This window comes from Heloderma suspectum, chromosome 1 (assembly GCF_057233095.1).
Source record: "Heloderma suspectum isolate Gila_16-S chromosome 1, 16-S_ref, whole genome shotgun sequence".
NCBI classification, from domain to species: Eukaryota; Metazoa; Chordata; class Lepidosauria; order Squamata; family Helodermatidae; genus Heloderma; species Heloderma suspectum.
Window position 1 is genome coordinate 23,568,640 of NC_139458.1, and position 288,358 is coordinate 23,856,997.

At 43.1% G+C, this 288,358-nt stretch overlaps 7 protein-coding genes and 1 non-coding gene across 27 annotated transcripts in view; 4 read left to right on the top strand and 4 right to left on the bottom strand.

The window, feature by feature from the left end:
- ANKRD9 (ankyrin repeat domain 9) overlaps positions 1–5,977 on the top strand; it is a 7,011-nt gene extending 1,034 nt beyond the window's left edge. For both annotated transcript variants that reach the window (XM_084838364.1, XM_084838355.1), the window contains exon 2: positions 3,428–5,977. In XM_084838364.1, coding sequence (XP_084694490.1) covers positions 3,513–4,400 — 888 coding nt within the window. In that variant the 5' untranslated portion in view covers positions 3,428–3,512 and the 3' untranslated portion in view covers positions 4,401–5,977. The remainder of the gene's footprint in view (positions 1–3,427) is intronic.
- A 25,480-nt stretch (positions 5,978–31,457) lies between these two features.
- TECPR2 (tectonin beta-propeller repeat containing 2) lies at positions 31,458–96,535 on the bottom strand. 4 transcript variants are annotated; one of them, XR_014788328.1, is made up of 21 exons: positions 96,225–96,535; positions 91,089–91,336; positions 90,385–90,513; positions 89,904–90,035; positions 86,895–87,052; positions 85,618–85,930; positions 82,932–83,064; positions 80,026–80,502; positions 77,600–78,597; positions 76,382–76,565; positions 74,847–75,020; positions 71,920–72,100; positions 70,831–70,972; positions 68,694–68,934; positions 63,086–63,175; positions 62,554–62,615; positions 60,050–60,283; positions 51,939–52,087; positions 37,228–37,369; positions 35,561–35,710; positions 31,728–33,860 (listed from the first exon to the last, which is right to left on the bottom strand). XR_014788328.1 is itself a non-coding variant. In XM_084838387.1 (20 exons), the coding sequence occupies exons 2-20, from the start codon at positions 91,314–91,316 to the stop codon at positions 33,703–33,705; spliced, it is 4,032 nt and encodes a 1,343-aa protein (XP_084694513.1). In that variant the 5' UTR covers positions 91,317–91,336; positions 96,225–96,535; the 3' UTR covers positions 31,458–33,702. The 4 variants fall into 4 exon arrangements, 3 of the variants coding, with proteins under 3 accessions (XP_084694513.1, XP_084694503.1, XP_084694522.1); XM_084838387.1 differs by lacking the exon at positions 62,554–62,615 and having other exon boundaries at positions 31,458–33,860; positions 77,600–78,216; XM_084838377.1 differs by lacking the exon at positions 62,554–62,615 and having other exon boundaries at positions 31,458–33,860.
- Positions 96,390–105,497, top strand: CINP (cyclin dependent kinase 2 interacting protein). Of its 2 annotated transcripts, none has more exons than XM_084838561.1 (5): positions 96,390–96,454; positions 99,759–99,980; positions 100,639–100,765; positions 101,743–101,866; positions 102,281–105,497. In XM_084838561.1, the coding sequence occupies exons 2-5, from the start codon at positions 99,904–99,906 to the stop codon at positions 102,481–102,483; spliced, it is 531 nt and encodes a 176-aa protein (XP_084694687.1). In that variant the 5' UTR covers positions 96,390–96,454; positions 99,759–99,903; the 3' UTR covers positions 102,484–105,497. The 2 variants fall into 2 exon arrangements, with proteins under 2 accessions (XP_084694687.1, XP_084694678.1); XM_084838552.1 differs by having other exon boundaries at positions 99,821–99,980.
- ZNF839 (zinc finger protein 839) lies at positions 103,913–119,684 on the bottom strand. Its single transcript, XM_084838415.1, has 8 exons — positions 119,107–119,684; positions 115,522–116,319; positions 113,583–113,813; positions 112,688–112,780; positions 111,502–111,645; positions 109,993–110,124; positions 109,135–109,252; positions 103,913–106,607 (listed from the first exon to the last, which is right to left on the bottom strand). Exons 1-8 carry the CDS (start codon positions 119,602–119,604, stop codon positions 106,321–106,323), a joined length of 2,301 nt encoding a protein of 766 aa, XP_084694541.1. The 5' UTR covers positions 119,605–119,684; the 3' UTR covers positions 103,913–106,320.
- A 727-nt stretch (positions 119,685–120,411) lies between these two features.
- Positions 120,412–120,485, bottom strand: TRNAI-AAU (transfer RNA isoleucine (anticodon AAU)). The gene has a single exon. It is a non-coding gene; the product is annotated as a tRNA-Ile (tRNA).
- A 6,584-nt stretch (positions 120,486–127,069) lies between these two features.
- Positions 127,070–154,719, top strand: MOK (MOK protein kinase). 13 transcript variants are annotated; one of them, XR_014788339.1, is made up of 14 exons: positions 127,070–127,208; positions 132,028–132,142; positions 132,629–132,718; positions 134,154–134,224; positions 137,409–137,487; positions 137,812–137,860; positions 138,476–138,654; positions 139,956–140,057; positions 141,646–141,819; positions 142,151–142,262; positions 143,646–143,849; positions 143,935–144,055; positions 147,118–147,166; positions 153,985–154,719. XR_014788339.1 is itself a non-coding variant. In XM_084838481.1 (12 exons), exons 1-12 carry the CDS (start codon positions 127,202–127,204, stop codon positions 144,013–144,015), a joined length of 1,263 nt encoding a protein of 420 aa, XP_084694607.1. In that variant the 5' UTR covers positions 127,070–127,201; the 3' UTR covers positions 144,016–144,827. The 13 variants fall into 13 exon arrangements, 7 of the variants coding, with proteins under 7 accessions (XP_084694607.1, XP_084694647.1, XP_084694636.1 ...); XR_014788338.1 differs by lacking the exon at positions 153,985–154,719 and adding an exon at positions 149,216–152,529; XR_014788344.1 differs by lacking the exon at positions 153,985–154,719 and adding an exon at positions 149,216–152,281 and having other exon boundaries at positions 142,151–142,258.
- On the bottom strand, positions 147,997–225,913 carry WDR20 (WD repeat domain 20). 3 transcript variants are annotated; one of them, XM_084838429.1, is made up of 4 exons: positions 225,638–225,913; positions 174,749–174,931; positions 162,337–163,617; positions 147,997–149,410 (listed from the first exon to the last, which is right to left on the bottom strand). In XM_084838429.1, exons 1-4 carry the CDS (start codon positions 225,899–225,901, stop codon positions 149,357–149,359), a joined length of 1,782 nt encoding a protein of 593 aa, XP_084694555.1. In that variant the 5' UTR covers positions 225,902–225,913; the 3' UTR covers positions 147,997–149,356. The 3 variants fall into 3 exon arrangements, with proteins under 3 accessions (XP_084694555.1, XP_084694570.1, XP_084694561.1); XM_084838444.1 differs by lacking the exon at positions 147,997–149,410 and adding an exon at positions 157,950–160,002; XM_084838435.1 differs by lacking the exon at positions 147,997–149,410 and having other exon boundaries at positions 161,580–163,617.
- A 23,555-nt stretch (positions 225,914–249,468) lies between these two features.
- On the top strand, positions 249,469–257,876 carry HSP90AA1 (heat shock protein 90 alpha family class A member 1). Its single transcript, XM_084838574.1, has 11 exons — positions 249,469–249,554; positions 251,964–252,122; positions 252,214–252,580; positions 253,022–253,155; positions 253,643–253,951; positions 254,324–254,489; positions 254,782–254,972; positions 255,064–255,211; positions 255,735–256,003; positions 256,558–256,891; positions 257,148–257,876. The coding sequence occupies exons 2-11, from the start codon at positions 251,964–251,966 to the stop codon at positions 257,255–257,257; spliced, it is 2,187 nt and encodes a 728-aa protein (XP_084694700.1). The 5' UTR covers positions 249,469–249,554; the 3' UTR covers positions 257,258–257,876.
- The last annotated feature ends 30,482 nt before the right edge of the window (positions 257,877–288,358 follow it).

The window sequence follows — 288,358 nt, forward strand, 5'->3', positions numbered from 1 at the left end:
AAAGGGACCGGGGGTCTGGAAAGGGTTTGTGGGGTCATGCACTGGCCTGAAATATTGCAAAGTACTGAAAACGCTTTGGGGCACAAACTGGCATATGGGGAGTAGAGACTGAATGAATCCCTGCAGAGGTCAGTTATGGTGAATCAGGCCATGTTGCAATTACCATCAGGGATCTAGCTCACAATTCGGAACACCTCTACCATAACACCAGAACGCAACCAAATGGGGGTTGACCTGTGGTGGCTGAGAAAACATAGTTTACAGTGTGAGCCAGATGCATAAGAAGGGTCAGCCCCACAGCCTCGCTGCATGCTGCGTTTTTGCATGGATCCGCTCAACTGGTGTTCCCCATAGGCCAACTTGATCACGTGAGCTCACACCCTGTTCACAGACAGATCTGTCCACTGATTCACTGTGACGGCTCTTTACAGCCCTTGGCCTAGCTTGGAGGAAACAAAGCGAGTTTGTTCCAACTGAGGTGAGGAGTTCTCTCATGTTTCATAATGAGCCTCCCTGAGCCAAGACATTAGCATCTTGTAACTCTTCTGCTTGTGTAAATAAGACAAAACAAAGATGAGTTGCTTAGCAGATTCCAGAAGGTAGCTAGCTGTGTTACGTCTGCTGTACCAGAAACAACTAAGAGTCTTGTTAGCACTTACCTCAGAGATATCAGTTGGAAAGAGAAGGGGCAAAGATAAAACACGTGCTCTAATATTCTCCTGAGATGAGCTCAATGGATATGGGAATGGGAACACCATTCCAAAGCTATGGCATCACTCAAGTAGTTGCCTGGTAAATCCATCAACCCAAAAGGCTGTAGAGGGGGCTCAGTGAGGAAGTCACACTGCTGCATGTGGCTGGGGAGAAGACAGATTTATACTTTGCTGAATTTAAAACCAACCCAAAATCCAGGGCACGTAATCATTCTGTTAAAATAGCCCTAATTACAGTTAATTAAAAAAAAAAAAAAACAAAGTTAGTCATGCTGGTCCACGAGGAAAAAATCCAAAATCCACAGTTGGACAATACTATTACTAGGACCACCCAAGAACTCTTCATCAGGTTAGCTGGTACACAAAGCAGGGCCCGGGGGAGAAGTGGAGAAGTCCAAATAATTGGTCTTTAAACATTTGGCATTAAACGAGAACTCATTATAGTTCTTGTTTAGTGTTTGATCTGTTGCTTGTGCCTCAAAGTGTGACTTTCCTAACCTGCCTTTGCCTTGGTTAGGCCAAAGCAGAGGAGTGTAATAAGCTGCCTCTTTTGTATAGAGTTCAGTGCCATCTAAGGTGTGCGTCCTTCATTCCAACCCCCAGCAATCTTTAGTCAAGAAGACACAGGCAGCCTTGTTAATAAAATTCCCCCAAAATGTCATGTGGCATAAAAAATGTATTGGGCATATCCCTTCTCATACCCAAGGAGACGCCAAGGTCAGTTAGTGGCCTTGAAGAGACCACCACAGAGAGGTCATCAGACCCCAGGTGTCTGGTAAACAGCTGGCTCCGCAGTTCTCAGTTTCACCTGCCTTGGGAGGAAGATGGTTTCTGCCTGGACCAGATTTAAGTTGCTTGGTTTGTTCAACCAACTCTTGCCTCCCTGACTTTTTTTTAAAGGGACAGACCCCCAAAAGTTAATTGCTAACCGTTGTGCTGCAATTCAGGACTGGAGATAAAAAGGGTGAAAGGATCAGGGAGAAATGTCGGTACTTCATACAGACTTCATTGGAGGCATAGACAATTATTATCTAGCTGAGCTGTGCTAGGCTTTGCTGCTGAAGGAGAATAGTACTGACACTGGTTAAGCTGAGCAAAGGGATGGTGGGGCGAGTCCATTTTTTTGCTATGGGCGGTGGGAGATGGGGCAGCAGAAGACATTTTTGGGAGGGGAAGGGAGCTGACTGACTAATCCCCACTGAGCTGTAAAATGTTCTGCAGAAAACTGAGGGATTAGTGGAAGGGAAGGGACAGCTGATTGGACTACCACTCATATTTTTTGCTGAAAAGAGGAAAACAACTGGCTGCGATGAGATAGGAATATAGGAACACAGCAAGCTGTCACATACCAAATAAGGTTAGTTGTCCATCCAACCTAACCTTCTCAAATCTGGCACCTTCCAGATATTCTGGACTACAACTACCATTGTCCCTGACCACTGGCCATGCTGGCTAGGGATGGTGGGAGTTGTAATCTAATACATGTGACTGACAGGGTTTTTTCCCATTACATGCTACTTGAGACCCAAGAAGCCAGGGATGGAACCTGGGAGGATAACTAACCTTCTGAAGATAGCCAGCCCTTGTCAAAGGACACACAGGTACTCTTGGCAGGGGGAACCCCTTTCCTCTCCCCAAATCTTCCTACACTGGGTGAAAATACTGCTGATGAAGTCAGTGGTGAGGCAGATTTTGTTCTCACAAAGACCTCTTCTGAAGCCGACACGTCCTTTGGCATTGCCAAGCTGTATGAACGCTATACAGTTATTTTGAGAATGCTTCTTTCTGAACTACACAGAGAGCTGCTTGGTGAAAGGATAGACTCGGGGCACAGTCCAGCAAACACATGACCAAGTCCCATTGAACTCAGTGGGGAGAGTTAGGTTAGTCATGACTTAGGGACAAACTGTATATGATATGGGGGTTCTGTGATTAGATCTCCTGATATTTCTGCGTTGGCTGTAATACAGACCTAGGAGGGCTCTGACTGGAGCAATCACACCAGTGGATGGGTACCTGTAATCCTTTCTCACCATGTTGTTTTCCTGATCTAAATTCCTCCAATCCCAAAGATGCTGTTAGCTCTGCAAGGGGGGAAAATACCAATTAAACGCTCACATTCTGTTGCTTTCAGTGCAACTGGCTGCAACTAACTCTCTTGGGTTGTGTGTCTGGCATTCTGTATGTGTTTGTACTGACTTATGACAGCCTGTTATTTAAGGTACAATGATGTCCACCAACTTGGATGGATTTAAAAGGTGATTAGACACATTCATGGAGGACACAGCTATCAATGACTACTAGTCACGATGGCTATACATTGCCTCCAGTATTGCAGGCAGTATGCCTATGTACATAAGTTGTTGGGGAACATTATTATCCCCCATTTTGCAGATGGGGCAACTGAGGGCCAAGAGGAAGAATGGTTTGCCCAAAGCTACCTAGTGAGTTCATGACAGAGGCAAGATTAAAACTGGGGACTTGCTTCGTAGCTGTAATCACTTAGCCACTAGGCTTCACCAGCTCTATGGAACTTCAGTGGGGAGTAGGAAGGTGAATGCTAGCAAAGTGATGTATTTGTACAAGACTTTGATGAGAATTGACTGATGGACAGAGCCACACAAGGTTTTGCTGAGGAGGAATGTCTGAGCGTGCGACCCATTAATTTGCTTTTGGGGCTCTTGTTGTTTACAGCAGTTGTTTTCCTTTTAAAGCTTTCCCATCACTCTTGGGCCTTCATGAGGAAGCAGTTCGGTGGCCAAGAGGGAAGAAGTCCTCCTTGAAACCCCAGGTCCAGCGATGCCCTGGAACGTCAAATGGCTGAGCAGCTACAGCAGCCACAGCTCCCAGTCCCAGAAGCAATGCAAGAAATCCTCCTTTGCCTTTTATCAAGCCGTGCGGGACCAGCTGCCCGTATGGCTCTTGGAGGACATGAGGCGCATGGAGGCCTTCCACTGGCAGGAAGGGGGCAAAGTCAGCACCTACTCCCCTTCCGAGGCCCTGCTCTACGCCCTGGTGCACAATCACCAGCCTTACACCCGTTACCTCCTGAGCAAATTCCCGCAGAGCGCCCTGGCAATACCCAGCCTGCACTTCAGCTGCTGCCATTCGTCAGCACCTCACTTGGCCATGGCCGTGCGGTACAACCGCATCCACATCCTTTTAGAGATCCTGAAGGCCATCCGAGACTTCCCGGTAAGTGATCGAGCCGCCTATTTGGACCGCAGAGGGTGCAGCCGGGTGGAAGGTGGCAAGACTGCTCTCCATGTGGCCTGTGAACTGGCAAGGCCCGAGTGCTTGCTTTTGTTGCTGGGCCACGGAGCTTCGCCTTGCCTTAGTGACTGTGCCGGAAACACCCCTTTGGACCTCCTGCTGCAGCAGATCTGGGAGAGCCCGGCATCAAATCTATGCACCAGGCTCCTCCTCCTGGACTCCCTCTTCCTCTTTATGCCTCCGGGCTTCCATTTCTCCTTGAAACAGCAGCTGCTGGATGACCGGCAGCAGTGGCAGGACCTTTTGGGTAAGAACAGGTTCCAGTGGCTGGCTGGCTTAGCCCCTTCCTCCCTCTTTGTCCAATCCACGCAAGTCTTAATTGGGACCATTGCACCAGATCAGTTCCCAGAGGCCCTGGATGATCTGCCATTGCCACACTTTCTGAAGCCTTTGGACCTGAAACTGAAGAGTTAAAAGAACGTACAGCACTAGAGACCTCTTACCCTCTCCCCACTCTGTGGTACCTGCTTGTGTGATGAAAACAGGTTTTGGCTGTTGTGCGGAGAACCCATGTGTTTAATACATAAAATCTGCGTGGGAGAGGAAAAGTGTTTGTTTTAATTAGAACCTGTTTACCAGAAGACCAACTGTGGCATTGTCTTTTATTTAAAAGTTGTTGGGCTAGGGTGGAATGCCTATAGTGCGTTTGGAAGAAAATGGTTTGTTTTATGGTAGGATGCATATCTTAAAGCTTAACTTGGGGGTGCAGAATTGTTATGCACAGATCCAGCTACACATGTATGCAGCTGCCAGGGCTGTCCATATGTAGTCTTGATTAGATCATCAACAATAGCAATAAATAGATGTCCAAATGGGTACTAAATATAGTGCCTTGCAGTCCTTCCCGAATGGCAGATTGCTGCTATCAGTGTTTTTCTGACCAAGGCTATGTGCGTTGTATCCAGTGTTAGTCTTAAGTCCCATTCATTTCAATGGATCTACTCTAAGTAGGATTGACGTTGGAAACAATCCTATATCTAGAACTCCAGCAATTGGATCAAGCCAGGAACTACATGTACAGTACCCATTTGTATGTGCGGCTCCTCATTTAGCGAGGGATAGGCACATTGAAAGCCACCAAAGAGGCTCACCAGTGGACGTTCGTGGGTGTCCATAATGCTCAAAGAGTGGCAAAATGGCTAATCTAACCAAGCTGGAATCTCTGTCACAAGACAGGCTGGAGGAAGAGTATCTCAGCGGTGTAATGTAACATGGCTTCCCACTCCTATGAAAGTCCAAGAGAGGCACCGAGGCAATCAAGGTGTGAAGATATGAGGCTTAAGGCTGCTTTCGGACAGAGGCCTCCTAGCATTACCAATCAGAAGGCAATGTGCATTAATTCCCTCTCTTTTTCCTTAACAAATTTTCTAAGTTTTTTTTTAAAGAAGGATGAAGCAGTGGGAAAATATGATGGCTATGAGTGGAAGACATCATTGTCCAGACCCTGCATAAAATTCTATGAATGAAGTGGGGTGCTGGTGTGACAAAAGCCTCATCTGGAAGCCTCCTAAAAGAGCCATGAACTCAAACGGCCTTGCCCTTTTTAAAAGCAAGATAAAAAGAGGAGGGGAGGCACGTATGTTGGCCAATATAAAAGAACTACAATAAACCTTTTTCTGTAGGCACCTGGGATTTCTCTATTTTCTTTTCCCCATTGTTTTTTCCTTTTTAAAAGCAGACTTTTCTAATTTGTTCCCTTTGACATTCAGTAGGAAAGAATATAGGAGCATAATATTAACCCTTTCAACACTGGCTATGTGCCATAGAAATGCTGATGAATTTTGTTGCTGTAAACAACAAGATTCCATACGAACACCTGGTTTTAGTTTAGAATAAGATGTGAGGGTAGAAGTACACTAATTATGGCCCATTGAGCCAAATGCACCCACCAGCTATATGGCAGCCCACTAAGACCTTCATAAATTTTCTGTTTTTTTCTTCCTGTCTATGCTGAAGGGCTATAAAACCCTTGGCAGGCTACAATAAATGCATGGTGGATTTGCAGTGTTTGACTTGGTGAGTCACAGGTTGAGTCAGCTTACTATAGGGAATGCCATTTTTCTAACATACAGAACCCACTAAACAGCCCTTGGGTGTTTGTGTCCCAGACTGTTAAAGGGAGGGGATGAACTGTCACAGAAGGAAGGAGATGAAGCTAGAACATGGCTGCTCTCATCCATCAGGCTCATAGAGTTTTCCTTTTCACAGTTGCCTGAGTCCTTACAGCAGGGTGGGAAACGTATTCCAGCAACATCTAGAGGGCTACAACATCAGAAAAGGGTAATGGGGCTGACAGCTCATCAGACAGTGATAATCAGAGTCCCAAGACATGGTCTGAAGGCACATGAGATAGTCACCTTGCTGCTAGGCAGGTCTGAGTGTGGTCAGTGCTTGGAGGGGAGACCACCCTGGGGTCCACTTGTAGCCACCTTGAGTTCCACAATGGAAGAAAGGTGGGATATAAATGTAATAAATAAATAATACATTTTTAAAAAATACTGCAGATATCCTGAAAGGGAAGGCACAGGAAGGGATCATGTGTGTGTAGTTTGTACTTTATAGGTCTCCCCTGCCAAGGCAGATCTTGAGACATTCAAGGTGAATGCTTTCCTAGCACCTAGGAATGTTTGAGTTTCATCTCTAAAATGAAGGACTTGCTCTTCAAAGTGAATTAAAATTGATCCCAGAGAACAATTTCTTGTAACCACTTCTGGAAAAAAACCTACTAGTTTGACCCGCACGTCATTTTCTTTTTAATTATCACCACAGTCCTGTGCATGTCTCCTCAGAAATAAGTCCCACTGAGTTCAGTGGTGCTTACTCCCAGGTAAGTAGGTATAGGATTGTAACATGTCAACTTCTTACCCTGCTCTTCAGCCATCACATTCTGAGACTGGCTTGTATCAGATAAAATCAGCAATAATAAAACAGGAGAGTAGATCTTTAAAAATTCCAGCATTAAAATTCAAAAATAGTAGATCTAGAAATCTTGGGTATTTTACAGAAGAGCCTGGCTGGGTCAGTCTGACAATCTGTTAAATTCAGCCTTCTTCCAGCTGGGGCCCTCCAGATGTGTTGGATTTCAACTCCCACAATCCCCAGAGCTGGTTGAGGGATTATGGGAGTTGTAGTCCCAACACATCTGGAGGGCATCAGGTCGGGGAAGCATGCATTAAAATCAGCATCCCGCTTCCAACTGTGGCCAGGAATCCATAAGCTGAAGGGCCTGATGGCAATACCGCCCCCCCCTTGCCCCCAGCAACTGGTATTCCGGAGATATACTGTCCCTGAACGAGGAGGTTCCATTTAGCTATCATGGTTTATGGCAGATGACTGACCAGTCACTCTAGAAGTTTGTCTAACCTCTCTTTAAAAAACATTAAGGACCTGGTCTACACATGCTGTAGAATGGACTGTACCACTTCAAGCTGCAGGTGGGGAATACAATGCCTACAGAATTTTTAAAAATTAAATTCTGCAAGTAAAAATCTTGCACACCAAGGAGAAATGCTCTAGCTAATTTTCGACTTGCAGGGTGGTTGTTGTTGTTATTTAAACAGGGACATTCACAAATTGTACCCCTACCTGCTGGCAGAATATTAGAGTCCATTCTGCTACTTCACAATGTTACCACTTCATTTCTGATGCATTTATAGATCAGCCCTAAGCTATCACCCCTCGCCAATTGTGGCAAGTCCATACATGAATTCTGTGTTATGCAGAGAAGCACTTTGTTTTGTCTTTCCTGAGCAAACAACTACTAGCCATCTCAAACGATCTGGATACAGCTGAAAACATTCACAGCCTTGGTTTATCTTGGGGTTATTATTTCTGCTAGTTCCCCCTGAAGCCAAAATTGTTGTTCTTGATCCCATGATATCTTTGGAACCTTCCTGGCTTTCAGACTACAAGATAGTTCTCCTAGGTTTGTCAACTGACTTTTAAAAATACCCTGGCCTGCTCCTGTGCCTTTCAGAGCATCTTGAGTTCGATAAGCAGCCCCACCTGCTTTTATCAGCCATCAAGCTGCTAGGAACATAAGAAGCTGCCTTGTAACAGTATACTGGTTTATCTAGTTCAATATTGTCTTTATGGACTGGCAGTGCCTCTCCAGGGTTTCTGGCATGGGCTTTTCCCAGCCCTGCCTGAAGATGTCAGGGACTGAACCTAGGACCTTCTATTATTTATTTTGTAGATTCATATCCCACTTTTTGACTGGAGGCTGCAAAGTGGCTTACAGTATTTATAAAATGTAACAGATAGCAGAGCTGCATGCTCAGAAAACAAAACTGAACATCGCAACCAGCTCCACTTCAATAGCAGCCAGCATCTGATGTTGCTTCTCACTGGGCAGTTGATGTCAGTGAGCCCTGGGAAGCAGGCAGTCCAACTGGAGCAGGCCCAGATGTTCCCTTTGCCTGCTCCTGTCTCCCTTGTGCCTTTGCACAGGGGAGCTGATGTCTGCATGCAGAGCAATGTGCTCTGCTACTGAACTGTCGCCCTTCACTAACATTCATGGCTGGCTGCAGAACGCTGGGAGCTGTAGGACTTTTTTTCTGTCTAAACATGCATAGGAGTGTGCCCTAAGCAATCCTAGTCTCTCCTGTGGTTCAGATTTGGGCAGCAGGCCATTGTTTCTGGCAGGAGACTATGAAGTTGGTCTGGTCTGGTCTTCCAATTTGCAGTTCCTTTTGGTCAGACACATGCCAGCCTCCAAAAAGAACACATTGCAGCTAAGCTAAGGGAAAGTGGATGGTAATGTTATTTGGATTTATTCTGGAAAGAGTTCCTGTCACATGTGGAATCCTTTCTTTTAAAGCCAGAGCAATCTGTTAGTTTCATCATGAAAAAAAAAAAAACTACAAGAGTGTGAATGTTTCCAAAAAACAGATGTAAGAGAGAATATAGCTATTCCAGACTAAGGTCACTGAAAACGCAGCTGTATAGCAAGAGTAATCCTTCCCACTCAGGTCTCTATTTGAACAATTCTCTCCCCCATCTAGGTGGGGGAGAGAATTGTTCAAATACAGACCTGAGTGGGAAGGATTACTCTTGCTAAACAGCTGCTTTCTGCTAAATCTGGTGCCCTCCAGATGAGTAGTACTATAACTTCCATCATCCCCAGCCAGCTGCAACTCCCATCATCCCCCAGCCTACACAATAGTTGCGCAGAACTGGGAGTTTCACCAGCATAACAAGCTACACCTGCTGAAATTCCCTCTTCTATGTACACAACTATTAAAAGCACAGAAGCCCTGTCCTCTTTTGCATCTGGCCACCGTGTCCTCATACCTGGCACTAGCAATTTGTAAAAGAGAAGGCTGGACCACAAGAGAGAACTCATGAGTGATCCGTGCGGGTTGATTGGGGACTTCTGATGGGTCACAGTCACATTGAAAAGTCCAGTAGGCCTCCACTAACAGAACTGCTTGTTCTCTTGCACCACTCTGACTTTGTGCAGCAGGTTGCAAAGAGAGGGTAGAGCTCCTATACTTTTAATAGCTTTCTAGAGATGACAATTTCACCAGGTGCAGCTTTCTTTTTTTTACCCCTGCATGACAACCTGAACCTGCTGAATTTCTCTTTTCTACACAGTTGTGAAAGATACCAGAGCCTGATTTCGCTTCAGAACTCATATCTGGCCCTACAGACTGATTAATGCAGCCTTCCACAACCTCATGTCCTCCAGTTGTGTTCTACTACAACTCCCATCATCCCAGACTATGTTGGCTGATGTGATGGGAGTTATAGGCAAACACATCTGGACGGCACCAGGTTGAGGAAGGCTAATCTCATGGTTTCTCTGTGTTATTTAATTGAATGCATGCTTCAAAAAATGATAGACCCTTTAACTTGCTCCACCCATTAAAGCCAAATCAGCATAGCCATCGGCCTTTTCCTACATGAAATACAAAGAAGGAAAAAGAAAGTAACTGGCAAATGAGAGTTAGCAGAAAGAGCTGCAAACAGGGGAAAAGTCTGGGCTCCACTGACCCCTGCTGATAGCTCCCGCTTGTGTGGGGGTGGCGCCGTTTTGGCAACACAAACGTCGACACACACGCCTGAACATTAGAAACAGAGGGGATCATGATGATGTAAAGCCAGTGTTCTACAGCAGGTTTGAATATTTTTGTCTGGTTCTGATTTTTTTTTTAACATAACTTGGTTCGGAGTGTCCTGAATTGCAGAGGAATCAGAAAGAAAACTGAACCAACAAGGTTGCTTTGTTTCGATTCCTTGTGAATAACCTAGATTCGTCACTGCTTTATAGGAAGTGCTGGACTGCCCAATGAACAAGAGCCTACTGTTCAGTCACTTGGTGCTACCTCACAAGCAACCATTTTGTTTCCTAACACTTGACAGTAGGCCCATGATGGGCCTTCAGTAGTGGTCAGTGTTTTCATGGCACTTCAGTCATCCTCACCCTGATGGCTTGTGCTGGACGGACTGGCTGACCAAAATAAATAAATAAATCCCAATTAGTGTCCATTATGAAGATGCTGTCATGCTTAATAAAACACTGTGGGATTAGCATGCCAACCAAACCAACAGGCGGCAAGGCTGGATTCCAAAAAAGAAAGAAAAGCAGTAGCAGGGATAAAGAAAACGGAAAAATCAGTAGGAGGAATAAAGAAAAAGATCCAGTTGAGGTTTTCACCTGCAAAACATAAAAATAAAAAAGCAAACATGGAATTTCATTTTAGTCAGAACTCATCAAGAGTAAGTTTAGATCCTATTTTCAGTTAATGTAGCCTGGAATATATGAAGAAGAGAGTGACTATGATCATGTGCAGAGTGTCTTTCTTTCATCACTGAGTAATCACAGCCAAACTCCTGAGAGGTAGAATTAGTATAGACATCTCTGCACCTGGTGCAGACTTAATAATATGTGACTCTTTCCCACCCCACTCCACCCTGTTCAATTTTTGAGCAAAAAGGACGATGACAATTCTAAAAAGCTACACTTTGATTCTGACCCTCATATGAAAGTTGAAGACATTTTGAAAACCTGGTTCCAAACAGTGCAGTTGGAGACTGGAAGGCAGTAAATGGGTTATGGCCAATATGCCTTACATTATATCCACAAGAATGTAAGAAACCCCTCCTAGAACAGACTGAAGGTCCATCAAGTCTAGCCCCAGGACTGGGGCAGACCAGCGGTGTAGTGGAACCAGGCCTCACAGGGTGCAGCGCTGACACTTTTTTTCATTAGCAGGGAGATGCTGACATCATCTGCTTCCGCCCCCCACCCCCACATTCCCTGTTCCCCTCTGAGCTTAGCGGCAATCCTCACAGCAGCTGGGAGGAACTGAATTTCCCAGCAACACTATATTAATCCCTGTTTAATGCAAAGTATTTTGGGGTGGCTTGGTCTGGAACGGGCAATTAAGACCCTGTTGCTTTATGAAAGAGCTGCTTTGGGTGGAGATGAAAATGGCTAGAACTGGTTTGTTGACATGGATCAACACAGCTGCCTGAATCTTTGGATTCTCCTTGGAGGCGTGGCTATGGGGATTGTCATGTCGAGCGCCCGCACATCAACACTACACCAGACAAGCAGGTTTAACCACATGGGCCTACCAACATCACATCTAGTTTGGCCCACACAATACACTGCATACACTCAAAAATGTATCAGTGGCTTGGATCCTGGGGTGGCCATATGTCCTCTTTTACACAGGACAGTCCTCCATTCTAAGGGCTGCCAGAAGACTGCCCTGTATTCTGAAGGCATCCTCTATTTGAATGTCAGTCCACTCCATGTCCAGTTTGAATATAAACAGTGCTGGCCTAAGACATGTTGCTGCCTCAGGCAAAGGACAAGATGGTGCCCCCTCCCATTCCATGTATCAAAGCTGATTGGACTGGCAGTTGAATCTTTCTTTGACACTGGCCATGAGGCAGCATAATCCACCACAGATGAAGGCAGCGGCCTAGCTTAGGTGTGCAGGGCAGGTCACGTGGCCCACAGCTCTCTCTCTTCCAGCACCTTGCCTCATGAGGCGATTGCCTCGTTCTGCCTAATGGTAGGGCCAACCCTGAATATAAAGAACCATCAGAAGGAAAAGCTGGGCCTTGAAGTTGCCCATCAACAGCACCTGGACAGCACACTGAGCAAGGGACACAGGTCACCTGGTCGCAGCTTTTCACAGTATGGCAAGATGTATTGTATTTCTATTTAAATTATAATAATAATCTAAATGTGTATCTATATATCCAAACTTTATCCGCACTGGCATCCATTTTTGTCCTCTTTTTTGGTGATGCATTTCCTCTTTTGGGGGGATTCATAAATGGCTACCCTGTGGAACCAGCAAAAGCCTCCCACTGATGAAAAAGTCCTCCTTCTGTCAGTGGGAAGCTTTTGCTTCAGTGGAGCTTCTCACTACCTGAACAGGGGAAGAGGCAATCTTTGCCAGTTGCCCCTTCTTCCCGCAGTCCTTTATGGCCCTCCCAAAATCTCCTCTGGAGGGTTGGGGGACTCTCTGGAATAGTGTGTGGGGGGAAGTAGCGCTGAGGGCTGCAGAGGGAAGGGGAATTGGCATAAATCCACCCACCCTGCTTTCCACCAGTGGGAGCTCTCTGAGCAGAATTCTGCTCAGAAATTCTCCCACTGGTGGAATCAAAAGTCAGGATCCCACCCATTCTGGGCTGGTTCCCAGAAGTTCTGAACGGTTTGCCTCAAGCCACTTGCTCCCATGACATTTTGTAATCATTTCTATACAGTCTGGGTGGGCCATTTGACTTGGATCTGACCTTGCCTGGCTGAGAAGTATTCAGGACTGCTGACTTCAGAAAGCAGTTATCTTTCTAGGCCACAAGGTCTTCCATCATTCTTCCCCTACGATCACATTCTGAGCAAAAAAACAAACAAACCAGAAACAGCAAAGCTTTGAGATCAACAGGCAGGCACTGAGGAAAGCGGGTATGACCCACAGCCCAGCATGGAGTTTAGACGTGCTTAGCCCCTTTGAAGCCACCAGGATTAAACACATCTGACTCTGCTGCATTGTTATCAATGCCAGGTCGAGGTTCTGAAGGGCCCTTGGGCAAGACACCCTCAATGGGCCCCATCCCTCAGGGAGTCTGCATTCTCACCACCATTGTCACCAGCTGCTAGGCCTCCACATCCACTTTCTCATCATTGCTTCCACTTGCTTCCTTGCCAGGCAGAGAGCCAAGGAGGAAACAGGCAATGGCATCTACCGCTCCTCCTTCTCACCACAACCACTGTTGTCTAGGCTGGAGCAACAGGCAGGTGAACAAGCAGGTTGCAATGGTGAAGAGGAGCAACTCCAGGAGGCTGTTATCAGTGGGCCTCTGCTAAGGTTTGGGCCATTGACAGGTGGCCAACCATGCCTCCCTTGACACCAGCCCTGCTTCCACCCAACACAACGGAGGATAATTTATCAAAGCTGACAGTAGCGAAAGAGACTTGGAGCTGTGGTCACCAAGTGGAAAAGAAGATGCCCCCACCCCCCAATAGTTGGTGTAGAAGAGGGAAGTTCAGGAGGCGTAGCGGGTGTGACAAGCTGCACCTGCTGAAATTCCGTCTTCTACACAACTACTAAAGGCAGTGAGCAAGGAGGCAGTGGCACTGTCTGGATCAGAGTGAGAGGCAGGTGAACAAAACTGCAGGGATGAAGAGGAGGAGCAACTCGAGGGGACTCTTGTCAGTGGGAGCCTGCTGGGTATGGCCCTTGGCAGGTGCCCAGCCAGGCCTACCCTGGATGCTGTCCCTGATTGTCACTGGTGTTCATAATGCTTGAGCAATGGTTTATCATTTTTCAAAGGAGCTTTTTTTCAGCGTACTCTTCAGAATATTGTTTTCCTTCCAGTTTTATACACTAGGTGGGACAGGATAGAGACGTAAGAGGAACCATTTTTGGTGTGGGAAGACAAGCACAGCTATCACAATAATTGCGATGCCCAATGCACCATCCATAGGGCAAAAAAGCTTTTAAAATGTGATCATTTCAGACTATCGGGATTATTTAAAAAGAAAGGAAAAAAGCATGTTTGAGAATGGACTCTTAAGCCAGCCGTTCTTTCCATGTATTCACACCCATGTTTGTAATTTAAAAAAAAAAAATCATTCTGAAAACGATTCTTAGCCACTCTACCATCTTGCTCTCCCTCCTCCCATATCTCATATGGCTGTCAGTTTTTTAAAGGTATAATAGAACCCCCCACCCCCCACGCCCAGTGCTTGAGGTTTAAAAATTAGGACACTTAAATGTTTTTCCAGTAAGCCAGTCTGAACCTGCATTACTGTGCCATCTTGTCCTCCTTTCCATTCTAGGGTGGCCATTTTCATATCACCCAAAAAGAGGACAAAAAATGGGTGCATTTGCATAAAAATGTGTATGTGTTCATTTATATAGACAGATGCAAATATAGAAACAATTACTATAATTCAAATAGAAATTCAATACATCTCTCCATAGTGGACGAGAGTGTGACCAAATGACCTGTGTGCCTCTCAGTCTGCGGTTCTAACTGAAGATGGGCGATTTCAACCCCACACCACTTTGACTGCCAGATCTCTCTTCTGATTGGTCTTTATCTTTAATCCAGACTTGAACTGGTCAAACAGAGGATGCCTTCAAATAGAGAATTGTCCTCTATCAAGCAGGAAACGTGGGGGCTGTACATATGACACAACAGCCCACTGTGAGTTGTTTAACCATGGTGAGGCTGCAGGCATGCAGGGCTTGTATAGCCGCTATTTTGAATATGCAACCCCCGCTCAGGGGTTGTCATGTCATATGACTCTGGTGAGCATGGGTTATAGGAGGATTAAACAACCCTCACATAACCCATGGTCTGTTTTAGGGTTATGTGAGGGTTGTTTAACCCTCTCATAACCCACGCTCACTGGGTTTGCATGACACAACAACCCAGGTGTAGGAATTGGATATGCAACTTGGTGCCCATGGGCACCATGGCTCATCATGAGTTAAGTAACCCACAGCAAGCCGCGGCATGTTGTCCAAAACCGGTCATGGAGTTGTATTTGATGATGTCCTTCTGCCAGTGAAATGGACACTGTTGGTGGATTGAATTCCCCCTCTGTCCTGCAGCTCCCCCCACCCCGATCTGCTCTGGAGGGTTAGACAAAAGCAATACTCCTCATGCATTCCATATTCACTAGGCCATAATGCCTAGACGTTCTTATAGCTTTCTGCAAAGGCTCAGTTTGTTATACAACCAGTATGTCTTCTTAATCAGTCACGATCCATGCAGCTGAAGATGCAAAGCCAGCAACTGTGCAAGAAATGAAACAGTTTGCATCATGTCTTGTGCAAGCAATAGTCCGGCCAGTTCTGTATCAAGCAACTCGATTCTGCAGTGGCTGAGGCTACATTGTAGCTACATAGTTTGCTTGCGTATACTGAAGGTCTGGAAGGCCAGTTTTGTTCTGTTCCCCTTTTGCACAGAGAAACCTATCTTGTACTGTACAAGGACAATTTGTGCAGTCGTAACCACATATTGTCTGGTTAGCCACACTGGTTTAATAGCCACAGGAGAATATATTTTCCCCTCCCCCCATGCTTCAAGCAGTTTGTTTGAGTTTGTACGTTTTTTAAAAAAAACCTTTCAGGTAACCAGCATGTTTTGGGTTAAATGTTTATTTGCTGCCATTAATAAAAAGCCCTTTTTTCCATTTAAAAAACTTTAAATGCTATTTTGGGGGGTGGGTGTCATTGTGATTGCTACAAGGGCCCGCCAATCAGCACTCTGTAGGTTGATTCTGCCGGAAGCAGGAAAAATGGGTTGCTGTAGGGCTCAGTCCAGTTTGGAAGCATTGCTGAACATCCTCTCTGGACACATGTACGAGCATACACAGAGATGCACCTGTCCCAGGGACCTTTGAACTTGGTTGTAGCACATCTCGGCAGAGGTGACCCAATGAGGCACACACAGCTACAGAGCATGCAGGGTGCACCACCAAAGTCTCTGCTGGGAAGGATTACGAATTTGCAGAGGGGGTCTCATCTTTGCCCATTGCAGCACAGCCTTATTCTGAATGCTGCATGTGAGCTTGTGCTGGGTAGCAGGAAGCAGAGCAACAGCTGTGAGAAATCTTGAGTCAATTTAATCTGCGGCTTTTTGTTCTGGAGTCAAAAGACTCCTTCCTTGCCTCCCACTTTGGCACTGATGTGTTAGAAACAGTTGCCCAGATACTAACAAAACCTTGTAGTGTTTCCATGTGCGTAGGGGACAGGGGGAGAGAAAGGCTGCATTCAGCTGTAGACCTCCTTGGAGAGTAATCTCCCTTAGCCTCAAATCAGTGCCACTGGCATGGCCTAAATTGGTGCTCAGATGAAAGACTGCCAGGGAGCAATCAAAGCTTCAGGGTGATGATGCAGAGGCTTTGCTTTCTTCTGCTATCGAAGAGGACTCCCTTTTAATGGGAGGAAGGCTCACAGCTACCACACAGGACAGGTCTCATGCGGAACATTGATTTTACCAGTAACTAGTAGAGTTGCAAGATCTAAATATGGGAAACTGAAGGCACTGCATAGCAATGCCGTCTGGCATCAGCAACATGCATTTGTCCGTGTTCTTTCCACATTCTTCTTTAATCAAAGAAAATGCAAGTGTCTTAAGAATTAGGGCTGTTGCCTGATTAAAGACATCGTTTAGAACAATCCTGTGCATGTTTACTTGTGTTCAATGAGACGTACTACTAAGTCAGTCTGCACAGGGTTGCAGATTTACATGGATTAATTGTATGAACTTAAATCAGTTAAATCTGCACATATTTTTCTTATGTACCAAACATCAATCATTCTATAGAAAAACATTTTGTTTTTAGAAAAAGCATGCATAATATTTTCACACAGGAGAAGGTGCCTCTTCTAAAGATGGCAATTGCCCTCTGCAATTTTTAAGCGTTTGTATTAATAATACGTATATTTAAGTGGCCGACTGATTAAATGGGGATCACCATTTAAGTTGATGAAAATGCTTTTAATTAATTCATTTAATGATCAATTGACTAAACATTGCAGCCCTACTAAGAATCGATGTTAATTGCTCTTAACATAGGTCAGAACAGAAGGGACTGAACTTCTGAGCTAGATGATAATTTTCTACAACATTTATTGAGCATTTATTGCTTTGTACTGTGAAGAAACACTGCATTTTCATCTGTTTGTTTATGTTTTGTAATGTTTAGATTATTTGAGTAACCCTGGAGGGATGTTATAATATAACTGAGCAGGCCAGAAGACTTGGCTTTGTTACTTTGTATTTGGCCTAAGGCTTTCTTCACACGGAACTTTTATCCTGCAATTGAGATTGCTCCTTCACGGAAGTTTGCAGGCTCTTTAGATGACGCGGTGAACTTCCAAGGCATCTCCTACACAAAATGCCCTTCGTTCCGTTTTTAAATAGATCGCAGATAATGAGCTATCGAATTACCCCACTGTGTTCCTCTTGAGTTCCCTCCGTGAAAAGAGGAAAAGCGGCAAGAAGAGGAGCAAGATCAATGGAAGATAACAGAAGACTCAGATACGGGGAGAAGGAGGGGGAAAGGGGAGGGGAAAAGGAAGCAGGTGAAAAAGGGAGTCATTGTGATTCTGCATTTAAAAGGGAAGCAGAAAGCCCTGTTTTAAATGCAGGATTTTAGGTTGGTGCAGAGATGCCCTAAGTCAGTTGTCACTGCCTTGGTTACTGTTGCTATGTAGGGAAGCTTCAAGCTGAGTTTGAAAGTGTCTAGGGGGAGAAATGAGATGCGTTTGACTTGGTCAGGTGTGTCAACACAAGTGATTAGCAGAAGTCCCATAAGGAATATGATTGGACAGGAAATTTGAAAAAGATCAGTTAGAAGACTGTTAGAGTCACATGAAGAGTGAGAGGTTGTTGGCTGACGGGAGAGTGCTCCAAGTTGGGAAATGAGAAAGCCCGGTCTGATGGAACCCAACTGGAAGGGCTGGATACCAGAACTGGTGGCTGAGGGAGCAGGAAGATGTGCTGTGAGGTTGTGATGGAACCTCAAGCAGACAGCAGAGCTCAGCAACAGAAAGTTTCAAGCAGAGGCAATGGGAAGAGCTGGAGGCAGAGAACGACTGCTGTACAGCATCTGTTCCTAGTTGTAAGGGATAGGCTGGCATGAAGTTTAGGGAAATCTGGTCTGAGGGAAAAGGTATTGACAGCCTATGAGCTGCAGAAGACTCTTACTTAGTAGGAATGGTAACCTAAATGTATTTAAGTACATTTAGGGCGCAATCCTATTGGGATAGGTGGCCACCTCCGAACTCAGAGGCAACCGGCTATCCAATGCAGGGCAGGAGAAGTGCAGAGGGGATCGGGCCTCCGCACTTCAGCCGCCCTGCATTTGAGGCTAGACAGCTGATTTTGGCTGCCTAGCTGCAGGAAGTCGGAGCGGGTGGGGGGTGGATGCCGGATGACACATAGGAAGTGTCAGAATGGCACTTCCATCCTCCCCACCCTGGCACGCCCACAGGAATGCCCTGTTTTTGCTGCTCCGTGCTCCTCTTCCGAGCACAGAGCACGGGGCCATTCCATGCTGCCTATGAGGCAGCATGAGAGGGGCCAGAGATCAGTTCTCAGGGAACCGACCTATCTTATGGCCATCTAGCCACTGACTAGCAGCCATAGGATTGCACCCTTAAGTAATCCCACCCTATTATTTGAAAAAATAACACCATTTCCTTGTGTATATAATTATCTTCATAAATAAATTAATTTTATTCATCCTGTCTCCTGTGGTGATGTCAATCCCATGCCTACGACATAGGAACCAGGCTACTGGGTTTCTACAAATTACAGAGGCTTGATCTTTGGTGGTAGCAGTTAAAGGTGTTTACATTTGAGATGGCGTTGTGGCAGGGAGTTCCACAAAAAAAGGCCACAGGTGCAATAAAAACGAAACAACAAAGTGCCTTGTTGCAAACTTACAGATTAATACAATTGTTATGGCATAAGCTTTTGTGGACTGGAATCTACTTCATTAGACAAAAGCTTAGGCCATAATATATGAGTTCGCCTTTAAGGTATCACAAGATTCTTTGTTTTTGCTGCAAAATACTAAGGGCAGAAGCCAATGTTGCATGAATAGATGTCCACTCACGCCATGGGACTTTCTCCCTCTCTTCTCCCCCTGCAGCCTCCTGAAAATCTGCCCTGGAGAGTTCCCCCGCTCCTCTGACCCTCTGAAGCAGATCTGCAGAGGGGAGAAGGAATTACCTCCTCCTGTTTCTGGCAACAGAAGTTATTCCATCTGTGGAAAAACTTCATTGGATTTCACCCTAACACAGCTCCCTCTCTGGAAAGAAAAAAAGAAAGATTCAAAAGTGAACACACAGAGAGGGATGCTATTTGGTCCCTTCTCTGAAATTAATTTTTTTCTCTGGGTAGTATTTCTGAAACCTCTTGTAGGGAGCCCTGTTTGGACTTGAAAAATGGTTTTGAGCATTCTGCAAACACCACACTCTTAAGGTTGAATCATCCTATGCTGTCCTTTTAAAGTGAAAATTGAGCTTCTCTTGCTCAATGCAGGAATCCGAGAGCTTACTTGGCAAGGAATATGACACTCTTGTATAAACAAACACACACACACACACACACACATGCACAGCATTGGTGTTTAAAGGCAATACTCTAATTTAAAAGTCGGTTGAGTCTCTCACAAGCAGCAACATACTACTGGGAAACAACAGCAGTCATTCATGCGAATGGTCACAATTCAAGGCCCAATGAAAACTATCCCCACCCTGGTTTTGCCTCTCTACCCAGAGGGTGTAAAATGGCTTCAGAGATTTTAGGCTATAGGGCTGATATTTTGGGGCAACATCTATTATTTATTTATTATTACATTTATATTCTTCCTTTTTTTTCCACCAAGGAAGCAACGTGTGACTAGTGTAGACCTAAGCAATTTCTAAGTACAAAAGCAAGTCTTTATACAGAGGACAAGATTATCCTCCTGGAATGCCTGTTGGAAAAGGTATGTTTCCAGTAAGCACTGAAAACCCAGAAGGGTTAGCGCTTGCCTAATTTGTAGTGGTAGGGAGTTCCAGAGAACTCTTATGCAAGTTTTTGCTTCCTGAGTGAACCTTTCAGGGGGGAGGTGTGGTTTGTTATCTGAGTGATTTCTATCTCACCTTTCAATCCCAAAATTGTCCTGCAGGCATCTTACATTATATATCTATATCCGTATCTATATCCGTATCTATATCCGTATCTATATCTATATCTATATCTATATCTGCTTCGTTGACTACGCTAAAGCCTGTGATTGTGTGGATCACAACAAACTGTGGCAAATTCTTAAAGAGATGGGAGTACCAGACCACCTTACCTGTCTCCTGAGAAACCTGTACGAGGGTCAAGAAGCAACAGTAAGAACCGGACATGGAACTACCAATTGGTTCAAAATTGGGAAAGGAGTACGACAAGGCTGTATATTGTCGCCCTGCTTATTTAACTTATATGCAGAGTACATCATGAGAAACACCGGTTTGGATGAATCACAGGTCGGAATTAAGAGTGCCGGGAGAATTATCAACAACCTCAGATGCGCAGACGATACCACCCTAATGGCAGAAAGCGAAGAGGATCTAAAGAGCGTCTTGTTGAGGGTGAAAGTGGAGAGTGCAAAAGCTGGTTTGAAACTCAACATTAAAAAAACTAAGATCATGGCATCTGGCCCCATCACTTCCTGGCATATGGAAGGGGAAGAAATGGAAGCAGTGACAGATTTTATTTTCTTGGGCTCCAAGATCACCGCAGACGGTGACTGTAGCCATGAAATTAAAAGACGCTTGCTCCTTGGGAGGAAAGCTATGGCAAACCTAGACAGCATAGTCAGAAGCAGAGACATCACCTTGCCGACAAAGGTCCATCTAATCAAAGCTATGGTTTTCCCAGTAGTAACGTATGGCTGTGAGAGCTGTAGTGCTATAAGGAAGGTTGAACACCGAAGAATTGATGCTTTTGAACTGTGGTGCTGGAGAAGACTCTTACGAGTCCCCTGGACTGCAAGGAGGTCAGATCAGTCCATCCTAAAGGAAATCAACCCTGAGTGCTCATTGGAAGGACACATACTGAAGCTGAAGCTCAAATATTTTGGCCACCTAATGCGAAGAGAAAACTCTCTGGAAAAGACCCTGATGCTGGGAAGGATTGTAGGCAAAAGGAGAAGGAGACGGCAGAGGATGAGATGGCTATATAGCATCACTGATGCAATGAATATGAACTTGAGCACACTCTGGGAGAGAGCGGAGGACAGGAAGGCCTGGCGTTCTATGGTCCATGGGGTCATGAAGAGTCGGACACGACTTAATGACTGAACAACGACAATTTACGTTGGGGTTGCTTCTACACCTTTTGATATCTGGTATAGCTTCGGGGTTCTCTTAGGCATATCTGAGAAATCCACAATGGAATCAAATGAGTTGGGCTTTCTATAAATCTGACCCGCAGATTCCACATCAGATTGCTTTCCCCAAGTCACACGGATTCTGCAGACTTGCAGTTGTTTTTTTACTTTCCAGAATTGTATGTAAATTTAGTCATAGAAAAATATGTAAAAAAACAGTGGCCAAAAATGCACATTTGAAGCGTGAAGATTTGCGCATTTAGGTGGATTTGTGCATTTTCGCAAGTGTGGATTTGCACAAATGGGGATTTGTGAAAATTCAGGAAATTGGAAAAAATCCAATTTGGTCAATGAGCGGACGACAGAATGAAAAGCACCTGACAATCCGCAAAACCCAGACAGAATGTATTTTACACAATTCGTACATCCCTGTTTTCTCTCACCTCTGCCCAAACCCAGTCCTCCTTAGGTCACTGTGGCTTCTTCCAAGTGCTTGCCTAGCTGTGCGCTCTTTATTCACTTTCCCAGGACTGTAGCTCTTTTCACTATCCAAGGGCGGAAAGGGAGGAGTCAAAAGAAGAATAAACACTGACAACTGCATTGTCCAGTTTGTTATTTATTATGTTTTATATTCTGCCTTTCCTCCAAGGAGCCCAAGGCAGCGTACATGAGCCGCCTCCTTCTCTCCATTTCATCTTCACAGCAACCCTGTAAGGTGGAGAATCAGCCAGTCAGCTTCATGGCAGAGTGGGGCCTAGAAACTGGGACTCCCCAATCCTAGTCCAACAGTCTAACCACTACACCACACTGGCTCTTTGGTTTGTATCTTTAGTGTTTAGGGAAGCTCAATTGGGTTTTTTTTAGGGAGGTTTGCTGTGAAGTACATTGTACAGCTGAGTTGTACCCTATACGGTCCAGCTGGATCTGCAGTGAAGATGCAGTGTTTCACTTTTGGCTGCAGACGATTGCACTGGAAATGTCAATCTGCAATTTCATCCATCAGTCAGGGCTAAGCCATTTCCCCAAAGCCTTGAATAGTTGATATAAAACAGCAGGTATTATGTCTTCTGACATTAATATAATGAGACAGGATCCTTTCTTGGGCAGAACTATACCAGTACATCGTATATAGCCAAAGCAACCTCAGTAATTTCTGAGATAAAGAATTCGCTTTGAGCTCCACCTAAATGAACAGTCAGTCTTGGTAGCATGTGGCACTATAATTCAATTGGCACAAGAAATGATGAAGGGCCAAATTGCATGTGGAGTCATTGTTCTACAAATTAACATAGGAAGAACCCTACAGAACATGAATTTAAGAGGTAGGTGAGGTAATCTATTATTACCTCTGCACAAGTCTGCTCCTGTTGTGCTGTTCTCTCAACTTTCAGCTGCAATTCGATATTTCAAGCGCTGTTCTGCAAATTATGTAGAATTAGACAGCTGAATTCTGGATTGTACACTTTAGAATGCAGTTGGGAAGTCATAACTTTGAGGGAGCATCCATATAAAAAGCATGTTTTACAACATCTGTGGCTACTTAGCATAAAAAGCGAGTAAGGGGAGACATGTAAGAGGTGTACAAAATTATATGGAGAAAATGGATAGGGAAACATGATTCTTCCTCTCCCGTTATGCTAGAACCTCCCATGAAGCTGATTGGTGGGAGATTCAGGACAGATGAAAGGAAGGACTTCTTCACACAACACATAGTTAAACTATGGAATTCGCTACCACAAGGCGTAGTGATGGCCACCAATTTAGATGGCTTTAAAAGGGGATTAGGAACTTTTGTGGAGGATAAGGCTATCAATAGCTACTAGTCATGATGGCTGTATGCTTCCAGATTCAGGAGTAGTACCAGTTGCTGGAGAACATGAGTGGGAGGGTGATATTGCACTCATGTCCTACTTGTGGGCTTCCCACAGGCATCTGGTTGGCCACTATGTGAACAGAATGCTGGACTAGATAGGCCTTTGATCTGATCCAGCATGGCTCTCAAGTTCTTATCTTGGATGTAATAAAACCCAAGGGCTACAACAAATCCTTTTTTCTGATGTACTAGTTTCTACATGCAGGGCGATGGGAGTGGTTAAACGTGATAGAACATTCAAAAATATAACCTAACCCTGCAGTCTGAAGTGGTAGAGTTTAGAATTATGCTACAGTTTACCACATTCTGTGTCCTATATAAAATAGATCTCAGTGAAATCTTTTAAATCTGCTTTGAACTTCTTTATGAAAATGCTGTGCTTACTTGCGTGTGCGTGTGTGTGTGTGTGTGTGTGTGTGTGTGTTACACAGCTGACCTACCCTGTGCTCTGCTGATCTAAGCTTTTAGTGCTGCATTTGAAACCTACCTTGGTCAGCAGTGGTTTCTGACACACCGGTTGAAAACCAATGATCTGAGCCAGAGGTATGCAACCCTTTTGGACCGTGGGTACATTGGCAATTTGAGAAACTCTCCTGGGTACCATGACAAAATGGCTGCCATGGGAGGCATCGCAAAGGACAAGCGACCTGCCCAAAAGACTGAGCACAAGGCAGAGGTGGGGTCACAGTAAACAACTCCTTTGAACCCACAGTTTTCAGCACCAGCAGAAATCTATTTCACAGCAATCCCAAATGCTAGTAAGAAAATGTGCTATTTTTAATTTTAATATGGGAGAAGTAGGGCATCTTGGTGGATGCCAGGAAAGGTGTCCAGAGACACACTGGTGCCCACGCCACAGGTAGCATGTTAACTATCCCTGATCTAAGCGGTACCCAGGAGAAATACAGGAGTGATGCAGACTAAACACCTTGAGAATGACCTTAAAACTGACTTGAAATTAGATTATAAAGCTAAATAATGGTTGTGGTTCCCCCTTCATTAGAGTGGATCAGATTTAACAAATCCTACACTTATTTCCTCTATTTCAGGGGAAGGCAACCTGGTGCCCTCAGATGTTTTGGATCACAACACCCATGAATCCCAGCCAGCATGACCAAAGGTCAGAAATTCTGGGAGTTGTAGTCTAAGAGCTTTTCTACATGAGGCATTTATTGTGCTCTTCCTTAGTCATGGATGCTCATGGGTTCTTTGGACAACGTCGTGACTATCCAGTTTTGCTTCTGTTTTTCCAGAGCACTTTCCCAGTTTATTTTAGAATGGGGAAAATGGGGTGTTATTTCTGAAAGTGCTGTTTCTACTGGTGTATTTGTGCTATTCTGCAATAGCGCAGCTCCTCCTAGAGGTTAAATAGCAGAAAAGCAGGAAAGACAAAGCTTTTTGTGTAGCGCTCTCAGGAAAGAAAAAGCTTTTTGCGTAGAGCTCTCAGTTCTGCAACGAAAGCAAAAGTAGATACAGTGATTAACAGCCGTGTAGAAAAGCTCTAAAACATCTGAAAGGCACCCAGTTGCCTTAACTGCCCCTTCCCCGTTTTTTTGACAATGAACTGTGCTCAAAACATTCCCTTGCTCTGACACAGGAAGGGAACCATTGGCTCCAACCCAATATTCTCATACCACTTTCCAGCTTGACATCCTAAGGCAGTCTGTTTCAAAAGTGGACAACAGAAAAACTGATGGCACAAACAAAAAAGCAAATGGATTTTTGAACAGTTGGTGTCTAAAATGAAAATTCTACAGACCTTATGAAACCCCTTTCATAATACAGTGCCAAGACAATAGACAGACAATAATTTCATATGCTGCATTTGCATAACCAGAGGTCAGAATGCTCTGCCATAAAAAATATATCTATCTACTCAACTGAGAATTGCCCCAGGGAAGGAGAGAAACTATCTGCCAGGCTGACCTTTCTTCACTTCCAGAGCTGCCAGCAAGGACCCATCATCCATATTGTATTTAAAGACCTGATCTTAGCCCGTGACAAAAAGCCTGTTTTCCACAAATTTATCTGGAGTGTGATATGCAGTTGGGAGATGTTTTAAGTCATAATTAATTCACTTTATAGTTACAGTAACAACAGCATTGGCCTCATTAGATATTAATGTGGCTGCCATTATTAAGCCCCCTTCATGGATCACTGCCTTGTTGTGGCGAAGGGGCTTGCGTAACTCAGTGAAGCCATAAGCTATGCTGTGCAGGGCCACCCAAGACGGACAGGTCATGGCAGAGAGTTCTGACAAAATGTGGCCCACTGGAGAAGGAAATGGCAACCCACTCCAGTATTCTTGCCAAGAAAACCCCATGGAACGTATGGTCCATGGGGTCACGAAGAGTTGGACATGACTTAACGACTGAACAACAACATTATTAAGCAGTGCTTGTGTAAGATCAATTGTACTTCAAGCACTACGTTGCCATTTCTCCTATTCGACCTATATTACAGTTTATACAGATGCATTAAAAGGGAGGTATACAAGGGTCCCATACAAGGAACAACTGGGCCCTGGTAGTGCAGGTCTGACAGAATCTTTGGAGCATGCTTAGGTTGAAGTGGTTAGATGGTCTTATTTCGAGTCTGAAATTTTGGCCTTTGCAAAAGAAAATTGGAATTTAAAATTAGCAGAAGTTATTATTTTACCCCCCTTCATGGATCACTGCCTTGTTGTGGCGAAGGGGCTTGCGTAACTCAGTGAAGCCATAAGCTATGCCGTGCAGGGCCACCCAAGACGGACAGGTCATGGCAGAGAGTTCTGACAAAATGTGGTCCACTGGAGAAGGAAATGGCAACCCACTCCAGTATTCTTGCCAAGAAAACCCCATGGAACGTATCACAAGGCTAAAAGATATGACGCCGGAAGATGAGCCCCTCAGGTCGGAAGGTGTCCAATATGCTACTGGGGAAGAGCAGAGGGTATTTCCAAGTAGCGCCAGAAAGAGTGAAGCGGCTGGGCCAAAGCCGAAAGGACACTCAGCTGTGGATGTGTCTGGCGGTGAAAAGAAAATCCGATGCTGTAAAGAACAATATTGTTTAGGAACCTGGAATGTCAGATCAATGAATCAAGGTAAGCTGGAGGTGGTCAAACATGAGATGGCAAGATTGAACATCGACATCTTGGGAATCAGCGAACTAAAATGGACAGGCATGGGCGAATTTAATTCAGGTGACCATCATATCTACTATTGTGGGCAAGAATCCCTTAGAAGAAATGGAGTAGCACTCATAGTCAACAAAAGGGTGGGAAAAGCAGTACTGGGGTACAATCTTAAAAATGATAGAATGATCTCAGTACGAATCCAAGGCAAACCATTCAACATCACAGTAATTCAAGTCTATGCCCCAACCACTGAGGCCGAAGAAGCTGAGGTTGATCGGTTCTATGAAGACCTACAACACCTTCTAGAACTAACACCAAAAAAAGATGTCCTCTTCATCATAGGGGATTGGAATGCTAAAGTAGGAAGTCAAGAAATCACCGGGATAACAGGCAGGCATGGCCTTGGTGTACAAAATGAAGCAGGACAAAAGCTAATAGAGTTTTGCCAAGAGAACATGCTGATCATAGCAAACACTCTTTTCCAACAACACAAGAGGCGACTCTACACATGGACGTCACCAGATGGTCAATATCGAAATCAGATTGATTATGTCCTTTGCAGCCAAAGATGGAGAAGCTCCATACAGTCAGTAAAAACAAGACCTGGAGCTGACTGTGGCTCAGATCATGAGCTGCTTCTTGCAAAATTTCGGCTTAAATTGAAGAACGTCGGGAAAACCACTAAACCGTTCAGGTATGACCTAAATCATATCCCTGATGAATATACAGTGGAGGTGAGGAATAGATTTCAGGGATTAGACCTGATAGACAGAGTGCCTGAGGAACTATGGACGGAGGTCCGTAACATTGTTCAGGAGGCAGCAACGAAATCCGTCCCAAAGAAAAAGAAATGCAAGAAAGCCAAGTGGCTGTCTGATGAGGCTTTACAAGTAGCTGAGGAAAGAAGGGAAGTGAAAAGCAAGGGAGAAAGGGGAAGATATACCCAGCTGAATGCAGAGTTCCAGAGAATAGCAAGGAGAGACAAGAAGGCCTTCTTCAATGAACAATGCAAAGAAATCGAGGAAAACAACAGAATGGGAAAGACTAGAGATCTCTTCAAGAAAATTGGAGATCTCAAGTGAACGTTTTGTGCAAAGACGGGCATGATAAAGGACAAAGAAGGCAGGGACCTAACAGAAGCAGATGAGATTAAGAAGAGGTGGAAAGAATACACAGAAGAACTATACAGGAAAGATCTGAATGTCCCTGATAGCCATGATAGTGCGGTCACTGAACTTGAGCCAGACATCCTCGAGAGTGAAGTCAAGTGGGCCTTAGGAAGCATTAGTAACAACAAAGCTAGCGGAGATGACAGTATTCCAGCCGAGCTATTTAAAATCCTAAAAGATGATGCTGTTAAAGTGCTGCATTCAATATGCCAACAAATCTGGAACACTCAACAGTGGCCACAAGACTGGAAAAGGTCAGTTTACATTCCAATTCCAAAGAAGGGCAACGCCAAAGAGTGTTCAAACTACCGCACAATTGCGCTCATTTCACATGCCAGCAAGGTGATGCTCAAAATCCTACAAGCTAGGCTTCAGCAGTATGCGAACCGAGAACTACTGGAAGTACAAGCTGGGTTTCGAAGAGGCAGAGGAACTAGAGATCAAATCGCCAACATTTGCTGCATCATGGAGAAAGCAAGAGAATTCCAGAAAAACGTCTATTTCTGCTTAATTGACTACGCTAAAGCCTTTGATTGTGTGGATCACAACAAACTGTGGCAAATTCTTAAAGTGATGGGAGTACCAGACCACCTTACCTGTCTCCTGAGAAACCTGTACGAGGGTCAAGAAGCAACAGTAAGAACCAGACATGGAACAACCGATTGGTTCAAAATTGGGAAAGGAGTACGACAAGGCTGCATATTGTCACCCTGCTTATTTAACTTATATGCAGAGTACATCATGAGAAATGCCAGGTTGGATGAATCAGAGGTCGGAATTAAGATTGCTGGGAGAATTATCAACAACCTCCGATATGCAGACGATACCACCCTAATGGCAGAAAGCGAAGAGGATCTAAAGAGCCTCTTGTTGAGGGTGAAAGAGGAGAGTGCAAAAGCTGGTTTGAAACTCAACATTAAAAAAACTAAGATCATGGCATCTGGCCCCATCACTTCCTGGCATATAGAAGGGGAAGAAATGGCAGCAGTGACAGATTTTACTTTCTTGGGCTCCAAGATCACCGCAGACGGTGACTGTAGCCATGAAATTAAAAGACGCTTGCTCCTTGGGAGGAAAGCTATGGCAAACCTAGACAGCATAGTCAGAAGCAGAGACATCACCTTGCCGACAAAGGTCCGTCTAATCAAAGCTATGGTTTTCCCAGTAGTAATGTATGGCTGTGAGAGCTGGACTATAAGGAAGGCTGAGCGCCGAAGAATTGATGCTTTCGAACTGTGGTGCTGGAGAAGACTCTTACGAGTGCCCTGGACTGCAAAGAGGTCAAATCAGTCCATCCTAAAGGAAATCAACCCGGACTGCTCATTGGAAGGACAGATAATGAAGCTGAAGCTCCAATATTTTGGCCACCTAATGCAAAGAGAAAACTCCCTGGAAAAGACCCTGATGCTGGGAAAGACTGAAGGCAAAAGGAGAAGGGGACGGCAGAGGATGAGATGGCTAGATAGCATCACGGATGCAATGAATATGAACTTGAGCACGCTCCGGGAGAGAGCGCAGGACAGGAAGGCCTGGCGTGCTATGGTCCATGGGGTCACGAAGAGTCGGACACGACTGAACGACTGAACAACAAATTATTTTACCACATTTCATGCAACAGTGTCTGTGTATTTGACTAGTAATGTAAATGCCAGTGTTAATATCTATCTATCCTGGGTTGCTGTTGTTTTTTTGGTGAGCATGACCTTTGAAGGTATCTTAAGGTGTGTGTAAAATGTAACCGTTTTATGCTGCTTCTTTTCATATTTATTATGTTGTGTAAAGTGCACATTGCTAAATCCACAGTGAACTGAATCTGTACAGGTACAAAGATAGCTGACGTAAGTAGCGATTGTGGAAGAACTGCTTGCCTTATTACACCCCAAACTTCCAGCTGTGTTTCCCCAATACTAGAACTCCAACAACTTCCTTTCAAGTTTCCTTCTCTCAAAGAACCCTTTCCACATTGAGATGGCTGTCGCAGAACCTTTATACACGTGCTATGGATTCTAGAGCACATTCCCAGGTTGCAGTATTTGCACTGGGTGCCTGGCGGGCAAGGTATACCTTTGAACAGGGGTAGGCACCAGTGTGCCCCTAGACACCTTACTTGGTGTTTGCCAAGGTGCCCTACCCTTCCCACTTTTATACATTTTCTTACCAGCTGCTGGGATAGATGTGAAATACGTTTCTCTTGGTGCTGAAAACTGTGGGTTTAAAGGAGTTTAGTGTGTTGGGGCTCAGACTCCTCTTCTGCCTCGTGCTCAGTCTTTTGGGTAGGTTACTTGTTCTTTGCCAAGCCTCCCACGTCAAACATTTTGTGGTGGTGCCCAGCACTGTTTCGCAAATTGCCAAATGGGCCCATGGCCCAAAGAGGTTGCCTATCCCTGCCCTAGAACATACCCAACACTCTTCTGTGGCTGCACCTTCCAAGAGATTGGCAGGCCTTTACAAGTTGTAATTTGGAAAGCTTGCCCTCCATGACTTATCTTTTAAACCAGGGCTGTGGAACCTTTTTAAATTAGAGGGCTACATTCCCTCGGGGGAAGTGGCTGGGGGCTGCATACCCAAGGTGGGTGGGAATGAAACTAAAGTAGGCATAGCCAAAGCCGAAAGTGAGGAAAGAGTCCCACATTTAAACTCATCCATCTGTAGTTTTAAATTGTGTAATGACTACTTTTTCGTTGTAACTGTATAATGGCAATTTGCTAAGATACAATAAGCTCTCTTGGTTGGCATCCATCCATCCACTCCCCTCCTCCAAAAACACATATTCATATACCCCCCCATTCATATTCACTGCTGCTCAGAGCAATCTCTTCATCCCTCTGCCTTCTCTGTTGGGTGCTGTGAAAGAGGCTTCCCTCTCTTCAGCATCCAGCATGGAAACGCAGAGGGCTGGCAGGGGAGGAACAGTGCTCTGTTTTTCCACCAGCAGCATGATTGAGGAGATGAGGCTGCAGGCTGGATGGGAACCCGGTGCGAATAACGTACAGCACATGGGCCAGAGGTTCCCCAGGGCTTACTTGCAACAGCTTCAGAAGATATCTAGAATGTCAAAGCTAGATCCATAATGGGGGTGTATTTTATGTGCCTTTGCAAGTACAACATACACTCCTGATTAAGTGTGAAGAGTTTGCATGTGTAGAATTAGGTACCTGTCTCAAGACACTTGAAAATGACAGCCATCACTTCAGAGTGTTGTGTATTTTTTTAAAAAGGGAAATACTCACCCGATTCTACAATGACATGTGTGCATTTTACACTTGGGTATGCACAGTGAAGTACGTAAAGAAATTTTGAAGGGACATGGAACTGTCTGATCGCTTTCCAAAGAAAGCAACTGATACAGCAAATCATTCGGCTTTACTTATACTAAGAATTGTCTCCTATGGTCGTGATTGTGGATTTCCCCCACAGCAATAGCATTTTCAGATTCACGTTTTATCTGTGCTTGGGCACAGACTATTTAACTTGCTTTCTGAGCTAGGCAGAGTAAACCATTTCATGATTAGACATGCATTAATGCTTAACTATATGTGTCCTGTACCCAGCTTTTATAACACGAAAAGACAGCACCGCATTTTAGGATTTACAGTTGTAGATACCCACTTTCATGTTATTTTCTCTGCCCCCATCCAAATAATCATTTTCTTTTGTACAACAATACCACAAATCTAGCTCTGGTCTGGTCTATTCAAGAAGCTCTGGCTTTTAAGTCCACATCATTCCCCTAGTGCTTAGTTTTAAGCTCTTTGTTTTGGCAGTTCAGCACCTTATCCATCTGGATCTAAATATATGTCAAACTATGAAAGCTAATCCAGAATAAAGTGCCAGCATGAAACTTGAAGTATTCTGGTACTTGCACATTGGAAATCATGGTCAATAACAGAATGCAAATGTTTCCCAAATCATGAGAGATGGTCCAACCATTAATGTGATCTTTTTGCTTATTTCTTTTATTCAAATGTTTAGTACTTTTTTCATTGTAGTCTCTGTAGTAATGCTACAACATGCTCAATTAAAACAAAAAGCTGGAATTCTTCAGATTCTAGTAAAATGCTCTTGGATAGCAATGAAGCGCAGTACGTTGTCAATCTCTGTTTGAGCACTTGCTTTAATTGAACTCCCAAGTACTCTCTGTAGCTTCAGTGCAAGTTGTCATGACACTAGTATCCTTATATTAAAATAAAATATACAAACATAAGCTTTTATTTGTTTGTTTTGTTTTCTTAGAAAAGGCTAGTTTATTGCACAACAGAAACACAAAAGTACAGAAATGAAACTAAGGATGGTAAACTTCGCAGATTGTTAGATGAGTCAATACCCCCCCAAATCTCATTGGTTTGGAAGGGTTGTCAATACCAGATAATATTCATGAACAAAGCAAGCCTACACCATTATGCGGAATACAAGCAGCTAGCAAGCTAAGCCATTACCAAGAGGGCTTTAAAAAAAGTAGTATCTGTACAAAAATGTATTTTATTTTTTCAGTGTTGTATTGTAATGTGAACATTTGGCCATGAGGAGTGTAAAACAGTGCTGTCGCTGTCCCTCAGAGGTTTTCAGCTTCAAAGGGGATTTTTTGTGAGGTTTGTTTGTTTGTACAACTCTGGAGTTCCACTCACTGAGAACCTCCTCAAAACAGCCTGCTAAGTGAACTAGGTAACCTTCAGTAGCTAAGTTGGTCACAATCCAGTGGTGGACTAAAAAAGGAAACTCTGAGGTCGGCTCCATATATAGATGAGGAAGAGATCAAGAAAAACAGATCAGCTCTCAGAGGGAAATAACTATGACCTTCTAGTCTTCCTAAACTGAAACAGTAGACTGACAACTGAGCACTAATTATGCAAGTGCTGTTGCAAAACAGGTATGTATTGTGACCAACATTGTTTCTCAATATGCAGAGGATCCATCTTCCTGGTTTGCATGAATTCTCCCCAGAAATCTAGCATAGGGCAGCGCAAGAAAAACAAACCCCATGTCCCTCTACTTTCACCTCAGATTCACAAGCTCTCTACTCTCCATGGAAGTTGGCTCATTTGCAGATTCATTAGCAGCTGTTTAAAACATTTCATGGATGCCTTAAAGAAATATATATTTAAAAAATACTATAAGCCTAAGCTGCTGGAAGTTACATTTTCTCATATAGTTGTTCTTAAGAAAATTAGTCTTCCTGAAATATAAGCTACAGTGATTAGTAGACTATAAAGTACCTGTGCTGTAAACATCCCAAATATAAGATATTGCAAGATTTAGCTAATGTAGCTAAAAATTGACCATTGCAAAGACAAATCCTGACGAATACCACAGACTCTTTTATATGATATACTTCTTTATTAGCACTTTTTCTGTTTTCACTCTAAATTATGTTACAAAAAGGAAGTTCAAAGTCTTCTCTGGTTACAGGCACAGTTCAGTCAGGCTTAGTGTGGTGTTAAATGCCACCCACACAGCCACTGTCATTTTACAAGCCTGACTTGCAATGTTCTTTCTAACTGTCTCCTAGGTATCTCCGGAACAAAAGCCATTAATGTCCTGGTGTACGTATAAGGAGAACTAATGTTTAGACAAGAATGGGATGAACCCAAACTCCACAGCAATGCGTGAAATTAGTTTTTTTTTTAACCCAGCTCACCACAGGGCAAAGGTTTAGCGGAGTCAGGGAAATTACACTTAAAATTATCCCAAAAGGTTTTCAACTCAACACCAAACTGCACATCGATTTGATTTTCTACTGAGAAATATCATATACTGTTCCTTTCTCTGAAGGGCAAACTGAAATGTGATCTCCATCCACATTGTACCCATTTTCTCCTACTCAAAGTTTGAAGTATAGGAAGAAACTTTAAAAATATTTCTGCTTGTGAGAAATAGCTAAAGTAACAGAGGTCCTTTTCAAAGTAGCACAGATATTTGTTTGCATGCTAGAGCAAAATAGTTTTGCTGCTAATGAGGTTAAATTGATATGTTATATTTCAAAATAGAACCACTACAATAATGACAAGCTCACAATTTCTTTAAGCCACATTGCCTGTCTCACCTGAGAGATACTGAAACAAGACACACTACAGAATTTGGGGTTTTTTTATATACCAAAGTGCTAACGTTGTCAAATGTCTATGGCTTTAAAAGCCTGGCATTTGGCATGTAACAGGATTCCCAAGCATGTTTTCTTGCTATTTTACTGTTCTACATCCTTGAGGACTTCATATTACTTCCCACTCATCTTCAAAATCATCAGAATGGAATGACATAGATGCATCGCTTTGTTTCTGTAAAGTGTGAGAATGGTGGAAGGTCTTTGTGAGACGCTGAAGGAGATATCCGGAAGGACCAACTCCCCACAATTCATCTAGAGGAGTAACTAGGGGAAGAAAAGGTTACCGGATTCAATTGGAATGCTAGCAGGCAAACTCTTAACCAAGAAGTCCATCCCATCCCATCCCCAGCAATATTGGGGTGGATCCAGGTTTAGTCACACAGCACACCTACTGAAATCTAGGGCACTTACTTAAGCCCCATTGAATTCAATGGGTCTACTCCAAGTATGACAAAGTCTGGATCCAACCCATTGCCTATTTCCCTTTACAACAGCCTTCCCCAACCTGCATCCCTGTAGATGTTGTGGACATCAACTCCCATTAGCCCCAGTCAGCATGACCAATGGCCAGAAATGCTGGAGGTTGTAGACAAAAACATCTGGAGGGTACCGGGTTGTGGAAGGCTGCTTTACAACATCACCTAAATTAAAGAAATTGAAAAAAAAAAGTTTGAAACAGCAATGGTTCATTGTTCATGTTGAAGTCAGGATGGAATGGGATTCGGTTGGTATCGCTTTGCATATGTGCTGGTATTTGTCTCCCTCATCTGCGTGTGTTTTTAATAGGTATGGTGGAGAATTCCGCCACAGATTTCAGTGAGGCCGAATGCACTGGCATTCAGCCCCCCGAAACCCGTGGCAGAACGGCCAACCACCCTCCACCCCCCGCGGAATCCCCCCCCGGGACGAAGCTTACCTGGGGTGGATGTTCTGGTGCCGGTGGCTCCAGCGGCGGCAGCTGGTCTCTCGGCCAGCTGCTGCGGACTCAAATGGCGGCCGCCGTAGTGGCCGCCATTTGCATCTGGCCAGGCTGTCGTGATAGGCTACGTAAGTATTTACGTAGCCTATCACAGCAAAGGCAGCCACGCAAATGGCGCAAGTAAGTAAATACGTAGCCTATCACAGCAAACTAAAAAAAACCAAACAGCGTACGCAAATGGCGGCGGCTATGGCGGCCACCATTCGCGTTCCCTTTTTTTCGCCGTTTTAGCCTACGTAAATATTTATGTAAACTATTACGTCGAAAAAAAGGGGAACGCAAATAGCGTAGTGGGCACTATTTGCGTTCCCCTTTTTTTCGACGTAATAGCTTACGTAAATATTTACGTAGGCTAAAACGGCGAAAAAAAGGGAACGCAAATGGCGGCTGCCGTAGCCGCCGCCATTTGCGTACGCTGCTTTTTTCCCCCCGGAAGGCTGCCCAGTGGCCAGATGTCCGGCTGTGGGTGGCCCTGGCTGGCGGCTCTGCGGAATCTCCGCAGAGCCGGCCAGATTAGGGTTTCGGGGGGAAGTGCGGAGCACCTCCCCCCCCACTGGGAATCACCTCGTCAAAAAGGTAAGTGACTTTCGTACATCCCTAGTTTTTAAGCAGTGAGTGAATGGCACCTGATCTAGGCTCAGTTTACCAATCACTCAGAACAGAGGTGTGTCAGCCTCTGTGCAGAAAGAGATGGCAGATTTATGCAGGAATGGTTTGGACTTTTGTCCGCTCTTCCTCCTACTCTTTAGTAAGCACACTGCAAGGCTGCCTGTGGAAACCCTGCACTCATCCAGTGTCACCTTTAAAAATCTCTCAAAGAGAAGATCGCAGAGTTATGCTCTTGTTTAGACTTGGGGTTTTGTGAAGATAAGGAGCTAAACTGATTTTTAAAAGCCAGCACTGCTTCACCTTTCAAATACTGACTTAACAGAATTCCCACTGCAGCCCTCATAAAACCACCAAGCACGTCAAAGAACCCGCTTACCTGTCAAACTAGCAACATTCCCTGGAATCTTTTTCCAATAGTCTCCCGCAGGGTTTTTATCAGTGATGCCGTACCGCCGTGCAATATCCCCATTTGGACAGCGTGCCCAAACAGTCCTCGTACTTATCGCCAGTTCACATGCCTGAAGCCCTAACCCCAAAGACATGTGAAGGACATGATTGCTCAAAGTATTCTGAAAAACATACATGCACTTTTTCCTCTACCTTTAATTTCACACAGAAGAAGAAATATTAAATATTGACAGGAGAATGAAAATGAGAGAGAAAAACGTAAGGATAACATATGCATTAGTGGTTATATTTATCATATTTGTAACTTTATCCTATAGGGCTTATGTAAAGATTATTAAGATGTGTGTGAAACATGGCCAATGGCCATGCTGGCTGTGGATGACAGGAGTTGTAGTCCAACACCTCTGGAGGGACACCAGCTGGGGAGGGCTGGTTACTATACAGTGGGAGTGCAGAACCTCAGGACCAGGGTCAAATCCTGCCCTCTGGGATTCCCCACAAGGCCATGCCTCTTTCACCCAAAGACTGAACGCCAGGTGATTTCCTAGAGTCTGTGCAGTTTCCCCCCATTCTCAAGGACTGAAAAGCCTCTCCAAAGGCTTAGTTATTGACAGTAAGAGTTTTAAGTTAAAATTTGCAGTATTTCTGGCTTCATCCCTTTGCCTTTGCCCCCGTCCACCACTGGAATGCAGCCCCCCAAAGGTTTTCTGAAATGGAAATTGGCCCTTAGGGTGAAAGTGGATCTGCACCCCTCCTATACAACATGCTAAGTATTATGACTGGCTGGGGCACCTCTTTGTAGGGAAGCATCACTTTTGCTGCTTTGGTGAATGGAGCCTTGTATTACAGGTTCCGAAAAGCAATGAGTCAGGTTATAGGCAAAGACTCCTTGAGGCTGTGGATAGGAAGAGTCTCAGAGAGGAGTGGGCATGCCTGGGATCGTCGATGGGGTTGGTTGAGGAGACTGCCTGGCCTAGGAACTCCAAAATGCAGTTCGAGGAAGGGCAGATTTTTCTCCTAAAATTTTTCAGAGTATCGAGCCCTGCTGGATCAGAACAAAGGTCTCTCTAATCTAGCTTCCTGTTCTCCTCACTGACCATCTAGGTGCCTCCTGGAAGCCCACAAACATAGTGTGAAGGCAACAAGCCTCTCCTGCTGTTGCTGGAATTGAGGAGCATATTGCCTCTGAACCTGAAAGTTCTCTATAGCCATGGACAGACCAGACCAGGGTTGAAGAACACGTGGATTTTCAGATGTTGTTGGGCTGCAATTCCCACCATTCCCTCCCCATAGCTATGCCTGCTAGGGCTCATGAGAGTTGCAGTCCAACAACATCTGGAGGGTCACGTGTTTCCCATCCCTGGACTAGACCTATCCTCTATGAATGTGTCTAATCACCTTTTAAAGTCATCTAATCTAATGGCCATCACCACAATCTTGTGGCAGCGAGTTCCATAATTTAATTATGGACTGTGCGAAGCCCATCCCTGCATGAGTGGGGGAAGAGATTTACAAAGCTGTGCATTCAAACGGTAACAGAAGATGAGCTAATTACTAAATCAGCTGACATCAGAGAGGGACCAAGCACTGCTGGCATTTCAATAGCCACTGAATCTGCACATCGAGTATCCTCACCTGGAACCTGTTCCCAGTCTGTGCCTACAGGCATCTCCTCAGTAATCCCGGTGCGGACATGAATGTTCCATTTGCTGTCAATCGCCCATAGGCTCTGATCATTAGGACTTGAGTACACACTGATCAGGTTGACTCCAACTGGCTAGAAAAAGTTGAAACACAGCATTCCAGGTTATCAAATGCCACTTGACCATCCCTGACTGAAAGGGGGCAAAAAGTTAAACTATTGGAGAAATGAAGCGAAAGCTCTGTATACACAGAGGGCTTCAAAAATAATTTGGTCAGCTCTAGAAAGGCAAAGAAGCACTCCTGATCTGTAGGCTAAATGGCACTTTCTCTGAAACTAAATAAGTAGCGATATTTACGCAGATACCATTTTTTTAAAATTTGAGATCAGAATTCAGTGTGTCAGCCTTCCATTGAGCACAGGCAAATCTGTCACACAAATCGAAAGATGGTAAAAGTAAAACATTTGGAAATTTCAATGGATGCAAATTGTGGCTGCCCAGATGTTGGTGGGAGTGAGGAGGTGGGAACGTGTGACACTGATCTTGTACGAGTCGCACTGGTTACTAGTGCATCTCCAAGCCTAAGTCAAAACAGTCATGTTGGCAGGCAGAAGACAGAGGGCCATTTTGGTGCTCGCCCCACAGTTTGGAAGTTCCAACCAAATGAGTTATGAATGGGCCCTATAATATAGGACTTCAAACGGGTCTTGGAAACTCACTTGTTTCGGACTGCCTTTTCTTAGGACTTTAAGGGCTGTGAAGACCTACTTAATGTGGTTTAGACAAATTTTTATGGAATGTCTTTGGCCTATGTGTTTTAAGCTACTCTTTTATATCTTTTTTTTAAAAAACTGTTTGATACTTTTAAAATGTACTTTATATATCCAGTTGTGTAAGCTACCTTGTGAGGTTCAGACCCTAAAAGATGGCCTAAAATATTTTAAATAAATAACAGGTCTTCCAGACACAGATATTCTCCTCCTTCCAACCCACGTCATACATATACATGGGGAAAATTAATTTTTCATGATTGTATCCTTTCAAAGTTCCCCAGCATGTTTCAGTTGAAATATCCAACAATGTACAATACATCTGAATATCTCTCTTACACACACACACACGCACACACGTGAACACACACGCGTGCAAACATACCTATTTGCAGGTATTTTTCTTTTTTGATCTCCGTTGTTTCTGAAATACTGCTATTTTGCAACAATAGACATTATGCCTGGAGTACAAACACTCCATCTCTGAATATTCCCTTATTAGGAAACCCCATCTGCATTCTATACTTAGCCTTTAGAGTAACATCAGGCCATTGATTGAGCTGGGCAGGCCAATTTTGCTCCCGTTCTTTACTTCTGGAATGCTGTAAGATGGTGCATTTATCTACGTATAGGAGGTTTAACAAATGAAGAATTTCTTTTAAAATATATTTAACTGTTGCTGGTTTTATTTCTAATGATATCTTTAATGCTGCATTTTAAAATTAACGTTCCCCATATTTTAGCTGCTTGGATATTTGCAACTTCTTTAAAAATATTTTAAATTATTGTTGCTGCTTTTAAAACTTTTTAAAAAATTAATTTTATGTGTTCATCATTGGTTTTGTTGTATTTGTTCTTATTGTGTACGTCACCCTGAGAATTTCAGCTATATGGTGATTCATACACTGAAATAACAACAACAGCAGCAGCAACAATGATCAGTTGTTTAATTTTTAGATGACCATGCCCTAGGGTCATGGGTGGTTGGGAGAGGGTGAAACAGGTATCAGGCCCCTTCTGGCCCCATGTGTGATGATGGTTGGGTCCTGAACCAGGACTCCTGCTGTGCTTGCACACTACAATCTAGATCCTGGGTGCTAACGTAATAGGGAAGAAGTTCCCTGTTTGCTAAAACACCTCCTACACACACACTTTTATAAATGAAGCTCCTGTTAAATCATGGGAAAGCTCACTTGGTGTGACAATAACAGCCACGGCAAATGTCACTAAGTGCCGTTCACTGGAAAGATCACTTGAGCGTTAGCAAGAGAAATACCAGCCCTCCCTGCTGCAGCTCTTTAAGAACAGATAGCTTTATTCTATTCACCACCATCTTATGTGGAAATACACAATGTCTTATCATTCAGGTTTAGTAAGCCAGACTGATAGAGAACAAGCATCTTTCTGCACGTAGCTAGCTCAACAGGATAAATTCACATATGGACTTCCAGTATATCATATGCACAGACCCTCTGTTATGAGTCACTGTGCGCTTGCTCTAAATTCTGAAACCCCCTAAACCCCCCTATCACAAAGGGACTACCTTAAAAACAACAACCAGAAATGAAAACACGTGCCAAAGTTAAGAGCTATTGGCTATTCCAGGCACTCTTTTCATGCCAGGGTCAGATTAACTATACTTTACCAGCCAAGTTATGTCTCTAAGGGTGCAACCATATGCCTGTTCAGACAGAAGAAGTCCTATAACTCCTAGCATTACCCAGCCAACATGGCTGGTTGAGGAATGCTGGGAGTTGTAGAACCTTTTTCTTTCAAAACTTGCATGGGATTGTGCCCTAATATAGCCAGCCGCCCATTGCAAAATGGCATCAGGAGGTGAAGACTAGTAGGCAGGGTGCTTACGCCTTCCCATGATCACCACTTCCCCCCTGCAACCCCTCTCAATGTTTCCCCTCCCCGCTAGGGCTCCAGAGCCATGTTTCCATCACAAATCCCGCTCCCACTGTTTCTCCCCTGCAAATCACCTCCTTCCACCACCACTTGTGGCCAGTAACATGTACAGCCAACCACACTCTTCTAACAAACGCAAGGCTGAACTTACAAGCCTGAGGGATAAAGTGATTGCCTGTCGAGATGTGAAGGCCCAGAAAAAACCAGCAAAAATTCAGGGGGATTTCTTTCCCCTTCAAGGGCCATTTTTCCCTCTGAAGAACTGAACAGCTTTGGATTATGAAATATTTTCTTCTGGAATTATAAATAAATATTTAATACAAGGTATTTATATATTGCTATTCCGCCTTCTAAAAAGCATGTAATAAAATTTTATAGAAACCTAGAAATGTAAAATTTCTGGAAATAATGAAGCCATGAGGGAAAATGCTTTTTAAATTCTTTCTGTAAATTTCCAAAAATAGTTATTTCTTCCATTCCTTATTAAAATTATTTATCGAATGTGTATTTTACTGATAAGACATTTAGGGATGCTTCAAGCCATGCTCAGTTTCCCAACATGTGAGTGGTCATCATATCATAATATGGAAGAAAACATACATTCTTGACAGCTTGTGTTTTGTTCTACAGAGTCCTGTGTTTCTAGGCTTGTTCTGGTTAGATGCCCTAACAGTCAGTTAATGAAGTTCTAATCTGAAACCCACATGGGAAAGAAACACTGTAAGTTATCCCACCGCTGATACCAGATGTAGCAGAATAGCATGTGGTTATATCACAAATGTTTGTTTTTTCAAATTAACTTTGAGGCTTGGGTCACTCCCACAGTTTTTAATAAAGTTCCCAATTAGACATCACCGCTAGGAAATGCTGCCTCAGCTATAAAACCTTTAACTTCTACCTCTAGAATAAACCCTCTCTGTCTAAAAGAAACTCAGTAGCCTGGTTCCTATGACATAGGTATAGGACTGACACCACTTCTAGAGACAACCTCTCAAAATGAACCAAAAAAAGAGATATTTATTAACAGAAATTATTTACAAATGAGAATCAAATGTCATTCTTCAGATAATAGGTTGAGATTGCTTAAGGGTTCTTAAATTAAATATTGTTGCTTACCATTCTTAATATCTGAGAGAGTCTTTCCCAGCTAAATAAAATCTCAATAGCTTTCCTTTTAGACAAGATTTCCCTAAATCCACCCCACAAACAGGAACAGGTTTAGGAATTTCCCTAAACTTCCTTACAATCAGGAACAGATGCTGTACACCAGTCTTCCTCTGCCTCCTTCCTGCTTCTTCTGTCTTCCTTTTTTGTTTGTTTATTCACTCAGTCGTTTCTGGCTCTTCGTGATTTCATGGACCAGCCCACGCCAGGGCTTCCTGTCGGCCGTCGCCACCCCCAGCTCCCCCAAGGTCGAGTCCGTCACCTCCAGAATATCATCCATCCATCTTGCCCTTGGTCGGCCCCTCTTCCTTTGGCCTTCCACTTTCCCTAGCATCAGCATCTTCTCCAGGGTATCCTGTGTTCTCATTATGTGGCCAAAGTACTTCAGTTTCTTCTCATTATGTGGCCAGAGTACTTCTTCTAGGATACTTCAAATGTTCCAGGGACTACTTGCTGAAGTTCCCTCTGGTCAGACATTAAACAGGAACCTAAATATATGTGTAACTTGCTTTGCTCATAAAATTATTATATTTGGTATAATAAATTTAAAAGTATAGTTTATTCAGACAATAATTAGAAATTTACTGAGTTTTCTTTTTTAAGTTCTTAATTTTAATGATAATTTTATGAACAAACCAAGTCATATATATTTTATATTCATAAAGCCCAGCATTCCTGATCATTGGTCATACTGCCTGGGGCTGATGGGAGCTGAAGTCCAAAACATTTGGAGGGCACCAGGTTACTTTAGATCTATAAAGAGCACTAAAAAAAGAGTACTGCGTATTTTTCAAATTTTCCCCAAATTTCAGGTTTCTTTCTGAAACCTTTCCCAACAGCCTCAAAATTTCCAGAAATTTTACATCTCTAGTTGTGAGAACAACTCCTCCTGGATTGTTTGGTTTGTTTGTTTATTTATATTCTGCCTTTCCTTCAGGTAGCCCAAGGTAACATACATGATCCTCTTCTTCTCCATTTTAGCCTCTAACCCAACCACTCTGTTTCACAGGATCACTGGTTCCTTGCAAAGCCATTACAAGAAACCAAACACTTTATTGCTTCTTTCTGCTCCATGGCTAACTCCTTTACTCCTCTCTCTCAGCATTCAAATTGTAAATAAGCCTCATCCCCATCTTTTCCTCATCTATTCCTACCTCTCTCAAGCTCTGCTTGACTCCCAGTTCTGCTTCATCATGCTTCGTCTGAGCTACCCACTCCCCACTATCTCCCCTCAGCCTAAGAATAAAAAAGCCCTGTAGATCTGGCCAAGAGTCCATCTAGTCCAATATCCGATTCCAACAGTGGCCAGAAAGTTCACAAGCAGGGCATGGAGGAAAAAGCTCCTGTTGTTGCCCTTCCCACTTGAGTATCGACTATTCAGAAGTTCTACTTAAGTATTGTGCTTTTGATAGATCTATCCTCCATGAATTTGTCTAATTGTGTCTTTTTGTTAAGGAAAAACAAAACACAATCCAAGGATCTGCTCTTTTTCCCACAGTCAAGGACAGGGGTATTAAATCACTTCCAGCCTGAGGGCCATGTTCCATTCCGGAGAAGCTTTCAAGGTCCCACATTCCAGTGTTTCCAGTGTTGGGCAGGACCGAAGGCAAAAGGGGTGGGGCCAACGTATCAGAATATTGTAGTTTAAAGCTCTTACTGCTCATAACTAAGCATTCCAAACTTTCAGAATGGAAAAAAAACCTGCTCAAAAGTTGGGACCAGCAAATGATCAGTGGTTGGGGGAAAGAGGTCAAAATCTGAAAGCTCCTTAAAAGGATAATTGTTTTCAGGAGAGAAAAATTTGGGTATACCAGGACAAGTATTGAACATTTATTGAACAGGATGGCCTTAAAAAGAAAGCCCAGAAATAGTGGCAAGATCTAATATTATGATGACAGTAATCCAGGGACAATTTCATTTGTTGCAGGGGCCACTCACTCCTAGCAGTCATATTAGAAAAACAGGTCTAAAAGATGAACTGAGTGTGAAAAAAGCAGTCAAAAATGGATGGTACAAGCAAGATGTCTTACAAATAGTGTTTGATGACAGGGTAACTCCATCAAAACGGCAAGATGAGGCAGCCAAATAAAGACTATATTGGAAATTACATGAGAAAAGAGGTGCAAGCATGATCCACCACTGAAATTTATCCTGCAATCTCATTTTACAAGAGGCGCCCTGAAGAAAATTTAGTGGGAGATGTTCAAACACGTGCTTAGGTAGATACATGTGAGTCCTTGTAAAACTTTTAATTGGATCCACACTCTATTCTGTTGCAAGGCAGTTCTCTCTTATACCCACTCTGCCATATTAAAAACACCACCACCACCACCAACATAGCTAATACATTCCTTGACCAAAAGGCAATTTTGGAATAACACAACTTGGTTCGTGCTTTGATTGTGGTATTTGCATATTTAAACCTAAGGAGACTCAAAAGTGCTAGATTCTAAGCAAAGTTAACTTCAGGAAATTCACAGAATGAAATATTTTCCATCTCCTCCTCCCTTTTCGCCGTATCCCACATTGCTGGGGAAGGGGGGTTTCCACAGGTAGCTGCAGGGCAGGGGGGGCAAGGGAAGGAATGAGAACCTTTCTTAGGTTAACTTATTTTAGGAATGAAGCTCATATATTTAGGATATAAGAAGAAACTTCTTGAGAAAGTTGAAGTGTCTATATTATGGAAGTTCATTAGTGGCAAGATGAGGGGATCATCAATAATGATTAGACAGCTCATTAAAACAAACTGGGAGCTAAGCACAGTTGTAGAGTAAACACTTAACAAGATAAATCTCTTCCCTGCTATTACAGTCACATATTACTTCTATTTCTAAAAGAAGAAAGAATTAAAGAAACTTAATTCTACCCAATACAGTATTAAAAGTTACTTATTGTACTTTGAAGTGCACAGTTTAATATCCGGTTAGAAATGTTCATAAAACCTGGGGAAAATTTCTATAAAGTTGCAAAAATCCAATTTACATGGTAAAGTACAGAAATGTTATTGTACCGAATAAAAGGGGGGTGGGGAGATAGACAGATAGATTGTGTGCGTGTGTGTGCGCGCGCGCGAGAGAGAGAAATTACTTTTGAGATTCTCAAATGACAGAACAGAAAACAGACTTTTTAAAATCACTGGCAGGTTTGATCAAGAGCAGCTCCCAAAAAATAGAAGGGCATTTTGACAGCTTGTTTGTAACTTTTAGAAGGGCAGAACAGGGTACATTCCCATAAACAACTATTTAATATTTTAATAGCTCTCCTGTATCTCATTTTGCTGACTGCTGTTCTACTTTCAGCAGTCTGAGTGGTAAACAAGTGATCTGCTTTCACATGAGAAAAAGCAAGAGCCATCCCAAAAACTGCAGGGAAAACATGATGAAAGGAACTTGGACACATTTATCAGTAATTATCCAGCACTTAATGACCCAGGCTCAAATTCACTAGAGGAGGTAGGTTTAGTTACTCTAAAAACCTGGTGAAAATCCAAGGTAAGTGACTTGGTAATTTTACATTGCAGATTTATGATCCTTATCAATACTGACAGAAGCTGTGCACCCTCTGAATTCTGGAGTGTTATACAAGCAGCGTCACTGAAGAAGGAAATGCAGTAGCTCACAGGCAAATTTTTACGACTCATGGGTTCTGAGATAGGGCAAATTATTCAATCTGACTGGAGGGTCAGCCTGTTCAACCTCATTAATGGCAGAGACTATACTTTAAGAGCAGCTCTGTACATAAGCAACTGAAGCTCAGCTTTACCTCTCCACACCATGCTATCTCCTATTTTGTCTACTGCTGTCAGTATGATGCAACATAACCTCCTAGGTCAAATTAACAAGAAACAGTCAGGAAGTTGCTAATCAGAACTTCACAATGCTCACGAAATGGCTTGTTGGTAAGGCTGTTGTTGTTGTTCAGTCGTGTCCGACTCTTCGTGACCCCATGGACCATAGCACGCCAGGCCTTCCTGTCCTGCGCTCTCTCCCGGAGTGTGCTCAAGTCCATATTGATTGCATCAGTGATGCTATCAAGCCATCTCACCCTCTGCCGTCCCCTTCTCCTTTTGCCTTCAATCTTTCCCAGCATCAGGGTCTTTTCCAGGGAGTTTTCTCTTCACATTAGGTGGCCAAAATATTTGAGCTTCAGCTTCAATATGTGTCCTTCCAATGAGCACTCAGGGTTGATTTCCTTTAGGATTGACTGATTTGACCTCCTTGTAGTCCAGGGGACTCGTAAGAGTCTTCTCCAGCACCACAGTTCGAAAGCATCGATTCTTCGGCGCTCAGCCTTCCGTATAGTCCAGCTCTCACAACCGTATGTTGCTACTGGGAAAACCATAGCTTTGATTATACGAACCTTTGTCAGCAAGGTGATGTCTCTGCTTCTTACTATGCTGTCTAGGTTTGCCATAGCTTTCCTCCCAAGGAGCAAGCGTCTTTTAATTTCATGGCTACAGTCACCGTCTGCAGTGATCTTGGAGCCCAAGAAAATAAAATGTGTCACTGCTTCCATTTCTTCCCCTTCCATATGCCAGGAAGTGATGGGGCCAGATGCCATGATCTTAGTTTTTTTAATGTTGAGTTTCAAACCAGCTTTGCACTCTCCACTTTCACCCTCAACAAGACGCTCTTTAGATCCTCTTCGCTTTCTGCCATTAGGGTGGTATCGTCTGCGCATCTGAGGTTGTTGATAATTCTCCCGGCACTCTTAATTCCGACCTGTGATTCATCCAAACCGGCGTTTCTCATGATGTACTCTGCATACAAATTAAATAAGCAGGGTGACAATACACAGCCTTGTCGTACTCCTTTCCCAATTTTGAACCCATCGGTTGTTCCATGTCCAGTTCTTACTGTTGCTTCTTGACCCTCGTACAGGTTTCTCAGGAGACAGGTAAGGTGGTCTGGTACTCCCATCTCTTTAAGGATTTGCCACAGTTTGTTGTGATCCACACAATCAAAGGCATAGTCAATGAAGCAGAAATAGATGTTTTTCTGAAATTCTCTTGCTTTCTCCATGATCCAGCGAGTGTTGGTGATTTGATCTCTAGTTCCTCTGCCTCTTTGAAACCCAGCTTGTACTTCCGATAGTTCTCAGTTCACATGCTGCTGAAGCCTAGCTTGTAGGATTTTGAGCATCACCTTGCTGGCATGTGAAATGAGTGCAATTGTACGGTAGTTTGAACACTCTTTGGCGTTGCCCTTCTTTGGAATTGGAATGTAAACTGACCTTTTCCAGTCTTGTGGCCACTGTTGAGTGTTCCAAATTTGTTGGCATATTGAGTGCAGCACTTTAACAGCATCATCTTTTAGGATTTTAAATAGCTCAGCTGGAATACTGTCATCTCCCCTAGCTTTGTTGTTACTAATGCTTCCTAAGGCCCACTTGATTTCACTCTCTAGGATGTCCGGCTCAAGTTCAGTGAGCGCACTATCATGGCTATCAGGGACATTCAGACCTTTCCTGTATAGTTCTTCTGTGTATTCTTGCCACCTCTTCTTAATCTCATCTTCTTCTGTTAGGTCCCTGCCTTCTTTGTCCTTTATCATGCCTATCTTTGCACAAAACATTCCCTTGATAGCTCTGATTTTCTTGAAGAGATCTCTAGTCTTTCCCATTCTGTTGTTTTCCTTGATTTCTTTGCATTGTTCATTTAAGAAGGCCTTCTTGTCTCTCCTTGCTATTCTCTGGAACTCTGCATTCAGTTCGATATATCTTCCCCTTTCTCCCTTGCTTTTTGCTTCCCTTCTTTCCTCAGCTACTTGTAAAGTTTTCCTCAGCCTCATAAGACAGCCACTTTGCTTTCTTGCATTTCTTTTTCTTTGGGATGGATTTCGTTGCTGCCTCCTGAACAATGTTACGGACCTCTGTCCATAGTTCCTCAGGCATTCTGTCTATCAGGTCTAATCCCTTAAATCTATTCCTCACCTCCACGGTATATTCATAAGGGATATGATTTAGGTCATACCTGAACGGTTTAGTGGTTTTCCCTACGTCCTTCAATTTAAGCCGAAATTTTGCAATAAGAAGCTCATGATCTGAGCCACAGTCAGCTTGAGGTCTCGTTTTTACTGACTGTATAGAGCTTCTCCATCTTTGGCTGCAAAGGACATAATCAATCTGATTTCGATATTGACCATCTGGTGATGTCCATGTGTAGAGTCGCCTCTTGTGCTGTTGGAAAAGAGTCTTTGCCATGATCAGCGTGTTCTCTTGGCAAAACTCTATTAGCCTTTGTCCTGCTTCATTTTGTACACCAAGGCCATGCTTGCCTGATATCCCGGTGATTTCTTGACTTCCTGCTTTAGCATTCCAATCCGCTATGATGAAAAGGCCATCTTTTTTTGGTGTTAGTTCTAGAAGGTGTTATAGGTCTTCACAGAACCGATCAACTGCTGCATCTTCAGCCTCAGTGGTTGGGGCATAGACTTGAATTACTGTGATGTTGAATGGTTTGCCTTGGAGTCGTAGTGAGATCATTCTATCGTTTTTGAGATTGTACCCCAGTACTGCTTTTCCCACCCTTTTGTTGACTATGAGTGCTACTCCATTTCTTCTAAGGGATTCTTGCCCACAGTAGTAGATATAATGGTCACCTGAATTAAATTCGCCCATGCTTGTCCATTTTAGTTCGCTGATTCCCAAGATGTCAATGTTCAATCTTGTCATCTCATGTTTGACCACCTGCAGCTTACCTTGATTCATTGATCTGACATTCCAGGTTCCTAAACAATATTGTTCCTTACAGCATCAGATTTTCTTTTCACCACCAGACACATCCACAGCTGAGTGTCCTTTCAGCTTTGGCCCAGCCGCTTCACTCTTTCTGGCGCTACTTGGAAATTCCCTCTGCTCTTCCCCAGTAGTATACTGGACACCTTCCGACCTGAGGGGCTCATCTTCCGGCGTCATATCTTTTAGCCTTGTGATACGTTCCATGGGGTTTTCTTGGCAGGAATACTGGAGTGGGTTGCCATTCCCTTCTCCAGTGGACCACATTTTGTCAGAACTCTCCACCATGACCTGTCCATCTTGGGTGGCCCTGCACGGCATAGCTTATGGCTTCACTGAGTTACGCAAGCCCCTTCGCCACAACAAGGCAGTGATCCATGAAGGGTGTTAGGTTCTGTTAATCAAAAGCTGGCTTTTAGGAGGCATTTAAGGATTTATTTTACAGGGGCAAGACAAACTTGCAATTTCAAATTTTCTTGTAACAACCTGGCCTGATGTACTGGAATTCTCCCAGATGTTCTTTTAGTCTGAATCTTTTGTTCTTTGAGATCTGCTGTATTAGGTTTGTATTGCTGAAGTTGCACAAGCAAGCAAGCAAGCATTTCCAGCAGAGAAGGGACAACCAAGGAGTCGCTTTGGAAAAGATTATTAATGTCCTTTCCCGCCCTTAGCTATAAGCTCTAAACAAATCTCTCCCCTTCTAGGCTGTGCTGCATTCCTGAGTTTCATTTTCTCTCTGTTTCCAGGGATCTCAAAGTATGAAGAGAGACTTCCTGAATGTGTGTTTGCTGTGGGAGGCATAACTTCCTTTGTTCCCTGTCCAAAGAAACTTCCTAGTATTTATTGCTCCAGGAAGTGTAATGTTCATGCCATCTCCTCTTTCGAAGTACAACACTAGCAAGTTGTGAAAATGAGGTATGCCATCACAGCTCCATCATGTTGGGGGGACGACGATAACACAACATCCCTTGTTGTTCATAGAGTAGGGCTCCCCCCACTGAAAACAACATACACCACTAGACTCCCTCTGCTGTCTTTTGAACTTTTTTACACCACACAGCAGAGGATGATTCTCATCAACAGAGCCCTTTTCTGGCCTGAGTCATATTTAGAGAGGTTTGACTGGAAAGCCAGTGCCTCGGATAAAGCCCTTTACGCAAGTTATTTGGTTCTGGATTTGGGAACACTCCAAACCCCCAAAACGAGATCCTTGCCCTACCTGTGAAGGCTGGGAAAGGCAGAAAGTCAATTTACATGGGGCAAAGGTTTGGAAATCTTGTTTAAGCTTTATCTGGTATTATTGTTTGGAAAATGCCATCTTTGGCTTTATTTCCACTCCTTTTCCTCACTGGCCAAAGAAAAACAACACTTCTACCACTACTAATGAAGCATAGGCCCCTTCTGATAGTCATAGGACAGCAATGCTGCCTCACTGACACTTCTATTCTTTCCCTGAGGTGGAAAAAGCATGTACAGTGGTGTGTGACTGGCGTGCTCAGCTCCTTTTTCACTTGACTCACATGTGCTGGGAAGTTACTCTGCCTTTGCTTCCGGATTTATGACCCTGAAATAAGAGAGACCCTCTTTATCCTTCACATGCTTTTTCTGATGCAGACTGATCTTTGCATTTGGGGGCAGGGGGAGGGATAGCCTTTGGAGAAAGGATCCTATGAAATGTTATAGTTTTGGTTGCTGCCTGCCAGAATGTCTTCTTCTCAGTGAATAACCTCTCAAAGCCTAGGCCCACATCTATTATACAGCACAGTTTCAGGCCGCTAAGGAGACTGCACTTTGCCGAGTCAGATCGAAAGCTCAATTGGCCCTTTCTCCTTTCCCTTCTGTTCTCTCTCTGCTCACCTCTGCAACTAGCAGCAGTTGTCTGTCATGAGATAAACAGAGCTTAGCTAATGATGATGTAAGAGAACAAGTTGTCGCAATTGTGTTCAGAGGGTAACCTAATATTTTGTTATGGCAAAGCTGCAAAGTGGGTGAGGGAAGGAAGGAGAGAATCAGTACCGTTTTTTGTGAGGGTGACCTGCAAGGAAACAACTCAACTGGAATTTAGTTAGCAAATGAAAACTCAGGCTTTGGGGTACTGTGGATTGTTTTGCTATTATTTTAATGTTCCTTTAACAATTGCATTTATATCAAGTTGGCTTATGTATCGTTAAGGTTTTATTTCATGGATTCTACATTGTCTTGAGTAATTATTTTTTTTAATAGAAAGGAGGCTTAGAAATTTTATAAAGGAAATGAACTAGTAAAGTCCAGGTTTCAAGAGATTTCACTTCAGATGTTGCATTCTCACCCCAAGCCTGGTTCGAAAACATGCGCAGGGTTTGATCTAGGGTTGTATTTATTTTTATTTATTTGTTATATTTATATCCCACCTTTCCTCCAAGGTGCCTAGGGTGGCATACATGAGCCTCCTCATCTCCATTTTATCCCCACAACAACCCTGTGTGGTAGATTAAGCTGAGAGTCAGTGACTGACTCCAAGTCACCCAGTGAACTTCATGGCCAAGCGGGGACTAGAAGCTGGATCTCCCCAGTCCTAGTCTAATTCACAAGCGGTGAGGCCCGCTCACACAGTGACTCATTTAACAGTGTGTGTGTGTGTGTGTGTGTGTGTGATCCTGGCTGTGACTTCATCCACTTTTTTTACTTGAAACATAGCATGTTGTGGTGACCACAGACACACAACCTTCATTCTGATATCTCAAGCCTCAAAGACAGAAATCTCATGGTGTTGTCTTTTATATCTTTCCTGACCTACTTTGAAAGTGAGTGCAGAGGTCAAGCAGAATAGTGCCCTGTGTATAACAAATTTCATTTAGATAGCACAATGTTCAATGGAGTTATCAGGTCAAACATCAACAGAAACGCCACAATTGCAAACAGAATGCTGACTGGATGAGTTAAATTGCAAGCCTCACTTTGCTTGGCCAGTAAATACACAGAAAAGAGAAAACGTTTCAGACATATTAGGGCAAATGAAACTCTGATCTTCAAGAAATCTTGATAACTTTAGAGACTCTACTAAAGAAAAAAAGGGGGGAGAGAGAAGCTGTGTTGACCATACGCAAAATTCCAGATCCATATTAGTGTAATACCAAAGAGATCAAAGATCAAACCAAAAGATGGTCAAAAAATGTGAAAGCTTTTGAGATCTCCAGGTCTCTTCATCTAACAAGATGTTACAAAAAGCAGGTTGGGGGACTACTCTAACTTGATGGTGAAGTCATCGGCCTGGTTCACACGATACACCGGGCTCACCGTGGGTTGTTTAACCCACGGTGAGCATGGCACGTTGTGTGAACTGGGTCACAGTGTCAGCATGTTCAGAGTCCCAGGATGAAGTGGGGGAGGAGGGGTTTGCAGACATTTAAATCAGGTTCTGCATATCAGAGAGAAGCTGATTTTCCCCTTATTAAGAACTCTCCTGGGATGACCTTCTGAAGAGCTGGTGTTTGAAGGATGATTCACTCTATGTCACTGGGAAGGTTTCTAGGCTCTTTCTTATTTCAGTGCAAACAAGGGAAAAAATTATGTTGGCCTGATTTTGAAATGTATTCATTTTATTTTATTCTTAATTAGCTGTATCTTTCTTTTATACAAAAAATGTGTATTGGCCTGTGACCGTAATAAACCATTCATTCGTTACGGTTCTGTATGTCGTGTGATGGTTACAGATTGGACCTGCAGGGTTACTAGGAACCAAAAAGGGGTAAATGCTGGAAATATAAAATCCTGCTATTTCTCAGATGTGTTTCCATGCTGGGAGAAACACACTGGCCCTTTTTACCAGTGTGTAGATACTACTAAAGAGATATATTATGATTTGTTATGGAGGAAGTGGGAGGGATAAAAAAAAAAAAGAACAGAAATGGGACTACAGCTAGAAGTATATGCTTTGTGGTGGCGGATTTTTTTCCTAGCACAATTTTTACTCATTTGCCCCTTCCCTCTCCATCTAACTTGTCAGGGTTGTACAAAGTTTGTTAAACATTTCCTAGTCCATAGCTTTGAATCCTCACCTGCCATCACTGAACAAAAAGCACTGGGATCCTTTCATGTCAAAGGCATGCAAATAAATGACTGAATTAAAGGATTACTGTTTTACCTGGATGGGAGGCTCAATCATTATCCATGCAGGCAGCATCAAACTTGGGTTCAGAGGCTGAGTTCCTACCCGGAAGTAGATACCGCCACAACTGTCACAGGCCCAGATGTGCTGATTTCCACACGCTAAACTTCTAAGTTTCACAGCACCTAATGAGAGAGAGAGAGAGAGAGAGAGAGAGAGAGAGGAGGAAAAAGAGTTTCAGTTTCAGTTCAACAATCTTCAGCTCTGGTTTATGGCACTAACTAGGCTCAAACAACACAGCTACTATATTTTCCTTGTACTGTGCTAACAGCAGTTTCAGGGGGAGGGGGGATTTTGCCGGGGGGCGGTGGGTTAAAACACAACTCCCACCACAAAGTAAAATAATGGAGACGCCAGTCACAGATTTCCTCTAATCACACGTACTTTGTGCCTCAGAATCAACGATTGAAAGGGAAGATCCAATTATTGCATTTACCTACCACTCTAGGTTTAAAAAGCAAAGCTGCATGGGAGAAGAACAGAGAAATGAGGGGAGAGGACCAAAAAGAGAGGGAAGATAACAGCTGGAATTTCTCCAGGAGATGGGACTTGGAGGCCAAGCTCTGCTCCATGGAGGAGCCCACGGAGGCTCTGCAGGCTGAATGTGGAACCTCCGTAGGCTGGATTAGGCCTGTGGGCTGGAGGTTTCACATTCCTGCAATATAACAGGGTTTAGCATTGCGTCCTAACGTAGCTTGTGTCTGGAATGTGCCCTGCTGCCTCTATCCAGAAGTTCTCTGAGGGTACACTGGAGAGCTCCTTGCCCTTTGCTTCAATGGAGATGTCTCTACGCCTGCACAGGAATTCACACATGTCCTCCTCCTCTCCACTGAAGCACATAAAAAAGTTCATTGTGTGCTGGTTCAGGTTACCTCCTCAATAAGAAGCAGCTATGTGTGGTCAGGGAGTGAGATTGTGCCTTTCAAGTCTGCTGACCAAGGGTTTACACATGGTTGTAGAATTTGTACAGAGTGTTTGCACATAAAATCCAACACACACACACACACACACACACCTGAACTGCATGATCAACGTCTTGCATACAAAGAAGGCACCATTAGCTCCGCATCCCATGTGTAGCCACCACCTGGGGAAAAGATCACCTGAACTGAGGGGACCATATAAGCCACAGAGAATGCATGGAACACATTGGATCTTGGGCTATGTCTACAATGCAAAACTAACATTAAAGCCAAAACAAAGAAAGGAAAATATAAAATGATGGCTTCCTTCATTTAGCAAGTCCTCTTTATTGAAGCATCTATGGAAAACAGGGTGCAATTCTCCAATTGTTGCTATTAAAATAATTTTCAAAGAGGAATGGAGGGGCATGCGATGTCACTGGACAGCAATTCTGTGTAGAATTAGAGAGGCAAGTTTTCACATGACCTCAAGTGAACTGTCGCCGGGAGCTGGTCATGGTTACAGACCAGGGTCTATAAATACATTTTAATGCTTAACATTCCAAATGTTACTAGCAAATAGTGGGTGCTGGATGGATCTCTAGGATAAATATTTCAAGGTTAGCCAAGTTCTTGCTTCTAGTACACAATGCAAGTAAGAAGTTCTTTTCTAAAAAGGTTGTACCATCAACAAAGTATCTTTTATTTTTAGTCAAACAGCATCAAAACCTTTTCTGCTTTCCTTAGGACTGAAATAGAAAATGTAAAGCTGTGAAATAACTCTCTCAAGTCATTAGTCAATCATACACCAACAGAGTACTTATTCCTAGAAACATCAACCATGTTATTTACGTTTAGGATGGTGCGAAAAAAGTCTAGAGGTTATTGACTCGGATGCAACATTATCGGGTCTAGAGTTACCATACTGTGTATTAGAAATAGTTGGGAGGAAAAACAACATTATACACAGACACAACAACCAACACAAAATCATGCAGCACATTGTAGTATTCTGGCAAGATGTCGAACTTAAAAAATAAACAAATACCCACATGCCAAAGTGAATCTCACTGATTAACAGAATGTTCTGAGTGGTGATTGGGATATCCCATTATGAAATATAGTGTTCTCATTAAGAAAGGAAAGCCTAAAAGCCAACTTTTATTAGAGATAGTAAACTATGCATTTGCTTTGGGTAGACGAAATGATGATGCTCCACAATTTGTAGGCAAAATACCCTACAATCCATCATTCTTATAATAGTTCATTGTTTAGGAAATTTAACAGCGAATGAAGAATGCAATTTTAGTGGAATGTTTTCAGATGTTACAAAATGGGAAGTGGCATCCTACATTAGGTAAGAGTGGCAAAAGTTCCATGTTTCTCCTCACTGAGGTGCCTTTTGTTGCAGGATATCTTGGACAGGATCGAAAGTACACTAGGACAGCCAACAATAGCCTTGTCTCCCTACCTCCCATGCAGGGAACATATGACATTGCCTTATATTGAGTGAGACCATTGGTCCATCTAATCCAGTATTGTCGACACTGACAGGCAGTAGAGCTCCAGGGTTTCAGGCAGAATTCTTTCTTAGCCCTATCTGGATATACCGGGATTGAATCTGGGACCATCTGCGTACAAACATCTGCTCTGCCATTGACCTACAGCCCCTCACTTCAACTCAAAAGACCCTTGAGCACCGCAGTTTAGTTGTACAGCTGCTTAGGGACAAGCTTGTACAGTTGGAGAAGTGCTGCAGATGGAGTATGGCCATGGCTCTGGAACAAGATACTTTCTTATCAAAGGTCTTATGTTGACACCTTTACATTGTAGCCTATGCAGAAGAGAATAGAGTCAGGATGAAAATGAGAATGAGCTACCTGCCTAGGACATTTCTTCATATATAGAAGCTGCTGTAACCTGTCCAAGAACAGTTTAGGCCTGGATAATGGCTTTGGTACCTTGTGCCAAGGCTGGAGCGGAGGCTTGGTACAATCTTGATTGTACATGATTAAGCAAGAATTGTTCATGGTGTTGACACCAAATATGTTGTGAAAACTGGCATAGCTGGAGTGAATCAGTTGCGAGGACTGTTTTAGAGCAAATGGGCAGAGATATTAGACTGCATACATGATGGCTTTTCTTAGTCTCTGGTTTCTACCACATTCATAGCAGTTTTTAAATGAAAACCACTGTGTCGTATGTGTGCAGGAGAAAATAAAGAAACCAAGGAAAATATAAATGGAAGGAAATAATAAATCTGAAGGAAAAGAAAGTACACCTTAGTTGAAAGAAAGAAAGAAAGAAAGAAAGAAAGAAAGAAAGAAAACCAGAACAGACTCATCAAGGAGAAAAGTCACAGAGAAAATTCTCTGTAATATTTCTCTTGTGGTGGCTGAAATAATGTAACAGGGGGGCACTGGCCCCTGGGACGAAGGCAAAAACCTTCCCAACTTGAGCGACGGGACATATGAAGTTCTAGAAACTTCTGGAAGTGTGTCCATGCAGAAACCTGCATGTGTGTTGACACAGAGACTGAAAAGAAGAAATTGGGGGAAATATCACAAGTGCTTTGCTGAATTCCTTACAGGAAGCGTGGGATACAAACACACTAAATGAATGGATAGGATAATGTTTGAAAGTGACCTTATCAAAACCAGATTAAACAAAGAGGACGTTAAAGTATTGGAATGTTCCTGGCTTATTCCCTTATAATTTCTTGAATTCTGTCTTTATTTTAGCACCGTTACATAAGAACTGCCTGACTGAAAATAGCCGCACGGACAAAACAACATCCATCAGCATAATTCAACTGCTCCTCTGGATTTGACATTGAGAGGTGCTATTTAAAATAAAATATTATTACTCCTGATGGCAGAAAGTGTGTTGGATCACAGTGGCTTGAGTTTTTGATGGCTCAGCTGTTGGTTTTGATCTAAATAAATATCAGGGGCCTATGAACAAGGAATCACATATCACCTGCTCTGCATTGCTGGGCACTTATTTACATGTCCAGCACAATTTGATATCCAAAGACAGACTCCTTATGCAACATTTTGAGGTCCTTTTCTCACTCCATTTTGGATTTCCCCTTTATCAAAGCTAATAATAATTGTTCATTCAGAGAAACAGAGCTTTATGCTTGCTAGCATAAAGCAACATCCATTAGACTTTGTTTGAGAAACTTTGGAATATAACAATGCAACCCTAATCAAGTCAAATGTTATACATTTGGACGCAGTGTAAGTACACAAAGAACTGACTGCACAGAGTTGAAATTTCAAAACATATTGCTGCAATATGTGAATGCTCTATTTGTTAATGTGATTTCATCACCTTTGAATTTGTTTTCCTGAGGGCAATTTAGATTTTAAGGTAAAAGCCTTTTTTTTGGAAAAAAGAGGATAACCTTATTCAATATTCATTTTGATATACTGTGATTCAGGGGTGCTGAACTTTGTTTAGTCAGACTGAGACCAAATTCAATTTTGAAAAAACTCTCAGATGCCACAAGAGGGTGGAGCTGACAGCAAAAGGGGCAGGGGCAAAAATACCAGTATATTTAGTTTAAAGCTTTTACTGCCAGTAACTAAGCTGTAGGAGAGGGACTGCAACCTTTTAGAAGGGGTGGGGGGAGGTGCGAAAGTGGAAAACAGCCGACGGGGGAAAGAGGGTGTGACCATTTGGGAAACCCTGGAGGGCCTGACTGGGACTTGGATTTGGCCTACAGGTTCAACATCCCTGCTGTAACTGATAAACACCCACAGCCAATGGTGGACAGTGCATAGCGGGATGGAAAGTAACCAAGGTTCTGACCCCTCCCACTTGATCCCCCATTTAATCATTGCTAGAGTGGTGTGGGATGGTGTCACAGGAAAGTGACAGACAACCTGCTCTTGTATTGGTCTTGATAGCATTATTTCCTGCATTGCCTACCATGACCCTGTTGGGCATCCATACAAGTATTATCTCAGAGAGTATTTCACACTTTGTTGTGTTGGCACCATTATCCCTCAATCTTGATCACTGTCTTCCGTTAACAAAAATCTAAAAAGTAAAATTGATCATTCTGTTCTTTTCTGGGACCCTTTCTCTGAGACCAGCATGGCAAGAATTCTTTAGTAAGTTAGTAAGTACCAAGCCAGATCAATGAATCAAGTCAGATCAATGAATCAAGGTAAGCTGGAGGTGGTCAAACATGAGATGGCAAGATTGAACATCGACATCTTGGGAATCAGCGAACTCAAATGGACAGGCATGGGCGAATTTAATTCAGGTGACCATCATATCTACTATTGTGGGCAAGAATCCCTTAGAAGAAATGGAGTAGCACTCATAGTCAACAAAAGGGTGGGAAAAGCAGTACTGGGGTACCATCTTAAAAATGATAGAATGATCTCAGTACGAATCCAAGGCAAACCATTCAACATCACAGTAATTCAAGTCTATGCCCCAACCACTGAGGCTGAAGAAGCTGAGGTTGATCGGTTCTATGAAGACCTACAACACCTTCTAGAACTAACACCAAAAAAAGATGTCCTCTTCATCATAGGGGATTGGAATGCTAAAGTAGGAAGTCAAGAAATCACTGGGATAACAGGCAAGCATGGCCTTGGTGTACAAAATGAAGCAGGACAAAAGCTAATAGAGTTTTGCCAAGAGAACATGCTGATCATAGCAAACACTCTTTTCAAACAGCACAAGAGGCGACTCTACACATGGACGTCACCAGATGGTCAATATCGAAATCAGATTGATTATGTCCTTTGCAGCCAAAGATGGAGAAGCTCCATACAGTCAGTAAAAACAAGACCTGGAGCTGACTGTGGCTCAGATCATGAGCTGCTTCTTGCAAAATTTCGGCTTAAATTGAAGAACGTCGGGAAAACCACTAAACCGTTCAGGTATGACCTAAATCATATCCCTGATGAATATACAGTGGAGGTGAGGAATAGATTTCAGGGATTAGACCTGATAGACAGAGTGCCTGAGGAACTATGGACGGAGGTCCGTAACATTGTTCAGGAGGCAGCAACGAAATCCGTCCCAAAGAAAAAGAAATGCAAGAAAGCCAAGTGGCTGTCTGATGAGGCTTTACAAGTAGCTCACGAAAGAAGGGAAGCGAAAAGCAAGGGAGAAAGGGGACGATATACCCAACTGAATGCAGAGTTCCAGAGAATAGCAAGGAGAGACAAGAAGGCCTTCTTCAATGAACAATGCAAAGAAATCGAGGAAAACAACAGAATGGGAAAGACTAGAGATCTCTTCAAGAAAATTGGAGATCTCAAGGGAACGTTTTGTGCAAAGACGGGCATGATCAAGGACAAAGAAGGCAGGGACCTAACAGAAGCAGATGAGATTAAGAAGAGGTGGCAAGAATACACAGAAGAACTATACAGGAAAGATCTGAATGTCCCTGATAGCCATGATAGTGCGGTCACTGAACTTGAGCCGGACATCCTAGAGAGTGAGGTCAAGTGGGCCTTAGGAAGCATTAGTAACAACAAAGCTAGCGGAGATGACAGTATTCCAGCCGAGCTATTTAAAATCCTAAAAGATGATGCTGTTAAAGTGCTGCATTCAATATGCCACCAAATCTGGAACACTCAACAGTGGCCACAAGACTGGAAAAGGTCAGTTTACATTCCAATTCCAAAGAAGGGCAACGCCAAAGAGTGTTCAAACTACCGCACAATTGCGCTCATTTCACATGCCAGCAAGGTGATGCTCAAAATCCTACAAGCTAGGCTTCAGCAGTATGCGATCCGAGAACTACCAGAAGTACAAGCTGGGTTTCGAAGAGGCAGAGGAACTAGAGATCAAATCGCCAACATTCGCTGCATCATGGAGAAAGCAAGAGAATTCCAGAAAAACGTCTATTTCTGCTTCATTGACTACGCTAAAGCCTTTGATTGTGTGGATCACAACAAACTGTGGCAAATTCTTAAAGTGATGGGAGTACCAGACCACCTTACCTGTCTCCTGAGAAACCTGTACGAGGGTCAAGAAGCAACAGTAAGAACCAGACATGGAACAACCGAGTGGTTCAAAATTGGGAAAGGAGTACGACAAGGCTGCATATTGTCACCCTGCTTATTTAACTTATATGCAGAGTACATCATGAGAAATGCCGGGTTGGATGAATCAGAGGTCGGAATTAAGATTGCCGGGAGAATTATCAACAACCTCCGATATGCAGACGATACCACCCTAATGGCAGAAAGCGAAGAGGATCTAAAGAGCCTCTTGTTGAGGGTGAAAGAGGAGAGTGCAAAAGCTGGTTTGAAACTCAACATTAAAAAAACTAAGATCATGTCATCTGGCCCCATCACTTCCTGGCATATAGAAGGGGAAGAAATGGAAGCAGTGACAGATTTTACTTTCTTGGGCTCCAAGATCACCGCAGACGGTGACTGTAGCCATGAAATTAAAAGACGCTTGCTCCTTGGGAGGAAAGCTATGGCCAACCTAGACAGCATAGTAAGAAGCAGAGACATCACCTTGCCGACAAAGGTCCGTCTAATCAAAGCTATGGTTTTCCCAGTAGTAATGTATGGCTGTGAGAGCTGGACTATAAGGAAGGCTGAGCGCCGAAGAATCGATGCTTTCGAACTGTGGTGCTGGAGAAGACTCTTACGAGTGCCCTGGACTGCAAGGAGGTCAAATCAGTCCATCCTAAAGGAAATCAACCCTGAGTGCTCATTGGAAGGACAGATAATGAAGCTGAAGCTCCAATATTTTGGCCACCTAATGCGAAGAGAAAACTCCCTGGAAAAGACCCTGATGCTGGGAAAGACGGAAGGCAAAAGGAGAAGGGGACGGCAGAGGATGAGATGGCTAGATAGCATCACGGATGCAATGAATATGAACTTGAGCACGCTCCGGGAGAGAGCGCAGGACAGGAAGGCCTGGCGTGCTATGGTCCATGGGGTCACGAAGAGTCGGACACGACTGAACGACTGAACAACAACAACAAAGTACCAAGCAACAAAACGTAATGCTTTATCGGTAGGTTGCAGGTGTCAGAAAAATTCTGTATTTAGATATTTATTTATTACATTTCTGTACAGCCCAACAGCTGACGCTCTCTGGGTGGTCATATCCATCAATTATGCAGAGGAAATGCATCCTGCTTGTCTGCTTTTAAGTTGACAGTTTTACAAGACAGTACACAAGAAGCCATACCTAACTGAGCAAGGTCCAGTCTGGTCCAGTGCATCCCGGTTGGGCAATTTGGTGAAAGGGTCCTTATGAAGACCCGGCCTAGACTATCCAGGCTCCATATGGCATCCTGGCAGGCCGAATAGTATACCATTTCGCCATCAGGAGGTAGCTGAACAGTTGAAGGATGGAACTGAGGATTTTGATCACTGACACAAAAGAGGTCCTTGCTACTTTGGCACAGCCACAGAAAGCTTCCTGTGGGAAGGACAAAGGTTTCATTGTAAAATCTGATTTTCCAGAAGGCTTCAGCATTACAAAATCATTCCGTGTCTAGACATGATTGAAAAATAAAAATAAAGTGAAATATGTATTCCAAGATAAAGAAACCTGGTCAAATGTAAGTTTTAAAGCCTAGCTTTAACACGGCTAGTAAGTACTAGTATTATTAGTATTTCTAGAGTGCATTTAAATCACTTCACATACATTATCTTGGGAAATCTTAAAACAGCCCTGTAAGGTAGTCCCCATATTCCAGATGGAAGACTGAGGCTAAAATAGAATTGCTTGAGTAGAAAAGCCCAGCTGGATCAGATCAAAAACCCATCTAATCCAGCATCCTGTTTCCCATGATAGCCAATCAGATGGCTCTGGGATGCCCACAAGCTGGGCATGAAGGAAACAGCCCTCACCTGCTGTTGTGCTCCAGCAACTGGTATTCAGACATACACTGGAGGCATTCTGGAGGTAGCATATAGCTGTCATAACTAGGTAGTCTAATGGAGGATAAAACTATCAATGGCTACTAGTCCTCGTGGCTATATGCTACCTCCAGTATAGAAGTATGCCTATGTACACCAGTTGCTGGGGAACATGGGCGGGAGGGTGCTGCCGCACTTATGTCCTGCTTGTGGGTTTCCTGTGTGCAGCTGGTTGGCCACTGTGTGAACAGAATGCTGAATGAGATGGACCCTTGGTCTGATCCAGCATGGCTCTTATGTTCTTATAGCCTTGAATGCCATTTTTTGGCAGAAAGGCAGGGTACAAATCAAATAAATAAATGATAAATTAATAAATAAATAGCCTTATCCTCCATAAATCAGACTAATCTCCTTTTAAAGCTAAGTTGGGGGCCTTCATTACACCTTGTGGTAAGGAATTCCCCAGTTTAACTATGTGCTGTGGGAAGAAGCACTTCCTTTTCACTGCATGACCCCAGGTTCTAGTACTATGAGGGGGTAACCACTTTCTCCATACCAAGCATACATCTATACAATTCTATCATGTCCCCCCAACTCTCCTTTTTTTCTAAATTAAAAATCCCCCAATCATTCCTCTTAGGGGATCGCCCCAGCCTCCTACTTGCCTAAGAAATGTAGTGATTTTATTTCCAAGGCGAGATTGAACTGGGGACTTCCTGGCTCACAGCCCATCCCCTTAGCTAATATGCTACACTAGCGCTGACTTGTAGGACTTGGTTTATTTTTATGCCTAAGTATAGCATCAAGTTGCTATTTCTAGCATCAGTCTGCTGCAGCACAAAATAATATCGAACAGCCATTTATTAAAAACAACAACAAAAACAAGGTCTATGGGAAAACAAAAACATTCTTTGAGCATTTTCTGAAGTCAGAATTCCTTGACATTACAAATAAAAAGATCAAGGGCAGTATCCAAAACTGCTGCTGTGTTCCTGCTCATTCTGTTGCACCAGCAGGATACTAATGCAATGGGTTGGTGTGCGGAAACAAGTGGAAATGCTTGTCTCTGGACTGGGACAGGTCAGCGGAGTTCCCTTCTGTGAGTTCCACTGACTTGCCCTGTTCTGGACACGAGTGTTTCTATTTGTTTCTGGTTATCTGAAGAAGCACTAATTCTTCATTGCACTAGTGCTTGATTCCGCTGATGCATGGGCACAATAAGATACTGCCCTTAGGGTTTAACTCAGGGGCAGGCAACCTTCATTGGCTTGCAAGTGCATCTGCCATTTTTCCCCTCAGAGTCTCTCTTTTCTGCCCATTCCCCCCAACCCTCATGGATTCCCCTGCCCCCTGTCCATTCTGTCTTCTCTGCTCCACCCCCATGGATTTTATCTTTTCTGCTCTGACTAGACATGATGGTGGAAGATCAGCGTTGTAGAACACTGAGTGCTGCCAAACAGACATGAAGTGAAAAAGAGTGATTTCATGTGTAGGGCCAAGGAAGCAGTACTGAACCCTAGTCCTGCCCACACATTTCCTTCCAAAACTTTCTCCTCCTGGCTGCTTTTCTTTTAGTATGGCTTACTTCTGGTATTGGTACCCAGGCAGGAGAAAAAAAAAAAACAGCTGTAGGGAGGCAGTTGTGGATGGAAAAGCACAGGTGAGGGAAGAGCTCAGCGCCGTCAGCACAGATTTCCATTTCTGTGCTTTAAAATTCTGTCTCCCCCCCCCCCGCCCCCCAACACACACACACACACACCACCTTTCACTTGTTCAGCACAACCTCCATCTAACACGCCACATCTAGTTAGATTAGCCTATTCCAACCTGGTGACCTCCAGTTGTGTTGGACTGCATCTCCCATCTCAGCCAGTAACTTGCCAAAGAACCTAAGTACAAAGCAGAGGTGTGTGTGGTGTGTGTGTGTGTGTGTGTGTGTGTCTGAGTTCTAACACACAAAAACTACTCTTTTGAACCCAAATAAAGATGGTGCTGGAGGTCAGCCCTTCCCTTTGTGGCAAAAAAATCATATGCATTAAAATAAAAATCAGGCGGGCAGTTAGCCTGGCAGGTACCAACAGAGGCGTCCGTGGACACACTGGCACCAACGAGCGCCATGTTGGAGACTCCCGTGCTACAGCACTAAGGGGGCGCTAGCCTAACTACCATAGAAACATGGAAACGTGGTTTTTTGGCTAAAGTTCATGCAATTAATATTATTTCAGGGGGGAGAGAAAGACTGAAAATAAACTGCAAACTTTAAACCAGCTTTGAATGGGTTAGACCAAGACTTGTCTCTTTCTCCAGCCTAGCTGAAATGCACCATTAACTTATAAGGCAGCCCCAAGCCAAGTTTTACCTTCTTTTGTTGGAGCCGCAGAAGCCAACACAAAAGCCCATTTTGTGCCTGAAGCTGTGCCACGAGGCACAACATGATTCCAATATGTACCTGAAGAAGGCAACAGAACGAGTGTTAGCACAAAGGCACATCCATCCAATGCTGTCAACTCTGTCCCAAACTCCTTTAGTGCTCTTGAGATTTCTGTTTTAAGTTACGTAATTTAGTCTGGATTTCAACTTGTATTTTGAGAAGAATATGAAAATTGCTATGGATCTGGAGGGAGGCTTCCATTCACAGTGATTTTTTCCCAAAAAGATACTACTCAGAATCCCGTTTGAACAGCTATTTTTTCCCTGTAAAAGGATTCATACAACCTAGACCTTTGTGGCATGTTTATTTATACTTTTGCCCACTCTATTCAAAGGGCTCGGGACAGGTTACAACCCATCCTCATTTAGCTCTATCCCAGGTAGTAAGAGACTGACTCACCCAAAGTCTGGATTAAACTTCATGACCCAGTGGGTCTTGAACCTGGACATCCAAGCCCAACACACAAATGACAGCTCTGAAATGCATTTGAGTCTTAGAGCATTTCACTCTTATGTCACTGTCATTTGTCAGGCCAATATAGAATACTGAAATCTTAGTGTACAGAACTTCTGATTTTTGTTCAATATGCAAACTGTTTCACAGTTCAGCTTCAAGATATCTCAAGCAAGACAAATTCTTAATCCCATTTTTATAGTCACAGAACTTCTCAACACTGCTGACTGGACTCCACAGTGGTTCATGAATGAAATAAAGTATACATCTCACAACAGAAATGAAAAAGCAGAATAAGCCCTAGGCGACTTGGAAATGTTCTAGGTAGGATCACTCTCCCAAGCATCAATATATTTGATTATATATACACTAAAATAAACTTATTCTTTTTTCAGACCCACTTAATTCTAAATTTACTTTGTAGCACCAAGCCAATGAAGCAGTCAACAGACTATCTTTGTGCATACTGTTCTCACAGGATATCCTGTAAAAGGATGTATACAACCTAGACCTTTGTGGAGTGTTTTCTTAGACTTTCTCCCACTCTATTCAAAGGACTCAGGTCAGGTTACAACCTATCGCAATTTAGCTCTGTCATAGGTAGAGACTGACTCACCTAAGTCCCCGTTAAACTTCATGACCCAGTCGGTCTACTCCCCTGGCATTGGACAGCATATTTAACAGGTCCTGGGATTTCTTGTTGTTGTTTGTTAAATATTTTTTATATTTTTTGTATATAAACGGTTTTTATATTATTACTATATTGTATTTTTAAGGTTTTAATCTCAGTAAACTACCTAGAGAGATTTGGCTGTTGGGTGGTGTAGAAGCATAATGAATGAATGAACTGAGATCAGAGCAAAAGAGTTTTTGTTAAAGGCAGCCCTGTCAGTATCTCCCTCCCACTCTCCCTCCCTCAGTTCCTTCAAGTGAAGTCACCATGCAAGCGTTTCCTCTTCAGTAAATTGGAGCTACACACATTCCTGACCTTAGAAGTCAAAGAAAACATCTGCACAACCTTGGGGAGTTGCTAAGTCTATCATCTTGAAGCTATCCAGCAGCAACAGAGAAATGGTTCTTGCCTGCAAGTTCTTTGCTTCTGCTGGTTTCAGTCTCTCCTGTCTACAGTATATAAGCAAACACAAAGGGCAGATTATTCTGGACAGATTCCAATACAGACTACACAAAGTTCCACACAATCTGCCATGCTGACAAATGTGTGTGAAACTAGGACTGAATTGCCTTACTGGCTCTCTTGGCTGCTAGAAGGAAGTCTTAGAATCATAGAATAGTAGGGTTGGAAGGCGCCTATAAGACCATCAAGTCCAATCCCCTGCTCAATGCAGGAATCCAAGTCAAAGCATCCTTGACAAGGGGCTGTCTAGCCTTATCTTGAATGCCTCCAGTGTGGGAAAGCCCACCACCTCCCTAGGCAATTGGTTCCCTTGTCGTATTGCTCTAACCATCAGGAAGTTTTTCCTGATGTTCAGCCGGAACCTGGCTTCCTGTAACTTGAGCCCATTATTCCGTGTCCTGCATTCTGGGATGATGGAGAAGAGATCCTGGCCTTTCTCTCTGTGACAGCCTTTCAAGTACTTGAAGAGCGCTCTTATATCTCCCCTCAGTCTTATTCTTCCTTTATTTATGTATTAATGTAATTGATTGCTATGCTCTTGAGAAGGCTAGAGACCACACTTGCTGAGAGATCACAGAAATGTCTTCCACTCCCCAGGAGAATTACCCAACGTCCTTTTAATTTTCAAATTTCATTATACTGTTTTATATATAGTTATAACCTAGCATAAAATGGTGGCAAATTAATCTAGAATGGGTTTGGCTGGGGCTCACGGCTCCCTGATTTAAGGAAAGAAAGCATTTCTTACAGCTGTCAGAGGAGTTGCTCAGTTCCCTGGAACCTGTCCCACACAAGCCCTGTTGAAACAATAGGCTGTTGAGCAAGTACTAATGAAACTCCACTGGGAGCTTTATTCAATCCTGCTCAAGCGGCCCCTGAAATAAACTGCTGTTACTTGAGAGTTTCACTGTACAACCACCATTCAGTGCAGCCCATGCAGGAGAAGCTCATGGTAGACTGCACCTCAGATAAGAAATCTTCTCTGGTTGTAGCTCTGGCATGAAAGGCAGGACAGTAGAAACCAAGAACACAGAAGCTTAGAGGCAGCAAATGCAATCCAGATAGAGGGTGCAGCCAATAATTTCAGTTATTGGCTATGGAATGATTTGTCTGGTTACAATGTAGGAACATAAGAAGAGCCGTGCTGGATCAGACCAAGGGTCCATCTAGTCCAGCATTCTGTTCACACGGTGGCCAACCAGCTGTTGACGGGGAACCCACAAGCAGGACCCACCCGCCTGTGCTTCTCAGCAACTGGTGCACATAGGCTTACTGCCTCTGATACTGGAGGTAGCATAGAGCCATCAGGACCAGCAGCCATTGTTAGCCTTCTCCTCTAGGAATTTGTCTATTCAATTTAAGTTAAGAAACGAAAGCTAGTGTTAATGCCTGTCTCTAAGGGCCTTGGAATGTGGGCCTTTCAAAGCCATCCAAATTGGCGGCCATCACTAAGTCTTGTGGTAGCGAATTCCATAGTTTAACTATGTGCTGTGTGAAGAACATCCTTTTATCTGTCCTGAATCTCCCACCAATGAGCTTCGTGGGATGGCCCCAGGTTCTTGGATTATGAGAGGGAGAAAAATGCCTCCCTAGTCACATTCTCCACACTAGGCATAATTTTGTACACCTCTGTCATATCTCCCCTTACCCCCCTTTCCTCCAAGCTAAACAGTCCTAGACGTTGTAACCTTCCCTCATAGGGGAGTTGCTCCAGATCCTTGATCATTTTAGTTGCCCTCCTCTGCACTTCTTCCATCTCTACAATGTCTTTTTTTAGGTGCAATGACCAGAACTGTACACACTACAAGTGTGGTCGCACCATAGATTTGTATAAAGGCAATATGATATTGGCAGTTTTATTCTCAATTATCTTCCTAATTATGCCTAACATGGAGTTTGCCTTTTTTACAGCAGCCACACACTGGGCTGACATTTTCATCAAGCTGTCTTTGATAGGTGGCAAACAGAATTCAGATATATATGAAATCCACCTGAACACAATGCCGGTGGGCAGGGGTGGGGCAGGGTGAAGAATCACAAATACTGAGAACTGAAACCCCAAATTCTGCAACCAGAACACATTATGGAAAATTAGTCCATTTTCCCTCCAAGATTTAATTTTGAGATATTAAGGCAGAAAAGCAGCATACTGGTCAGAACACGGGCATTGCGACAGGTGGAAAGACAGTGTATAAATCCCAAAAATAATTAAGTAGGAAAAAACTCCATGTGGTCCCTGGAGAAGGAGCAGAAAGTTAGCAGCATCCTCGCTGGTCACTAGAAGGCAGATCCAGATATTCAGATAATCCATTGAGGATACAAATTCAATTTAAGTTAAGAAACAACAGCTAGTGTAATGCCTGTCTCTAAGGGCCTTGGAATGTGGGTTGAGTAAAGTGAGAGGAGCATGGAATGGGAGGAGGACAGAGTGGAGGTCGGTTTGAAAAAAGCGAAGTTGTTGGTGGCTGGGAGGAAGAGGAGGCAGAAAGAGAGTGGAGGAGAAAAAGAGAAGGAAGGATGGAGGAACCAGCACCGTGGTGGTGAAGGAGACAGTCTGCAGCTCAACGAAGAGTGCACCTTCACACAGGGACAGGCAACCAAGGATAAGAGAACTGGGATAAGAACTGTTGCTGGTTCAGCAACAATCACACCACTCTTCACAGCGAACTGCAGCTTCACAGAATAGTTGGGTTGGAAGGGACCTATAAGACCATCAAGTAAAGGTGAAGTTGAACATACTTGGTTCATAGCTCTGTTAATTGTTTGTTAATGTTGTTATTCACCAAACATTCTTAAGTAAATATTGTTAAATATTGATTTGTTTGCCTCTGTAGCAATTGTAACCTGACCCTCTTCATCCTTGTTCTACCCCCGCCCACCCCCCCGAAACATTAAAAGAAATGTCACAAAGCCTCCAGTCCTGAAAAATGAAACTGAGAACAGCAAGATGGCGACCACGTGGTTTTCCGGACACTGACTGCTGGACTTAAGTGGCATTCAGATCAATCCATTTCAACTGTAGAGTTTAGCCCTCCAGTTTGAAGCATTTTGAGTTATGCTTCAGTATACAAAATGCTATGTCTATGAAATGGTAAAAGAACAGTCTTTGTTATCATAGGGATTTCCTTAGATGGGCACACAACTCAGTGGAGTTAAGGGCAAACCACCAACTAGGAGAAGTACAAAACTCCTGACTATGGTATCTTTTTCATAATGTTCTTACTAAAAGGCTGGTGATTTAGACCAAATACGCAGATGTCTCTCCAGAAAAGGATAAGACAGAGATATCAAGACAGATTTAAAGTGGTACTCTGGATTTATTCTTCAGCATAGTAGGAAGGCACACAATGCAGCAACTTTGCTGAACTTAAGCAAGTCTGGGTCTGGTCAGTGCCCAGAGGGGAGACTGCCTGGGAACAGCTCTGTATACCACCTTGAACTCCCTGGAGGAATGGTGGGATATAAATGCAATTAATGATAAATTCTAAAACACTGGTGGCAAATCTGTAACCTGGACAGCAGGGATTTATGACAGGCCAGGAAAGGAGCAGCAGGGTCGGCACCCCTGGTTATGATATAGAGAAAGCATGGGGAACGTGTGGCCCTCCAGATGCTGTTGGACTGCAACATCTTGAGGGCCACAACATTTCCCATCCCTGATATAGAGTCAATTCCTGTACTCCTGCCCAAATCTCCCATACCATCTGCCACTTCTTCCTCAGACCAGAGGGGAAAAACACTAAAATACAGGATGATGTAAGGTTTGTATATGCACAGCAGTGTAGCCTGCAACTGCACAAATGCGCAAGACTTTGACCACTGTTATACCATTACAATGCAAGTGCGGCTTACCATGTATGCTTTGGGAAATGTTCTACAGCAAACTGGAATGAACAGAGATACATCTGCAGCTGGCTTTGCCATTACAAGCAACAAAAACGAACCTACCTACAAGGCTTCCCTTTGCTACGTGGAACTCGTTCTTCCCAGAGGAGATCCAGACGCCACTGCTGCTGACTGCAAGTAGGCTTGGCTGACACTGAAGCTGCTGTGTGCAGAAGGCTGTGCGGAGTTTGTCTGCTACCTTCTCAACAGGGGCCTGGGCTACCGTAGCTACTGTCTGGGTTGCCTGGATTATGGTCTGGAAAAGGCTGCTCTGGTCAAACACTACATAATCGGTAATGCTTACCTAGGGGGAAAAATATACAAAAGGACCAGAGAATGTGAAGACCTCCCTTACTAGATCAGACCAAGGGTCCATCCAGCACAGCAGTCAGAACTCCACCCTCCACAGTCTTTGAAACACAAAAGGAAGAAAACACCATAGCCATGATGCTAACCAATGTCAAGCCCTTTCATAAGTTTCATTGATTTCAATATGAGAGATTTTTGCATGAGAATTAACTCTCCAATTGAGAGCAATGGGACTTAAATATTCCCTTTTTGGCTGGATCATGTCCCATATTTGCAGTTCATTCTGGCTATTGGCAAAAAAGAGGGGGAGAGGTGGCACTGTAAGAAGCTTGTGCAATAATGCGTTTTGCGTGCTTTGCATGATGCTTTTTTTCCTGATGCTTCGGAAACAGGGACATGAGAAAGAAACAACAGTGAGCAATCTGGTATGCTGACAATAAAATTCAGCGTCTCCGAAATATCCTAGGAAAGGAAGTGTAGATTAATGGTCCTTTGAGAAAAGCAAAGAGGCACCGCAATTCCCTGGATGGGATTGGATGCTGCATCACAGGCAAGCCGGCCAAGCTGCATTTCTTGAAAAAGGGTATGCAAAACAGGTGAGGGGGGCAGAAAATCATACACTTGACAAGAAAACCCAGATAACAGGACTGACTTGTCTCAGTCCGCAGAAGTCACCAGAAAAAAAAGAACAGGAACTAAGCTTACAGGTAACCCAATTTATAGGTTGGATCCAATGCTGGCCAGCTGCTAGCAGAACAGAAACTGCTGCTGGAACAGATTTCCCTTCAAACCTGTGTGCCGCACAAACCTGCCTGGGAGGGGAGCTGAAGTGGGGAGGAAAGCAAGGGGAAGTCCTGTTGGATGTGCAGACATCCGCTGGCATGACATTGGATTTAACTCTATCTGGTGAAATGAAATATTTGAGCACCCTCCTTTTCCTAGTTTCAGCATGCTCACAAGCCTCCAGAGTCCTCCGCTTATCCATATCTCCAGTTGAGGATGAATGTTTCCCTTGGTAGAATATCAGACTCCCTCTCTCATTTGGGAATTAACTTATCAAACAGCCTTCCCCAAAGTGGTGTCCTCCAGATGTTTTGAATGTCAACTCCCATCAGCCCCAGCCAACATACCTGATGGCAGAGGTGCTGAACCTCTTTCAGCCCGAGGATGAAATTAAATGTAAAAGAAGCTCTTGGGGGCCACATTCCAGTGGTGGGTGGGACCGAAGGCAAAAGCGGTGGGGGCCAAAGATAAAGGGGGGGGGAAATATTGTAGCTTAAAGCTCTCACTGCCAGGAACTGAGCCTCAGGGGAGGCATTACAGCCTTTTAGAATGGGGAAAATTGCACCAAAGCCAGGAAACCACCAAATGATTGGTGGATGGGGGAAAGGGGCATGGCCATATGGAGAACCCTGGAGGGCCAGATTTGGTCCTTGGGCCTGAGGTTCTCCACCCCTGGCTTATGGTCAGAATTGCTGGGAGTTGTGGTCCAAAACATCTGGAAGGCACCAGGTTCAGGAAGGCTATTATAAGGGCTGCAGCCCTAGGTCCAGAAACTAATTGTTAAAATAGTATAGATTTAAGAATTAGTCACATTTAAAGCCTTGTTTGTGACAGTTTCCTTCTAGGATCCATACCAAATTCTCCCACCAGTGGTAAGGATTAATGAACAAATGAAGCTGCCTGATACTGTGTCAAAGTGTACCTTCATCTAGGCAGAATTTGATGGACAGTGGCCCTCCAAGAATTCATGCAGAGGTCTTCCCCAGACCTGCTTCCTTAGATCCTTTAGCTGGGATTGAAACTGGGTCTTTATGCATGCAAAACATGTGCTTTACCCACAGGCTAAAGTCCCTCTGCACTTACTGAAAACAGAATAAAGAATGCCTACTTGCCACCAGTGGTTATCGTCTCCTTGCGGTTTCTTTGAAACAATGCCTGCTCTGAACCATAGGTTCCCATGGATGTCTAAAACCCAAATGGTCTGTTGGTCTCCAAGAGTAACACACACTGGCTCTAGAGCCTGCATTTCACTGCAAAAACAAACAAAATCCGTAACACATTTACAAACAAGTATCCCCTGCTCCCCTCAAAGATACAGCCTTTACTATGTCCAGCTAACTTTCCCAATCTACTTATTTACAGCTCAATAACTTGAAAGTATTGTTTTAGCCACTGGATGCGATAAAGCATTTGCAACTACATCCCACTGAACAAAACTGAATGGAACTTAGTCACAACAAATGGAAGTCCCATTGATTTCAATGGGATATAGCTGTAACTAGCTATTGCTTCATCATGCATACCACTGGATGCCTCAAAGTTTTGCGAGCAGATGTTACTTAGTACAAACCAGATACAAAGAACTGCTTAAGTTAAAATTTTAAATAAGCTAAAATAAACAAATGTTACTTATTACATAAATATTCAACCGAAAAGCTACCGTACAATCAGCTGTACAAATCTTTAATAGCTCTCTTGATGAAGAGGATGCATGCAAATTTGGCTCAATTTGGTAATTTATACAGGCATCAGAATTTAGCTTTTCTTGGGGTCAAATTTGTATTTGATTGGCCACAAGACTTTAATCTATTTATTTATTTTAGCATAGAGTGCACACACAACCCTGATTATTATGGTGTAAATTAAAGCAGTATTTAGTAACTATCCACTATAATGTGGCCACACAAGCTTATCCCAAGTCTGTGAAATATTAAATGGCAATTGGCGTAACTTCCTCTGTTATTCTATTAACACATGGATACTTTTTCCTCTTCTGCACAGTTTCAAAATAGAGTACCTTTTTCTGCCATCTCACAGGTCAATGAAACCTACTAACCTGATTAGGGAAACAGCCACCTCACGTGATGAAATATGCTCTCTAAACATGTGCAAGTCTAAACTAAGATGATGAAAAATCCAGTCGTTGCAAAATCAAGAACTATTACAGAACATACTGACTTGACTAAACATTGCTTACCTGATGATGTCGCATTTCCACTGCTCCCCTTCAGAGCAGAAGCTGCTCACACCCTCACGGAAGAGAAGCGCCCGCTGCTCAGTCAGTGCCCAGACAACATTATTCCTGGCTGTAACCTGTGATAGCGGATAGGGACACTCCACCTTTACTGCTCTGGCACAGGGACGATCCACGCTCAGGCCTTCAAGTAAAATACAGAGCAGCAATTCATTGCATTGTCTCCATTTTTGCTCATATGGTGCATTCTTTTGGGGTTCATTTTTATCTGCCTTCTAGAGTCTGGGACTTAATTTGGGGAAGGGTGTTTCTTGTTACATTTAAATGTTACATTTATACTCTGGCCATGCTTTTAGCTCACAGTATGCTCCTTAACACATTTCACTGTGTCCTACGATAACACTGGGTTCAACAGAAGCCAGTTTTTATTTAAACTGCTTGTTTTTCCATTTGTGCTCCTACATTCACAAGACTCTTTGAAGACTAATCCAATAACAAAGAGCCACCAGATAAAAAAGATGCCTCTGTATTTGCCATTAATAAGTAAAGTGTTATGGTGGGATCTATTACTGCTTTGCTCAGAGTTTAAAATGTGGTGCCTGAAAGGAGTACATTATTCTTATCACCCTAACCTTAGATGAAGAGTCCTAGAGTTGCCTCTTGAGATTTCTTCTTCTGGGCAGGGATATACCAGGACTTTATGAGCTCACTGAATGTAAATGAATTTGGACATGTATAGGCATTTTAAAGAGGTAGGCATTCTTCTGATTAAACAGAAATTAGGCAGCTGTTGCTCACATTAGCAGGATCATGGGTTTCTCTCCATAGCAGGGATGGACAGTTTCTGTATTTTTGATGTCCACTCTATTCTTTAGGCCAGCCTTCCCCAACCCGGTCCCCTCCAAATGTATTGGACTACAGCTCCCAGCATTCCTCAGCCAGCATGGCCAATAGTCAGGGCTGCTGGGAGTTGTAGACCAACGATTCTGGAAGGCACCAGGTTGGGGCAAGGCTGCTTTAGGCTGTGGCCTTGGATAGCTCCTTTAGAGTTCTGACTGGTTCTGAGTGAAACCCGGAGCGGATTCACAGCCCCACTGACATTGGAGCTACCAGCCTCCACTGGTCTGTCGGCTGGAAGTGTGTTTTGCCACACAGACTCATGATGGCAACAAGTAGAAAGCCCTATATAATTAACAGAGCACATGTGCACAGAGCACACCAGGGGCATGATATTAAAGCACGGACTAAAAAAGAAACTGTGGGCAACTGTTTCTCCAGAGCCTCCAGGGGCCAGATAAAAATTTCTCAAGAGGCCTGCTGCCGGCCTGAGCTTTGGGGATTCCTGCATGACAGACACCTGTTAAAGCCCAAGATACTTGTCCCCCGAGACAAGCTTTATGCTCTCATGAACCAAAAGTACGAGAGACCATTGAGAAAAGATTAGCTGTCCAATCATGAAAAATATTTCTTCATTGTAATAAAGCGTATGAGAGGGGAGCAGTAAAGGCAGAGCAGTAATGAAATCCCACGTTTTGCAAATAAATCAAGGCACTTCTTTTGTAAGATTTCCATACTAAGACCTTCCAGAGCAGTGTGGGAGGCATCAGGATCTGCTCGATCTGACAAGCTCTGCAGCTCCACCTGGTGATGGGACCTGATGGTTTGCTGTGGCCAATCTATGCCCCGACCAGGGATCGGAATGGATGTGGAATTAGAGGACCTGCAAGCACCTACAGGCCCAGTTCTTAATCCTGCAAATACTGCAGTGTGAACCTGGCTGCCTTCTATATCTGGCCACCAGGTGGCGCTGCAGAGCTTGTCAGGTGGAGCAGATCCTGACAGGAGGTGTAGATGGGGGTTGCAGGGGAAAGGGGGGAATTGGTGAACATTGTCTCTCCCTCTCCTCCAGTGGGAGCCTCTCCACATGACAGTCCTTTTGTGAGTGGACGGGGTTCTTCCTTTGTGAAAGGGCAAGTTTGGCTCCAAGCCAATAATCCCAGAAAAGTACTTAAACCGAGGCTGTCCAAACGCGATTTAAGGCAAATAATGTCCAGAGATTGTTATAAGAAATGAGGATGTGCCCATCTCTAGAAAGGTATCCCCCCCCCACCGCAAGCTTTCGACTATCCTGAGGGAACACTTTTGGTATTAATAGGTCTGTTGAAGAACCTCTGGCAGGTCTGTAAGGACCCTCTGAATGTTGTAGAGAAGTCAGTTTATTTATTTATTGCATTTATACCCCGCCTTTTTTCCTCTTGCAAGGAACCCAAGGCAGCTTACATTGTCCTCCTCCTCTCCATTTTATCCTCACAACAACAACCCTGTGAGGTGGGTTGGGCTGAGAGTGTGTGACTGGCCCAAAATCACCCAGTGAGCTTCCATGGCCAAGTGGGGACTAGAACCCGGATCTCCCAGCTCCTAGTCCAGCACTCTTGCCACTACACCACACTGGCTCTTAGTGAGCATTCTAGATTGCACAGTCTGTGTGTGTGCATCTCACTCACACATGCTCTGCCCAGGACTGTTCAGCCTTGCCATCACTCCACATGAGCTGCAACCACACTCTAAAATGTACTCAACACATTGTAGGAGAAGACTGGGGTGGTGGCAAGATTTCTTTCAGGGCAACATGTCCGCCTTACATTGGCTTTCTCACTGAGAAACCCGATAAACTTCCAAGGAACCACAGAATTTCCACTGTAACATGGGAAAAAAACCCCACCACTCTAAAAGAAGAATAGCTGGTAGAGTACATGCTTTGCATGCAGACCCCAGATTTAATCCCCGGCATCTCCTCTAGGGCTCGGAAAGAAAGAATCCTGCCTAAAACCCCGGAGAGCCATTGCCAGTCAGTGTAGACAATACTGGGCTAGATGTACCAATGGTCTGACTCGGTATAAGGCAGGTTCCTATGTTCCTAACTTAGGTACCTGTTTGCAGATACAGATCTCCATTCGTTCGAATAATCCAGGCAGTGTCATCACTCAAAGATACAAATGCTGACTGGGGTAAAGCTTCGTACCAGTGACGTTTCCCTTTTATAGTCACTTTTCCACAGGCAAAGGCTTTATTGGTTTTTTGTTCAACCTTCCAGAGAAGAGTCCCTGCAGAAGGAGCCTCACATTAATAAAAAGAGTAACATGTAGCACACGATAACACCTCTCTGCCTTTTTACACAATCCAATTTTGTTCGTTAGCTACAGTTATTGTAGAGTTTGGAAGGCCTCTTAGGAGACATATTTTTATGGAGGAAGGACTGTATAGAAGGGGACAATGTTCAAAAGAAGAGTCACAAGCCAGATGGAGGACCCAATGGATCCAACTCAAAAAAGAGAAAAAGTGACCTAGAGTTAACTGCTCCTCCCAAGTATCACACCTGTGAATAGAATCTCTGGTATTATACAAGGTGCTGCTACAATTCCAAGAAATGAAAACACATGCAGGCTTGTAAAACTGAATTTTCAGAGAAATTAGACACAGGTTGAGTGGCAGATACGAAAGCCACTTTTATACAACCAGCAGAACTGAGTGAGAAGTCACAGTATACATCTGGCTGCAGGTGTGTGTTTGTGTGTCTGGATGCTTGTCTATCTGAACGTTCTCTCCATTCCCCCAAACCTTCCTCCAAGTAGAACACTAGAATGTCAGAGGAAGGCTATCTTTCCTCCAGTGTGCTTCTTTTCTATGTGCAGGAAAGGGGAGAGGGAATTCCTCCTGGAGGAGCATTCAATATGTAACCTAAGCACCCATCGGCAGCTTAAGATGGTACAGTCCAGGAAAGCTTTTCGACAAAAGGCAGCCTGAACAATTCCATCATGGCTACAGAACCTCAGGCTTGCCTGGGGCCAAATCCGGCCATCCAGGGTCCTGCAGATGGCCCCATCCCCTTCCCCTGGCCCCACTCCCTTTCCCTTAACCATTTGATGGTTTCTCAGCTTTTGTGCAGTTTCCCCCCATTCTAAAAAGCTTAGTTACTGGCAGTAACAACTTTATGCTAAAATATGCTGCTATTTTTTGTACTTCCCCCCTGCCGTTTTGCCTTTCACCCACCACTAGAATGCGGCTCCCGAGAGCTTATCCAAAATGGAATTCAGCTCTCAGGAAGAAAGTGGTTCAACACCCCTGCTCTCCATCTTCAGCCCATTGTAATTTTTATTTTGGGGCACTAATGCAATAGACTATGCCCGGAACAAGAAAGATGCTGGGCTCCAGAGGTCTGTACCAAGCCCCCAGGTTTATTGGGAAGCACATCTGTTCTGCTTTCAAGTTTTGTAAACTGCTCATAATCACATCAAGGGACAGACACTGACCTTATCTGCTATAAGAATTACCTCTGTATGAAAGAGGAATAAATACATGATTTAATCAAATAAAGAACGGCACCAAGGCTTTTAGGGACTCACACAAACCTGCTTATTTTTTCCTAACCAAGTATAGAAGGCAAAAAAATTGCAAGCCTAACCACCTGAAGGAGAGGCTGCCACCTGCTGGACGTTATCTTCAAACCTCTGCCAGCGCAGACCAGCGCTCAGTAAAGCAGTACAGTACAGGCCGCCTTTGTAATCCAGACACCAAATGTATTTATCGGAGACAACCAGGCTCAGTATTCCATAGCCGGGACCTGCATAGCCCATCCAGCTCTCTGCAAACTAAAGACTGGAGAGTTAGAATAGGGTGTGGTATCTTTATTGGTATAAGAAAGCTGCCAAATTTTGTAGTCACAGAAGGAAAGCGCATTTTTACTTCATTTCTCTAAAAGCATCTTTCGTTGGTTGGTTGAACAAAAGGTGCCTGCTTGATTAAGGACAACTTTAACCAAGTCTTACTAGTCTCTAGCAAAGGGTTTCCCACATTTATACCCCATGTGAATTTCCCCAGTTTTATCACCAATCCTGATAACTGTTTCAGTAGTCCTGCATTCTGAAGGATTTCTGAAGAACACCATGGCCAGGGAAATGCCATAAATTCTAGTATACAGTTTGATGGTTCCATCAGAATTCTGAAGATCCCAATTTAAGAGCAAGATTTCTATGCTGATGAAAGCCAGATAAAGTCATAGATTTTTTCTGGTAAAGGTTGAATCACAGAAATGGATTGGTGTAATAAATTTAACTAGCCAAGAAAAGGGGGAAATGTCTCTTCATGACACTGTATCCAAACAGTCACCCTCTCCTTCCTGTCTTTGCCTTCCAATGACTCAGGGCGCTCTTCCCAATTCACTACCCTACTTGTTGACATATAACAAAAATAAAACATATTACAGTTGCTGAATGTGGGCTGTTCGCAGAGTTTTGTTTCGTTTTTAAATGCAGCTTTTGGTGATCCAACGCTCAGCTGAGATGCAAGTGAACCACTTAGCAGCTCACAGGAGACTAGCTCCAACATCCTAAACAATGTGCTTCATCTAAATGTTCTAATAAAACGTGATGGACTTGGAGAAGCAGAACTCTGTTCGTGCAACAGGGCTTTCCTCCCTCTCTTCTCCTTCTGCAGCCCTTACACCGTCCTCCAGAAGGCACTCCTGGGGGTTGCAGAGGAACCTTGGGAACAGTGTGGATGTGGTGCCGGGTGTGTGCACAGCAGTGGGAGAACTGGTGGAAAAGAACAGGGCTAATATGAGTGCAAGACCCTCCCATTCACGCTAGGGACCCTCTGATACACAACTGTGTATTCAAGAACATACCTGATCGGACTTTAAAAGCACTCCCTCCTCTATGTTTGTTCTGACTTTATCCTGGGGAGGAAGGCAGACTCCCATTTCTGCCACACTAGTCTCTGAAGAAGAGTATGGCAAGCCATGCCCATAGATATCCTCTTCATCACTTGATGCAGATCTCTCAGCTCTAGTGTCATGGGTGTTGCTTATCCATTCACTGGCAGTGTTAGTGCTGGTTTCAGCTTTGCATGTCTCCCAGAAGTCCTGCCCAGGTAATGCGCTCTCTTGAGGACATGCCTCTTTTCCAGTAAGGCCAGGAGGAGGAGCAGTGAGATTTGGAGGGATTGGGTCCTTTAGGGGTTCCTGTGGCTTCTGCTCTGTCTGGGTCTCAACAGCTGCATCCTGACCAAATGATTCCTCAGCACTAGAAGCTGTTCTCACATTTACAGACATCCCTTTCTCAGGGCTTGTCTCTTCCAGAGAATCGGAAGTACCTGGTAGATCTAAGTTATCTAAAATGTCCTCTGTTTTAGAAGGGAGAGGAAACTGCTCTTCGTCTTGGAACGGCCGTGTTGAGCTGGCTTCAGTTCGTTCAGACAGAAGGCTCCAGTTCCGCTCAGTGTCAGCACTCCCCACTTTGTCTTCTGCAAGAAGCAAGGGGGAATTGGACGTTAAGGAGTCCATGGCAGGTGATGCACCCCCTTCGCTCTCCCCGTTAGAAAATTTCAGCAGCTCAGGCACACTGTCATTGTCCTCTAGCGTTAGAGCAGCTATCGACTCTGGAGACTGAAGTACACTGAATGTTTCAGAGTCATTTTCTTCCCACAACACATGTTGGGATTCTGCACTGAATACGCTTTCCTGGTCTGCAGAACTCATGCTTAAGCGGTCCACAATGCTGCCCACTGGGCCAGAATTAACAGAGAGCAAATCTGTATTTATGGACTGAGGGCTCTCAGCAAAGCTTTGTTGTTCACAACATGGTGAGCTTTCCAGAGAGCTGGGATTTCTCCTGGTCCCATTTTCTAGGTTCACACATCGTTGGGAAAAATGGTGGTGGTGGGGAGAGGTTGGGGGAAGAAAGAGAGAAGTTTATTAACTGAGAGAATACCATTTTGAAAACAAGGAATAATTCTATTTTTGAAGCTGCAGTTAATCCTGACTTCACCTGTGTGTGTGTGTGTGTGTGTGTGTGTGTGTTTGCAGACTGAACTACCTGCATGAATGCTAGCAGTGATATAAAGCAGCCTTCCCCTCTCCAGATGTTTTGGACCTCAACTCCCATCAACCCCAGCCAGCATGACCAATGGTCAGGAATGCTGGAAGCTGTAGTTTAAAACAACTGGAAGGCACCAGGTTGGGGAAGGCGGATATAAAGTAACCCGTTGCTGTCTTCTTTAATTGGAGATGTTCTCCAGGATCTGAGGCAGAGGTCTTCCCCAGCCCTGCTACTTGGATGTCTTTTTAACTGGAGATGCCAGGCATCGAACCTGACACCTTTGACATGGAGAGCACATGCTCTACCACTGAGCAATGACACTCCCGACCATAGAAGTGCCAGCTTAACTGGTGTACTGTAGTAGCTAAGACAGTGCATTGTAGTGGCTCAGAGACTGAGCTATGAACCAGGAAACCCCTGGATTGAACCGCACCTCTGCCATGGCCTCACCAGGTGGCCTTGGGAAAGACATACTCTCTCGGTTCCAGTCCACCTCCCCCATCTGCAATATGGAGACATCACCTACCTACCTTATGGGGTTGTTGTATGAATTACAGGATAATGTATGTGAAGTACCCTGAATGCTCTAAAGTGCTATATAAATGTTGTTGTTATCGTTGTTGTTGTTGTTGTTATTATTATTATGTTCATTTATTTATTTACTTTGAGCAGCAAAACATGATATCCACCTACTCAGGGTACTGAATTCCACGTTTTCATGACTGCAGGTTTGAATCTTATACCTTTTTGGTCTGGAAACAGCTGTCTAGTGTAAACAGGAACCAAACTCTCTGAATAAGCCACAGGCATCAGGCAGGGCCCAGGCATCAAGAGGCACAGAACACTGGCTAAATATGGCAAGCAAAAGAGCCAATCTGCTGAAGCTAACCAATTAAGCTAGATTTTGGAGATTAAAAAAAGGCAATCCAGTTTTACTGGTGTAAGAAAAGCTAACACAGCTGGAATCAAAATTGTCTTACCAACATAACCAAGATCCAAAGAATGGCTGCATTATGTAACATACCCATGCAAGAAAACAAAACAAAAATCTCCCCCATTCTTTTTTCATTGTAAAGGTATACACGGATCCATTTTGACAAGGAGAAATTAACTAGAGACAGAACTTGCTTTTGTTCAGTATTCTATTCTATTGGACCGGAGTTCATTTTTATAGACTACATCCCAAAAAGATGACATCAGAACAAAGAGTGTTAGAACAGGCTTTCCTATTTACCCGGTCTTTTCTTTTTCTTCTTTTTCACTTTGATCGGTTTGACAATGAATTCCTGATTGAAGTCTTCAGAGCTAATCAGACTGAACCGCCGTGAAGAAAGCTGACTTTCTCTCTGAACTGATGAGGTTTGATCTCCGCTGGTCAAGAAACTGGAGCCACTGTCCACAGAATTCATAGAGCTGCTCCTACTTCTCGGTTCACTAGGTACTGAGTAGCCTCTTCCTCTTGGGTCAGTGCTCAGGTCCCCTAGTCCATCAAAGCTCTGCGAGCGAATTTTCTCCGTTCGTAGTGCTACATCCAAGTCAGGGCTATCTATGGAGCCATTTTTGTCACCAGGAGTTTGGGCTGAAGAGAAGCTACTTAATTTTCGGCTTACTTCTGGAGAAGGATTAGATGGCACAGATGCAACTACTGAGTGTGGGCTCTGTAATTTCGGGCTCAAATCCGATAATGGGCTCATCAATTCTGAATTCTTATCTGAAATTGAACACATGAAATGGCAAACATTAAATAGCAATTAACTGCTCTTAATGTAGAAAAAAATGACTAAGGGGGAACATGATAGTGGTCTATAAAATTATGAATGCAATGGAACAAATGGATAATTTTTCGCCCTGTCTCATAAGAATGTGGGATAACTCCACAACAGGCAGCTGATTCAGGAAAGACAAAAGAAAGTTCTTCCTCACCTAACAGATAATTAATTCATGGAATTTGCTGCTGCAAGATGCAGTGATGACTGCTAGCACAAATTTTTACAAAACACACAACTTCATGAGAGACTAGTCTATCAGTAGCTATTAGCCATAATAGCCATTGGAGGCAGCATTATTCTGCATATCAGATGCTGGGGAACACACAACTGAGGAAGGCGTTACTTGTAGGTTTCTCAGAAGCATCCAATGAGCCACTGCTGGCTACAGGATGCTGAACCTTTGGTACAATCCAGTGGGGCTCTTAGCATTCACATGACATTCAAAGAACAAGGTATGTTCAAACACATGTTTTCCTGGGATCAGTACAGCAGTAACAAGAAACAAACTGGGTAAAAGGGTAACACTGAAAGACCAATCTCTTGTTAAAGAAAGCACACTCCCTCAAATGCCACACTATCTGGCAAAAAGGTCAGGTTAGTTTGAACCATGTTGCACTACTTAATATTTCTTTTAAAAGGCTGTGCTTTATTATTTCCTAAAAACTGCTCTGGCCTAAGTCAGGATTAATTCATAGTGGCGACACTTGGGTGAGATCTTGCATGACTGCCAAGCAATGAACAAAGCCACTTTGACACTAGCGTAAGACTGGCTCTGCTACTTTGCCTCAATGGGAGCTGTGTCCATTTGTCAAGAAACATCTGGCTGTAGAGAGGAACACATAAACAGCTGAGAGCTGCCTTTGTTCTTATCTCCCAAACTTATCCTGACATGCTGTATGATTATTAGGATTAGCAACCTGTTTGACAGCGACAAGATGGTCCCAAGGTTTGTTTCTATGGGAAGGTAATGGCCTTCTAGTACAGAGTCTGCTACTACAGACTCCCGAAATACAATCAATAGACCTATTCTCCAAGAATTTATCTAGCCCAACCTACCCTAACCTGGTGTGCTCCAGATGTGTTGGACTGCAACTTCCACCACTCCCAGCCAGCATGGCCATGGGAGCTGAAGTCCAACGCAGTTGAAGGGCGTCAGCTTGGGGTAGGCTGGGCTAGTCCATGCTATCAACATTCACAAGAAGCAGTGGATCCTATAGGCCAGGGGTGGGGAGCGCATGGCCCTCCAGATGTTGTTGGACTGCAACTCCCATCATCCCTTACCACTGGCTCTGCTGCTTAGGGCTGATGAGAGTTGCAGTCAACAACATCTGGAGGGCCACACATTCCCCACCTCTGCTACAGGCTGAGTTACATAAAGAAGTGACTTGATAACAGTCTTAAATCTGTTCCCTATTTGCTTCATTGCTCAGCCCAGGAGAGCTCCATTGCCAAAATTCATTCCCACTCACGCAAGAGGTCTCACACTTGCGGCAGTCCCCATCCTCAGTTGTAGTTTCCCCCACCACATGCCATTCCAGAGAGTCTTGGCGATCCTCAGGAGTGAATTTTTGGGAGATGCAAGGGGCTGCAGCAGAGTGAGATGGTGCAAAAGTACACCCAGCCCTACCCACAGTTCTTTGGAACCAAGCCACCACCCCACATCCTTACAATTCACTGAGAATTAGGACTTACATGCAGAAAACTGAAGTAATGCAAACATCCTATAGGGGTCCCCAACTCTGGGCAGTTGGTGGGCACATTTGGAATTTTGAGAGTATCATGAGCGCTCTCACAAAATGGGTGCCATGGGGTGGGCTTGTCCATTCATAAAATGGCTGCCAGGGTGGGCATGGCCAGTCACAATTTCCCAGAAGGCAAATTGGTGAGACTAAAAGAAAAATAACCTGCCCAAGAACCTACTTAGAAAGGCAGAGGTAAGATCTGAGCTCCAGAACACAAAACCACTCTTTTTAACCCCAATAATGACGGCACTGGAGGTAAGGGCAGCACTTGGCTTTGCAGCAGACCAGCGTTCCAGTTAACAAAATAAATCAAAAAATCTTAAGAAGTAAAATAAAAATCAGGACGAGGCAAAAAGCCTGGCAGACACGAAGAGAAGTGTCTGCAGGCACACTGGTGCTCATGGGAGCTATGTTGGAGACCTATTTTCCCATGCCAATCTGATCCAATTCAGCACAAGCAGAAGGCAGCAGTAATACTGAACTGTTTGCTAATGGTGAACTTTTCACTTTACATGGGTGAGGGAGTCAACAGGTCAACTGCATCCACTCAAAAGAATACAAGAACACTCACCGCACACATCAATCACTTTACATATGCTATAAAACTTAGTATGCTAATGTATGCAAACCTATTGACCCCAATCCTTCAGGTCTGCTCGAGATTCTAATGATATCCCTATCTCCCTTTAAGAGGAATATCTCATTTTCGGTACAGGACACAGACACAATATCGCCAGATCCTTCCAAGCTGCCAATCATAGTCTGTGAAAACAAGGAAAAGTTAAAGATAAGATACGAATGTGCCAAGAAGCTCTTTAGGATGCAAATAACACTTCAGAGCTCTTTTTGTATTTTTGGCAAGCAATGTTATACAATCAAAACAAGGAGTCAACTGACGCTACTGAAAGAAGGAAAGAACTAATGCAGGCACGATTCATGTAAAACTTGGGACAGAAATGAGTTATAAAATGTTTTATAATTTAGTTCTGTTGTGATAATAATTCAACTCTTGTTGGCATGAGAAATGTAAATTCAGACTATGTTCAAGACACTTTCAAGTCCCAAAGGATGCAGGAGCCTTTAAGAAGTCTGCTAAGATGAAGAAGGGAAGGAATAGAGCTGTATGTTAGCAACTGAGACATGCAAGTAATACCCAGCAGTCTGAGGACTGTAAACTTTTTATTGATTTATAAATTGTGCAATTATTCATTAATGCCAATAAGTAAAACTGCATGGAGCAAAAGTGGTGGCCCTATTAATTTCCTTTTCACAGGTACACAGGGCAACTTGTAGTTTTCTCCCCCCGCCCCCCGAAAGCACAATAATTAATGTTAAGCTTTTAGAGAGCCCTAGAAGAGACATCTTGGTACATTCTTCATAGCCCACTGCAGTCTCAGAGGCTGTGAACTTCATTTCAAGATCAAATCACCCAGTAAGCAAGTCATAGCAGAACTTGTCAGAAGAAGCTATTAAACACATGCCTGGTACTTTGGTGAGGAATCAAAGTAAAGCACACACACTTTCATGTATCCAGAACTGTATTCACAGTCTCACTGTGGCTGAAATTTTGAACTACAGTGATTATTTACCATACTATCACATATTTTAAATTTAAGACAAGCATTAATATAACCAGAAGAATGAATCAAGTCCTAATTCTAGCTCAATTAATGACATAGCAATGAGCAAACTCTCTCTCTCTGTGCTTTAGTTTCCTACATGTAGGATCAGGAATAATAAACTACTTCATACGATCATTGTGAGGAGTAAGGATTGCAATGCCCTCTGCACACCAACATCATGCTTCTCCTAAGCATCTAAGGGCCAAATAGAGCATTGCAATGTAGCGTGTATATGCAAAAGATGCAGATATATTGATTTGTATGACCTACTTGGAATTCACTGTAATGGTCTTTATATCCAAGCACAATATCATTCCTTCTAATAGCAAACTAAATTGGACACCCAAAAATAAGCTACTGGTTTCCATATACTTGGGGGACCTCTCTAGATACATGTAAGTATGTTTGTAAATTAAAAGGTAATTTTAAAGATGTCAGAATGGCCTGAGAAGGACCCTTCCAGGACATACAGAATGTTGAAGTATTAATTGAAGGAGAGAGAGAAAAAAAATGGAAACTGGGCAGAAGGGCATGGGAAGGAGAGAACGGACTTGCTCAAGCCTCTTACTGTAAGGTATCCTGGGAGCAGAGGGGAGGAATGCCTGCTGTGAAGTTAAAAAATTCCCCTTCCTGAATTATACAGGGATGTTTCAGGAGAGAGGAAATGGTAAAGGATGCCTTTTCTCTTTCCCATCCTCCTGCATCCCCCACCCTACTCACTATACAGTTATAAAATGCTCAGGTTCAGGGTTGATAAGCAGCTCCGTATCTGAGCCCTCGAGTGCTATATAGAACAGGAGGGGGCAGGCAAAAAAGGAGTCCCTTTTCCCCCTTCCCCCTCCTGAAACGGCCCTTTTCCCCAAGAGGCATTACAAACTTCCTGTTCCAGGCTGGCTGGAGCCTTAAACAGGAACACTTACGGGGTGACCCTGCAACACTGGGTTGCAGATCCCACTTGTTTTTCTTTAATAGCCAGTCCCCCATCTTTACATATTCTCTTTCATTTAACTACTACTATATATTGTTCAAAATGTATTTTGCTGGAAAAATACAGTATACATTTTGCAACTTGTAGTTATTGTTTTGGCTCAGAAATTTGGATATTTGAGACAGAATCCGGAATCCCTCCCCGAATATAGAGATATGAGGGTCTGCAAACGATCCAGAAAAAGATGGAGGCATTTTCAGGTACTATCTCAGGCAAAGAGGCCAGCCCTGTTTGAGTTAAGAGTGTATCTCAGAACATGCCCCAGAACCCCTCTGCAACATGCAGGAGTTTCCACAAGTCAATGTAGAAAGTGTTTCATTGCTTTATAAAGTATATCTTAAAATCAAGCCATTAAAAAGTGGGTTGGATCCGGGATCTGCCTTCTGTGAGAGAATCCACTCATGGAAGGTCCCGCCGCTTGATTCCCCCCCTTCCCCTCCACCTCCACAGCTCACCCCATTCAGCAGGGTCTCCTGACTATCTTTGTAAGATTTTCAGAGGGCTGGAGAGGCTGCTATGGGAAGGAGGGGGTGGGGACACCCACTTCCATCAGTGCAGGTGATCCAGAGTAAATCTGGATCCAACCCAGTAAGTCACAAAGGCAAAACCTTTGCAAAGAACAGGTGAAATATAACAGTATTCTTTGCATCACTAAGCACGTGACCATTCCAAAAAAACAGCCCATTTACCTGGACTTTCCCTTACCTGGTTTACTGTGTCTAATAAATAAATGCTGTATTCATTCCAGCTCAGCACCCAACCTTCCTGGAAAAAGCAGGAAATGAATCCGAGTTGCCTCTCCGGGAAATTAAAGCTGCTCTTGTTTAAGTGTTCCACTCGGGGATATAATTCAAAAGGCTTCATTCCAGCAGCAAATACATCTTTCAAAATAAATGTGGCCTGAACAATTCCATGGACATCCGATTTCCAAAGACGGATCCCAGGCCTTGCAGCAAACAGTGTTAGATCACTTTGCTTACACAACCCAGGGATAAAACATGCTCCAAGTTTACCGGTACTGAAATTGAAAAGCAAAAGAATTCTCAAACCACATAAATTATATTTAGGAGAGAAAAGACAACCAATCCTAAAACTATTTATTATCCAAGTGCAAATGGATAAAGCTTTACAAACAACATCCAAGAAAAGAGACTGTTGTTGTGCTACAAATAAAATAATTGTAGAGTATTTGTAATATATGATATGCAATACATGAGAATGAAGAACATGGGCTGGAATCCAAAGGGTTGTGCATAGCCATCCAAGCACGAACCACAGACTTTCCAGCCCCCTGCCCCATGTTCCTGCTGCAGCCCCTCATGCCCAAGGGTCAGGAGATTCTCTGGAGCAGAGTGTGACGCATCAAGGTAGAAAACTGGCTACTGCATCATGTGCATATGGAAGCACTTCTGCTTGTAGTGAGTTTAGAACCTGGCCAAATGTTTCAAAAAATAAGAAAAATAAAATGAAGCACAAACACTTTCAATCCTGAAGACATAAAAATATGAAGAGGGATTTGCAAATTTGGCATGCTGTTGCATATGTTGCAGAATTTATTCTGCTTATAAAAATTTGGGTTTGCTAACTATTTTGGGGGTTTGGGGGCAAAAAATATATAGAGGGAGATATATGAACACAGAAATTTGAGTTAACCCATAAGCTCAGAAAGCACAGGATAATAACCAAAGGACAGGATAGGGTGCAACTAACATCCTATCTCTTGACAGCTGGACATTACTTACATTTTTAGTTAAGTACATTTAACATTTTACTTCTTATTAAAGGAATAAAAATACAAGCAATATTTTAAATAAATAGTATTTTAAATTATCCATTTTGAATAATTTATTAGCAGTTTCAGAGAAGGAGTTATCTATAAGATATTTTAAGAGAATTACATTGAGTTACATTAGTTGTCCAAACCCCATCACGAAGAGTTTGAAACTAAGATATTTGCTTGGATCAAAATTTAATGGAGTTACTTTTTTCTGGGTTGGGTTCCAACTTGCTTGACAGATTTTTGTTCAGTATAAAAAAGGAGACTTCGCTGTGAAGTGGAGACCAGCAACACTTTCTGGCTATAATCTAGCTGCACAACTGAAGATGGCTCTTCCAATACCAAACTTGAGTGGCAAAGACCCTGAAAAAGACATAACATGGATTTTGAACACTATCATTTTTTAAGTTAATAACTTGTCTACACTTAAATTTACTAAGGGATGTGTACTGGCTGGGGTTAAAGTTGATCGGATAGGCACCCACTAAAATTCACTTCACACAGTACACATCACTGTGTACTGTGATCACAATTACAATTCACAAGTACAATTCACTTGGCTATTTTGAAGAAAGCCAAGTGTTCCATCTGACTCAGGAGATTTCCTTGAGTAAAAGCCTCAAGCGCTGAAAGACTGGCAATATCCAAGGGCACATATTGACCCCACGGCTGAACAGAGATATGAACCCAGGTCTCACAGATCCACTACCACCACTCACAGGGTCTTGAGTAAATACACACTTTGGAGAAAATGTAACAGTTTCAAATCATAGGGTGAGGGAGAAAAAACAACACCTCAATAAATGCCATATCACTGGAGTAAGCTATTAGCAGGCCCAAATTTTATATGACTGTTCCCTTAAATATGAGCTTTGTGGAAAGCTGGCTCAGTCATCTCTATTATCTCAGGCACTTGCCTCCAATATTTACTTACTTACTACATTTATATCCCACCTTTCTTCCATCATGAAACTCAAGGTGGCTACATGTGGTTCCGTGGTAGTCTCCCCTCCAAGCACTGACCAGACCCAAACCTGCTTAGCTTCAGCAAGGTGGCTGCCTCATGTGCCTTCAGACTATGCCCTGGGACCAACAGACTGAAGGTTTCCTCCCACTCTTGCAGTACTAGAACCCAGGGTCATCCAATGAAACTGAACGATGGAAAATTCAGGACAGACAAAAGGAAGTGTTTTTTCACACAGCACATGAACTGTGGAATTCAGTTCCTCAAGATGTGGTGATGGCCAGCAACTAGGATGGTCTTTCAAAGGAATTAAATCAATTCCTGGAGGAAAACACAATCAATGGCTACAAGTCATGATGGCTATATACTACATACAGTCAGGGCCAGAAATATTGGAACAAGGATAACTGTTTTGGCAGTTGGCCTCTGTACACCACCACATTGAAGTTGAAAGGAAACACACCCAGATGGGAGCGAAGTCAGGACTTTCAGCTGTAATTCAAGGGGTTTGACAAAAGTGGGGCACTACCCATTCAGGAAGGACAGCCAGTGGCGTACACACACACCCATCGTTGGTGGCTCATAAGTAATGGAACAAACCAACATCATTTCAAACTTAAGGGTCGCCTTTAATACCTGGATGAAAATCCTTTGCAGTCAATGACTGCCTGAAGTGTGGAAGCCATGGACATGACCAAATGCTGAGTTCCTCCCTCGAGATGCTTTGCCAGGCCTTTACTGCAGCTGCCTTTGGCTGCTTCTTGTTTGTGGGTCTTTCTGCCTTCAGTCTTGTCTTCAGTAAGTGAAAAGCATGCTCTATTGGGTTGAGATCAGGTGACTGACTTGGCCATTGAAGAACATCCCACTTTATGCCTTCAGAAACTCTTGGGTAGCTTTTGCTGTATGTTTGGGGTCATTATCCATCTGCAATATGAAGCGGTGTCCTATCAGTTTGGCAGCATTTGGCTGAATCTGAGCAGAAAGTATAGCCCTATACACTTCAGAATTCATCCTGCTGCTTTTATCAGCAGTCAGGTCATCAATAAACACCAGTGACCCAGTTCCATTGGCAGCCATACATGACCATGGCGTAACACTGCCTCCACCATGTTTGACAGATGATGTGGTATGCTTTGGATCATGAGTTGTTCCTTTCCTTCTCCATACTTTTCTCTTCCCATCATTCTGGTACAAGTTAATCTTGGTTTCATCAGTCCAAAGAATCTTATTCCAGAACCGGGCAGGCTTTTTAAGGTGTTTGCTGGCAAAGACTAATCTGGCCTTTCGGTTCTTGAGCGTTACCAGTGGTTTGCACCTTGTTGTGAAGCCTCTGTATTTACATTCATAAAGCCGTCTCTTGACTGTAGTTGTTGACAATGACATGCCCACCTCCTCAAGAGTGTTCTTGACCTGGCTAGATGTTGTGAAAGGGTTCCTCTTCACCATGAGCAGTATTCTGCGGTCATCCACTTTAGTTGTCTTCCAGGCCTTTTGCTGTTGCTGAGCTTGCCAGTTAATTCCTTCTTTTTCAGGATGTTCCAAACTGTTGTGTTGGCCACTCCCACTGTTTTTGCGATCTCTCTGATGGATTTATTTTGTTTCCTCAGCCTAATGATGGCCTCCTTCACTCGCATGGACACCTCTTTGGGCCTCATGTTGGGAGTTCCAGTGAACAGCTACCAAATGCAAATGTAACACTCAGAACCACCTCCAGGCCTTTTATCTGCTTGATTGGTCATGGGGTACCCAGGAAACAGGCCACACCTGGCCATGCAGCTGCTTGTCAGCCATTCGTTCCATTACTTAAGAGCCACCAACGATGGTTGTGTGTGTATGCCACTGGCTGTCCTTCCTGAATGGGTAGTGCCCCACTTTTGTCAAACCCCTTGAATTACAGCTGAAAGTCCTGACTTCGCTCCCATCTGGGTGTGTTTCCTTTCAACTTCAATGTGGTGGTGTACAGAGGCCAACTGCCAAAACAGTTATCCTTGTTCCAATATTTCTGGCCCTGACTGTATACTATACTATGCCAGTTGCTGGGGGACATGAGCGGATGAGTGCTATTGTGTTCATGTCCTGCTTGTGGACTTCCCATAGGCATTGTGTTGGCTACACTGTGGGAAACGGGATGCTGGACAGGCTTTTGTTCTGATCCAGCACGACTGTTATGTTCTTTTTTAATCCAGGAAGAAAAGAAATCTGTATCCCTAGTATGAAAAGTTTGGGAGGCAGTGTTCTACACAAGCTTACCTGATCTAGATCCAAAGCAGAATAGACTATTTTCCCTTTGTCATCGCCAGAGAATAATTTCATTCCATTGGGACTCCATGCCAAGGCTGTGATGCTACTTTTGTGGAAACCAGACACATTAAACCTACGAAGCTGCAAAGACAGACATCATTTGAACATACAACTGGGGGGAAAGGAGAAGATCCATAGCGGGCTGATTCACAGATCCAGCTTATGTCTCAGTCTTAGTCAAGTGATTTCATTTTAGCACACATTACAAATTTCACAGAAGCACGCTTCCAGACAATTATATCCTGTGGAATTAGGGCTTTCAAGGAAAAGCAAAAGAAAACCCCTAATGTGATGCTATAACATATTTGCAAGGTGGTTATTAAGTACAGGTTTTCTTGGCTGTCACAGCTAAGGAGTTACACAATTAACTGGAACGGAACTATGTGCTTCGGGAAGATCATCACAGGTTTTAATCAAGTTTGTCTCTTACTTGTTTGTTTCTCCCAGGCAATGAAGAGACAAGCTGAAAAATAGCTATCTTGCCTGAAGCTGTTCCAACAGCAACAAGATCATCAAAGCAGCTTAGGAGTTTCACAACAGTAATAGTCTCATTTTTGCCCTGATAAAATAAGAGCAGAAAGATAATAGTAAAATTAAGAAGTCAAGTGTATTTCTTCCATCTACAACAAAGATGGGATACCTGAAAAAGAGCTTCACACCACATGTGCCCTCTCCCCAATCCCCCGACATTGAGATTCTCAGAGAAGGATCTGCTCCACATTACCCTACTGCTTAAAATTCAAATACGCAGGCACTTGGAGCAGAGCTCTCTACATGGTGGTTCCCTCACTGTGAATCTTGCTGCCTAAGAAGGCTCAGCTGGCTAGCTCCTTGGGGGCTTTCCAAAAGCCAGTGAAGACCTTCTTACCCTAGGAGGGCCCTTGGACTAGGAAGTGGTCCTCTCCCTACTGACCACCAGCCTCTCTTTGCTTTGCAGGGATGCACTGGAGCAGGATCTCTAAAGAGGAACTTAAGGTTTGGGTAGGTATATATGGGAAAAGGAGATCTTTCAGGGACTCTGGTCCCAAGCCATTAAGGTCTTTAAAACCAGCACTTTAAGTTAGGCCCAGAAGCCCCTGAAACATTCTGGAAAAAAAAAAAGCCATGCTGTTATTAGGAGGTGTTTGTCCATACCTCAAAATTGTATTTTTTCATCTGGTTTAAGTGCCTGCAGTATAAATACAGCATTCCAATATTGCTGCCAACAGCAATGTAGTCCCCATTGGTGTCGAGCGCGGTGAGGTATACCACAATGGAACGAAATCCCTTTTGGATCTTTGTAGGAATGGCATTGAGAAGGTAGTACAAGGGGCAGAACTCCTTGAAGGTAAGCGATGGAATCACCGATGCCATGGTAAACATCTATATATGCTACCTATGGGCTGGAAAAGATACACTTCATAAACTCCTGCAGTCCATGAAAAAACAAGGACAATTTTTGTTAAGGGCTATGCTTGGCATCCATACAACTGGAATTCAATGCAAGTGAAAAAAAAAAAAAAGGATAACGTTCATTAAATGTAAATGTTTTTTACTTACCATATCACAGATTTGGAACTAGTTAGCCAACCATAATGTTTATACAACATTTTGCTTCCCAGAGCTTAACAAAGAAAAATACTGTGCAATTTTTTTTTAATGTAGGGCAACTTATGATGGACAAGATGCAAAGCAAATTTTTCATCTGGCTCCACAGTTTTGTCTCAACTCCGAATCCAGACAACTGTGGTTAGTCTTAACTATGGTTTAATGAAACAAGCCAACTTCAGACTGTGGTTTATAAAGTTGACTTGTTTCGATAAAACATAATTAAGATTAGCCAGTTCAGGTTTCGGATGTAATGCTAAACGGCAGTTAACTGAAAAAAGAAGAGAACGCTTTTGATCTTCTCCTCATGGCCGCAACAGCGAAGGGGGGAGTGCATCTGCCTGACCCTCGTGTACATAACATGAAACCATAGTTTAGCATTATGTCTGAACCAGGCTACTGAACTGTGGAAAGCAGCATGAAATAATGTGCACAATTCTAGTCTTTCCAACTGAAGATTGCCATAACTGTGGACTGTTAGCAGAATTTAGGACCCCACATCCTGAAACCACAGATTCTGTTTGTAATTCAAATAATCTTGCCCAAGACAAAGAGGCTGGTCAAAAGCCATAGATGCGAATCTTGATGTTGTCAGTGTCAATTTCAAGAGAAATTTTGCACATCATGGTTGCCTACATGGATATCCAGGGCTCCACAAATCCCCTCACCACTTTGCCAATGGTGAGCACTCCTCCCCCATACACTTTGTGAATCTCAGCAGCTGCAGGAGCAGGCTGTCTCCCTTTAGGCTGGCTTTGCAGAAGAAGCGCATGAGATCTCTGCCTATTCTGCTTTCTGCAAAGGCCACACAGGGGATGAAACAAGTCCCAGCCCCTACCCTCAGTCCTCCAGCACACAGGAGAAGCAGGTCTTCCTTAATCTCCAGTAAGGTTTCATGAGTCCCTCTTGCCTCTTCCCCTCAATGCCTATGGAGGTGAAGCTAATGCAGAGGCTAAGAGTATGAGCTGGGAAGTCACTGGTTCGAATTTTGACTCAGGCTCAAGTTCACTAGGTGTCCTGAGGCAGGGGTGGGTAGAAAGTAGGTCTCCAGCTGTTTTGGACTTTAACTCCAGCATTCCTGACCATGCTGGCAGGGGCTTCTGGGAGCTGAAGTACAAAGCATCTGGAGATTTACCTTCTGCCATAAGGCAAGTCACTATTCTTTTTGCCTCAGCTCCTCGTATAGCAAAATGGGGTTAATCAGACTGGCTTACCTCCCAGGGTTGTTTCAAGGATTACTTAGCTAATATTCATGAAGTGCCTTAAAACTTGTGATGTCCTATATAAATGCTAAGCACTGTTATAACAGCGAACACACATATTTGGATTCGTGATGCCACCATCAGCCCTGTCAACCCACAAAATAGCTTTGGTCCAGTTGCAGACCGAGCCTCGTGTGGTGCAGAGTGGTAGGCAGCAGTATTGCAACTGAAACTCTCCGCATGACCTGAGTTCGATCCCAGCAGAAGCTGGGTCCCAGGTAGCTGGCTCAGGTCGACTCAGCCTTCCATCCTTCCGAGGTCGGTAAAATGAGTACCCAGCTTGCTGGTGGAAAGGTAGTCACGACTGGGGAAGGCAATGGCAAACCACCCCACTATAGCCTGCCATGAAAACGCTAGCATAAGCGGCGTCCCTCTAGGGGTCAGTAATGACCTGGTGCTTGCACAGGAGGAACCTTTCCTTTCCAGTTGCAGACCAGAGGGTTACCTTCTTATTACATAAGTTGAGGATCTAACAAACTTATGTCCCGAATAAGCAATCCTGTTTATTCAAAACATCAAGTGGCATCTTGGCAACTGGCATCAAGTGGATGCCAACGCTTGCACAAAGATGCTCTGCCTGCACAGAAAATTATGCAGAATTAACTTCTATGCAAAAGCCAGAGGCAAGTAAGAGCCACACCTAGGATTAAAAGTAGTGGAGCCAGCTAGGAGACATTCAAAACACATTGCTGAGTTATAATGAAAGTGGAAGGTGAACTCCAAATAAACATTATTCCTTGCTGAAAGGAGGACCTAGTAAATTCTGGCATCCCTCTTGTGATTTACTCCATCTACTAACATATTTCAGTGATGTAGCCATGAAGTCTGACATGTATATATACCTGAGGGCCTCCTCATGCATTATGAAGTTGCCTCGGAAACAATGGACAACCTGTGTGCAGTTTACGATGGGTAATAATGGTACACGAGGTGGGATGTCATTTACCTTCCACATGCAAACACAGGAAAATATGGAAGATTCGGCACCAGAGTTAGGCCAGCATTAAAAGCCACAATGAATGTCCTGCCAATCAGTTTCAACACCCTGTACGCATAGGACAGCCAACTTCTACAACCAGGATTGCAAGCACTCAAGTTCTTTATTATAAAACTTTAAAAGAGTTATTTGACACTACCTGTCATAAACAAACAAACCAGACCAACTTGTAGAGAATCTATAATGAATTAAGCTACCTTACAGGGTTGTTCTAAGGATTACAAGATAACATAGGTGAAATGCTTTGACATTCTAAATGTTATAATGGGATCATTGTAAAAACAAACAAACCCAACTACAGCTCTGAAGTATCATTATTAACATGTTGGGAAGCACATACACACCTTTTCTTTCAAACATGCTTTTTTCTAATATAAGTATTAATCCATTTCAGAACAAAAGACAAGGGTATGTGTGCGCTCACACTGCTAGTTGTCTTCTATCAAAGAATCCTATGGCTTTAAGGGACCAGAAGTTCATCACATCCAATACATCCCTCTAGCAGACAAACATATTAAGAAATTATGGATGTTATCCTTCTGTAGAAGCGGCAGTAGCGAAAGGAAAGACTTATATGAAGCTACGAGGAGCACTCTTTGCAGGACAGCATTAACTGTGACTGTGTTGAATCTTCGCATAGTTTCTTACAAACAGAAAAGCAGGTCCCAAAATTTACCTTTTCCAAAAGCATGGCTCAGACAATAGAAACACACGAAGAATTTCTCCAAAGAAGAATTCAGTAAGCACCAAGTGGAGGAGCTAAACAGCTACAGTACACAGGGCTGCGAGGCATTTGAAGTCTGGAGCCGAAAGCAGCCTCCACCCAACTTCCTGCCCTTATTAAAGGCAACCATTTCCAAGGGATCTAATATACGTAGCTTTGTGTTGCCACTTTCCTATATACAAACATTCTGGAGGGAGAAGGCCTGAGTCTATTTTTGCCTCAGGACTCCATTAGCTGATAATCATGCATACTGCAATTCAGCAAGGTGTGTGGGTGGGAGTGTATTTTTCCACTTTAATGCTTGACGAAGGAAGTTCCAGCATTTGTGCTTTGGTTTTTGTAATTAACGGTGCAATCCTATATATGCCTACTCAGAAATAAGTGCCAGTTTTCAATGGAGCTTACCCTCAGGTAAATGTGCATAGGACTGCAGACCAAGGGTGCGATCCTATGCATGTTTAGACAAAAAAGGCCCACAACTCCCAGCATGCTGGAATGCTGGGAGTTGTAGGGCTTTTTCTATCTAAACATGCACGGGACTGCACCTTTAATTTCTTTTTATTTTCAGGTAAACAAAAATACCACAGGTACACCAAGAACACAGTGCCAATAGGGTCAGTGACTGCATAATAAACTTTTATTAAATATTTTACATCTACAAAAGTATGGAGTTTTCACATGATCTATTGTGTATGACCTCAGGAATGTCAAAAGGCTTCATCCAGAACTTAAGCTGAGTGAATAGCGGGGCATAAGGCACGTATTGGCAAATACATAAACATGGATAACCTTTGTCCTTTGTTAAATTTACAAAGAGAAGAAAGCCAGAGGCTAAAAGTATGGGAGAAAAGATTAAGAAGAGAGAGAAACTCCTGGATGGATGTTTGTCCATCCTTTTTTTTTGATACAGTGACAGTTCTCTGACCCATGAGCAATGAAGAGAACAGATTAAGAGAGCTGGTAAAACCTCCTCCTACCACACTCTTTTAGTCAAGATCAGATTAATCCAGAGTAACTATCCCATATTCTCAACCATTAACACTCTTGGGAAACCCTAGCCCACTTTAAGCAAAAATATTCAGTCTTTTAACTTCTCTGAGAGGAAAATACAAACAGATGACTGAAATGTATCAAGGGGGGGTGAAGTAAAGTACTCTGCATTAAGTGGTTCCAAATCAGTACATCTATGAGTCTGAATGCGCACACCCATTTTATGAACCCTGAATTTTCAAAGAACTATTATTTTCTGTGCCCGCCATCTGATGGGCATTTCCAAGAAAGGATAGGGGTAGATATGGTTAACAAACAATATACAGCGTGGCTTTACCAAGGCTCGCTGGAATTCAGCCTCGACACGTTGTTTCCAATGCCAGGGCTCTGAAAACAGGTGATATACAAGAGTTCTCCAGAGTATGGGCAGAGTGTTTATCACATCCTGCAGCAAGCCCAGACGCCCTGAGGTGGGCACGGCTACCAGACAGTCGTGGACATCCCCTCCCCACAGTCTCCTAACCCTCTCTTTTTTGGAAGTTAACTACCGGGAGGGGGAGTCCCTCTCCCCAGCTGAAGGCGGACAGCCGAGTGGAGGCTGCGGGGCGGGATTCCTCCAGAGGCACAAACCCAGCATCCCCAGCAACGCGCTCCGGTGGCGGCGCGGAGGCTCCCCTGCCACACGGCTAGGCCGCGAGCGCGCAACTCACCTCAGCAGGGCCCAGGGGGGCCCCTCATGGTGTGCTGGGCTGGCCGCTCGTCCCCAGGCCCGGCGGCGCTGGGAAGGGAAGCCCCGCGCTCCGCGGCCTCCAGGCGGCGGCGGCGGCGGCGGCGGCGGCGGGGCGGCTGAGCTGGGCGGGGCCGGACGTGAGCGCACTTCCGAGGGGAGCGGCCTAGCCTGAGGCCCCCCTTTGCCGCGGAGAGCCGGCAAGGATGGCCGGTAAGTGCTTCCAGGGGCTGCGGCGGGAGGAGACAGGGCCCGCGGCCCCCTCCCTGGGCTTAGGCGGAGCCCCGCTGGTCTGAGAGGCGAGGCGAGGCGAGGCGAGGGTTGTACCAGTGGAGGCTGGTGGCTCCGATTTCGGTGGGGCCGCGAATGCATTCTGGGTTTCAGCCAGAACCAGCCAGAACTCGAAAGGAGCTGTCCAAGGTGCTGAACCATACTGGGAACCCGTTAGAGTTCTGGCTGGTTCTGACTGAAACCCAGAATGCATGCACGGCCCCACCGAAATCGGAGCCACCAGCCTCCACTGGTTTCTAGCACAGGGGTTGTGGCGGGTTTATTATTATTATTTTATTAAATAGGCGGGACGGGCAAGGAAAGGAGACGAGTGCCAGCCGCCGTGCTTACGCGCGGTCCACTTGATGCGAATCCGTTTCTCCATATAACCGCCACATACTTGTACTCCTCTCCAAGGCAAAGGTGGACCTTCCTTACCGCTTTCGGTACATCTTTGTGGCGAGATGGTGGCGATTTACTCCGTGACTGTGAAAGGAGCAGGAGATGGCCATTCAACCATATGTGGCGCTTAGGGCACAGTCTTATGCATGCTTAGGCAGAAGAAAAGCCCTACAACATGGTAGGACTTTTTTCTGTCTAAACATACATAGGATTGCACCCTTGTAGGGTTTTTTTTGGGGGGGGGAGATGAGGGAGCAGGGGGAGACACATAGAACTTCATAAAATCATGCTTGATGTGGAGAAAATGAATACAAAGGGCTTCTTTCCCCCTGTCCCTGATTCCACTCTCACGTATTTGTTTTGTTTAGGACACAGTTTTATGTGTGTTTAAACAGAAAAAAATCCTACAACTCCCATCATTCCCCAGCCAGCATAGGATGCCCCCTTTAGATAATTTGTAATCTATTTTTCATCCAGGAATGTCATAATACGAGAACAGGGCTGGGGTTCACCCAATGAAACAGATTATTTGGCAGGTTACATCAGACAGGAGAAAGGGGTTCTTCACATGTCAAATTAACGATAGAATCCACTGCTATAAGCTGTGGTGGTGATGGCAGATGGCTTTAAAAGGGGATTAGACTGAACTCATGGAGGATGAGTCTCCTGAGAGATTCTTGTTGTGGTGGCTAAATGGAGCCTGTGTTCGATGGCAGCATATGGCACTACATAGCAGTTGTAAGGGGCTACTGTCTTTATGCCCCCTGCTTGGCCACTGTGGGAGGCAGGATGCTGAACTAGATGTACCTTGACCCCAATCAGGGTTTTTCTGTTCTAGAATAATTCACATAAAGGAAAAGGATATAACTTTAGATTCACAGTGCAATCCTATACATTTTTGCTTGGAAGTAAGTTCCATTAATTTCAAGGGGGCTTCCTCTGGCTTCATGCTTATTGTGAAGATTCTAATCCAGGGGTCTCCAACCTTTTTGGACCCATGGGCACATTTGGGAATTTGAGAAACTGCTGCGGGCACCACCACAAAATTCCTAATCAGTGGATCACGTTTTGGCATCTACCTGTTGCACCTATGCATGTATGCATATTTTAAAAAACAGGATTTATTTTTTTTAAAGGTTTCCTGGGTGCCATGTTGGGGACCCCCTCACGGTGCCATTGGAAGTGCCTGCACCACCACGTTGGGCACCCCTGTTCTAATCCATATGAGCAATTACTGATTTAGGGAGTGACCCAAGGTAGTTATTCTGGATTAACCTAGGGTACTTCCAGACTAGGCTTTTATGACATCATTGCCCTCACTCATTTACTGAAGTTTACCGGGGGTGTCCAGACATAGTCTTCTACTCATTACCCTCCTCTTTTTTTCCACCACTTTTAAAGCCTTTTTCCTTAACACAGAAAATCTGTTAAGGAAGACATAATAGCTGCATAATGCCTTCTGGTTGGTAGAGCTAGGAGCCCTCTGGAAGCATCCATAGACTAGAATGCGTATGTGAGACATATGTTTGAACTTGCATATCCCTGTGAAAATGATGGGAGAGAGGAATATCACTAGATAGGCCCGCAGTGGCCCTAAAAGCATTAGCTTGCCTAAATTTAGAGTAAAGGTAGGGACTGTGTTGGCTTAGTGGTTAAGACGCTGAACTGCAGACTGGAAGGTCAGCAGTTCGAGACCCGAGTGCTGCGTGACGGAGTGAGCTCCCGTCTTCAGTCTCAGCTCCTGCCAACCTAGCAGTTCGAAAGCAAGAAATTGCAAGTAGATAAATAGGCACCGCTTTGGCGGGAAAGGTAACAGCGTTCTGTGCACCTCGGTGTTCAGTCATGCCGGCCACATGACCACGGAAGCGTCTTTGGACAGCGCTGGCTCTTCAGCTTAGAAACGGGGATGAGCACCGCACCCTAGAGCCAGACACGACTGGTTGGGGATACCTTTACCTTAAGATCAAACCTTCCAGAATAAGGGACACTTCAGCACTGTGGTATATAGAATAAGGAACATGTGTGATCAACTGCAAATGAGTGCTACATAAAGGATATCATTACATTTTTGCCTCAGTTGGTTTTCTAGTGTTCTATGAAACTATCTTATTCTTGCTGTCATATTCTGTACGTAATAGATAAATAAGATCCAGAAATATTACAAATGATGACTCTACAATTTGAGAGAATCTATACCAAACATATATAATACTGGAAGGACACAGCACAGTAGTTCCAGTTATCTGTAAGGGGAAGTTTGCACTAACCGCATGTAAACTTGTATTTTAAAAAACAAGAGTTTGCTGTTATTTTGTACTTTACCTTTTTGCCTCCTAGCTAAAAATAAAATGTACATCAAATGGTAGTAGCAAGGTTACTTAACAGTCACTACATCAAGAGATAGTGGAATTTGTCCTGCATACTTGCTGCTGTACCACTGACTGCATGTGTGGAGATAACTGTAGCCAGGTGTGTAAAATATACTAGCATTCTTTTTTCATCAAAATGCCACAGTAGGTTCAGGAAATGAAGGATGGTTTCTTCGCTGTCCTTCCTTTCACTAAGGAGCAGTGATAGCATTTGCAAGTGAGGTACAAGACTGGAGTATGCTATTAATAAGGAACAAGTTTTCTGTATGTGAGGGTCTGTGAAATGTCATATTCATGGTTGCCAACTTCTTGAGCTGGATTGTTTCAACCTTGTGTATGTATGGGCAAGCTCTAAAATTACACAAATCACAGTGTTTCAGGTTTTGACTGCAGCTTTTAATCCTCAGTTGTGTAAGAAGTTTGGGGAAGTATGACCAACATGTGAGATAAAAACCTAAAGTGTTTCTTTTTAATAGGACTCTGGCCTTAACTTTAACTGCTGAGATGAAGAGGGTTTTAATTTTGTGTGTTTGACTAGCCAAAGGTTTGACACCAAGGACACCTGTATTATCAGTCAGCGCAAGAAAAATTAAAGATAATGCAGCAGACTGGCATAATTTAATGATGAAGTGGGAGACCCTGAATGATAACGGATTTACCACTGCTACCAAAATTGTGAACCTCAAAATTGCCAAAGAGTAAGTATGTTGAAAGCTTTTCTGTGGTCCCTGAGCAAAGTTCATCTTTGTCATCACAGTTTTTTAAAAATGCAGATGATGCAAAAATGCACATGATGCAAATTTAACAGATTTAGGGTGCAATCCCATGTGGATACCCGGCAGCCTCTGAACTCGGAGGCTGCCAAGTATCCAATGCAGGATCTTCACCCTGCGCTCCAGCCGCCCTGTATTTCTGCTAGATGGCCAAATTTGCCCATCTAGCAGCGGTGCATCAGAGGGGAGGGGAGGAGGCTGGGGTGGCCATAAGAAGCAGCATACCACAGCCGCCCTGCTCTCCTCCCTTCCATGCCCCCAAGAACGCCCCCTTTTCCCTGTCCTCCATTTTCTGAATGCAGTTCTCTCTGCCAGCTACAAGGGAGAGGGGGCAGGGAGTGCAGTTGCCTGACTCCGGAGTCGGAGCCCTGACTCCAACCTCGGAGCCTGGAAACCGAACTATCCTATGCACCCGCAGATGTTTTTGTGGGGAGGGGCATAGGATTGCTCTCTCCAAAACCTACCTTCCATTACACACTAAACAAAGATGACCCTATATATTATAGGTAACAAGATATCCACAGCTGTAAGAGGAGTGGCGTGGATCTATTATTCATATATACTGAAGGATATTTTTCTTTAGGTTTAAAGACAGCAAGTTGGAAATAGAATATGATAATAGTGCCTCTGAGACTGGAAGACTGCCACCTGACTACAGTGTGGAATTGGAAGTGTGCTGTACTGAACTACTTGGGACCTTCAGAAATATGGTACTCTTCCTTTTATAAACATCCACATTGAAAAAACATTTCCTGTTTCCACTCATCTTCTAGATCAGGAGTGCAGAACCTCTTTCGAGTTCAAGGGCTGCATTCCATTTTAGAAAAGCTTCTGGGGGACCACATTCCACTGATAAGTAGGGCCAACAGCAAAAGGTGTGTGTGGAGGGAGAGGGATACCAGCACATTTTAGCTTCAAGCTCTTACTGCCAGTAACTATGCCTTAGGAAAGGCATTTCAAACTTTTAGAATGGTGGAAAACTGCACAAAAACGGTAAAACCACCAAATGATCAGTTGTTGGGTGAGTGGAGATGGGGCTATCTGGGGAATCCTGTAAGGCTGGATTTGGCCCAGGAGGGTGGGATTTGGCCCCTGGGCCTGAGGTTCTTCACCCCTGTTCTAGATCAAGGGAGACCACACTTGGGTAGGAAATCCAGATGTCTTTTCAGTAACTGTTTTTACACATCTATTCAAGACAACATCCATCCACAGGAGAGCAAGAAGGCATCAAGAATATCCACCAGATTTAAAATTAATTTCTACCATGCAAGTCATTCTACCATGCAAGTGCCAGGAGGGAGAATTAAAGCCATTCTTATGGCACAATCCTATGCATGTTTAGAGAGAAACGTCCAACAACTCCTAGCATTTCCCAGCCTGCCATACTGGCTGGGGAATGCTGGGAGTAGTAGGATTTTTTTTGTCTACACATGCATAGGATTGTGCCCTTAATGTCTGCTGTAAAAAATGTCCTTTGGGAACCACTGAATTCAGTTTAGTACTAAAAGTTCATCCTGACTAGAGGTTTGCCTGTTAATTCCAGAGTCTTTGAAACGTTTTCCCTAGCACTGAAGTTTGAGCTTCTGAAAGTGGTGATTAAACAGCCCATACAGATGCAACATACATTTAAGTTAGAGTACTAGCTTCTAAAATAAAAAAAAACTAAATGTACCTTAAACTTTGTTAGGCAAAAATACATCAGAAAATGGAAAAACTGTATTCAACAACTAAAGGGATCTGTGACTTAGAAACATACCATCATGGAGATCATAAGACACTGTTCTTCCACACATGGCCCACTCCCTATTTCTGTAAGTGATTCTTCCTTTTTGAAATGATGTTTATTTCTATCCACTGAGGACAGTTTATTTGAAAATGATAGTCAGAATACATTCTGTCAATGAAATGTAGCTTATATTGGTTGAATATGGCTTTCTAAAGGAGAATGCTTTATGTTATCACACAACAACAATTCCCAGGATTCTCTACAAAGAAACCAGAGTAGATGTGTCTTAATATTTGTACCTGGGTTTCAGTTGTCCCATGGGACATGCATAGAACTTGGGCATTGATGAATGGAAGACTGTCTTTAATTATCTAGAAAGCAGTGGTTTGAAAGGTATAGGCAAACCATCTGGGTAATGTAATATGTTCAGAAATACATTCCAAATATGGAATGTAAAAGGAAGAGTTGCAGAGCTAATTCTTTTTTCCCCCCATTTCAGGTGAAGTTTCTGTCAAGCTCTTAGACATGTACTCAAAGGAACTAAAACTTAAGCAAACTATTGTGCAAGAGATTGCTCATACTGCTGACCAAGATCTGCTGATGGTCTACTTATCATCATGGTTATATCAGCCCTACATTGAGGACACTAGCAAAGTACTGCTAGAAAGTATGTTGTTGGAAACAGGGCACAGATTGATCTAGCCTTTCTCATTACTTGAAAATCACCTTAATGAACCCAAAAGCTGCCATTAAAAACACTTGGATGGAACTAAAGTGGCAGAAACTAGAGTGTTAATACATACTTAGTGTTTATGCATTTTTTTCTTATGAGGTATTTGACGGCTTTAAAAAACTCTGGTTTATGTTTTTTTAAGTGTATATGCTATCCCTTTTGGTCCAATAAGCCTACTAGGGGTTTTAAAATAAAATAGAATGAATGCAATTCTAAAACAGAACTTAACTTCACTATCTTTAAACATCTGTTCTTATTTCAGTATTTAGTGTCTGATCAAACTCTCCCCCTTTTCTTTCCACTCTGAAGTTTCACATCATGAGAAACGTATCTAAATCTAAAGATTTTTGTTTGGGAAGTAAATGTTTATTCATACGTATTCCGGGTATGTAAGGTGGGAATGGGTGAATCTGTCAACTTTGGTTTTGCTCAGTTTCATTTATCCAACCATGAGCTCATTTTGATCTGTTTCTGCATCACTTTGAATTCAGTAAAAACAAAACAAAAAAGCACAAACTCATAAATATTTTGGTGTGTTTCTTCTTCTATTTGCATTTTTGTACGTGCCTTTCCCTGTATGCATATTTTGGAACTGATTTTTACCCTAACATAATGCATTCTGTGCATTCTATCCCCAAATATATGCATTTGTCCACACGTTTCTTTAATATATGTATTTTATGCATATTTTTTACATGTGAATTGCATTGTAAAATTCTGAAAATGCAGATTTTGGTGTGCAAGCACATTTAGGTTCCGCATTCCATGTCTAGATTCAGGAGGTGCAAATTGGGTAAGTGTGTATACAAATGTAGATGACCAAATCTCTCATTCATCCCTAACGTAAGTAACTGTGGCGATGTTGGGTATATGCAAGTCTTTTAGACAGCTGTATCTGGCTATTCTAGCAATGTTAAAGGGAAGATTAAGATATGAATATGGGTGACGAGGACCCCACCCCCACACATTGGGCAAAGGTCGGAAAGGGGTGCTAGCTCTACCCGTATTCATGTAGGCTTCTCCATTCAATTTCAGCAGGCTCCTGGTTGTGTGGAGTCTATGCAAGTGGAGCTAGACAGGTGTGCCATGGTGGGGCAGGGCCACAAGGCATGGTCCTGTTCTCATGCTGAGGGTCTAATGCCTGAAGGGAGCTTCAGTTCCAGCTGATTCAGGTATCATGGCATGCTTGCAGGCGCTACTGTCTTCCATGCTACTGCCACGTGGCAAGTACTCAGACCCAAATGATAGTACAGACCTTACCAGTGGCATGTGACTGCCTACCAATAAGTGGCTCCTACAATGTAAACATAAGAGCACAAGAAATAGGGTAAAAAGAGGCGGTTATTCTCAAGTGCAGAATGAGAAGCCCAGCAAGTGCCCCAGAATGGAAGAGAACAATCAGAATTTCTCATTTTAATAGGCTACACATTTAACACATTCCATGTTTTCAAGGCACGTTCAACAGGCATAGATGTGCAGTGATAAAAGCAGACTATACTCAGAAATGCCCTAAGGAAGATACCAAAGTCCTTCAGAAACGAAGACAAGAAAACTAAGCAGCTCCTGCTGAAATCCAGCTGGAGCAGAAGGTGGACATGTAAGACCGCTGCCTTGCTGCTAACCCACCTCTTCTAGATGGCAGCACAGAAAGTATTGCACATTTCAGGAAACTGAGCTGCACAAGACAAAGAGAAAAGAGCAGCCAGATTCTACAAATAGCCCTCAGGGGAGGAAAAATCTGCTTCCTGCCCTTTTCAGTGACACAGCTGCCAGGCCTATTTTCTTTTTAAGGCACAAGTGGCTACTGGATACTTGCACATTTGCACCCCAGGAAGGGTATGCTACAATCCTGCTCAGGCTCTGCCCACAGCCATATGCTTTTCTAGTACTGCTGCTACTGTTCTTTAACCGCGTAATCCTATACATGTATACTCAGAAGTCAATCCAACTGAATTCAATAGTATTACTCCTAGGTAAACATAGATAGTACTGCAGCCTACATCTGCTGAACAGCCACACTGAAATTGGTGACTGTGTGCTGTGGGGTCGGTATTGGATTCATCTTTTGGGATATTTTTAGGCCACACATTCCTGGTAGATGGTGTCTCCACTTCCAAGCACTCCAGAATCCAGCTACCAAGGGCTGAAAAAGTTGCTAGAACAACAAGGGGGATGTTAACACCATAATTTACATCTACAAGTAACAATAGGGCACATCCATCCCCTGAAATGGGATACTAGATTAATTTGAAGCTAGCTTCGAACAAGCCATTTGCTAATGCCTTACACATTAAACCATGTTTAAATAAGCCACTCATAACTGGCTCCAATACAGCTCCATCTGTATTCCATGTTTACCAGCTTTGAACAGCTGCTGTATTCAAAGCATTAAAATGACCAAGGGAGACCTAACCTACCTCATAGCAGCCATGTAGACCAAGGACTACATGATGTGGTTCACACATGGCAGCAAATCATGGGTTAATTAACTTAACAGGTGCTGGGTTGCATGCCGCTTCCGCTTTGCATATGCAACCTCCAATTGTCCAGATTGTAGGATGTTGCATGCCTTGAACCTGGACACTTTGGGCTGTTAGTGAGTTAGTCAACCCACAGTTAACCTATAATTAGTTAGGTTAACTTTGGGTTGTTTAATCCACGAACAAACCAAAGTGGCTGGGTTGACATGTCATGCAACAACCTACAATCTGGCTGATTATGCAAAGCAGAAGCAGCTTGCATGTGGCACACAACCTGGAATTTTTAACTAACCCACAATTTGCTGTCGTTATGTGGAAACAGGCCCCATGCGTAGCACCTTAAAGCCAAACAGAAATACTTGCCTATCCTCCAGTTTCAGAAGATAGACCAAATATTCTTTATTCTTTCCAGAAGTGAATTTTTCAAATTGAAGGCCATTACTTCTGATCAGTGGAAACATTGCTACCTATAGCGCACCCAGTTCTTTAAACTTAACTAGGATTGTACAGATGAAAAATTAACATAAAAAATATTCACTAGTAATTCAGGTAGCTCTCCATCTAATAGTTTACTTAATCAAAAAGCAGTGCAACATATTTGGCTAATAAATTAATCCTTTGGGACTATTTGGTAAATAGTGCATGTTACTAGGAATTAATTCCTATTTCCATAGTTACTCTTCAAAATTGTTAGCTGTGATGCTAGTTTCAGCCAAGGTAATGGAAGTAGTAATAAATTAACACCAAGAAAAATATACATTTCAAGAAGTCTTTTAAAGAATGCCTCTATACATGTTCTTATAAATGGCTCAATTTCACTCTTGAGCATATTATCTTTACTTTCATTATGAGCTTGCAGTACTGCTAAGAGGTACAGTTTCCAAAGAACTTCTATGGATCTGTCAAATAGTACCATCAGTTTCTGTTACAATTCAATTTGAGGGAAGACAGGATAGCAACACCAGGATGAGACAAAGCCTGAATGATTTTGCATCCCTACATTACAGTTCCTGACTCTCATCCATAATCTCAAACATTACCACTTCCCCTCTTAACCACATTCATGAGTTTTCTTTCTCCAGTATACTATTCTATCCCACAAATTTTGGGATAGACAAATTTTATAGGAAAAGCTCTCAGCTTGAGACCCAAATGGATGAGTTACTCCCATGGCGTTAGAGAAGATTTTGTGTAATTCAAGATCTCTTAGGAAGTTCAGAATTTTTGTCAAGTCGTTATTTTCTTCCTCCTGATGTTCTTGACATTTCTCATGATCATTTTCTTCACGCACTGACCAGGCAGGATTCTGACTAGATTTTTCAGATGCTAGGGAGTTATAGAACTCAGACTCGCTTTGTTTGCTGTGTTCCAACTTGAGTTTGCTTGTATGAGCTCTTCTTGTAAACTTCCTATATCAACAGTTGACAGTGTTTCACCCTGTGAGGTTAGGTAGTCTGATGTACTTGAAGGTTGCAAGCTCTCAAGCCTCACTTGTGTGCAATTGTGTAAATCCAGATCTAGTGTATCATTTGCCACTTCTATTTCGAGTGATTCATGCTGCTCCTTTTCCCATATTATATTTCCAGTGCAAGTATTTGCTGCACAGCTGTATTCTAGAATAAAACATTAATTAGTAAACACAAAAACCCTAATGTACATGTGTCTTCGTTAATAGCAGGCAAACTGGAAAGTGTTTTGGTTACAGAACATTGCTAAATGACATAGGCATCATTACCACATACAATTTGTTTTAAAGCTGTTTAACTCTGAAACTACCCATTAAATAATGTAGGACTGATTTATGTCTACCAAAGCATCTAATCTGGTAACACATGAAAAAAATGCTGGCCAACACTGCTGTATTTTATACTTAAAAGTACCCTTGTCGTGGAACACAACACTTACCAATGGTAAATACTACGTTTAAAAAAAGTAAATGTCAGCACTTGCATTGGACCAGACTTGGGTTTCAATTTCATCACAAGATGCCCTCACTGAGTAGCTTGCAGTACATCTCCATCTTAGTTTCCAGTCTATGAAGTGGACGTTATTATCTATGTCACACTGCAGAAAAAGAACGCTTCTGTGCATGTAAGAGGCAAGGGCGGTGGTCAAGTCAGTGTCAAACTGAATCCTCTGGAGGGTCCCTCAATCTCCAGGAATGGCTTTTTAGACAGCATAATGCGCTGTAGATAAGGAACTATAATGTGTGCTCAACCTTTGGAACCTGGACAGGCAAGATTAACCATCACTAATTTTCTACTCTCCATTTTAGAACTAGCATAAAAACAGATATACGAGTTACCCATCTACTTATTCCCTTCCCAGACCACCACACAAATGGAGACTGCATTATATCCCATTCCACTGCCACGCTGGAGATCTAAAGAATGGTGCAACCAGGCTTGCATGTTTCTCAAACAGGCCTCCCCAATACCATACTGCAAACCGCTTTTGGAACTGAAGCGACTTTCAAAAGCAATTTGCTCAGGCTGACACAAAGGCCAGTGTTAGGTACCTCATGAGGCCAGGGCAGCTTACCACTGGCACCTAACCTACCTCATAGCAGTCATCTGCCTGCCTCTCTCTGGGCCCCTCTCCTTCCCTCCCTCCCTCATCTGCACTGTGATGTGGTGGCAGCTCCTCCCCTTCCTCCTTGTCAAAAGGAAGGTGGCCATGAGGGTAGAGGAGGAAGCCAATGTTAGCTCCTAACCACCATTGTGGCACGCTTCTGCAAGCCAGCAACTAGAAATAACTAGAAGTAACGAAGGACAGTGAGCAGCTAGGAGCAGCAACCACCTATCCTTTTCCCTCAGCAGCTACCCCTCCTAGCAGCCATTACTATCTAGCCAGCAGCAATGACAAGCAACAGCTGCCACATCTTGCTCACCAGCTGGCCAAGGAAGAGGAGCCACCACCAGTGACAGCTGCACAGATGAAGTGACATGGGGAAGTGGCATGCCTAATAAGGGGGCCTTAACAAATGGCATCATGCCAAGTCCCAACCTGAAGCTGGCCCTGTTTGTCAGCGCTGATGTGGTCTCCATGTTTAAGGCCCAAGACAACTGCCTCCCCCCATCCACTCCCCGCAGCCTGGAAAAGAGACGTGCTTTAAAAAGGCATATGCAACAATATAGCAGTGAACGTTAACAGTGTTGGAGAAGAAATACCATTTTCAAATGGTAGATGTAATTACAGCTTTGGCTGCTTTTATACAAAGACTTCCCTGGTTGAAGGAAATGACTTCATACGTGACTTTGTTAAGCTTGTTATACTTCTGTGGCCAGTGTTCCAAATTCAAAGACTAGCCATGAGGCAAAAAGCAGCTGACACTGTCACAGGGTAACTTGTCCAATTATGAACACTATGGAGGAAGGTTTCATGCATATTTTTGTGAACCGCTCAGAGAGCTTCGGCTTTTGGGCGATATAGAAATGAAATAAATAAATAAATAAATATTTTTATTCCTCTCATCCTGCATCTTACATCCAGGTCAAATTCTATTGTCTTTTTTTGGTGTTTTCTCCATTTGGACAATTCATGAAAATGTAAAAGCAACCTTGTTGATATATGCTCAGGCCAGCTGAAGACATTGCTACTCCAGGAGTAATATGTTCAAACTGGAGGAAGAAAGACTGACTATCTAGTGAATATATTTAAAGATCACATCAGTAGGACAGGAACTATGACTACATCAGCAAACCCAGAAGTATTAAAGCAGCTTACAGAATTAGAAGATCACAAAGTCATAGATCACTGCTGTGCTCTCCAAGTATGAGACATAAAGCTTGCTGGGTGACCTACAGCCAGTCATGCACTCATAGCCTAGCCTACCTTACAGAGTTGTGAAGATAACATGGGGAAAACCCATGCATTGAGGTCCTTGGAGGAAGGGCATGATGCAAGTGTTACCAGTGTAGCATAAACAGTAACAAAGATGTGTGAAATTCTTACATGATCTGATTCCCACCTAAACAAGCTTCTTTCTCCCCACACCCCACCCTGCCCACCAACTTCCACAATAGTAATAGACCTATACTGCTACAGTTTTAAGATCTATAGTACCCTTCCAGCTTTATGACTATTTGCATGTCATTTTATCTTCAAGATAGAATGGAGATGTTAAAATTCAAATACCACCTTCATATGTAGGACTTCTTTCCTTTATTCCACTGTCATCTGAATAATCAATATTCACATTCTTCAAGATACTTTCCACTCTAGTCTTTTTTGCAAGTGGCAACATTTCATCTGAACTCTGTTGATAGAGAATGGGAAGAAAATAAACTCATCTATCCTACATATTGTAGATAATATAACAAATTAATAAAATGAATATTTCTCCAATATCATATTATTTATTATTGACATTTATATACTGCCTTATCTACTAAAAAGCCACCAAGGCAGTGTACAACAATTTAGAACAATAAAACTCTGCAACAATAAAACGAGAACATTAAAAACTGTAAAAACATTAAAACATAAAAATCATAGGAAATGCAAAAAATGAGCATACAAAAAATGCTCCCTATGAACTTTGGAATAATAATAAAAACTAAAAAGTTGCAACATTTCAGAAAACCTTCTCCTGCATAGTCTCATTTGGTAGCATTTTGTCACATAAGAATCCAAAATGAATCATCCAAGTTAATGTCATTTTACTAATTTGCTTTACTCCAGTTGTAATAAATGTGGCAAAGTAAAGAGTACCCGAATGGGTTAGTCACAGGGGATATGGTAATAAGGTAGTTGCCAGTTTTAAACAGAGGCAGTGTTAGGAAGCAGCACTATGCAACAAAAAGTTAATGATTCTTTTGAAGTAGACACCACAAAGTTCAAATTTTGGGGCAAAAAATGCAAGTAATTTTCAGCCCAGCTAAGGCACAGGTGATGGTACTTACTGAAGACAAGAGATGTCTATGCAAAATAAAGAGCACCACAAAGTTTGGTATGCTGCAAGGATTTGTTTGTTAATATGGCAAAATTCACACATACCTCAGCTGCTCGTTTCTGTCCTGAAATCTCTGTAAATACATGGTCACCAGTTTTTATACACTCAGGAGAACAGTCTGCTTGAGTGCTTTGTACTATAAGAGAACTGTCTATAATTCCTAGTGATTCAGCAACCTATAAAAAAGAAGACAGAAGAATTGAATTCAGAGGGAAGTCTCACTGGAAATGAAAAGGGGAAATACCCAGAAAAAAGCAAAGTATTACAGTAATTATTAAAATATTAGGATCAACATAATCTTGGGAGGGGGGCATTTGGAATGTGGTGTGGGCACTCTTGCAAAATGGCTGCAAAGCTGGCCATGACCAGTCACAAAACACTGCACCCCCCAAAACAAGGCAAAACACACATATCAGGAAAAACACACCACCACCACCACCACAAAGCAGGCAAAACATACCACACACATACAAACCCCTAGGAAAAACACACAACCCGTGCCAAAACAAATTAGCTCCCACACCACATTAAAAAATATAGGCAACCCGCTGACTCCAGCAGAGGCAAAACATCCCCCTTGGTCCCCACCTCTAACTGCTAGGACGCCCCCTACCACCACACTAGCTCATATTTTTCTTTTTTCTAGGTGGCTGGGCATGCTTCAAAACAAAGCACTGGGCTGCAGCCACCGGCCATTTTTATTTTCTAAGAATCCCTCGGACATTATGTGGGGACCAGAGACATTCCTAAAAATAAAGATGGCTCTGGTGGCTGGTGTTTTGCAGCATTCCAGCTTCCCAGTTTAAAAAAAACCTGTAAAGAATGTAAAAAAGCCTTTAAAGATCAAGAGGGGCAGGGAGCCTAGCAGGTTCCAAGGAAGGTGTCCATAGACACACTGATGCCCATGGGCACCACACTGGGGACCCCAGACCTATATTGTGCGATGTAGGTACATCAGTAGTACTTGCTTGCCTCATTCCAAGGATGGTCCTCCAAAATGCTCTGCATGCAGCAGGTAAGACGTTGAAGGTTTTTTTAAAGAGTAGATCAGTTTTGTGGAGAAATATATACCAAAAATCATCATCAAAAATCACAGCAAGGCAGGGCTGGGGAATATGTGGCCCTCCAGATGTTGTTGGATTCCAATTCTCATCAGCCCTAGCCAGCCATGCCAATTGTGAGGGATGATGGGAGTTGTAGTTCAAGAACATCTGGAGGGCCACACATTCCTCCACACCTGCAGTTACATGTAATACACTAGACAGAAGAGCAAATATAAAGTAATAGGTATTTAATCAGAGATCTCTGCTTATCAGATCTCCAACATTTTCAATGAAACTTCCCTTTCCCTCTTTTATTTATATGTTGAATTAATTAATTAATTAATATCTTGCCTTTCCACCAAAAATCATGCTTAAGTCAGCTAACAATAACAAAATAGAGATTAAAAACAAATTTCTTTTTCAGGACAGTGTGTTCTCTGATATCAAAGTTATACAATTTGGTGACTGATTTTGGCTAACAAGAAAAAAATGCAATTCCTTGCATATTGCCTTGGGGTCTTTTATTTCCACAGGTTCCTTCAATTCAGAACTGCTGAAATAATCTTGGCACATTTTCTTTACTACAGCATGTAGCTCTTCAAATTCCTGGTATATCTCCGGAAAAAGCACTTTTGCTGGATATTTTTTTTCTACCTGTTCAAAAACAAAAGCTACATAAATAGAAGCCTGTTCACAAATCACAAGCTATAAGCTTCATTCAAGCCCATGATCATGGAAACAGAGCAGGTGATCATACTCATTGTACGTTACCAAGATTAACAGCAGAAAGCACCTTTTAAAACTCATCCTGCAAGTCCCACACTCTCCTTCCCTCCACAAACCTTTTACATCTTTTGTATCTTGACAACATTGATTAATCTGCACTTATAGGACAATGGTTTGGAGCAGAGGTGTCAGTCCCTTGAGCTACCACTGGCTTAAGTTGCTCTTATGTTTCTCAGGGACTGCGTAGGTAGGCACCTGAATTTTTAGACGCAAGACGAGAGGTTGAATGCTACAGTCCACAAACGTATGTTAGTTTAAAAAGCATAAATCCTGCCATGCTGTGGTTTTGTGTATGACACCTTATGAGCTCAGAATGAAAGCTTTAGAACCTTTTGACTGGTCACAGACAGATGGCAATTGTTTCTATAGTAAGAAAAATATTTTACTGGGGTAACTAGAGTGAAATAAGAAATTATGCTTTCCCCTTAAACTATTATTTACAGCAGGGTGGGGAAAGTGATGTGCATCACTTTCAGTTCCTTCTTGTCCCTGTGGTCCTGGTTGATCTGGCACCGCCCACTTTTTGTTCATCAAAACATGGGAGAATCTGCATAAAAACATAAGAAGAGCTATGCTGGATCAGACCAAAGGTCCATCTAGCCCAACATTCTGTTCACACAGTAGCCAACCAGCTGTCAATAGGAGATCCACAAGCAGGACATGAGTGCAATAGCACCCTTCCACCCATGTTCCCCAGCAACTGGTGTACCTAGGCATACTGCCTCTGATTACTGGAGGTACATATAGCCATCAAGATTAGTAGCTATTGACAGCCTTCTCCTCCAGGAATTTGTCTAACCCCCTTTTAAAGCCATCCAAATTGGTGGCCATCACTACTTAAAGGAGATTGTCTACAGGTGATGAAATGCACATAAATCTTCTTGAGAATTCAAGGTCTAATTAAACTTACCTTCATCAATAGGAATTCAAATACAGTAACAAGTGTTGTAAAGCGTGGAACAGCCAGCTCCATGAAATCTTCATTGGCACATTGCTGAATCAGCTATTAAAGACCACAATAATTTCTTTAGAGAAGCCATAAAGTCACATTGCTAAAACGCCAACTCTAAATACACGAAGATTAGGAGAGAAAGAAGAATGCATGAAACCTCTGCAATTTGTTGTAGGGCAGATAAATAAGACCCTGAGAAATGCCAACGTTAGGAAATAGTTTCCATCTTCATTGCCAGGGTGACAGCAGTAAAAAAAATCCCAAAAAGATATATCGAACAGCCACCTCACACAACATTATCCCTACTCCAAGATGGCTGAAAGCAATGTACAACACATGCACACCATCATATAAGAGGCACACACAAGTGGGCCATTTTGCCACGGCCAGACACGTTAAGAACCCACTCTGCAAGTTTTCAAAAGGCCCCACTCCCTCTACCATGTCAAAGGCTAGTTACTAAGTAGAACCTTGGCTGGCATGTTCTCAAAGGTAAAATAATACAGCTATCACCTCATCAAAAAAGTCAATTAATTGTATGAGTTTTCAATTAAATTTACATAAGAACCACCAATAGTTTTGCTGAAAAAAACACACTCGGGGTTTTTTTTGGATGATACATGCCAGATGTTGCAGCAGGCACTCTTAGAAGCACTCCCTTCTGTACATGGCAGGGGAATGCCTCTAAAATGGGGCTTTAATACTTACATTAAAAAGAATTTTAAGGAACCACGGTGCCAAACTGTGGGGACCTTTTCAGACTACCAGAAGGTTTGAGCTGATTAACTGACTGATCAACTAAGGTTGCATTACTAGACAAATAAACACAAACAATTGTGAAAAGGAACCATACCTCTTTTAGCCTAGCTTTCCTTCTAAACACATTACGGTGCTCTGCTGACATATTATTAAGAGACTTGGAAGGGAAATGACCAGGTCTGCTAAATCTTCCAGAATACCTTGATCTTCCAGACATCTTTGATTGGCCACTCCTTCTTGGTTGCCTGGGTCTTCCATGACCAGAGTACAGTAAATGAGTATTGTGTTGTTCTGCAGACTTTCTATCTTCTGCAGATATATCAGACTAAAAGAAAAGTTCGTATTAGTCCTTTAAAATTGTTGCCTTTAGGTATTCATTTTTCAACTTGTAATACCAGTAACCCATGAGGGGTGGGTTAGGGTATTTAAAAAAAAAAAATTATGGTAGAATTTTATTGTTTTAAATTGTTTTATGGTGTGTTGTACATCGCCCAGGGTGGGTGGGTGACCAGCCAGATGGGCGATTAATAAATTAAATAAATAAATAAATAAATGAGCCTGGAAAACTATCAGAGTAAGAGGCACATAAACTTCCCACAACGAACCTCCAGACAAGCAAGATGGCAAGTTCCTTTTCTGAAAGCACACTGCGTTATGCCATAGCTATACTTCACCATCATATCACTGCATCATGGGTAGTTTTCTACTTAACTAAGTGGTGCTGTTTTAAGAGATTTTGATATAGCCCTGCCCACTTCCAGAAAAAAAGTACCACCCACACTTTATTTATTTATTTAAAATATTGAGTGCTTCAGGTAATGTAGAACAACAATAAAACTGTGGTATGGCAAAGAGCGTGGATAGGGCAACAATGAGGCCAACTGATGAGGCCTCAGATATGGAATTCCCTAGCTTTCTCTTCCCTTACAACTGGCAAGCAGCAATTTTCATCTGCTACTTCCAAATGAATTTGAAGATGGTTCTTGTAGATGAATAGGAAAAAGCAAGGACAACTAGCAAAATGTTTGCACCCTACCAAAGATAACCAGCAATCATGACCAATAATTAAAAATATATTAAAAAGCCTTTTAAGACATTCTACATGTAACTAAAAAGGTATTACTTTCATGTGATTAATGCCTTTTAACATCATGTACAATTAAGACTGCACATAGTATAGTTAATTAAAATTTATATATATGATGGTTTTAGGTTTCCCATTACACAGATTAGAAATTGCCTTTATACCAGATTAGTCATTAAATACTTATGGTGGAATCCAATTAAGCATTTCAGTGGAACTGCCTCCATCAACAGAACTGAGAGGGACGATTCCCCCTTTCTCTTGCAGCCCCCCTCCCTGCCCACCCCCACCCCTCAAACATTTCTCCAAAGGGTTGAGACCCTCCAGAGCAAGTCCTGTTGTGTGAGCAGACTTCCACTCATGTGACATTGGATTCCACCCATATATGTCATATGGCCTCTAGCCAAAGCAAGTCTCCCCACAACCTTTCACAATGCAGGGACAGAACCACACATGGTTCCCATTCTCCTTTCTAGCCTTAAAGAGCTAATGGGTTTTTAGGATTAGAAGAGAAATCAAGAGACCACCATGCAGCTTCAATGGCCCAGCTCTTTAAATACATGCCTCTGTCACAGAGCTCTCTCTCTCTTCCAAGCATGCTCTGAGATTATGATGGGAGATGCTGCTTGCACTGGAAACAATGAGAGGGGAGATGAGCAGAACAGGGGTTTTTATTTATCTATTTTATTGCTGTGAGCCACCTTGGGAGGGCTTCTCCCTTGAAATGCAGCCAATAAATTCTTTAAATAAATAAATAACCACTCCCTCAAAAATTTGTAAAGCTAGAGTCCACTTAAATCCCCGAAGGTTCATTGCATAGAAAATATATATTACCTGCTGCACACTGTCTGTAGGTAGATTTTTTCTAATTCTATTGTTAATCCATTTTTATTAAAGTGACAGTAATTGGTGGCAGTGAAAAAGTCTAATGGATACTTTCACCACTTACCTTTTCCATATACTCCAGCAATGTCATCCCATTTATAGGAGAAGATTGTGAAGGTTCTTGCTGCCCATGGTCTGGATTAAGTTTATAGTGCCGTGCTAATCCTCCTTTTCCTATGTAGGATTTTTCACAACGTTGACATTTAAACAATTTTGGCCTCAGCTCATAGTTCAAGGGATCAAATAATGAACACACTTCCTTCTCCTTGCCAACTTCATCATCTTCTAAACTGAGCTCAGAATAGTCATCAGAATCAGACTGGTGGCAGTCAGCCAGGTCTTCAGTTTTAATGAATTTGTAATCCTTAGCTTTATATTTGGGAGGGCGTGAAATCCGTCCAGAACGGGTTTTCACCTTGAGGGATTTTTTAACCTTTTGCTCTTTTTGCTTTTTCTCTTGGTTTATTAATGAGTTTGCTGAACAAGCAGAAAATAGAGTAACATGTGGAGAATCTGCTGCAGCTACAGTAACAGATTTGTTTTTCTGTCCATGTAGTAGTCCATCTGTTGTCAGCTTACCTACAGATACTGGTCCAAGGGGATGTAAAGGGCTGTGCAGAAGTAGCTGAACTGTAGATTCCGAAGAATTACATAAGAAAAACTGCTGCGACCCAGTTCCTGCAACAGGCTGTATCCGAATAATCTGAGGATTGACAACACTGAGTCCTAAAATCCTGGAATTCTTCTCAACTGGCTGAGCCACAGTTACATTTTTGGACTGAACAGTTGTAGGAGATAGTGCTGACCTTTCTTTCCCTTTTGTCTGTTCAGGCTGCACTTGCACACAGATTGTTTCCAATTGCTTTAAGAAAAAAAGCAAGACTGTTTAAGCACAAAGTTTCCACATACATTTTTTATATCATAGTTCATTTTATGTACCACATGTTATGTATCACAGTTTATATATCCACTGTATGCATTGCATTTTAGGTGAATGGGTTCCAGTGGTGTCTTGGTGGGCTCCAGCAAGGCTGTGAGCTATAGGGTATTAGGGGTCTCAGAAATCATGACATTAGCACTTCTGGAGACTGGGTGAAGAGGCCCTTACAGACCAGAGACAGTAACTGCAGTGTCAGCAGTTACAACATCCTGGGGAACAACAACTCAAAATAGCAAGCTTATAGTTAGCCTACCCAGGGGCATTGCACCATCAGGAACAAGACAGTTTACTGACTTGTGGGTCAACGTCTAAAGGGCCAGACAATAACAAGAAGCATCTGTGGGGTGATTCAGTGACTGGAAACAAATGGATATAATGAAGTGCCCTGAAAACAGAAGCATGCATTTCATTTAACTAAATTATCACCTTTTTGGTAAGCAATAACTTTATATAGCACCAAAGTGCATGATACTTTATGAAGTTTCATAAGCCAAAAAGACAACCCTCCTCCCCAAGAGTTTACAATCTATAAAATTAACTGCCTAGGGTTATGTAGTCAAACACATCTGGAGGGCACACTAGGTTTTGGATGGCTGTATTAATGGATTTAGCCAAGGACCTTATGAAAAAGATGAGTTTCCAACAGGGATCAGAAGGAGATGAAGGGTGAGAAGTCATATAGCATTAACTGCTAGCTGATGTTTGCCCCTGAGAAGCACTTTGCTGGCTAATAGTTTGCAATCCTCAGTGGAGATAACAGACAACGTATTCTGGATAGTTAGGAATCCATTGCCTGTTAGTGGTGGGTGTGTTATTCATTTTCAAATGACACACCCACCACTTTGGAGAAGATGGTACCCCTCAGTTTAGCAGAGGGAACAGAACAGTGTGTAGTCAGGATGAGAAGAGAAAGCGAGTACACACACTTGAGTTTCTGCTGAAGTTAGAAAAAACTGGGGGTTCAGTCTTGGCGTGGCACTGCCCAACTGTGGTGTGGTGGTAAGAGTGTTGGACTGGGAGTTGTGAGATCCGGGTTCTAGTTCCCACTCCACCATGAAGCTCACTGGGTGACTTTGGGCCGGTCACTGACTCTCAGCCTAACCTATCTCATAGGGTTGTTGTGAGGATAAAATGTGCACTCAAAATCAGGCCCTACTTACTTCAATGAGGCTTACTCCTAGGTAAGTGGTTGTACGATTGTAGCCTTAGGGTGCAATCCTATACAAGGCTACATAAGTAAGCTCCAGAGTCAATGGGACTTACCTCTCAAGTGTGTACAGGATTGCAGCCTTAAGAGCACAATCTTAAGGGATTGCTGCTCAATTGGGCTCTGAGATCAGAGTGGTCTGTCTATTCCATGCCCTGCCAGCAGGAACGAGGCAGAGTGGAAGGAGGGCACCTCCTATTCCTCCTTTTCAGCTAGACAAGCCTCTCAACCTACCTTATTGCTGGCACAATAGGTGATGGAGAGGCTTTAATATTCTGCAGTTCTTGGCCTCTCCTCCTCCTACCATCAGGCCCATTTTTCCCCTCCTCAAGTTCTTCCAGCATCACTGTTGCAACCTCAGAAGAGCAGTGTTCCATGGCAGCTATGAGGGGAAGAAACAATCCTATCTCAAATTCTCCCTCACAAGGTTGTAGCAGGGGGGATCCACCACATCCTGGGATGCTCTTCCAGGGATGATTACTCTGTTAGTGTTGCATCTCTTTTTCATTATGTATGCAACATCTACGTAACATGTGCATGCACATAATACTGTGCTGCAGGACATTTACCCTTATTTATTACATTTATATTCCACTTCTCCTCCCCGGTACTTAAGGCCACATATACGGGGTATTCAAACAGTCTCCCACCCAATGACTTAATGTGCTTAGCTTTTGTAAGGTGGCGGCATCATATGCCTTCAGACCATCCACTGGAGGCCCAGAAATGCTGTGAAGTCCTTACTGACCGTCAATGCCAACCTTATTATGGGTCGCAAGCACTCATGAAAAGCAAAGGTTTATGTGGACGAGCCAGTGTGGTGTAGTGGTTAGAGTGCTGGATTAGGGCTGGGGAGACCTGGGTTCTAGCCCCCACTTGGCTATAAAGCTCACTGGGTGACTCTCACTGACTCTCAGCCTAACCTACCTCACAGGATTCTTATGGGAATAAAATGGAGAGGAGGAGGATCATGCACGCCACCTTGGGCTCCTTGGAGGAAAGGCGGAATATAAATGTAACAGATAATAAATAAACAAACTTGCTGTTTAGGAAGACTGCTGCATCGCAGGAATGCCTGCTTGATTCTACTTTAGCGCTGCTTGTGGGTTGCATCCAGTGTTAGTTTTACTTAGAATAGACCCACTGAAATGGTACTTAAGTTAGTCACGAATAACTTAAGTCTCATTGATTTTAATGGGTCTGTTATAACTCTGGACACAACCTTGTGTATTTGTAGATACAACAAATATTACCAACAACAAATATTACCAACACATCATCATAAGTCTCCAGGGCTCTCTCTCATTTGAAGGAAACTAAGGCTAGTAGAGCTGTCCCTAAAACTATTTACTCTCCGCCGGGGGAAGGGGGGAATCATATAATGCTATTACTGAATAAGAATAATCCTGCGGTGACCTTATCTTCTTAGGGATTAACCACCTTTCCCAGCCCGCCCCTGTCCCATTTTAGGGAAATCCCCAAGCTGCCCCGTAGGCTTATACCTTGGGCGGAAGGAGCCTGGTGAGGGCAACAGGCGCCGCCGCAGATTTGCCCTGCTGGAGGGCGACCCGCTGGGCCACGCTCTGCAGCTGCTGTGCCGCGTTGTGCAGGATACCCGAAGGCAAGGCGGAAGTCGCCGAGCCGAAGCCTTGAGCCAGGAAGGGGCGCGGAGGCGGCGGCGCAAAGTTGCCGTTGTCCTGGGCTGGCGACGAAAACGCCCCACTCTCTTGAGATGCGACGGCAGCCTCGGCGACCCAGTGGCCCCCGGACATCTCGGCGTCGCCCCTCCCCGCCTCCTCAAGAGGTGAAGGAGACGCCCCATCCAGCAGCTTTCTCGGGCCTTTTCCGGCCACAGCTCCCGTCGGCTGGTCCGGCTTCCCGCAGCCGACCTCAGCCACCAGCGTGGGCAGACTCTCCTCAGGCTGCGGGTACAAAAGTGCCCCAGAGGAAGCTGCCGCCTGGACCCGAGCAACAGCGCCCATCCCCTCAGGAGCCGCCATCTTGGTAACCGTGTGAGGGGGGATGACTGGGAAACACACCGTGCAAGCACGTCCTTGCTGCGCGCACGCGCGAACGGCTCAGACGCCAGCCACGCCGGGACCAAGAGAAACGCGTCACCACCACCCCGCCTCTTCCTGCGCGTCACTAGAGGGGGTGGAAGAGGTGAATCGTTACTGCGGAAGCCGACAAGGGACAAATCAGTTCAAAGAGCGCCCCGTCAGTCCGTGGAATCCCGCTCCCCCCTCGAATTCTCACGTCGCGGCACGTGCGGCGCTGCAAGTACGTTTCGCAGCAGCGCTCAGAGACGAACCCGGCGCGGTCCAGATTTCGAGCAAATGCGAATAAAAGGAGCGGATTACAGAGACGGCGCTTTTTGTTTGCATTATCAAGAGGCATTATTTTTTAAAAAACAAGATCTTTTAATTGAAGGCGTTGCTAAAGGCAAGATAAAAAAAAACAAAACACCACTCGGTCGCAACGGGATGAAATGGGGTGAAAAACCTTGAGTATTCCAACTTGATTAGCTTCCATTTCCATAGCTGGCTGTTAGAATGTCTGTAGCGAAATAAAGCCCAGACGCGTTTTGCTTAACCCGTGGAGCTAAGATTTCATGTTTGTTTTGTTATTGTAAGGGTAATTTTTACACCCAGCATATTTCGCTAGGATCTTCTTACATGCCGTTATTCTTTTTTCTAAAATTAACAAGTTACCCTTTCATGTGTAAACGTAGTTTAGAAGCGTTTTGTGGGTTATTTGTTTCACGATAGTTTAACAAGTATTCTCTTGAGAAGCAAAACGCTACTTCGTGGCCCGTACGGGGATCGAACCCGCGACCTTGGCGTTATTAGCACCACGCTCTAACCAACTGAGCTAACCGGCCGTTCGGGAAAGCTCTTCGCTGCACAATTGTTTCTGCCAATGACGGAGGGTAAATTGTCAAGATTTTAGTACATGGAAAATAGTAATTATATTTGTTACACGTTTCACTTCTTTAAATCACAGATTTATTTTTCACTGTAAAACTAAGCAGCTCTGATCTACATGTTCAATATGATCTCTCTGACAGAGTGTGAAACAGGTTTTTTTTAACAGCAATTACCAAAAAGGGCAAAAGGAAAAGAAATCAGGTATAATTTAGTAATCAGTACCTCAATTAATGCATGTCTATCAAATCACCACATTTATATAGCATCGTCCATAGACATGCCACCATATTGTTGTTTTTTATAGCTGGAGAACAATGATGAACTGTGCACAGTTGAATTGATATTCACAGCTGGAGACAGCTCCGAAAATTGGATTTTTAAAAATCCCCATTAGACCCCATTAAACAGAGTCTGCATTGTCTCAATATGTGAAGCAGTTGCAGAGATCTAGCAAATTGGAACATAATGCTGGGGACACAATTCACAACAAACTGAAGATGAAATTTTTATGGTCCTAGTTTTGCAAATGGGACAACTTCTGCAGGAGTGATTCAACATTAGCATGTTAATTTTTTCAAAGGTCACTGTAGCGCCCATTTCAAGATAATTTGTAATCCTGACACTTTTATTTATACAGATTTTTTTAAGAGTAACTTGGTTTTTCTCCATCTGGAAAATATGGTAGCCCCCTCTCCCAAGATCTGCTACTAAACCAAACTTGGATTTAAACTAAGATACAACAACAACAACAACAGTGTGCTCGCTCCTACACATATTCCAAGTACAATGGGAATGAATGTTCCCTCAGTCTGTCGTGTAGCATGTCAGTTCTAGTGACCCCATTTGCTTTGAATTATGTCCCATGAACTTCAACAGAATTTATTTCCAAATGTGTGCTTTAGATAACAGCTTGGATGTGAACATGGAAAAGGGGTTAGCTGAATCGTGGACTACACTTCTGTTTCAGTGACAGTGAGGCTTTGTTAGCTGTCTGTCCGTAGGGCTGCAATCCTATATGCATTTTTCTGGGAGTAAGTGTCATAAAACACAATGGGGCTTACATCTAAGTAAGTATGCACAGGATTACAACCGTAGGTCACAGTGGTGTAGTGGAGCCAGGGCTCACAAGGTCAAATTTAATTAACTAGTTTTAAGCCACCCAAAACCAAAGTCTTCTGGGTGGTGTACAATACATTTAAAACATACAGAACAAATATTAAAACACACAAGAATAAAGCCAAGATAAAACCAGCAGCAAACAAGAAAACCATTACAGTATCATAAAAACAATTAAATCCAGCAGCAGAATAAAGTACTAAAAGCAGTTCTTAAAATGCCTGGGAGAATAAAAAGGTCACCTGACACTGAAAAGACCATAAGGTAGGCACCAGGTGAGCCTCTCTGGAGAGAGCATTCCATAATGGGGTGCCACCACTGAAAAGGCACTTTCTCGGGTATCCGTCTGCCTTGAAGCACCAGGACTTTTTAATTAGCAGGGTCATCTGCCAGCCCTCTATTCCCTATGAACTTTGCTGCAATCCTCACAGTAACTGGTGGGAAAATCGATTTTCCCAGCAACAATACAGTGTTTTAAGCTATTGTAATGGAAAGTATTTTGGGAAGTTGTTGTTTATTCGTTCAGTCTCTTCCAACTCTTCGTGACTTCATGGACCAGCCCACGCCAGAGCTTCCTGTCGGCTGTCGCTACCCCCAGCTCCCCCAAGGTCAAGTCCGTCACCTCCAGAATATCATCTATCTAGCCCTAGGTCGGCCCCTCTTCCTTTTGCCTTCCACTTCCCTAGCATCAGCATCTTCTCCAGGGTATCCTGTCTTCACATTATGTGGCCAAAGTACTTCAGTTTTGCCTTTCATATCATTCCCTCAAGTGAGCAGTCTGGCTTTATTTCCTGGAGGATGGACTGGTTTGATCTTCTTGCAGTCCAAGGCACTCTCAGAATTTTCCTCCAACACCACAGTTCAAACGCATCTATCTTCCTTTGCTCAGCCTTCCTTATGGTCCAGCTCTCACAGCCATAGGTTACTACACGGAATACCATTGTTTTAACTATGCGGACCTTTGTTGTCAGTGTGATGTCTCTGCTCTTAGCTATTTTATCAATATTTGTCATTGCTCGCCTCCCAAGAAGTAAACGTTTTCTGATTTCCTGGCTGCAGTCAGCGTCTGCAGTAATCTTTCAGCCTAGAAAGACAAAGTCGGTCACTGCCTCCACGTTTTCTCCCTCTATTTGCCAGTTATCAATCAAGCTGGTTGCCATAATTTTGGTTTTTTTGAGGTTTAACTGCAACCCAGCTTTTGCACTTTCTTCTTTCACCTTCGTCATGAGGTTCCTCAGCTCGTCCTTGCTTTCAGCCATCAAAGTGGTATCATCTGCATATCTGAGATTGTTAATGTTTCTTCCAGCGATTTTAACTCCAGCCTTGGATTCATCAAGCCCAGCATGTCGCATGATGTGTTCTGCGTACAGGTTGAATAGGTAGGGTGAGAGTATACAACCCTGCCGTACTCCTTTTCCAATCTTAAACCAGTCCGTTGTTCAGTGGTCTGTTCCTACCGTTGCTGCTTGTTCGTTATACAGATTCCTCAGGAGGCAGACCAGATGACTTGGTATCCCCATACCACCAAGAACTTGCCACAATTTGTTATGATCCACACAGTTAAAGGCTTTAGAATAGTCAATAAAACAGAAATAGATGCTTTTCTGAAACTCCCTGGCTTTCTCCATTATCCAGCGGATATTGGCAATTTGGTCTCTAGTTCCTCTGCCTTTTCTAAACCCAGCTTGTACATCTGGCAATTCTCGTTCCATGAATTGCTGGAGTCTACCTTGCAAGATCTTGAGCGTTACCTTACTGGCATGTGAAATAAGTGCCACTGTTCGATAGTTTGAACATTCTTTAGTGTTTCCCTTTTTTGGTATGCGGATATAAGTTGATTTTTTCCAATCTGGTAGCCATTCATGTGTTTTCTAAATTTGCTGGCATATGGCATGCATCACCTTGACAGCATCATCTTGCAATATTTTAAACAGTTCAGCTGGGATACCATCATCACCTGCTGCCTTGTTATTAGCAACGCTTCTCAAGGCCCATTCAACCTCACTCTTCAGGATGTCTGGCTCTAACTCACTGACCACACCATCAAATCTATCCCCGATATAATTATCCTTCCTATACAGATCTTCTGTATATTCTTGCTACCTTTTCTTGCTCTCTTCTGCTTCTGTTAGGTCCTTGCCATCTTTGTTTTTGATTGTACCCGTTTTTGCCTGGAATTTACCTCCGATGTTTCTAATTTTCTGGAAGAGGTCTCTTGTCCCTCCTATTCTATTATCTTCTTCCACTTCCGCGCATTGCATGTTTAAAAATAATTCCTTATCTCTTCTGGCTAACCTCTGGAATTTTGCATTTAATTGGGCATATCTCCCCCTTTCATGGTTGCCTTTTGCTTTCCTTCTTTCTTGGGCTACTTCCAGTGTCTCAGCAGACAGCCATCTTGCCTTCTTGGTTTTCTTTTTTTGGGGACGTTTTTTGTTGACGCCTCCTGAACAGTGTTGCGAACTTCTGTCTGTAGTTCTTCCGGGACCCTATCTGCTAAATCTAGTCCCTTAAATCTATTCTTCACCTCCACTGCCTATTCATGAGGAATATTAGTGAGCTCATATTCTAACTGCTCTGTGGGTCTTCCCTATTCTCTTTAGTCTGATTCTAAATTGTGCAATAAGAAGTTCGTGATCTGAACTACAGTCAGCTCCAGGTCTTGTTTTTACCGACTGTATAGATGTCCGCCACCTTTGGCTACAAAGGATGTAGTCAATCTGATCTCAGTGTCGACCATCTGGTGAAGTCCATGTGTAAAGTCGTCTCTTAGGTTGTTGGAAGAGAGTGTTTGTTATGCACAGTGAGTTGTCTTGGCAAAATTCTATCAGCCTATGTCCCGCATCATTTTGTTCTCCCAGATCATGCTTGCCTGTAATTCCAGGTGTCATTTGACTACCCACCTTAGTATTTCAGTCTCCTGTAATGAAAATAACATCTTTGTTTGGCGTATTATCCAGTAGGTGCTGCAGATCCTCACAGAACTGATCTACTTCTGCTTCTTCAGCATCTGTGGTTGGGGCGTATATTTGGATCACTGTGATGTTAAATGGCTTACCTTGAATTCGAATTGTGATCATTCTGTTGTTTTTTGGATTGTATCCAAGCACTGCTTTAGCCACTTTATTATTTATGAAAGCTACTCCATTTCTTCTGTGGTCCTCTTGTCCACAGTAGTAGATCTGGTGGTCATCTGATGTGAAGTGGCCCATTCCAGTCCATTTCAGTTCACCAACACCCAAAATGTTTATATTTAATCTTGACATCTCCCCAGTAACCACATCCAATTTGCCCTGGCTCATAGATCGTACATTCCAGGTTCCTATGGTGTGTTGGTCTTTAGAACATTGGATTCGCCGTTCACCACCAGTATCGTCGGCCGCTAGCCATCCTTTCGGCTTTGAGCTGGCTGCGTCATCACATCTGGGGCTAGTTGAACTTATCCTCTGTTCCTCCCTGGTAGCATTTTGACCATCTTCCGACCTGGGAGTCCCATCTTCCAATGGTATACCGACATATCTCTGGTTGTACTGATCCATTAAGTTTTCACGGCAAGTATACTGGAGTGGGTTGGCATTACCTTCCCCAGGGATCATATTTAGTCTTACTTCTCTGCCATGACCTTCCCATCTTGGGTGTCCCTTCACGGTTTAGCTCATGACATCATTGAGGTACTCCAGCACCACATCCTTTGCTGGGAAGACTTTTGGGAAGACAGTCTTAAATGGGTAATTAAGACCCATTAGCTTTACAAAAGACTAATAGAAGTCTGGATTTTTGGAGTCTCCTAAATACTATGGAGGGGCCGCGGTGGCTTAGTGGTTAAGATGCTGAAATGCAGACTGGAAGGTCGGCAGTTCAAGAGCAGAGTGCCGCATGACGGAGTGAGCTCCCATCTTCAGTCCCAGCTTCTGCCAACCTAGCAGTTCGAAAGCAAGAAATTGCAAGTAGATAAACAGGTACTGCCTTGGCGGGAAAGGTAACAGCGTTCCGTGCGCCTCGGTGTTCAGTCATGCCGGCCACATGACCACGGAAGCATCTTCGGACAGCGCTGGCTCTTCGGCTTAGAAACGGGGATGAGCACCGCACCCTAGAGTCGGACAAGACTGGATGGGGACACCTTTACCTTTAAAAAAAAAAAATACTATGGAACTCTCATGATGAGCCCCTGCAGATCAAAAGTTACCACTACACCACTGATTGTAATCCTATACGTTTTTATGTATTTTATTGCTATGCGCCCTGAAAGGCAGCCAAGAAAATTTTAAAATAAATATAATTTACCTTGGAGTAAGCCCCACTAAACACAGTTCCAAGTAAACAGGCACATGATTGCAGTTAGGCTACAATCTTATTCACAGTTACATGGAAGTAAGTTCCACTGAACACAATGGGGTTTACATCTGAGTAAACACGCATAGGATTGCACTGCCAGCTTCTTGACCCAAAAGTCACTGTTTCAAGGATGGACTTTAGTTCTTAAAAGTTCAGATACTACGTGCGTTAACATTGCAGAATATCTTTCCCCATTTTGTTGTTTTTACAGCGCAATCCTATGCATGGGAAGCTGCCTTATACTGAGCCAGATCCTTGGTCCCATCTAGCCCAATGTCGTCGACAGGCTCTCCAGAGTAGGTGTTTTTCGAGGCCTACCTGGAGATACTGGGAACTGAACCTGGGACCTTCCGCCTGCAAACCAGCTGAGCGGGGGCCCTTCCCACAAGCTTCGTCAAAATTAATTCTCGCTGTTTTCAACGGGGCTTACTTCCAGGTAAGTACAGTATTGCAGCCTTGGTGTATTTTACCTGATACATGCACAGCCCAGGCCTACGCAGAAGCAAGCCAGAGCGCTTCGGGCATAGAAACGTAAGAAATAAAACATAAACTAAACTACGCTTCACTGAGTTCAGTGGGGTCTCACGACCAGGTTAAGGGTGCGCAGGGCTGCACCTTACAGCGTAATCCTGAACGTTTTTACCCAGAGGGTTGTACCCAGCGTTAGTCCTACTTAGAGCAGACCCATTGAAATGAATGGGGCTGCAGACTAACATTGGACGCAACCCATTGGAGACAACGCAGGCCCCACCGCGCTCCAGCAGGCTGACTAACGCGCACAGCCCGGGGCAGCAGAGCCGGCGCCCCGCGGCCTCGCGCGAACGAAAGGGCCGGGGAAGCGGCGGCTTCCGAGGGAGGCCGCGGCGACTACGCCTGCGCACGGAGGAAAACGGGGCTGGGGAGGAGGGCGAGGAGCGGGCCGACGGCACGCATGCGCGGCTGGCGAGCCCGCAAGCATGAAGACCGCCCTGCGCTTGCCGCAGTCAATAGGAGAGGGCGGAGGTGAGCCACTGCGCTTGCGCCGCTCGTTCGCGGCGGGGGCGGGGCTGACACGGTCGTGCTCCCGGGGTGAGGAGCCTGACGCTCTGGGGTTGCCAGGGTGACGGGGATACAACATGGCGCGCTGACGAGCTCCGCGGTGGGGCGGGGGGCCGGCGCTTCCTCGGCCCCCGCCCCGCCGCTCGGCCCCGGAGGGAACCGCGGGGGAAGCGAGCGGAGGATGAACAGTAAGGGAGGGGTGTCGAGGGGCAGCCCTTGGCCTCAGCCTCAGCCTGAATGTGGATCGAGGGGAGGGGAGGGGAGGGGAGGGGAGGGGAGGGGAGGGGAGGGTTTGTTTTTTTTTTAATGGAATTTATTCCGCGGGTGGGGTGGGAGACAGCATCCCGCGTTTAGTTCATTGCGCTGAGTGGAGAGTGAGCGTGTCGCAGGAGAAGAGGAGGGGCGGTGTGGGACGTAAAGCGTCGGCTCTAGCCATTTTCTATTTCCGTGCAAAAAAAAAAAGGGTTTTTGACAAGGCCATCTTTTGGAGATTTAGGGCCAGGATCCGCAGTTCAGCAATGGGAATTAGGAGACAAGTGATAAAATCCAACATAAGGCCTACTTAGAGTAGACTCACTGAAGTGAATGGGATTTACGTTAGTCCTGACTAACTGAAGTCCCGTTTATTTCAGTGGGTCTACTCTTAAGTTGGACTTGTGTTGGGTTTTACCCAAAGGGGAGAGGGGTTAAAAATTTGCCCTGTTCCAGCCTCCCCCCACCAGATGCGTTGGACTGCAGCTCCTATAGCTGCCAGCCTGCTGGCTGGGAATTTTGGGAGTTGCAGTAAGAGGCATCTCCAGGGCACACAGCAACCCTACAATAAATTTGTGATTCCAGCAAGAAAGAGTGAAATTTAGAGATCACAGAACTTGGATCCTAGCTTTGGTGGGGAAAGGCTGCCTCCTCCTTCTCCAGAAAGAAAGTGGATGATTGTGGGTTTGAGCGGGAACCCAGGATACTGTGTTAAAACATCCAAAGGGCAGCTGAAGAAAGAGTCGATGTTTTAATTGATTTCATATAGCTGGCTGGATTTCTCTGCCTTTGGTTCTCGCCCTGCAAAAAGTAATTTCTTTCCATTTCGTTATATCTATCCTAGGTTGCTTCCAAAGGAGGCTTTAGTTGCGCAATCACCCTGCCTTGTTCAGGGAATTTTACTTGTGCTCCATGGCTGCTTTCGGATGGAGGGGTCCTGATGTTAACAATCCGAAGGCATTGTGCAGCTGTTCTTTTTTCTTTAACAGATTTTCCATGGTTGGAAAAAATAGGAGGACTACAAGTGGGAGATGCCACCGTCTGGACACCTTCCCTGCCCATCCATAATGTTTGGTGAATGAGTCAGGGTGATGGCTCATTAAAAGCCTTGTCTGGAAGCACCTCAGACATTGTCAGATACTTCTGGACCAGGGGGTTGAACCTCTTTCAGCCTGAGGGCTGAATTTCATTTCAGAGAAGCGGGGGGAGGGCATATTCCAGTATTAGGTGGGGCCAAAACACCAGAATATTTTTGCTTAACGCTCTTACTGCCAGTAACTAAGGTCTAGGACAGGCATTTCAACCTTTTTAGAATGGGGGAAAACTGTACCAAACAGTATGAAAGCTGGGAAACCAGCTAATGATCAGTTGTCCAGGGGAAGGGTATGGGACCAGGTGAAGGAGCATAGCTGTCTGGAGAACCCTGGGCTGGATTGGGGGCCTGGGCCTGGGGTTATGCACCCACGTTCTACTTGGAGGGTTCCTAGTGGTACCGATCAAAAGGCGTTATGCAGCTATTCTGTCTTTTCTTCATTCATCGCCTTTTCTGTTAAGAAGCAGTGGGAAAACACAGGAGGGCTACAACTTTAAGATGTCATCTGGACCTCCTATAAAATTCTGTAAATGAGGCAGTGCAATTGCACAATAAAAGCCGTGTCTGGAAGCACCCATCATCTTTCATGTATCACTCTCCTGTGTTTTCCCACTGCTTCTTCTGACTTTTTTCTTAACAGGAAAAATACATTAAGGAGGGAAAGATGGAATAGTTGGATAGTGTCTTTTGATTGGTAGTGTTAGGAGCCTCCTATCTGGAAACATCCTTATTTAGGCTTAGTGGTCCTACAGTCAGGGTGTGTGTACATGTGTTTTGCATTTTATCTTCAGTTCTCATTTGTTGATTTGGTTTACCTATCAGTCTGAAAGCTTATGCCATGATAAATATTCAGATTACAGTCCATTTTAAACACACTTCCAAAAGCCTGATCCTTTGCAAGTTTATGCAGAAACACCATTTGATGGGTCTTATTCCCACAGGTGTATAGATGTGCAAGCCTACTGGGAAGTAGCTCCCATTGAAATAAGTGGAATTGTAAAAGAGACATCTCCATTGTTACGGTGCCATTTGCTAACTTCTTATTGGACAACAGCTTTCCCCATGGCTGTATTCATGCTGTAGCTGTAAAGTAAAAGTAAGGATAGAGGATGGTAATTTTGAAGGAGCCTAGGTTGGTGAGAGCACATGCTGTCCCAGGTACAGTCTCCAGCATCTCCACTTATTAAATCTTGGGTAGCAAGGCTGGGAAAGAGCTCTGCTTAAGATCTTGCCAGGCAGATTGGATAACAGCAGGCTAGATAGAGAAGTGGTCTTAGTCATTACCTTGTCCACCTCATTCTTACTAGTCTGTTCTATTGTGTGAACTAGCAAGGATCAGCATGGGCACTGGCTCAGTGCTTTGCACCTATTAGGCCTGCAGCTGTGGCACACCTGACACTCACATTTTGTTTAGAAGCACCTTTAGATACTAGAGCACATTTTGTCTTTTGCATGTTCAGATTCCATAATCTCCAATGGATCTAAACATTTTAGAGGTGCAAGTATTTGTTTTAAGCAGTAATTCTAACTGGAGGTCTTTAAATGGCATGCAGTTATGGGCCAATGCACTCCATGAGTTGCAGAAACCTTCAGATGCCTTTCTAAGTTTCCTGCTCAGGGCAATCTATGCTTCCCTCATCCCTCCCCAGTGGGACTGGGGGAAAAATGGCAGTAGTATAGGAACATAAGTGTGCCTTTGGTCATAATGGAGGGGTGGGGAGAGGATGAGAGATGTATTAGCTTCCCTAATACAGTGGAAGTCAGGGCACCTGACATCATGTGGGAGAGCTGAAGAGCTATATGAAAGGTGTTAGAGGTATTGTGTTGGAGCTGTGCAGCAGTTGCAAGGTAAAGTGCACATGAGAAGACAGGAGATGGAATGGGCACAATGTCTGGAATGCTAAGAGTATGTATGCATCATGCTGAATGGGAAAGTATGATGCTGATCAAGCATCCATAGTGTAAGGAGGATATTTGCAACTGTAGCCTACATCACATTGGTTTATAGATGGGAGTTCAAAAATGCACCAAAAAGAGCCTTGGTCTAATGTTTTATGACAAGTCTTGTTACACATGGCCAATCTCAAGTGACTAAAAAAAATCAGCCACACTTCTTGTTGTACATAACTGAGCTGGTCTGCCTTTATGTTCTCCCTGACCTTTTCTGCCCATTCTGACTGGCCTAAAAGATGACTGAGTGCTAGGCCATAGAATAATCTGAGAGCACACAGTGCTCTTACATTTCTGAAAAACGAAGCAGTTCTTGAATGGGAGATTGCCTGAAGCCCATAAAAGCCACTCCCAAGTCAGTATAACACATATACTTATGTGCGCCTAGTGCCCACTTGGTGGAGGGAAGGTTTGTGCCTTATGCTGCATATTTGTGCAACTGCACAAGTTCATGAAGTTGCTTTCTTACCGTATGATGTGAATATACAGGTGTGGATTTCTTGCCCTTTCATTTTTTTTTAATCCAAGTGCAAGAGAAACATGACATCAACAAATTGTAAGCCTCTCTTCGCATAGGATACCTTACTGCTTTGTAAACAGACGTTTGCTGTTTGGATAGAAATACAGAATTCAGAGCCCTAAACCTTGCGTGTTTGTGCTACAGTAAGCGGCACTATAAAAAAGCCCACAAATGGAAGTTTCCTCTGATGTAAAAGAAAATGTAGAAAGAGATCTGCTTCGTTTTATGAAATTATGAAGCAGTATAACTGTGTACAAAGAGTCTTACTGAAACACTGTATGGATTAATAGTACAATAACATCAGAAAGAACTTTTTTCCTTTACAACTAGCGGTCTGAAGAAGTTAATTGTCACAAGAAGTTAGCCAGTGGAGGATTCTAGAACCAGTTGCTGTAGAGGTTATATGTATAGGGGAAGATTAAGCCAAATTAGAGAGCACAGAGATATCTACAGGAGACAATTAGAAAGGTAGCATTGACTCAGTCTGCAGAGACTTAACTCCAAAAAAGGGGTGAATAATTGTGTAACGTCACATTTGAATCAAACTCTCCAAATTAGATATCAGAGCATTAGATTACAGATGTTGCTATAGCTGTAGCTGGCCAGCTCTTGCACTACATTTTATGGGAGGGTTCCTGCGAGTGTAAAAACAGTCCAATTCAGCTACTGAACAGGCTTTAATTTAAGCATGATAGCAATTATATTTTTAACGTCTGTTACCTTTTTTTCTGGTGCTATTACACAACAAACTCAAGATTTCTGAAAACTAAACTGACACATGATTAACATTTTCATCCCGTAAACTACCATAGAGGGAAAATGACTATTATACACTTTGTTGATGAGAATCAGAGATGCAGCTAATCAAGGAAAACCCTCCAGGAGTTATTGTAGCAGACCTAAATCTCAAGCAAGATTGAATTTCTCACATAACTCAATAATAAGAGCTATACTTTCATAATCTTTATGCATCGTAGAGGGATGTAACCTTAGTGTCTCGGAGATACAGTGATAATGAGATATGGTTGGAAGCGTTCGATTTACCATAATGTTGGGTAGGGAACAATGGTGCTATTTGAATAAATAAGTCATAATTACAAATGCATCTGATGAAGCAAAACTTATCCTAAAGACATTAAGCTTGCCTTCTATACTAAAACCTAGTTTTCTTTTAAAATTTTGACCTTTTTAGAATACAAAACAATTGGTAAAATTGGCGAGGGAACATTTTCTGACGTTCTGAAGGTTCAAAGTCTAAAAGATGGACAATATTATGCATGTAAACAAATGAAACAGCATTTTGAAAGGTAGGTCTACCTGGCTGTTGAATTTACAGAATTTTGTTTTTACTTAACCTCAATGTCTAAATGTTTTGTTTTATATTAATTATCACAATTAGATTTAAAAATAGATTACGAATATTTACAAATGCAGTGTTAAAAATATATGGATGCCTTGGGAGAGGAAGCGTAACCTTACAATCACTGCATTTCTTGATAATAGATTTGACTAACATGAGCATTGAAAGCTTGTTCTCTCTTCATCCTGATGAACAATAAACATAATACATCAGAGAGCACCATCTCCTGCACATATCTATGTGTACAAACCTGTGCAAGTGCCTTAAAAAGCTTTTTGGATTATAGCTTGTCTGCATGACTCAGTCCACTGAATGTCCACAACAACATAAAAATGGAAGTCACGTTTACTCTTTCGGGACAGGGGTGATTTATGCAAAATTACAATCTACATATTGTAGCCTAATCTGTTTCCGTTTTTAAACTGTATTTTAGTATTGACCATGTGAACAATCTGAGAGAAATACAAGCATTAAGGCGACTGAATCCACACCCAAATATCCTTACACTGCATGAAGTGATTTTGTAAGTGCTGCATGATTTCTTTCACCCTCCCTTTCTGTATCATGAGTATTCTTTGTGTGGAGGTGCTCAACCAATATTTAATTTGCCAGGCAAGTCTTAATTTGAATAAAATTGTTTTGAGGCAAGAGCCTTTCTATTTTTCTGTGGCATTATGAGATTCAGCCTTTTCTTGCACCTCAACTCCCAGGGGGTAGCAAGTACGCTTGTGCTGGGAAGTGGGGATGCCTAGGCTACTGTTCTCTTCAGCCTGTAAGGACTGAGTGATATACCTCACTGTCTCCATTTATGAATCCATGTATTCCGCTGACGTTTTGCTATTCTAGGAATCTGTGTATACAAAAGAACAAATTGGTTTAATTCCATTTTCATCAGTGGTCTGATATATATGATGCCAAAATGGCAATACCAACAATATGGGATTCAAGAACTGAAGCCCTTGGGGAGCATTATATTTACTATATGGAAGATGATCTTATGCCACTTACCCAAAGGAGGCCTACAGCTGGTCAGGATTAAAAAAACAACAGCATTCTGACTAGATTACTGTATTCTCTGTGATGAAGTAACCTTTGATTCTCATAAGTTTAGATTTTTTTAATGTCATAGACTTCAGTTCCATATATAAATTTGCAGGACTTCACCTCCTGTGCCATTTATAATTTCCATGATTAGCTGCTCCTGAAATGAAAACTTTGTACTGCAGTTGTAAAAGTTTTTATACTTAAAAAAAGGAACATTTGAGCAAACACTGTAAAATCACTGGTTCTTCCTAGCCCTAAACAGGAATCTCTAATGTACAGGGTCTAAGTCTTCTGTAGTCCAAGCCAAATTGGCTTCCCTGTGGAGAAGAACTATAGCTCAATGGTAGAGCATGCAGAAAGCCCCAGGTTCAATCCCTGACATCTCCAGTTAAAGGTTTTTGAGTAAGGAAAGACCTCTACCTGAGGCCATGGAGAGCTGTTACGGTATAAGGCCGCTTCATATGTTCAAATTGTAAATGGTAATTTGAGAATCATTTCTGCTTATGACACTACAAAGTGTCACATACTGTTGTCAGTAAACTAAGTTTGATAGCAGAGGTCATAGCACTCATGTTGTTGCTCTAGAAAAAGGACTGGTTTTAACTAAACTATTGTATCTTCAGATGGAGCATGGGTTTGATTTTGCATTTTTGTTGTATATGGAGATCCACAAATGGGACTTGCCTCCTGCATGACTGCTTCACTTTACTGCATTTTCAGTTTCTTTTCACACTAACTGAAATGCTTCGAAAGCTAATTAAAAAAAACCTTAACTGAAAAATGATCATGTAAACTAATACCATAATAAATCCAGCCTTTTTGTGTAGGAGAATGTCTCTGGTCCCCAAATAATTACACATGTTACTTCTCTGCTTCTTCCATGTAGTTAAATTAAAACAAACTGTTTTCTTTAGTGACAAGAAAGCTGGTGCTGTTGCATTAATATGTGAACTTATGGACATGAACATTTATGAACTGATCAAAGGTATGTAGATTATACCAACACAGGAAAAATACTTTCATATCCCATTTATTAACTTATGCAAAAATCCATATGTATGTTTAGTCTGACCAAAAAGCAAAGTACTGCTGTTTGGGGGTGGAGATTAAAAGAGCACATCCACAGATAAGGCAAAACTACTCACTGGATTTTAGACCCTAAAAAAGATCTTCCCCAGCGTGCACACCCCTCCCCCCCCAATATACCAGCCTTCCCCAAGCTGGTGCCCTCCAGATGTTTTGAGCATCAACTCCTCTCAGCCCCAGCCAGCATGCCCAATTGTCAGGAATCCTGGAAATTGTAGGCCAAAACATCTGGAGGGCACTGGCTTGGGAAGGCTGCCATATAGCCTTCTACTGATGTTCAGTCAGCAGGAGCCTCCGCACATGCCTGTCCTGTTATCCTCCAATAGTGAAAGTTGTCTTTAGAGGAGCAGATCCATGTGCCACATCATGAGAGACAGGTCATGTAAAGAGGCTTCTCGTCAGCTGCCTCTTGTAATAGGGCATTTCTGCCTCCCCCCCTTTTTTTACCAACACACAAATCTGATGGGCACATCCCTCATGGCATGTTTTCAATGCCCCACCTGTATCATATATGGAGAGGGGCTGTCCTGTAATGGATTTTCCTGCTTGATGTTATTGTAGATTACTGTAAGATTTGAAACTGATACAGCTACAAAATCTCTCTTGGCTGGCATCATGGGAACACAGAAACCAAAAAAAAAGTTGTAGATTTAAAATCTGAGTTTTTTAAAGCTGTATGAGACAAATTTTCACTGGATATTTGATAACACTCCCTTTGAAAGATCAGGTTCATAGGCTGGGGGTACTCCTAGATCCATCACTGTTGCTGGAGGTCCAAGTGGCCATGGTGGCTTGGAGTGCCATTTATCAGCTTCAGGTGGTTTGCTAGCTATGGCCTCTCTTGGACAGGGATAGCTTGGCCACAGTGGTACGGGCGTGAGTAACCTCAAGACTGGATTACTGCAGTGCAGTCTGTGCGGGGCTGCCCTTAAAGCTGGAGCTAGTGCAGAATGTAGTAGCTCAGCTGTTGTATGCTGAAAAGGGGCAGCTCCTAACAACGCCTTTGCTGAGGGAACTGCACTGGCTGCCTATTCACTACCAGGCCAGGTTTAAGGTTTTTGTACTAGTGTATAAAGCCCTAAACAACTTGGGACCAGGATACCTGAGAGCGCACCTTCTCCCTTATCAACCTGCCTGGTCATCAGAAAGCATGCTCCTGGTGGTTCCACATGGACCTATCCTGATTAGAGTCCACCCAGAGAAGAGCCTTCAGTGTGGTGGCCCCCTTTCTGTGGAACTCCCTGCCACTGGAGGTCAGGCAGGTGCCAACACTGTATTGTTCCTGGTGCCTCCTGAAAACATCTTTATTTCAGGAAGCCTTCCTTGACTGACCAGCCACAGTTTTTATCAGTAGTTTTAGAAAATAATATGGAGTTTTAGTCTATCTTTTTATCTTTTATTGTTCACTGCTCTGAAATCTATCTAGATGTGGAGCGGTATATAATGTTATAAATATAAAGGTAGTGCTCACTTCCCTAGACCTAAAGCCAACCCAAACAGTTGGCTAGGGTAAGCTATCCATGAAAGCCATTTAAGGGTTCAAAACCTAATTGAACAGCAAATACAAAAGGCTCTGGTATGCATGACATGTCTCTGCTATGACTATTCAGAATGGGCAAATGCAGTCCTAACAGTGGCTCTCTTTTAACCAAGGTTAAGAGATTGGAAACCAGCATTAGGGATCCATGCTTCCCCTTTCCCCACCTTTCTACAGGCAAGCTTCCACCCTACCACTGCTAGAGAATTGTCAGCACTGACCTTACCTGAAGTTAACCTGAACTCTAGATAGTCTTAACTGTGGATAAGGGGTGCTTCTAGATACAAGGCCCTTATCATTAACAATGAAAAGGTGCTGTGCAGCTATTCTGTCTTTTCTTCCTTAATGGATTTTTTTAGGTAAGAAAAAAGATGAAAGAAACAGTGGGAAAATACGGGAGGGCCACAATTGAAGACTGGGTCATCTGGACCCCTGTAAAATGCCATGAATGAGGCAGTGTGATTGCACAATAAGAGCCTCCCCTGGAAGCACCCAAGGTTAATGCCAATGTTTCTCTTAACTGCAGTTAAGAACAGGAGAACTTGCTCTAGGGAGGAAATATAGGTTCTTGAGGCTGACCCTGGATCTCTACACTGTGGTTAAGACAGAGCCCGTGTTACATTTGAACCATCCTAGTGTGAAGCAGTTCCTTCCCACCACTGTGGAAAATGTTTCTCAACCATCTTTCAGCCTTAACAAGGGCCCCCATTATGGTTTATAGCATGATCAAAGCCAATGAAAGTACTAAAACAATATTAAACAAAATCAAATACAGATTAAGAAGCCAGAAAAGATGGGGTGTCAACATTTCAGTATCATAATTAAGCACCATTGGAGGTTAGATGGAATAGATGTTTATTGCTTGCCTAAAAGCCATCAGGGATGGAGCTAGACTAATTTGTTTTCGGAAGGAATTCCAGAATCGGGGTGCTGCCACAGAAAAGGTCCTGTTGCATGTTCCCATCCACTGAACCTCTTTAGGTGGTGCGATATAAAGCAAGGCATCTGAAGAGGATCATAACATATGGACAGGATCATATGGGAAGCAGTGGTCTTCCAGATATCCTGGCCCCAAGCAGTTTAGGGTTCTGTAGGTATTCAACACCTTGACCTGGACCTGGAAATTAATCGGAAGCCAGTGAAATTGATAAGATTGTTGTAAAATGATCTGAAGTGCACTGTATGTTTTTGTTGAGCATATCAGAAAACATCCTGGCTGCTGTATTTTGCACCTGAGCACTCTTCAGGGGTAGCCCCATGTACAGCATGTTGCAGTAATCTATCTGGAAGTGTCCAAGGTGTGTATTACTGTGGCTTGATCTGTCTTCTCCAGGAAGGGGTGCAGCTGGCAGTAAAGGCACTCCTGACCACAGCAGACACCTGGAAATCTAGGCAAACACAGATGCTACCACAGTTCATAGTCAAAACATTTTGTAGCTGTATTTAAACATTAGTTAACTGGCAAAAGTGACTGCAAGCTCTTCATCTTAAAGTGATCATTGTATAAAACTGTACCACACTTTCATTTCACTATTCCAAATTCTAGGGAGGAAAAAACCATTGCCTGAAAAGAGAATAATGAGTTATATGTACCAGTTATGCAAGTCTCTTGATCACATGCACAGGTAGGACAGATTCTTTTTGCAAATATAGTTTGTTTATTTAATTGGGCTGAGATCTGGAGAGGCCCACAGTCATGCCTAAGGTGCTGCTATGCGCAGATACTAGGGGTAATTACTTTTCCCTTCCAGGTACGGTTTTCTCCCACCACATCAAATGCTTTGCTGGAGTACATCCTAGCCTTCAGGGATGGCTTTTCAGAAGGAGTGCAAGGAGTTGTGTTGGAAATGGGGGAGGGGACTGAAAACCCCTAATGCAGATAGGGCTTTCTGCATCCCAGCCTTAGTGTATAAATACTTACCTTCCCCTGAATTCTTCTCTTGATGCAGGAATGGAATATTTCACAGAGATGTGAAACCAGAAAACATATTAATAAAGGTAAGAAGTCTCATTGTAGCATGAAAACATGAGGCTTCATTCCCAAACTCTTATGAATAGTTGTATTGAATTGATTCAAAATCCTTGGGACTATTCCTTGTTCTAGCACTGGAGTTTAGAAGTACATTTTGCGCCTAAAGGAAAAAGTGCACTGTTTACATTTCCGATGAGTAAATGTTAGATGTTTGATTTAGATAAGTTGTATTATCCCTATTCTTTCTGACCAGTTGATGAGCAACTATTTTCTGCCACCATTGACAAAATGTGGCAAGCCTTCCCTTATAACCACGTCAGTCTCTTTGAACTTTGTTTTGAGTACTCTCTGCTAGTTGCCCTCTGAAGTGTTAGTGCTCAAGGCTATACATTTTCCCACCTCTTCCAAAGGCTACAGGCACTATGCACACAATGGCCATGAACCATTGAAGAGACTTATGACCAGTCCCAAGTATTTTTTTAAAATGGGTCAGATTGCTCTCTGCTCTCAAATTAAACACCTGAAATGGATGCTAAAGATCGCTTAATTTAGGCTTGAAGTGGCTAGTTTATAGTTCTTAGAAGTTTTAGATTTTATCTGAATGACTTTTAATTTGAGATATACAATTTATGTTATTGCAGCAGGATCTTCTGAAACTAGGGGATTTTGGATCCTGTAGGAGTATACATTCCAAACAGCCATATACAGAATACATATCCACACGGTGGTACAGGGCACCTGAATGTCTTCTCACAGATGGTTACTACAGTTACAAAATGGACATGTGGAGTGCTGGCTGCGTCTTTTATGAAATTGCAAGGTACATTATCTGAAAGTGCACTGTTTACATTTAAACAAGTCTGACTTGTTTAAAAACACAGAGAAACTCACATTTAGGGTAGGCTTGTGCAGATGGGATGGTCACGGAAACAATCCAGAGCAAAAAACTGGGGACAGGCTGAAGTTTGATGGTAGAGCACATGCTTTGCATTGAGACAGGTGCAGATTCAATCTCTGGCATCGCTAGTCAACACAATCTTGAGTAATTGCACTAGGGAAGACCTCAAATACCTTGGAGAGCTGTTACCAGCTCAGTAAACACTACTGAGCTAGATGGACCTATGGCCTGACTCCATAAGGCAGCTCTGTAATCTCTTTGACACTTTTGTTGCTGTTAAACAGCATGCTCTTACCTGGCATGGGAATCCAGTCCTGTAACGGAGGAGTCTGTGATGCAGTATAGGGTGGCTTCAGACCAGGGTATGGTCTAAAGGCAATCTTGCTGAAGCTAAGCCTATCTGGGTCTAGTCAGGGCCTGGATAGGATACTACTGAGGAACCTTAGGTATATTATGTTTACTTCTATGGAAGACAGGAGGGATTCAAATTAATATAACAGCCAAGAGTTCTAGCATGCATGCTTAATTGCACTCTCTAGATCGGGGGTGGGCAGCCTTAAGGCTTGCAGGATCTACTTATTTTTACTAGAACCCTGAGATCCACCAACTGGAGCCAGGTGAAAAACTGGCTCAAGAGGGTGAACATACACCAATAATTAAGGTGTCTGAGCACATGGTTAGGACAAGACAAAAATCCTCTCCTGGTTCTCTCCCCCCTCCTCCCCGAGGGGGAGTGAAAAAGCCTTGCCGATGTACTGCAAATTACTCAGAGATCTTGCAGTAGATCCAGATTTAGCTTCTGCCCATCTCTGCTCTAGATTGTGGTACTTCGCACCAAAGGTCCATCACTGGCTGATAAAGCTTTTGTGTACTTAAGGAGGTATGGTCTGAATTGTTATCATCCACATTCACTTACACTTTCCCATACTGTAGTACTCTCCTTTGGTGCTTTTTCATTTTAGAAAATGCTGAGCAAAACACATGGGGGTAGGGAGACTAACCATAGCATCGTTCTCTTCTTGTTCATGCTTCTTTCTTTTTATCCCCTCAATATTTGGTGTATAAAAGAAAAAGATGAGTACCAGCACTAGTGCTGTTAAACCATGGTAGGTAGACAATTCTGTTTAAGATTGAGGATGGACAGGGGTTTTTCCCTCACAGTAAGAAAACAAGCTCATCCTAATTTTCAGCACTACCAATTCCATTTCTCATTTTGTTTCCAGTTTCCACCCACTCTTTCCTGGATCTAATGAACTGGACCAAATATCGAAAATTCATGATATTGTAGGTACACCCCCTAAGAAGATTCTTAATAAGTTCAAGCAGTAAGTACATTTTACATTTTGAGATTAGTAGTGCATTCCATCTGTGATTTAAGTTTGAATAAATCGTCTTCTTTAAAAGCAGAATGCTAATGGTTTATATCAAGAAACCTCAGTTCACTAGTTCACACCTAAAATAGAGTATAGACTAACAAATTTAGTTGAGCCTGAGCCTTAAATGTCTGCTTAAGGTTCTGAGACAAGGATGGGTCTGGAAGCAGCTTCCATTTGCCCAGCGGTGGGACATGCGTTAGGTTGTATCCAATTAACTTCTCTTGCTAATGGAATGGCTTCCATCAGTGGAACAAGAAGAGTTGACTCCCTCTCCCCCTGCATCCCCTGAAAATCTGTTCTGAAAGATTGTGAGACTCTCTTAAGAAATTTGGGGGGGCATAGGGGCTGCAGTGGGGAGGAGAGGTGGGAAAAGTCTTGTGTGAACAGATGACACTGGATATAGCCGATTGTTTTTATATCCCTTTCCTTCCCCATAGATCCCCACCCATATACCATATGTCACACATCCTTCCCTATCATTGCGTATTTTTTAAAAGTAATCAGGGAATACCTCTTCAAACATGGAAGTTCCTGAGAACATGTGTTTTGTTAGTGGCTAAGATACTGAGCCAGGAAGTCATCTCTGCCATAAACTCATCAGCAGCCTTGGTGGCAAACTACTATCTTGCAAACTCATTCCTCCATCTACAATATGGAGGATACTGACCCACCATACAGGACTGGTATACATTTTACTAAAGTAACGCATGAGAAGTCCTTTGAACACTCAACAGTGCTGTAGAAATATTAAGTATGGCAAGGTTTCTACTGCCCTCCACCTGCATGAACTGCAATAGACGTCTGAAGATGGAAGGCACCGGGCTAGAATTTTCTGTAGGTAGAATGGTGGGTATGTGTACTGATTCCAAGATAAGACAATAACCTAGATAGTTTCCCTTACCACTGCTGGATTGGTTACACTGGCTAGGGTAATGGTGCTACGGTCCAACAACATCTGGAGGGCCACAAATTGCCCATACCTGCCCAAGAATCTGCAATGTTTAAGATACTCCTCCTACAAAGTCCTTTAGGCCCTGCTGCTTTGGAGCTGGTTAGCCGATTGAGACTGTATAGCCTATGGATCTTACATCTCAATTCTGAGATAATTTTGATCATGATTTGCATAGCTGGGTTCTTTTAATTTCTACTAAGCCCACAGCACCTTTACTCTGCTTGACAATAGCTGATGGAAAGTAAATCAGCACACTGGTTCCTCACTCTTCCATGCACATTTAGCCTCACTCTGAATACATTTTGAAGGGAATATAGCTTGCCCTTTCTAATTAAAAAAAAAAAACACCATTTAGCAGTTTCTCACCTTGATGAGCTCAGATGGAAAAGGTTTAAACTTACTTTGAGTTTCCACTATTCAAGGGGTGAGGTTTAGGGACTCTCAGATGAAGAGCAAGAACTGCCTTCAACTTTGAAGGTTCTCTGTATTAGCTTTATCTCTTCAGAAATCCCCCACCTCCCCCGGTAAGGCTGATGTTCAGAGTCATTTGACAGGAATGCATTTTCTCTCATTGGATTAATGCAGGTCAAGAGTGATGAGCTTTGATTTTCCCATCAGAAAAGGGAAAGGAATCTCTCCATTTATGCCTAGTTTGTCCAATAAGAGCCTAACACTTATGTATGCAATGATACAATATGATCCTGATGAGAGAATCTGTGCCCACGAAGCACTACAGCACCCTTACTTCAGAGAGTTGAGGTAAGGAAGCACTCAGGTATAGCCTGACTCTTGACTGTGGGCTGAATAAATGAGGAGCTGGAAGTCTTGGACTTAAAATCAGTGGTCTGGGGATGATAGGAGTTCTAGCCCATCACAACTGGAGGGCACAAGTTGGGGAAGGCTGGTCTATAGTATCAAGCTAAAACCTAGATGTCCCTCACAGGCCCTGGGCAATTAGCAGCTGCATTTTAACCCACTGTTTAGTATAACTGAGAAACTGACGTTCCTTTGGTGATTTGATGTTCTCCAGTTCACACAACTGAATTTCAAATTTCACATGTGGGATTTTGTCTGGCTTTACACTGAACAGGTTGGCAGAGAAACAAGCTTTGACCATACGCAGAAAAATGAGATTAGTAGAAAACCCATTAGAAAGGGAGTCTCTCAGCTTGCGGCGTATTTCAAAGGAGGATCAAAGGCAGGTAATCTTTAAATCAAAGATGAAGTAATAGACCTATTTAAGTAGTGCCATTTTGACTTTAACAGAACAGCCCTGTGTCAAACTTCATAATTTGCTTAATAGTCCCTGACAGGTGAAACATACTTTAGGATTCTGCATCAAAAGGTTCTAGGGGTTGTATGGATTTTTTCTGTATCCATACATTGTCCAGCTAAGTAAGAAATGCAGTTTCAGGAAGGCTTTGTATATATCCTGTATGCCATGATTACAGATTGGAGTACCACACAGTATAATGGGATAGCCCAGCTTTAGATACAGTATTTTAGGACTCGGGATGCTTTCTAGTGGTCCTATGAGGCCACACGATGAATCTCTACCGGAAGGAGTTATTCACACATCTTTTCTGGATGATCCTATGAGCACAATCCAATTTGCATCCAGGCTCATGTAATCAATGTACATTGGTCATAAAACTATGAAGGATCTAACACTGCCACACCCGCAGGGCCGAGCCTAATTTCAAAAGCAACCCAAGCAGCCTTGAGCAATATTTTTAGGGGCACCACACAGGCATCTATTCATTAGGTCCCAAACAGAATTCTGTGCAATTCAGGCCCAAAAATGAGTCACAAGCAGGGAACAGAAAACCACTAATATCAATACAACTTTTCCAGGATCACTTGAGCAGATAGGAAAATCAGATGAACCACCAAAGTTACGCTGAAATCAGTGCTAAACTGATACCCCCACCCCGGTATTCTCAAGGCACCAGATTTAAGCTACCAGTACAAAACCGCTTGACTTCATCCAATTATGTCTAAAAAAAAATCTAACTGGTGATCTTGGTCTGGCTTACAGAAGGGTATTGCAATTATTGCTCTGAGAAGTTTTGGAAATTAGTTCCTTTTTAATCTTATACCACCAACAGAGCAAGTTAAGAAAGTTATATTGTGCCAGTCTAAGGCTTAGTTGAAATGCTTGCTTCTCTCTTAAAAGTAAAGCAACAAAGAATACAAACCTATATCTACCTTCAACATGTGTGTGCTTTTCTTCAGTGCATAGGTAAGAATTAACAAAGAATGTTATATTTGGACACCCTTTACAAATGCCCATATTGACATAGTTGCCACCATCTGTGTTTTTCTTCCCATATTGATCTAAGTAAACGTAAAGACTTCCACCCATGTGTTTCTTCCTAGTTACATGTTCATATAATATGCAAGTACCACCCCTCAGGAAGAATCATTTGCATGGAAGTGTTTGCACATACTTGGGCCAGTGTGGGAGGAACAGCAGACATAACAACCAAAGCAACACAAATACATGTAACGGGGATCAGTGAAGTTTGACCTACAGAACAGACATTTTTTTAAAGAAAATTGAACTTGTATTTTTATTTTAAAAGAACTTTCTTAGGCGAGCCCAGGAGAATCCACTGGGACATCATGGACTTCCCTATGCAGTAGAGTTGCCAAAACTGACAGTTCCTGCAGTAACCAACTTGACTTCTTACCCTAATCCTACATTTCAGTCAGTTTTTACCCTCCCAGCAACCAACGGAAAAGTCCAGGTGTTGCAGCCTATAACATATTTTGGGACACATTGCAAGGTAATTCTGCCTTGCTTATCAGATTACATACAAGTTTATACATCTAGATTACAGCCCATATTAACTTGTGTTGTCTCATCAACAGTCTGAAAAACAGAAGGAATTTAAGTCTCCTATGAAACAGTACTACTTGCCTGCTCTGGAAAGAAGAGGTGGAGGATATTGATGGACAAAGACTTCCCTGTGATCTTCTTAGTCTTAAAAAGGTACACTAATGGCAATAGTGCCTTATCTCCTCAAATGCTGCAGCAAGATGCTACAATAATCTGTTTCTTTTGGACATTTTTTAAAGGAGCCAACTATGTAAGCACCATTTTCGTAACTCAGAATGCACTTTGATTTTTTTTAAAGTTCCTAATATACAAAAAATTGTTTTCTTTTAAGTGGATCATATATTTTTTGTGTTGTGCTGGCAGGAATGGAACTGTTACAATTTTTTATATTAAATGCTATATTGTGTTTATTTATGACATGTAAAACTGAATTTGTGTATTTCTTTGTATATGTGAATGTAAAGATATAATCGGTCAACCTTCTTTGATAGTCATTGTTAAGTTTCAGAACGTGTCTGGTTAGTATCTTCGGGAGAATACCTGATTTGAATGTAATTTAGGTTAAAGATTTGTTTTATGAAATTACTTATGTAAATGGACGGATTATTTCTGCATGGATTAGTCATGACAAGATGAAGTCAGTCTTGCTGTTGCTCTCAAACGTTTTCCTATAGTATGGAAGTTTGAACCGTGTAAACATGTTTCAGCTGAAGTACAATTTGACACAATCATTTCACATTGTGCATTTGTGCTAGAAGAACCAATAATATTTGAAAGTATCTTGGGGTGGAGGGAGTTGTCTCCTCCAAGGATGTGATTTTTTAAATTAGTCTTTCACAGTTACTAGTAAAGATAAAATGGAATTTTAGGATCATTTTATTACAAGACTGAGTTTGAAAAGGTATTATCAAGGTTAACTACACTCTCCTCTTACAAAAAGGAAATCCACTTCCATAACACAATCTCTGTAACAAGGAAAAATAGTTTGTGCATTTCTTAATTTTTATGGTATAACTTTAACCCTTCAGAGCAATGAAACGCTAATGGATCTTGCTTGATCACCAATGCTATACCAACTGCATAGATGTCTATATCCATCAGTGAAAGCATTAGAAGTGAAAATCTGTCATACAGTGAGACTCACAGATACAAGGAATACATCTTTTCTTATAAATCAGTAATGCTGCAGGAGACAGTGAGACGGTACACGAATAGTCAAGACCTTACCTTCTTCAAGCCTGGAGACTGCAGAGGTGTTTTTTTTTAGAAAAGCTGCAGATGCATTCAAAGGGAGCATGAACTACAAGATATCCATATAAACTTTATATTACATAAGTGCTGTATTTCTTCTGTGCATGGGAGCAACAACTCTCTTAGGAATTTGGGAGAAGTTGCAAAATGCAATGGATTGGACCCAGACTTGCTTTTCCATGAACAGCATGGTTTCTTTTGTGTTCAGGTGGGACTAAATTCTAGTGGAAGATTCTGCTGGTGGAAGGGGGAAGATTTTCACTGATTCTCCCTTCTGCCTGTGTTACCTCCTACACTGTTCTGGGGGGTCTTCCACCCTCCAGAGCAGGTTTTGGGAGGATCGCAGCGACTACAGGTGTAAGGAGGAATTGGTAGAAATAATCTGTCCTGCACACTCCCTTCAGTAGGAATGTCCTGTGAGCGGAGTTCTGCTCATCTGTAGTCTAGATCTCAGTCTATAAAATGCCACAGGCTTTCCATTCCAAGAGTGAAATATATCTTTAGCCGCTTCAAGCTAATCAGGCAGAAGCATTAACATTTCAGAAGTGTATTGGCTTTATTCAACACCAGAACGTTGGGCGCAAGATCCTGGGATGAGTTCCTGTTAAAAGATAGACAGCAATTGGAGAAAGTCCAATATGTTTTGAACAGCAAAGGATTCTAAATATTTTAAGTAGTCTCAACCTGATTTTCATTTCAAATTTATAAAAGGGTATTAACCATTTAAAATTGAAATATTTAGCTTGGCTACATGTTATATTCATCCTGTGAAAAGCAGCCAGGCTCTGGCTTTCCAAGATTCTGAAGGCTCCTTCCAGTCAAAATTTGGAAGGGCTTAATATTGACAACACTTCAGGAGAACTCTGTGGTAAAGCTTCACATGTATGTACCAAATTCAATCCCTGGCATTTCCCGTTTGGAGGGTTTCTGGTAGCAGGTAAGGGAAATACTTTTTTCTGCCTGCAAGCCTGGAGAGGCACTGCTACCCAGAGTAGAAAATACTGGGCTGGATGTATAAGTAGTCTGACTTGCTATAAGGCAGTTTGATCACCCATGAAGAAATGATTGCACTAAGACCATGCGATCACATGTCATTATTTCCTTACCCAAAAGAATGCATAAGCAATTGGGATTAATAATGCCACACACACAGAGCCCCTACCCATGTCACATTTCTAGCATGGCTCTTTCCTCCTTGTACAATAACAAGGAGCCTTGGATCACAAGTTATCAGCTAAAAGGCACAAAAGGTAGCTCAGGGCGGGATTGTGCATGCATTCAGCATTTGCATGCATGTGCAGAAGAATGTTGGCCAATTTCAGCTTCTGAATGTTTTCCTTTAAAGTTTCTAGTCCTTCTAGCTGGAAAATTAGGTCTAGTTTTAAAAGGCAGAGGGGTGGTTGTATTTGATTTCCTATAGCTGAGGTGGGACTCCACACATTTACTTGAATCTGGTATTTTCCAGGTGATTTGGACTTCAACACCCAGCAGCCCCAGCCAGGATGACCAGTGGTCAGGAATGGTGGGAGTTGTAGTCCAGAACATTGGTAGGCATCAAGTTGGGGAAGGCTGCCCTAACTCCTGCCCCGAAGCCAAAATGATCAAATATGGATTCCCATGCATTCGTTCCCAACATCTGCATTTCATCTCCTAAGAACTTGAATCCCATCACAGGGATTTTTATTCTGTTCTTATTAAATATGTTTACAGCCTGTTCTTTAGTCTATTAGCTCTATACTATTTCACTACAGAATTCTGCCTCTAAATCTTTTCGACTTGAGGGAACAGTTCACAAAGCCTCTCCTGAACTATTTCTTGCTCGTACAATTGAAATGTATATGTACACAAAGAAATTGTATCAGAAGTAACTACTTATGCAACTTCTCCTGCTATCCGGACTGTTTTGCAAAAAAACTCTTATATCTGAGTTACATGTAAGTTTATTCTTATGTTTTTTTAAACAGGGATGTTAGTACTTGACTCGGGCAAATAAGAATCTGCTCAAGCTATCGGGTAAGGAAGCTTCTATAAGTTTAAGAGTTTGCTTTCTTCCTCTTCTTACTCTACCCTTTCAGGGTTGTCAACTTGCCACAAATGACCGATAAAGTTAAATATGAGCAGGTAGGCCTGTGAACACAAATGTTTGTGTTCTCACCAGTGGAAATAGAGTGGGGGAAAGATAGACTTACCCAAACAAGTTTTTGGAGGGCACAAGCAGCTGCAAGGGAATGGGGGAAACAGCGGAAGTTGTCTTCTCGTCTTCCATCAACTGAATCCCTCCACAGAAAAGCCTCCAGTGGAGAAAAGCAACCATTCTGTTCTCATAATGCAAAGTCTAGATCCAATCTAATGTGTGGCAGCTGAAGTAGTCTTTTTTTGCTTTTCTTTGAAAACTAGTAATTTGGATTATGCAAAGCATCTCAATGCTGTTTCCCTATTTAAAACTCAGATTAAAAAACTGGCCTTGATTACAATCTGAATCCAGCAAGCATGATGACTCGCTGCAGTACTGTCAAGACTTTAAAAACCACACAGCACACATGTGCATATGTGATAAGCTACTTTTGAAGTGGCCCAAAGCCTTGGAACAGAGTTATACATATCTAAACATGCTCCCTGAATTGTAGCGTTTGTGGGCCAGCATTTTTTCAGGGGGCAGGGGGAGGAGAATGATGCAACCACAGGTATCCAGGTCAACCAATTTCTTTCCTAGTTATGCCTCAGAACTTGCCACCATGTTACTTACACAAAGGACTGGGATGGGAGAGAAGAAGTGAAAGGTTTTTGTCCTACCCTGCCCCATAGTTCCTGTTATCAAGCAGACATAATTTTCTTCAATGAAAAACTGGAGGGGATTCTACAATTTTTAGTATGTTCAAAACAGTTTAATAGGAACTAATCAAGCAGCAGTTAGATTATGTAGATTCTCAAATCTATCCTCCAGCACAAGGCATCATTTTTTCTTCGAAACAGGAAAACTGCATACTTTGGCGCATTATTCTATAGTATCAGCCTATTGCGTTGTGTTACAATAATTTTAAACCAACATTTAAGTGTATCTGCTAGCATTAACATATGCTAAACTATACATTCCTAGTGTATGAAAATGGCTAGTACCACTGTTGAATGACTAATGTATACAAAAAACCCCTAGGCTTATTTTAAGAATTGGTGTAGTGTTCTAAAGAGTGTAGTCCGAGGAAAAAACTGTTTAGAATAAAGTGCAGGAGAATCACATTTCCTAATAAAAGATAAACCCAGTTAAATAACTAGTGAATCTGACCTGAGTGTTTTTCAAAAGGAATATCTTCTACAAGGATTAAACCATGTCCGTACCAAAAATATTACATTCAAGAAATTACATCAAAGTTGATTTAATTTAAACAGAACGTAAACAAAACTGCATATTCAAGATAGTTTAATATGTATTTTCTGGATTAGAAATATCACTTTCTTAAATGATGAAAATTACTAGTGTAATGACCGATTTCTCCCCAATCACTGAATTACATTATTTATACATATAATACAGATTGATTGTAGTTGAAAACATTATTAAAATAAAATGTTTTAATAGATACAAAGGATCTCTTTTCTCCATAACACAGCTTTAGAGGATGTCCAAACACCCATTTAAAAGTAATTCTCTACTAGTATTAAGCTTAAGTGCAAACAATCTTTTTAGAAAAAAACCTTTGATTGCAGCATCCATCTTCCTGAATTACATTTGTAAAGCCATAAAGTAATGACTTTCATTTCCCATGAGAGCATTCCAGGCTAACCATCTCTGGCTTAAAAAAATCAGTGCAAAAAACCCAACAGTGAAATTCTAATTTATAACACCATTAAACTTACTTGGATTTAAGAAACATTTTATTTTACATGTGTATGTGTTTGTATGGATATAATTAAATTACACTGAGAATTATAAAGAAACCGGAAATGGTTTCACTATTTTTAATTGCAACACCAAAAGAAGCATTTTTAAGCAAAATTCTTTGGGTGAGCAGCCTAAAAATATCAACTGTAAAAAGAACTCATTACGTTATTATTATTTTGTAGAACACTATGTGATTCACATAACTTCAGGTTTACATTCTGCCTTCAAGAACCGTGGTGCTCCCTGGCTGAACAGCAGCTCCTGGTTCCGTTGCCATTACTTCTTGTTCTGTGTTCAAAGATTTGCTAGCAGGAGCGTGATGGCTATACTACAGTTCCACTTGGAGAATTGGCCTGGTTTTGGGATGGCAATAAACCCTGCGAACAAAGCAATTTACATTAATCCAGCAAGAGAACCCAACATTTACTTTTCTAAACAATTATGTTTGCAGACTTAGTGCACAGTGTATTGGCATACCCTGCGTATGACTGGTAGATCACACTGTTCGAAAGTCTTACATCACTGGTTTTACTCTTCATCTGGTAGCTTAGTACAAAGCAACTTCCAAGTTTTCGCACATGATTATAATTCCAATGAACCCTTACTGTGGCTTAAGCTTTCATGGACTAAAGCTCACATCGGATGCATGAATATCCTTATGCATCTGACAAAATGGACTCTAGTCCACAGAAGAGTATGCTACATTAAGTGGTCATTTTTAAGGTGCCACAGGACTCTTGGTTGTTTTCACACTATTAGAGAATGTGACAGGAATACACTATACGGATTATATTTTAGCTTGTATCATACAAAACTTCTGAAATTGTTCTAAAGCGATTCTATTACAACACTAGTAAAAGGTAAGTGAGCTACAGGGCATGTTTGCATCAGGAGGCCTTTACTGGGAGAAGGTAGTTACCCATCAGTGTCACTCTTCCTTCCAGATTACTGGTGCTTTTTGTGGCATGTAGTTTGTACCCATAAAACAGAATTACTCATGAGTAATCATCCCAGACAGAGATTCTTGTTCATGAGTGGGTCTCCAGCCTGATGCCTCAAACAGCAAGCTCTCAATTATATATTCCAGTAACAGGCAGAGATGCTGCAGTCTGTTGAACATTCTTGGAAGCAGAACTGCAGGCTGTGAAATACTCCACACTACTTTTTCTAATGACAAAGTGAAGCCTTCCCAACTTGAGGATCTACTCAGCCAGCACATCCAGTGCTTCTATATCATTTATTTCAGACACTGCATAGAAAATCCCAGGGAATGAGTCTCTCTTTAATGAGGAATTCACTTTCCTTCTACCATATCCCCCTGAGTAGAGTCCTAACATGCAACTCCACCAAGATTTGATGCAAACTGCACTAGCAGCTCACCATTTCCAATTAGTATTTTAAAATGGTTTTAGTAAACACAGATACTTCACATGTTCCTTTGTCAATGCAACTTGTCTTCAGTGTATAGCCTAAATGAGCAAGTTTCTAAAATCAGAAACTAGGTGATTAACAAGGCTGGCAAAGTAAGCTTTAGAAGTACTGAAGAGAAGTTTGATTTCACTATTGCATACACACCTCCACCTTTGCATAGATCTGCTAATAGCTATACCTAACATGTATACCTAACCTAACTTTTTTTTTACCACACTAAAAATACAGCTTCTTTCTATTTTAAGTATCTATAGGGGGAAATCTCTCATTCTCCAATATTTTGATTTGCAGACCATTTTCTTACCTTAGTATGCAAATCAGGTTAGTCAAACTCAAGATCCAAGTCCAGTCGTAATGTAGAATTAATTGTATCTTCAGAGTCTACAGGAGCTCATTCTGGCTCTGACCCAAATATTGAGAAAGTGCTAATGAAAGTCACTTCCTGCTCTTGAAACCAGGAATCTGTACAAGGAGCCCCTGTATTGGAGAAGACAAGCCACCAGAACCTGCTCTGACATTTTCATCTTTGAAAACCTCTAAATCAATTAATAACTAAGCAGGTATTTCTAGTAGAGGCACAGAAAAGATAGCTGCTCCAAGTGCTCTAGAATTTGTTCCATTCCATCCTCATTTTACATCCAGTAGTTGAGAACTGTTTTATTAGGCATTCACATGCCATAATATGCAATTATGCACTACACTGGGTAGTGTGCCTTGTAGGGCCACCACAGAACTTTAGTCTCAGAGACTAATGTGAAAACTGCTGAACTCAAGTGGCAAAAGGAGTCATTAAGAAAACACCCACTCTGAATAAAAGGTATAGCTTAGCAAGAATCAGAGAAATGAAAAAGGGGCAAACAAATGTGAAGTCAGATCCAAGCCATATGTAAAGCTGATATACATCATGATAGCAGCTTACAGGAACAACCTCCCCAAAGTCAGATCTCATAGGCAAAATAGATAATGGACAACCCAAATATAGTGAAAAATGGAGGTTGTCCTCAGTGATGGGGGTTTTCCTGAAAATTTTGAATTGGTATATTTTTCACCGCAAATTGGGGTCATTCGCATATGGAAAAATTCAATTTGCATCAGAAAATGTTCTGATGCCCTAGAGCAGGAGTGAGCAACTTTTGGCTTTCCAGAACTTTTGGCCTTACAACCATCATCCCTCATCATTGGCTAAGCTGGCTAGAGCGGATGGAAGATGTAGGCCAAAACATCCGGAGGGCCACAAGTTGCCCACCCCTGCCCTAGAGAGATCTAATTATACTTGTACTTTAAACAAAGCTTTAAAAAAGTACCCCGTGTTAATGTTTTGTCCTAATATACCGCAAGTAATAGACTTGAAATATTTTTTTGGGGGGGATTAAAGCACACAATGTAATTTAAATGTTATATTATGAAAAAAATGTATTGGAATATTTAAGACAATAGCATGTATTTCCCTTACCATGTTTATATTTAAGAAAAAACTCATGAAAGTACTTAAAACTGTTAAAACACTAATTCTAGCAACCCAACAAAATGCGCATATGCTGACAACCACTCATCTCTTTCAACAGAGTTCAGTTGTCTTCCACTAAGGTTTTTGGGGCACCTTCAGTTTCGCTGTCACTATTTGTTCCATTTCATTCTAAGACATATATGTATTTCAATGACTAATATGTATTCTTTCACATAGTAGTTATGGATAATCACCTGAAAAACATTGATTGCAACTTTGAAACTGCCAAGCTTGTCTACTATTGTACTTGCAATTGGCATTCATTTTTATTGAATTTTGTTTATTGAAAACAGAACATTTTCCGCCCCACACCACTGGTTGTCCTGTAGTCAAGTTATTTATATGGTCTCCTTACTCTCACTCTCAAATATGACAACTCCTGCCTAGAGCAGCAAGTCATAAAAACAAAATGCTTTGCTTGGTTAAGGCACACATCCAGATGATCACTGTCTTTTGATATCAGTTAATCGGATGCTCATAAAGCAGGGTTTGATATTTGTCCCCAAGACCTACTAGATAAGAGGCATGGTAGTGCTCCATTGAGTTTGGGAAGTTCAATTTTCACTATAAAAATGTCCATGGGTGTGTATGAAAATTGTTCAGTCCCCCACTTTCCACTCTTCTAAACGTGTTCACACGTGTTCTTTGGAGGGTGGGAAGGGAAGTGGACATGACCCCATTACCAAGGCAGCTGAGCCTATGTGTTCTTTAGGGTGGGATGTGTATTGCATGTGCATCCCACTGAAAAGTAATGCAGCAGTACAGAAATCAATATTTGAGTGTGTATTCAAATATGCATCCCCAATGCAAGTGTGTTGGGAGGATACATTCTTTCCCCCTCCCTAACGAACAGCCCTGAAATATTGCTTAAGGGAAGACTCATTTCACAAGAAGGCAAGAACTGTGTAACCCCTCTTCCATTTGGTTTCAGAACTAGCCTTTGAATAAGGAAGTTTCAATTTTAGGTCTTACTGGCCAGGCTGTAACTACCTTGGTGGTTTCGTTTTGTTTTTAAGTCAAAGTTCTGCACCAAGAAAAACTGAATTCCATGACCTCGATAATTACGTAAATTTACATATATTTGCTAGATTTGTGTATGTTCTGCTTTTGCCAGGAGTAAGAGCAAAGAGCTTGAGGACCCTGAGCCCCTTACTCATCAAATGCATATTTATCCATCACTCTAACTTCTTAGATCTTCTAGGCTGTTCACCCATTCAAAACTATCTTTGAAACTATACATGCTAGAAGTTTAAAATAAAGCAGTGGAAATGAAAATCAGTGTATTGAAGGCTTTGCTATGTACCAAATTCCATAATTTCGTCATACTTGTGTGAACATACATACCTGCCTTACACAGAGCCAGAATATTGTCAATCTGCCTTAGTATTCTATTTGGCAGCAGCTCCCCAAGGCCTTTCCCATCTCTGCTGCCCGAGTTCCCTTAACCAGATATGCTTGCCAGGGATTACACTTAGTAAGTTCTACCTTTACATAAAGTGAGAAAGCCACCTCAGGCAGCTGATTTTGGACATCATGAAAGGGCAAGCAAATTGTTATTTAATGTTTTATTATTGTATTTTTAATGCCAGGGAGGAGAGATGCTGGTGGGATTTTCTGCCACAAGTGCCAAAATAAGTTGGCTGGCCTTGAGTACTATGCACTTTGACATGGTGCCATTTGCTCTCTGCCTTTGGCAGCAACATGTCCTACAACCATGTGACTAGTTCAGTGCTCAGAGGACTTGCATTATTCAGACATCTGCACTACCAGCACACAACTTGCTACTTAAGGGGAGGGGTGGCCAAAAGAAGTGTGGAATAGGGCATGGGTGGGGTTTCCCAATGAAAGCAAAGAAATAAGATTCCACTAGTTACTCTCAAATGCCTGGGTGCATCGAGCTCTTTGGGTCTCAGCTCTTCAGTTGAAACCAAGTCCACTCGATTCCGATAAGTCTTACTTCCAGGTGCACATGATTAGGATCAAACTGAAGCCCGATTGACTCATTTTTTACAGGCATGTTGGATGAGCATTTGCATACTGAGAATTCCTGATACTCAAAACTTCTTTTCGACTCATTCAGCCAAGTAGTTCAAAAACTGTGAGCAGCCTCCCCTTACTTTTCCATATGGGTATTATTAAGTTTTATCAAACCTAAGCAATTTATTTATGCAGTGGAGTACATAAACAATAGATGAGTAACTGTTGTGTAGTGTAAAACTATTCAAGATAGCCATCAACTTTATGAAATAATTGTGTTAAATACAGAAATGTGAAGGCCTAGAGAAAAGATTTGTAACGATTTCCCCTGAAGCACTCCCCGCCCCCCCACCCCACTTTTTCTGTGCAAAAAATTGGACCGGGGAGGGTGTGGGGGAAAATTGAAAAAAACTTACGAACTATTTTCTCTTTTAGAATACTGAGTAAAATGCTTTTAAGGGCAGCGTTTTAAAATATTATTTTAGTGGCACTTTACTTCCTCAAAACAGTTTCTAAAAACTGAATGATCTAAGAATCTACAGTATTGGGTATTAGATAATTACCTAATTCTTTTAAACTAGAGACAAACTTGACTTTTTAGGAGAGCTGGAAAGAGTTTAAGATTGTTTATGGTCAGTTGTACAGTCATCCCACTGTTCATTATGTTCCAATTTTTGTTTGTAATGTTTCATCTTTTTCTGTATAATGCCAGACTGCGGAGAGCGGACTGTTTCTAAGATCAAAGAATAAAAACATCATTGTGTGTATTACATGTTGATGGCTTCTTTTTAAAGTTGTATTTTCCCCCTATTTTCCCAACTGGCATGTTTGATGCCTTAGGATGCAGCAGTTTCAAACACTGAATGTATACATAATTGTTTGATTAAACTAAGGCATTTATACTTTTACATTGAAGAAATGCAGAAAACAGTATTTTAAGTTATACATAATGCATTTTATGTTCATATAGTAGTAAACTGTTTAGAACTGATAGGAAAATAAGGATGGTATCCAACATTTGCTGCTGCACCTCCGCTCACTCCGTGCCACCCACAAAACCAACCACTAGCACTTCCTAAAGCAATCCTAGAAATGGGGAGAAACACTCATTTCTGGAATAGAACAGGTTGGCGGAACTCCCTTCTGAGAGCTCCACTGACCTACCTTGTTCCAGATGTGAGAATTTCTGCTCATTTACAATGGCTTCAGGAAATGCTAGCTTCCTGTTGTAATAACGGTGGGTAGTGAGGAGGCAGCATTGGATACTGCCCATTATTTCCAACAGCAACCTTGAGGAACCTGGTGGGATACAAATTAGAGTTGTGAAATCAGGCTATGGAGGAAAAATCTCCCAGTATGTGGTATTTACTCTAAACTCCCGGCTCATAGATGCAATCTGCATTAAAAAAAATTGTGAATCGCCCAGAGAGCTTCGGCTATTGGGCGGTATATAAATAAAATAAAATAGAGTTCCATCCAGGAACTACTGGTCAGTCCTCAAACCTGTACATACAACCTTAAAAGCACATGCACAGGCCAGCTGGAAGGTTGAAAATAAAAATACAGCAGTCAACCATTCACAGCAATTTAAGCTGAAGCCACTTTCATGCTTCATTTTTACTGGATTCTTCCCCCTGCTTCTGCTAAAATGTCAACAGTGGAATACTTAGATCTCAACTACATTAGGCTCTACAAGTCCTTACTTCTCAAATTTACAGAAAGGGAGGGCAGCGACAACAGAAAAGTCTCCGAGTTGTATATCACATACTTATTCCTAGCCCCGTACCAGCTAGCGTTAGCCTTTTGTGCTGTGTTTTCCCCCTCATCAGTTGAATACTCCCTGATGGCAAATGTATCAGTAGCAATTATTGAGCCATACTGTTGGACTGGCATTCTTAAAATAAAGAACAGGGCTACAGTTAGTATTCACTGAGCGCATACCCAAGACAGTTCAAAAAGCAGATGAGTTCTCTCTCTCTCTCTCTCTCTCTCACACACACACACACACACACAGACCAACCATACCTTTCACTGGTACAACTTCCTTTGTTTAACACGCAGGCAGCCTTTCAAATTTTTACTCGGTAGACTAAAAAGGTAGCTATTTCTGTCAAAGGACATAATACAATTTGAATCTCTTCATGTAACTTAAATCTAGGGGAACAATCCAGTTGCCCTCCAGATCCATTCCTTTGCACATGCACAGAACTGCTGTGCCTGAGGGGATGCTTTTACTCAGAGATGGGAATAGATCATTCCCTAGTTTGTTTGTACAATGAAACAATATCAAAATGTTTTAGGCTTTCAAAATCAGTGTGAACTATTTCTTTCCAAATGCTTGGCAAATAGGGACATGGAAGCAATATTCAGAATAACTCAAGTATTTTTTTCTTGGGCAACGCAAACTAATACTTAAGGGATGAAAAAGCAGCAAGATTCAGGCAAATGACTATGCAAATTACTGTTTCCCCTGCCCTAATGCACAGCAACAAACCTGGAGACAGCTAGAGCTAGTTCAGCTATCTGAAGAGGTAGGGGGTTACCTGCTATAAAGAGAAAGTATTCTGTAAAAGATTTGCTGATACCTTTACAAAAATTAGGAATCCAAAATCCCATGCATTTCAACATAATTTCTTCTTCCAGAATTCTGAAAGAAGAGTGTCCTATCCCATCCCCCCCGCCCCCCAGAATCCACTCACTTTCTCAGTTGCAATAGACACTCCTATCAATGAGAAACCTAAAAAGCAATCAGCAGTAATTGGGACACTGTTCTAGCTATGTTCAGTGGATAAGCCATGTGTTCGTGTCACTTCAACAAAAAGGTCTAATCCCTCAGGATATATGAAAATATTCTACTTCAACCAGCAATGCCATTCACATATTCAAAGTGAATGCGTGTGCGTGTGTATTTTTTACATGTAGGATATCCCTACGGTACGGTTAAGTTTGCTAATTTAGCAGAAACTTGTGCACTCAGAAACACCATCCCAATATTTATAGAGATTAATTTTTTCCTCTTGTTTGTCAACTTTGAAAGCTCTCTGGCTTGCCCATTTCAAAACTAGGGATGATCCATTTAAGATCTAAACTGAAGCCAGAACAGAGAATATTTATATGCCCTTCCTGAGCAATACCATACAATGGAAGTTAAATTAAAACCAGACTGGAAACAAAAATTATCTGGCTGTGACACAGGCTAAAGACAACAAGGTTCCATCTAAAGTCAGCAGTCATATATATATGTAAGGTCTTCAGGAGGAGGAACTTCATTTTGCCCCTTCACTTTGTACATTTTGATAGCGCCTCCTTAAAACACACAGCTAGCATTTAACACCGCTATGGCACACACAGACAAGTATTAGAAAAACGAAGCAACCGGGTAATTAGAAAACTGAATAGTAGGTGGGAAGTACAGCTTTGGAAACAAAATTAGGAGATCAATTTTAAAATTCATCTTGAAAGTACCAATCTGGGAAAAGACACCTTCTAGCCACTACCCTGCACGTTTCAGATGTAAGATATGAATTCTTGGTTTGGAGAGAACACCCAACCAATTGGTCCAACCCAACTGGAATTAAAATGTAGCAGCAACATTTTTCACTACTGGCAGCCTACCTGACCAAATGGGTGTAACTGGTCTTGGATTGTCTATTTAGGCACCTGATTAATTCTGATAAGCAACTCTAAAGCACTTAAACATTAATGCAAGGTGTTGGCAAATGAAAGAGCTCCTGTAGAATCCAAAAGGCATCAATTCTCCATTCCAACTGCTCTTTAATGGATTTACATAACCATCTTAACCCCATTGTTCTCTGTTATTTTATCCCCAAATACCAATTTAACCAAATCCACGGCATATTCTTTCAGCTAAGTATAGTTAACAATCCAGCACGGTATTTATGACAGTTCAAATCAACATGAGTTATGACAGATCAGTAGTAGAAATAAAAACTCTAACGCAATATTTGAGATAGGTATTAAATACCCAAGCGTTATCTACATTTTACTGTTCAGTCACACTTTTTATTTAATGTCAGTATACAGAGGACAACCCCAGTAAATTATTCTGTAATGTCAAGTATTTAGTAGGGTTCTTCAGCTGAAACAGTGACATAAAACACTAAAAAATAAGCAGTATGAAACAAACATGATTTTTTAAAATTATAAATATACCAACAATACTTATTAAAGCTTCATTATTATTGCAACAGTCAATTTAGTTTAACAATTTGTCGTGTTAGAAAGGCTCTTATGAAATTTATTCAAGTTGTCAAGAAATTAGATGGATGTTTATAAAGAAAATACATATGAATTTCTGTTGATTTTTCACTATATCATTACAATTTTGTACAGTATCACCTAATGTGTCAATTTTAACAAATTCATGTATACAGATTCATAAATGCAGGAAAAAAACTTGCTTTTAAACTTTACACAAGTTATGGGACAGTAAATCAGCTGGTTTTCTTTCTTTTAGCACAAGCAGGCCAGGAGTTACTGTAAATGCAAATTTAGTAGCTTGAATGTGATAGAAGGGAGACAAATATGGTCGTTTCAAGTACATAACTGAGTTCCAAAGCATCAAGAATTTCTGAAAACTCTTTAGTAAGAATCTTCCCCTCTTAATTTGGACACCCACATAGTAAGGCAATCACTCGCTCCTGGCTTCACAGAAGTAACTGGCCCATTCGTGACAGAGCGCCTCCTTAAACTGGTGTAATTAAGCTATATCCATTTTTCAAGGAATTACAGAACTCCTATTTGCAGTGTGTTTCTATTTCAAGATGTTTCATTTTACACCAGACTCAAGACTGATTTAGCTCTTCCCAAACCATCCCTGAATTCAAAATTATGTCAAATGATATAGGATAGTAGTCTTCAACACTTTATGCTTCAATTGCATCCAATAAAATGCCCTTTGCCAACAAGAATAGTAAGTGTAACCTCCTCCCATTTACAAATATAGTAGCACAAGGTGTCTGTTAAATACTTTAGCAAAGACAGAACTCATTTAAACATGATGCTGTACTGCAGTTGCTATTTATTAGAAAACTGGAGGATGATCTATAATTGAGTTCTAGATTTTTCTTGTACAACATAGTTCAAATAAATTTTCTGAACTTCATGTGCATTTTGTTGTACAAATTGGTAATACATTATTCTGGCAAGGGTATATGCTGACATTTCACTCAACTATTCCTTTCTAGTTGGTCCACTCTTACCATGAGTTTTCTGGATAAGTAGTGGCAATTCTCCCTGAAGTTACAAGTGGTTGTAGAATGTATATGATTTGAGTAGGTCTGTCACTGAAGGCAACACCCTTTTGCCAAGGAGGATTTAGCTGTAAGTGCAACCTCTGCCCATTTTCTGACAGAAATCTAGGTATGACTAGCATTATAAAAGAAATGCAAGATACTTCCTGCTGTTTCTACCAGACTAGCAATGTAAGTGGGGAGGAAATGGACAAGAGATTTATATGCAGTTTAACTTTTCCCAGTAGTACAACATATATTTTTACAAAGTCATTTGAGAAGTTCTGATGCCTGCAAAGTAGGCTGTTTCCCCACAAATTAGTGCAGTTCTAAATTTTTTTTGCTGTAATACATAACATGGGCTTCTCCCACATTATCTACTGAACACAGTACTTTACATTTGAAAGGACACGAGGAAGCTCAAGACATGGTATGAATATTAAGGAGGAAGTCCTAAGGCTTGTAGTGTGAGTCTTCTTACTCCAATTTGGCAGTGTATCCTTCTGCCCTATGGGTTCCTGATACTGAAACAATGTTTAGATATTCCATCCAAAGCAAATAGCAGCCAGACAAAAACCACTTATTCTAAGAGTTGAGTGTCCATTCTAACCCTGTTCTTCTGTAGAAACATACCATTTGCTATCCTGACTGCAACAGTCTGGGCCAAAGACAGATTGGGAAAGCAATAAGGTAGGGCTGGCTCAGTAGCAGTGAGGTTTCAGACTGCACAACTGGTTGTGTCTTCTGGCCCATTCATTCCTCAAGCTGGAAGTTTGTGACCCTTCTATCCAATTGAGATCTTCTGGCAAAGGTGGAAAACCATTTTTAGTAGAGGACAATGGCAACTGAAGCTGTTTTGGAGGAGTGTCAGGGACAAAATGGCAACACAGAAAGGTAGCAGCTTTAAACTCTTTAAAACTTAGCTATAGGATCAAACCTCAGGTAAGATAAAATATGCAGTGTATAACCCCGGGGGAAGAAATATGTTACCATGCGTGTTTCTGGAGACTCATTAAATAGGTACAGAGTTTAGTTAAATGCTCTCCTATAAAACAAAAAGGATGCTTATTAACACCTTTCCAGCACAAAGACCTCCCCAGCTAGAGCCCTGTAAACATAACTTGCTAGTTTAGGCCAGCTGAGTGAGCTCACCAACTGCAAAAATAATGAATAATAATAACAACAACAACAACAACAATAATAATAATAATAATAATAATCCCATTCTAAGTAAATACATCCTAAACAATATGGCATTTACATCAGTGTGCGATATTAATTTTCAAAGACCTAGTGAATAGCATCAGCATGAAACTTACCTTTAATTAAAGATTTCCGCATTGGCCAAATATAGAAATCCTAGCTTTTGGTACTGCATACTCTATCTCTGAAATATTTGAAATGTGTTCCAAATCAAACTGTCACTGCATGCAAGTTGTGTTTTACTGGCACAGTCCACAACTCCTTTATAGACCTTTAACTTAATAAAAATGGAAATAGCCCAAAGGCTAGTCTTAAGTTACTTTAGGATGCCTTACTGATTAAGCAGAGGGGCAATATTTTTGCTCCACGTATAGCCTACTTCATCTATGCACATGTTTAAAGTTAGCGCCAAAACTGTCCGGCCCCCACACAGACTAATAAATATACAAACATTTCCATGATTCTAGCAAACAGGAACAAATAACAGTTTTGTCATTTATCCTTATAATTTGCTTCCTTCTCCCCATGAAAAGCAATGCCATATGTTTCCAGATTGTCTACCCACGACAAGGCATACAGGAGAAACCACATATCAGAACAACTTACGAAATGTCACTGAAATGTTGAATTCTTATTACACATTTTAGAGAAGTTATGAAACTTTACAGTCATACTGGGCTTTGATTTCTATTTGAAGATCACTTCTTGCATTAATTTTCTAAAATCTGTGCAGTCCAGGAACTCTCAGTGACACCTTTCAAGTACTTTAGGGCTGTCCTTCAGGAAGTGCCCAATACTACACCTCCAAAAAGACAACCACCAGCCATTTAGGATACCATTACTGGTTTATCTATCATTTCCCATGTGCCTGCCTAAAGCATTCCCATGAATATATCAGACTTTTCTAGTCTTTGTTTCTAGCTCCAGCCCCACTGTGTTGGATTCTGCACCAAAGGATCTCCCAAAGCCTTATGGGTGGCTATCCTCTGGGAAGGGCAAGCCGAAGACGACAAAATGCATGAGCAGAAGCCACCTCAAGGTTCTTTTGATCTTGGTTATAGACTGCAAATTGCCAATGAGTACTGAAGGAAAACCAAATATTGACAGCATAAAGTGCTAAAAATTAGATTGCTAATGTCAGTTTTGTTCGACAGGAAAGAAAACGTTACTAGCGCCACATTTAAGCCTGTGGATTTAATGGAAAATGCATGAGTTAAAAATACTTTAACATTAAAGTACTTTAAAGTGACAGGGAAAAAATTAGGAACGGATACATTATTCCACTAGGGGACTTTAAAAATGACCTTACACACAGAAATGGTTGAAGTAGATTGATATTAAAAGTCAGAATATTACAATGCATATTTAATACCAGTTTATTCAAATTTTAAATGGAGACACTACAAATTGTCTTGATGATCACTGAAGGAGAATTAAAAGTTCTCAGTACTATGACTAGCTTTTGAAAAAAGTGAGAATACATCCTGCTTTATGGATTCCTTCCAGGTAAGCATTCCAAATCAATTGCCCAAATGCATGTTATACTATACCAAGTTACAGCTTACCCAAGCTGTGAACGTATTATATTCCTGAATGCCCTTACAATTTTACCCTCGCTAATTGATTTTTAGATTTGTTTCAATCATGTATTACAAAAATAGCTTTGAAAATATAGGAAAACTATCACTGACACTTTGGATACACAACACATCTCTGGCTGGAAGGCAACTGTATTTCAAAAGGACTTTACCCGGGCCAGACACTTCAAATTGTTCAGAAATATGGCATGCAGTATCCAAAAGTATGGCTCTGAGGAAATAATTTTTTACATTAAGCGTAAAGAAATTTTATATTCAACATTCAGTTATGTTTTGAGAAAAACTACCTATTCAAGTTCTACTTCTTTGATGCAGCATTAAGGATTAAAACTTACCCCTTTACCAGGCCTTGCCCATGTGCAAATAAATCCCTCCTGACAAGCAGTGACTATACAGTCTTCAAGAAAAATTAACACAGTCAGTCTTTCGTGTGCTATCTTTTTACAGATAAGAGGCTCTAACAAAGGAACATCCTCCATCCTGGGACACAGAGGTGTTCCCAAAGTTTTTGCTGGGTCTGTTTTGGTTTTAGTAACTAGGTTCAGTTTGTCACTGCTCTTACTAGATATATGTCCCATACTATGGTTTCTCTTGTGATCTTTTTCATGGTGTCTTTCCTTCCGGTCATGTAGTGATAAGGTTGCAAACTTACTAACACCAGAGGCAATGGCACCATCCATGACACTGCTTTTACTGCCAGAATTGGAGACTGTAGAATGTGGAAGGCTATTTGATCTTGGAAGAGGGGGGGGCACAGAGTTTCCAGGTGTTGTGATGCTGTTTCCATTACTTCCTGGGTTAGCTCCACCACTTCCTGCGGGAGGACTTGTGGCATTCATGACATTTGTGTGTGTCCTTGCCCTTGAGAGCGGTTGGTGTGGGAAGAGGATATCTTCTGTTAGGTCCCATAAACAGAGCTGTGTGTCCTGGCCTACTGAACCAAACCTATATGTTACACTTACTGGGCGACTGTCTGTAGAGTTCCTTTTTGATAACCTAGACTGCGTGCTATTTGCTCGATCTCTTCCAAAATGAAGAAGATCTTGGAAATCCTCATCACTGCCACTAAATTCCATTGGATCACTTTCTTCTACACTAGTAGTATATGGATCAAAGGCCACAACACTGACCCAAGATTTGTGTCCATGGCCTCTAGCTATCACTCGACAGTCCACAAAAGACCAGACAGTCACCAAGTCATCCTCTCCACCTGTTACAATGTATTTTCCATCTGGGCTCCAACATGCACATAGCAGTCCTCCGAAGTAGCTTTTCATTGTACCGTGCAACTCCACTGAATCAAAGTTAAACACACGAAGAAAGCCATCCTGGCTTACGCATGCCAAGAATTTCCCATCTGGGGAAAAAGCAAATTCATTCAGGGCACCCTCACCTACTGTCCATTTAAGCAAAGGGTTTCGTGTAGATTTGCTCTTGCATGTGTGGACTGCAAAACTTTCTCCTTGTTTAAGTAGCTGATAGTGTGGGGCTGTGGTACCACAATTGTGTTCCACATTATACAAGTACATATTGCCACTGGAATGAGCTACTAGGAAGAGACTTTCTGAACCGGGCACCCATTTTACACAAGTTACTCTGGACTTGTCTATTAGTCTCTGAAAAACAAAGGAAAGAAAGGTACACATCAGAGTCATCTCAGTTTTGCAATTTCACTTAATAAGGTTATTGATTTTCTGCCAGTCTGCATTTAAAATATGAAATTATTATACTTGTAGAAAATAACCTTTTAAAACCTTACTCGGCCTTGTCCAAGGGCAAATAAATCCTTCCAATAACAATAGCTTTAGCAATAAATCTATTGTTAGAAAGTGTACTTTCCTTACCATATGGAGTAACAATAAAAGAATCAGCCTGATGTGTGGCAAGCCTCCCTTAACACATTTTAACAAAAAGAAGTCAGTCAGGCTTAGGAAACTACATTCTACGAAGAAAAACTACTCACCTCTTAAAAATCTGACTTGGATGTAAAATACATTTTTAAAACCTTAAGACAGTCACTGAATTCAACCTTGGAAAAAGGAATCTAGTTTTAGGGATCCAGCACAGAACTAGCAATTTGTTGTACTAAGATATAATAACTTTACTGTACTGAAGTGATAATGGGAAAAAACAAGTTATTGCAATAGAAATAATGGTGATTTTAAAACTGAGCACACTTTGCAAGAAAATTACTTTGGGACTTGACTCGAGGTTAGAGAAGAAAGATCCAATATCTGGGTAAGTTAAAATCTTTGAGCCAATTAACAAATATTATATTGCTTTTGTCTAGAATAAAAAGTCTAGACATTCAAGGTAATTGGTTACAAGTGATAGCAGAAAAGATTTTGGAGTTTTTGATTCTATTTTCCATTACCTCTGCCAGGGTCATATGAACAAACAGTGGCATTTGGCTTGCCTGCTCATTATTTTAAGTGATAATAATGGCATTTCAAATGGATTTTAATCATTATTTTGCTAACCCAACACATTCAAGTGTAACAGAGGGGAGGAAACAAATGACAGTATTACCTTTTTCTTGGAACCTGCTATAAAACTATGTCCTTCCCACTCCAGAATACTATCAGATGGCTTCAACTGGGATGCCATTATAGCTGGTTGTACTACTATGGATGGCTCTTGATACAGAGGCTTCATTTGGGGCAGATAATCATTTACTGTAACTTGAATAATCCCTGGATATAAAAAGCTACATTTATGACATGTGACAGCCCCATCCCAGAGTTTGTATCTTCTTTTGTTTTATTTGATATAGGATATACAGCAACATGTATGATTGTGCACAATGCACAACTTTGAGAGCTGTAGCCAAAACATGCCGTATTTTTAGAAGTGGGAGTGGGTGATACAGACACTGGCATCACCTTGGCAGGAGACATGATCCTAATTTGGTGTCATGTGGAGGAACACATAGCAAATAGTAATGTGAGATAAGGAGACATAAAGGCAAGTTTGGACAAGACTGTTTTGAATTGCACTCCAAAAAGCAGACTGTAACCAGGTTAATAGAAGCTGCAAGAGTCAATGAAACAAAATCTTATGATCTGAGCAAGAGTTATGACCAGGAAGAAATAATAGATCTCTACAAAAATGTAGAGCTATAAGAAGCCAGTATAGCTTGAAACTCCCCAAAGAGAGATACTAATTTGTGAAAGAGTGCTTATTCTAATGTGGTTGGAAGACAGAACTTAATTTCTACAGTGATGTTTGGTGGATAGCGGTGGTTTACTGTGATTGTTTCTTTCATGAACTTCCCTAGATTAACTTCTTATGCTCCAAGCCAATGACCTGGTTTGCATGATCACTGCAGCTTAAACAAACTACGGTGGCTTGTTTAAGTCTCAGCATGTGCCAGATGCAATTTGAATCATCACCACGCAGGCACGGCTTCTCATGTCGTCTGAACCAAGACGGCATGGCTTGTTAGAGAGTTAAACAACCCTCAAAAAATCCTTGGACTGTTGTTGGGTTGAGGGATTTTTAACCCTCCCAGGTTTGGATGACATGACAAGCCGTGCCCGTGTGAGGATTATTCAAATCATGTCCAGCACATACCATGGCTTGTTTAAGCCATAGTGATTGTGCAAACCAGCTCACTGTATTTATATATTTTATAAATAAATAGATAAGAATATAGTATTCTAAGGCAATGTCCATTAAAAACCTCACCTGCCCCAAGGTCCACTGCAGATTCAACTGTACTATGATGACAACTCTTTTATGATTCCCCCCACCCACCCAAAAGAAGGGAACTTTTTTTTGCCAATAGAACTCAGGAAGATTAACAGGTCTGGATGTCACTCATGAGGATAGCACAGAAAGCAGGTTTGTATTCAAGGAGAAGGTAGTCAAGGATCCAGCTTCTATACTATACCCACTGAGGTGTTATTAAAATTAGACTGCAGGTTAATATTTTTTACTGGCATGATCAATTTGAGGAAACCTTCAAATATGTTTTGTATATTTGAGTCTGCTTGCATTTCTGAAGCAAATCGCTGGAACATGTTTACAGGTGGATGAAAACAAGAGTTTTCAACATTAGACACATTATACCAAAACAAAAGTAGCTGTGCTGGATATAAGAAAAATGCCAAAATCTATATTAGGGCAATATCTTTATCAGTCCTACCCACAAGACTCACTTCCCTGTAAAATTTGTATTCAAATTAAGTTGCACCTTTTTTAGAATTCCATCTACTTTAACCTGGCAGCCAAATTTCACAAATCATATGCTAGGGGTCCCCAACGTGGTGCCCACAGGCACCCCCCCTTATTAAAATACACATACATGGATTTGTATGAAATGCATACAACTTTCTAGCAATTATACATGGGCTGAAACAAAAGGGGACCAAATATCCAAATAAGTATCCATTTGAAGGTGATGCCCATGCAACAACTTTTCAAATATTGAAAGTGTTGTAAGGTCCTCAATCCATTGCATTATAGGAGGTGAGTGTTTATCCTTCCAATGTTGTAATATTAGTCTTCTGGCTGTCAAAAGACAGCTGTCTGTTAATTTCCACGAACCAGGTAAATCTAAAAGAGTGTGTAGATCAGTGAATATTAAAGATTGTTCCAGTACAAATTTTTTTCTGTGTAATAACCTCCCTGCAAAAAGAAGCAACTACTAAACACTGCCAAAACATATGTTTAAAAGAAGCATTAGCTGTATTGCGCTGCCAGCAATGAGCTGAATTAGACAATCCCTTATTAAAGAGATGATGTGGTGTCCAATAGACACGAAGCAAAAGTTTTTGCTGAATAAGACGCAGCCTAAGATCCATAGCCCCTTCATGGATCACTGCCTTGTTGTGGCGAAGGGGCTTGCGTAACTCAATGAAGCCATAAGCTATGCCGTGCAGGGCATAAGCTCTGCCATGACGGACAGGTCATGGCAGACAGTTCTGACAAAATGTGGTCCACTGGAGAAGGAAATGGCAACCCACTCCAGTATTCTTGCCAAGAAAACCCCATGGAACGTATCACAAGGCTAAAAGAGATGACGCTGGAAGATGAGCCCCTCAGGTCAGAAGGTGTCCAATATACTACTGGGGAAGAGCAGAGGGTATTTCCAAGTAGCGCCAGAAAGAGTGAAGCGGCTGGGCCAAAGCCAAAAGGACGCTCAGCTGTGGATGTGTCTGGTGGTGAAAAGAAAATCCGATGCTGTAAAGAACAATATTGTTTAGGAACCTGGAATGTCAGATCAATGAATCAAGGTAAGCTGGAGGTGGTCAAACATGAGATGGCAATACTGAACATCGACATCTTGGGAATCAGCGAACTAAAATGGACAGGCATGGGCGAATTTAATTCAGGTGACCATTATATCTACTACTGTGGGCAAGAATCCCTTAGAAGAAATGGAGTAGCACTCATAGTCAACAAAAGGGTGGGAAAAGCAGTACTGGGGTACAATCTTAAAAACGACAGAATGATCTCAGTACGAATTCAAGGCAAACCATTCAACATCACAGTAATTCAAGTCTATGCCCCAACTACTGAGGCCCAAGAAGCTGAGGTTGATCAGTTCTATAAAGACCTACAACACCTTCTAGAACTAACACCAAAAAAAGATGTCCTCTTCATCATAGGGGATTGGAATGCTAACGTAGGAAGTCAAGAAATCACTGGGATAACAGGCAAGCATGGCCTTGGTGTACAAAATGAAGCAGGACAAAAGCTAATAGAGTTTTGCCAAGAGAACACGCTGATCATGGCAAACACTCTTTTCCAACAGCACAAGAGGCGACTCTACACATGGACATCACCAGATGGTCAATATCGAAATCAGATTGATTATGTCCTTTGCAGCCAAAGATGGAGAAGCTCTATACAGTCAGTAAAAACAAGACCTCGACCTGACTGTGGCTCAGATCATGAGCTTCTTGTTGAAAAATTTCAGCTTAAATGGAAGAACGTAGGGAAAACCACTAAATCATTCAGGTATGACCTAAATCATATCCCTTATGAATGTACAGTGGAGGTGAGGAATAGATTTAAGGGATTAGACCTGATAGACAGAGTGCCTGAGGAACTATGGACTGAGGTCTGTAACACTGTTCAGGAGGCAGCAACTCAATCCATCCCAAAGAAAAAGAAATGCAAGAAAGCCAAGTGGCTGTCTGATGAGGCTTTACAAGTAGCTGAGGAAAGAAGGGAAGCAAAAAGCAAGGGAGAAAGGGGAAGATATATGCAACTGAATGCAGAGTTCCAGAGAATAGCAAGGAGAGACAAGAAGGCCTTCTTAAATTAACAATGCAAAGAAATCGAGGAAAACAACAGAATGGGAAAGACTAGAGATCTCTTCAAGAAAATCGGAGATCTCAAGGGAACGTTTTGTGCAAAGACGGGCATGATAAAGGACAAAGAAGGCAGGGACCTAACAGAAGCAGATGAGATGAAGAAGAGGTGGCAAGAATACACAGAAGAACTATACAGGAAAGATCTGAATGTCCCTGATAGCCATGATAGTGCGGTCACTGAACTTGAGCCGGACATCCTAGAGAGTGAAGTCAAGTGGGCCTTAGGAAGCATTACTAACAACAAAGCTAGCGGAGATGACACTATTCCAGCTGAGCTATTTAAAATCCTAAAAGATGATGCTGTTAAAGTGCTGCACTCAATATGCCAACAAATTTGGAACACTCAACAATGGCCACAAGACTGGAAAAGGTCAGTTTACATTCCAATTCCAAAGAAGGGCAATGCCAAAGAGTGTTCAAACTACTGTACAATTGCGCTCATTTCACATGCCAGCAAGGTGATGCTCAAAATCCTACAAGTTCGGCTTCAGCAGTATGTGAACCGAGAGCTACCGGAAGTACAAGCTGGGTTTCGAAGAGGCAGAGGAACTAGAGATCAAATCGCCAACATTCGCTGCATCATGGAGAAAGCAAGAGGATTCCAGAAAAATGTCTATTTCTGCTTCATTGACTATGCTAAAGCCTTTGATTGTGTGGATCACAACAAACTGTGGCAAATTCTTAAAGTGATGGGAGTACCAGACCACCTTACCTGTCTCCTGAGAAACCTGTACGAGGGTCAAGAAGCAACAGTAAGAACCAGACATGGAACAACTGAGTGGTTCAAAATTGGGAAAGGAGTACGACAAGGCTGCATATTGTCACCCTGCTTATTTAATTTATATGCAGAGTACATCATGAGAAACGCCGGGTTGGATGAATCACAGGTCGGAATTAAGATTGCTGGGAGAATGATCAACAACCTCCGATATGCAGACGATACCACCCTAATGGCAGAAAGCGAAGAGGATCTCAAGAGCCTCTTGTTGAGGGTGAAAGTGGAGAGTGCAAAAGCTGGTTTGAAACTCAACATTAAAAAAACTAAGATCATGGCATCTGGCCCTATCACTTCCTGGCATAAAGAAGGGGAAGAAATGGAAGTAGTGACAGATTTTACTTTCTTGGGCTCCAAGATCACTGCAGATGGTGATTGTAGCCATGAAATTAAAAGATGCTTGCTCCTTGGGAGGAAAGCTATGGCAAACCTAGACAGCATAGTAAGAAGCAGAGACATCACCTTGCCGACAAAGGTCCGTCTAATCAAAGCTATGGTTTTCCCAGTAGTAATGTATGGCTGTGAGAGCTGGACTATAAGGAAGGCTGAGCGCCGAAGAATTGATGCTTTCGAACTGTGGTGCTGCTGGAGAAGACTCTTACGAGTCCCCTGGACTGCAAGGAGGTCAAATCAGTCCATCCTAAAGGAAATCAACCCTGAGTGCTCATTGGAAAGACAGATACTGAAGCTGAAGCTCCAATATTTTGGCCACCTAATGAGAAGAGAAAACTCTCTGGAAAAGACCCTGATGCTGGGAAAGACTGAAGGCAAAAGGAGAAGGGGACAGCAGAGGATGAGATGGCTAGATAGCATCACCGATGCAATGAATATGAACTTGAGCACGCTTCGGGAGAGAGCACAGGACAGGAAGGCCTGGTGTGCTATGGTCCATGGGGTCACGAAGAGTCGGACACGACTGAACAACAACAAAGATCCATAGATGTGAAAGGTTGATGCCAAAGCGGCAACCTACTGATTAGGCATTTTGTGGTGGTGCCACCACAGCAGTATCTCAAATTCCCAAATGTGCCCAGGTGTCCAAAAAGGTTGGGGACCCCGTCGTAAGCTATACAAATCCTCAACATGTTAAAGCTGAAAAAGCTTCTCTCCATTTGCACTAGATTTGTTTGTTTGTTTGTTTGTTTGTTCGTTCGTTCATACATACATACATACATACTATCAGTGACAAGCTGTTAGGGTGAGTACAGCATTCTTTAGAACAAGGCATGTATCTTGCAACTCCCTCCCTTTAATAGTGCTGCTTTGTGGTATATTTCCTTATCAACCACTGAGAAGAATGATAGCAACATGTCTACATAAAGCATGTTCTGTCACTGTTTTGTCTGGATAGCACTGGTCCATCTATGGGGAGTTGATGATTCTGCCTTGCATTGATGTGAAGACAGAGGAAGGAGCTTGGTCATAATTGCCTTGTGTTTCTGATTAAAACTCCTTTGCAGTAAATCTTCATTTTAGTGGCTAGGAACGGGAACCCCTCCACTTCTTGTTGTTCAGTCGTTCAGTCGTGTCCGACTCTTCGTGACCCCATGGACCATAGCACGCCAGGCCTTCCTGTCCTGCGCTCTCTCCTGGAGTGTGATCAAGTTCATATTCATTGCATCCGTGATGCTATCTAGCCATCTCATCCTCTGCCGTCCCCTTCTCCTTTTGCCTTCAGTCTTTCCCAGCATCAGGGTCTTTTCCAGGGAGTTTTCTCTTCGCATTAGGTGGCCAAAATATTGGAGCTTCAGCTTTATTATCTGTCCTTCCAATGAGCACTCAGGGTTGATTTCCTTTAGGATGGACTGATTTGACCTCCTTGCAGTCCAGGGCACTCGTAAGAGTCTTCTCCAGCACCACAGTTCGAAAGCATCAATTCTTCGGCACTCAGCCTTCCTTATAGTCCAGCTCTCACAGCCATACATTACTACTGGGAAAACCATAGCTTTGATTAGACGGACCTTTGTCGGCAAGGTGATGTCTCTGCTTCTTACTATGCTGTCTAGGTTGGCCATAGCTTTCCTCCCAAGGAGCAAGCGTCTTTTAATTTCATGGCTACAGTCACCGTCTGCGGTGATCTTGGAGCCCAAGAAAGTAAAATCTGTCACTGCTGCCATTTCTTCCCCTTCTATATGCCAGGAAGTGATGGGGCCAGATGCCATGATCTTAGTTTTTTTAATGTTGAGTTTCAAACCAGCTTTTGCACTCTCCTCTTTCACCCTCAACAAGAGGCTTTTTAGATCCTCTTCGCTTTCTGCCATTAGGGTGGTATTGTCTACATATCGGAGGTTGTTGATAATTCTCCCAGCAATCTTAATTCCGACCTCTGATTCATCCAACCCGGCATTTCTCATGATGTACTCTGCATATAAGTTAAATAAGCAGGGTGACAATATGCAGCCTTGTCGTACTCCTTTCCCAATTTTGAACCAATCGGTTGTTCCATGTCTGGTTCTTACTGTTGCTTCTTGACCCTCGTACAGGTTTCTCAGGAGACAGGTAAGGTGGTCTGGTACTCCCATCGCTTTAAGAATTTGCCACAGTTTGTTGTGATCCACACAATCAAAGGCTTTAGCGTAGTCAATGAAGCAGAAATAGACGTTTTTCTGGAATTCTCTTGCTTTCTCCATGATGCAGCGAATGTTGGCGATTTGATCTCTAGTTCCTCTGCCTCTTCGAAACCCAGCTTGTACTTCCGGTAGTTCTCGGTTCGCATACTGCTGAAGCCTAGCTTGTAGGATTTTGAGCATCACCTTGCTGGCATGTGAAATGAGCGCAATGGTGCGGTAGTTTGAACACTCTTTGGCGTTGCCCTTCTTTGGAATTGGAATGTAAACTGACCTTTTCCAGTCTTGTGGCCACTGTTGAGTGTTCCAGATTTGTTGGCATATTGAATGCAGCACTTTAACAGCATCATCTTTTAGGATTTTAAATAGCTCGGCTGGAATACTGTCATCTCCGCTAGCTTTGTTGTTACTAATGCTTCCTAAGGCCCACTTGACTTCACTCTCTAGGATGTCCAGCTCAAGTTCAGTGACCGCACTATCATGGCTATCAGGGACATTCAGATCTTTCCTGTATAGTTCTTCTGTGTATTCTTGCCACCTCTTCTTAATCTCATCTGCTTCTGTTAGGTCCCTGCCTTCTTTGTCCTTTATCATGCCCGTCTTTGCACAAAACGTTCCCTTGAGATCTCCAATTTTCTTGAAGAGATCTCTAGTCTTTCCCATTCTGTTGTTTTCCTCAATTTCTTTGCATTGTTAATTTAAGAAGACCTTCTTGTCTCTCCTTGCTATTCTCTGGAACTCTGCATTCAGTTGGGTATATCTTCCCCTTTCTCCCTTGCTTTTTGCTTCCCTTCTTTCGTGAGCTACTTGTAAAGCCTCATCAGACAGCCACTTGGCTTTCTTGCATTTCTTTTTCTTTGGGATGGATTTAGTTGCTGCCTCCTGAACAATGTTACGGACCTCCGTCCATAGTTCCTCAGGCACTCTGTCTATCAGGTCTAATCCCTGAAATCTATTCCTCACCTCCACTGTATATTCATAAGGGATATGATTTAGGTCATACCTGAACGGTTTAGTGGTTTTCCCTACGTTCTTCAATTTAAGCCGAAATTTTGCAAGAAGCAGCTCATGATCTGAGCCACAGTCAGCTCCAGGTCTTGTTTTTACTGACTGTATGGTGCTTCTCCATCTTTGGCTGCAAAGGACATAATCAATCTGATTTCGATATTGACCATCTGGTGATGTCCATGTGTAGTCGCCTCTTGTGCTGTTGGAAAAGAGTGTTTGCTATGATCAGCATGTTCTCTTGGCAAAACTCTATTAGCTTTTGTCCTGCTTCATTTTGTACACCAAGGCCATGCCTGCCTGTTATCCCGGTGATTTCTTGACTTCCTACTTTAGCATTCCAATCCCCTATGATGAAGAGGACATCTTTTTTTGGTGTTAGTTCTAGAAGGTGTTGTAGGTCTTCATAGAACTGATCAACCTCAGCTTCTTCGGCCTCAGTGGTTGGGGCATAGACCTGAATTACTGTGATGTTGAATGGTTTGCCTTGGATTCGTACTGAGATCATTCTATCATTTTTGAGATTGTACCCCAGTACTGCTTTTCCCACCCTTTTGTTGACTATGAGTGCTACTCCATGTCTTCTAAGGGATTCTTGCCCACAATAGTAGATATGAAAGTCACCTGAATTAAATTCGCCCATGCCTGTCCATTTTAGTTCGCTGATTCCCAAGATGTCGATGTTCAATCTTGCCATCTCCTGTTTGACCACCTCCAGCTTACCTTGATTCATTGATCTGACATTCCAGGTTCCTAAACAATATTGTTCTTTACAGCATCGGATTTTCTTTTCACCACCAGACACATCCACAGCTGAGTGTCCTTTCGGGTTTGGCCCAGCCACTTCACTCTTTCTGGCGCTACTTGGAAATACCCTCTGCTCTTCCCCAGTAGCATATTGGACACCTTCCGACCTGAGGGGCTCATCTTCCGGCGTCATATCTTTTAGCCTTGTGATACATTCCATGGGGTTTTCTTGGCAAGAATCCTGGAGTGGGTTGCCATTTCCTTCTCCAGTGGACCACATTTTGTCAGAACTCTCTGCCATGACCTGTCCGTCTTGGGTGGCCCTGCACGGCATAGCTTATGGCTTCACTGAGTTACGCAAGCCCCTTCGCCACAACAAGGCAGTGATCCATGAAGGGGAACCCCTCCACACTGCGTGGCAAAAGACTTTTGAAACTAAATAGAGTTGCAAAGACAGCACGGGGTGTGCCTGTTTAACCTAAAAGGTCAAAGAACTCACTGAGTGAGTTCAAGCGGATGGGCTTGCATAAGGAGTTCTTTGGATTCAGATGTCTGAGAACTTAAGTGAAGGAGCTAGAAATTAAACCTACTCTGCAAATAAAATAGCTTCAAAGTGTGTACTGCTATCTAAAACAACAGAAGTGCAAACTAGATAATGGTTTTATTTCTTCACTTAAGTATTTTAAGGAATGCTCAGGCTAAGAGAATAGCCATCTTTGCTTCATAGGTGACTTCCTTCAAAACAAAGTACCACTCATTTTTTCTCATGCAGACTCTACCCCATTTGTTTTCAATCTGAGTCAACTAGGATTCCTGTTGAATTTACACCAGTGTTGTTTGTAAACATGTCCCCAACCATGGTTTCAAACTGTGGTTTGGCATGAAATATAGTTAGCAAAAACACTAGTGCAGATACAATGCTGATTATACTTCACCCCGAAAGCTAAACAACGATGTGTGTATGTGAGAACGTGCACAAGAGAGAAGTAACATGCAAGCGCATGAGTTTAGGAGATGGTGTGGATCTAATGCAGCTCAAAGCCAGAGTGTACTGCTGTAAACAAATCCATACAGCGCTCTTGCTCCCAACAGTAAGTGAAGGGTGAGAGGCTGGGGGAAGGGTGAGTGGCGAAAACCACATTATCTTCCATGTGCAATCCAGTGAAACAGTATGTAAAATAGAAGTATTTTCCTATATTCAGATTATTTTCCTGTATACATCCAAGCAAACTGTTTCCAAGAGTGGAAAAATAAGTTAACACATACACAGAGAACTTATAAAAATAATACAAGTATGTTTGCATGCACCAAGATTAAGACATAAACTTACTTCCTCATTAAACAGTTTGCTAGTTTCTTTTTTAATAGGATCTATAAGTTGCACCTGGCCTGCAGAAAAGCCCACTAGTAGAGAAACACTTTCTGCCGTGGCTGTTAAATGATTGAAGTCATGACACGTAGGTTGTGTTCCTTTGTATATCCTTTTATCTATTGGTTTACTCAAGTCAGCAGCCTGCAAAAAGATTGAAAATGAGATTAGCAATGAGAACTCTGTATTCCAGGGTGCTTTACAATAGGACGTCTAATGTTTGTAGCACACATGGCAATGTTACAGATTAGAAAATGCTTTAAACCCAAATTTAAGTAGACAGTTTGTAATCATGTGCAAGGGATGGCAAAGTTAGGTATTCCTGGGCATCACTATTTTCTTGATCAGAAGGCTAGAGTGCATTTTGCTAGACAGAGATTTACCTCCTCACAAGCAGTCAGGGTTCATTAAAAAAGTTGGCACCCAGTTAACAGAGCGCATTCATTTAGGGAAAGCATTGCATACTAATATATACAATGATATTACATGCAAATCCAAGAGTTTCAACATTGTGTGGGATACCTCTATTCCTTGCAACAATATTTTTCATGTAAATACTAGTGGACAAGTGTTTTATCACACATTGTTAAGACATTTGGAGCAGGATCCGGATGACCTATGAAATTGCTGGCAGATGGCCATCCTTGATTCACTGCATAAAGCAAAACATTTCAAGAATCTGTTGCACCACTGTATTAAATGGTGGGCCACTAAACTTCACACTCCTTACCAAATATATTGATGGTACATCTCTGGCCATTGAAGTCATTCTGAATAATCGGTGGCACAACAAACACAGCTTTTGTTTGAACAAGGAAACCTGGGTTCCAATATTTACTGCTATGAAGTTCACTAGCTACTCTTGGTAGGTCACTCCCTTTGTCTAATGGACAATGGCCATGCCGGCTGGGGGATGTCAGGAGTAGTAGTCCAAGACATCTAGAGGGCACCAGATTGGGGAAAAATGGATTAGAGTGCCATCCAAATATGGCTATTGCTTTCACCTCAGGAGTACCTGTAACAAAGTGTTTAGTGTTGCAGCACCTGCCCTCTGGAATACTCCATACTGACAAGTGCCTTCAGTTTTGATCTTTAGACATCTGCTCAAAACCCACCTCTTCATGCAGACTTTCCCTTAGGGGTGACCCAGCCGGTATAGTTATAATCAACCAGTGGTTTTTACATTATTCTTTTTAGAAATCGTTTTGTTATTTACATAACACATAGTGGTATCAGTATACCCAATACATAACACCACCAAATACTACTCACAATGATCAAATTTTGACATCAAAGATAATCATGAATTAAAAGTTGACATTAAATCAGATCCAGAAAAGGGTTTGAATGATTCCTGCGCTTGTTCATTCCAATAAATAAGAAAAGACTCCACTTTTCTAAAAATTGATCCTCTATTAGTTTCCCTTCTCTAGCTCTTACACATTAGTTTAACCATAGTAATCACAACCCAGACCCTAAGACACCAATCATTAATTGAAGGTGGGTTAGCCTTCTTCCAACTAAAATGGACTGCCATTCCATTGCTGCTGAGAAGTGAATCACCATTTCAATATCCTCACAAGCAACTATGCCCTCAAAGATATCCAAAAAGAACTACTAATGGGTCCTTAGGGAGTGCATATCCCAAAATTAAACTGATCTCATTCAACACTTAGGACCAAAATCTTATAAGTAGGCAAGTCCAAAAGATATGCAGAAAGTCTGCTCTATCCGAGCCACACCTCCAGCATTTATCTGCAGCATGCTTATAGATCTTATTTAGTCTAGCTGTTGTTAAGTACCACCTAAACATAAGCTTATAAAAACTTTCCTTGATGTTCATGCATGGTGTGCTTTTGGGCTGGTCTTCCAAATCCACACCTTCTGGTCAATATTTCTTCCTAAGGGTGTGATCTTATGCATGTTTAGACAGAAAGAAGTCCTACAACTCCCAGGATCCCCCCAGCCATTGTATGGTCAAAATAATGTTCATTATAATTTATTGACGTTAATGGGAAAAAAACAGGTCTTAATTTACTTTTAAACATTTGCTACATTTTAAACAGATTCCTGGTACTGGGGTTTTCTCTAATTGTAGCCAAATCCTTTTTACAGCAAAACAAAGAATATCTTGAATGTAGGTTGTTAACTTATGCTGTTCTATCTTTCTCTCCTTATCCAGTGTGAACCATGATTTTAATAAAGTCAACACAGATGCTGTATGCCACCTAATATAGGGAAATACTATTCTCCTTAAATTATATGGTTGATACAGTACCCTGGCAGCTACTCTAGCTTTTTTCCTCTATCCACCAGAAATTTAGTATTGATTTTTGCCATTCAGTAATAAGCAATGTACTGGAATATTCAAAAATAAGAAAAGTAATCATGGGAGAACATTCATTTTAATAATGAATACATTATTTACGGACTTATTTACATTAACTTTATACAGTGAAATTTTACCAATTTTTTCTATGTCTAGCATTTTCCCAAATGATTCAGCTGGTCTTTGTAAGACCAATGCCATATGATCTGCGTAAAGATTAACTTTACACTCCTCTTGCCCAAATTTTACCCTGTCCCACTCTTCTCCTTCCTGAATAAATTTTGCCAGTGATTATTTTATTGTACTTTTATTGCTATATTTTATGTTTTTATCATTTTTATTAACCGCTTTCATAGTTTACTGGAAAGCAGTATATAAATTTATGAAATAAATAAATAAAGGAGGCTTTTCTACATAAACGAAGAACCAATTTGATCATTTCTCAAATATGAATATTATCACTCTACCTAGGAAACGTAGGCATTTCATTTTCACCTGATGAAAACAAACTGCTCCTGTTTGCCTAGTGACTACCACAACAACTTGCTTTGACCTATCAGCCACGGCCATTTCATTTTTGTTTGCTACTTTGTTTTTGTAAGTGTTGCGCTGGATCAAGACAGGATGAAGCAGGAAGGAGCAACACTACAAAGGAGAGAAGAGAAAATTGTCCAATGCACAGTCTAAGGTTCATAGTTACTCTCACAAATTGTCAAGGCTGCTGTCATAAGACTGACCCTATATGGGAATATTTTAAAGACACCACCTCTATAGATGAAAAGGGAACGCCTGCAAAACGCATACTTTGTGCCGAATAGATGCAAAGCCTGGTTATAAGAATGAATATAAATACAGTGTAGAGTATCCAATGTAAATAGTTTACACTAGGGTGACATCATTTACATTAGCAGTAGTACACCCAGCATTTACTATTGGATACTATCCTTTATTTAGTTATAAATTAATATGGTTTAGTAGTCAGAGCTACACTACTGTTTAGGAACTATGTTATACTTGAGTTTTTGGTTCTAAAGGAAGCAAAGGCCAAGTGTAGCCAAACGCGTACCCTGGATTTTAGGAAAGCCGATTTTAATAAACTCAGAACAGTGATAAGGAAGGTCCCATGGCAAGAGACTCTAACAAGAAAAGCAGTCCAAGATGGGTGGAAGTTTTTAAAAAAGGAAATTCTCAAGGCAGAATGACAAACAATTCCAACAAGAAAAAAAGGTGAAAGACAACAGAAGAAGCCAATGTGGCTTAGAGATGACCTGAAAACAAAAAAGGACACATACAGGAAGTGGAACGAAGGCCAAGCAACAAAGGAAGAGTACAGGCAGGTAGCACATAATTGCAGGGATGGCATCAGGAAGGCTAAAGCTGAGAACAAGCTGAGGTTAGCGAGGGATGCTAAAAGCAACAAAAAAGCTTTTTTCAGCTACGTGCATAGTAAAACACAGAGGAAAGAAATGGTGGTTCCGCTATTAAATAAGGATAGGAAAAAGATAGCAGAAGTGCTCTATTCCTACTTTGGCTCAGTCTTCTCCCAAAAGAGGGTCTATGACCCCCCTAGCAAAGGCGAAGTACAGGTAGAAGGGGCAGGATTGCAGCTCGAGATCAATAGGTGTTCCTTGACCATATGCCTAATTACTTTGAATGAGTTCAAATCTCCAGGGCCAGATGAACTGCACCCTAGAGTAATAAAGGAACTGGCAGAAGAACACGCAGAACCACTGTCTATTCTCTTTGAGAAATCATGGAGGATGGGTGAAGTGCCAGATGACCGGGGGAGGGCTAATGTTGTCCCTATCTTCAAAAAGGGTAAAAAGGAGGAACTTGGGAACTACAGACCAGTCAGTCTGACATCAATTCCTGGGAAAATTCTGCAGCAGATGATAAAGCAATCCATCTGGAAGCACCTTGAAAACAATGCCGTGATTACTCCAAGCCAACATGGATTTGTCAAAAACAAATCCTGCCAGACGAATCTGATCTCATTTTTTGATCAAGTAACCTCCCTTGTGGACTGTGGGAATGCTGTGGACATAATATACCTCGACTTCAGCAAAGCTTTCGACAAAATGCCCCTTGATATCCTGATGAGCAAACTAGCTCAAAGTGGGCTAGATGAAACAACGATCCGGTGGATCCACAGTTGGCTACAGAATCGGACTCAAAGAGTGCTTATCAATGGGATCTTCTCAAACTGGGGAGAGGTAACGAGCGGGATACTGCAGGGCTCGGTCCTGGGCCCAGTGCTCTTCAACATTTTTATAAATGACTTGGAGGAAGAGGTGCAGGGAATGCTGATCAAATTTGCAGATGACACAAAACTGGATGGGATAGCTAATACCTTGGAAGACAGAAACAAAATTCAAAGGGATCTTGACAGACTGGAGTGCTGAGAGAAAACAGAATGACATTTAATAGGGATAAATGCCAAGTTCTGCACCTAGGAAAAAGAAAACAAATGCACAGTTACAAGATGGGAGATACTTGGCTCAACAACACTACAAGCGAGAAGGATCTTGGAATTGTTGTACATCACAAGCTGAATATGAGCCAACAGTGCGATGTGGCTGCAAAAAAAAAAGCAAATGCTATTTTGAGCTGCATTCCAATTCCAAAGAAGGGCAATGCCAAAGAGTGTTCAAACTACCATTCAATTGCGCTCATTTCACATGCCAGCAAGGTGATGCTCAAAATCCTACAAGCTAGGCTTCAGCAGTATGTGAACCGAGAGCTACCGGAAGTACAAGCTGGGTTTCAAAGAAGCACAGGAACTAGAGAACAAATAGCCAACATTCGCTGCATCATGGAGAAAGCAAGAGAATTCCAGAAAAACGTCTATTTCTGCTTCATTGACTACGCTAAAGCCTTTGATTGTGTGGATCACAACAAACTGTGGCAAATTTTGAAAGAGATAGGAGTACCAGACCACCTTACCTGTCTCCTGAGAAACCTGTATGAGGGTCAAGTAGCAACAGTAAGAACCAGACATGGAACAACCGAGTGGTTCAAAATTGGGAAAGGAGTACGACAAGGCTGTATATTGTCACCCTGCTTATTTAATTTATATGCAGAGTACATCATGAGAAACGCCGGGTTGGATGAATCACAGGTTGGACTTAAGATTGCCGGGAGAATTTTCAACAACCTCAGATACGCAGACGATACCACCCTAATGGCAGAAAGCGAAGAGGATCTAAGGAGCCTCTTGTTGAGGGTGAAAGTGGAGAGTGCAAAAGCTGGTTTGAAACTCAACATTAAAAAAACTAAGATCATGGCATCTGGCCCTATCACTTCCTGGCATAAAGAAGGGGAAGAAATGGAAGCAGTGACAGATTTTACTTTCTTGGGCTCCAAGATTACCACAGACGGTGACTGTAGCCATGAAATTAAAAGACGCTTGCTCCTTGGGAGGAAAGCTACGGCAAACCTAGACAGCATAGTAAGAAGCAGAGACATCACCTTGCTGACAAAGGTCTGTCTAATCAAAGCTATGGTTTTCCCAGTAGCAACGTATGGTTGTGAGAGCTGGACTATAAGGAAGGCTGAGTGTTGAAGAATCGATGCTTTCGAACTGTGGTGCTGCTGGAGAAGACTCTTACGAGTCCCCTGGACTGCAAGGAGGTCAAATCAGTCCATCCTAAAGGAAATCAACCCTGACTGCTCATTGGAAGGACAGATACTGAAGCTGTAGCTCAAATATTTTGGCCACCTAATGCAAAGAGAAAACTCCCTGGAAAAGACCCTGATGCCGGGAAAAAGATTGAAGGCAAAAGGAGAAAGGGACGGCAGAGGATGAGATGGCTAGATAGCATCACTGATGCAATGAATATGGACTTGAGCACACTCCAGGAGAGAGCGCAGGACAGGAAGGCCTGGCGTGCTATGGTCCATGGGGTCACAAAGAGTCCGACATGACTGAACAACTGAACAACAACAACAACAAATACATATAGCTTCCAAATCCCGGGAAGTACTAGTTCCCCTCTACTCAGCGCTGGTTAGGCCTCATCTGGAGTACTGGGCACCACACTTTAAGAAGAATGCAGACAGGCTGAAGAGGGTTCGGAGGAGGGCAACAAAGATGATCAGGGGACTGGAAACAAGAGAGACTGAAGAACTGGGAGACTATGAAGAGAGACTGAAAGAACTGGGCATGTTTAGCCTTGAGAAGAGAAGACTGAGGGGAGATATGATAGCGCTCTTCGAGTACTTGAAAGGTTGTCACGGAGAGGAAGACCAGGAGCTCCTCTCGATCATCCCAGAATGCAGGACACAGAATAATGGGCTTAAGTTACAGGAAGCCAGATTCCGGCTGAACATCAAGAAGAACTTCCTGACTGTTAGAGCAATGCAGCAATTGAGCCCATGACCTAGGGAGGTTATGGGCTCTCCCACAACGGAGCCATTCAAGACGAGGCTGGACAGCCATCTGTCGGGGATGCTCTGACTTGGATTCCTGCATTGAGCAGGGGGTTGGACTCGATGGTCTTATAGGCCCCTTCCAACCCTACTATTGTATGATTCTAACTATATGACATAGTATCAACGAGAAACTAAATCAACACATCCTGAAATGCATTATTATAGTAGGGCCAACAATTACATTATGGAAGGCATGTTTTCCATGTGATCCTTGCTATTAAGAGACTGTTAGGCTCTCAAAACTCTTGCATACTTTTTTAATGCAATTCACAAAGCTGCAAAATAAAGTGTCCAATACTACACTCATGCCCTCCTCCACAGTACTCCAGTCCATCCCCTCTTCCACCCAGTTTTAAAAAAAACACCACCCCCACCAATGCACTGGGCTTGATCTTAGCCCACAGAGAACGTTTGCATCTTAGCCAAAAGGCTGAGAAGCAATAGCTCACCAATGTTGTCAGCATTCCTTGGCGTCTGAGCATGCTCAGCCCTCACTGGGATTTTTTCTTTTTGGAGGTTCCCCCATAGGTTTTTTCCTAATTTTGTTTGTACTTCTGCAAACCTCCCCCCCCCCCCGCCCCGCCAAGCCTGCTGATGTCTCCCTCTTGTGCATGGATGATGCCATATTGCCTACATAAAGACCGGAACTCAGAGAACGGAGATTGCTAAGTGTGTGTGTGTGTGTGTGTGTGTGTGTTCGTGTGCGCGCATGTGACAGAGACAGACAGAATTATTCAATATTTTAAAAGGTCTTAATAACTGGATGTATCAGAGATCAACCACAGTTGAATTACAGTAAAAATTATGGAAACATGTCATGGGTATAAGCCTAAATTAGCCTCCTAAGAGTCAGTGTGCACAGGGAAAATGTAAACAGCAGAAAACTGCCCAGATAACAGCTAATTAAGTGTTACCCTGATTTTTGTCAGACATTCAACTTAACATGGATACATTAAGCTTTTTATTAGTGTTAAAACAGAGGCCATTCGTTTGCTCAATTTAAATGTGTTTACATTATCCTAAAATGCAATACAAACTGTTAACAATTTATTTGGGTCAAATTAATGTTGACATGACTGGCCTTGGAAATTATAGCCGACTCTGCACAAGAGAATCAATAGCAAATATCTAAATGCTTCCAGAGTATAATCTGAAGGCACATAATATAACTACCTTGCTGCAGCTAAGTAGGTCTGTGTCTGGTCATTGTCTGGATAGGAGACCACTAGGAAACCCCTTGTTTCCCATTTGATTAAGCATAAACCTTAAGTGCCCTGATACTGGAAACCAGCAGTTGGTAAACACATCACAAGCACTGTGATTTAAGATCCGATTTGTGGAAACCTATGATAATCAAATATTTACTGTTTAGACAGCATTTCTGTCTATTCTATTGGCTCAGGATCAAGCAATGCCTACGGCTACATTTACCTCCCCCCCCCCCCAACACTGGCTATGCTGGTTGGGGATGATAGGAGTTGTCCTCCAGATGTGTTGGATGACACCAGGTTGAGTAAGACTGACAGAGGTTTCATCTCTATCTCTTACAGCTCCATCCAGTTTTATTTTAAGCTTTTGTGAATTGTCCAGATTCAGATTTTGTTCATTGAGCATGTGGACTGACAACCTACTTTCGAGACACCATATAATTACGATGGTTTCAGTATCGGAGTTCTTTTTCACTATCTGAAACAATGTGTATCTTTGTCAGGGGATGGATCCCAAGGTGCTTCGTTAAGGGTTCGATCCAAAGGTGCATTTGTTTGCTCAAGGTGCCCTCTTGAATTACCCTTCTACAGCAACCCCCAACACTCCATCCCATCTGTTTGTGAGCCCCCTGACACTCAGTAGCAGATGGAAAGAATACAGGGGGCTGCAGTGAAGAAGGAGCAAGAAAGTCCTATTGCATGAAAAGAACTCTGCTCATGCTTCTGGCTCCTGTCCTAGAACTTTTGATAGCAAGAATGGGATCAGCAGCACTGAATGTTTCATTATGTCTAAATGGTTGAAATGGGATTTTCAAAAGTTCCAAATTACAAAGATGTTATACCCTCTTTCCTGTTCTATACTACAGCAGTAACTGATTAAGCTTTGTGTCTGGGGGCTAATCAGAGTCCACTAAGCTGAAGAAATAAGTTTACTTCTGAATTACTGTGTACAGTCATGTGAAAAAGAACGTACACCCTCTTTGAGTTCTATGGTTTTACATATCAGGACATAATAAAAATCATCTGGCCCTTAGCAGGTCTTAAAATTAGGTAAATACAACCTCAGATGAACAACACCACATGACATATTACACCGTGTCATTATTTATTTTACAGAAATAAAGCCAAAATGGAGAAGCCATGTGTGAAAAACTAAGTACACCTTATGATTCAATAGCTTGTAGAACCACCTTTAGCAGCAATAACTTGAAGTAATCGTTTTCTGTATGACTTTATCAGTCTCTCACATCATTGTGGAGGAATTTTGGCCCACTCTTCTTTACAACATTACTTCAGTTCATTAAGGTTTGCAGGCATTTGTTTATGCACAGCTCTCTTAAGGTCCCGCCACAGCATTTCAATCGGGTTGAGGTCTGGACTTTGACCGGGCCATTGCAACACCTTGATTCTTTTCTTTTTCAGCCATTCTGTTGTAGATTTGCTGGTGTGCTTGGGATCATTGTCCTGTTGCATGACCCAATTTCGGCCAAGCTTTAGCTGTCAAACAGATGGCCTCACATTTGACTCTAGAATACTTTGGTATACAGAGGAGGTCATGGTCGACTCAATGACTGCAAGGTGCCCAGGTCCTGTGGCTGCAAAACAAGCCCAAACCATCACCCCTCCACCACCGTGCTTGACAGTTGGTATGAGATGTTTGTACTGATATGCTGTGTTCGGTTTTCGCCAAACGTGGTGCTGTGCATTATGGCCAAACATCTCCACTTTGGTCTCGTCCGTCCGAAGGACATTGTTCCAGAAGTCTTGCGATTTGTTCAGATGCAACTTTGCAAACCTAAGCCGTGCTGCCATGTTCTTTTTAGAGAGAAGAGGCTTCTCCTGGCAACCCTTCCAAACAAACCATACTTGTTCAGTCTTTTTCTAATTGTACTGTCATGAACTTTAACATTTAACATGCTAACTGAGGCCCGTAGAGTCTGAGATGTAACTCTTGGACGTTTTGCAATTTCTCTGAGCATTGCACGGTCTGCCGTAGGGGTGAATTTGCTGGGACATCCACTCCTGGGAAGATTGGCAACTGTCTTGAATGTTTTCCACTTGTGAATAATCTTCCTCACTATAGAATGATGGACTTTAAATTGTTTGGAAATGGCCTTATAACTCTTCCCAGATTGATGGGCAGCAACAATTGCTTCTCTAAGATCACTGCTGATGTCTTTACTCTTTGGCATTGTGTTAACACACACCTGAATGCTCGAGACCAGAAAACTCCTGAGACTTCGGCTTCTATAGAGATGATCACACTTGCTGATGATCAATTAATCAAGGGCATTTGATTAGCAGGACCTGGCTGTTACTTAGCCTCTTCATACCTATGGAAGCAGTAAGGGTGTACTTAGTTTTTCACATATGGCTCCTCCATTTTGGCTTTATTTCTGTAAAATAAATAATGACACGGTGTAATATGTCATGTGTTGCTGTTCATCTGAGGTTGTATTTACCTAATTTTAAGACCTGCTAAGGGCCAGCTGATTTTTATTATGTCCTGATACGTAAAACCATAGAACTCAAAGAGGGTGTACGTTCTTTTTCAATTTCAAAGCTAAATTACTTTGAATGTGTAAATCAGCTTGGTATTTAAGCACTAGCCTGGTAGCCACAGGCGAGAAGGAAAAGCTCCAGGAGGAACTCTCTTCTGACCGATCCCATCAGGCTAATATTTGGGGGTGGGGGGCAGGCTTGGAACTTGTGGATTTGTTTACAAAGCTGATTTAAATCTATTAGTACCAGGGATCTTTATTGGTACAGGGCAAGCAGCTGAAAGATTCTGTTCTATGACGGAACTACATTGAATTAATGAGCATTTAATGCAAATCATGTGCAAAATAGCTGCAGCTTTCTGGCTCATTACATACTTAATGACCTCTAGGCAATTATCTGGACTCAATCATCCAGACAAAACTAATATTTACAGAAAACCAACCTCTATCATTAAGATATCCTGGTGAGGATTTTATTTACACCAGAATTTATGTACCACTTTCCAGCCACACAAAGGCTGGCAAATGTACTGTATGTAAACAAGGGCACATAGTAGATGAAAGAAATCCTAACACATCCTTTAGAAGTATCAACCCAAATTATCTGAATTGCCCCAACTTGCTCTCTTTGTACCATGTTTACTGAACTTTTGGATTTGACTACTTCTCCATCCACATTTACAAAGCCTTGGTTCAAACCATTTTTCTTTCAGGCTTCAGGTGGTACCCTTGAAAACAAGGATGTCCCTTGTTTTATATTCTTCTGTAGTATTTTTTGTTTAAGCCATAGGTCATAACAAAACTCTAATGCCCCTCAACACAATTTAAGCTGTTAAGTCTTGTTAGAGATCTGCACAACTTCAGATAAGTAGAGATGGAGACCGCCAGCATCATCCAAAACACATTCTTTCAATACACATACCACCACTGTCTATTTGTCTTACGTCAACTTCTATCATTTGACTAAGTGCTTCAGATGGCAATTCAGCACTGGGCATCATGCAATTGTGCTATATGAATGGATAAAGACTTTCATTCTTTTTGTCCGGTGCAATATTCAACTGGTTCATTTATCTGACAATTAACTCTATGGTTGTACAAGGATGACAAAACATTATAAAACCTTGACACTTCCCCAGCTCATCTACAATAAAGTTGGATGATACTTGCCGTTATGGAAAACATTACCAAGGCACAACTTATTAGAAATGCCTTCCACTAACTAAGTTCACTGGAAGCTCAAGTCATGTTCAATGATGCTGCTAGTCACTTTCTATAAATAATCCTTAAAATGACCTTAGCTCATTTCAAATGAGATATTCCAACTTAACTGCATTGTAAGGCCCAATTAAACATTATACAGAAGTGTGCGTGCATAACATTATTATGCTGCTCTTTAGAAAAATCAGAAGCAGGTACTGGGCTGATCAGGTGTAGAGGAGCAGCAGGAAGAGTGCTTAATGCTTTCCCTAGTAGCTGTTCTCAATCTGAATTACACCCCCCCCCCGAATTTCCAAATGCAAGTTTCTGGGGGGTGGGCTGGGGGCCCTTGATTTTATTTATTTATTTATTAAATTTATTAATCGCCCATCTGGCTGGTCACCCAGCCACTCTGGGCGATGTACAACATATAATAAAACAGTTTAAAACAATAAAATTCTATAGTAAAAACATCATATTTCTAAAAATACCCTAACCCACCCCAAATGCCTGCCTGAACAAACATGTTTTTAATGCATGGCGGAAGCTCATTAAAGAGGGGGCATGACGGAGTTCCTTAGGGAGGGAGTTCCACGGAGTGGGGGCCACCACAGAAAAGGCCCTCTCCCTCGTCCCCACCAGTCTAGCTGTCCTGGCTGATGGGACAGAGAGAAGGCCATCCGAGGCTGATCTTGTTAAGCGGCCTGTCTGGTGTTGCTGGAGGCGCTCCTTAAGATAGGCTGGGCCAGAACCATATAGGGTTTTAAAGGTCAAAACCAACACCTTGAATTTGGCCTGGAAAACAACTGGTAACCAATGCAACTCCTTCAGCACTGGAGTGATGTGATCTTGCCGGCGGCTGCCTTTAATCAGGCGAGCCACCGCGTTCTGTACCAGCTGCAGCTTCCGAACCATCTTCAGGGGTAACCCCACGTAGAGCGCATTACAGTATTCTAAACGAGAGGAGACCAGGGCATGTACTACTGATGGGAGCAGATGGTCGGGAAGGAAGGGGCGCAGCTGCCGTATGAGATGGACTTGATACAGCGCTGTCGGGCTCACAGCTGACACCTGAGCCTCCATGGACAGCTAGAAGTCCAAAATGACCCCCAGGCTGCGGACCTGGTCTTTTAAGGGTAGCCGTACCCGACTCAACACCAGGTCAACATCCCCCAGCCTCCTCTTGTCTCCCACCAAAAATACCTAGGTCTTGTCAGGTTCAGCTTCTGCTTATTCCTCCCCATCCAGCCACTCACCGTCTCCAGACATTTGGACAGGGATTCTACGGCCAACCTTGGATAAGATTTGAAAGAGAGGTAGAGCTGCGTGTCATCCACATACTGATGACACCGCACCCCAAACCTCCTGATGATAGCCCCCAGCGGCTTCACATAGAGGTTAAATAGCATCGGGGAGAGGATGGAACCCTGTGGCACCCCACGAGTGGCCACGAGTGGCCATGGGTCCGAAACCTCCTCTCCCAGTGCTACCCTCTAGTACCTGCCGGAGAGGAAGGACTGGAACCACTGTAATACGGTGTCTCCAATGCCCAACCCCTCCAGGCGGTCCAGGAGAATACCGTGGTCAACAGTATCAAAAGCCGCTGAGAGGTCAAGGAGAACAAGGAAGGAGCATTTGCCCCTATCCAGAGCCCTCCTCATATCATCCACCAAGGCGACCAAGGCCGTTTCTGTCCCATGCCCAGGCCTGAAGCCCGACTGAAATGGGTCTAGATAATCAGTTTCTTCCAAGTGTGCCTTCAACTGCATCGCCACCACCCGCTCAATCACCTTGCCCCAGAATGGCAGATATGAGACTGGGAGAAAGTTGTTCAACGCTTGGGGATCCAAGGCGGGCTTCTTCAAGAGCGGTCTTATCACGGCCTCCTTGAGGGCTGATGGCATCACTCCCTCCTCAAGGGAGGCATTCACCACCGCCCTGATCCCCTCACCCAGTCTCTCTCTGCAGCCCATAATCAGCCAAGACGGGCAAGGATCAAGTAAGTAGGTGGTCGGCCTTACAGATGAAAGCACCTTGTCCACTTCACCAGAAGGAAGAAGCTGGAACCGATCCCACAAAACTGGTTTGCCACAGGCCACCTCTTGCTCACTAACTGTATCCACGGCGCACAGAATAACACTCCTAATCCGATCAATTTTATCTGCAAAGTGCCTTGCCAAGGCCTCACAGGAGGCCTTAGAATGCTCCAGTGGTTCCAGAGCCACAGGACTGACCAGGCTCCGGACCACTTGGAACAGCCTCCTAGGACAGCACTCTGCAGACGCAATAGAGGCAGCATAATATTCCTTTTTTGCTGCCTTCACCGCCACGTGATAGGCTGAAGATACAGCTCTAGCCCGTGTCTGATTGTCTTTGGAGCAAGTCCAAGCCCTGTTCAGGGGGAAAGGGCGTTTCAGAGCCACCCGATCTAATGCCCCAGTGATTGTGGCATTCCAGCCACCCACCAAGGTCTCGACCGAGTGGCCGTTGGCATGCTCCAGAGAATCCCCAAGCACATTCAGGAATCCATTCGGATCCATAAGATGCCTGTGGCGGACCATTTTAATGGGTCCTCCATTGTGGAACTGAGAAGTCTAACGTCACCAGATAGTGATCTGATCATGACAAAGGGGGGGGGGATATGCCCCCGACTTCCAGATCACTCCCCGCTTCTCCAGAAACAAACACAAGGTCTAGTGCATGACCAGCTACATGGGTGGGCCCAGTCAGAATATGGTGCAGCTCCCAGGAAGCCATGGTCTCCATGAAGTCCTGAGGTGCTCCTGTGAGGATGGCCTCCGAATGTACATTGAAGTCCCCCAACACCAGTAAGTTAGGCGACTGTACACGCACATCAGAGATCACCTCAAGCACCTCGGCCAGGGAGTCAGTCGTGCAGCGGGATGGAAGGTACACGAGCAGAATCCCCAGACTGCCCTTCAGGCCCAACCTCCAGTACATGCACTCAGCAACCTTATTATTATTTGTTATTATTTTTTTATTATTATTTATTAAATTTATTAATCGCCCATCTGGCTGGTCACCCAGCCACTCTGGGCGATGTACAACCCACCATAAACCAATTTAAAACAATAAAATTCTACCATAAATTTTTTTTAAAATACCCTAATCCACCCCAAATGCCTGCCTGAACAACCACGTTTTTAATGCATGACGGAAGCTCATTAAAGAGGGGGCATGACGGAGTTCCCTAGGGAGGGAGTTCCACAGAGTGGGGGCCACCACAGAGAAGGCCCTCTCCCTCGTCCCCACCAGTCTAGCTGTCCTGGCTGATGGGACAGAGAGAAGGCCATCCGAGGCTGATCTTGTTAAGCGGCCTGTCTGGTGTTGCTGGAGGCGCTCCTTAAGATAGGCTGGGCCGGAACCATATAGGGTTTTAAAGGTCAAAACCAACACCTTGAATTTGGCCCGGAAAACAACTGGTAACCAGTGCAACTCCTTCAGCACTGGAGTGATGTGATCGCGCTGGCGGCTGCCTTTAATCAGGCGAGCCGCTGCGTTCTTGGTCTCCTGGAGAGGGGGTCTGGTGAAGACCAAGGACTCTTGGTAGATAACAGCCACTCCCCCTCCCCGATCACACTCGGCTGCTGTGCATACGAAAATCTAGCTGGACACATGGCCGCAAGAGTTGAAGCAGCAGCCTCGGCCAGCCAGGTGTCCGTAATACACGCCAGGTCTGCACCCTCGTCCAGGATCATGTCATGGATGAGGAAGGTTTTCTGGGTAACAGACCTGGCATTGCAGAGCAGCAAACGAAGGCCAGAAGATGGAGTCATGCCTCCCCCAGCCATCCTTTGGCTCTGGACTGGCCCGGACTTGTTCCCCTTACCTGGCATGGCCTGCTCCTAGCGCTCTGCCAGCGCCTGCCGCCCAGCCTTGTTATGTTCTGGCCCCCAACACTCCCCTCACTGCCTCCATCCGGTGGACACATGCCCCCTCACTCCCACCTATCAGGCAGGCTACCCACCCCTAAAAAACACAACAGAATCCCCCAGAAATTAAACAACAACAACAACAACAACTAAAAAATCCCCTTAAAAATAATGCCAGGCAGAAGTCTGCGGGGAAGGCCTGGTGTCGGTGGTGGTGGTGGTGGTGGTGGCGGCGGCGGCAGCAGGCCCAGCAGCAGCAGGCACGCCTCTTCCCCAGTGGTGGTGGCTTCTCCTGCAGGCCCTGGCTCTCCCAGGCCACCTCAGCCAGCCAGCTTATGTAACTCCTCCAGGGAGGGGCAGGTGGAAGCAGCACAGCTGGCTCGGTACCTGGGGGCCTGGTCCTGCAGGGACTGGCAGTCTGCCAGGCAGAAGTCCGCGGGGAAGGCCTGGTGTTGGTGGCAGCGGCGGCGGCAGGCCCAGCAGTAGCAGGCACGCCTCTTCCCCGGTGGTGGTGGAGCCACTAGGCCACTAGGCTCTCCCAGGCCACCTCAGCCAGCCAGCTTACGTAGCCTCTCCAGGGAGGGGCAGGTGGAAGCAGCACAGCTGGCTCAGTGCCTGGGGGCCTGGTACTGCAGGGCCTGGCGGTCTGCTAGGCAGAAGTCCTCAGGGAAGGCCTGGTGTTGGTGGCGGCAGCAGCAGCAGCAGGCCTGGCAGCAGCAGGCACACCTCTTCCCCGGTGGTGGTGGCTTCTCCTGCAGGCCCTGGCTCTAGAGCAGGAAGAACACCCATTAGGTGTTCCTGATTTAGAGCAGGAAGAACACCCACTAGGGAATGATTACGTATCCCTCCACCACTGTTCCTTCATTCCCAATCATCCCCTCCCAATGCTGCTTTTGATTACTATATTTTATTTTCAGGTTGCTATGGGAATGTGGGAATGTTACAGAAATTTGCATGCAATGTCTACTTTGGCCCTTAAACAGTGGAAGGGGGGGTATCCAGGTGCAAATAATGAATACTTACGAGTTAATGAATACTTATATCATGCCATACAAATAGCTATACTGAGATCCAGAGAGCTTACCATCTTGGTTTACGTCTGAATGCATTTCTTATAGAATAAGTGGCAATTCAGTTTAAAAGAAGCTGTTCACAGAGATTTGCTACTGCCCCATAATACATACAACAGAGGAGTTAAAACTGTTCATTCAAGTTTTACTTAGATGGAAATGAGTTATCTGAAAACTAAGTGCAGTTTGCATAATTGCATCTTAGGTTGCTATGGAGACTTCTAATGTTGAGATGATGGTTAATCACTGTGTATTCTCTTCAGTCTAATGCTTGGGGGTCAACATTCTGATTTTGTACTTCTGCTAAATTGTAAGCATGTTATTTTGACCACACTTAAACTGTTCAGTAGGTATAGGTAAGAATTAGGGCATTATTGAATATGTTTTGTCATTGCAGCCTGTAAAAATGCTTCTAGCAACAACAAAATCCTCCGAACAGCTGATTTATGACATATAAGGAATGCATAGAAGTCTGAATTTGCTTTTTGCTTTGGAACCCACGTTTTATTTAAAGTAGATATGAATAAAATGTCATTTTACAGTGCTGCTTGAATTCTAAAAATGAGACCCAGCTGGTTTATACATGTCTTCTAAATTGATTGTCACAGCCATAAGGGCTGCAGTACTATTTTAACTGAGGCAGAACTAGGCATAAACTCTGAGCTAGCTTTACTTTGAATGGGCGAACTCCTTCCTTTCCATTACGGTATTAATTCAGTGTAAAGGTAAAACAGATATTCTTGCTGTATAAATTACACACGTCTACCTTACTACTGGAGTTGGCAAGCATCCCATGTAAATCAGGGACAAATTTGTTTGTTTTTAAGCAAACTGGCTTGGATGCAAAGAATCTCCAGGTATGCGGTCTCCCAGGAGGACGGATTAGAGAGGTGACTGAAGGTTACCTGCACTCATAAAGTCCACTGACAGGTATCCCTTTCTTCTCATCCATGTGGGAACAAATAATACTGCCAAGTGGAGCTACAAAGAAATCATGTCAGACTTTGAAGCTTTGGGAAGGAAACTCAAGAACTTTGGGGCCCAGATAGTTTTCTCATCCATCCTTCCAGTAGTTAGAAGAGGGACAGAAAGGGAAAGAAAAATACTCCGGGTGAATGACTGGCTACGAAGGTGGTGCTGACAAGAGAGATTTGGATTCTGGGACCAGGGGCTATACTTCCTGGAAGATGGACTGTTGGCAAGCGATGGGTTGCACCTCACAAAGGATGGGAAGAATGTGTTTGGCCACAGCATGAACTTAATCAGAAGGGCTTTAAACTGAATCCTATGGGGAAGGGAGATGTAAAGTTGGGGGTAACAATGGACAAGGATTCATGCACCGCAATGGAGAGAACAGCTCTAATAGTACCCAATAATAGTCTTCACAAACATGTAGGAAGAAAGCCAGACCATGAAGCAGATGGTCTTCAATGTCTATATACTAATGCCCAGAGTATGGGAAACAAACAGAACGAACTTGAACTCTTAATTTGTTGTTGTTGTTCAGTCATTAAGTCGTGTCCAGCTCTTCGTGACCTGCTTTTCCCACCCTTTTGTTGACTATGAGTGCTACTCCATTTCTTCTAAGGGATTCTTGCCCACAGTAGTAGATATAATGGTCACCTGAATTACATTTGTCCATGCTTGTCCATTTTACTTCACTGATTCCCAAGATGTCAATGTTCAATCTTGCCATCTCCTGTTTGACCACCTCCAGCTTACCTTGATTCATTGATCTGACATTCCAGGTTCCTAAACAATATTGTTCTTTACAGCATCAGATTTTCTTTTCACCACCAGACACATCCACAGCTGAGTGTCCTTTCGGCTTTGGTCCAGCCGCTTCACTCTTTCTGGCGCTACTTGGAAATTCCCTCTGCTCTTCCCCAGTAGTATATTGGACACCTTCCGACCTGAGGGGCTCATCTTCCGTTGCGTTCCGCAAGTTATATCATCATCTCTTTTAGCCTTGTGATAAGTTCCATGGGGTTTTCTTGGCAAGAATACTGGAGTGGGTTGCCATTTCCTTCTCCAGTGGACCACATTTTGTCAGAACTCTCCATCATGACCTGTCCGTCTTGGGTGGCCCTGCACGGCATAGCTTATGGCTTCACTGAGTTACGCAAGCCCCTTCACCACAACAAGGCAGTGATCCATGAAGGGGTGAACTCTTAATACAGGATGGAAATTATGACTTGATAGGTGTAACTGAAACTTGGTGGGATGACTCTCATGACTGGAATACAGCAATTGAAGGATATAACTTGCTCAAAAAGAACAGGAGGAACAGAAAGGGAGCACTGTATGTGAAAAATACATATCTCTGCACAGAAGTACAGGAGGAAGAGCTTGGTTGCCTCACTTGAGAGCATCTGGATCAAAATAAATGGAGCAAAGAATAAAAGGAACCTGGTGGTTAGAGTCTACTACCCAATCAAGGAGAAGACGAGGATGAAACTTTTGAAAAGTAAATAGCCAATGTTTTAAGGAAGCATGATGTAGTAGGAACAGGGGACTTCAATTTTCCCGATATTTGTTGGGAGGCAAATTCTGCAAAACATGGCCCCTCCAGGAAATTTCTGACTTGGGTGGCAGATAACTTCCTGCTACAGAAAGTGGATGAAGGAACTAGAGGATTGGCTATCCTTGACTTGATCCCAACCAACAGAGATGACTTAGTGGATAAAGTAGCAGTTACAGGAACTCTGGGGGAAAGTGACCATGTTATACTTGAGTTCTTGGTTTTAAAGGAAGCAAAAGCCAAGAATAGCCAAACACATACCCTGGATTTTAGGAAAGCCGATTTTAATAAACTCAGAACAGTGATAAGGAAGGTCCCATGGCAAGTGACTCTAACAAGAAAAGCAGTCCAAGATGGGTGGGAGGTTTTAAAAAAGGAAATTCTCAAGGCACAATCACAAACAATTCCAACAAGAAAAAAATGTGCAAGACAACAGAAGAAGCCAATGTAGCTTCACAAAAAGCTTAGAGATGACCTGAAAACAAAAAAGGACACATACAGGAAGTGGAACGAAGGCCAAGCAACAAAGGAAGAGTACAGGCAGGTAGCACAGAATTGCAGGGATGGCGTCAGGAAGGCTAAAGCTGAGAACAAGCTGAGGTTAGTGAGGGATGCTAAAAACAACAAAAAAGCTTTTTTCAACTACTTGCATAGGAAAAGACAAAGGAAAGAAATGGTGGTTCAGTTATTAAATAAGGACGGCAAAACGATAACAGATGACAAAGAAAAGGCAGAGGTGCTCAATTCCTACTTTGGCTCAGTCTTCTCCCAAAAGAGGGTCTATGACCCCCCGGGCAAAGGCGAAGTACAGGCTGAAGGGGCAGGATTGCAGCTTGAGATCAATAGGCATACGGTCTAGGAACACCTAACTTCTTTTAATGAGTTCAAATTTCCAGGGCCAGATGATCTGCATCCTAGAGTAAAAAAGGAACTGGCAGAAGAACTCGCAGAACCACTGTCTATTCTCTTTGAGAAATCATGGAGGATGGGTGAAGTGCCAGATGACTGGGGGAGGGCTAATGTTGTCCCTATCTTCAAAAAGAGTAAAAAGGAGGAACCTGGGAACTACAGACCAGTCAGTCTGACATCAATTCCTGGGAAAATTCTGCAGCAGATGATAAAGCAATGCATCTGCAAGCACCTTGAAAACAATGCCGTGATTACTCCAAGCCAATATGGATTTGTCAAGAACAAATCCTGCCAGACGAATCTGATCTCATTTTTTGATCAAGTAACCTCCCTTGTGGACTGTGGGAATGCTGTGGACATAATATACCTCGACTTCAGCAAAGCTTTCGACAAAATTCCCCATTATATCCTGATGAGCACACTAGCTCAAAGTGGGCTAGATGAAACAACGATCCGGTGGATCCACAGTTGGCTACAGAATCAGACTCAAAGAGTGCTTATCAATGGGACCTTCTCAAACTGGGGAGTGGTAACGAGTGGGGTACTGCAGGGCTCGGTCCTGGGCCCAGTGCTCTTCAACATTTTTATAAATGACTTGGATGAGGAGGTGCAGGGAATGCTGAACAAATCTGCAGATGACACAAAATTGGATGGGATAGCTAATACCTTGGAAGATAGAAACAAAATTCAAAGGGATCTTGATAGACTGGAGCGCTGGGAACAATAGAATGACATTTAACAGGGATAAATGCCAAGTTCTGCACCTAGGAAAGGATGAAGAAAGATGCAGACAAGCTGGAGAGGGTTCAGAGGAGGGCAACAAAGATGATCATGGGACTGGAAACAAAGCCCTATGAGGAGAGACTGAAAGAACTGGGCATTTTTAGCCTTGAGAAGAGAAGACTGAGGGGAGATATGACAGTGCTCTTCAAATACTTGAAAGGTTGTCATGGAGAGGAAGGCCAGAAGCTCTTCTCAATCATCCCAGAATGCAGGACACAGAATAATGGGCTCAAGTGACAGGAAGTCGGATTCTGGCTGAACATCAGGAAAAACTTCCGACTGTTAGAACAATATGACAATGGAACCAATTACGTGGGGATGCAGTGGGCTCTTTCACACTGGCAGTATTCAAGATGAGGCTGGACAGCCATCCGTCAGGGATGCTCTGACTTGGATTCCTGCATTGAGCAGGGGGTTGGACTCAATGGATTCGATAGCCTTGTAGGCCCCTTCCAACCCTACTATTCTATGATTCTATAATCCCATGGAGGTGTTCATATCCTCTGGTGCATGTTCAATTCCCATTTCTGACTAAAGATCCTTGTGGTATGTCTGGGACTATTTCTATGAATGCTCCCCCACAAACTTCAGGGATGGTCTTTTTACAAAACAAAGAGGATGTATGCACAGAAACCCTCAGCATAGTCCTTTACATCCCACCCGCTTTCCTGCTCCATTTATTTATACATAGCATTTCTGTCACATTTTACACGTTCTCAGCACTGCTAACCATAAAAATACATAAAACATAACTCAATGAAAATGCAAATATTCAAAATGCAAATGAAGCCTGAAATCACAGGGCTGAGAGAGTAACTATTTGAAGCTAAAATAAGTTTTAAAACGTGAAAATTAAAAAGGCCTTTGCTTTGTGCTAGAAGCATATCAAAGAAAGTGCCAGGTAAAGCCTTTCTGGGAAGAGCATTCTAGAGTTGATGCTCTAGAAGTGTATTCTAGAGTAAGTGCCACAACTGAAAAAAAATCCACCCACACCACCTAGGGATGTGAAGGCTTGGAGGTGCGGGGGTCAGAAACATTGTTTTTTTTCCTGTTCTTTTCCAATGTTGTTGTTTTCTGATAACATTGGAAAGATTGAACGTTTTGGGATTATGAAATATTTTCTTTTATAATGATGAATATAAAACATTGAAGACAAGGTGCACATATATTGCTACCTAGCCTTTACTCCCCCAAAATCACTTATAAAAACAACGTAATAGTAAGACTTTTATAAGAAAACTAGAGATGTACAATTTTTAGAAATTTTTGAGGCCATGGGTATTTTCTTTAATCCTCTGTGGGGTTCCCAGAATAGTTATTTCTTTCATTCTGTATTAAAATTATTGATCTAATGTATCATTTACTTATAGACATCTCAGGGATACTCCCAAGTCATGCTCAATTTCCAAACATATGACGAGAGTCACTGTATCATAGTATGTGGGGAAAATGTGCAATTTTGAACAGTTTGGGTTGTGGACTATAGAGGCCTGAGTTTCTGGGGTTGTTCTGGTCAAATGATATAGCAAGTCAATGAATGTAGTTCAAAATCCCACATATGAGAAGAACACTGTACATTATTTTGCCACTGCCACCACATGTGATGCAACAATGTGTGCATTATCTGACCTTTTTTCTTTTTTCTTTAAACCTTTGAGGCGTGGCTATATGGAACTCACCGACACCGTTTTTAATAAATATCCCAACCAGACTTCACCATTAGGGAATGCTGCCTCAACTATAATGTCTTTAACTGCTGCCACTGAAATAGACCCTCTATACCTAAAAGAAACTCACTAGCCTGGTTCCTACGCCATAGGCATGGGACTGATACCACCACTGGAGACAAACTTTCAAAATGAACAAAAATTAAGATGTTTATTAAGGGGAATTATATACAAAAGAGAATAAAATGCCACTCTTCAAACAACAGGTTGAAAATGCTTAAAGGTTCTTACATTAAGTATGCTTGGTTACCATTCCTAATATGTAAGAGTATTCTCAAGCTAAGTAAGTTCTCAATAGCTTTTCCTTCAGACCAGATTCCCCTAAACTCTACCCCAACCAATGCTTCAAACAGGAACAGATGCTGTACACCAGTCTTCCCTGTCACCAGCTCCATGCCAGAAGTCACCTGTGCTTCCAATGACAAAGATGGAACAAACACTCCCAGACTGCAATCTTGATTCTTCAGGAGTGCAGCCCAAATAGGAGAACTACCACTCATCTGAGCCACAGATAGTACCTCCATCTTGTTTGGATTTAGTGTCAGTTTATTGATTCTCATCCAGACACTGATTTAGCACTCCTACTGCCTGACCTGAATTAGAGGGAAAAAATATTAACAGCAGCTCACTTCAAGTCTCCAAAGACTTCACTCAGAGGTTTCATGTCAAGGTTGAAAAGCATAGAGGACCAAATGGAATCCTGAAGAACTCAAGGGTATAAATGCCAAACAGTGGGAAACTCAAAGCAGATTAGCTTAAGCTGATGAACTTCCAACAGAACTGCATTTCTCAATGAGAGACAGGAGATAAAGATATGGCAGGGTTATAGACCACCTTACATCTAAAATTAAGAAATCTGAAGCCAACACACTTTGCCATCTTGTTAAGTCTTATCATAAATGATAAGTCTAAGGCTTATAATTTATGAGCAGTGTGCTCATAAAGACTACTCAATCACTCCTGCTTCAAGCAGGAGCAGCTAAACAAATCATGGACCTTTTATTGGCAGTTTGTTTAGTGTTATATCCAAACCAGGAACTCTGGATTGTCTCTCTCCCAATAAGCCAGAGTCATAAGTCAACAACGAACAAATGCTTATGACTTTGGCTTGTCAGGAGAGGGACAATCCAGAGTTCCTGGTTTGGATATAACACTAAACAAACTGCAACCGGAAAGTCTGTCTGTGGTTCATTTAGCTGCTCCCACTTGAAGCAGGTGCGACCATGTAGTTTGCACAAGGACACTGCTCATAAACACTAAGCAAGGATTCCCCCAGAGCCCTGCCTTATTGTTACATACTAACCGGACCAGTGCCAGTGAACTGGACCGGACTCCAACAGGTTTCTGATGGGGCCCATAATCCACTTGCCATGTTGAGGATCCCTTCTCTTGGTAAACCATAATGAGACTGTCCTTCACCCCACTTTCACACACTGACCAGTATAGCTTCCCCATCCTTTCCCAGCACAAATGGTGCCAAGCACACAATCCTCCGTCTCCTCCCCTCTCAGCACTAAGCCGTGCTCAGTAAGCTGCCACTGGCATCTATCTACTAGTGCATTCCACATTTTCCAGATGGATCCGTTGAAGCACTGTCTCCTTGAAAGGAAGGCAGCAGCAAAGTAGTGAGAAGTGAAAGAAAGAAGATGGCTGAGGCAGTGGAACCTACAGAGACAGGCAGACAAAAAGTGGAAGGTAATGGCAGCTCTACGAGCACAAGGATGGAGCTGGTGGAGCATCTCTGCCCCCGTGACAAAACATCAAGGTAAACAGTTAAGTAGACTAGTAAGGCATCTGTGTGAGTTCAACAACAAGGCAAGGAGGTCAGGGCTGTCAACCTTTCCCTTTATTGATCTTACAAATCTCAACTTTCCAAGTGAATAAGCCAACGAACAAAAAACAGTTATGAAAGTAGATAGCCAGCAGACATGTAATCCAGTGCATTTTATGGAGCTAAACATTAACATTTATCTACCTGTGGGAAAAACTGCTGCAAAATGCCTTAACATTCCTGATATGGCAGGTATCCCATATCACTGGGGGTGGGGGGACAGTCCAAACCACATGAACAAGATTACTATCCTTCTTGCTTACATGCACTGGTCTCAAGCTTCCCTCCCTTGGGAGGTGTTTTTTCCACTGGCAGCCGGGGGGTGGGGTGGGGGACAGGACACAATGACAACAAGAGGACTGGAGGGATGAGACTTGTTGCTCCAAACGTGACTATGCAATTCAATTTCAGTGGCCCTCCTAAAATGGTTTCTGCTCAGGGCTTCTCCCTCCCCCAAGATCAAATTGAAACAATTAAAATATGCACCCTAGCAGAACAACAAACGTGAAAGCCATTAGCCTTGTTTCATGATCATGGAACTTGTTGATCTGGTTTAGTAACATCTGGAAATTTGGCTTCCCTATTAGGAGCCAGCAGAAAGCCACTCATGTTATCTCAAAATGGCATCTTCATCATATATAGCCTAACTACTCAGATTGCAGGCAGGTGTTTCTCCCCCACAGGGAGAAGGGCACAGAACAATGCAGGGAGAGAAGAGAGAATAAATGCTGGGATTTTGCAGCAACTAGCAACCACTGCTAGATGACAAAGTAGTCTTGTAAAGTGTTTCCTCTTGGGAGCTTACTCTTCCACCTCACAAAATTGTCAAGCAGGGATGTGGTGTGGAAATTTTTCATTGCTATATTTTTCTGTGGAAAAATCCATTTTAAAAAATGCACTTTTTCATAAAATGAATAATGAATGGAAGCAATATCACTGGACAGTCTTAAACTCTAATCAGATTTTTTTTCAAATAACTATAGTCCTTTTCTCATGTTCCATCCCCACATGGAGAGAAGCAGGACTGTGGCTGCTAGTCCTGGCTCTGCCCACCATGCATCTACTAGCCCTACCAACAACCTCTGCACATTCCACAGAAAAGAGCAAGCTATAAGTGCACAGGGTCTTCCAATCAGTAATCCTGGTGCAACCAGAGTTCCAAATCACATTACATACATACAGATGTAGAGCCCATCACCTTCTGCTGAACATGCAGAAGTCAGGTGCAGAGCCAGTAAACAGAACTCTGCTCTGCCTCCAAGCCCTGAATGAGCATATGTGGAACATAGCCTGGGCTAGTAAATACCAGGAGAAGAGCTCTAACAAGTACTGGAGCCCTTGGAGAACTTTGGCGGCAGCCAGCTTTCCTCCCAACTTTGAAGTTGCAGAGATGGACAGAGAACCTTCTAGCAGCTACACAGGGATCCCCAGCACCTCCCCATCTCAGTAGCTGGGAGGAAAGCTGGGGGGTGCTTGGCAGTTGTGTGGCCAAGGCAACTGAGGAACCCTGGCAATGCAGGGTCAAATTTACAATTCCCCCCACCCCAACTCTTCACCAGTCTTTTCCAGTGGTGGTGGTGGTGCTGGTGGTAGATGCAGCTGCTTGAAGCCTCTCAGGACAGCTTCAAGCAGGGGCACACTCCCCTCCCCACCCATCTTTCACCTGGAAAAAGGCTAACAGGAACTGGGGGGCAGGGGTCAGGCCATTACAATTTTTGGCTTAGCTAACAAGGCCAGCCAAAAAATGAAGGTACAAACAACGCTCTACATTTCTACTGTGCCTTGTTGGGTGTTTTTTTTTCCTAATCAAATATTTCATTTCAAATACCTTCAGCTACTAGAACACTGATATTTATACAGTATGTAGATTGACATGGCATACTTTTTATAGTTTTGTTTATTAAAGTGTCAAACATGCTAAATAAGGTCTTGTTTGATTTAGGGCACTGGACAATCTTCTGGAAAACAAACTTCACTACCCAGTAGATAAAGGGCAATTCAAGGATTGGAAATGAGGTAGGACACTATGAGTGAGAATTCCAAACACCAGAGAAATGAGCCACTCAGTTCTTTGTCTTTGGATCAGTGCCTGGAATCTGATCTTCTTCTTACCTCCCAAGCTAAGCCTACCTGGTCAGGGCAGCTCCTTCACCTCCAAATGACTACATTCTCCAGGAAAACATGTTATGTTTACCCCTCCCCAACATTGCTGCCAGCTGTTTACTCCCTTCCCCAGAGGGAGTTTGTAGGTGATTTAAGTTTGACTATAGCCAAGCAAGAGGGTTGTGGTAACAAGAGTAATGGGTCCTGTTAAAATAATATTTTATCTCAACCAATTCAAGCACCGAAAAGCTGTTTGCATACAGACACCTATATGTGAGATTCTTTATGTATACCCCCAACAGAAGGTTGGTGGCAGAAACACTAATACTCTTCGTCTGCTTTCACATACATTCACATACTTGCTGCCAACCACCTCAAGTAGGTCATTGTTCCCTCCGTTGATAAAGTAAACTCTTTAGACTCTAAATCATACTAACACTTCAGAAACAGCTATGGCCAGGAAATATGATGCATTATTTAATATACCTGATAGCTTAATGAGAAAGCACAAAGACAAGAATAATGTAAGTTCATTCTAGTGGAGCAACCATAAGAGTTTAAGTCATTATGCAGAGTTAATATTTAATAAAACATATCTGGGAATGGAAGCATTAAAATAGTATGTCAATGGTCTATTTAGATGCATCAATGCCAATTTAAGGATCTCTGTCTATCACAGCAAGAAAGTAAGTAATTGCTCCTGGAACTATAATATAAACTAATGTAAGACGTTATAAGAGATGTGACTTGTATTGGAAAGTATAGGCAATAAGAGTGTAAACAGAGGGATGTTTGGCAGAAATGCAAGTCTTCTCAGTGGCTTCTCCCAAAATTCTGGAACTTCCTGCAAAGGCAGGCCAAGCCTGCTCTATCTCTGTTGTCCTTCCACGGGCAGGCAAAGGTATTTATATTCTGACAGGTTTTCACTTTTAAGCTGATTTGTTTGCTGAAGTTAGTTTTAACTAACACGTGCTTATTATTTCTTTCTTACTGACAAGTTTTTAAGTGGTCTGTTTTTATGTTTTAATTATAATTTGGTATTTTATCTATATTTTGTTGTTAGCTGCTTTGAGCACTGTTTTTATTGGAAAGGTGGGCTATAAATGTAATAAATAAACTCAAGCTGAGAATCAGAGGGAGGTCTTGGACAACATTTTATTTAAAAAAAATCATTTACAGATTGCTTTTTTTTTACATTAGTCTCAAGTCCAAATACAACCCAAACAGAAAGAATGAATTATAATAGTAACCTTGTGCTACAACAATTCCCGAAACAGAAAACTAAGTTTCCCATGTGTTAACAACATACTGCCTACAATTTAGCATGTTCCTGTCCTGATTAAAAGTTGAAACTCTTATCAGCTTTGATTTGTGCAGCCAACACATCTTCTCAGCTCAAAAACCCCATCACCGGAGTGTGAAACTCATTTATTGCCACACACACAGATGCCTCCAGGAACAGCAATTCTAGAGACTTCTATTTATGCTTGAAAACGTAATTATTATGTCTCCTGTGCTGTGATGATCTGCCTTCCAATCCTGCTTTCTTAGCCACTTTTATAAGTACTATAAAAAGGATGTAGCAAGAGTCCTATTCCCCTAGTCCCTCTCTCCACTTAGTTACATCAATTCTTCCTTATTTTATGTATTCTTTGCACTTTAAAATGAGACACTGAATGTTTGATCACTACTAGCTTGGACAGATCTTCCCTGAGCAACAGGTACCTACCTTTCGTTGTATTAGCCCCTCAGGTTTTAGTGGGGGAACAGTAGCAGCTGCTCTTATCCTGAAAATTCTACCTACACATGTACAGATGGGGGTCATTTGAAAGAATTATTTCCTTCTCTACCCAGGATGAAGTGAGGTGGGAGGACTTGAACAGTGCAATTTAGAATGTCAAAATATGTCCCCTGCCCCAATTTTCTAACAGTTGTTACCATCTCCAAGCCAAGGTATAGGCAGAATACAAGGTTAGTCAGCTTGCTTGAAACAACCAACTGAGAAGCCCAGTACCTGCAGGGGCCACTTGCCTTGAATCCAGGCAGGTAACCATTTCTTCTGGCAAGTACTTTGCAAAACCCACAGGCTTCAATTGCCCTGCAGAATAAAAATATTGTGCTAGACATAATGGGTATACAAGGCCAACACAAACACACAGGTAAGCAAAGTGGGGGAGGGGGTATATCACACCTTGAAGTATGACTGCTGCACCTGACTCCCACACACATACTACAATATTGTTAATTGTGTAGGGGCTAAGCTATGTGGCTAACACATTCTGGGTACGATTGCCCAGACCGAGTTGAATGTGCACTGTGCAAGGGGGAGAAGGAAAAAGTAGTTGAAATCTACCCCTCACATACAGGTAATCCCTCTGTTCATGAGGGCCACACACTTTGCTCCAACCATGGCTACTCCTGGCCAAAGATGCACATGTCCTTTTGCCTTATTGGATCAAACCCTGCACATAGCCATTTTGGTCACAGATCTTTGTGTACCTTTTTTATATACTCCATTTTTCCCACAATTGCTTAAGAACATAAGAACAGCCATGCTGGATCAGACCAAAGGTCTATGTAGTCCAGCATTCTGTTCACACATTGGTCAAGCAGCTGCCCACAGGAAACCCACAAGCAGGACACAAGTGCAACAGCACCCTCCCACCCATGTTCCCAGCACCGGGTGTACACAGGCATGCTGCCTCTGATACTGGAGGTAGCACACAGCCATCAGGACAAGTAGCCATTGTCAGCCTTCTCCTCCAGGAATTTGTTTAACCCCCTTTTAAAGCCATCCAAATTGGTGGCCATCACTATGCCTTTTGGTAGCTAATTCCATAGTTTAACTGTGCGCTGTGTGAAGCAGCGCTTCCTTTTATCTGCCCTGACTCTCCCACCATTCAGGTTCCTGGGATGACCCCAGTTTCCAGTATTATAAGGGAGGGAGAAAAATGTCTCCCTATCCACTTTCTCCACACCATGTGCAATTTTGTACACCTCTGTCATATCAACACTTACTCACCTTTTGTCTAAGCTAAATAACCCTAGATGTTGTAACCACTGTACAGGGAGTCCCACTGCAATTTATTACAGGGGAGGGGTAATTATCATCTCAGTCATTAATCTCCCACACCCAACAAGTAGAGGTAGAATCATAGAATAGTAGGGTTGGAAGGGGCCTACAAGGCCATCGAGTCCAACCCCCTGCTCAATGCAGGAATCCAAGTCAGAGCATCCCCGACAAATGGCTGTCCAGCCTCGTCTTGAAGGCCTCCAGTGTGGGAGAGCCCACCACCTCCCCAGGTAATTGGTTCCATTGTCGTATTGCTCTGACACTCAGGAAGTTTTTCCTGATGTTCAGCCGGAATCTGGCTTCCTGTAACTTGAGCCCATTATTCCGTGTCCTGCACTCTGGGATGATCAAGAAGAGATCCTGGCCTTCTTCTCTGTGACAACCTTTCAAGTACTTGAAGAGTGCTATCATATCTCCCCTCAGTCTTCTCTTCTCAAGGCTAAACATGCCCAGTTCTTTCAGTCTCTCTTCATAGGGCTTTGTTTCCAGTCCCCTGATCATCTTTGTTGCCCTCCTCTGAACCCTCTCCAGTTTGTCTGCATCCTTCTTAAAGTGTGGTGCCCAGAACTGGACACAGTACTCCAGATGAGGCCTAACCAGTGCTGAGTAGAGGGGAACTAGTACTTCCCGGGATTTGGAAGCGATGCTTCTATGAATGCAGCCCAAAATAGCCCAATGAATGCAGCCCAAAATAGGTAGGAACATAAGAAGAGCTGTGCTGGATCAGATCAAAGGCTATCTAGTCCAGCATTCTTGTTCCCACAGTGAACAACCAAATACCCACAGGAGGCCCACAAGCAGAACATGCAACAGGGCTCATGCTCATGTTCCCCAGCAGCTGGCATTGAGAGATATACTGCCTCTGATACTGGAGATAATATAAAGCCATCATGACTAACAGCCACTGATCACCGTATCACCCACTTATTTGTCTAATCCCCTTTTAAAGTTGTCCAAGTTGGTGGACATCACTACATTATGTGGAAGCCAAATCCAACTATACACTGTGTAAAGTATTACTTCCTTTTATCTGTCCTGAATCCCCCACAGTTCATCTTCATTGGATGCCCCCACATTCTAGTATTATGAGAGGAAAAAACTATCCCTATGCACTTTCTTCACACCATGCATAATTTTATACACCTCTTATCATGTTCCCCCTTACTCCCCTTCTAAACTAGAAAGCCCCAAACATTGTAACCTTTCCTCTTAAGGGAGTTGCTCCTTCCCCTTTATCAGCCCTTTTCTGAACCCTTTCCAGCTCTGCAGTATCTATTTTGAGATGTGGTGACCAGAACTGTACACATTATTTGTTCCATGTGTTCCTATGCCACAGATTCGTAAAAGTACAATAATATTGGCAATTTTATTTTAAATACCTTTCCCAATGTTCCCCAACTTGGAATTTCCCTTTTTCACAGCCACTGCACACTGGGTCGACATTTTCCAAGATCCCTGTCCTCATCAGTCACTGCCAGCTCAGACCCTATCAGTGTATGTGTGAAGCTGGGATTTTGTGCTTCAATATGCATCACTTTACACTTACTTACACTGAACCAACCGCCTTAACCATTTTGATGCCCGTTCCCCTCCCACTGCTCCCCGTGGAAGAACACCTAGGAAGCAGCACTTAAATCACTTGCTCATGAAAACTTGGAGCGTTTAAGACTTCCAAAGATTATGTTGCAGCTGCTGATCATTACTCATTATTATCCCAAGTCTCTTGACTCTCCACAGACTGCCTTCAAAGCAGAGCAGATGCAAGGATATTCCCCACTCCCAGGGCCATGCAGACCACAAGGGAGGCCCACAGCAAGGCCAATAGGCACCAGTGTTCTTCTGTGGGGTTGCCCATCTTCTTGCTCCAGTCCAACTCCTGCAGCTTTCCAAGCTGCTTGACGGACAGTTATGTAACAGGTGAAGCCACACCCAGCACGGGGATGAAGCAATGCGGTAAATAAACACCAGCTGCTACTCTGTTTTTCACAGAACTTTTAAAAGCATGAGGTGGCATAGGCACCCTGCTAGAGCAATAAGATTGACAAACCTATTTATCTGTCCTGTCTCCTCCCATATGAATCTGCCGGACTTAAGATCAGCTGATGTAGCTTTGTTGTGCATGCCACTGCCTTCAGAGGTATGGTTGATGGCAAGAGGGCTTTTTCCATTGTGGTGCCACATTTACAGAATTCAACTGTCCTAACAGCTTAGGTTAGCTCACTATTTATGTTCGATCTTCGCAGGTAAATTGTGGGTTAGACCATGGGGATGCTCAACGATTTGGTACTGCTTTTATATAGCTCAGGTAGTGAGAGGAACCAGGATTGCCTTTTCCTAGCTCCAGGTGGTACACCAACTCCAACCTTTCCTGGAAAGTAATCTCTAGTTTAGTAATCTCTAGTATCACACTATCCTGTAATGTGGGGCTGCCCTTGAAGTGTATCTAGAAATGTCAATTGGTGGAAAAATGCAGTCACCAGATTGCTGGCAGGGGCTAGTTGACTGGAGCATATTACTCAAGTGTTGTTCAATCTGCACTGCTACCTGTTGATTTCCAGTCTCACTTTAAGGTGCTGGTTCTTACCTTTAAAGCCCTAAACAGCTTGAGCCTTGACAATCTGAGGTTTGGTTCCTCTCTGTGCACTCTGTCCAAGATGCAAGATCCTGCCCTAGGTGCCCCAGCAGTGACCATTTTCCCGAGAACAACACTATGTCACAACACAGCATTGTTCCCAGGAACATTGTTGGAAAAGAAACATGGTGACCAACTGGGGCCACCATGTTTGTTTTCCAACACTGCCTCTGGGAACAATGCTGAATGTTTCAGGCCACATTTGATGATGGATAAGGAGACACATACAAGGAGATGAGCACTGCTAAGGCTGAATCATTGGTGAATATTGACGATGAGCAATTTAGAGTAGGACTACGCTTCTTTCAGAAGCTATTTCAGAATATCTCAATACACCATTCTTCCCCAATCAGAGGCCCTCCAGATGTGTTGGACTAAAATCATCATAACCCCACAGCCTTCTATACATGTTGTAGTCCAACATATCTGGAAGGCACTAGGTTGGGAAAAGCTGCAGCACACCTTCAGGAATTTGGTCCAGGTGATGGCACTTTCTTAAACAAAAAAGAAACCAAAAAAAAAGGTGCTCTGTTTCAGTGGAGAAAAGGGCCATCTTCACTTTACATAGGCTTGCCACCAACTGCAACTACAAAATCATTAGTGACATCTTTATTGTGGGAACATCCATCCCTTGCAACATCGTTGGAAAACTGGTTAGTGGAAACAATAAATAGTTGAAGATGTCAACAAAAGAGCAGTGTGGTGTAGTGGTTAGAGCAGGGTTGCTAAAAATCATTAAAAAAAACACAGATTTTTTTAAAATTTAAATCAGATTTCAAAATTTTCTTAAAACAATTAGTAAAAAAGGAGCCCAGGTCAAAGATACCATCATGAATACTAATGATTCAACTTCTAATTATATTCTATGAATATCTTAACAGGAGTTTACGGAGATGGGAGATAACCTGATCAGTCCTATTCTACACTGCAGGTGGTGTACAGAAGTACACGCTCGCTCTCTCAATCTCACTCTCTCAAGGCCTTGCCTCTCTGCAAAAACAGAGAAGGTCAATGAATAGAGAATTTGGGGATGTGGAATAGATCTGAACGTCTGGATATAAATGCAAGGGATAGAGGAGGGGAATAGAAAGTGAAACCAAAAGTGAACAGAACACATCCATGCAGTCCTGACTCCTGAGGAAACTTCTGCTGCATGTATCCTGCACTGTGTACCTACCTTCTACTGCAACTTACATCTCTGAATACGTATTAAGGTTATATTAAACAATAATGTACTTCTGATAAAAATGATAATTAAGGGAGCAATCCAATGTCCCCTAGTCTGGGGGGGACACAGGATTTTGGGGTTTTCTGGCTCCATGCTTGAAGACAGAGCTCGGAGCTCAGATCCAGGAAACCGCACTCCCCCGCCCCCATAGCCAGCATGGAAAGAACCGTGCTGACTGCCTCTCCCCACACAGTAAAGGGAGCATGGAGACTGGGGGAAAGGAAGTGTTCCTGGGAGCGGGGAGAGGGAAAAGGCTGGGGCAGCTGACTTATGCCTTTTCCTCTCTCCGCCCCAGCCTCCTTCCCTCCCCCTCCCTGAAGCCTCCACTAGACAGGTGAAATCACCCATCTAGTTAAAATGCAGTGCAGGAGCAACAAGGCGTCTCCCTCTCTGCATAGGATACTTGTAAGTCTCCAAGTTCAGGGGTTACAAGTACCCAGGGTGCATCTGACAGGACTGCGCCCTAAATAGAATCTTCCTTACTAATGATTTAAACCGTGATTTAAATCATTAAAATTGCGTCCTTCAGAGAAGCGATTTAAATAAATTTGATTTAAATCAAATCAACTCTGAGTTAGAATGCTGGACTGGGGCTCAGGTTCTAGTCCTCACTTGGCCATGAAGCTCACTGGGTGACTTTGAGCCAGTCACTGACTCTCAGCCTAACCTATCTTACAGAGTTGCAAGGATAAAATGGAGAGGAGGACCACCATGTAAGCTGCCTTGGGTTCCTTGCAAGAGGAAAAAAGGTGCAATATAAATGTAATAATAAATAAACAAACAAGACAGTGATGAAGCTGAGGTGAAGTGTTATTTCTTGGAAGTCGGGCATGACATCTGAACTGGGCTATATTGCTCGACAACACTGGATGTAGCCCTAACAGTGAATCATACCTTAATCAGCCAATAATTTTCTCAGTCACTTTGCAATTAAGAATGCCCAAACTAGGGCATTCATGCTCTATTTAAAAGCAACAGCAAACCCTTTTCATTAGAAAAATGAGAATATGACCTGGTTCACATAAAACACTAGCCTGTAGTTTATTTAACCCTTAATTAACCCATGGTTTCTTGTCCTACCCAGGGATTGTTTGGCAGAAGATTGAACAAACCATAGCTTATTTTCTCAATCCCTGGGCTGTTTGTTCCCTTCCTGTATCCCAAATATCTTTGTGATGCTGTAGTATTGGCATGTAGAATGGTTGGGGGGCTTTTTACTACTCTTGCCTGCCACTTCTGTAGCCTGATGAAACAAGCATGAACAACCTAGGGTTCTGGGTTCACACATGACAACCCATGGTTTAAATAACCCAGAGCTCACAAGGCAACAATAAACTGTTCCATTTCTAGGTTGTTCGTGGTTAAGAAATAATGGTTTGTTAGCGCAGCTGTATTCACACATTACAACAACCCAGAATTCAACAACTCACGGGTTAAATAAACCGTGTGTCAGCATGCCATAAAAAATATAAAAGAAACTGTAGTCTATGTTTTGGTGGGGAGTTATTCAGGCACAGTGAAGCAGCGTTCAGTGTATCCTGTGCCTCAACCTTCTCAAGAGACACACTGACCAGATTTATAAAGTCAAGACAAAGAACAGTGAAGGGATGCAAGGCAGTATAAAAAGGGAATAGATCAAAATTTAACTGGTGAGTATCAGTAGATTTAAGCCAGTCTTTTACCTCTCTGTGGCACTAAAAATTGAGCTAAAGAAATCTTAGAAATGTAAGCAGTGATTTTGAAAGCTCATAGGATAGAAGGGAGTCTGAAGACTAAGGACAGTTTACATCAGTTTATAAAGGAGGCAGAAAAGCATGCAGTTCCTAGGTTTCTAGAAATGTATTAAATTACAGGCAGTTCGTAAGCATTGAGACTCAATAGGTAGTAGGCCATTTGTTTTTTTATCATGCCAAACCAATCTTTAGTTTTCTTCTGAGAGACTAGTAGCTATGACAAATGAGATATATAATATATCCCAATGTTATATGTTGAACAATTTAAGGCAATATGGAACAGGCAGAATATAAGAGTGGCTGGAAGAGAACAGCAGGTCAACAAGCATCTGCAATGAGGAGAAATAATGAGTAAATTAGGGGCATGGTATATATTCATATCGAACTAAAGAATCTTAATAGAGAGCAAAGCTGTGCTGAAGTTGCTCAAGTCTTTAGTGGTAGCATTGCAATAATATCCTTTCCAGGAAGACCTGCCAGGTTGTGCCTCCATGCAGCTTCCAATGTCAGCTTAAGACGTTTTTATTTCCACAAAATGTTTAGTTCTCCGGCAACGTTTGGCTCCCATCATTCCAAAGGCGCTGTATATTGTAACATTTGTTTCATTTTAGACAGCTTTTAAATTTCATGGCCTTGAACTCTGATGGGAATACAAAATCCTACACAAACTGACGAAACAAGATGGTACAAAGCTAGGAGTGGCCAGGGCAAAGGAAGACAGGATCAGATTGTAGATGGTGTCAGGAAATTTGTAGTTTTAATCCTTCTCTTATCCTCTCAGTGCTATGCATAGTTCAAATCCCAAACTGCAACATGGGAGTGAGTGCTGGGAGTGGTCTGATCTGGAATTGGCTATAAAGAGAGCTTAGCATGTCTCAGGAGCACAGAGATATTTCTTCACTTCATCCTCCCACCCCCACCAGCTCATATGCATACCCACATAAGGGCAGGTCTCACCTCTGTCAGGGACTTCACCTCCTGGGAGAATCTCTTAGTGTGTAGAGCTTAAAAGCAGCTGCTGGCACCACCAGCTGTAGTTAACAAAGCTGCTGTGCCAATCTCTGGGGCCTGTCTCAAAGAGACTGGGGATAAGTACACACCCTTCCACCCATAACAATCTCTTATGGTTTCTCTGAGCATTTCACTAATGCCAGCTCACACACACAGAAATATCTGTAAGTAAAGGACATATATTACATAAATATATAGTGCATATAGTCAGATGCATTCTGCTTTAGCAAATCTACAGCAGTATTCAAAGCCACCAAGCATAAATATGAAAAGGCTAGTCTGGTTTCATGCTCAATGTCATTTAAATCTAGAAAGAGGAGTGAGGGGGTGTTGTTTCATGAGTGAACTCTGGCAAGAAAATATATAGGGAAATCGAAGATAGAGGGGATCATTTTTTCTATGATAACAAACAGGTAACGTTTTAGCAAAGTTTGAAATTTCAGCAGCCCGGCTATGAAAACATCATAGCCAAGCCACCGTTTGGCTATTATAAGCTCCTTGCATGCTTCCTCCTCCCTTTTCTAGTTTGTTCAAACCATCGTTTACAGCAACATCCAGCCTGGGCAAAATATGGTTACTCCTAACCAGGAATTGTCCTCCAAACCAAAATGTGGAACCATAGTTTGGAAGCAATTCCTAGTTAGCTGCCCACCCAATTCAGATGTCTTGGCACACATGAGAGCATATTTCATCCTACTTTGAGAAAACCAGGAAAAGTAGGTTGGAGGATGGTCTCTCGGGGGCACTTCATCACCAAACCACAGTTTGGAACATGATTGTCCAAACTAGGCCATTACTATAGTGATATATAAATTATATGAAGCCACACAAGTCTAAAATGCTTGTGCTCAATGTGATAGTAAAAATTAGGGTTCAAAGCTGGTAGCTAAATAAATAACTGCATAGCAAATAAAGCAGGATGTCATCTCCATGCAGAATGTCTGCACTACAAATTTATGATGGCTGAGCTATTATTCTTGCTTAGTGATTATGGTACCAAGCAGTGATAACTGTTCTGAATTAATATTAATTTTCCATGGTGGCACTTCAAGAAACAGAGGGAGTGTGACTCTGTTGATTCTGCTTGACCTTTCAGTGGCTTTTGATACTGTTGACCACAGTATTCTTTTGGATCACCTCCGCAAGCTGGAGACACTGTTTTACAGTGGTTCCGTTTCTGCCTGAAGGGAAGATTCCAGAAAGTAGTACTGGGTGACTGTGCCTCAGCACTCTAGCAATTATGCTGTGGGATGCTGCAGGGTACCATCCTGTCCCTGGTGCTATTTAATATCTATATGAATCTGCTGAGGGCAGTCATTAAGAGATTTGGAGTAAGGTGTCATCAGTATACTGACATCTGTATCAGGAGAGGCTTTGCATATTCTTAAACTAATACCTGAATGCAGTGATGGGTTGGATGAGGGTCAGCAAACTGAGACTGAATCCCAACAAGATGGAGACTATGGGTGGGTGGTTCCTGAGTACAGGAGTTAGGGAGTTTGCCTATGCTGGATGGGGCTGCACTCCTTCAGAAAGAACAGATACTATTGGGTACATCTGGATTCGTTGTCATTAGAAACCCAAGTGACTAGTGTGTTAAGGAGCATGTAGCACCAGCTTCAGCTGGTATGTCAACTATGTCCTTTTCTGAACAAGGATAGCCTGGCCACTGTAGTCCATGTACTGGTAACTCCATATTTAGATTATTATAATACACTTTATGTGGGGCTACCCTTGTCCTTGGTATGGAAGCTGCAGCTGGTGCAGAATGCAGCCGCCAGGATGCTAAGTGGGGCACCTGGCCATAGAAATATTACACCGGTGTTGAAGCACCTGCACGGGCTACCTATTAACTATTGAACCAAGTTCAAGGTCTTGCTTTGTCCCTAAACGTGGGACAAAGTTACCTAACAGATCACCTTCCCTAATATAGACCTGAGTAATCACCAAGATATTCAGAAGCGGCCTTGTTGGTTGTACCATGACTTACAAATTTCCATCTGGAAGCAGGCCTTCTCCAGGGTGGCACCCACCATATGGAATGCCCTCCCTGCTGGTATTTGGGAGGCAACAACTGTGGTGTGTTTTAGGCACCAGTTGGACCCATCTCTTTTCCCAGGCCTCCCTGATTGATTGTGCTGCCCAGTTTGTCTGTTGTTGTGTTTTGAGCTTTTTGGTTTTAAACATTTAAACTGATCAGTATTTGTATTTATTATGAAGCTGTATTTTTATGTCTGATTCTGTAAACCACTTCAAGATTTTTGTTTATATGGCAAGGGGTATATAAATCAATTAAAGGAATCAAGAGTGTGTTTGTTGGAGGGAGGTGGAGAATCATTCTTACATAGCACAACAAAATCCTCTGCCTGCAAGCTACAGTTTCTAGGGTTTGAGGACGAGGCTGTAAGTTTAACTGCTGTGAGAAATTTGTACTGTAGCAAGGGCCTCAGCTAAAACAGTTTCAAGTGCATGTCCAGTAGTACCAGTGTTCAAAGGATCCCAAGCTGGAGTTGGGAACTACACTTTGCTCATTCCCACTTCCTGGTGTCACTGCAGCCTAGAATGTTTACACAAGTGGTACATTTAATTTGTTACATCCTTGTTTGTTTATACAAGCCCCAGCTGTAGACAGCATCATGGCCTGACTGTCCTTTTGCACTTTTATAAATACCATTTATGCAATTTTTGGAACAGAAAAGGGTAGATTACCAGCCAATATCAAGGAAATCATTTCTCTAATAGTACTTCAGCAATCCCAAGTTTTAAAAAAGTAACTACCCTCTTCCAAAGAGAAGGAATTTGCCCAGGTACCTTTAGTTTGCACAGTAATTCATTTCCAGGATTTAAAAGTTAAAAAATAGCACAGTGGCTTATTTAGGACAGGCAACAGATTTTCTCTTCAGATCTCAGTCTTCCACCCAACCAAGATGAACCAACTGGAAGCAGTGACCACAGTGCTATCAAATTTAATTCACATGTAAGTGGAAAATTGCCAAAGAAGTCCACCACATTCACATTTGACTTCAAAAGAGGAAATTTCTCAAAAATGGGGTTGGGGTTGGAAATTAAAATGGAAAGTCAGAAGGGTCAAATCTCTCAAGAGCACTTGGTGGTTACTCAAACCGCAATACTAGAAGCTGAGTAGATTTTATACAGCAGGTCAGGAAAAGTGCCGCGACATCACCAATGTGGTTAATGAACAGTATCAATTAAGCTATTAGAGAAAAGAAGGTTTCCTTCAGAAAATAGAAGTTTTGCCCAAATGAGAACAAAAATGAGCACAAACTTGGACAAAAGAAATGCAAGCAGTAAAAAAGGGATTCACTAAAAGGATTGAGATGCATATGGCATAACACAGGAGCTCCAGATGGGCTGGCTTTCTGGGCTTAACTGGCATTACCCTGACACCTTGCTTCAATAATCCATTTTGTTTCAGAAGACACAGCCTGAGAGCTGCCATTAATGTTGCTGAAGTTCTGCAACCACCACAAAGGCAAAGGAGCCATAGAATATACCTGCTTCCTCCTCAATTAAATTAATCAAGGTTGTAAATGCCTACTTGAGTGCCACACTACCACTCACCAGCTAATCCACAAGTCTACCTTTGAATGGTCAATCAAAAGCCCTAGTAGAAAAAAATAGTCCAATCCTGATGTCAGCCACACCAAGCATTACCTCAGTACTCTTAATGACACCTTTTGTTTTTAAGCTCGGGGTATGCTACTCTATGTAGCAAGCTAGATGAAAAATCAATCAAAAGCCAAGAAACCTTCCTGTTACTTCTGTTCAGTGGCCAGAACCAAGCTAGTGTTTCCTTTGTTTTAACTATTCCCGGGCCCAGCCTCTGAGCCATTCAGCTCTTTGTTCCCTTAGTTTTCGACCCTCTAACAGCTGGGACATATCTCAGCTCTGAGAATAAACCCAGGGTTTGACTGACCTTTAATATTGTTCCTTGCAACTCTTTCCTAGCATGACTCTCCAGTCTACTCTGGTGCTCAAGCCTTATTTCCAGGACCAGAATCCCCCATTCTCCTGCTCCATCTGCCCCAGATAGATCCATTTGACTTGTATACCTGGAAAACTCTGGTCCTTGGTAAAAAGTCAATATGGATTCTGCAAAGGTAAGTCCTGTGTCACTAATCTTTTAGAATTCTGAGTGTCAACAAGCATGTGGATAGCGGTGAGCCAGTAGATATTGCGTACCTGGACTTTTGAAAGCCTTTTGATAAAGTTTCTCACCAGATACTGCTGAGCAAAAGTAACAGTCAATTGATAAAAGAAGAGGTCCTTATGGATCCAGAAGTTGTTAAGTAAAGGAAATGTGTAGGACTAAATGGATTGTTTTCACAATGGAAAGGTATAAACAGTAGAGTCCCTCAAGTATCTGCATTGGAACCAGTGCTTTTTAACATGCTCATAAATTATCTGGCATTAGAGGTGAGTAGTGTGGTGACCAGATTTGCTGACAACACCAAATTATTTAGGGGTTGTTAAAAAGGGATAGTGAAGTACTCCAAAAAGAACTCTCCAAACTGAAGGAATGGACATTAAAACTGTAAATGCAGCTCAATGTAAACAAGTGTAAGGTGATGCACAATGGGGCAAAAAAATCCTAACTCCCAAATACATTGATGGGATTTGAACTGGTGGTGAGAGAACAAGGAAGAGATCTTGGATTTGTGGTGGATAGCTCAACGGACGTGCAGATCCAGTGTGTGGCTGATTTGACAAAGGCAAATTCCATGTTAGGCATAATTAGGCACGGAATTGAAAATAAAACTGCCAATATCATAATGCCCTTATGCAAATCTACTGTGTGACCACAGTTTGAATACTGTATATGGTTCTGGTCAACACACCTCAAAAAAGATATTGTAGAGCTGGAAAAGGTGCAGAGAAGGGCAAGCAAAATTATTAAGCAGCTGGAGCAACTCCACTATGAGGAAAGGGTACAACATTTGTGGCTGTTTAGCTTAGAAAAAAGGCAAGTAAGAGGAAACATGATAGAGGTGTATAAAATTAATATGGATAGTGTGGAGAAAGTGGATAGGGAGACATTTTTCTCCCTCATAACACTAGAACCTGAGGTCATCCCATGAACCTGAATGGTGTGAGATTCAGGACAGACAAAATGAAGTACTTCTTTACACAGCACACAAAACTATGGGATTCACTACCACAAGATGTAGTGATGGTCACAAACTTGGACATCTTTAAAAAGGGATGAGACAAATTAATGGATGATAAGGTAATCAATGGCTGCTAGTCATGATGGCTACATATTACATCCAGTATTGGAGGCAGTATGCTACTGTATGCCAGTTCCTGGGGAACACAAGTGGGAAGATGCTGTTGCACTCATGTCCTGCTTCTGGGTTTCCTATTCGGGCATCTGGTTGGCCATGTGAAAACAGAATGCTGGACTAGATAGGCCTTTGGTCTGATCAAACATGGCTTCTCTTATGTTCATACACAGTGTATCAAATGTATACGAAGTCATTGACAGGTTAATGTCCTCAACCCCAATCTCTGTTCTAATCACAAATTCCACCAATGAACATAATGTACGTATTAAACCCACACTTCATTATTAGCCTAGTGGACTAATACAAGCAAAGAGCAAGCACCATAATTAGACCATTACTAAACTCCACCTTGAATAGAGCCACAATGTTGGCATCTCATGACACTGGAAGGATGTTGGGAAAGTGGACTTGTAAATTTTTAAAAAACGTTATCTACATGGCTGACCTAGAGGTTCACAGATGTTTTCCAGTGTCTGTTGCCTTAAAAGTTGTGTTACTAGAAATGGAAACTTCACAGATGCATTGAAATGAGCACTGCAAATATCAGATCTACAAACTTTGGCATAGTAACACAAAGAAACCCTAACCTATAGCTCATGTAATCTTGAAGCTAGAAGAACTTGATCCTGAAATGAGAACTTTTATCTGAACCCAGAGTTTCCTGCATAGAAGGCATATCCAAAAAAGCAATGCATCACTTGCTAACATCAGTACCCAGATATCCAGTAATGAGTAGAGGGATCGTGTTTTACTATGGTATCTACTTTCAAAACACCAAATATACAATTTACATACAACCCAGCTATGTAACCTTACTGTCACCATCTCAAGTCAACCAGCAAGAGGAGAACTACCAGCCAGATGCTGGCTAAATTTGTGACTGAAATGCAGAGGAACATAACCATATCACTGGTATGACCTAAGTGCTAAGAAGAGCTTTACATACATTTTCAAGCATCCTTGCAACAGTCCCATCAGACAGAGCCTTACTGTCCACTGAGAGATGGTGGTTTTGACTAAGGCTACCCAGTGCATTCATGGCAAAGGTAGTTTTTAATTTATCTTTTAAAATTGAGTTGCTTGAATACAACACTTCCAAAGAAGCTTACAATGACAATGTTTTAACAACCAAAAGTGAAACAATCAGCAATAATAAAAAATAAAAGATCATATAAAAATAGTTCATTTAAAAGCTCTGGTAAAAAGAAATGTCTTAACTTGACATCTAAAAGAAAAGAGCATAGGTACATCATGGATCTTTCTAGGGAGGCTATTCCAAAGGCAAGGGACTACCAGTGAAAAGACCCTCTTGAATCACTACCCATCTAATCTCTGTGGGTGGAATAGCCAGAGAAGGGCTTCAGAAACAAAACTCAATGATCTGTCAAGATCATATGAGAGAAAGCAGCCCTTTAACAGCATCATAGTCTGAACCAATTGAAGTTTCCAAACTATATTCAAAGATAGCCCCACATACAACACATAACAGTGACCCACAGCAATATCTGAACTATGGGCTGAAGCTCATTCTCCTAACCACTGCACAACATAACATATCCTACAAAATTTTGGTATGAATTAAGGAAGCAGTCCTGTGCCTATTTACTTACAGATCAGACCAAATTAATAGTGAAACATTGTTCTGGGTTAACATGCACAGGATCATGCTGCAAGACTTTTACATACCCATAGTGCCTACAGGCAACCTGGTGCCCTGCAGATGTTTTGGACTACAACTCCCAGAATCCTTGACTACAGGCAATGTTGGCTGGGGATTATGTGAGTTGTAGTCTAAAACATCCAGAGGGCACTAGCCTGTCTAACCCTGTCACCCTGCTTTCCAAGATGTTACGCATTTTAGCAGGTGCCTGTCATGAACACAAGATCATTAGTCAGCTTTCCTAGAGTACCATTGCTTATATGGACAGTAAAGTAATCTAGACAGAATTAATCATCTTGACTCCAACAGAAGAAGAAAAACCATAAAGTACAAAATTCTAGAAGCCAGAGAGCCTGTACATATCTGTTAGCCACTTTACTGCAGTCTGGGATTCTCTGGGCCTCATCAAGTCTAGCTTCAAGTGGGGGACCATCAGTCTCTGAACCCAAGAGCAAGTATCTTATCAGGAGGCAAGTGCTTCCTTCATGTTAAGTCCGTTATCCTGTACACAAAAAGCCAAGCCAATTAAACTATCATTGTTACATCTCAGTGCAAATAAAAAAGCTCAAATGATTAAATCATAAATGTTGGTAACTTTACCACACTATTGACATTGCACTTTAAAACAGAGTATTGAACTAGCTAGGGATCTGGCACGAGTATCACTCTAGGAATGTTTATACTTTAAATGCCTACTTAAAAAAAAAATCTTTGATTTTTTTCAAGAAGCTATCCAGTAATTCAGAAGTGGGCAGAAAGTAGACTGTGGTCCATTGGTGAACAACTGACCAATTTCTGATAAACTATTAGCGCCTACTGGCTGTTAGAATTCTTGAAGAGTGATGGACGGTGTAGACCCTGGTCTGATCCAGGAAGGCATTTCTTAAGCAAGAGTGCATATTCAGTATCACTTAAAACAGATTAGTTACGCCTTAAATTGCCAGGGATCCTGAGTAAGGATGGCTGAACTCACCTGCCATCACCTCAACTTACCGGATCCCCAACAGTTGGCGAGCCACCAACAGTCCATGGGTGCCTAACCTCCCGCAAGCTACCATTTTACAGTAAACTGAGGGTACACTTTTTACGTACATGGTCAGTTTGCCCAAAATGGCGGCCATAAATAGCACCATTCACGTAAAATAGCAGGCATAAATTGTCTAATTAGACCATTAAGCAGGGATCCCCAAGCTTGCCCACCTCAGCACGCATTGAGTCAGGCAAGCAAAGGGGTCTGCAGACTGGGGTCCAGGGGCTGAGCGGGAGAATGTCCTCCAGACTCCACCCCCTTCCCGGAGTTCCGTGACATCCCTAATCCTGAGTATACATTGTCAATTTTCAGTCGCACAGTGGACCATAAGGATTTAAGTGAAGTAAAATAGACCACACAAGATCAGGACAGTCCACCCCTTGAGTAATTCACCCTTCCATACTAATGCTGGAAGGAGCCATTGGCTGTTGTAGCTGGGTACATGAGACCTTCAAGGCAGATATGAGACTTCAGACATAAGGGCTATTTAGAATAAGTTAATGACTTCAGGACACTGCTGGTGTGTGTGGGCGCGTGCATGTGAGACAGTGAAATAAAATGCATTCCCGGGGATGGAAAAACAAGTACCTGGATTTCCCACCTCCTTTCTATTTCTGACACACATCATCTTGAAGTCCAGAGTACCCACAAATAAGGTGCAAGGTTTGCTTCATAAACTTTCACTTCCACCTGGGCTGTCGGGCACTTCTAACTTCAAAGGCAGAAAAGAGGCAAGCATAATAGAAGTATGGCTCTTCTACAAAAACTTGCCTCCCTGTATCATTAAAGTCTCTATGACAGAATAGATTAAACTTTCAAATACTTTGTAAGAACAAAATTCACACTAATTTCCCTGCTTAACAGATGTAAGTTCAACAGTCACTATTTATCAACAGATTGTCTTGACAGGCTAGAACATTAGGGACAGATTCCTCAGTAAGCAAAGACATCTTACAGCAGGTCTGTAATGCCTGAATTTCCTGTACATTCTGTTTGGCTGCTTATTACAAGCATCCAAAGATGCTTGTAGTAACAGAGAGAGCCAGTGTGGTGTAGTGGCTAGAGTGCTGGACTGGGAGCCAGGAGATTGGGGTTCTAGTCCCCACTCGGCCATGGAAGGTCACTGGGTGACTTTGGGCCAGTCACAGACTCTCAGCCTAACCTACCTCACAGGGTTGTTGTTGTGAGGATAAAATGGAGTGGAGGAGGAGGATAATGTAAGCCGCCTTGGGTTCCTTGCAAGAGGAAAAAAGGTGGGATATAAATGCAATAAATAAATAAAATCTAAAAACTTCCTACATTTTACCAAAGCCAGGTGTTCTCTACAATACACCTGAAGTCAATGCCAACACACATCCATGCAAACAGCATCTATTTTGTTCAGACTAATCAAAGTTAAAGCCAATGCATGCATAAGATCATACCTATATTCTTATTTGATCTGGAATAATTAGAATCTGCTTTAGTCACCTGCACGGATTACAACATCCACCATACGTGATACGCATTAAATGGAAAAATCTAACCTTGCTTTGTTAAGATCATTAGTTAAATACTGAGTTTCTAGGTATAGCTAATCCACCTAAAGTGGTCTTTACAGTGCTAGCCTATACTCAAAAATAAGCCCCACTAAATTCAATGGGGCTTATTTCCAGGAAGGAGGGTATAAGCCTTAGTATATGCCCTAGAATACCAATACCTCCTACAGTCAATGGATTTGCTACAAATAATTACAAATACTATATGTCAAAAGCAGATTATGCAGGTAACAGAAACAGAATACAATTTTACAAGCATTTGGTGGTATTCAGAAGAGCACTGTAGCCTAACAATAGGTTCTGAGCTATAGCTCCAGTCCATAGTAGCATGTGAACTTCAGTTGTCTTCAGCAATAAATGCTAGCACTTAATATCCCACAAAACCCACTGTGAACTCCCAACCACTGAGAATTTAACAATCTTAAATTTAGTACCATGTTGCCCACTTTGAATGTAATGCATTTCTAATACTTTACTAGCCTAAGGCGATCTGGGAAAATGATGAAAAAGGCTGGGATCCAAAGACTGACACAAATACCATGCACTCAAGTATTTGGACTGCATCTTTCAATCTGCAATTCACCACCACACTACCCAGCATGCCTTATAGCGAGCTGAAGTTTCAGTACCAGCATCATCAGTGCACATAGTGCTTTACAAAACAAAAGCAGTTGTCCCTGCCCTGAGGAGCTTATGATTTAAAATATTTACAATATGAATATTTTTTGCATGCTCAAGGACTTGCAAGGACCCAGTGAAATTTTTGTCTTTTCCCTCCGTACAGCAAACCACCTTGGTTTTTGATAAATATGATGATTTGCTCTACAAAGGAAAAAGGGAAAAATTCCACCAAGTCCTTGTAAGCCCTTGAGCCCACTTAAAGCAGCTCTCTGTATTGAATTCATAATGTAAATATTTTAAGCCATAATCTCCCTGGCCCAGGACTTCTTTTGTTGCTCTATAAAGTGCTATGCATATTGATGGCACTATATTAATATGAGTAATAATAAAGCCTATAAAATAAAATTAGAAGTAGCTCTTAAGATCCCAGCCACAAAGGTTGGAAGACTGAGGGGATGGTGATGTGCAAAGACCTAAGACGTTAGCTTTACAAACTGCAAACAAATATGGTATGCATAACCCCACAATCAATATGATTTCGGGCATGGCCAAATTAAGCAAGTTCATGCGTAGCTGAAGTCTCCCCAAATACAAGACAGTAACTTACCACATAATTCTATATCTCTATACACAGAAGTCTCGTTATGGTCAATGCTGATTACTCCACAGTAAGTGTTTAGGACTGCAACATTAGAAAAAAATTGCAGGCAATTTCCTGAAACTGAGTAACTACTGCAGTCAACAGCATTTTTTTCCCCATGAAAACCGGGCTTAGGGAGCAATCCTATGGGGACAGTCAGCCGCCTCCGAACTTGGAGGCGACCACCTATCCAATGCATGGCAGGAGGAATGCAGAAGGGATCATGTCGTCTGCGCTCCAGCTGCCCTGCATTCGTGGCTATATGACCGATTTCAGAGTGTGTGGTGGGGAGGCCGGACAACACATAAGGAAGTGTCGTACCGGCACTTACGAACTCCCTGCCCCCCGAGAACACATCTTTTCCCTAGCTCCACGCTGCTCTTACAAGTGCAGGAACCATCCACACTGCCTACGACGCAGCGGGGAAGGGGGTGGGGAGGCGGTTCTCTGGGAACCAACCAATCCTATGGCTGTCTAGCCACTGTCTAGCAGCCACAGGATTGCATCCTTAAAGTTACAAACATGGAGATAAAGTTCCACAAGACTGATTCTTTAGTTTTATTAAGAATATAACCCAGTATTTCTTTAGTACTTGATCTTTGACTGGAACAGTGTCCCTTCTAACTGAAATTTATGTTTACAGAAATTACATTGTTTCAAGTTTTTTTTTACTTCTTTCTTACAGTTTTCTGAGAAAATCAGATTAAGTTTCTTCTTAAGTTATCACCTGAACAAGCAAACATCATCTTACACAAAAAAAGCTTTTATAGACTCATCTACATATGAAAACAATACAACAAAATATAAATCACCTGCTGCATCAAGCCTTCCAAATAAGTTCACAAAAACATTTAACAGTCCATGCATACCAATGCAGGTATCCATAGCACACTGGCAGCTGAGTTCCTGTTCATGAGTACCACCACCTAAAACGATTCAAGCACTTTTAAGGTTCCCTGGTGGTCTAGTGGTTAGGGCTCAGCACTCTCACTGCCATAGCCTGGGTTCAATTCCCAATCACAGAAGCTTGTTTGAGATGGGACCATAGCTCAGTGGGTAAAGCACCTGCTTCGCATGCAGAAGGTCCCAGGTTCAATCCCCAGTATCTCAAGGTAGGGGTGGAAAAATTCTTATCTGAAACCCCGGAGAGCTGTTGGTAGTCAGGATTGACAATAATGGGCTTGATGGACCAATGGCCTGATTCCTATGTTCCTTCCTAAGGTTAAAAGTCTCTAGCCATCTTACAGCACAATCCTACGGATGTTTACTCGGAAGTCATTCCTACTGTATTCAATGGGGCTTACTCCAAGCTAAATGTGCACAGGATTGCAGCCTTAGGGTGCAATGCTATCAAGACAGTTGCCAGCCTCCGTGCTGACCAGCCTGTGCAGGGTGGCTGGACCATGGAGGAGGATCCTCTCCTCCATGTTCTGGCTACCCTGCATTTTTGCCTAGATAGGTGATTTTACCCATTTAGGCATGGCTTTGGGGAGGAAAGGGGCCTGGAGACCCAATAGGAAGCTGCATAAAACAGCTTCCATGGACACCTCCCCTCCCCGAGATTGCCCCCTTTCCCCCCATCTCTGTGCTCCATTTCTGGGCATGGAGACGTAGCCATAGTGGAGAGAACTGCATTGGCTATGAGGCAATAGGAGAAGGGCAGTTTCTGGGAACCACGGTTGGAGCCCTGGCTCCGACCTTGGTTCCCAGAAACCGAACAATCCTATGGCCCTCTAGACAGTGTCTACTGGCCATAGGTTTGCTCCCCCCATGTATTAAAGTATTGTTTGACTTCTACAGCACCTTTCAAAATATTATGCAACCATATCTGAAAGATATGTTTCTCCAAGCTTATTGTTGGTCGTGTACTTTAAACATCCTTTTCACTGAAAAGGAGATGCTGAGTTGCTAAAAGAAACCAAATAAAATATAATGGCTGCACTGTTGACTTTTTAGTTGTTAAGGTGACATTTGAAGATCTGTGTCCTAGTTCCACACTGTTTTTCCTCCTGTTTTCTACAGTTTTGATAGCTACAGTTGTGATAGCTCGTGCCACAGGCCTTCTTAGTGACATGCAGACTAGGCTCTACTAAACATTGGTTCCTGTGAGTGGCACATGGCTGTAAATATTCCATATAAAACACATCTGAATATACTACAGAACAGACAGTTGAGGAAAGATGAACATATATTTGAATAAATTACTTTAATAATTGGGGCACAGTAACTTGCAAAGAAAGGGCTATAAAAACTATAAAGTTTAAACTATTACCATTTGGCAGTACTTTTCACCAAGATATGAAACAAGAGTCCGCTAAAGTTACTTTACCAATATTAGTTACCACACCCCTATATACAAATACAACATTTCAACAATGAATTCTCTGTTTGAAGTGAAAGGATCACACAGATGTAGGACAGATACATTTGTACGAGATGTGGGCTTTACTTCATGTAAGTGAATGTTTCACTTGGTCTGCAGGGCTAGTCATTACCCAGTGATACTCAAAGCTATCCATATTTTGCTGGTATTTTAACACATCATATTCCTACTGAGCAGGAAACATGCATTTCACTTTAATTTAGCAGAACCCAGATTTGTTATGCCTACATTAATTAAAAAGGGCATTAAGACACTCAACACAAAATAAAAGTGCAGACTTCCTAAACTATATTAGTAAGTAAGATAAACAGTGATTACATATCTAAAGTCAGGAGAAGGACTGGAAGAGCTGTTTCTATTACCCACAAGTATCACATAAGTATCTACCAACTTACATTAAATGCACAAGCACCTTCACTACTTTGATAACATTTCTCAACAGAAAAAAGCCTTTCCTTCCTTCCCACCCCCCCAGCACTGTTGTAACTTCTCATTTTCAACAGCAAGATACCCAGTCTTCCCAGCTAATACCAAGACTTAAAAGATACATGCACCTTAAAGGGCGTTACCACCATGTAAATGTTTCCTTTTTAATACTCTGCCATCATCATGCAGCAGAAACAGATGAACATATACAAGCTTCACCTGTCCTATAAACTAGGAAATCAACTTTTTTTAAAAAACGGGGGAAAGGTATACAACTTAGAGTACAATCCTATGCATGTTTAGATTTTAATGAAGTCCTACAACTCCCAGCATCCCCCAATGCTGGGAGTTGCAGGACCTTTTTTCCTGTCTAAACATGCTTAGCATTGCACCCTTCAGGTCTAAATATTCCTGGAACACCAAAATATTTTTTTTAGCTAAGATGGTAGGGGGAAGGGAAAAGAGTGTTAAATAAACTAACAGAAGAACAGGAGCTCCATCTATTCCTCTCATCTTCCCACTCTCAGGAGCATGAGAAAACAAACAACTTTTCTGCTATCTAGTGTCCAGCCCTCACGCACTTCTGGAGGGACCATTTGTGCTCCTTGTCAGGGTTGAATACCTTAACATTTTGCGAGACAAGGGTCTACCTACCCCTACGTAAATTTAAAAAGTGAATTCCCAGAATAATCAGAATCCCGAGTAGCCTGAGCCATTGAGCTGAGCATAAACAACTCCGCCCTCCGCAAAAATCAACCGAAGGAATCATGCAAGTTAGCACCCACCTTACCCCCAGCAAAAATAAATAAATAAATAAAAGCCACAAGGAAGCGGACCCTTGAAAGGATAATAGAAGGGTGAGGAGACGCCTTCTTGACAACTACGGTGTGCCTGAAGGCTGCTACACACCAGCCAGGCAGGCTTCTTCCCAAGGGTGAGCCCCGCCACAGGGCCGGGCACCCCCGCAGCCGCCCCTCAGCCTCGAGCTATCCTTATCCCGGCCCCTTCCTCTACACGGCCAGCAGCCCTGCCAAATGACACTCGCCCCTCCTCGGCGCGTTACCTTGCGGACCCCCTTGTAAATGTAGAAGTAGAGCTCCCGGCCCACATTGAAGCAGAGCCGGTCGCCGTTGCCACTCTGGTCGTTGACGTTGACGAAGGAGACGCGGACGGGGTTGGAGCCCTGCGAATTGAAGGGCACCCGGTTGGGCCGGCTGTACTCCGAGTGGCTCAGCAGCTTGTACAGCCCCTCGCGGGTGGTAAACTGGGTCTTAATCTCGTTCATCTCCTTCCCTCCTCCCTCCGCCGCCATCTTGGAAAGGAGCATTCATCCTGCCCCAGTGCCCGGATGTAAAGCCGGCGCGCAGGCGCACCCGAGTGGGGGGGGAACCCTTCTTCTGCCCGAAAGGGAAGCCCACAAAACGTTCACGCCGTACACTGGGAGGAGCCAAGTTCTTCCCCTGTTTACCGCGGCGCCGCGCATGCGTCAGCTCGGCCGGGCGCGTTGGTGGTGGGGCGGGGCAAAGCCTCAGGTGGGAAGAGAGACGCGGCAGGAGCTTTCTGAGTGAAGGGAGTGGAGAAACATGGAGCATGCGCAGCAGGAGGAAATACTTCCCTGATGGTTGTATATGGAGCATTAGGAGCTGTGTGCCAGTGAGAGAAAATGCGCAGATATACAGGAAGACGGAAAAGAGAATGTGGACGCATGCGAGGAAAACACTCTGCACATGCTCTTTGTTACATAATGCATTCATTGTACCTTATTTTATTTATTGCACTTTTATCCAATCTCCAAGGAGCTCAGGGCAGTGTATATGGTTCTTCCTCCACTTTTAATTTTTAATCCTCACAAGAACGCGTTGTTCAGTCTAAATGTTTGCTTCTGGGCCAGGCTTAAGGTTTTGTTACTGGTGTTGTTGTTGTTCAGTCGTTAAGTCGTGTCCAACTCTTCGTGACCCCATGGAGCATAGCACACCAGGCCTTCCTGTCCTCCGCCCTCTCCCGGAGTATTAAGCCCTAAACAACCCAGGACCAGGATATCTGAGCCTTCTCCCTGACCAGCTTGTCACTGAGGTCAGCAGATGAGGTGGTCCTGGTGGTTCCACAAGGACCGGTGGTCCGTTTGAAGTCCACTCAGAGAAGAGCCTTTAGTGTATTGACTCTAAGGAACTCCCTGCCTGTTGAGGTCAGTTGGGCACTGACGTTTCATTTTCAGCTCGCGCTGAAAACATTTTTCTTTAAACAAACCTCTGACTAACCAGCCACGGTTTTATTAGCATAATTTTATTTTAAAGATTTTAACTCTGTATTTTTATTCTTTTTTCTTCCTTTTTACTGATCACCACTCAGAAATTTTATTGGAGGCACAGCAGTATATAAATCTTGTAAATAAATAAATATTCAGAAATTCTCTCTTGCTTCTAGTGTCCCAAAATTCTATGGCGTTTCTCCTGGGAATATTTCCAATTCTAAACAGTTGTGGCCATTTAAATTATAATGCCTTGCAACAGGTTATCCAACCTTCTTTTGTTGCCCTGATCGCTGACTTGTGATTTCTGTTATAGGTACAAAGGTCAGTAGTTGTTTTTCTAACATACTGCACACGGTAGCCAGGAGTATTTGCATTTTGTAATGTATATTACAAAGTTGCACTTGTAAGTACTCATATGTTTGCCAGTCATTGTCGATCTTTTCAGTGTATTGGCAACAAAGATAAAAGTTATCTCAAAAGAACCAATTCCAAAGATGCCTTGGAAAACCTATCAGCAGCCCTCCTTTTATTGCTTTTCCCCAGCCTCTAAACCAAACCTCTTCTGAAAACTGAACAAAACATTATCTATCATGGGCTACATCACTATGAATTCAGCTGTGATATCACCTATACTTACCTTAGGGACACTGTGGTGTTTAAGCCCTAGTACATAAGGCAGAATATAACCTGCAAGTCCGGCTATGTAATATACGTAGGAAGAACTACACAGCTTTTTATGTACCTGTTTTACTAATCTAAAGTTAGAAATCATACAAAAATGCTTGGACAACTGGTTTTAATATAACAAGATCCTTTCAGACTTATAATTTTTTTAAATTTATTTTATATCCCACACACATATCACCCTTTAGCAAAAATGTTTCCCAGCATGGCTTACAAAGATAAATAGCATGGCAGTCCCTGTCCACAGGTTTACAATCTAAAGTTAACACATGGCACACAAGGAATAAGGCATGGGGAGGGAGGAGGGGGGAAGTTCTTATAATTATTAATTGTTATTAAGGGCACAAGCCTATGTGATCCGCCCTGGGTATTTGTAAGCCTCTGAATGCAGAGGCTTACGAATATCCTATGCAGAGCGGGCGGTGCTGCATTTAAGCTAGGTGTTTTTGCCCATATTGTAGAGGCTTTGGGGAAGAGGAAAGAAGGAGGCTGGGGTGGCCATAGGATTTGTTGTATGGCTTCTGCCCCAGTCTCCTCCCCTCCCCACTCCCAGGCTTTTCCCTGTCTCCATGCTCCATTTCCCGAGCACAGAGGTAGCCGGCACAGTTCTCTCCACACTGACTATGAGGAGAGGGGCAGAGAGCACAGTTTCCTGCCTCAGAGCCCAGTCTCCAAACTCGGAGTCAGGAATCCAAAATATCCCGTGTGTCCCCCTGCCCCCAGATGCTGTCTAGGGAGCATAGGATTGCTCTCCCCTAGTAGTAGTAGCATTATATGCATTTCTTAGCCACTTCTCAAGATCGCAGTCTTCCCATGGTGGCTTACAAGGTAAACCATACAATTCTATATCAGTATAACAAGTTCATAAAATCATTAATTTTGAAACCAATTTAAAATGAACCAGTATCAAAAACAGCATTTATAATAATAACCTTTCAATTAAAAGCCAAAGAAATTTAAGAGGATTTTTGTATAAATCCTCTTAAAAACAGCAGCAGCTGCATATCTTCTGAAAGGGAGTTCCACAAAGCAGGAGCCATCACTGAGAAGGCCCAATCTCTAATGCCCCCCAGTCTTGCAAATCTTAACAGTGGGACAGCAATAGGGCCTCCAACAATTATCTTAATACAGGGGCAGGTTAATTAGGGTGTAGCCAATCCTTCAAATAACCTGGACCCAACCTGTTTCTTTAAAGGTCAAAACTAGCATTTTGAAGTGGACCCAGAAATGCACTGTCAACCAATGCAGCTGGTACAGAACTGGTATAACATGATCGGACTGTCTAGACCCAACAAAGACTTGAGTGGCCATATTCTGCACTTGCAGTGGAACCGCTCACCATTTTTACCATTCAGCCAAAGCATGTATTTTATATTCCTAGTGCTAAGCAAAGGGACAGAAGATTTGTTTAGGAGATGCCTTGTAGATCATTCAGTAGGAAAGGGCTCTGATATGTGATACAAGAATGGCAATTGAAGTCCTAGGTGCAGGGAAGTGGGGCATAGCTCAATGGTATAATACATGCCCTGCTTGCAGAAGAGGCAAGGTTCAGCATATTATCTCAGGCGGCAGAGCTGGAAAAGATCCCTTCTCAAGAGCCAGCTGCTGCCAATTGGAGTAGAAAATGCTCAGCTACATGGACAAACAGTCTGACTCAGTGTAAGGCAGCGTCATCTGTTCTTTGCTACGCCATATTCTCAAATTCACACCTCTCTGATTCACATATAATTTATTCTCCTCTGTTCTTACAGAGGGATATAAAGGCTAAGTGAAATGGGTACTCTTCTCCCTTTTGCTCTAAGTACTCATCTTATTTGGTATGATATAGAGCAGGGAGTGGGCAGGCTTTAGGCTTGTCACATATACTTTATTCTTCTCTTGTTAGAACCTCCAAGATCCACCAGCGTGAGCCAGGTGGAAAAGACATACACTTTGGGCACAATCCTATGCATGTTTAGACAGAAAAAAAAGTCGTACAACTCCCAGGCTGCCCCAGCCAGCCATGCTGGCTGGGGAATGCTTGGAGTTGTAGGACTTTTTTCTGTTTAAACATGCATAGGATTGCACCTTTAGAATTAAAGAACAGGAAGCCTCTGGTCACATTCTGATCTTATGGATTTGTTCTCAGTACCAGAACTGAAATAAGCTCATTGTCCTTTCACACAGAAGTCCATTCCTGGTTACCCCAAGCATTCTTCATTTCAGCAGCCTAATTTACATTGAAAAAATACTTTTCTTGTTGCTATACTTAAATAATTGAGAATCAGAAACCCTGACTGATTTACTGCAAATCAGATGAAAAATAAGACATTTTTCTCCCTCTCTCATAATACTAGAAACTGCGGTCATCCCATGAAGCTGATTAGTGGGAGATTCAAGACAGGTGAAAGGAAGCCCTTCTCCACACAGCACACAGTTAAACTATGGAATTCGCTACCACAGGTTATAGTGATGGCCACGCATTTGGATGGCTTTAAAAGGGGGTTAGACAAACTTATAGAGGAGAAGGCTAGTTGTCCTGATGGCTATGTGCGACCTCCAGTATCAGAGGCAGCATGCCTATGTACACCAGCTGCTGGGGGACATGCGTGAGAGGGTGCTGTTGCACTCATGTCCTGCTTGTGGGTTTCCCATGGGCAGATAGTTGGCCACTGTGTGAACAGAATGCTGGACTAGATTGACCCTTGGTCTGATCCAGCATGGCTCTTGTGTTCTTATGTTATGTCCACCAGTAGAAGAGAATCTACCTTCTGCCCAGACCTGGTATAGAGAGTGCAGCCATTATGATGCTCAAGTTGGTTACTAGTTCCCAGTTCCTAATTTGTGGAAAAGATTGAAACAAAACCAGTAAATTAAATAAGAACCTAATGTGCAAATGCCCTGCACCCCAAAGTATGTGCTGGACTACCCCTTTTGATATATCTCCATGATTGGCGGACTGTCCCCTTCAAGATTAACCAAGTTTTTTCTAGCATGCGCACACTCAGTTCCTTATTCTCTTCTATATATTATGGCTACTATTGGCATGCTCCTGACAGTGTCTTGTGCCCCCCAACAAGCTTTGGGCTGGAGATGATTCAATCTCATTTCATAGGGGATGGTCTCCTGGACATCGGGTTGTTTGATTTGGGGTGGCCCAAAATTTATTGTGGGGTGCACAACCCCAGTTCCTTACTCTTTTTTGCAAATTTTGGCTATAGTAGGCATGCATACATACCCACGACAGTTTTCTTGTGCCCCTGTCCCCCAACCCAGGTTCAAATGCAATTCAGTGCTATCTGGTAGAGAACACTCTGCTGGATGTGTGGGTGTATGATTTGGGATTGTCCAATATTTATTGCAAGGTGCACAACCTCAGTTCCTTAACGTTTTCTACATATTTTGGCTATAACTGGTGTGGGTATACACACTTGACAGTACTTTGCACTCAAAACATTGGGTGAGAAATGATTCAGTGCCATCACAGGAAGCAGGGGTGCAGAAGCAGAACTGGGTGGAGGGGGGTAAATTACCCACCACCAGGCTCTCTATGGCCTGGAGGACATCAGTGGGCGTGACGGTGATGATGTCATCACCCCACTCATTTTGTCTTTTTCCATACAGAGAGGGGTACAGAGTTCTGTGGTTCTCTCAGCAAAGTGAAAGAGACTTGGCCAGGTGGCTGAGTTCTTGGCTTTGCATGGCACATATTGTGACCGTGTTGCATGAAGCCACAAGTCTCTGGCTTCATGCGGCACATCCCCATGGGAGTGCTGCGTGAAGCCACTTGAACAGCTAGCCCTGTCCAAATTCCACTCACCAGCAAGGGGATTCCTCCAGCAGGCTCCATGGGCCGAATGTTCCATATCCCAGACATAGAGGACACATCTGCAGATGACACAAAATAGGGTAGGATGGCTAATATCCTGGAAGACAGAAACAAAATTCAAAGTGATCTGGATAGACTGGAGTGCTGGACAGAAAACAACAGAATGACATTTAATGAGGATACATGCCAAGTTCTGCACCTAGGAAACAGAAACCAAATGCACAGTTACAAGACAGGGGATACTCGGCTCAACAACACTACAAGCGAAAAAGATCTTGGAATTGTTGTAGATCACAAGCTGAATATGAGTCAACAATGTGGCTGCAAAAAAGGCAAATACTATTTTGGGCTGCATTAATAGAAGCATAGCTTCCAAATCCCGGTAAGTACTAGTTCCCCTCTACTCAGCACTGGTTAGGCCTCATCTGGAGTACTGTGTCCAGTTCTGAGCACCACACTTTAAGAAGGATGCAGACAAACTGAAGAGGGTTCAGAGGAGGGCAACGAAGATGATCAGGGGACTGGAAAGAAAGCCCTATGAGGAGAGACTGAAAGAACTGGGTATTTTAGCCTTGAGAAGAGAAAACTGAGGGGAGATAGGATAGCGCTCTTCAAGTACTTGAAAGGTTGTCACAGAGAAGAAGGCCAGGATCTCTTCTCAACCACCCCAGAGTGCAGGACACAGAATAATGGGTTCAAGTTACAGGAAGCCAGATTCCCACTGGACATCAGGAAAAACTTCCTGACGCTTAGAGCAATACGACAATGGAACCAATGACCTAGGGAGGTAGTGGGCTCCCCCACACTGGAGGCATTCAAGATGAAGCTGGACAGCCATCTGTCAGGGATGCTTTGACTTAGATTCCTGCATTGAGCAGCGGGTTGGACTCAATAGTCTTATAGGCCCCTTCCAACCCTACTATTCTATGATTCTATGAGGACATTCTCCTGTATGTCCTCATAGCCTGTATATGCAGCTGTATATGCAGCTGTATTATTTGGTGTGGGCCCAGACCTACTGAGGATTGCATACACCTAGGTCCTTATTCTTTTTTTACATATTTTGGCTATCATTGATGTGGGCAGATGCAATTGACAGCATCTTGCACACAAAATACTTGGGGCCAGATGAGATTCAATGCCATCTCATAGAAGACATCTTCCCAGATATGCAGGCCTATGATTAGTGGTGGCACAAAGCTTATTGTGCAGTGTGTCCCTCCATTTCCTGATTCTTGTTGGAAAGTCTGATATGACTTACAGCAGAGTTGCTTTATATACAGAGATAACGTGGCAACGCAGCATTTCGTATTTGAGGCAACACAGCCAGTTTAAAAGGAAGTTCAAATCAACTCACTTTATTAGTGCTTTTACACACATCATCAGAGAAGCACACGATCTGTGTACTTGTTGCAAAAGCAAGCTGGAGAAAAAGGAAGAAGGAAGAAGAAGCTACAGAACAACAAGGGGATGAGCTAGACAAGCCACTGTTGGCCATGCAACTGGTTCTTTATTGCCCCCTAGTGTCTAGAAAGCATGTGGAGTTGTTCCTGTTATCCAACAATTCTTTACTACATATTCTGTCTATTACGGGCATGGAGGTGCCATACTTGACTAGACATATTCCAATTCCATCTCCGGGATGTATGGATGTATCATTTGGGGTAGCCCAAAGCTTATTGTAGGATTCATTCCTCCAGTTCCTTATGTGTAATCCTTGTGTGTCCTCTTGTCTTATCATGCATTAATGTGCTTTATGATGTCATCACCCCACCCATTTTGCCTTTCTCTGTACTGTGACAGGCATGAAGAAAGGGAACTGACCGGTGCTGAGAAGACCAGCTGGTTCTACCAGCACTGCCTGAGTCCTTGATTTCAGGCGGCATATGCTGTGCAAAGCCACTCTACCCAGCCCAGGGTGATTCACTGGCTTTGCTCAATGCACATCATCCCCATAAGAGCATTGTGCAAAGCCACTCGACCGGGGCTGGAAAGAGCTCTTCCTAGCACCAGCTGAGTCCATCAACTTCCACTGGCAAAGATCACGGGATGGAAGTTACACAGGTGTTTTAGCAGAAGCCCCAAGATTCAATCCCTGGCATCTCTAGCTAAGAGTATTTTGGTTAGTGGAGCTGGGAAAGTCCCTCATCTGAGACCTTGGGAAGCTACTGCCAGGCCATGTAGACAATATGGGCTAGATGGCCAATCATCTGACTGCTAAAGGGAGTTTTCTTTCTTTCATTTATTTTTATTTATTAAAAATATATACTTCAGTTTTCTTTATAAAATAAATTAAAAATGGCTTACAGACAACTTTAAAACAATCCCAGATAAAAATATAATACGTGAAGAAAGCAGCAACACATACAAACCAACAGGTAAGTTCACATGTTCATACAGTTTACATGTCTGCAAAGGCGCAATCCTATGGCCGCTAGTCAGCAGCTAGACGGCCATAGGATAGGTCGGTTCTCAGGGAACTGACTTCTACCCCCTCCCGCACTGCCTCATAGGCAGTGCGGATTGGCTGTGCGCTCTGCGCTCGTAACACCAGTGCAGAGCAGTGAATACGGGGCGTTCCTGGGGGCGGGGCGGGCAGAAGTGCCTTTCGAATGCTTCCTGTGCATCGTGCGGCATCTGCCCCCCCCCACTTCGACTTCCTGCAGCTAGGCAGCCAAAACTGGCTGTCTAGCCGCGAATGAGGGGGCAGCTCCTGCCCTTTATTGGCTAGGCAGTCAGCTTCTCTTGCCATTGCAGTTTCATGACAGGGGAAGCTTCAAGATGAAATGTTAAGTTCTGTATCATTGGAAACGTACAGGACACTCAAATGTTCTGAAAGTTGTCATTTTCTCGCAAAGGAATTTGAAAGGGGGGCTCCAGTGCTCGGATACAATCCAAAAAACGATAGAATGATCTCAATTCGAATTCAGGGTAAGCCATTTAGCATCGCAGTGATCCAAATATACGCCCCAGCCACAGATGCTGAAGAAGCAGAAGTAGATCAGTTCTATGAGGATCTGCATTACCTACTGGATAATACACCAAAAAGAGATGTTATTTTCATTACAGGAGACTGGAATGCTAAGGTGGGTAGTCAAACGACATCTGGAATTACAGGCAAGCATGGTTTGGGAGAACAAAATGAAGCAGGACGTAGGCTGATACAATTTTGCCAAGACAACTCACTGTGCATAACAAACACTCTCTTCCAACAACCTAAAAGACGACTTTATACATGGACTTCACCAGACGGTCGACACCGAAATCAGATTGACTACATCCTTTGTAGCCAAAGGTGGCGGACATCTATGCAGTTGGTAAAAACAAGACCTGGAGCTGACTGTAGTTCAGATCATGAACTTCTTATTGCACAATTTAGAATCAGACTAAAGAGAATAGGGAAGACCCACAGGTCAGTTAGATATGAGCTCACTAATATCCCTAATGAAGATGCAGTGGAGGTGAAGAATGGATTTAAGGGACTAGGATTTAGTAGATATACAGCTTGTCAGACCCTAAGGTCATCCTCAGAGGCCTACCTCCAGGTGCTCCACCAAATGCAGTGAGGCAGTTCAGGTGGCTACTAAGGAGAGGGCCTTTTCAGTGGTGGCACTTTGTAGTGGAATGCCCTTCCCAAAGAGGCTCAGCTGGCATATACCTTCTTATTCTCCCAGGCATTTTAAGTTGTTCAGTTTTTATTGTTTTAAATCTGTTATTGTATTTTTAGATCTTTAAACTGCTGCTGGTTTTTACTCTGGTTTTATATAGTAGTTTTAAACTTTCAAAGGTTTTTTTAAATTATGTTTTATCATGTTGCTATATTTTATGGTTCTAACTGTTGTGAACCACACAAAGAGCTTCAGTTATTGGGCAGTACAGAAAGATAATAAAATAAATAAGCTTGATTCTATTTCTTTGGGTCTGAATAGTGACAATGGATTCCTGTTCCACTGCAGATGTTAGTTTACTCAGCCAAGCTAAGATGGTGATCTTATCACCAATTACTTGGGGCAGTGTATCCCTGTATGTCAAGGTGTCAAACATAGGGCTGCATCCAATTATGTTGTTCCACCGGTGGAACTGAACCACTAATAGACTGGATTTCTCCTTCCCCCTGCACCCCCCTGCACCCCCCAAACCTGCTCTGGAGCAGATTTGGGGCTGCAGGAGGGAGGCAAAAATGGGGAAGTCCTGTCACGGAAGTGGAAGTCCTCTTGCGTGAGCCATCCAACCCTATTGTCCCTCTACATAACACTTCATGCATCTGATGTAGTGGACTCTAGTTATTCCATGATAAAGACTACGGCGCTACAAGACTGTTTTTGTTTGTTTGTTGCTGTAACAGACTAACACAGCTACTTTTCTGGAAGCTGACTAAGGCTACAATCCTATGCAATCTTATCTGGGAGTAAGCATAACTGAACATAGTTAGGCTTATTTCAAAGTAACCATGCATAGGATTGCACTGTATATGTACAGCATTCTTTTCAAGATCTGGAACTAGCAGTTCTAAATAGCATACAGTATATCCCCAAAACTACTGTCCTTTGCACTACTATACATCTATTCCCAGAGGAAAAAAATTAGCTAACTCCCAACCAGACAAAAACAACAATCTAGGTTTGTTACAAACATGACATCATAGAAATGTTTACTAATATTTACAGCAAAAATATATCATATTTTTACAGCATATACACAACTGATTGCTAAAAATACAACTCCTTATAATTGTATGTTGAATATATCTAAAAAGCAAAGCCGGAGTGATATAGTTGAGCAAAATGTATTGGAATGTATTGCTTTAGCTCCCTCTGGTGAATGTGTTTCATACTGCAAGAAAGGAAAATAAACCCTTTATTTCATCTTAAAGGGCTTATATTCAGAGGATCCAAGAAAATGATGGATATTGAGGAGAACAAGGAACGATAGGGTTTGGATAGGGGTGAATGCTCCTTCCTTGTTCTCCTCAAGCTCTCAGTGGCTTTTGATACCGTTGGCCATGGTATTAGCTATCCCACCCAATTTTGTGTCATCTGCAAATTGGATCAGCATTCCCTGCACCTCCGCCTCCAAGTCATTAATAAAAATGTTGAAGAGCACTGGGCCCAGGACTGAGCCCTGCAGTACCCACTAGTTACTTCTCTCCAGTTTGAGAAGGTCTCATTGATAAGGACTCTTTGAGTCCAATTCTGTAGCCAACTGTGGATCCACCGGATCGTTGTTTCATGTAGACCACTTTGAGTTAGTTTGCTCATCAGGATATCATGGGGCACTTTGTCAAAAGCTTTGCTGAAGTCGAGGTATATGATGTCTACAGCATTCCCACGGTCTACAAGGGAGGTTACTTGATCAAAAAATGAGATCAGATTTGTCTGGCAGGACTTGTTTTTGACAAATCCATGTTGGCTTGGAGTAATCACGGCATTGTTGTCAAGGTGCTTCCAGATGGATTCCTTTATGATCTGCTCCAGAATTTTCCCAGGGATTGATGTCAGACTGACTGGTCTGTAGTTCCCAGGTTCCTCCTTTTTACCCTTTTTGAAGATAGGGACAATATTAGCCCGCCTCCAGTCATCTGGCACTTCCCCCGTCCTCCATGATTTCTGAGAGTTCTTCTGCCAGTTCCTTTATTACTCTAGGATGCAGTTCATCTGGCCCTGGAGATTTGAACTCATTCAAAGTAATTAGGTGTTCCTTGACCATATGCCTATCGATCTCAAGCTGCCATCCTGCCCCTTCAGCCTGTACTTCGCCTTTGCCCGGGGGGTCATAGACCCTCTTTTGGGAGAAGACTGAGCCAAAGTAGGAATTGAGCACCTCTGCCTTTTCTTTGTCATCTGTTATCGTTTTGCCATCCTTATTTAATAGCTGAACCACCATTTCTTTCCTCTGCCTTTTACTATGCACGTAGCTGAAGAAAGCCTTTTTGTTGTTTTTAGCATCCCTTGCTAACCTCAGCTCATTCTCAGCTTTAGCCTTCCTGATGACATCCCTGCAATTCTGTGCTACCTGCCTGTACTCTTCCTTTGTTACTTGGCCTTCTTTCCACTTCCTATATGTGTCCTTTTTTGTTTTCAGGTCATCCCTAAGCTTTTTGTGAAGCCACATTGGCTTCTTCTGTTGTCTTCCACCTTTTCTTCTTGTTGGAATTGTTTGTGATTGTGCCTTGAGAATTTCCTTTTTTAAAAGCTCCCACCCATCTTGGACTCCTTTTCTCGTTAGCGTCGCTTGCCATGGGACCTTACTGATCATTGTTCTGAGTTTATTAAAATCAGCTTTCCTAAAATCCAGGGTACGTGTTTGACTACTCTCGGCTTTTGCTTCCCTTAGAACCAAGAACTCAAGTACAACATGGTCACTTTCCCCCAGAGTTCCTGTAATTGCTACTTGATCCACTAAGTAATCTCTGTTGGTTAGGATCAAGTCAAGGATAGCCGATCCTCTAGTTCCTTCCTCTACTTTCTGTAGGAGGAAGTTATCCGCCACACAAGTCAGGGATTTCCTGGAGGGGCCATGTTTTGCAGAATTTGTCTCCCAACAAATATCGGGGAAATTGAAGTCCCCTATTACTACTACATCATGCTTCCTTAAAACATTGGCTATTTGCTTTTCAAAAGTTTCGTCCTCGTCTTCTCCTTGATTGGGTGGCCGGTAGTAGACTCCGACCACCAGGTTCCTTTTATTCTTTGCTCCATTTATTTTGATCCAGATGCTCTCGATGGGGCTACCAAGCTCCTCCTCCTGTATTCCTGTGCAGAGATATGTATTTTTCACATACAGTGCAACCTCACCTCCCTTTCTGTTTCTCCTGTTCTTTTTGAACAAGTTATATCCTTCAATTGCTGTATTCCAGTCATGAGAGTTATCCCACCACGTCTCAGTTATACCTATCAAGTCATAATTTCCCTCTTGTATTAAGAGTTCAAGTTTGTTCTGTTTGTTTCCCATACTCTAGGCATTAGTATATAAACATCGAAGACCATGTGCTTCATAGTCTGGCTTTCTTCCTACATGTGTCTGAAGACTATTATTGGGTGCTCTCAGAGCTGTTCTCTCCGTTGCAGTGCATGCGCCTATGTCCATTGTTACCTCCAACATTACATCTCCCTTCCCCATAGGATTCAGTTTAAAGCCCTCCTGGTGAAGTTCTTCATGCTGTGGCCAAACACATTGTTCCCATCCTTTGTGAGGTGCAACCCATCCCTTGCCAACAGCCCATCTTCCAGGAAGTATAGGCCGTGGTCCCAGAATCCAAATCTCTCTCGTCGGCACCATCTTTGTAGCCAGTCATTCACCCGGAGTATTTTTCATTCCTTTTCTATCCCTCTTCTAACTACTGGAAGGATGGATGAGAAAACTATCTGGGCCCCAAAGTTCTTGAGTTTCCTTACCTGTCTTGAACCTGTCTTGTTTGCCACCAAGGCCCCCCTCCCCATCCCTGCTCCAATCGCAACCCTGGCTGCGGTTGGAGCCTTTCAAAAAAACATTTTTTCTTTTTTTTGGCACAAAAATGGGGCTGGAATTTCCCCCCACATTTTCTTGGCCCCGAGGAATGTGCACAAAAGCCCCCTTAATTTGTTTAAATGTTAAGTGGTTGCCACAGTTGCACACTTGCACAACTCCAACTGTCCAAAATATACAGGCTTGCCTTGCCTGGAGCCTTGTATGTTTGAGCTGTCAAACATACAAGGTAGTAGTCAAGCCTAGACTATATATAGGCTGATTTGACCGCCTTTGACAGTTGACCGGTGGAGAAACAGGGTTTAGTTCACCCTCTTAGCAAGGGGGTCCCAAGGGTTCAAAGGGTTGCCTTGAACCTTGGGGGTGCCATGCTTCAAATTTCCACTTTCCCAAGTCCCCAGCAACAGTTTTTCAGAAAACAGAAAAGTGCACTCCACCCCCTTTTTTTGCTCCCAAATGCAGCAACTGCATCTAGTTTGACAGCTCCATGACAAGTACTTTCTTGTGAAAACGAAATAGGATAATGCCATGTTTGCACTCTGGGGTCTTTGGGGGAAGGGTGGGATACAAAAGTTGTCAATAAATAAGGATGTCCAGCTTGAGGTGTGAAACAGCATGAGGCCCTGTGCAGCTTTATTTGTCTTCTATATTATACTCTTTGTCTTTGTTGCCAAAGGCTTAATATGAGTGCTCCATACCTAAATGGGCTGGGCTAATGTTTGAATAGGGATAGGCTATAACCTATAACTGGGGTCAAGGATGCACATAAAAACCACACAGAGGGTGCATAAAATCCACTATAGACTATGACTTACTAGTGAAATTCTGACTATATGGTGACTTGCAGTTAGAAATGTGCTTGGGTGCATGAAGCTCGAGAGACACGGAGCACATGATTTGCATACAGAAGGCCCCTAGCTTAATCCCTGGCTGGGAAAGAAATCCTACAGAGGCGGTGCCAATCAGTGTAGAGTAGACAATTCTGAGGTAGGGGAGGGTGTTCAACCTGTTCTGGATGGGGTTGCATTCCCCTGAAAGAGTAGGTTCATAGCTTGGGGGTTCTCCTGGAGTTATCTTTGGCTCTGGAAGCTCAGGTGGCCTTAATGGCACAGAGTGCCTTCTACCAGCTTCGGTTGATGGCCCAGCTCCTATCTGGACAGGGATCACCTGGCCTTAGTAGTCTATGCTGTGGTAACCTCCAAGTTAGATCACTGCAATGCGCTCGATGTGGGGCTGTCCTCAAAGACAGTTCGGAAGCTGCCGCTTGTGCAAAACGCGGTGGCCAGACCGATTGGAAGGAACATAGAACACCAGTTCTGGCCCATGTACACTGGCTGCCTGTACATTTCCGAGCCCAATACAAGATACTGGTTTTGATCTATAAAGCCTTACACCAAAATACCTGATAAAGTGCGTGAAGAAATGCTATGTATATAAATAACTGTGGATGTTCTGTAATGTTTAAATACTCTGTGTGACCTCTGTGAGGCTATAATGCATCTGTGTAAGCCTGAGGCCTAGCACTGTTACTGTGCTGAGGGCCTGTTTTTGGAGTAAATGCTTGGTGACGTGTTCTGAGGCAGGAGAGACAGACCATCGCTTCTTAATATTTATAAATGGAACCTGGATCAAGTACATTCAATTCTGATTGGTGTGGGAATCATCAGGTTTTGATTGGCTTGGGATTCTAGCCGGGTGGAAAAGAGTAGTTGGGAAATGACAGTTGACAGAGTTTCAGTTAAGAGATCTCTTCTCTGTGTGATAAACATATGTGGCTGGTAAAGATCGGGAGCAGGTGGCTGTGTTATGCCAAGCACCTGCCCTATGATCTTACCAAGAGGAGATTACACAAGCAGGCATTAAAAACCACATAAACTATCCAAGTAGCCAGTAGTATAACAGGAGGAGCTTTAGTGTCAGAGGAAAACTGTACCCAAGAGTTGGACGTAGTTGTGAGTGTATTTGACTGGGGTGGAGGTTTAGGGAACTTGGCCTGAGGTAAAATAAGTCATTAAGAGGCATGTATTAGCAACAGTGTCTCTTGAGTCTTTAAGAAGTGTCAGCTAGCATTCTTTCGAAAACCCCAAAGTAAATAGTAGTATTCCCTTATGTACAAAATATCCCTTTAATAAACCAACTTTTTAAATAGTTCATCTTGTCTCTAGTGGTGGTGCCCATCTCAGGCATAAGACACTTATGCCAAGCTACTGGGAGGTTTTAAAGTATTCTAAGGGAGCAATTCTATGGGGATAGATGGCCACCTCCGAACTCAGAGGCGACTGCCTATCCAATGCAGGGCGGGCAGAGTGCAGAGGGGATCTACTCCTCCATGCTCTGGCCGCCCTGCATGTGCAGCTAGATGGCCAATTTCAGCTGTCCAGCCACAGAGCTTCGGAGCGGGGGGGGGGGGCATCAGATGACGCATAGAAAGCATCGTACCAGCCCTTCCAAGGTCCCCTCCCCACCCCCGAGAACGCCTCCTTTCCTCCCCCTCTGCTCTTACGAGCGCAGAGCCAGGGATGATCCACGCCACCTACAAGGCGGTGGGGGAGGGGATGGTGTTTTTCTGGGAACTGACCTTGGAGCGGGGGCTCAGAGGTTGGTTCCCGAACACTGCATAATCCTATGGCTGTCCAGCCACTGTCTACCGGCCATAGGATTGCACCCTAAGAGAACCGGTGGCTGTGGAAAAGGGTCAGCTTGTGGAACTCTTGAGTTACAGTGGCAGGGAGTCCCTTAGGTCTTGAAATATAACAATTGCTAGAAAAATAAGAATTCCCCATGGGTGGTGGTGACACTGGAAATGAATAATTCCTCTTATATGGTAGCTAGTGGTGGGATTGCCCAGTGAAGGAGCCGTTTCCCTGTAGAGCGCCTCTCCTGGTATGAACCTATCTGTACACTACTACTGTCATCTGAGGCCCTCTTCCAGGTGGGCCTTTTTGGTGGTGGCCCCCATTTATGAGATAGTCTCCCCAGTGAGGTCTGCCTGGCACCAGCATTGTTATCCTTTGGCACCAGATTAAGACTTTCCTCTATTCCCAGGCACTTGACAGCATATGATAAGGTTTTAACCTGAACTGGAATTTCTATTGTTGATTGTTTTTAATTGTTTTTGTATGCAAATATATTTTGTTTTATATTGTACTGTTACGGTTTTAATCTTTTGTAAACCACCCAGAGAGCTTTGGCTATTGGGTAGTATAGAAATGTAAATAATAGTAATAGCAGCAGCAGCAGCAGCAGTAGTAGTAGTAGTAATAATAATAATAGGGACCAGTGGTCTGATTTGGTTGGTATAAGTTTGCTTCCTATGCTCCTAACTGAATCTAAATCGGCTCAGATTGCTAATATTTGGGGCTATGGGGTGGATAGCTATGAGAAAAATAAAAGTACAAAGCATATTGCTTCTATCCCTTAATTTCCTAAAATAATTAATAAACTGCATATTACTATTTTTAGTCAAATTATAGACAATAAGGCCTTGTTTTGTTCATTCTTTTTCTTCCCTCACAAATATTCAAAAGTAAAAGCATGTGAGCAATTTATTGGTTTGTTCCCTTCATTTTCACACACCCCCAAACCCTAAATGTTGTTTACTCATTGGCAATCACTTGCAGACTGAGACCAAAACTTCATTCCCGAAACTGAAAGTTTCTTGCTATGGAGAAGTGGCATAACCCAAGTGCCAACACTGAGAGACAATGTTGTACTTCTTGTTGTAGCTACAACTGGAGCGAAAACAAAACTAAAATAGTACAGACTTCATGAATGATTCAGAAGAAAAATATTTGCTTGGATCAGACAAGCAAGTGAGTAGAATTATAGAAACATGAAAGAGAGCCAATCCTGATTTCTGCACTATTGATTTTATTTCAGGCAATATCTTTACATTTTATATTGATCATTGTTTTAAGAATTGCAAGGGATATAGGGCAAGAATGTCGAACAACCACATCACTAGCAGGCCCAGCACAGGGCTAGATACTGCCAGGGCTTAGCTGCTCAAGGCTGCTCTTTGCAAGAGCATGTGCTGTTAGAGGAGCTGGAGAAAATGCTGTGACAGGCCTGAAGATAGAAACGCTTGGAGCTAACATACTTTTTTTGTGTTCTGATACTCTTCTTTCCTCACCCACCTCCCTGCTACAGTGCCACCAGAGCAGCTTTCTCCAGCCTGGTGCTCTCAGATGTGTTGGACTGCAACTCACATTTCCCAGGCAGCATAATTATGCTGGCTGGGAATGATGGAAGTTGCACTCCAATGCATCAAGAGAGCACCAGGTCAGGGAAAGCTACACTAGAGCAGGAATGGACAGAAGGTAGATCTCTAGATTTTAGGACTTCAACTCCCAGAAGCCCCTGCCCACATTGACAATTGTCAGGAATGCTAGGAGTTGAAGTCCAAAACATCTGGAGATCTTTCTGCCCACCCAATGTAGTCAGTGCCTAGAACATCTGAAGGATCAGGTTTATTTATTTATTTACTGTATTTTTATCCCGCTCCTCAGCCAAAAAAGGTTCCTGGAGCAGCTTAAATCAATGAACAAAGAAGACAGTCCCTGCCCGTAGGCTTACAATCTAAAAAAAGACACGACACACAAGGAAAAGGCAATGGGGAGGGGAGAAAAAAGAATTAGGTAGACTGTCAGCAGGGCTGGTGGGATGGCCCTGTTCTCCCCCTCTCATCTCCCAAAGAAGAGGCAGTCCAACTGGAGCTGGCACTGATGTTCCCTGGGGGAGGGGTGGCAACTCTTGGGCCCAATTACTCTTGAGCATGTAATGCTGCGGATAGTGCTGCAGAAGAACCTACAGTGAGTCATGGAGATACATTTCTAGGGTTTTACCAGATGTACCTCCACAAAGTCTGCTCCAGAGGGTTGTCCAACACTCTGGAGCAGATTTGGGGGAGGGGGCACTTCAGTGGGGAGGTGAAATTCCATCTGCCAGCTGTCTCTGTTCCAATGGCAGAAGAACACTATTGGATACAACCCTATGAGGGCTTAATCTACACCCATCTGTTGACTATGTACACACCCAGGGTATCTTTTGTATTAATGGAGAACTGAGCCATGGATAGTCACTATGACTTCTCTAGGACACCACCTACAATCTAATATGGAAGAAAGCCACTGAGTGGGGGATCTGGGCAAAACTAAGTGTGGAGGCTATCTCTAGACTAAGCTCTTAGAAGGGAGCTTACTTATTGTTGTCATGGCTGAATTGCTATTAACAGAGAGCAAGAAGCTCTGATGGAACTACAGAGGGGATGAACAGACTAAAATCCAAATGAATGATTGTTGATTGTTGAGCTTTGGATTCTGCATCACAACAAATCTAGTGATTGTTCAGTGTTAGAAAAGAACCTGGCATTTTCTATCTCTTTTCAAATGTGCTTTTGAATATTCTCTCTCTGTGTATTTCATAATAAATGCACAATTTGTCTAAGATTCAGAATTTTGGCTTTCTGGTTCTAGGGTAGAGGTGGGAAACTGTTTTCTATGATGGGCAGTTGACCCACATGGGAAAAGTCAATTGGGGGCAAAGTCAGAGCCATAACTGGGCAAAGCCACCCCCATCTCTCTCACACACCCCTTTCTCTCTCTGATACTGCGGGCCAAATAAGATCAGACCACAGGCTGGATGTATTATTAAATAAATCCTTCATCATATAAATATATCAGCCCCATATCAAATCTAGTTCTGCCCTAAGACATCACATTAGTTCAGCTAATAGGAGCCTAAAGCCTCACCACTGCTGCCAAAAAACAGAAAGAAAATCCATAGCGCAAACACAGAAAGAAAATCCATAGGGCAGTATCCTACAAAGTCAGGCATCCTGTCATGCCAGCTAATGCAATTGGCATTGCTCTGGAGGTCCCTTATGCTAGCGCAACATTATTGCATTTGCTGATTGACATAGTAGGATATTACCAAATGGATCCTCCTTTTCCCCCCACAGAAATGTTACAGACTTTGGCTCCACGCACCACTCCAGTTCTGATGTTTTTGTATGGCAGCTTTAAGTAAAACACGCAGTGCTGAGTCTGAGTGAATTTCAAAGCAATGCAACCCCAATAATGGTGTTTTTTCTGCTCCTACTCCAGTGTATGGTTTTCTGTGGGCTGCTTCACATATAAATCATTATTTATTTGTTCTATTTTAACACATAATTGCAGAGCAGTTTGCTATGTATAGCCACATGTACATCCTCACCTGTACCAAATACACACACACACACACACCTCTACATGTTGTTATGTATTAATACATCAGGAAGTTTTGATAGGTAATAGGTTCGCATGGTATATACATGTAACAAAACAGGTGCACACACGGTGTACACAGATAACATCCTGGTATTTGTGTAGTGAATGCATCATATTTGAAGCAGCCCAGGGTTGTGTTATTTAACATGGGATATACGTCAGGATAAGGGAGTGGGTTGTTAGAAATTGTGCTACCCTAATTTCACATCATGTCCCCTTCCCATATTGGGGTAGAAATCCCTAAGAGTGGAAGGGCCATAACCCAGTAGGTTGGCCACTTACACACTGTCAAAAAAAGAGGAAACACATCATCAAAAAAGAGGACAAAAGAGGCCACTAATCTGCATAAAATTTATATGTGCTATTTTTTATGTAGAGGTGAAAATATAGAATTAGTGTAATTTGAATAGAAATACAATACATCTCACCGGAGTGGGGAACACTGTGACCAGGTAAAACGTAACCTGATTCATGTCTGCCTGATAGGACAAGTAGATTAAGTTAGAAACAATGTTTTGTTTCTCTCCAAGTACAATTATGAGGGGGCGGGGGAGCGGTGTAGTGGTGGTGGTGGTAATAAACCTAATGCTTAACATCTTAAAATATCAAAGACACCATTTTGGAAACAACTTCAAAAGAACCACATGCAAGAAGGTTCTATCTACTGCCCAAAATCCATACACCCTGTAACTCAGGATGACCAATTATTTCAGGCAGCAATACTATAACAGAGGGTGTATCTGAGTATGCTGACACTCTCCTTAGACCATTTGGAAAGAATAGAGCCAGCTACTTATAGATATAACAGATCTTCTCATTAATCTGGAGGATATTAGGGGCCTCCCTGAGGGAACCATACTTGCAACCATGGATGTTGAATCACTTTACACAAACATTCCTCATGACAATGGAGTAAGAACTGATGAACAAGTTATCGACAATCAGTTGAATATACTTCAACAAGTATTCATAAAGTTAAGATATCACCCAAACTTGGTAAAAGCTGCTCCAACACCAGCAAGGTAAAAACCTTAACAGAACACCTTTAGTGGTCACCTATAGTTCACAGTTAAGGGTACTGCAACACATTATCAGAGACCTACAGCCCATCCTGGAAGATGGAGGCACCCGTATGCTAGGCAGCCACCTAACCAGAAGCAATTGTTGACCAGGGGAAAAACTTCATCACTGGACTCTGAGCAAGGTACCAGACCTTGCAATAAACCTAAATGCCAACTGTGCTCATAATAAACACCAGTGATAATGCACTAATGGGAGTGTGCTGTTGCACCCATGTCATGCTTGTGGGTTTCCTGTGGACAGCTGGTTGGCCACTGTGTGAACAGAATGCTGGGCTAGATGGATCCTTGGTCTGATCCAGCATGGCTCTTCTTATGTCCTTAAGTGGATCCAATGGGGCTTTCCACCGCATCCAGGGCAAATATACCTGTGCATCATCAAATGTGTATTTAATCTCCTGCATCAAGTGCTCAAAAACCACTTAGATTGGCCAAACAGGACTATCTTTAAGACAAAGTTTAAATGGATACAAATCAGACATCAAGCATAACATCAATAAACCTGTCAGTGAACACTTTGGATACACCATCAAGGAGCTCAGGGTGGCAGTTCTAAAGAAATTGAAATCAGGGGCTCACTTGGAATGCGAGATTGCAGAACAAGAAATGACAGAGAAAAGTGACTCAACAGGGACTATGGTTTCTATGCACATTATAAAGACCCTTAAAGTGCACCTTGTGCTTTGTAACTGTTGCTTAAAGAGTGGAATGCTTGCTACAGATCTACCAGTTTAACTGTCTTTTCAGACTCAAAGTTCCACTTATAGCATCTGATGCTAAAAGCTCACGCTAATTTATTAAAATATCTGAACCACCAAAACAGTCTATATGTGTGTTACACTTAACCTTTGAATTTGTTAGCAGAAAGCTAACATTGTTATACTATAATATTACTTAACATTTTGATTAAGTAAACCTGTACATGCTGATATAGCTAAACTTCTTGCACCAGATTCCTTTCGGCAAAGTTACTAAGGGTCAAACTCCACATTACATTAAGCACACTTTTTTAACACTGCCACTCTTCTTTTGAAAGAAAGCAGCTGATTAACAGCTGTTGCAGGTGTGAAGAGGTGATCAAACAATAAACATTAAATGGCAATCACTCCTCTCTCCTGCCCTGCGGCAGAAGCTTGAAAAGTAGGAGGGAAAGGATCTCCCCTATGCCATGGTGCCTCCTCCTTGGAGGTCTGCCACTTGAGGGTGTGGAAGCAAGAGAAGGTGGTGGCTGCTCCTCCTCTCTTGATTACCCTCTCTGTGCACCATGATGAGGAAGATTAGGTCCACAGAGCTGCCTATAAAGTAGAAGCAGCTACCTCTACCTGCTTGCTCATACTACCTCTCTGGGTGGCAAAGTGTACAAATCCTATATTATAGGGTCATGAAAAGAGCAGCCACCTCACTTTCTCACCTCCACTCTCCTACTGGCCCTATTGGGCTGTCCTCCCCACCATGCGGCCCAGTCAGAGAGGGCGAGTACAAGCGATCATGCTGTCTCCTTTTACTTGCTTTCTTCTTCTGAATGGGTGCAATCAATCCTTCCCACTGCAAGAGAGGGTGAGCAGGGTGGAGCTTTTCAGAAGGAGAGGGCAGAGGAGCTATCAGAGGCAGTAGCAACCATCACTCACCTAGTTTTTGCTGCCAATACTAAGGCTGAACGTCGTGTGGAAACTGCACATGGCGGAGAGGCCATGGTTCATTGGGCTAAATCCTCACCATTTGTGGTCCTCAGAGGGAGAGCACAGGTGAGCATCTGAGAGGATGGTTCTCTTTCGCAGCAATAAGAAAGCTGGAGTAACTAGGCAACCCTTTAATCCAGTTTACCCCCTGGCATGCCAGGTTAAGGAAAAAGGGGTAAGGAGTCTCTCCAAAGGGTCTAGAAAGCTTATGCAACAGTGTTAGTTTGGGGTACTACAAAGACTTGGGGGGAGGCTATCTGTTATCATCCAATAGTGCTATTCCAGGTTTTTTAGGGCCCTTGGGAAAGACATCCTCAATGGGTCCCCTCCTTCTTACCACCATTGTCACCAGCTCTTGTTCCTCTTCCTCATCATTGCTACCATTTGCTTGCCTGAGAGCCAGTGAGCATGTAGGCAGCGGCATCTACTTTTCTCACTTTTCACCACCATTGTTCTCTGGGCCAGAGCAAGAGGCAGGTTGCAATGGTAAAGGGAAGCAACTCCAGGGGGCTCATCCGTGGGCCACTGCTGGGGCATGGGTCCTCAGCAGGTGCCCAACCATGCCTACCCTCGATGCTGGCCCCATCATCCAACAACACTTTTGTGTATGGCCGCTGTTACGGTAATTATCCCTGCCTGTACTTTCTGCATTTCAGTTCCCTCTGATTTCACTGTTTACAATTCCACCCACCTCAAGCGTGTGTATATAAATCTGCCAACTTGCAAGTTAATACTTCATGCATCTGACGAAGCAAACAGCAAGCTTCTACAGAAGCTTCTGCTAGAATGTTTTGTTAGTCTTTATGGCAACACGAGACTCCTCATATTTTTTGTTCTGATTGGGGTGTGTGTGAAGATGAAACGGCAGCCCATGTTCCTCGGTGTTTCTAGTAGGTTCTTAAGCGTGGGAGGGGAGAAGGAAGAACATTCAGTCACCCGCTGTTTCTAGGACATTCTGAGGGCACTGAGGGGAGGAGACCTGCGGAGGGGCGATTCTGAACCTTTGCCCTTCCGAGGGGCGGTGAGGGAGGAGGAGATCTCAGCCGACCCCTCCCCCTTCTAAGTCACTCTTCATGGCGTGGGAGGGGCTACGTGGGCAAGACCTCCGCCCCCGCATCTCGGTAGTTCTGAATGACGACGATGATGTCATCGTGCCAACCAGCAGAATTTCCCTCGGTCTCTTCTCCCCTCCCCGGCTCCCGCCTTGAATAGGCGGCAACGGCCCCGCCAGAGACGGGGAAATAGGATGAAAAGGGGGGGGGGGAGGAAATCCTGCGTTAGCGCATGCGCAGTCTTCCCTCCCGGGGGAGGAAGAAAAAGCCCTCTCAAGTTTCTTGCGCCCTGCGGCGCATGCGTGCTGTCCAATCCACACGAGGACCGACGCCGTTAGCAATAGACAGCTCGAAATTGTGAGAGTAGCATGAGAAAAAAAAAGGGAGGAGGATGTGACGGGCGCATGCGCGTCCTTTCAGACAGACTCCGCCTCCCGTCCTCTTTTTCCCCTCTCTACTTGGCTCCTCCTCCCCGCTTCCCTCGCGGGAGAAGGCTCGGAAGATCCCGCCTATTCTCCGCCCCCCTCCCTTCTCTGTCAGTGAAGGTTCCCGATGGTTCTGGAAAGAGGCGGCGGCGAGGCTATATAAGGCGAGCGGGCGGTGGGGGTGCCGCGCAGTGCAGCTGGTGAGGTGTCGGAGTGAGACTAGTTCTTTGTGGGCGCGCAGTCTCGTCGCTGGTCGAATTCACGCCGCCAAGGTGAGAAGGGACGCAAGACACGGCCATTCGTGGTAGTGATGGGGACGATGATTCTAATATTAATAGTGGCTCTGAGGAGACCACCAGGATGTTTCTCGCACAAAATGGGGGTGCCGTTCCCCCGAAACACGGGCGGGGTGGGAGAAGAAGGGAGAGTGGCTGAAGAGCCGTTAAGCACCGTGTCTCTTTTTCGACGTAAGACGACTGACCGGAGAACAAAGGTCGTGATCTGAAGGGAGGGCGAAGACGATATTAACGGACCCGCGCGGGGGGGGGGGCGCTTAAGGCGTGCTCGCTGAGGTACCCCGCGCGCATGGGGCTGAGGGGGCGAGGGGAGGGGAGGGGAGGCCTACAAGAACTAGAACGGGTGAAGGGGAGAGGTGAGGGCACGCCCCTCTTTCCCTTCGAGACCGACTTGCGAAGGAAAAAGGTGACTTCTCTACCGTAGGCTCCATCGCGCCGGGTCGTGGGTGATGGCGAATGGGAGCAGTGACGGGCCGTCTCTGCACGGCGGCCGGGCGGGCAGGGAGTCGAAGAGGGCGGGCGGGCGGATGGATGTTCCCGGCGAGAAGGGGCTTGACGCCTAATAATGGGGGTAGGCGGGAGGAAGAGGGAGAGAATGGAAGCGGCATTCGCGGGGGGGGGGGCGAGGATCTGGCGGTGGCCGCGCGCTCGCGTTAAGGCTCTGGCAACACCGCGGCGGCGAGAGGATTGGCTCGTGAAAGCGCTGGTGGGGGGAGGGATTTAGAACGGGGCGGGGAGACTGTAGCAGTTTCTAGAACCCTGGTTCTGCTCCGGGGCCAGCAGGTGGCGCTAGAACCGGCCTCTTGAGAGAGCCACTGGCGTTGTCGCTCATTTCATCCCGCTTCCTCCCTGCCTCTTCCCGAGGGCCGTTTCTCACTGCCTAAGGGCAAAGCTGGATTGGTTGGATGTCTGCCCCCGGGGCGGGCGGGGCTGCAGCCGGTCAGCTCCATGAGAAGCGTCTTGGTGTTTCTGCATTTTTTGGTTTGCTGGTGTAGGGCGCAAATTAGTGTTGCGTGAGCAGATGGGATGTTGCTTAAATTTCAGAGACAAAATACAAAGAAGTACAGAATAGCTTTCAGCCATCTTCTGTGGCTGTTTACCCAGAAGCTGAGGCTTGCTGATTTCAGTGGAACTTAATCCCAAATAATTGTGCTTCCAGCATACAGAGAACACATTGGTTTGCCTTACTTGGTTATTGCCATTTGCTATTAACGCAGGTGATAACTGGTTCGAAGTATCAGCTTTGCTCGACTTCTTTTATTTGTGCCTGGCAAAGTAGACCGTGTGTTTTCAAAAGCACATATAAAACAGGCCCCTTACGACTGAAGGTAGGCTTGGAACAGTGCAATTTGTCGAGTGTCTGCCTAAGAAGGGTTGGGGACTGCTCACATAGGGGGGAATGGTCTGAAGTGACCCTAGGAGATAACAAAGTGTATGACGGTGTTGGAGCCAGTTGAGAGGTACCTTGCTGCTAAACCTGAGGTCCTTATTTATTTATTTATTGCATTTCTGTACCGCCCCAAAGCCGAAGCTCTTTGGGCGTTTTACAGAATGTTGCAGTATTTTAAAAAAAGGCCACTGTAGTATGGGTCTTTTTAATGGGGAAAAACTGTCATGATAAACATTTAACAAGAAGGTCTGAAACCTGTGGTACATTTTTGAACTTTGTCCCTGAATTAATTAGGTTTATTAGTCAGAATTACTGTATTAAATAAGTGCATTGTTTCACTTATCCAAAAATTAGTTCATTGGTCTTGTTACCCAGTACGTATAGTACCTAAGACTGAAAATTAAGTTTGGGACACCCACTACGTTTCAAAGTAGAGCTTTGGTCTAGATCAGCAGTGGGGAACCTCCAGCCCACAGAGATTTGGGCTCCCTCTGTGGCCCCGCCCACTCTCCTCCCCAAGACCTGCCCCCTACCAGGAACTTGGGCAGGAGGTAGGGATTCCTTTACTTAACATACTAAGTACTTGGGCTGCCCTGCATCATCTCCAATGGGGGAAGAAGCTGGGCCTGTGAGGCCAGAGACAGATGGTGTACGTTGCCCCCATGGGAACTACGTAAACTTCTCTCAGTGCCAGCCAAGTCCCTTTCTGCATGCTGTGAGAGGCATGGAACTTCATGCTTCTCTCAGCATGTAAAAGGTGGGGGGGGCAGGAGTGGTGATCTCAGTGAGCAAGGTCATGCCCACTGACATCTTTCAGCTTGGTGGGCTATTTGCTGCTGCCCCCCAGTCCAAAACCTGTTCCCCTGGTTTAGATGATTGAAATACTAAGCTTCTGCTTTGGGTGCAAAATTAAGGTGTTAAATATTCTGTGGTTATTATTTTACAGCTACTTTCATTGGAGTGTATTTAAAATTTTGTTATTTGACTGTTGGCAGATGCCAGAGGAAGTACACACACAGGATCAGCCAATGGAGGAAGAGGTGGAGACATTTGCCTTTCAGGCAGAAATAGCTCAGTTGATGTCCCTGATCATCAACACTTTCTATTCCAACAAGGAAATCTTTCTCAGGGAGCTGATCTCTAACTCATCTGATGTAAGTAAATCTCCTTTTAAGGGATAGAATATAAATGCTCGCTTTAGCAAAAGTCTCCTGTGTACTGAAAATGCAGCCTTGTATCCTACAGGCTTTGGATAAAATCCGATATGAGAGCTTGACTGATCCGAGCAAGCTGGATTCTGGAAAAGACCTGAAGATCAACCTTATTCCTAACAAGCATGATCGTACTCTGACCATTGTGGATACTGGCATTGGGATGACCAAAGCTGACCTGGTGAATAACCTGGGCACCATTGCCAAGTCTGGCACCAAGGCCTTCATGGAGGCCTTGCAAGCTGGGGCAGATATCTCCATGATTGGTCAGTTTGGTGTTGGCTTCTATTCTGCATATTTGGTTGCTGAGAAGGTGACAGTGATCACCAAGCACAATGATGATGAGCAGTATGCTTGGGAGTCGTCAGCTGGTGGATCGTTCACTGTCAGACTGGACACTGGTAAGAACTGCTTGTTAATGCTCTCACTTTCGTAAATGACAATTCTAAATAGAACTAACAGAAGGAACCATGCTAGTAGGTATTGATGGGTTAAAATAATCTCTTGCTGCTTTAGAAGTGCAGTAAGAAATGATAGGGAAAGTCAAAGGACCCCCAAATAGTTGACGGAGCTTTCATATTTAATAGAAAATTCCTGAGGCCTGCTCTGATACAAACTGACACACAGATGCATTGTACATGCAGTATCATGAACGTTGTGCTGTTTTACTTAATACTAGAGATCCAAGCTACAAAACTAGATCAGCAGTTCCACTGAACTAATATATTTATGCATATTCATATCATATGTTTTCTAAAGCTGATTATTAGAACATTGATCACTCAATGGCTCTCAAACAGCTTTTATGGCAATGGCAGTTAAATTATAAAATTGTGTTGCAGGTGAGCCATTAGGACGTGGCACAAAGGTTATCCTGCATCTGAAGGAAGACCAGACTGAGTACTTGGAAGAAAGGCGAGTCAAGGAAATAGTCAAGAAGCATTCTCAGTTCATTGGATATCCAATAACACTCTTTGTAAGTGTCTGGTCTCATGAAACACAATATTGTGCATAACGTATAAATATCGTAGCTTGAGTTTTTGAGTAGTACTCATATGTTCATGTCTGAATGGGTACAACTAATTGAGCAAACGTTTTTTCAGTGCTTGGAAATGCTATGAAAAAACCTAATAACTGAAAACTCAGCCAATAGTTTCAGATTAACTGGGATAGCCTTCAGACTTTTGAGACTGCTTGATCATTCTGATATCTGAAAGGGCAGCTGAAACTCAGAGCCATGCAAAGAAAATGCTATTTAAAAGCCATTGTCTATGGGGTGTTAAAATGTTCTTTGTGTTCACTTGATTCAAGTTTATACACAGCCTTTGCTTAACTAGTAAGTATTGTTCAGTGGTGGAGGGTGTCTGAGTGGGTTGCTCCTTTCATTAGCTTGCAGTCTCAAGGTTACACAAATGCATTAACCTTACTTCTTGTGGCTTGTGACTTACTCTTTGTGTGTACAGGTGGAAAAGGAGCGTGATAAAGAGGTGAGTGATGATGAGGCAGAGGAAAAGGAAGAAGAGAAGGAGGAAAAAGAAGAAAAGGCTGAAGATAAGCCAGAGATTGAGGATGTTGGTTCTGATGAGGAAGAAGAAAAGAAAGATGGTGACAAGAAGAAGAAAAAGAAGATCAAGGAGAAGTACATTGACCAGGAAGAGCTCAACAAGACAAAGCCAATTTGGACCAGGAACCCAGATGACATTACTAATGAGGAATATGGAGAATTCTACAAGAGCCTGACTAATGACTGGGAAGACCACCTGGCAGTCAAAGTAAGATTGTTACCGCTACTCTGTGTCTAGGCCAGTGGTTCCACATCTTGGTATTGGGTTGGGTTTTACATCATAAATCTTAATTCGTGGTATACTAGACCAAGCTTCTAAAGTAGCTCTCTTGTTTAAACATAATCTCTTCTTTATGTGCTTTAAAAAGGCATATTAAAAATGCTATAACTGGTTTGCTTATCAGTAAATGCACTCTTTGCTGATTTGAAAACAAATACATGAGCAGATTTGTTCCCCAAGCTTTTTGGTAATGGCACTAGTACTTTAGAGTTTGAAATACTTGTAATACTGTCTGGTGGCACCTAGACCCACCTCTCTGACTGAGTCTGTTTACCTAATTCTGCTCCCATATATTTTTAGCACTTCTCTGTGGAAGGGCAGCTGGAATTCAGAGCACTCTTGTTTGTCCCAAGGCGTGCACCTTTTGACTTGTTTGAAAACAGGAAAAAAAAGAATAACATTAAGTTGTATGTGCGTAGAGTGTTCATCATGGACAACTGTGAAGAATTAATCCCTGAATATTTGAGTAAGTAAATCTACATGTCCTGCAAGTCTTCTGGTAGATACAAGACGAAAGCATGTATCCCCCTGTGCCTGTAAGATGTAAAGAAAATCAGTGTAAATGCAGCAACTACTCACACATGATACATAATAAGTCTATCATGTTCCCTTCCCCTTTAGTTATTTTGCTTTCAATTTAGAAGAAACAACTCAAGCAGGAATTCAAGCCTATTGATCAAACTTTCAATTTTAAAACAAGTTGTCTAGGAATTAGATTTTCAATCCACATGATAAACTAATCAAGATATTCTTCACAGATTTCATGCGAGGGGTTGTTGATTCAGAAGACTTGCCTCTAAATATCTCACGTGAAATGCTACAGCAGAGCAAAATTCTGAAAGTGATCCGGAAGAATTTGGTCAAAAAATGCTTAGAACTCTTTACTGAGCTGGCAGAAGACAAAGAAAACTACAAGAAGTTCTATGAGCAGTTTTCCAAAAATATTAAGGTTGGTTCAGAGCATGCATTTTCTTGTGAAAGTCTTTTGGTTTGAGTAATAATGTGTTGTGTAAAGCTTATCAAATATCATTTTCTTCCAGCTTGGCATACATGAGGATTCCCAGAATCGCAAGAAACTCTCAGAGTTGTTGAGGTACTACACTTCTGCATCTGGGGATGAGATGGTGTCACTAAAGGATTATTGCACTCGGATGAAGGATAATCAGAAACACATATACTACATCACAGGTAAGTCTCACTTTAAATTGTCTAGGTCAGGGTGGGCAGCTTGTGTCCCTCCAGGTATTGCCACAAAATGATGAAAGCCTACAACTTTCATCATCCCTAGCCAGCATAGGCAGTAGTGAGGGATCATGGGAATCATAGGCCAAAACACGTAGAGGGCCAAATATTGACCATGCCAGGTGCTAAGATGATTGCAGCTCTTCATAACGAAAGGAAACTTGGAGTAACTTAAGATTGTGGGGAAACCCTGCAGCATAAGGAATGAGGAAAAATCACCATTTTCAACTGTGACTGTAAGAATGCCATATCACAGGTGATTGGTTGGTGATAGGTTTGCTGTATTTGGCTTCAAGTGTCTTAGGCTAACGTTGCCTTGGCCCTGATTGTCACATGTTCATGGCTTGGCAATGGATTCCACTTGAGGAAATTGGTGTATTTGATCTGGACCAGCTGTCCTTATAAATTCTGACAGATTTAGCTGAAGGAATGGAACTTGGCTGAAATTTGATTTTTTTTCTCACTCTAGGTGAAACCAAAGATCAAGTAGCAAACTCTGCTTTTGTGGAGAGGCTTCGTAAACATGGTTTGGAAGTGATCTACATGATTGAGCCTATTGATGAATACTGTGTACAGCAGCTAAAGGAATTTGAGGGCAAGACTTTGGTTTCAGTAACAAAAGAGGGTCTGGAGCTTCCTGAAGATGAAGAGGAGAAAAAGAAACAGGAGGAGAAGAAAGCCAAATTTGAAAGCCTCTGCAAGATCATGAAAGATATACTTGAAAAGAAAGTAGAGAAAGTAAGCAACCTGCACCTACTTAAACCCTGATATCATGTAAAAGCAGCTTTCACCATTTTTGAGATAGGTTTTCCATGCCTCTTGTCCTCTTATTAGAGCGTAGCATTTTTAGTTTCTCTAATGTGTATCTAGTAGGAAGATGACCAAAGGTTGATTCTGCTGAAACACTTGGTGTGCCAGCTTGTGTTGAAATGACTCCAGTTTATGACATTTTGATGTGGCCTTTGTCTCCCAGTTAAACTAAAACCTTTCTGTAAGACTAAATACTTAGGGCAGAAACCAGTGTCACAGGAGCATAAGTTAATAAGTTGCGCAATGGGACTTTCTCCCTCCTACCCCTGCAGCCCCCCAAAAGTGCTCCAAAGAGTCCACCTGGAGCAGATTTTGAGGGTGCCTAGAGAGGGGTGGAAATATTTTCCTCCCAGTTCTGCTAACAGATAAAAAACTGGATTTCACCCCATGCATTTAACTTGTTTACAGTGAACATATTAGTAGTGAAGTATCCGGTTGTAGGGATTCCTCTGGATAAGAAATCCTACTGTAATTCTCTGCAGGTTGTAGTTTCCAACCGACTGGTGACTTCTCCATGCTGCATTGTAACCAGCACATATGGCTGGACTGCTAACATGGAGAGGATCATGAAGGCACAAGCACTCAGGGACAACTCAACAATGGGCTATATGGCTGCCAAGAAGCATCTGGAGATAAATCCTGACCATTCTATCATTGAGACACTGAGGCAGAAGGCAGAAGCTGACAAGAATGACAAGTCGGTGAAGGACCTGGTCATTCTGCTGTATGAGACTGCTCTTCTGTCTTCAGGCTTCAGTCTAGAGGACCCTCAGACACATGCCAACCGTATCTATAGAATGATAAAACTTGGTCTGGGTAAGTTGGACCTCTAACCAAGTTCTAATTAACTTGTTCTGCTCTTGACGCACCCGAAATATACAGATTTTTGGAAACTTCTTATCTAAAGCTACTTAGTTAAAACAGTACCCAAGCAAATCTTTCTGATGCTTTCTTTTTCAATTAACTTGATATAACTTTCTATTGGGTAGCTAATGGTAAGGAGCAGCAAATAGATCGTGCAGAAGTGTGCAAATCAGTTAATTACAGTGCTATAACTCTTAATTTTGTACAGGCATAGACGAAGATGATACTGCTACAGAGGAAACCAGTCCAGCGGTTACTGAAGAGATGCCACCACTTGAAGGAGATGATGACACATCACGTATGGAAGAAGTGGATTAAATGGCTGATTACTTAAAAGAAATTTGGATATTTCCTTTGCCCTTGGCTTTGAATAAGTTATATTTTGTATATTATGAATGTTACCTGCCAAAAGTCTTGACACTTGTCTGCATTCCCTCTTTATATTTATTTTTGAAGATGTTATACCTTTATTTTTGTTACATTTGCTTTTTTTAGGTAATGTGAGAAGCCATTGAGGGAGTGTCCTTTCTTGATGTGTAACACTGTACAATCCTATCTATACTGGCAAGTAAGGATTATTGATTGGTTAGTCGATGGCAGGATTTGAGGCTACTTGTGGCTGGAAAAAGGGAGTAAGGGAAGTTCAACAACATGCTCTGCAAAAGTTGCTGTTAAATTTCTGAAGTCCTGATAACTAAACATCTGTAATATACAGTGCCTAGTAACTAGGTATTGGAACTGAAAATATTAGAAATGCTTGACATCTAATTCAGAGTTCCAAGCTATTGATGTTTAGTCTTTTTTATACTGTAAAAAGGATTCTAAATTCCACACTTAATAGATAATAGAATCTACTGTAAATCTGTTGTGACTGATGCAGCTTTGCATGTACAGTTCTACTCTGAAAGTACCTAGAAATAAAAGTGTCATGAATAAACCTGTTGAACAAGAGCATTGTACTTGTATTGAACAGCACTTGGATCAGGTCTGGATGACTGGCTTTTCACTGAAGTTTTTGTATCGGGGCTAATCGGCTGCCTCTGGGTTGACAGGCAAACTTCGCAAGTAGGAACATTAGGACTTACATGAGTCCCTAATTCCAGTTTCACTTAGAGATGGAGGAAATTCCCTTCTGGGATTATGGTTGTGGGGACAGAGTGGTAAAGAACAGGGTTAATCAGCTTAAATTTTTCAGTAGTTCCTGTTGTTCTGGTGCAAGTGAACGATACAAAACGTGATGAAGACATGGTTACGTTCAAATGGAAAACAGCGAAGGGAGGGTAAACTTAGAACTTAAAACTTAAAAAGCTTTCCCTGAGAATGGAGTTATATACTAGGGCTCCTGAGAGTGGCATTTTCTTATTCAGTGATAAGAGATTACTTAAAAAGGTAAAGGTGTCCCCAACCAGTCATGTCCAACTCTAGGGTGTGGCGCTTATCTCCATTTCTAAGCCAAAGAGTCAGCGCTGTCCAAAGACGCTTCCGTGGTCATGTGGCCGGTATGACTGAACACCGAGGTGCACGGAACGCTGATACCTTTCCCACGGAAGCAGTGCCTATTTATCTACTTGCAATTTCTTGCTTTCGAACTGCTAAAGAGATTACTTAGGAGAGCACAATATGGAATGAGCCACTCAACCACTCCAAAAACAGGCCCAGCCATCATACATCAGAGTTGACTCTGCCAAGTTCTGTATATCTTCACTTTTCATAGTTAATCATGGCTGTGTCATCAGTGGCCATGACTTGGGTTGAAAACAGAATACAAATGTAAAATATAAAAGGGTGGTAATGAGCAGTCAACATATTTTCTATTCAAGATGAGGGTTACCTTATTGGCTAAGTGGCTAATTAGCTTGGGTTACCCATGGCATTAAGACCTTACTTTAAAACGATTAGGGCCCCTGCTTTGTTTCCATGAGGTTGGCTTGGTTTCTGAAAGTCCTGGAACTTTTCAGAGACTTATTTTGAAAACCATAACTAGTGTCTGACCAGGTCTTGCAAAAACGTTCAGCTTGTGCACTCCACTTGGCTGTTTCCACGTTTCCAGCATCGATAGCAATTAACAGGGATCTGCCCTATTCCCTGCCACCCTCCTGTGCAGTGCACTTGCCAATGAAGTGTTTTCCTTGGCATAAGCCAGGTAAAATTTAATTGGAGTTCTTGGTGTAGGGCTGCTACACATCCTTCTCTGAATCAAGTAGGGTTGGGGAAGAACCTTTATTCCAGGAGAAAATGTTCCAGATTGAGGCATGTTTGGACAAAGAGGTCAATTATTGCTTGGGCCCAGACTCTTTACCTTCGCATTGTAGAAAACATCTTAACAGAAGTGATTCATAAGCTGCTTTGGAGCTAAATTTCCAAAGGGAAAGGAAAGACTATTAAAATCTTTCTAAGTTGCCTCTTGGAGAAGGAATGCAAAGTTATTGAGGAAAATGCTTTCAAAATAAAACCTCTGAAGTTTTCTTAAAGCTCACCATCTTTTCGATTTGTTCAGGCCTAAAGTGTTGAGGGGGTGTGGGGACTTGCCTCCCTGCTCAAGGTATTTTGGTTACTTGGAGGGAAATGAGAGAAGAGGCTAGCTATTCTAGGTTTTACCTTTCCTTGATACGACATTCTCTGTCCATTCCTGCATTCACACCCATGTAGAGAAAATGTGTGATGTGGCTTTAAGGGTCGAGTCACATGCTTAACCGAAGTACGATTGTGCACCAACTGTTTACAGGAGTGAATTTGTGTGAACAAAACTACCATCTTCCATCATCAATACAGAATTCTCTGCTACTGTGGGAGCTTGTAGAAGTGCAACCACTCTATGATAAAACTTTATGCCATTTGGTATTTTTGTTAGAAGATTGGAATACAAAATATTGCCATTGTGGAAACCTTGAAAGGTTGCTGTGGATGGGTTAGTTCATGTGTTAGATTCTCCACATGCAAAACCATGAAGTTGAGCTCTAGAACATAACAAACTTTGACCATGTGTCTTTTATTGGCCACATAAATACTGTGAGAGTTGAATTGCAGTCCTGTGAACAGTCAGAGCTTGTTGAGAGGCTAATATTCCCATAGCTACTACCTCAAGGAAGAGGGGCCGACCAAGATGGATGGATGATATTCTGGAGGTGACGGACTCAACCTTGGGGGAGCTGGGGGTGGCGATGGCCGACGGGAAGCTCTGGCGTGGGCTGGTCCATGAAATCACAAAGAGTCGGAAGCGACAATGAATTAACAACTACCTCACTAGTGCAGGGAGGAGAGGAAGGGTCTAAAGGAAGACAATTTTGAGCCTGAAGACCAATGGGTTCTAGAAGTTCAAATAACTGCATTGGGAGGGTGGGGAGTAAAGGCCAGAGTAACAGTTTCTAAAACTAAAATATTCTAAAAATATTTCATAGTCCAATTTTTCAGCAAAAAACAAATGGTCCTCAGAAGAAGAAAAACCTCCCCGTTTGGGGGTGGGGGGATTTTTTCTGGGTCTTCACACCTCTAGCAAGGCTTGACTGGAAAGCAATAATGATGGAAGATTTTTTTTTGGTGGAAGGGGTTTCTCCCCATCAGGCAGAGACAGAATGTTTAGGTAAGCACTGGCTCCAACTAATGATGCTGTATTAACCCTTCACAGGATACTATCCCACTCGAGAGAGTCCCCTCTCCCTGTTCTGAGAGAACAGGGTTGTTGCAGGGCTCTGACCTTTCAGGGCTTTGTTTTTACTTCCGTTATTAGCTAGTTTCCCCTTATTTTTAGCAAGGTCTCTTCCCTTTCCTGCCTTTCACGCAGTGACACCCAGGTGGTCAAAAGATGTTTTGCCTACACATGCCAATACAAAGGGGGCACGGTTCTCAGATTGGCCAAGTAGGGCAGCTCCAGCAAGTCCTGTGTAGGGATTACATGCTGCTTAGGCTCAGAATTGGGCAGCACCCCCAGCAAAGCAGACACCATACTGGATCTGAGGATTTAAACATTTACACCCCAAGCATTTCAGGATGGAAATACTGGTCCATTGCAAAAGTATTGAAACTGGGAGATTCCAAGCTTCTATAGATTAGACCACGGTATCTCCATGTGCCAATTCTATGGTCTCATTGCAATTCCCTGAGATTTGCATGTTGGAATCAGCACTTTCAGTATAAAGCTCTCACGTTTGGCCTAGCCTCAGATTCCCAAGTCTTCATACTGGTAGTGGTGGTAGCTGCACATCACAGAACGCAAGGCATACACAGCTACGTGCCTTTACTTGGACAATATGCCTTGCTGACAAACTGGTACAAGACGGGGCAGGCAATGCTGATTAGGTGGATGTGTAGCTGGTTGATGGGCTGTACTTAGCCTGTATCTTCACAAATGACTTGGATGAAAGAATAGAAAGCTGCAGCTATTGGATGGTATAGAACTGTAATAAATAGGATCTCATCCAGTTTGCAGATGATGCCAAAGGGGGAGGGGAAATGAATAGATGGGGAACTGCTAGCCCATGGACTAGGTGTGGCCCATGGCACCTCCTTGGCCCCACCCCAAGCACAGCAATTGCCAAAAAAGCTATTCATGGCAATGTCTAATTGCTGTGGAAGGGGTTCTTGCAGCACATGGAGCGGGGAGGGTTAATTCTTACTTCCCCAGCTGCCTCTTGTCCCCCCCACCCACCCCAAGCCTGCTGGTTTTTAAAGTCTAATTGTCACACATAGGGTGGGTGGGAAGGAAGAAATAATAAAGAGGGAGAGGAAAAGGGGTGGCAGAAAGAAAATAGGTTGCTTACTGCTAGCTCTGGCTTCGGTCCTCTTTGGTCTTGGCCCCACCCACCGCCAGCTCTGGGCCCACCTACCCCTACCATGTAGCTGCCAACATTTCCGGGGAGGGAACGTGACCCTCAATATACCTGATGTAGCCTTAAAAGACAGAAACAGGATTCAAGATGATCTTGACAGGATGGAGACTTGAGCCAAAAAAAAATGAATTTCAGCAGAGAGAAATGTAACACTGCATTTAGGTAAGAAAAACCAGATACACAAATATAGCATGGAAGACACCTGCCTTGACAGCAGTACATGTAAAAAGGATCTAGAGGTTTTAGTAGACCACAAGGTAAACATGCAGCAGCTGTGCAATGCGACAGCTAAAAAGATTAATGCGATTCTAGGCTGCATCAGCGAAAGCAGATTGTCTAGATCATGAGAAATAATCTACCACTTTATTCTGCTTTGGTCGGACCTCTGCTTTCTGACCTCTGCTCAGTTCGCCACACCACAGTTCAAACAGGATATCAACTGGAATGTGTCCAAAGGAGGGCAATTAAAATGTTACAGTTTAGGGACTTCGAGCTATCTGTCAATAGTTCAGTACTTTGAGAGCGTTTAGCTGTCTGCTTATTACCCAATAGCAGATTAAGTCCTTCTAAACAAAGTGTACACCTAGGATTGTTTTGTGGGTTGCAATCCAGGTTTTGTAGTAACAAGAATTAGTACAGGAAAACCATTTTTGATCCATTTATTTTTATTACAAATATACTTATGTATATGTAGCATAACATCAAAATATAACTTGTATAAAATAACATAAAACATTTCTGCTGTTAAACAGAGCTTTGCTAAAGATCCTTAAATCTTAATAGCTTAACAATAAATAGAATTTCTTAACTATTTCTTCTTCTTAGACTTCTAGTCTTAATACCTTAAAGAGGAGAGATCTCATACTAGGTACCAAGTTCCCTATTCAATACTGAATAGGCAATTCAGCTGGCAGGTACACAGGCCTGGTGAGCTTCTAAGAAACGCCTGCATTGTAAAATCAACACATATTTTGTGTAGAAATTACCTCATAACTGATATTATCTGTTGTTTTGTTGTTCAGTCATTCAGTCGTGTCCGACTCTTCGTGACCCCATGGACCATAGCACGCCAGGCCTTCCTGTCCTGCGCTTTCTCCTGGAGCATGCTCAAGTCCATATTAATTGCATCAGTGATGCTATCTAGCCATCTCATCCTCTGCCGTCCCCTTCTCCTTTTGCCTTCAGTCTTTCCCAACATCAGGGTCTTTTCCAGGGAGTTTTCTCTTCGCATTAGGTGGCCAATATATTTGAGCTTCAGCTTCAGTATCTGTGCTTCCAATGAGCAGTCAGGGTTGATTTCCTTTAGGATGGACTGACTTGACCTCCTTGCAGTCCAGGGGACTCGTAAGAGTCTTCTCCAGCACCACAGTTCGAAAGCATCAATATCTACTGTCCCATAAATTAGGGCTCACAGTCTTTTTTAAAATATATTTTTATTTATTTTATATAAATGAAATAAACAATACCAAAATTACCAACGACTTAATCAATGCTTCAGTTTCCCAGCAATACAATATTCTGATGAGGACACCACAATAACAAAAAGAGAAGAAAAAAGAAAGAGAAAAAAATAAAGGGAAAAGGGAGGAGGAAAGGAAGCGGGAAAAAAAATCCCCTCACTCCCCCCCCCTCTTCATCCCCCTTAAAGAATTGAGTTTAAGCTCCAACACCCCCCAGTCTCCAGTGTAATTCTATTTTAAAGACTATATCTATAACCTTAACAATCTTACAATTTAATAAACAACCTTACATTTCTATATCATATCATCAATCTTATATCAAAGAAAGAGGTCTAGAATTCATTCCCAAAAGCTTAGTATTATTAGTAATAATAATAATAATAAAATTATATATATATATATATATATAATATTATATAATAATAAAACTTAATATAAACCTTCAACATTCAGTAATATATTTTATACTAGACATATTATCTATTTTAAAATACAAGCAAGAAAAAGCAAGAAAAAATAATAAATGAAAGAAAATAAGCAAATATATATTTGGTTTTCCCGCCTCCCAGCTGAGCAGAGCAGAGCAGAGCAAGCTGCTCCAGCTGGTCCAGGGACTACAGAAGCAGGCAAGCTCCCAGAGAGCGAGCGAACAGAGCAAGCGAACAGGGGGAGCAAACAGGAGTTGGCCAGGGGAGTTGCAGTGGTTGAAGAGACAAAGGAGACAAAGGAGACAGAGGCTAAGAGGTAAGTGGGTTGCAGGAAGCCCAGGGCGCTGCCCTTTATCCTTCTGACTGGCTGTGAGCTCACCAGGAGCTTCTGAGAGCTCCAACTGAATTGGAGGGGTGTGGCCTGAGTACTCCCAGCAGCTGACTGGGCAGGAAGCTTCAGTCTGTTTCCCGCCTCCCAGCTGAGCAGAGCAGAGCAGAGCAAGCTGCTCCAGCTGGTCCAGGGACTACAGAAGCAGGCAAGCTCCCAGAGAGCGAGCGAACAGGGGGAGCGAACAGGGGGAGCAAACAGGAGTTGGCCAGGGGAGTTCGGCAGGGGAGGTCAAGGGGGAGGCCCCTAACATTTTTTTTTATTTTTTTTTTTTACTAACTTTTTTTCATTTATTTGTCTTGTAACACACACTTCCACACCAGTGGGACTCTGCTTTTAACCTCTACTGAGTAGAGGAGCAGGCACAGGCTAGTCTAGAACAATCACAAAGCTAGACACAAAAAGGGAAAAGAGGCAATGGAAGGACAAGACTCTCCAGTGGTGGTGACCTGCAAGGTGTGTGCAATGTTTGTTTTCTTGCCTGAGAACAACATGGCCTACACCTGCAACAAGTGCAAGTTGATCACGCTGCTGGAAGAGAAAGTAAGTGGACTGGAGCAGCGACTGTCAACCCTCCGGGGAATAAGAGAACACGAAGAGTTCTTGGACAGAATGGGAGAACTACAGCAGCAAAGGGCAGACCAGAAGCTTGAAGAGCAACAGCAAGATGAGGCAGTGGGAAATGCTGAGGTGAAAAAAAATGGAGTAGAGGATACTCCTTGGAAAACGGTGACAGTTAGGAGAAGAAGAACTAGACGCCACTCTGCACCAGTGGAAGCGGTGGAGCTGTGGAACCGATTCCAGGTACTTGCAGATGAGACTGGAGGACAGCCTGCAGAGGAAGAATCACAGGGGAACCTGCATGAGAGTGAGCAAGAGGCTAAAGGTCAGTCAAACAGAGGCGATGAAACCCAGGCCTACAAGAAGAAGAAGAGAAGAGTGGTAGTAGTGGGAGACTCCTTGCTGCGTGGGATCGAGACCCAAGTATGTCGCGAAGACCCGTGGACTCGCCAGGTATGTTGTCTCCCGGGAGGACAGATTAGAGACGTGACTGAAAGGTTGCCTGCACTCATAAAGCCCACTGACAGGTATCCCTTTCTTCTCATCCATGTGGGAACAAATGATACCGCCAAGCGGAGCTACGAAGAGATCACGTCAGACTTTGAAGCTTTGGGAAGGAAACTCAAGAACTTTGGGGCCCAGATAGTTTTCTCATCCATCCTTCCAGTAGTTAGAAGAGGGATAGAAAGGGAACGAAAAATACTCCGGGTGAATGACTGGCTACGAAGGTGGTGCCGACGAGAGAGATTTGGATTCTGGGACCACGGGCTATACTTCCTGGAAGATGGGCTGTTGGCTAGGGATGGGTTGCACCTCACAAAGGCTGGGAAGAATATGTTTGGCCACAGCATGAAGAACTTCATCAGGAGGGCTTTAAACTGAATCCTACGGGGAAGGGAGATGTAATGTTGGGGGTAACAATGGACGTAGGCGCATGCACTGCAATGGAGAGAACAGCTCTGATAGCGTCCAATAATAGTCTTCAGACACAGGTAGGAAGAAAGCCAGACTATGAAGCACATGGTCTTCGATGTCTATATACTAATGCCCAGAGTATGGGAAACAAACAGAACGAACTTGAACTCTTAATACAGGAGGGAAATTATGACTTGATAGGTATAACTGAGACTTGGTGGGATGACTCTCATGACTGGAATACAGCAATTGAAGGATATAACTTGTTCAAAAAGAACAGGAGGAACAGAAAGGGAGGCGGGGTTGCACTGTATGTGAAAAATACATATCTCTGCACAGAAATACAGGAGGAGGAGCTTGGTAGCCCCATCGAGAGCATCTGGGTTGAAATAAATGGAGCAAAGAATAAAAGGAACCTGGTGGTCGGAGTCTACTACCGGCCACCCAATCAAGGAGAAGACAAGGATGAAACTTTTGAAAAGCAAATAGCCAATGTTTTAAGGAAGCATGATGTAGTAGTAATGGGGGACTTCAATTTCCCCGATATTTGTTGGGAGACAAATTCTGCAAAACATGGCCCCTCCAGGAAATTCCTGACTTGTGTGGCGGATAACTTCCTCCTACAGAAAGTAGAGGAAGGAACTAGAGGATCGGCTATCCTTGACTTGATCCTAACCAACAGAGATGACTTAGTGGATAAAGTAGCAGTTACAGGAACTCTGGGGGAAAGCGACCATGTTGTACTTGAGTTCTTGGTTCTAAGGGAAGCAAAAGCCGAGTGTACTCAAACGCGTACCCTGGATTTTAGGAAAGCTGATTTTAATAAACTCAGAACAATGATCAGTAAGGTCCCATGGCAAGCAATGCTAGCGAGAAAAGGAGTCCAAGATGGGTGGGAACTTTTAAAAAAGGAAATTCTCAAGGCACAATCACAAACAATTCCAACAAGAAGAAAAGGTGGAAGACAACAGAAGAAGCCAATGTGGCTTCACAAAAAGCTTAGGGATGACCTGAAAACAAAAAAGGACACATATAGGAAGTGGAAAGAAGGCCAAGTAACAAAGGAAGAGTACAGGCAGGTAGCACAGAATTGCAGGGATGGCGTCAGGAAGGCTAAAGCGGACAACGAGGTGAGGTTAGCGAGGGATGCTAAAAACAACAAAAAGGCTTTCTTCAGCTACGTGCATAGTAAAAGGCAGAGGAAAGAAATGGTTGTTCAGCTATTAAATAAGGATGGCAAAATGATAACAGAGGACAAAGAAAAGGCAGAGGTGCTCAATTCCTACTTTGGCTCAGTCTTCTCCCAAAAGAGGGTCTATGACCCCCCTGGCAAAGGCGAAGTACAGGCTGAAGGGGCAGGATTGCAGCTTGAGATCGACAGGCATATGGTCAAGGAACACCTCATTACTTTGAATGAGTTCAAATCTCCAGGGCCAGATGAACTGCATCCTAGAGTCATAAAGGAACTGGCAGAAGAACTCTCAGAACCACTGTCTATTCTCTTTGAGAAATCATGGAGGACCGGGGAAGTGCCAGATGACTGGAGGAGGGCTAACGTTGTCCCTATCTTCAAAAAGGGTAAAAAGGAGGAACCTGGGAACTACAGACCAGTCAGTCTGACATCAATCCCTGGGAAAATTCTGGAGCAGATCATAAAGCAATCCATCTGGAAGCACCTTGACAACAATGCCGTGATTACTCGAAGCCAACATGGATTTGTCAAAAACAAGTCCTGCCAGACAAATCTGATCTCATTTTTTGATCAAGTCACCTCCCTTGTAGACCGTGGGAATGCTGTAGACATCATATACCTCGACTTCAGCAAAGCTTTCGACAAAGTGCCCCATGATATCCTGATGAGCAAACTAGCTCGAAGTGGGCTAGATGAAACAACGATCCGGTGGATCCACAGTTGGCTACAGAATCGGACTCAAAGAGTGCTTATCAATGGGACCTTCTCAAGCTGGGGAGAGGTAACGAGTGGGGTACCGCAGGGCTCAGTCCTGGGCCCAGTGCTCTTCAATATTTTTATTAATGACTTGGAGGAGGAGGTGCAGGGAATGCTGATCAAATTTGCAGATGACACAAAATTGGGAGGGATAGCTAATACTTTGGAAGACAGAAACAAAATTCAAAGTGATCTGGATAGACTGGAGTGCTGGGCAGAAAACAACAGAATGGCATTTAATAGGGACAAATGCCAAGTTCTGCACCTAGGAAAAAGAAACCAAATGCACAGTTACAAGATGGGGGATACGTGGCTCAACCACACTACGAGCGAGAAGGATCTTGGAATTGTCGTCGATCACAAGCTGAATATGAGCCAACAATGTGATGTGGCTGCAAAAAAGGCAAATGCTATTTTGGGCTGCATTCATAGAAGCATCGCTTCCAAATCCCGGGAAGTACTAGTTCCCCTCTACTCAGCACTGGTTAGGCCTCATCTGGAGTACTGTGTCCAGTTCTGGGCACCACACTTTAAGAAGGATGCAGACAAACTGGAGAGGGTTCAAAGGAGGGCAACAAAGATGATCAGGGGACTGGAAACAAAGCCCTATGAAGAGAGACTGAAAGAACTGGGCATGTTTAGCCTTGAGAAGAGAAGACTGAGGGGAGATATGATAGCACTCTTCAAGTACTTGAAAGGTTGTCACAGAGAAGAAGGCCAGGATCTCTTCTCGATCATCCCAGAGTGCAGGACACGGAATAATGGGCTCAAGTTACAGGAAGCCAGATTCCGACTGAACATCAGGAAAAACTTCCTGAGTGTCAGAGCAATACGGCAATGGAACCAATTACCTGGGGAGGTGGTGGGCTCTCCCACACTGGAGGCCTTCAAGACGAGGCTGGACAGCCATTTGTCAGGGATGCTCTGACTTGGGTTCCTGCATTGAGCGGGGGGTTGGACTCGATGGCCTTGTAGGCCCCTTCCAACCCTACTATTCTATGATTCTATGATTCTATGATATATAATCATTTATCTTCTGAGTTAGCCTGGATCATATAGGCTAAATAGAAACAATTAACAAAGCTTGTTTAAAAATTCCAGTTCATGGGTTTGTAACAAGATTCTCACTCATTTTTACGCTCAGCCAAGCCTCCGCCATTTCATGATTTTGAATCTGACCTTCAGACACAATGCAAAGAATAGCAGGATATTTTAAGTAGTATTCTAAGTTCATTTGTTTTGCCAAGTTCTTTGCTTTGATAAATTGCCTTCTTTTATCCGCCACCTCTTTGATGTAGTCAGGAAATAACATAACTTTATCTTGTCTCCAGGAAAGACTTTGAGCTTCTCTTGCCAAGCGCAGGATATAATTCTTTGTGGAGACTTTTGCAAATTGAGCTATGATGGTGTAATCAGTCCCTTTAGCATTTGGCACACGAAATGCCTGCTCAATATCAAGTAAATAACCAGATGGAATAGGGAGTATCTCATGCAAAAGTTTATCCACAATAACAAGCAATTTTACATAATTAGGCAAATTTTTAATCCCCAGAATATGTACATTGGATCTCTTCGTGAAAGCCTCCAGTTGAGAAATTCTATCAGAGGTGTTTTTAAAATAGATTTGAGTCGTCATTTCATTTCCAGCCACATGGTCTTCAAGCTCATTAATTTTCGTCCCCATTTTTTGCCATGATGCATTAATTAATTCTACGGCTCCTTGTAGGGCGGTGATGGAATTTGGGATTAAATCCAACCTCTTGACCTGCTCCGTAAGTTGCGAAGATAAAGTTTTTATCAGCGTAAATAATTCCCCTATATCTTCTGTCTTCGACATTTTGGACACAGAGGATGCGGGGGGAGTGGATGCCAACTCCTTTCTTCTCCTCGGCGCAGACATATTTCTCTCACACAGATCTTACAGGTCCTCAGATGTTCTCAAATATTGTCTCTTAAATCATCCCTCAAAGGTTGTTGATATTTCTTAAAACATATATTATATGGAACACGTCAGCCCTGTTTTCTCCTATAAAATAAGAACCTCAGTACAGCTTTTTGCATTGGTAAAGCTCTGGGGAGATAATCCTGGAATCTGCCCCCCCTCCACTATCGCGTGAGAGTTACCTTTCTCCAAGATGTTGTCCAGAACTGTTGCCTTGCCCCCCTTTCCATTCCAGGGGGGAGATGAAAAGGTTTTTCAACCTTTTAAAAAGCTGTTTGAGAAAGCTCCCTCGGAGCCCTGTGGGAAGCTACCAGAGCGACATTGGTCCCGACCGCAAATTAGGGCTCACAGTCTTAATTATGTCCTTGTTATTAAACATTCTTTAAAATGGAACATAAATAAAAGACTTACCTTTCAGGCTAGATAAGATCAATTTTGAATTATACCTTTGAGAAGATCTCTTTACCCAAAGTTTGCCAATTAAACTTGAGTATAAATTTTTCTAGGCATCTATATACAAACTTTTTGTATATGCCTCACACAATATGTTTTGCTCATTAATTGATAAGCAAAAACATTAAGTAAACTTTTGACCTGGAAATATACAGTCTTGCACTTGTTTGTTACTCGAATAAACTTTTGGCCCAAGTGATAGGGCTTTAAATCATCACTTTTCTCTTTGGATACTATCCAGGTCATCTTGACCATTGTTTTTATGCTAGTTATCCAGAATTCATTGTGAAACTGTTTGTGTCTGTGTATCTTCCCAGTTCATACAATTTCATACAATACTTCTTATTTACATTTTCAGATTCTTTATTCATTATTAATATTTAGCATCTGCATTTCTTAATAAGACATCTTATATTGTCTTAAGAGAGGGGGGTAGCATTTTTTCAATAGTCTTCCAAGCAAGTCCAATAAAGCAAAGTCAGCTATTTCCTAAAATCCATGACACTAGAAGGAAAGGTTTGTAGCTGAAAAAGTGTCTGGAACTCTTACCAGCGTGAAGAGATAACCTCTTCACGCTGATAATGATGTCATAATATAGAATGTACCACCACACTCTGTAACCATTGTTCAAGCATAGCATGAAACAGATTCCCTTGATGTCAAATGTCTAGTTTGCAAATGCATGGGCTAGCATTTTGGGGGTAATAGAATTAAAATGATCAAAAGGTAGGTTTATATATTGTAATGCTTCTGATTTGGAAATATAGATCCTACTGTGTTACTGTATCGCCACTAAAGTTAGGAGATCTCGTAGTGATAGCATTAATAATAAGATATGTCAATAGGTTTGTTTCAGATGATTTTGAAATAATTTCCAAAGTTATTTTATTGATCTTGTTTATGTATTTGGATTCATAGCCAGGACCTTCATAGAAGCTCAGGATGGGTATCAACAAATTAATGCTGCCCTCATGAAAGCACAATAAAAATTAACACAATCGAATCATTCCAGCTAGTTGGACTTTTACAATGCAACCCTATACATGCCTACTCAAAAGTAAGTCCAATTGAGCTCAATGAAGATTACTCCCAGGTACATGAGTATAGGATTTCAGCCACAGGCTCCTTCACACATAGTTAAAACTATAGAATTCACTACTACATCATGTGGTAATATTTAGATGGCCTTGAAAAGGGATCAGAGAAATTAGTTGAGGATTATGTATCAATGTCTACTAGTCATGATGGCTATGTGCTACCCTGAAGATTGGAGGCAACATGCCTCTGTATGCCAGTTGCTGGGGGACCTGAGCGGATGAGTGCTATTATGTTCATGTGCTGCTTGTGGGTTTCCCATAGGCATCAAGTTGGCCACTGTGGAATTTATTTATTTATTCATTTCATTTCTATTCTGCCCAACAGCCAAAGCTGTCTGGGCAGTTCACAAAAACCAAAACCAAAAAGTACACAGTAAAACAATATAAAATATAAAAGCATTAAAACCACAACATAGCAATACAACCAGAATAAAATCAGAATAAAACCTAGCAGCAATGCAGAGATTTAAAATACACTTAAAACAGCAAAGCTAAAAGACTAGAAAGCTAAAGTACTAAAATGCCTGGGAGAATAAAAAGGTCTTCACCTGGTCCTGGAAGGAATACAACGTAGGTGCTAGGCGAACCTCACTAGGGAGCTCATTCCACAGCTGGGGTGCCACAGCAGAAAAGGCCCTCTTCCTAGTAGCCTAGTGGAAAACAGGATGCTGGGCTAGACAGGCTTTTGTTCTGATCCAGCAGGACTTTTTTATGTTCTTATCCTGCTGAAGTTAATGACTAAGTTCTCCCATTGAAACTAATGGAACTTGTTAGTCACAACTAACTCTTCTCACACTGCTTGCAGTGAAACTTAGCTGGATCATTAACTTTAGCTGGATTGGGTCATTTGCTTATGCAGTAAGAGCAAGGTTGGCGGACATAACAGGCCACGGAGACCTGTGTACAGATACCAACTCTGCTATGGGATCCCTCACTATCGCTTAGCTTTGGTTCTTCTTCTGTAGCTGAATTGGAGTCCATCTGTAAAAGAGGAATAATAGTGACTGATAAGGTTGCCAGCTTCTTCTACCAGACTGTGCTTCTGTGCCTGATCTGCAGGCATTCGCAGATGATCATACTGATTGCTGAGTTGTGAAAAATTTCATCTGCTGTGTGAAAAACTTTACCTTCTGCAGATCAAGAAAGGCACAGGAACCAATAAAAATAAGATCCCCTTCCTCTGGTCAGTTGGAAACCCTGCCTACCTCACAGGGCTGTTGTGAGGAAGAATAAGACAAGGCCCGCTTTAAAATGGAAATGTTATTCAAATGTTCTGTAATTTTTGAATCAACTATTTGAAATTTGAATATGTAAGAATCTGACTTCAGTAAATCACTGCTCTGCAGCAAAGTAATGGATCATCAAGTCGATGCTACTATTTTTTCGATTCTCTGTTTGGAATTGCAGTGCATTCTCGTAACTGGACATTCAGCTAATAACCTGCGTGAAAGTATTTCTGTGTCCCATACAATTTGCAACTGACATATTTCTTTGATTTTAGGTCCTGTGTGTTGTTAGCAGGAAGATAGAATGTTACAGTGTTTTAATAATTGACAGATGTTATAGTGTGTGACAAAAAAGTAGAATTTTGGTCCGCTCTATATGTGACTATTCCAGTGGATTACAAATACAAGGAATTCAGATGACCCATTCCTAGTGCCATTTGTGAAAACAGCCTTAGCTGTACTTTAGGTTCTGTTCAGATTCAGAGCCATTTGGTGCCTGTCTTCCAGAAAGTGGAATCAGTGGTTGAAGGAAAGCGCAACAGCTCTTTGGATGTTTTCCTGAGGGAGTGCCTTCTCCCTTATCAACCTGCCCAGTCACTGAATTCATCAGATGGGATAGTCCTGGTGGTTTTGCATGGACCTATGGCCTGATTGGACTCCACCTGGAACAGAGCCTGTGGTGTGGTGGCTCCCTTTCTGTGGAACTCCCTGCCTCTGGAGGTCAGGCACAAACCAACATTATGTTATTTTTGGCACCTGCTGAAGACATCTTTATTTCAAGATGCCTTCCTTGATTGACCAGCCACGGTTACTATTGTATTCTGTTTTTAAAATCTTTTAATATGTAGTTTTATTCTTTGTATGTTTTAATATGTTTTTTTTTTCATTGTCCATCACTCCGGAATCTGTTTAGATGTGGAGCGGTATATTAATATTGTAAATAAATAATTTCCTGACACCTTTATTAGGACCCTACTCTGATTTTTAGATTTTTTCATGATCACAGGAAACTCAGGACTACCTGGTCTGCCTGGTGGCAGCTCTCAAGGGCCCTCAGGCAGACATTTCCCTCAGCACTGCTACCTGAGACCCATTTCACTGGAGATGCCTGGGACTGAACCTCAAACTAGGGCCAGCTCCAGATTTGAGTGGGCCCTCAGTAAAGTGTCCTCTGTTAGTTTTGGGGCCACAGTCTTATCTGGTGGCAGCAGTGAGTGGCTATGAGCCACCACCTTAAAATTACCACAAAGGCCTAGAGTGCCCAACATGGCATTGCTGTAGGGCATTATGGGAAATTTAAAATGTCAGCTTATACAGCCACCCATCACAGAGGGCCCAGGGCAGGTGTTAGTAAACATGAGTTCTGCTGAAACTCTGGGGCCCTTGCAGCTGCCCAAGGGTGCTGGATGTGACACCAGGCCTGCCTAGGACATCCCACATTTGGCGCATACGCTGTGACACTTAAGCCGTGAACTTTCTCCTGTCTTTGGGAAGCAGCCTTGCTTGTCCTCACCAGCATTGGCCTTGCCTGGAAACTGAGGCAATGCTGGCATGGGTTTTCTTCACACAGAGCTTTTATCCCGCAACTGAGATTGCTCCTTCATGGAAGTTTGCAGGCTCTTTACGTGATGACATGGTCATTCAAGGCATCTCCTGCACTAAATGCCCTTTGTTCCGTTTTTAAATAGATCGCAGATAATGAGCTATCAAATTACCCCGTTGTGTTCCATTTCAGTTTCCTCTGTGAAAAGAGTAAAAGCGGCAAGAAGAGGAGCGAGATCAATGAAAGATAATGGAAGAGTCAGATATGGGGAGAAGGAGGGGGAAGGGGGTGGGGGGAAAGGAAGCACATGAAAAAGGGAGTCGTGATCCTGCATTTAAAATGGAAGCAGAATTTAATGCAGGATTTTAAATGAAGGATTTTAGGCTGGTGTAGAGATGCCCATGATGAGTAGCCATTCCACAAAGGAAACATGAAAGAAACTCTAAGGCAGAGGTAAGTAATGTGGTGCCCACAGGGCACCAATGCGCTCCTTCACACTTTTCTTGGCATTTGCCAAGTACCTTGTCAATTCCACTTAAAAAAATAAAATACATTTTCTTACTGGCAGCTGGTACTGCTGTGAAGTAGGTTTCTGTTGGTGATGAAACCTGAGGATTCAAAGGAGTTCAAAGGCGCAGACCCCACCTCCGCCTTGTACTCAGTCATTTGGGCAGGTGACTTGTCCTTTGCCATGTCTCCCAGGGCAGCCATTTTGTGGTGGTGCTGTTAGGCTTGGGGCCATAAACTTGTGTTTAGTTAGAAATAGTTAGCTTGTTGGTTTAAAAGGAGTGCATGTGATGACTGAATGTGAAAATAGTGTTATTGGCTGAAAGTAAAATTAAGGTGAACGAAGAGGAGTAGTGAGCTGCAAACAAGATAGAAGACCGATATAACTCAGAAGCAAGTGACAGGATGTTCTAGGAAGATGCGCTCCTGACAACATTGCCCGCTTCTAACAAGGCAAGACAAAGACTGTTGCAACCCAAAGGGCATGAGAAAACAGCATGGACACACTGTGTTACTGTGTGAGTGTTGAGTGACGGGGCTGGAAATACTTAGACCTTACAGTATAAGGTGGAAAATTGTTGGATGCCATCATTTTTTGCAGCTAGTTGGAGGTGGAATTCAGGAGCAAAAACGTGTAACTCAGGGCCTCAAAGAAGAACCGGAAAGTGAAGCCTCCATCTGCAACCAAAGGGACTCGCTCGTGCGCATGCAGCTTACTTCTCTTGTCACACCCGTGCTTTGGAATTGTCCATTCCAAGTTGCATGACTGTGGGCTCCTTCACACTGAGCTTTTATCCTGCGATTGAAATTTGCTCCTTCACAGAAGTTTGCAGGCTGCTTACATGATGCCATGACCCTGCCATGACCTTCCAGGGCATCTCTTGCACTAAAAGCCCTTTGTACCATTTTTAAATAGATCAGAGATAATAAGCTATCAAATTACCCCATTGCATGAGTTCCTCTTCAGTTTCCTCTGTGAAAAGAGTTAAAGTGGCAAGAAGAGGAGCGAGATCAATGAAAGATAATGGGAGACTCAGATATGGGGAGAAGGAGGGGGGAAGGGGAGGGGGAAAGGAAGCACATGTAAAGGGAGTCAGTTGTGATCCTGCATTTAAAACGAAAGCAGAAAGCCCCGTTTTAAATGCAGAATATTAGGCTGGTGTAGAGATGCCCTGTAACTATGTAAGTGACTATCTAAACAATGGCTTACAAACGTAGGATTGCTTTTACTGCTTTACCCCCTTTGTGTGAATAATCCATAGCAGACAGCATCATGTAGTCACTCATCCAACTGCAAATGTGAGCCTTTCTAGCTGAGCAAATGTGGCACTACATCCTTGCAACCACACAACAATATGTAACAGTGCCCAGGACAGTTTCTCACATTGCCAAATGTGACCACAGCCCAAAAGGTTTGCCTACACCTGCCCTAAGGGGTTAAGCCAATGACTCAGGGCTGGCGGAAGCATCTGACATCCTTAGGCAGCCGCCAGGGCCCAACTGGGCCCACTGCCAATGCCTGCGTTGGGTCCCCTTGACGTCCCCGCCCCCCCCAATCCGGTGTTATGAACACTGAGTGGCTAGCCACTATTTAAATTTCCCACAATTCACCCAGTGCTGCACCATTCCAGAGCATTGTGGGAAATGTAAATGGTGGCTAGACTCAGTTTTCCAGTGCTGTTCAGAGTGCTGTTGCACCACCTGCCACCACTGCCCGGAAAGCCCACCAGGACCCACAGATGCAAGAGGGGGCCTAGCAGAGGGTATTTTGCCCTGGCCCCTGCAACATGGAGCCTTGAGCAAACCTGGAGCCAGCCTCCAAAGGCTTCATAGCAGGGGTGCAGAACTTCAGGCTCGGGGGCCAAATCCAGCCTTCCTGGGTTTTCCAGATGGTTACCTCCCCTTCCCTGGGCCCCACCCCTCTTCCCTCAACCACTGATAATTTGAGAGTCTCCTGGGCTTTGTGCAGTTTCCCCCCACCCCATTCTAAAATGTTAAAATGCCTCTCCTAAGGCTTAGGTAACGGGAGTAAGAGCTTTAAGTTAAAATATGCTGGTATTTTTGGTCCCACCCCTTTTGCCTTTGGCCATGCCCACTGCTGGAATGCAGCCCCCGAAAGCTTTTGCAAAATGGAATTTGGCCCTGGGACTGACAGAGGTTCTGCACCCCTGCTTCATAGCAAAAGTGAGTTTTGAGGAAGGATTTGAAGGAAGAGAAAAAGACAGCCGCATCCAGGGGAACATGTTTGTCAAAGAAAGAGGATCCTGTTTTGCTTTATTTTCCGTAGAACATCCATTTATTTATTTATTGCATTTATATCTCGCCTTTTTTCCTCTTGCAAGGAACCCAAGGCAGCTTACATTATCCTCCTCCTCTTTTATCCTTTTGAGTTGTTGTAGTTGTTGTTGTGGTTATTTCTTAAAATATTTCTTGGCCATCTTTCACATCAGAAGCCTTCCCAAGGAGGTGTATAATAATAAAACACACAAAACCAATACAATATTAAGAGTGATTAAAACAGAATCAAACCATCTCACAATCTTTGAGCTCAAACTAGACATGGCACAGCAATGCATGAAGCTTCCCCTCGATGGTCATCCCTTCTCCCCTCCCCACAGAAAAAGCTGCTTTGGGAGGGGGGTGATGTGAAGTGGAGAAGTGGCGGCCTGGAGGTGGCACACACACACCTCTGCTCAGTGGAGGCTGGTGGCTCTGATGTCAGTGGGGCGGTAAATCTGTTCTGGGTTTCAGTCAGAACCAGTCAGGACTCTAAAGGATAGCTCCTTGAGAGTTCTGACTGGTTCTGCCTGAAGCCCAGAGTGGATTCACTGCCCCACTGACATCGGAGCCACCAGCCTCCACTGCCACCAATTACTCTCTCTCTTGTGGGGGATCCAAGCACACAAATTATCCAGCTCCACAGAACGGAGGCAAGGAATCTCCTTTAGCTTCCCCAACCCCTCAGTCTCCTCACAATAAGAAAACATGACGAGCTCAGGGTTTACCATCTATTTTTGGGCTGTGTATTGAGTCACAATTGGTGAGGTCAGCATAAGCATCAAAAACCCTCCCCTGGACTATGGTTTCCCCCAAAGCCCTCCTCAGGGGGCCAAAGGGGCAGAAGGAGACAATAAACCATAACCCATGACTTGGCTGACTGGCTAAAAAAGATGAAAGCAAATAGTGGATGACAAAATGCCAGGCTTAATAGAAACAACAACCACTTTTTGATATGGGAATCTTGTAGAGTGTGCTCCTTTAACCAGATTTTCTTTCTGTTACCTTTGGTTTTTAGACTCCAGTTCTGATGGATTTTACCAAGTGTCCAGACTGTATGGAGGGACTAAGAGACAGATTCATGGTAAATTATGTATCCCCCTCCCCAAATTATTAATTTTTTCAATCTACACATTCTAGACTCTAGAACAAATATATCTTATTCTAATGTTTAACAAATAAATCTAAAGAGTTTTGGCTATTGGGTGCTATAGACATGTAATGAATTATTATTATTATTATTCTGATAGGTTCAGATTTCAAATTAACAGGACTATCCAGTCCTAGGAAAAGGACTACAAATAAAATATTTATTTATTACATGTTTATCCCACCAGTCTTGCAAAATACATTCAGGCAAAGAACTTAATTTTATCCTCCCAATTATCCTGTGAGGAAGGCTAGGTTGAGAAATGGTGACTAGTCCAAAGTTACCCAGTAAGCTTTGTGGCTCAGTGAGGATTTGAACCCAGGTCTTCCCAGTCTACCCTTCATGGATCACTGCCTTGTTGTGGCGAAGGGGCTTGTGTAACTCAGTGAAGCCATAAGCTATGCCGTGCAAGGCCACCCAAGACGGACAGGTCATGGTGGAGAGTTCTGACAAAATGTGGTCCACTGGAGAAGGAAATGGCAACCCACTCCAGTATTCTTGCCAAGAAAACCCCATGGAACGTATCACAAGGCTAAAAGATATGATTCTGGAAGATGAGCCCCTAAAGTCAGAAGGTGTCCAATATACTACTGGGGAAGAGCAGAGGGAATTTCCAAGTAGCGCCAGAAAGAGTGAAGCGGCTGGGCCAAAGCCGAAAGGACACCCAGCTGTGGATGTGTCTGGTGGTGAAAAGAAAGTCCGATGCTGTAAAGAACAACATCATTTAGGAACCTGGAATGTAAGATCAATGAATTAAGGTAAGCTGGAGGTGGTCAAACATGAGATGGCAAGATTGAACATCGACATCTTGGGAATCAGCGAACTAAAATGGACAAGCATGGGCGAATTTAATTCAGGTGACCATTACATCTACTACTGTGGGCAAGAATCCCTTAGAAGAAATGGCCTTGGTGCACAAAATGAAGCAGGACAAACGCTAATAGAGTTCTGCCAAGAGAACATGCTGATCATAGCAAACACGCTTTTCCAACAGCACAAGAGGCGACTCTACACATGGACATCACCAGATGGTCAATATCGAAATCAGAATGATTATGTCCTTATTTTATTTATTTATTTATTTATTTATTGCATTTATACCCCGCCTTTCTCCCTCTCGCAAGGAACTCAAGGCGGCTTACATTATCCTCCTCCTCACCATTGTATCCTCACAACAACAACCCTGTGAGGTAGGTTGGGCTGAGAGTCTGTGACTGGCCCAAAGTCACCCAGTGAGCTTCCATGGCCAAGTGGGGACTAGAACCCGGATCTCCCAGCTCCCAGTCCGTCACTCTCACCACTACACTACACTGGCTCTCTATGTCTATGTCCTTTGCAGCCAAAGATGGAGAAGCTCTATACAGTCAGTAAAAACAAGACCTCGACCTGACTGTGGCTCAGATCATGAGCTTCTTATCGCAAAATTTCGGCTTAAATTGAAGAACATAGGGAAAACCACTAAACCATTCAGGTATGACCTAAATCGTATCCGTTATGAATATACCGTGGAGGTGAGGAATAGATGTAAGGGATTAGACCTGATAGACAGAGTGCCTGAGGAACTATGGACGGAGGTCTGTAACATTGTTCAGGAGGCAGCAACTCAATCCATCCCAAAGAAAAAGAAATGCAAGAAAGCCAAGTGGCTGTCTGAGGAGGCTTTACAAGTAGCTGAGGAAAGAAGGGAAGCGAAAAGCAAGGGAGAAAGGGGAAGATATATCCAACTGAATGCAGAGTTCCAGAGAATAGCAAGGAGAGACAAGAAGGCCTTCTTAAATTAACAATGCAAAGAAATTGAGGAAAACAATAGAATACGAAAGACTAGAGATCTTTTCAAGAAAATTGGAGATCTCAAGGGAACGTTTTGTGCAAAGACGGGCATGATAAAGGACAAAGAAGGCAGGGACCTCACAGAAGCAGATGCAATTAAGAAGAGGTGGAAAGAATACACAGAAGAACTATACAGGACAGATCTAAATGTCCCTGATAGCCATGATAGTGCGGTCACTGAACTTGAGCCGGACATCCTAGAGAGTGAAGTCAAGTGGGCCTTAGGAAGCATTACTAACAACAAAGCTAGCGGAGATGACACTATTCCAGCAGAGCTATATAAAATCCTAAAAGATGATGCTGTTATAGTGCTGCACTCAATATGCCAACAAATCTGGAACACTCAACAGTGGCCACAAGACTGGAAAAGGTCAGTTTACATTCCAATTCCAAAGAAGGGCAATGCCAAAGAGTGTTCAAACTACCATACAATTGCGCTCATTTCACATGCCAGCAAGGTGATGCTCAAAATCCTACAAGCTAGGCTTCAGCAGTATGTGAACCGAGAACTACTGGAAGTACAAACTGGGTTTCGAAGAGGCAGAGGAGCTAGAGACCAACATTCGCTGGATCATGGAGAAAGCAAGAGAATTCCAGAAAAACGTCTATTTCTGCTTCATTGACTATGCTAAAGCCTTTGATTGTGTGGATCACAACAAACTGTGGCAAATTCTGAAAGAGATGGGAGTACCAGACCACCTTATCTGTCTCCTGAGAAACCTGTACAAAGGTCAAGAAGCAACAGTAAGACCCGGACATGGAACAACCAATTGGTTCAAAATTGGGAAAGGAGTACAACAAGGCTGTATATTGTCACCCTGCTTATTTAACTTATATGCAGAGTACATCATGAGAAACGCTGGGTTGGATGAATCACAGGTCGGAATTAAGATTGCCGGGAGAATTATCAACAACCTCAGAATCGGAGACAATACCACCCTAATGGCAGAAAGCAAAGAGGATCTAAAGGGCCTCTTGTTGAGGGTGAAAGTGGAGAGCGCAAAAGCTGGTTTGAAACTCAACATTAAAAAAACGAAGATCATGGCATCTGGCCCCATCACTTCCTGGCATATAGAAGGGGAAGAAATGGAAGCAGTGACAGCTTTTATTTTCTTGGGCTCCAAGATCACCACAGACAGTGACTGTAGCCATGAAATTAAAAGACGCTTGCTCCTTGGAAGGAAAGCTATGGCAAACTTAGACAGCATAGTAAGAAGCAGAGACATCGCCTTGCTGACAAAGGTTCGTATAATCAAAGCTATTGTTTTCCAAGTAGTAACGTATGGCTGTGAGAGCTAGACTATAAGAAAGGCTGAGCGCCAAAGAATTGATGCTTTCGAACTGTGGTGCTGGAGAAGACTCTTACGAGTCCCCTGGACTGCAAGGAGGTCAAATCAGTCAATCCTAAAGGAAATCAACCGTGACTGCTCATTGGAAGGACAGATATTGATGCTGAAGCTCAAATATTTTGGCCACCTAATGCAAAGAGAAAACTCACTGGAATCATAGAATCATAGAATAGTAGGGTTGGAAGGGGCCTACAAGGCCATCGAGTCCAACCCCCTGCTCAGTGCAGGAATCCAAGTCAGAGCATCCCTGACAGATGGCTGTCCAGCCTTGTCTTGAATGCTTCCAGTGTGGGAGAGCCCACCACCTCCCTAGGTAATTGGTTCCATTGTCGTATTGCTCTAACAGTCAGGAAGTTTTTCCTGATGTTCAGCCAGAATCTGGCTTCCTGTCACTTGAGCCCATTATTCCGTGTCCTGCACTCTGGGATGATCAAGAAGAGATCATGGCCTTCTTCTCTGTGACAACCTTTCAAGTACTTGAAGAGCGCTATCATATCTTCCCTCAGTCTTCTCTTCTCAAGGCTAAACATGCCCAGTTCTTTCAGTTTCTCTTCATAGGGCTTCGTTTCCAGTCCCCTGATCATCTTTGTTGCCCTCCTCTGAACCCTCTCCAGTTTGTCTGCATCCTTCTTAAAGTGTGGTGCCCAGAACTGGACACAGTACTCCAGATGAGGCCTAACCAGTGCTGAGTAGAGGGGAACTAGTACTTCCCGGGATTTGGAAACGATGCTTCTATGAATGCAGCCCAAAAGAGCATTTGCCTTTTTTGCAGCCACATCACATTGTTGGCTCATATTCAGCTTGTGATCGACAACAATTCCAAGATCTTTCTTGCTTGTAGTGTTGTTGAGCCACGTATCCCCCATCTTGTAACTGTGCATTTGGTTTCTTTTTCCTAGGTGCAGAACTTGGCATTTATCCCCATTAAATGTCATTCTGTTGTTTTCTGCCCAGCGCTCCAGTCTATCCAGATCACTTTGAATTTTGTTTCTGTCTTCCAAAGTATTAGCTATCTCACCCAATTTTGTGTTGTCTGCAAATTTGATCAGCATTCCCTGCACCTCCTCCTCCAAGTCATTAATAAAAACGTTGAAGAGCACTGGGCCCAGGACTGAGCCCTGCGGTACTCCACTCGTTACCTCTCCCCAGTTTGAGAAGGTCCCATTGATAAGCACTCTTTGAGTCCGATTCTGGAGCCAACTGTGGATCCACCGGATCATTGCTTCATCTAGCCCACTTCGAGCTAGTTTGCTCATCAGGGTATCATGGGGCACTTTGTCAAAAGCTTTGCTGAAGTCGAGGTATATGATGTCTACAGCATTCCCACGATCTACAAGGGAGGTTACTTGATCAAAAAATGAGATCAGATTTGTCTGGCAGGACTTGTTTTGGACAAATCCATGTTGGCTTGGAGTAATCACGGCATTGTTTTCAAGGTGCTTCCAGATGGATTGCTTTATGATCTGCTCCAGAATTTTCCCAGGGATTGATGTCAGACTGACTGGTCTGTAGTTCCCAGGTTCCTCCTTTTTACCCTTTTTGAAGATAGGGACAACATTAGCCCTCCCCCAGTCATCAGGCACTTCACCCATCCTCCATGATTTCTCAAAGAGAATAGACAGTGGTTCTGAGAGTTCTTCTGCCAGTTCCTTTATTACTCTAGGATGCAGTTCATCTGGCCCTGGAGATCTGAACTCATTCAAAGTAATTAGGAGTTCCTTGACCATATGCCTATCGATCTCAAGCTGCCATCCTGCCCCTTCAGCCTGTACTTCGCCTTGCCAGGGGGGTCATAGACCCTCTTTTGGGAGAAGACTGAGCCAAAGTAGGAATTGAGCACCTCTGCCTTTTCTTTGTCATCTGTTATCGTTTTGCCATCCTTATTTAATAGCTGAAAAACCATTTCTTTCCTCTGCCTTTTACTATGCACGTAGCTGAAGAAAGCCTTTTTGTTGTTTTTAGCATCCCTCGCTAACCTCAGCTCGTTCTCAGCTTTAGCCTTCCTGACGCCATCCCTGCAATTCTGTGCTACCTGCCTGTACTCTTCCTTTGTTACTTGTCCTTCTTTCCACTTTCTATATGTGTCCTTTTTTGTTTTCAGGTCATCCCTAAGCTTTTTGTGAAGCCACATTGGCTTCTTCCGTTGTCTTCCACCTTTTCTTCTTGTTGGAATTGCTTGTGATTGTGCCTTGAGAATTTCCTTTTTTAAAAGCTCCCAACCATCTTGGACTCCTTTTCTCATTAGCGTCACTTGCCATGGGACCTTACTGATCATTGTTCTGAGTTTATTAAAATCAGCTTTCCTAAAATCCAGGGTATGTGTTTGACTACTCTCGGCTTTTGCTTCCCTTAGAACCAAGAACTCAAGTACAACATGGTCGGTTTCCCCCAGAGTTCCTGTAACTGCTACTTGATCCTAGGGATGTACAAAAGTCACTTACCTTTTCGCAGCTTGGCTTCGCGGTGGGGGGAAGGCGCTTCGCTTTTTCCCCCGAACTTCAGGCGAGGGGGGGAGGTGTCCCGCCTCGCCCTGCCGAAATTCAGGCCAGGGAGGGAGGCGCCCCACCTCGCCCAGCTGAAATTCAGGCCGGGGAGAAGCGCCCCATCTCCCCGGCTGCGAAACAAAAAGTAAAAAAAAAAAAAGACCCCGTGATAGGCTACATGACGATTTACGTAGCCTATCATGGCTAGATTTCCAAAGTCAGCCATGATAGGCTATGTAAATCGTCACGTAGCCTATCACGGGTGACTTTAGAAAAAAAAAAAGCGCATACGCAAATGGCGGCGCCCATGGGGCGCTGCAATTTGCGTTCCTTATTTTGGCACGTCTAGTCTACGTAAAGATTTACGTAGACTACGGCGAAAATAAGGGCAACGCAAATAGCGTGCCCTTATTTTCGCCGTAGTCTACGTAAATCTTTACGTAGACTAGACGTGCCAAAATAAGGAACGCAAATGGCAGCGCCCCATGGGCGCCGCCATTTGCGTATGCGCTTTTTTTTTTCCAAAGTCACCCATGATAGGCTATGTGACGATTTACGTAGCCTATCACGGCTGACTTTGGAAATCTAGCCGTGATAGGCTACGTAAATCGTTACGTAGCCTATCACAGGTGTTTTTTTTTTTTACTTTAGTTTTTTTTTTTTTTTGCAATGGTGGCAGCGGCAGCCGGTCGGGAGACCGGCCACCGCCCCCGCCCAACCGTCGCCGGGCCCCGCCGCCGAGAGGGACATTCGCAGGAGGTAAGTCCCGTCCCGGGGGGGGCAGGGGGCCAGCGGAGAATTTCCCAACCAACTTCGGGGGGCCGAATGCGTCGGCGCTCGGCCTCCTGAAGATTCGGGGAGAAATTCTCCGCCATCCCTACGATTCACTAAGTAATCTCTGTTGGTTAGGATCAAGTCAAGGATAGCCGATCCTCTTGTTCCTTCCTCTACTTTCTGTAGGAGGAAGTTATCTGCCACACAAGTCAGGAATTTCCTGGAGGGGCCATGTTTTGCAGAATTTGCCTCCCAACAAATATCGGGGAAATTGAAGTCCCCCATTACTACTACATCATGCTTCCTTAAAACATTGGCTATTTGCTTTTCAAAAGTTTCATCCTCGTCTTCTCCTTGGTTGGGTGGCCTGTAGTAGACTCCGACCACCAGGTTCCTTTTATTCTTTGCTCCATTTATTTTGATCCAGATGCTCTCGATGGGGCTACCAAGCTCCTCCTCCTGTATTTCTGTGCAGAGATAATGTATTTTTCACATACAGTGCAACCCCACCTCCCTTTCTGTTCCTCCTGTTCTTTTTGAACAAGTTATATCCTTCAATTGCTGTATTCCAGGCATGAGAGTCATCCCACCAAGTCTCAGTTATACCTATCAGGTCATAATTTCCCTCTTGTATTAAGAGTTCAAGTTCGTTCTGTTTGTTTCCCATCCTCTGGGCATTAGTATATAGACATCGAAGACCACGTGCTTTATAGTCTGGCTTTCTTCCTACATGTGTCCGAAGACTATTATTGGGAGCTATCAGAGCTGTTCTCTCCATTGCAGTGCATGCGCCTACGCCCATTGTTACCCCCAACATTACATCTCCCTTCCCCATAGGATTCAGTTTAAAGCCCTCCTGATGAAGTTCTTCATGCTGTGGCCAAATACATTCTTCCCATCCTTTGTGAGGTGCAACCTGTCCCTTGCCAACAGCCCATCTTCCAGGAAGTATAGCCCATGGTCCCAGAATCCAAATCTCTCTCGTCAGCACCATCTTTGTAGCCAGTAATTCACCCAGATTTTTTTTTTCGTTCCCTTTCTATCCCTCTTCTAACTACTGGAAGGATAGATGAGAAAACTATCTGGGCCACAAAGTTCTTGAGTTTCCTTCACAAAGCTTCAAAGTCTGACGTGATTTCTTCATAGCTCTGCTTGGCAGTATCATTTGTTCCCACATGGATGAGAAGAAGGGGATACCTGTCAGTGGGCTTTATGAGTGCAGGCAACCTTTCAGTCACGTCTCTAATTCGTCCTCCTGGGAGACAACGTACCTGGTGAGTCCACGGGTCTTCGCGACATACTTGGGTCTCGATCCCACACAGCAAGGAGTCTCCCACTACTACCACTCTTCTCTTCTTCTTGTTGTAGGCCTGGGTTTCATTGCCTCTGTTTCACTGACCTTCAGCCTCTTGCTCACTCTCATATAGGTTCCCCTGTGATTCTTCCTCTGCAGGCTGTCCTCCAGTCTCATCTGCAAGTACCTGGAATCAGTTCCACAGCTCCACTGCTTCCACTGGTGCAGAGTGGCATCTAGTTCTTCTTCTCCTGTCACCCTTTTCCAAGGAGTATCCTCTACTCCATTTTTCTTCACCTCAGCATTTCCCACTGCCTCAGCTTGCTGTTGCTCTTCAAGCTTCTGGTCTTCCCTTTGCTGCTGTAGTTCCCCCATTCTGTCCAAGAACTCTTCGTGTTCTCTTATTCCCCGGAGGGTTGACAGTCGCCGCTCCAGTCCACTTACTTTTTCCTCCAGCAGCGTGATCAACTTGCACTTGTTGCAGGTGTAGGCCATGTTGTTCTCAGGCAAGAAAACAAACATTGCACACACCTTGCAGGTCACCACCACTGGAGAATCTTGTCCTTCCATAGCCTCTTTTCCCTTTTTGTGTCTAGCTTTGTGATTGTTCTAGACTAGCCTGTGCCTGCTCCTCTACTCAGTAGAGGTTAAAAGCAGAGCCCCACTGGTGTGGAAATGTGTGTTACAAGACAAATAAATGAAAAAAAGTTAGTTAAAAAATAAAATTTTAAAAAATGAAAAAAAAAATGGGGAAAAAAATGTTAGGGGCCTCCCCCTTGATCTCCCCTGCTGAACTCCCCTGGCCAACTCCTGTTAGCTCCCCCTGTCTGCTCGCTCTGCTCGCTCACTCTCTGGGAGCTTGCTTGCTTCTGTAGTCCCTGGACCAGCTGGAGCAGCTTGCTCTGCTCTGCTCAGCTGGGAGGCGGGAAACAGACTGAAGCTTCCCACCCACTCAGCTGCTGGGAGTACTCAGGCCACACACTCCCAATTCAGTTGGAGCTCTAAGAAGCACCTGGTGAGCTCACAGCTACTCAGAAGGATAAAGGGCAGCGCCCTGGGCTTCCTGCAGCCCACTTACCTCTTAGCCTCTGTCTCCTTTGTCTCCTTTGTCTCTTCAGCCACTGCAACTCCCCTGGCCAACTCCTGTTTGCTTCCCCTGTTTGCTCGCTCTGTTCACTCGCTCTCTGGGAGCTTGCTTGCTTCTGTAGTCCCTGGACCAGCTGGAGCAGCTTGCTCTGCTCTGCTCAGCTGGGAGGTGGGAAAAAGACTGAAGCTTCCTGCCCACTCAGCTGCTGGGAGTACTCAGGCCACACACCCCCAATTCAGTTGGAGCTCTAAGAAGCACCTGGTGAGCTCACAGCTACTCAGAAGGATAAAGGGCAGCCCCCTGGGCTTCCTGCAGCCTACTTACCTCTTAGCCTCTGTCTAAAAAGGAAAAGACCCTGATGCTGGGAAAGATTGAAGGCAAAAGGAGAAGGGGACGGCAGAGGATGAGATGGCTAGATAGCATCACCCATGCAATGAATATGAACTTGAGCATGCTCCGGGAGACAGCGGAGGACAGGAAGGCATGGCGTGCTATGGTCCATGGGGTCACGAAGAGTCGGACACGACTTAACAACTGAACAACAACAACTTCCCCGTCTAAGTCCAACACTAACCCAGGTTCTGGAGTGATATCTCTATGAGAAAAGGTTACAGTGTTTGGGGCTTTTTAGCTCAGAAAAAGGTGAGAAATGTGCAGCATGATAAATGTATATAAAATTATGCACGATGTGGATAACAGCACGTACTATGGAAAGGCCAGTGAAAACAGATGGGTCTTCAAGGCCTTCCTGAAGGCCTGCAAAGAAGGTACCTGATGAACCCCTGATGGAAGTTGATTCTAGAGCTGTGGGGCCACCACTGAGAAGGCCCTCTCCCTTGTAGTCATCAGCCTATCTGCCCTTGGAGGTGGTCAGGTGAGAAGAGCTTCTACTGATGATTTCAGAGCCCGGTTAGGCTGGTATGAGAGAAGAACATGCAAAAGAGAATACTTCTTTATATAATGCCTGGTTAATCTATGGAAACCACCACCAATGTGGTGAGTAAAGGATTGCAATAGTTTATAACCCGTTAGTACAGGGATGGGTGATCTGCTGCCCTCCCAGATGTTGTTGGACTTCAGCTCCCATGACTGCTCACCACTGGCTATCCTGGATAGGGCTGACGGTGTCCAAAACATCTGTTACACATCCCTGCTTCAGTGCCAAATCATTTTAATTCTCATTGGCAAAACATGCAAATGTAACTTTACAACTACAAAGCCCACAAGGGCTCTTAGCTTAGATGGCTTTTGAAAGGAATAGATACATTTCTGTAGGAGAAATCTACCAGTCGGCCCTGGCAGGTACATGAAACCTCCACATTCAGTATTACCACTAAATACCAGATTCTGGAGACATAGTGCTTCGTGCAATTACCCTGCCTCGTTCACGGAATTTTACAAGGTGTCCAGACACGTGATGTTCCATTCATAACCCTCTCATGTTTTCCCACTGTTTCTTCCATTTTTTCACCACTTTAAAAAAAAATCCATTAAGAAAGGAGAGATGGAATTGGCTGCGCAATGCCTTTTAACGGGAAGTATTAGCACTAGAAGCCTTCTTCTGGAAACACCCATACAGTAGTGTTCAATAAAAGTTTACTTTCTGGTTTAATAAAAGGGCATCAAGACTTCTGAATCATTAGAAATCTCCCCAAACAATTCTAAAAATGGCAGAAGTTGGTCCAATTAAAAAAAGCAAATATCCTTTTTCTGCATCTCTTCAATGCTAGACAAGTTTGTGGCATGTTTGTGGTCAACCATTTAGCATATTGCCTCTCCTTTCTCTCTTCCCTCAAAGCAGAAATGCTCAGTGGAGGCTGGGACAAGACCAGCTCCTGACACCAACCGTAAGGTAAGGGCTGCTGCTTTTCTAGCAGACTG

What these genes read in the sequence shown, in the direction of transcription:
- HSP90AA1 (XM_084838574.1), top strand. Translation starts at nt 251,964, where the DNA reads ATGCCAGAGGAAGTACACACACAGGATCAGCCAATGGAGGAAGAGGTG. An exon ending in CACTGTCAGACTGGACACTG is followed by an intron (nt 252,581 to 253,021) that starts GTAAGAACTGCT and finishes ATTGTGTTGCAG; the next exon opens with GTGAGCCATTAGGACGTGGC. An exon ending in ACACATATACTACATCACAG is followed by an intron (nt 255,212 to 255,734) that starts GTAAGTCTCACT and finishes TTCTCACTCTAG; the next exon opens with GTGAAACCAAAGATCAAGTA.
- CINP (XM_084838552.1), top strand. An exon ending in AACCTCAAAATTGCCAAAGA is followed by an intron (nt 99,981 to 100,638) that starts GTAAGTATGTTG and finishes ATTTTTCTTTAG; the next exon opens with GTTTAAAGACAGCAAGTTGG. An exon ending in TTGGGACCTTCAGAAATATG is followed by an intron (nt 100,766 to 101,742) that starts GTACTCTTCCTT and finishes AAACTTTGTTAG; the next exon opens with GCAAAAATACATCAGAAAAT.
- WDR20 (XM_084838429.1), bottom strand. Translation starts at nt 225,901, where the DNA reads ATGCTCCTTTCCAAGATGGCGGCGGAGGGAGGAGGGAAGGAGATGAAC. An exon ending in TTTACAAGGGGGTCCGCAAG is followed by an intron (nt 174,932 to 225,637) that starts GTAACGCGCCGA and finishes ATCTTTTTGCAG; the next exon opens with GCTGCTGACTTGAGTAAACC. An exon ending in GCAAACTGTTTAATGAGGAA is followed by an intron (nt 163,618 to 174,748) that starts GTAAGTTTATGT and finishes TTTGTTTTTCAG; the next exon opens with AGACTAATAGACAAGTCCAG.
- ZNF839 (XM_084838415.1), bottom strand. Translation starts at nt 119,604, where the DNA reads ATGGCGGCTCCTGAGGGGATGGGCGCTGTTGCTCGGGTCCAGGCGGCA. An exon ending in TGCTGGAGTATATGGAAAAG is followed by an intron (nt 113,814 to 115,521) that starts GTAAGTGGTGAA and finishes CTTTTCTTTTAG; the next exon opens with TCTGATATATCTGCAGAAGA. An exon ending in GGAAAGCTAGGCTAAAAGAG is followed by an intron (nt 112,781 to 113,582) that starts GTATGGTTCCTT and finishes GGTCTTTAATAG; the next exon opens with CTGATTCAGCAATGTGCCAA.
- MOK (XM_084838456.1), top strand. Translation starts at nt 129,475, where the DNA reads ATGGTAATTTTGAAGGAGCCTAGGTTGGTGAGAGCACATGCTGTCCCA. An exon ending in ATGAAACAGCATTTTGAAAG is followed by an intron (nt 132,143 to 132,628) that starts GTAGGTCTACCT and finishes ACTGTATTTTAG; the next exon opens with TATTGACCATGTGAACAATC. An exon ending in CAGAAAACATATTAATAAAG is followed by an intron (nt 137,861 to 138,475) that starts GTAAGAAGTCTC and finishes ATGTTATTGCAG; the next exon opens with CAGGATCTTCTGAAACTAGG.
- TECPR2 (XM_084838377.1), bottom strand. Translation starts at nt 91,316, where the DNA reads ATGTTTACCATGGCATCGGTGATTCCATCGCTTACCTTCAAGGAGTTC. An exon ending in GAAGAAAAAGAAAAGACCGG is followed by an intron (nt 78,598 to 80,025) that starts GTAAATAGGAAA and finishes GTGTGAACCTAG; the next exon opens with AAAATGGGACCAGGAGAAAT. An exon ending in AGACTGGGAACAGGTTCCAG is followed by an intron (nt 35,711 to 37,227) that starts GTGAGGATACTC and finishes CTTTGGGGTTAG; the next exon opens with GGCTTCAGGCATGTGAACTG.